At 46.8% G+C, this 279,420-nt stretch overlaps 6 protein-coding genes, 1 non-coding gene and 1 pseudogene across 9 annotated transcripts; 7 read left to right on the top strand and 1 right to left on the bottom strand.

Moving 5' to 3' along the window:
- Positions 1-51,975: 51,975 nt before the first annotated feature.
- On the bottom strand, positions 51,976-67,581 carry SCD (stearoyl-CoA desaturase). Its single transcript, XM_075534836.1, has 6 exons — positions 67,154-67,581; positions 66,327-66,609; positions 62,331-62,461; positions 61,333-61,538; positions 59,939-60,171; positions 51,976-55,652 (listed from the first exon to the last, which is right to left on the bottom strand). The coding sequence occupies exons 1-6, from the start codon at positions 67,178-67,180 to the stop codon at positions 55,453-55,455; spliced, it is 1,080 nt and encodes a 359-aa protein (XP_075390951.1). The 5' UTR covers positions 67,181-67,581; the 3' UTR covers positions 51,976-55,452.
- On the top strand, positions 67,257-144,497 carry PKD2L1 (polycystin 2 like 1, transient receptor potential cation channel). The gene is made up of 18 exons (XM_075533455.1): positions 67,257-67,351; positions 67,452-67,497; positions 67,697-67,853; positions 104,160-104,441; positions 104,978-105,091; positions 134,872-134,999; positions 135,418-135,671; positions 136,627-136,851; positions 136,983-137,211; positions 137,893-138,063; positions 138,260-138,441; positions 138,837-138,957; positions 140,013-140,111; positions 140,304-140,425; positions 142,154-142,280; positions 143,300-143,418; positions 143,696-143,819; positions 144,324-144,497. The coding sequence occupies exons 1-18, from the start codon at positions 67,257-67,259 to the stop codon at positions 144,495-144,497; spliced, it is 2,769 nt and encodes a 922-aa protein (XP_075389570.1).
- A 3,425-nt stretch (positions 144,498-147,922) lies between these two features.
- On the top strand, positions 147,923-156,194 carry BLOC1S2 (biogenesis of lysosomal organelles complex 1 subunit 2). Its single transcript, XM_075534425.1, has 5 exons — positions 147,923-148,007; positions 148,422-148,538; positions 151,970-152,089; positions 152,761-152,865; positions 155,733-156,194. The coding sequence occupies exons 1-5, from the start codon at positions 147,953-147,955 to the stop codon at positions 155,762-155,764; spliced, it is 429 nt and encodes a 142-aa protein (XP_075390540.1). The 5' UTR covers positions 147,923-147,952; the 3' UTR covers positions 155,765-156,194.
- Positions 156,195-159,641: 3,447 nt separating this feature from the next.
- On the top strand, positions 159,642-180,939 carry CWF19L1 (CWF19 like cell cycle control factor 1). Of its 2 annotated transcripts, XM_075534062.1 has the most exons (14): positions 159,642-159,733; positions 161,239-161,323; positions 162,496-162,574; positions 163,105-163,206; positions 164,996-165,210; positions 166,095-166,213; positions 170,730-170,814; positions 171,048-171,188; positions 171,977-172,091; positions 172,531-172,610; positions 175,108-175,317; positions 176,070-176,189; positions 177,056-177,153; positions 180,560-180,938. In XM_075534062.1, exons 1-14 carry the CDS (start codon positions 159,711-159,713, stop codon positions 180,702-180,704), a joined length of 1,617 nt encoding a protein of 538 aa, XP_075390177.1. In that variant the 5' UTR covers positions 159,642-159,710; the 3' UTR covers positions 180,705-180,938. The 2 variants fall into 2 exon arrangements, with proteins under 2 accessions (XP_075390177.1, XP_075390178.1); XM_075534063.1 differs by lacking the exons at positions 159,642-159,733; positions 161,239-161,323; positions 162,496-162,574; positions 163,105-163,206 and having other exon boundaries at positions 165,040-165,182; positions 180,560-180,939.
- LOC142430128 (small nucleolar RNA SNORA12) lies at positions 175,726-175,871 on the top strand. Its single transcript, XR_012780598.1, has one exon. It is a non-coding gene; the product is annotated as a small nucleolar RNA SNORA12 (small nucleolar RNA).
- Positions 180,940-183,422: 2,483 nt separating the features above from the next.
- CHUK (component of inhibitor of nuclear factor kappa B kinase complex) lies at positions 183,423-228,871 on the top strand. Of its 2 annotated transcripts, none has more exons than XM_075533310.1 (21): positions 183,423-183,585; positions 196,380-196,474; positions 200,565-200,679; positions 201,800-201,869; positions 204,609-204,697; positions 206,051-206,140; positions 206,271-206,395; positions 206,538-206,645; positions 208,662-208,797; positions 210,514-210,708; positions 212,097-212,199; positions 216,669-216,792; positions 217,227-217,378; positions 218,263-218,324; positions 219,512-219,621; positions 220,274-220,323; positions 223,419-223,515; positions 223,760-223,907; positions 224,475-224,591; positions 226,749-226,848; positions 227,686-228,871. In XM_075533310.1, the coding sequence occupies exons 1-20, from the start codon at positions 183,481-183,483 to the stop codon at positions 226,815-226,817; spliced, it is 2,160 nt and encodes a 719-aa protein (XP_075389425.1). In that variant the 5' UTR covers positions 183,423-183,480; the 3' UTR covers positions 226,818-226,848; positions 227,686-228,871. The 2 variants fall into 2 exon arrangements, with proteins under 2 accessions (XP_075389425.1, XP_075389424.1); XM_075533309.1 differs by having other exon boundaries at positions 224,475-224,608.
- Positions 228,872-231,317: 2,446 nt separating this feature from the next.
- Positions 231,318-264,226, top strand: ERLIN1 (ER lipid raft associated 1). Its single transcript, XM_075533558.1, has 12 exons — positions 231,318-231,433; positions 231,759-231,882; positions 234,009-234,090; positions 238,019-238,065; positions 239,878-239,939; positions 243,120-243,245; positions 244,928-245,001; positions 250,472-250,530; positions 252,332-252,423; positions 258,881-258,970; positions 259,792-259,871; positions 262,163-264,226. The coding sequence occupies exons 2-12, from the start codon at positions 231,770-231,772 to the stop codon at positions 262,379-262,381; spliced, it is 1,044 nt and encodes a 347-aa protein (XP_075389673.1). The 5' UTR covers positions 231,318-231,433; positions 231,759-231,769; the 3' UTR covers positions 262,382-264,226.
- Positions 264,227-267,333: 3,107 nt separating this feature from the next.
- On the top strand, positions 267,334-274,919 carry LOC142428654 (cytochrome P450 2C23-like; annotated as a pseudogene).
- Positions 274,920-279,420: the final 4,501 nt, after the last annotated feature.

Genomic DNA, 279,420 nt, shown 5'->3' with positions numbered 1-279,420 from the left:
TCACTTATATGTCGGAAGACGAAGAATGGGTCAGGAATATTGGGGGAGAATTGATGCCCTTGAATTACAGGGTTGGCAAAGAATACTGAAAATACCACGGACTTCCAGGAGAACAAAAGAAATACAGCCAGAAAGGTCCTTAGAAGCAAAGATCGTTTGATTCATCTCAAGCACTTGAGATGTGTTACTAGGAGTGACCCGACCTGGGGAAGGATAGGGCGCTTGGACCAGCGGCCCCTTAGTTCTCAATATGACATCCTTACCCTTCAGCCCTGAAGAGGTCTGCGCAGCAGATTTTCCCAATGCCATAGATCCTTTGACCTCTTGACTGCTGGAGTCCTAGATTCCCGTGAGCACAGACCATGCCGCCAGGCAAGACAACATCCTGACCTCTTCAACCTTTCCCCCGTCTCCCATGAGGAGCATCCGCCATTGGTCCCGTGACCAGGCTGCTGGCTTGCTGTACACTGAGCTGTCATTCATCCTGAAGTTTGCAGTCCCTGATCCTCTTCAGCCAGTGCTTCAAGTCCTCCTCGACTACAGCTAGCGAGGCTGTTCTGGTACTGCTGATTAGCCTTCCTCCAACCCTCGCGCCTCACTCAGCTCAGCTCATGGTGAAGCAGCGAGCGGGCCAGTGCAAAAGAGGAAGGCGTCTGATGAGATGGCTTCAGCACTGGGTTCGACCACATGGCAGCACTTGGAGGAGGACGCAGAGCAGGGCCCTTGTCCCTCTGCTGGACACGAGTTTGGTCAGAACTGAAGCAGGCTTGATGACACTCTGTTAAGTGTCAACAACACACAAGACTGATCCAAGGAGGCCTGGTGACACATCAGCTGCCTGCAACGGCAGTGGCTGGAGCCCACCAGCTGCTGCACCGAGAGAGAAGTCCAGGCGATCCGAGATGACCACCCGACTCTGTCCTGTCAGGTGGCTGTGAGCCGTGACTGTTTCGCTGGCACACACCCACCACACACTTATTGAAACAAGCACATGCTTGGTAAACGGATTGCATCCTTTGTATTGGCTTTCTAGTGGTATCTCTATAGAAAGGAATCTACCTGGAGCATTTGAAAGCAAAACTCTGACTCTTATCATGTGTCTGTATTGGTTTCTAATTAATGGTGATTGTTTTCTGTCTCAGAAGTGATTGGTTCTATGGCTCCATACTCTCCCCCCTCTAATGGTTGAGAAATAATTCATTGGGATAAATGTGAAATGCCTGTTGTTATCTGGATCAATTATTTGGTCATGGTTGTAAAGAGTAATAAGTAAATCTACACAAAATCTCGGAATAGAGTAGACTGGTTAATTGAGTTTCTGATTAACTATGGGTTAATGAGAAGAGTCTTTTTCTTGCAACACTGATGGAAAATCTCTCTAAATTGCCTCATTCCATTTTCTTACTTTAATAAGTCACCTAATGAACATAATGAAATTGTTTCTTACTGATTCAGCATCCTGCAGTGCCCCAGGATCATCACTGTGAACATGATACATCACTCTGTGCCGTCTAGGTAGCTATGAGGCGTGGGATTTCAATGGTCTCCTGAGCATATCCTTACATTTGTTTGATAAATAAGTGCCTAGGATCTGTACATACATTTGTCTCAATTAAATAAGTAAGTAGATGCCGGGTATTCACCCAAAGATAATTAGTCTATTCCATCCAGAAGGGACTTTTGAGATGATGAAATCCAGTGCTGTCAGGGAGTGAGTTATGCCTGCTCTCTCCCCACCTCCCCTGAAAACTACATGCCACCCCCCTGAAAACTACATGTCAACCCCCTGAAAACTACATGTCAACCCCCTGAAAACTACATGTCAACCCCTGAAAACTACATGCCACCCCCTGAAAACTACATGTCAACCCCTGAAAACTACATGCCACCCCCTGAAAACTACATGCCACCCCCTGAAAACTACATGCCACCCCCCCTGAAAACTACATGTCAACCCCCTGAAAACTACATGTCAACCCCCTGAAAACTACATGCCACCCCCTGAAAACTACATGTCACCTTTGACTAGACCATGATGACATGGTTGGATAGTTATGCAATGTTGAGATCATCCCGTATGAGGTAATATGCAAAGATCAGCCAATCAGTTGAAAGGTGCTTGTGGTAGGATGCCAAACCCTTATTGGGTCACAACCCTGATAAAGGGAATTTACCTGGAGTATGGCCTGTATCACATTTAAAGTACTCCAAGATTCTGACTTACAGCCACCTCTGAAAGTTGCTGGAAGTAAAGAGGACTTGAAGGACTTGATGATGATCAAGGGCTACCGCCTTCAGTGTGAATGACAACTCATGTAAAAAAGACCCAAATCCTCACCACTGGACCAATATGTACTAACACGATCAATGGAGAAAAGGTTGAAGTTGTCAATAATTTGGTCTTGCTTGGATCCATAATCAAAGCTCATGGAAGCAGCAGCCAAGAGATCAAAAGATGTGTTGCATTGGGGAAATCTGCTGCCCAAGGCCTCTTTAGAGTGAGGAAAAGCAAGGATGTTACTTTGAGGGCTAAGGTGCGCCTGACCGACCATCCACGGTCTTTGTCATGGCTTCCTGTGCCCGTGAAAGGTGGACAGTGCATAAGGAAGACTGAAGAATCGATGCATTGGAATTGCAGGGCTGGTGACGAACACTGAAAGTGCCATAGACGGCTAAAAGGACAAACTGCTCTGTCTGTACGCAGTAGGGCCAGAGTGCTCCTGAGAGGCAAGGATGGTGAGACTTATGTTCTTACATACTTTGGATCTATTGTCAGGAGAGGTCAGTCCCTGGAGTAAGTGCTTGGTAAAATAGAGGGACAGCCAAAAAATGGAGGAAGGTCCTCAAGAAAATGGATTGACACTGTGGCTGCAACCATGGGCTCGGGCAGAGGGACAGTGGTGAGGGTGGCATAGGACCGGGCAGTGTTTCATTCAGTTGAGTATGGAGGCCCTGTGGGTCAGAACCAACTCGGTGGCACCTAACAACCACCACAATAACCAGGAGGGTTTCCAATACTGTGAACCTTCATGGGAGCAGATAGCCTAACTTTCTCCTGGTGGGTTTGAACTGCTGACCTTGCTGTTCGCTGTACAATGCTTACCTACCTGGCTGCTCCTCCAGGGTTCTTTCAAGAGATAAAAGGAGAGAAAAGATGAAAGAAGGGAGCAGGAAAGGACGGGTTTGGTTGCCACTAAGAAAGAAGAGCCAGACTATGTCCGTTGGACCACTGGTCCCTACACTGAAAATCTCCTAGGCCCGAGGAAAGACTAATGCCCAGACACATGGAGATTTCCAAGGGATGCCAGGCCCAGAGAAGGTGAAAGGAGAAATGACCCTCCCCCCTAAGCCTACCGTGAGAGAGAGCCTTCCCCTAGAGCCGGCCCCCTCCCTTCAGACTTCTGGCCTCCTAAACTGTGAGAGCACACAGTAGGACTGTCATAGAAGCCCGAAATACACGAAGACAAATGCCATCACTTTATTGTTGAGAAAACTAAGACCTGGACAATAATAAGGAGAGTCTGGCAGCGTACAGTTCATGGGTCCTGACTGCAAATCCAGGGTCCCTTTTAATAATACAGCATGATGTTATTTCAACGTTTTGTCACCTGCTTCTCTTCCCCTGTGCATTTAGAGACCATTCTCAGAACCGATTATTTGGGAGTTTGGGTCAAATGGATGTACACTGCGTTAACACGCAAGCGCCACAGGGACAGGGGCTTGTGCCTGTTCTACTCCCTGGTATCTTCTTTGTACCGACACGAGTGCCTGCCCGTCACCCCAAACCTACCGGCATTGACTCACTGTGACTCTATAGCACAGAGTCAAACTGTCCCTGGGAGTCTTCAAGGGTTAGCTATTGGTCTGCTAGCTGAAGGGTCAGCAGTTCAAACCCACCAGCAGCTTCACAGGAGAAAGATGAAGCTGTAGAGGTTGACAGCTCGATGAATCGGAAGGAGGAAATGCATGAAGTTGGCAAGGATTTCACCGTGTTTGGATTAACAGTCGATGCTCAGTCAAGAGAGCCAATGCCGCACTGCATTGGGTGAGTCTGCTGCCCAAGATCTCTTTCTAGCATTGAAAAGCAAGGATGTTCCTTGGAGGACTAAAGTGTGCTTGACTCCAGCCTGGATATTTTCCATTGCCTCCTATGCACGTGAAGGTTGGACATCGATAAGGAAGACTGAAGAAGAATCGATGAGTTTGAGTTACGGTGCCGGTGAAGAAGGTGGGAAATACCAGGGACTGCCCGAGAAGAACCAACAGATCTCTCGTGGAAGCCCTACAGCGAGTGCACCTGGGAAGCTGGGATGGCGGGATGTCATCTCACTTCCTGGGAACATGTTGACGGAAGAGCAGCCCTCAGAGAAGGCCATCGTGCTGAGTAGAGCGGAGGGGAAGGAAAAGGAGCAAGGCCCTCAAGGAGATGGGTGGACTCCGCCAGTGGCTGCCGTGATGGGTTGGAGATAAGAACAAGTCTGAGGGTCTCTATGGCTTGGAGTCACCTTGATGGCACTTAGCAACCACAACCTGAGTCAGAACGGTGACTCAATGGCAGTGAGTGTGGTTTCTTCCCAGATCTTTTTCCCCCCTGTAGTCATCAACCATGTTTGTGAAATCAAAAAAATGGAATGGAGATGGACTGCTGATCGCACACCGTGTAACTCCATTTCAAGCTCATCGGCCGCCGGCGGTTCTATACGATTCCACTCGATCGTCAAGAAGACCCACAGTATACAGACTGAAGGTTCGACTCCTCATAGCCAGAACTTTTAATACATAAGTAGAAAAGGAAAGAAAACGGGTAAATATTAAGCAATGGTCATGACCAAACATGCTGAGCTCTTGTCTCCCATTCGGGGTGCATCCCAGTTTCAAACACCCTGTGGAAAACCTGCCAGATTTTTGGAGCCTGGGCTCTGTGCAGCGAGCTTGCAAAAACACTTTTCAGATTGTCAAATGAAGCAACAAAGTAGACCATGTCAACCTTCAGCCTTTCAAAGCTGAGCCTTTAACTGTGAACTCTACTTAAGAGGTTGACAACTAAGTGACCCGAAGCACACCTGCCTCTAAAAGCAAAGCCACCCGACTTGTAGCATCAGGCAGAACAGGCCATTCGTGGACAACTCTCTCTCTCTGGGGCTTATTGACAAGTTTGCCCTTTGACTCTCAAACCTGGCACCTATGAGGACATCACCTGAGCAGTCAGTGTGAGAAATACTTCAAAAAACAAGCCCAGGAATGGACGACTTCCCAAAGCTCTCTACTTAAGGATCTGTTTAAAGTGTAACAGTGTAACTGACCTCCTGGTGTCCTATGTATACACTGGACTCAGAGCATGGGTCAAGAAAACACAGTCTGTAGATGCCCTTGGCTTCAAAAGAAGCCAGGTATGTTATCGGCATTATAATCTAAAACATGAGCTCCAGGAGTACTTGAATTCATTCATCTTTTATTTTCTTTTACTGTAATGAGAGTGCTCACCCAGAACAGAACAGACAGCATCGTGACAATTCCCCCATCCCAATTCAGTAGCGCACGTTGGGTTCTTCTCAACTGTGTAACCAATATCGTGATCCTTACCAAATAGTTCCACCGCCACTAGCACAACCTCCACACCGCCGAAGCAAACTGTCCCCCTCCCCCGTTGGCTTCTGCCCCTGGTTGTGGATCTTGTTCCTGTTAGTTGCCATTCCAACTCAGGAGATGCCATGTGTGTCATGTTAGAGCTGGGTGCCGTCGGCTTTCAAGGCAAAAGCCAGCCGCCAGGCCTTTCTTCCGAGTGTGCCTCCGATGGGATCTGACGTACGTCACTCCATTGGGGAAGTAGTGTGCCGTGCTGCATGTATTGTGGTTGTGAGTGGCGGTAGAGCTGATTCCCCACTCCTGGTGGCCCCAGGCATGGTAAAGTTGATCTGCTCCCCAGGAAGCACACGGCCAGACCCGTGTTCCAGGGCGCCTCCGGTGGGCGTCCTATCACCAACCTTTGAGCCAGTACTAGACCATTTGCCACCCAGGGATTCCTCTGGTGTGTGTCCTGCCCATTTTGCATGTCCACTCCCTTATGGCTGAAAACTTAGGTCCTCTCCACCTTTGGGTCATTGTGGAACACTTCAACCAGGTGCGCAGGTTTCTATTTTTGTTCCTGCCTCCATTCCGTCCCTAAGATTTGGACTCCTGGGGCATACGGTCATTCTGTGGTCAACAAATAGAGCAGTGGTTCTCAACCTGTGGGTCAAGACCCCTTTGGGGGGCGAACGACCCTTTCACAGGGGTCGCCTGAGTCATCACAGTAGCAAAATGACAGTGATGAAGTAGCAACGAAAATAATTTTGTGGTTGAGGGTCACCACCACATGAGGAACTGTATGAAAGGGTCGCGGCCTGAGGAAGGCTGAGGACCACTGGCGTAGAGGAATGATTTAGCTGTTTTCTATCATGGTCGTCTGCACCCTTTGAAGGGCCTGCCAACAAATGGAGGAGGGGGCCAGTGTCCCCACAACCTAGCCAGCACCTGGTGGGTTGTTGGGTCATTGCCATTCTACAGTGAGTGTGGTGGTGTCTCGCTGTTTTGTAATTTGCATCTCCCCAATCACTAGGGAACTCTGCAGAGCAGTTCAACTCTGTCACGTGGGTTTAAATCAACTCTAAGACCACCAGAATGACCCATGCAGTGCTTATGAGCCTGGCTGCTCACCGAAAAGGTTGACTGTTTGAACTCACCAACTGCCCTGTGGGAGCAAGATGTGGCGTTAGCTTCCTTCAGAATGACAGCCTCCTCGGAGACGGGGTGGAAGTTCGAGTCCATCCTATTCTGCTGTTGGTTGGGATCGGCTCACTGACAGCGGGTCTGATTGAATGGCAACTGGTGCTCAGCATCTTTTCATGTGCTTGTTGGTCATCTGACTATCCTTTCTGGTGAAATATTTGTTCAGCTCCTCTGCCCAGTTTTTGATTAATTTGCTTAAGTTGTTGAAATTTTTAATATGTTAGAAAAAGACAATATCCTTATCAGATACATAGTTCCCCCAAATGGGTTGCCAATCTGTAGGTTATTGCTTCACTGTGTTGGATAAAGTCCTTTGATAAACAAAAGTATCTAATTTTTATGAAGTCCTATTGATCTATTTTGGCTTTTTCTGTTCTTGCTATTTGTTTTGTTTTGCATGAGCTCTTATTTTTCCACAGTTCTATTGACACGTAATCCACATGTCACACAATTCAATAGTTCAATCATATCAAGAAGAATTGTACAATCATCACCACAATCAATTTCAGAGCATTTTCTTTTATTCCCTAAATCACCTTTAAAATGAGCGGTGTCCTCACCTTTCCTTCTAATGCTTGCTCCCCTTCCTGCCTGCCTTTACTCCCCAAATCCCCTCCCCCTCCCACCTCCCCCACCTCCCCTCCATCCCCTACCAAGCTTCCCATCAGTTTTATCTCTGTGCATCTACTCCCTCTGTGCGTCATAAACTGGTAAACCCAACAGAAACAACAAAAAGCAAAAATGAAGTGGTAAGGATAAATAATAGAAATATAAAGATAAAAGATTAATTTAATAAATGGTGAACAGATGGAAAAATATATATATAAAGATAAAAATACAAACAATGAGTAAGAAAAATGACCACCAGAAGTTTTTGTCATGAATTAAGCAAGAGATCCTTGCCCTGGAACAAATTCATGTTGGGTCTAGAGGTAGGTCAACTGACCCAGTATCAAGTGTGATCCAGCCTAATCAGGATAACAATGATCTATGTGCGCTCGCAAGGCTGTCCCAGACCTCTGCCTCTGGTTGGTGGGACTCTGCCGGTGGCTTAATGTGTCCCGATACTGTGCAGATGGGTTTGGGCTCCCAATATCCTCCACAGACCTTCCCCTGATTGGGTGGAATTCACAATTTTAGCTCTGATACATTTTGCTTCATCATACTGGAATTTTACTGTTGTTGGCGGTCTCGCTTTTGTTCTCCTATGCAACAGTGTAACCTTAAGAACTAGATCCCACAGTCTTGCCCCTCTGCTTCCTTTTCATTTTCGGGCTCTTGCTGAGCTCCTCGATTCATTTTGCATTGTGTGTGTATGTGCTTGGGTTGCACACACAAAGAAACGCCCTGTGGTGGGTACCAGGGATGGGAGGGGAGAGGAGATTGGAGAATAGACATGCACAAGTACTCGTGTGGGTGAAGGGAAAGTCAGTGTCTGCTATAGTTTACTGTGCCAGCCTGGCCGATAAACACGAGTAGGATTAACTGAAGGGCAGAGGGATAAATGGCTCGGTGAGCCTCACCTTGGTTGTTCTGTGCCTCAGTTTAAAGGGGTACACTAGCTGTGGGATGCCAAGCCTGTGGACTGTGTCGCTGTAAGTTGAGGTCCCTTTAAGCCCAGACGATTGGAATGTTCATCTCTGGAGCTGGGGACCGACAGTTGATGACAGTTGGGGACCGGCCTTGCTGTTTGCTGCCTGGACATATATAGCCCAGCTCTCTCTACAGAAGGGGACCGACAACTGACAGCTCTCAATCCTTAAAGGACTGCTAGTGTCTCACTGATATATAATTTAACTGTTAATTTCTTGTATTATCTATCTGTATATAATTTAATGGTTCATTTCTTGAATTATATATTTATCTTTATAAATATATTTATATATAATTACTAGCAATCTGGTTTGTCTCTCTAGAGAACCCTGTCCAATACAGTGTCGAATCAGGGGTGCTCAGCACACTATCGCCAAGGCAAAGGAGCGCTGGGAGGTACACGAGAGTTACAGACACCAAAGGTAACTCCTAGATAAGCTAGAGGAGGCGTTATATCAGGGCCATACAGATGTTGCTCCAGTCTGGGTACAACGTTGGCTAACTGCACTCTCAGGTCTCTATTCAAGCTAGCTTCAATCTCTTCTGAACCCGGCAAAGTGTTGACAGGACCGGGAGTGCAAATGACTGGGGAGGCAGAATGCAAAGACAGAGAAGCACTTCCCCATCTCCTTAAGCCAGGAAGAGAAAACCTTGAAGCAGAGGAGCTGGAAGTGGTCCACCAGGAGGAAGTAAATCGAGCTTGCAAACTCCTGCCTGCAGAGCTAGTAGGCTCCAAGGTTACTCGAAGGTCAGTTTATGACCTCCGTGGGGAAGGTTATTGGGGGGAGGGGGTGCTGTACTGTGCTTAAGACTTGGAAAGGTATTTTGAATGCCAACTTTCCCTGATTGTATAATCTTAGACATGTCAAGATCAGGGATAAATGGGTACGTTTTGTCTCCATGTTTCAAACACTGTCTAGTTAGCAATCGGGTTGAGTCTGTAAACTTCCAATGGCAAATGGCACTTAGGCTGATGTTTAGTTTACGAACGTTTCAGAAAGGAGGTGTCACCTTGAACTCTATCACTGACTTTCAGGTTTAAAACCTTCCAAACACATTGCTGCCATTACTCCTCAGAATATCCCTATAACTAAATAAGAGCCGAGCACACAAGTCAAATCCTAAAACCAGGAAGGAAAAAAGCAGTAGTGCGTGTATCGTAGATCTCTGCATTTCTCAGCTAAGAGAGGCTTCATCTTTTCCAACAGTTTTCACTCTTCTCCGGAACCTCCTTACAGAGAGAGGTTGAAAATCTTAGAGAAATGGCCTAATTTCCCCATTCCCCCCACCCCCACCCCCAACAAAACTCTATCCGCTTGCGATTTGGTAAGAACTTGAATAAGATCTCTCTGGGGAGAAGCAGAGCTCCAAGGTTAACTGAATCCTGCCATCAAATCTTGTGACCTTCTTTGCAAATGAGGATTAGCGATGACCTGGAGCAAAATGATGTAAGGAAGCTCTCGCCTCTCCTTCCCCTCCCACTTTCAGCCGCTCAGCTTAGAGACCTGATCTTGACCCCCACCCCCTTGCTATGTCTTCATCAAGGACTTGGCTGCTGGGACACTGGATCCACCCTGCCTCTCTCTTTGGTTTTCAATTTAAATTATTCATTTCATCCTCTCAGGAGAAAGCCTGTAAAGATGACAGCCGGCTAATCCAATTAAAGAATGGAATGAGCTGCTCCCGTTTGCTAAGTCCATTTTCTCCCTTTCTACGTGCACCTTAATTCCTCTGTCTTTGGCCTGCTAGTGTCCGGAAACGGTGGATGACGATGGCTCTCTGTTCAAGGTGGGCGCCTCCCTCCTTCTTCAGCTGTCCTTACACCTCACGACCCCGTTTTCTGCTGGGTTTCTTTCTCCTCCTTCTCCTCTTCCTCTTTCTCTCTGGCCAGTCAGTGTCCTTTGTTGGCCGCTGCTCCCTTCTACGTGACCCTTACATATTACTCCCTTGGGGTAGTCTCATGTGATCTTTCTTCCTACGATTCTAAACGGGGTGTGCGCATGATTGATGTGCCAGGGTGCTGTCTTCGTTTCCTAGGGATGCGTAACACAAATACCACAAGTGAGTGGCTTTAAAGAACTCAACTTTATTTCCTCACCACTTAGGAGGCTCATTGTCCAGAGGCAGGGAGCCGACTCCAGGGGAAAGGCCCCTCTGTCAACTCTGGAGAAGGGTCCCTGTCAACTTGGCCTTTGTTTCTCCCTTGGCCGTCTTCACAAGACCCACCCTTTCCTCTTCCCTGAGCTTGCCTCTTTGTACCCAGCTGGCTCGCTTAGAGCTCAAAAGTGACCAGTTTCCACACACTTTAAACTGACTGGGCGCCGTTCACATAACCTAACCCAAACCCATCTTCCCAGCGGGGACTGCATCTGTAGGGATGACGACTCCGACACATGTTCGAGGTGACACAATTCAATCCCAAACAACTGCTACGGGAACACGTGGATGTCTAGGACTACCCAGAGGCACCTGGGAAGAAAGACCTAGGGAGCGCTCACTGACAAAGTAGCCACTGAAAACCCGAGGGAGGGGACGAAGCTCTGCCGCGACACACATGGAGCTGCCGGGAGTCCGATTTGACTGGACATCACCTGATTAGCTCAGACACCCTGGCCTCCATTGCCTTCTTTGTCCTCTTGACTCCCACCTTTGTCCGGCCCAACACGCTGCTGAGATTGAGACTTTTCTTTCCAATGTTGCCTTTGTAAACATCTGCACTTTAAGGGATTACAGGTGCCTGCGACTCAGTGGCGTCCAAACCCAGCTAATCTCCCAAGCCTTCTTCTTCTTCCATGTTCCCAATGCAGTGAATGAAGCCACCACCAACCCAGTTGCTGACAACCCAAATGGCACTTTAACCACCCATTTTTAAACACGGTGTGTGCCACCCAAGGAGCCCTGGGGGTGTCTTGGACGACGAAATGAGCTGTTAACCACAAAGTCAGAGGTTCGAACACAACATTGACTGTGGGAGTGATAGCACAAGGTTAGAAATTCGACCCCACCAATGGCTCTTGGGGAGAAAGATGAGGCTCTCTTCTTCTATAAAGATTTATAGGCTCAGAAACCTACAGGGGCAGTTTGACTCTGTCCCATACGGTCATTCCGAGTCAGAATGGACTCAGTGACCATGACTGTATTGGGTTTTTTTCTTGAAGACCATAATTAAGTCGACTCTATTCACAGCACTACTCATAGGGGGGATTCAAAACCCTGACTGCAATGTGAAGAACAGGGCATTAGCCCTTGGGAAGTTGCTACCAAGAGGTCTGCATCACCTGAATCTAACCGGGAGGAAATGTTTTTAACGACTCGCAGCCTTGGAGGCAATGCGGACTCATAGCGACTGTCTGTGGGTTTCGGAGACTATGGCTGTTTATGGGAGTGGAAAGCCCAGTCTTTCTCCCGTGGGGCTGATGGTGGGTTTGAACGGTGAACCATGAGGATCGCAACTGAACACATAACCACTATATCACCTTGGGCTCCCGGAGGGAATATTAGACAGACCCACATTGAGCGCTGTTCTAGGGAAAAAAGTAAACTGTGATGTCAGGAGACGGGCTGTTTCAGAAGGGAGGAATCTACCCAGATGCGATCATGTCATCATGGTCCTGGATTGGGGTCTTTTCCTGAAAAGCATGTGACTGGAATACAATTGGATGGGGGTCTGATGATTTCTCTCTCAGAAAGCATTAGTGTTTATTTTTTGAGTCGGAGGGTTGTGCTGTATCTGTGTAGGAGATATCTCTTGGTTTTTTGTGACACACCCCTAAAGAAGGCAGGGGCAATGAGGTATCGTGTTGGCAACTTACTTTCAAATGAATCAGGAAAAAAATCCGTTGTCCTAAGCTTGTCACTTTTCTAGATCTTGAGATGATGTGTTTAAAAGATGATAATGGTCCAAACGGATCAGTTCATGCGTCGAAGTAAGAATATATATTCTAGGGCAATTCACTGGGATTGCTAGTAGTTCAAAGAGGGTACTTCTTTGGTAACCTTGTTCTGAAGTGCAGCCCAGCACTTCAACCACTGAGCCACCAAAGCTCCTTATACTTCTGCCAAAAGTGATTTTTTGGTAACCCTTTTGTACATTTATTTGAGGGGGGAGGGAAGAATTAGGAAAGTGGTTTAAAAAGCCCTCTGGACCTATCTGCCTTTTGTCACTATTTGCATTAGATAGTAAACCTTTCATAAGCCCAAATGACACAAGCCTAATCCACCTATGGGAAAAAACAGCATGCCCTCAGCAATCACATTAACAAAGTCAAAGGTCCCTGACTCAAGATGGCAAAGACCTGGTCTGGGGAATTACCGCTTCCTTCCAATTTCAGCATGTGCCTGTTCTACAATAACAAAGATAACTGGTGTTCACCAAAGGCTCATGCTTTCCAACTGTCCAAAGTGTGTGCATGTGTGTGTACGAAGCCAAAAAGCAAACGCAACTCATGGAGGCAATTCTGCATCATCGTGGCCCTATAGAACAGGGTAGACCTGCTCCTGTGAGTTTCCAGGACTCTAACTCTTAATGGGTGGAACGCCTTGCCTCTCTCCTGGGAGTGTGTGAGGGCTTGTCTGTCTCACTGCCATCAAGGCAATTCTAACTCCCCGCACTCTTCAAAAGGAAGGGGAGAACTGGCCCTGTGGCCTTCCCAGGCTGTAACTCTACAAGAGTAGAAAGCTGCAGTTTCCTCCCATGGGGTAGCTGGTGCTTTTGAACTGCTGGCCTTGAGGCCAGAAGTCCAACTCCTAAGCACTGCACCACCAGGACTCCATATGTGCATGGGCATGTGTATGCCGGTGTGTGTGTGTGTGTGTGTGTGTGTGTACACGTAATTTTAATGAAAAACGTGTCCGACGCTCTCCCTCCTCATTGCCTTCTCTCTCTTCTTCCCATCTTCCTTCCTGTCTTGGTGCGCAGACATTTACTCCCAGAAATGAAATGACAGGGAGTGCACAGCTGCCCTGGAAAGTGGACCCCATAGGCTTGCACTTTCCCCCTCTGCATCCCACTCTTAAGGAGGCCCACTCTGCTCTCTGGCTCGAGTGTGAGCTTCTTCAGCACGTTTTCTTAAACGCTCACTCCTAACGCTTCTCGCTTTCGGCCCAAAGGAAGTGGCTCTCTCCATGAACTGGACAAAGAAAGTACAAAATGTCATGTGAGTATGTTTTATTCATGAGAAGCCCTACGAAGCAGGCTGCAGGGAAGAAAGGGCTCTTGGTTACAGAGTGTCTTTGCAGCCCCACCCACAGGCTGACAACAATCTCAGCTGGCCTGTCCTCTCTGATTACAACGAGATAACAGAAAGCTCGGGTTGCCCGCAGAGCCTCACTTCACATAAAAGGGAAATGATCGGAGGAAAACGGAGGGGCAGTCACACGGACAAATGTCCCTTCTGGTTCTGAGGCCCTAGAATTCTCGCGGCTGTGAGAGTTCGGAAGCAGGATGCTCAACCGACCCGGAGAAGCATCTGTCGGGGCTGAAATCCTGGCATAGGCCAGTCTGGCTGAGGCTGAATGTGACCATTTATTCTAATCTGGGCCTGAGGCCATTGTGGCCTTGCTGGATCAAAATATAGGATTTTTAGAAAACATAGTGTCGCTGTATTGGGGTGTAGTTCTACCCTATCACACGGGGTCGCTACGAGGTAGGCTCCACTGAACGACACCCAGTAAAAATAGCATTTGGAAGAGTAAAAATGGTAGAAATATATTCCTTTCACAGAAACTCCACCAATACCCAGTTCCTTTTATAAAATCGCCCATTTAATTACCAGTCTGGGGAGAAAGAATCTAGATCGCCCACGCCCAAGATCATTGAAGGGAAGGCCTTCAGGGTGGTGGCCCAGAACAGGCGTACGAAGGGCCCAGGGCCTATGCTTCCCAGACAGAGAGTGGGGAAGGGATGGATGGAAAGACGGACCGCAGTACAATTGGCAGACGGAGGAGAGGGGCCTCTTCTTCGGCCATCGAAGCAGCCCTCCTGCCCAACACCAGCTTTTCACCACAACTCTGTGAGCCTTTACCTGGCTGGGGAACGTACCCCACCCCTGCCGAACATGCTGCCACGCTTCAGCCCTGCCTCTGGGCAAGCCCACCCGGTGCAGAGTAGACTGTCTCCGAGGAATTTCAATGGCTGTGCTCTTGCACAAACGCCAGGCAGTTCTTCCACGGCAGCCTTTCATCTAGTGGCAACAGAGTGTTCATGGCACCCAAGGATCTTGCATGCCAAGAAAGCCCCTTGTTGAACGCGTTGCTCTGAAGAGGCTCCCCTTCTTCAGACGGGGCCAAGTGTTAGATTCACCTGGAAGTCTGGAAACAGACCCCCAATCCCGCACGCCAGGTTGCGATGAATGCAGTCCTGTGTGTTTCTACCTGACGCCCGTGGTAAGTCAGTCAACACAAAAACCTATTTCCTCCAGTGTATTTACAGAACACAAGAAATCTTGCAGTTGATGTGACAAATGTCTTCATGGAGAGAATCTTCCCTCTCAAGACCCTCCAGCTTGGCCCTATAACTAGATGCAAATGGAATGTCCCTCACAGAGTTTTACTGTGATATGAAAAGACTTGTGTCTTATCTTTCATAAGGAAAGGTCACCGTTTCCCATTGCAGTCCCTTGTGAATGGACCCCGCTGCCCACAGATATATACACACATCCGGTGAAGAAGATGATGTGATTGGCAACCAAGAATCTAGGGGATGCCCTTTGTGCCTCCTCAACCTCTTTGCTAATCCTTCCTTCCTTCTGAGGTTGCAGGTTTGTTTCCGCCTAGAGGGTTTATAGACTGATAGGGAAATATTTTCACCTGATAACATTTGGATAGCTTTCTGATTTCATCTATGTCAGAGATTCTATCGTTAAGTAAATATGCATGAGGAGCTCTGAAAAACAACTATTTCTTAAGAGCTTTTATTTCATAAAGGTCAATATTGTTGCTTTGATATGAGGAGCCGTTGAGTCAGTTCTGACCCACAGAGACCGTAGGTACCCCAGAAGGACACACGGGCTGCTCCTGCAGCGTCCTCACAATCGGTCTTCCGTCTGAGGCCATCCATGCCACACTGTGTCAGTCCGTCTTGACGAGGGTCTTCCTCTTTCTCCCGGCCCCTCCACGTTACTAAGCACGGTGCCTTAGGTAGTTCATAGTCATCCACTGAATGCTTACTGCATTGTCTTGTCAGCTTCTACTACTCGCCCTTACTGGTATCTTATTTGTGTGTGTTGTTCTTCCTCCTGGAAGGGGGGGGGGCTACGGTTATGTGTTGATCATCACAATCGCCCCCCCCCCCCGTTCTCCCTACCCTCTTGGTATCACTCTTCCCTTTCCTACTCCTGAATTCCGCGAATACTTACATTATAACAACTACCTTGTGTCAGTTGTTTGCAAGTCTTTCTCCCGATAAATTCTTTCCAGTAAACTGGAAACCCTTTTGGGGACAGAACCAAGCCTTTTCATCCTTGCCTTCCTAACATTTTACAGGATCTCTGACATAGAGAAGCTATTAAACAAATTCTTGAAGGAGGAGGTAAATAAATTGCAGAACACACTCAGGAATCAATGAGCACTCCAATTTGGGCTGGAATCAAAGATTCATGAAGAAGCGCACTGGGAATTAAAACGACAAAAGTAGGCTGGAAAGTAGGTCTGCCAGTATCAAGTATCAGTAAGGAAGTGGAGCAGTGGAAACTCTCAGTCGTTGCTTGTAAGTTGGTACAACCATACTGAAAAACAAGGCGTCAGCACCTGATGAAACTGAAGGTGCTCACTTCTGAGATCTCAGCCCCTCCGGTTCTGGAGGAACTCGTGCACATACGCACACAAAGTATACATACTAATGTACATAGAAAAAACCCCCAATGTCCATTAAAAGGAGAGTCAATGAATACCTATAAGGAGATGTATCAACACAGGTGAATATTAGGCATCTGATATGGAAGGGGGAGAACAAGACTTCAGGAAAAGACCTAGGGTAGCCTTTGTCTAAAAGTTTAAAGACTGCCAAGCAGCACTATGTTTCTTTCCTGTAACTGTAGTCGAATGAAGAGACATGACCGGAGAGAATGGACATCAAATTTAGGGTAATGGCTGGACATCAAGGAAAGTGCATCCAAGGCTCTTGAAGCTACTGGCCATGGTCCATTTTTTAAAAACCGCAGTGGAAGATGTCTTCTTATGCTAGTTGAAATGTTTTCTTTATATCTTCTGTTTTGCATAAAACATTTCTTGAATGAAGTTGGGCACCTATTGCTGCTTGTGTTGAAGACTGTGCTAAGTGATATAGATATCATATGGTACTCAACAGAGAACTAAGACAGGACGCGATCTCATCAGAGGTGTGTCTGAAGTCTGCTTAGCCCAGTGCCACACTTTCAGGCAAAATCCTAACTATATAGGAGATGAGTTCTGTTTATTTAATTCCCTCTCCATACGGCACTGATACATCATGTTTCTTAAAACTCTTCATTGGCTGTTAACTTGTTGTACAGAAAGCTTAGCTCCCCTTCTTAAACGTCTTGGGTCTTTTTTGTCAGTTCATTTCCGATTTTTTCGGTCATCTTTTGATCATCCTTTCTTATCTCTGTCTGTTCTGATAAAATCTTTTTGTTGCTGTTATTAAATCATTTTATTGGGGCTCATACAACTCCCATCACAATCCATACATACATCAATTGTGTAAAGCACACTTATACATTCGTTGCCCTCATCATTCTCAAAATACGCCTTCCGCCTGGGTTCCTAGAATTAGCTCCTCATCTTCCTTTATTCCCTCCCCCTCCCTCCCCGCTCCCCCCTCCCTCATGCACCCCTAATAATTCACAAATTATTATTTTTATCTTATCTTACACTACCCGGTGTCTCCCTTCACCTACCTTCCTGCTGCCCATCCCTAGAGAGGAGGTTATATGTAGATCCCTGAGATCAGTTCCCCCTTTCTAACCCCCCTTCCCTCCCGGCATCACCACTCTCACTGCCGGTCCTGAGGGGTCCATCTGTCCTACATTCCCTGTGTTTTCAGATACTGTGCATCCTCTGGCTAGCCAGGTTTGCAAGGCAGAATTGGTATCATGATAGTTGGGGGAGGGGGGGAGGAAGCGTTTAAGAACTAGAGGAAGGTTGTGAGTTTCATTGTTGCTACACTGAACCCTGAGTGACTCATCTCCTCCCCACTACCCCTCTGCAAAGGATGTCCAGTTGTCTACAGATGGGCATTATGTCCCCATAATGCACTCCCCTCATTCATGATGACATGTTTTTCCCCCCCTGCCTTTGGTGCTTGAAACCTGGTCCCCTCAGCCCTTCATGATCACACATGCTGGTGTGCTGCTTCCATGTGGGCTTTGTTGCTTCTGGGCTACATGGCCGCTTGTTTACTTTCAAGCCTTTAAGTCCCTGGATGCTATATCTCTCAGTAGCTGGGCACCATCAGCCTTCTTCACCACTCTTACTTGTGCACACATTCATCTTCAGTGTTTATGTGGGGAAGGTGATCACACAATGATGGTTTTTGTTCTTTGGTGTCTGCTACCTGATGCCTTCAACACCTCGTGTTCACTTAGGCTAAAAATCTTGTCATTTAGGCTGATAAAATCTTGTCACCAACAACTTTGTCCAAATCCCCCAATATTATGTTATCCCTTGTTTGTTTTTGTGATATTTTCTTTCCAGCCTTTCATCGTGCACCCCACCCCCTGTCCCCCTACCTTTACCTCCACTAAGAAGCTTTCCTTAAGAAGCCCAGCTGATGTCGTAATTTGTGCCATGGGCTGCTAACCGCAAGGTTGGCAGTTCAAACTCAGCAGCAGCTCCACAGGAAAGACCTCCAGGGGCAGCTCTTCTCTGACCTATGGGGGCCTATGCATCTGAATGGACTCCGTGACAGTGACTGAGAAGAGACTTCCTAACATGTTCTAAACATGTGACACATATTCTCTCATTTAACTCTCATGACAAATCTGTGCTACATGAGGACCTTCAAAGGGGCTGTGGAAAAAATCATTGTCTTTTCAGCCTATTTTCCCACTTTTTTAACCTTCCCTTTCCCCTTCCCCCACCCGCCTTTGAGAAGCCCTGGTGGTGTCGTGGTTACGAGATGGCCTATGATCGGAAATGCTAGCAGTTGGAAACCACTAGCAGCTCTGCAGAACGAAGACGAGGCTTCCCACCGCTTACAGAGCAACAGTCTCGGAAACTCACAGGCGCCGGTCTACCCTGTCCTATAGGGTTCTGATGAGGCAGCCTTGACTCGGTGGCAGCGAGTGTAAGCACCTAGGCCATGCGTTTCCCCATTTTACAGATGAAGAAACTGAAGGCAGAGGAGTGGAGGACCTTGTTCAAGAATGCCCTGCTAGAATGCTAGCTCCTGATATTAAGGCAGCAGACAAACATTGGGCCATTACTGAAGTCCTCCCTCAACGCAAGAACACTTTGTTCTAATAACCTGGCATTCTGTAATGCTCACCCACCCGTGTGATCATGAGGTATCTACAGGATCAGGTACCAGGCATCAGAAGACTCAAAACAAACAACCATTTTGATGCAAACAAGGGGGGTTGGAATGGAGACCCAAAACCCATCTGTAGACAAGTGGAGATCCCCTCACAGAAGGGTCACAGGAAGGGGTGAGCCAGCCAGGATGCAGTACAGCACCGATGACACACACAACACTCCTCTAGTTCTTCAATGCTTCCTCCCCACTCCCCGCTACCATGACCCCAGTTCTATCTTACAAATCTGGGTAGACCAGCGCTCTCGACACACAGAATCCAGGACAGATAAACCCCTCAGGACCATTACTGAGTATATGGATACCATGAGGGTAGGGGGAAGGTGAGGGGAGAAGGGGGAGAAAGCGGGGAACTGATCTCAATGATAGACGTATAACTCCCTGCCCTGCCCCCATCCGGGAGATGAACAACAGAAACGTGAGTGAAGGGAGACAGCAGACAATGTAAAATATGAAAACAAAAATAATTTGTAAAGTATCAAGGATTCACAAAAGGTTGGGGGAAGGAGAAGAAAAGAGAGGAGCTGATACCAAGGGCTCAAATAGAAAGAAAATGTTTTGGAAATGATGATGACAACATATGTACAAGTGTGCTTGATATAATGGATGTATGGATTGTTTTAAGAGCTGTAGGAGCCCCCAATAAAATGATCTATTATTTTTGAAAAAAAAGAAATATTTTCCTACAAAGCGACTTAGAATGAAGGTCTTCCAGAAGCCATATGTACAATTTCCCACTTGACCGGGATGTATTTCTACCCTGAATGCACAAAATCACGTTGGTTTATTGTGTCAAGGATGTATACTGAATAATAACTGAAACTTGGCCGGGGGGGGGGGTGCATGAATACTCTGACAAAAGTAAATGCTAGCAACTGCCCTCAGACCCCACACACTTAATGACCGTCCCCTCCACCCCCACCAAATTGCCTTTCTGTGTCAATAAAGACGAGGCTTAAAACGAGCTGCCTCCGGGGCAGAAAGGTGGATTCCACTGCCATCAAGACTTCCCTGTGCAGTGCCACTGGATGGGACCCAACTGCCAACCCTGAGGTTAACAGTCAAGCGTGAATCATTTGTAACACTTATCAAACCTGACTCATGGTGACCCCAAGTGTGTCAGACTTTGACTAAGCTCCAGAGGGTCTGAAATGGAAAGGGATCACCAGGCCTTTCTTCCAAGGCACCTATGGGTGGATTTGAACTGCCAACCTTCTGCTTAGTATATGAAACCCTGAGCAACCTCAAATTCTTTTCAGAAGAAGATGGGATATATATTAAAAATAATGTGGGGGCCCTGGGCTCCCTCCCCGGCTCTGCACGTGGGGGTGCGCTGTTCCACAAGGTTGCTCATGACCAGGAGTGTGCCCCAGCATGGCTTCTGCATGGCTGGGCATGTTTCCCTGAAATAGCGTGTACTTTTTCGAGACTGTAACACCTGAAACTTCTCTCGTCCTTCATAAAAAGCCACTTGGATGACAAAAAAATTAAAATAAAGGGCTTCTGTTTTATCTTGTCTTAGATCACACCTTTCCCTGACCCACTTTTAGCCAAAGTAGAGTGCTGAGCAAGAGGCCCAAAGAGGATAAAGGTCCTTGGACGAAACCTCTCAAGCTATCAAACTGAGTGAAAGGTGTAGTAGATTCTGCATCTTCGTGATTTATGCACTGTGAACATAATATGGGGTGGCATGCGTCCAACTTCCTTTATCCTATTCTGACACAAGGAGCATCCTCTCAACATCAGGCCAAAGCTGGTTACACAGACTATGGATAGCAAGTAATTTCACTTCCTCACAACTTATAAAAGCATAAAAACCTCAGAGGGTTTTTTGTTTTGTTTCATTTAAAGGACTTCTTTAGTGGTCAGGTTACCAATGACCCTAAGCCAAGTGGGCCAACCCCTGGATCACCCCAATCTCATTTACCATGGGCCCTAAGTGGACAACTGCCAAAAGAGAAGGAAGGGTGTGGACTCCAAAGCCCCACGCAGTGTCCCTTTTGTCAGCAGGAAGCAGCCAGAGACTTTGTCGCTCAGGAACTCAAAGATTTGGATCCATACTCTTTGAGTAGGGAAATGTTAGGTAGCTAGATCAGGGACAAGGGGTTGTCCCTCCCATGCCTGCACAGGTCCCCTAGGGGAAGTTGGAGGGAAATCAGGTGACCATTAAACACCTAGGAAGACCCCCTAACTGAGCATGCTCAAGTTCAGGCCCAAACCCTCCCAACCCCCCAAGTGGGAGGTACACCTGGGTGGCCCAAACTAGGCCCAGGCCCAGCACATCACTCAGATAAGCTTAGCACAGCGAGTGGGGTAAATTAATACCTTCAACCATACCTCCCCCAGCCAGGGGGTGGGCCAGAATAAAGGCTGTAAGCACGCTCTGGGACTTCCTCTTACTTTGTCCCTCAATCCCCAATGAGGGGTCCAGTCACACTTTGCTGACCGGCTGTGTGAAGCCCAAACTATTCTGTACAGCAGGCTTTTGGTTGACAATGGAATATAAAATGAAAACATCTAAGTAAACTTCAATATACTTTCTTTACACATCACACATGGAAACAAAACTTATTCTATATCTTTAATAATTTGGGGGGGCATGGGATACTGTATAGCATTTACCTATGTGCAATGGTACACTAGTTTTGCAAACGTATCGAGTTTCTCTGCACTAACCATTGGAAAAACATACTCTATACCCTAGTGGGATTTATTTCTCCCACTAGGTTTTTTTTTAATATGATCTTTTTATCCTCCTGAAAGTCTCAAAGGGAAATCTTGATAGTGAGTTCTTCTGGACATGCTGAAAGAACTGCGGTTTTAGAAAGCATTCAGCTGAATGATCAGTTACCCATTCGCTAGCTAATCCTATAGTAAATATTTACATTTCTGTTTTTGTACATTATAGTTGCAGTAACTTGTATGGGGCATACAGGAAGGAAGGATGCAGTGGTGTGGGAGAGGGGAGAGGAAGACAACCACATTTATGGAGGGTTTAACGGGTCTTGCTGTTGATTTCATTTCCTGAGGTGGGCTGTGTAAATATATACAACATGCTTCATTCACAACCAAAATATTTTTAAAAATTTTTTTAATCCCTCCAGATTTCTCATCCTTCAAACCTAAATATCCATCTGAATGGCTGAAAAAAGGGATGGGAGTGGAGGTGGGTGGAGTGGGGAGTAAAACTGAAATGAACTTGGAGTCTTTAGAGACAACCAAATTCATTTAAAACCAAGGCAAACAAATAAACAAAAAAAAATTTTAATACAGCGAAGGCAAAATTGATCTAAAAGAAGGTTACTTTTTATATCATTTTATGCTTTTATGGCAGGTACTGCAATTCACTGACTACTGGTCCACCCATTAACTCCTTTCATATCCTTGATATAACCCAGCACACACATCGATTTTCTCTGGGGTGTGTGGTCTTCATAGAGGCATCAGGAATAGTTGAGATCACCCCCACTGGCCCCCAAGGGAGAGCCCTATCCTAGAAACAAGGGGCCCTTTGCGCCAAACCGTCACTTCTCCCCTTCGAAGCGTCTCTGATTTTTCTTTCAGTAGTTGTGGCAAGTCACGGTTCTCCCTCATAGCACCCCAGGACAGTGGTTTGTTCCTCAGTAATATCATGGCGGCAGACACATGGTGGGGGTGATGAGCTTGGTAAATACGATGCCAGGAATCAAGAAAAGGCGGAAAGATGGGCAATAGAGTGTCTTGGGTTGCTTTTTGTTGCTTTCACCCACATCAGTCTTGGCGTTGCAACTGTCGCTCACCTCCGAAAGTCGCCCCCTCGGAAAAGCCCGTCTTTGTCCTTTTTGCCAGACATACATTCTGAAGCGGATACGTCCTCTCCATGGTACCCTGGCTTCCTCGAGTGATAGAGAGACCGACATTTTGAAAGAAAGTGATGCACAAGACGTCTGACTTTGTCAAGTCTGTCTTGTGGATTATCCCTAAACGGGGGAAAGCAGGTAAGGCTTGGCTCGAGCCTCATTCTAGCCAGTTTTAAGAACTATGGTTGCTTCAAGCACAGGACCAGCTGGCCAGTAGCCTTTCCACTTAATGTTTTTCGTCTGCCTCAGCAATCCAAGTAAACTGGGAAATGCATTTATATCCCTGGCGGTAACTTCCATCCACGGTGGAGTTTTAGCAGAGGTGCATTTTTTTTTAATTGGTGACAGTATTAAGTTGGTTTGAGAAAATTAGCTCAATGAAATTATTATCAAAAAGTTAATCCATTACTTCACTTGTACTTCATGGATCTTCAAGTTGAACTGTTATGCCTGAAAGATTTATATAATCCTCCAAGGCTGGTAAAATGTCATTTTCCATCCATTCTTCTTCTGAATAATTTTCACCGTCAGATACGATTACATCAGACTCATTACTTTCTTGCAATAAAGGATCCTCTTCCAGCTGACTCCTATATATTCCAAAGTCACTTGGGCAATCAGAGAAAATGTCTCTACATAATTCATTTCAATTCAGCAAAATTTGGGCACGGGAACATGCGTATTGTGACGGGTCAGTTAGCCTTATTTGCCTGTTCCCACACCACATGGGTACCATGTAGCTCACTTGTTTTATCAGCAAGTGAGCCAATCCTTTGGTTGGGGGGCACAAATACCTCATATTTGCATAGCTCCACTCATCAACTGACAATGACAATGGCTAGAAGAGCCATATCAAGTAATTCACTGCACTGCATGGACACAGTACTCAGATGTTAGACAACTGAAAAAGGCAAATTGAATAAAATATATTTGAAATCTGGGAATAAGAGGTAAATGTAAGGAACTTTGACTTGAAGATTTAAAGCTAAATTTATATTGCATTACTTTTATTTTTACCAGCAAAACCAGTTGCCATCAAGCCTAGAATAGAACTGTGCTTCATAGAGTTAGAGGTAGATGTCCAGGCCTTTCTACAAAGGCACATCTGGGTGAGCTCTATCTTCTGGCTAGTCTTTGATCGTCTATCAGTATGTGCTTCAAGTGTCTCCTGTGTACTACAGGTTGCTAATGAGTCTACACTTCAACATAAAGAAAGCAGAAATTCTCACAACTGGACCAAAGTACATCAATGACAAGTAGAGAAATGGGTTGAAGTTGTCAAGAATTCCATTTTAGGGAGGGAAGGGGAAGAATGGGGAGCTGAAAGTATTGATGATTGATAGTTCCACTCATTGGGATTGAACAACAGAATTGTATGGGAATTGATAGATTGGATTGTGTAAGATATGTCAATAAAACTATTATAATATAAAATAATAATAAAAACAAGGCTACAAAATTAATTTTACTTTGATCCATAATCAGTAGCCATGGAAATAAAGTCAAATGAATTATTGCATTGGGCAAATCTGCTGTAAGAGACCTAAGGAAAGTAAAAGTAAGTAGAGTAAGGAACTAGAGGCAAATGGCATTTATAGAGGTCTAAATACAGGCATGTATATATGTAAATATATGTATATATAATGATGGAGAAATAGATCTATGTGCATATATTTATAGGTTTCATATTAAGGTAACAGATGGACATTGGGCCTCCACTCAGGTACTTCCTCAATGCAAGAACACTTTGTTTTATTTAAATGGCTTCCCATGATACTCACCTTCCCGACACCATCGCTGAAGACAAATGTGTGCATAAGCAAATGAGGTGGAGAAAGCTGATGGTGCTCGGCTATCAAAAGATTTAGCATCTGGGGTCTTAAAGGCTTGAAGGTAAACAAGCGGCCAATTAGCTCAGAAGCAATAAAGCCCACATGGAAGAAGCACACCAGCCTGTGTGATCATGAGGTGTCGAAGGGATCAGGTATCAGGCATCAAAGAACAACAACAAAAAAATCCTATCATTGTGAATGAGGGGGAAGTTCGGAGTGGAGACCCAAAGCCCATCTGTAGGTAACTGGAAATCCCCTTACAGAAAGGTTGTGGGGAGGAGACAAGCCAGTCAGGGTGCAGTGTAGCAACAATGAAACACACACCTTTCCTTTAGCTCTTTAATGCTTCTTCCCCTCCACTATCATGATGCCAATTCTACCTTACAAATCCAGCTAGACTAGAGGATGGACACTGGTACAGATAGGAACTAGAAACACAGGGAATCCAGGACAGATGATCCCTTCAGGAGCAGTGGTGAGAGTGGCAATACCAGGAGGGTGGACGGTAGAAAGGGGGAACCAATCACAAGGATCTACATATAACTTCCTCCTTGGGGGACGGACAACAGAAAAGTGGGTAAAGGGGGACGTCGAACAATGTAAGATATGACAAAACAATAATAATGTATAAATGATCAAGGGTTCATGGGGGAGAGGGAACAGGAGGGAGGGAAAAATGTGGAGCTGATACCAAGGGCTCAAGTAGAAAGCAAATGTTTTGAGAATGATGAGGGCAACAAATGTACACATGTGCTTGACATGATGGATGGATGGATGGACTATGGTAAGAGTTGTATGAGGCCCCAATAAAATGTTTTAGAAAAACAAAACAAAAACCTCTTTAACACATGAGAAAGCAAAAATGTCACTTTGGACACCATGGTATTTTGAATCCCATCATATGCCTTTGGAAGCTGGACAGTGAGTATGGGAAACCAATGAAGAATTGAAGCCACTGAATTATAGCATTGGCAAAAAACATCGACTCTCTCGCGGACTGCCAGAAGAACAAACACCTCTGAAACAATGAAGTGGGCGCCCCCCGCCTTCTCTAATTTTGTGAGGGAGAGAATCAACCTCAGCATCAGTCCAAGGCCATTTCCTATATACCTCCTTTCTCCAACTTCTAGACCTACGCTGACACCAGCCATCCTTCCCACAGGATTCTGTACTTCTCTGGAGGGTGCCGTACGTCATTGGAGTGGCCAAATGGAACTCACAGGTCAGATTCACAATTATGGGACTTACTAGGGAAGTAACAGGCTATAACTCAGGATCGGGATTAGGAAGCATGTGGGTAGAGTCTCTCTCTGTCAGCAGGAGAGCTATCTCAGCTCCTCTCGGCCCCTTGAAGACAGGTTCCTTTCAGTCCCCGCAGGACAGGCCTCCTCTCATGGCCCTCAGCCCTTAGACCTGCTCAGTCCTGGCCTGCGCCCTGCATGGGTAAATGTTACAACGCTCTTTAGGTCCATGAACGCGTGCCCAAAGCATCCCACTCCATCAATAAACCTCAGTTCAAATGTATTCAGCTCTCTCATGCTAGGGTTCCATTCATACATCAGTTGGATCATTGCAGCCACCTTGCTCCATGGGCCAGTGAGTTATTGTGCCAACCTGGTCGATAAACACACGGGGGGTTAATTGAAGGGCAGAGAGATAAATGCCTCAGTGAGCCTCGTTGTTCTCGGGTCTCTTTCTTTCTGATGATCAACCAGGGTGCAGCTGCCTTAGCCAGTTCCCTGCTTCCACTGGCAAGACTCACATGCCTGAGGAGAAGCCGCATGGACCTACCCTGATGCAGCCCTGAGTGCTGGAGCAGCCGTGTAGAGACCCCTACCAGCACTGAAATGCTTATACGTTCACTGATTCGGCTTTCCTCTTGCAGTCGGCGTCATTGCTTGTGTTTTGTGAGATTTTGGAGAACTTTGTAGACTGGGGTTGGACATATGGGCTAATGTTGGACTTGTGGGCTTGGGCAGCACTGGGTTGGGATGCTTTCTAAATGTACACTTACCCTTTATATAAAACTCTCTCTTATACATATGAGTTTCTGTGGATTGGTTTCTCTAATGTACCCAGACTAACACAGCTAGTAAGCCCACTCATCTCATGCTGATCTCCAAGTTCGGCTGCTGCTCCTTTCTTTGGCCCTGCTCCCCACCTTCATGTACCATCTCTGGTGTTACAACTTGTTCTCTCTCCCCATCCACCCCCCACCCCTGCCTCCTGGATCTAGGACAGTGGTTCTCAACCTTCCTAATGCCATGGCCCTTGAATACAGTTCCTCATGTGGTGGTGATCCCCTAACCATAAAAATATTTTTGTTGCTACTTCATCACTGTCATTTTGCTGCTGTTATTATTTGGGAGGCCCCTGTGAAAGGGTCGTTTGAGCCCCAGAGGGGTTGAGACCCACAGGATATGAACCGCTGGTCTGGGAGGTTCTCACAGTGACGTAGGGTCCAAAAGATGTGTTTGTTTTACTCTTCTTTCTTCGTGGGAGTGAGTCTCCTCTCTTGCTTTCGGATTGTCTCCCTTTAAACTTAACAGGGTGGGAAAAGTGACCAATCCCTTTGCTAGGCTTCCATTCATTCATCTTATTTATTAGGCCCCGCCCCAACGGAGCTCCACGCACCTTCGTCTGCATTCTATTCACTGCTGTCAAATTCCCTTGGCGTGCCACAAGAATCATATTTTCCTGGTGCCACTTAATCATTTTCTAGGAGTCACAAGTCAGGGTTAGAAGGGCCATATTAACAAATTAACTACAGTACAGAAGTACAGTCAACGTGCTCTTGAGAAGGGAGGATGGTGAGCGTCTGTCTCGCACGCTTTAGACAAGTTCTCAGGAGGCACCGTCCCAGAAGAGAGACTTATACGCTCACTGCTTGCCACCGTGGAGGGTCAGCAAGAAAAGAAGTCCTTCTACAAGAGGGACTGACACAGCGGGGGCAATGATGGCCACCCACACAGCAACAGTGATGAGGACGTGGCAGGACTGGATAGGGGTTTGTTTTACTGCTCATTGGGCCACTATGAGTTGGTGCCAACTAGGTGGACTGTCCCAACGGCACATAGGAGGCACTCGGAGTGCAGAATGAAGAAATACAGAGGTTGTGAGAAACTATCAGAACATTTAAGGGTAAGCAAAACATCTTGATCACAAGCATTTACTTTTGCCCCAAATCCTACTAAAATTATGGTAAAGTGATTTTTTTGGGAAAAAAAAAAAAGCTATTGTCTCATAAGAACAACAAGACAGATGGAGGGGGGAGACCAAAATAAGACGTTGGAAGCTGGAATGAGTGACAACTGGATGAATGGTCACCTGGAAAACTAGTAGGGAGAGCCAAGAAGCAACGTGATTTATATCAAAGGACCTATGAAGATTCACGATTCGGTGGCATCTGCTCGTTTTCCCTGGAAGAGAGGAGATGGTTTCACTGTAAACAGGGTCATTACACTGGTTGTTGTTGTTTTTAATTGGCAGGAGCTTCCTAATTCTAGGCCAAACACTGAGGGATTGTCCACTGGAAGGAGAACCTCAACTGTACCTCTCACACGTGCTATGGAGTTTGACATTCAAGCCCCCGTCCTTTAATTTCCAGAAGTTCCTTTTGTTCTCTGAGCGCTCCCTTATATTGCCTCTCATCTCGTTACAATGTTGCAATATTTTCTTATTCCTTGAAGTATATTCCGGGTCACTTGGGGGATTTTTTCTTCTCCCACGCAATCGTTTCCCTCCAAGTTTTTTAGGTTTTTCCTCCCTTGTTTTCTGTTTTGGCAGATCTTTCCCCACAGAGAACTGTTGGTTTTTGACTGTTCCTATATATAATAGAAGGACACAATGTAGCTGATTAGAAGCACTGAGCCTCCATTCAAAGGGAGGGCACATTCGATGAACCCAAACAGATCTCTGGCCACCTGACTGGACTGGACCCAGTGGAAACATCATACATACTCTTTCCCCTAAGTTGTCAGTTTCTAGCTGAAGAATTCAGGTCTCGCTGCCAATAATCTGAAAGGTAAAAGGAAAAAGGCACTGGGGTATTTATTTAACATTCAGCATCACGTTGATGTCCGTGAGTTTGGTTTGGGGCCTATGCAAATATTCTACCTATTTCTCCGCAACCCCTGTTGGATAATACAATGCAGTTTCTGCTGCTCTTTGAACCTGGACTGTTACAGTACTCCCATTCCTAACTGACTCTGAGGAAGCTTAGAATAGGAAGGAAAGGGCAAAAACATTAGAAAACCAGAGAAAAAAATGATTGTAATAGAGGATCAACTCAAGACTCTAGAGCAAGAGGACAACCTCAACAGACAAGGAGGAAATCATCAATGACTTCCTTAAAAATAAACAACTCAGACGTGCAGGACAAACATTCTGAGTTAGCAGGGCCACAGTGTCTGTGACATGGGCCCAAACGTAGCCACATTATCATGAGGTGCTGGACAGCTGTGGCCAAAGCCAATGTCTTAACATTCTCTTTCTTGAGACTAACGGAACGTGAGCGTCTCTAAAAGAAGACAGGAGCCAGTCAAGAGGAAGATGTAGGGTCCATCAACAGGAGATCCAACCCAGGAGAGAAGAAAAGCAAGTCTCTGGAAGGAGCCTACAGGGAATTCCCGGGGCCACACGTCTGCAGCAGGCTTACAGAGCAACCAGTCTGCCTGGAGCAAGAAAGAGAGCTCCAGGAGAGGCCTCTTCAGAAAAGGAAGTCGAAAGAAAGCCTGATGGGACCAAACACACAGAGAAGAGATGTAGTTAACTGGTAGTGAGATTGAGTCCAATTAATGATAAGTACATAGAATATGAAGGGGGGGGCGGGGAAAGAGCTACTGATTGCGCAGAGACAACAAAAGGTTGTGCAAGAGGAAAAGTCACAGCCAGACTCCCGGCCCTGTGTGTGAACAGCACTGACATAGGATGATACAAGCACTGGATGTTGATCTAACCGAAGTTACAACACAGCTGTTTGGGGAGGATGGGGGAGGAGACACAGGCACAGACCGGCACTGGGGTGGTGATGGCAAAGAAAGATGCAATTCTCATCTTCCTTGGTGGGAAGTCAACACATAGTTTATCAAACGAACAAGAACCAGTCAGTAGCCAACATGCATGCCATTTAGAGATACAAAGGCCAATGCCAAAAGGAGGCAGCTAAAAGGAGTTCAGAGTGATTAGCACTGAGCGGCAGAAAAAGAGGATAGCGGGGTGGGGGTGGGGTGGGGGGAGGGTAGTGTAGATGGGGGGCTGCTATGTGAGGCTACCTGGCTCTAAACTTCATATAGGTGTAACTTGAGTCACAACATAAAACTAACGTGCAAAGAAACTACTGTAGTTTGGGTTTTGTTTTTTCAAGTGAACAGAGCCCATTAGTACACATTCCTGTCACTTGGTGGTCACCTCTTTTTCTTTCCGATCTCACCAAGCTTCCCCTACCTCATACCAAAGACACCCCCATAACAGGGGTCAACTCTGGGAACTGCTCAGCCTGGGGCCTGGTAGGAAGGTGTGGGAGACTTCTCTGTTGGTGTGCTCTATTACAGCACCTCATTTCTCACTAGGCAATTTAGAGGTTTCCTACTGAAGTCACGGGGCAGGGAAAATGCTCAAGCACTGCACTACGAGCTAAAGGCAGTGAGTTCACATGCCCCCAAGAGGCACCTTAGAAGAAAGGCCTGGCTATCTCCTTCTGAAAGCGCACAGATGTGGAAAGCCCTTAGGAGCCCAGTTCTACCAGAAATATCTAGGGTTGTCATGAGAGGAATCCACTCTTCAGCAACTGGTTTGTTTTGGGGGCGGGCTTGCAACTGCAGCTGTAACCGAAGTAACAAATGGTCTGTTCTATAAGAATGCTTTCCCTGAGCCTTACCGTTCCATTGACTATGCTGATACCCAAACCCCATGACACTTGCTGTTGCTTCTTTCTCCAGGTTCTCCTCTTCCCTTTAAAGGCAGGAATGGGGTCTTCTGCCTTTGGCAAGTACTTATACTTGCCAAGTCTTTATCATTTGAATAACAGAATATATATATATATTTACCTTTCCATTTCACTGTGTTGTCTTCACCAGGATTAAAAGGCAGAGGTATCATTGACTGTGACTTTTGGGGTGGGGTGGGTGGGTATGGAATATTACATTTTATCTACCAAAGCCTGGAATATTTTCCCTTTATCTTTTACTGGCAACTCTTCCAGCTTCGCGTCTAAGGCTGGTCCAGGACCGACACCAAGGAGCTGTTTGGAGGACAGAGTTAGCCGGGCCGTGGCGGAGCACTTGGGCATATGCATTCGTTGCACAGGGCTCAGGGGAGAAGAAAGTCTTATTTAAGATTAGTTCAAAACAAAGCAAAACATTCCACTCTGTCCTTGGCTCTGACCTAGACAACCCACTTATCTATGATAGAGGAGGCATGAATATCCTATTTTCAATTAAACAAAGCCAGCACGGACATTTAAAGCCTAGCAAGAACCAGGATTCAAATCTCTCCTCACAGGGCTCCAAATTAATAACAGTTTACGAAGGATCATTTCAAAGTTTCAGGCTCTGCTTAAATATTTTCATTTTGAAAACCTAGGAGGGAGGCAGAGTTAGTTCAGAAACAGGCTGGGGGAAGAGTTTACATGAATCGTGCTATGAGGATCGATAGCAAGTCTAAGGAGCTGACAGTAAGAAGTGGCTTGAAAAAAACCAAACTCACTGCCATCAAGTCAATGCCAACTCATAGCGAGCAACCCTCTAAGGCAGGCTAGAACTGCCGCTGTGAGCTTCTGAGACTGTAACTGTTTACGGGAGTAGAAAGCCCTGTCTTTCTCCCTTGGAGCTGCTGGTGGTTTCGATCTTCGGGTCTTGCACATCACAGCCCGATGGTTAACTACTATGCCACCAGGGCTCAAGTGGCTAGAGGTAACCGCCAGATCAACACAAGATGATCCAAGGAGAGGGAGACATTGGAAGGAACACACAATCTAAGTCAACAGTGGTAAATGCTACCCCATTCACAGGCCTGAAATAACAATAACAATCTACAAGTGAATGTGTATGTACGGAAGCCGAACTGGTGTGTGAAGGCAATTGAGACATGGATATACGGAAGTTGGACACAGATATTTCTGCCTACCGTATATACTTGAGTATAAGCCAACCCGAATATCAGCCGAGGCACCTAATTTTACCACAAAAACTGCATGAAAAATGTGCTGAAAAACTCGGCTTAGACATGCGTATCTATAGCATATATTTACATATATTTACATATGCAACAAATGAAGCCACAAACACAACAAAACATGTTTTCAAAAACTTCTTAGCCATAATCAAACACCGTGAGGGAATGCACTGGAGCCTGGGTGCTTCGAAGCACAGCCTCCCAGGACATTGGGCTTAGTTGGTAGAACATAGTCCACAAAGGTCGTGTTCTACATGTGACATTAATGAGTAGTGACGGAGGTCTATGAAGCTTGTGAGTGGCCCTCACAAGTGCATCCATTGGTCTCTCCCTAGCCAGGGCAAGGAAATGTGAAGAAAATCAAAGATGGAAACAACGAACCGAAAGGACTAAAGGGACCAGGGTACCTTCAGCCTCCGTGACCCTGAGACCAGACAAACAGCACACAGCTACCACTACTGACTGCTCGGAATGGGAGCACAGTAGAAGGTCCTAACCTGAGTGAGGTAAAATGTAGAACAAAAGAACAACAAAAAACAACCACCACTAAGTTTACTGGTCTAATAGACTGGTGGAACTCACTAGACTATGACCCTTAGTCACCCTGCAAGCCTGGCACTGAACTCACCCATGGGGCTCAACTTGCAGCGAACAACTGACAGGCCTGTGAGGTAAACAATAACAAGGGATGTAGGTGCGCCTTAGTTATCAACCGTGTGACACCAAACGGGTAGCGCTGTTTGCCCAGAGATAACGTTGAAAGGCAGAGAGCATCAGAAAGAAGGACAAATGGAAACGGGAAACACCGGGAGGAAGAGGAATAGTGTGGAGATTGCAATGTCACACACACACAAAAAAAAACTCGGGTGGATTATTGATGTGAAAACCAATTTGCTTTGTAAATTCTCCTCCAAATCACAATAAAAAAGCTTTCTTCTGTTCCCTTGGCACCATCCCCACCCTGAAGGTAAACAGAGCTCAAAGGAATGGGAGATCACAACCCATGGGTTGCGACTGGCAGTGGATGTGTGCTTGCATAGATGCCTCCCACCGACGCTGTGCGATTGGGAAAATTGATGACGTTATCAGTGCAATCGCTTTATACTCCAGAGGGATGTGTATGTCCCAGGGACAAACAGATGGATTCTAAGTCCCACTGAACTCTAGCCTCAATCCAAAAACAGTTAGTTCTGACAACAAGGCCCTGCTCGATACTCACCTTCATGAAATGATCACTGAAGATAAGGGTGCTACAGCAACGTGCGGTGAAGAAAGCAGATGATGCCTGGCTGTCAATTGGGATAGTGTTTGGGGTACTAAAGGTGTGTATTAAAACAAGCAGCCATCTAAGTGAGGAATCAACTAAGTCCACATGGAAGAAGCCCACCAGCTTGTGTGATCCAAAGATGACAATTACATAATTCAAGTATAATGAAGGGGAAAGTATTGGAGCTTAAATTTCGAACACCCAATTTGTAGAGGAGTATGGAGGGCAATGGAAACCCAGAACCCAGCTACAGAGTACCTAGTCAGATTAAGTCACTGGCAAATCCCCTCTAGCCACAGCTCTACTAACAGATAGAGGCTATTGTAATCTTGATTACGCTAGATCCAGTTTGATACTTGGTCAGTTGATCCCTCTCTTGACCGAACCTGAAATTGTTCTAGGTGCAAGTATTTCTTGTTTGTTCCATGACAGAAATTTCTTCCCTGGTTTTTTAAAATACGAATGGTGGTCTTTTCTTTATTTCTTTTAAATTTGTTTCTGGTTTTGGTTGTCTTTTCTTTCTTACTCATTATTTGTTTTTATATTATTTGTTATTTTATCCTTACCATTTTATTTTGCTTTTTTATTGTATCTGTTGGGCTTTCCAGTTCATGAAGCTCAAGAGAAATAGGTGCATAGAGATAACAAGCGATGCAGGGTTTATAGGGGGGTGGGGCCGGGGGTGGGAGATAGGGAGGGTGAGGAGACTGGAGGAGCAAACAGTGCATGCGGGAGTGGGGAGGGAGCACTGGAACTGATTGTGATCGCACAACTCATGCAACAAAAGTGACTTGACCCTGACAAAAAAAGAAAATGTTCTAAATTGATTGTGCTAATGACGGTACAATTCTTCTTGATCTGATTGAGTTGTATGATATGTGGATTATGTGCAAATCAGACTATTTTAAAAAGTTTTTTAAACAGCGAAAAGACAACTTACAACACAAGAGAAAATATTTGCAAATAGTTTATCTGGTCAGGGACTTGGTATCCAGAATATAAAAGAAACTGTTGAGGCTCAACAGTAAAATTTTTAAAAATCTAGCAGAGGTTAGAATAGACATTTCCTGAAAGAAGAGATGAAAAACGACCGGTAAGCACATGAAAAACTGCTCAACATAGTTAGTCAGTAGGGCAATGCAAATGAAGATCACAACGAGAAAGCACTTTACATCAACTAGGTTGGCAGTAATCACATAGACAGATACTGACGGCGGTGAATGTAGAAGAACGGGAGTGTCCTCCACGTCTGGTGGTGGACTGTGCCTAAAATGTGCAGCTGCTCTGGAAAGCAGTTAGGAAATTCCTCAAAGGCTTACACAGAGTCACCGCATGACTGAGCAATGTCACTGCTAGGTATGTCTTCCAGGGGAATGGCAATACATGTCTGCACACAAACTATACATAAATGTTCCTAATGGCTTTACTCATCAAAGAGTGGAAACAATACAAATGTCCACCCACTGAGGAATGCACTAATAGAACTGGGTAAGCTCAATGGTGCCATGGAACCTGGTTGAACAAGAAAAAGAATGAAGCCATAGACTGGCCATTTGATAGAGCATTTGGGGCCCAAGGCATTTCCCCAAACGAGATGAAAACGTGTCCACATAAACACTTACCCACACATGCTATACTTTCTACCTCCATCTGTGATGGACCTGAAACTGGTCTAGGAAATAGATGCTAAAAGGAACAGGTGAACCTTGAACACAGTATTCTAACTGAAAACCAGCAAGCCGAACAACCATAGATGCAAAAAGCAGGCAGATTCAACTCACAACTCAAATGGCCACATGACGGCTCTGCTTCAAGACAACCAGACTGCTTTGTTAGGAAGCAGAGGTGCTTTCTGTGTACTGCCCACTCATCACGGGATTTTTACAAAACATGTCCTCATGGGCCAGGATTTAATAAAGTGAAATCTTTCACTCCTTTATCAACAGCTACGATTGCTGTGTGCCATTAAATCATGGGTGCAGAGCAGAACTGTCCTTTAGGTGTTGTTATTTTTTTTTAGAAGTCCTAAGGGCACTGTCGGTTAAGTATCGGCACTGCTAACCCCAAGGTTGGTGGTTCGGATCCACCAGCTATTCTCGGGTATAAAGATGAGGCTCTCTGCTCCTGAAAAGATTTACAATCTAGGAAACCCTATACAGAGTCCCCATGCATCTAAATCAACTCAACGGCAGTGCTTTCTTTTTCAACTTTACAGAAGGAGTCGTGTTGGTGGTGCCAGGGGTTAAGCATTAGGCTGCTCTCCAACAGGTTCAAAGCCACCAGCTGCTCTACAGGAGAAAGAGGAGGCAGTCTGCTGCCATTGACAATTTCAGCCTTGGAAACTCTCTGGAGCAATTCTACTCTGTCCCATAGGGTTTCCCGGAGAGTCGGAATGGATGTGCTGACCATGGGTTGGTTGTTTCGTTTTGCTCCAGAAGCCCTGCCGCTTGAAACACCAGTCTTCCCTTTAGCAGCCCACCGCTGAGCTGTGTGCTCTCAGACCTTCCTTCATCTAAAACACACTCGAGGCAAGCTGGCTGTGGCGGTGAGGAACGGCCGATCACCCTTGACGCTGGCGCTGTGGTTTCTGACGAGGCACAACTGATCTTCTCACCCCTGCTTAGGACCTGTCAGTACAACTGTCAATAGGCTGCAAGGGACAAACAAAGGCTTCATTGAGGATGAGACTCAGGAGAAAGACAGGCGTTCGACTCCTGCAGCTAGTCTCAGAGGCCCACAGAGGTCGTGGTACCTTGCTCCGGAGGCCGCTGTGCATCAGCAGCGACTCCACAGCAGGGAGTTTGGTTTGGTTTTGGCTTTATGATGATCACCATTCTGTCCTAACAGATTCCCAGAAAAATGCTTGGGAACCCTCAGGGGCCAGTGAGCCAAGCTTTGGAAAACCTCTGTATTAAATATGTTACCCCAAGTCATGCATCTAGTAAACTGCCCAACCCAACCTTGAACCCGACTGACTTCTAGTCTCGCTGGTGCTCGATGATACTATAGGATCCCACGTACAGAATATATAATGAGAATTCAGATGACAGTGAAACAATTCTAGTTCAACCCACGGCCTAGGGAGGGTTGCATTTTAAATGGTTCAACCGAGTCCCCTGACTCCCTGGGAAAGCCCTGGGGGGGCCTATAGAAGCCTACACTAAGGCACAAGGGGTCACTGTGAGTCAGTCTGGACTGGCAGCACCCAGCCACAACAAAAGGGATTTTTAAGCCTCTGTCAGGTTATAAAAACGGGTTTAATAGATTTGCTTAAAACAATGCAGTGTTGGGCTGCAGATGAAATAATGAAAAAAGAACAAGGTGGAAGGTGGACCAAAAAAAAACCCAAACAAAAAACCAACCGTTTCCTACACTGAAAGTAACCTACCTTTGTTTAAAGGCAAGGCTTTGATGTACTTGAAATTATAGTCTTAAAACGAGGTGGGGCCCAAGAGGTAATCTACTCTATTGCCTCACCCTGTGCAGGGACCTCCCCCTGGCCACCGTGGGTTCCGGAAAGGAATGACTCACCCCTCAAGACGTTGTCCAAAAAAAGGAAACCACCTAATTGGTAGTCCTAGAGTCACCTGATAGCTCTGCCCTTTCTCCTCCTCCAACCACAGCCAAAGCTTCTCTCCTACTTGGATCCACCTTTGCCCCTGGAGGAATCAAGACCAGGTCTTTTTCCACGTCTATCCTGCATTTTATTTTTAAATAGTGTTTGCCACTAAGATTTTTTTCACTTTTTATCATAGATGAAGTAGGGCATGTACGTTTTATTTTATCGATACTGAGTTCCACATGTCAAACCACTCATCACCCCCCACCCTGTAGGTTTTTTTCCCCTCCCCTGAACTGTATTTTAACTACCGAGTTCTCGCATAAATGTTCCCTCTGCAGTTTAAAAGTACAAGGAGACCCTCGTTCGATGCACTTGAGTTTCCGCAGGAGCCCTGGTGGCACAGTGGTTATGCTCCAATGGAGAAGATGCAGCTTTCTGCTCCCTTAAGCAGTTCCCGTCTCGAAAACTCACGGTGCAGCTCGACCCTGCCCTGGAGGGTCGCTGTGGACTGTCATGGACTCTGGGACAGTGAGTTTGTCTGAGGTTGTTTTCTTTGGCTGAGTTTCCACAGGCAGCTATCTGTTTTGTTTGTTTGTAGGACACTTATGACTAAAATATATTACAGCTAAAAAACAAAGACCTAAACCCACTGTCATCCGAGATGATGCTGACTTGGCAGTGAGCCCAACAGATCCACCGGGCTCCTCCAGTCCATTCTGACCCTCAGGGACCCTGAGAGACCCGCAGGCGTCCTCCAACTACAGCCCTCGGGCCACATGCCGCCCGCCCAGGCCATTTAGCCAGCCCACTGGGTGTTTTTGCCCCATTTGTTTTTGTTTTTACTTCAAAATAAGACATGTGCAGTGTGCATAGGACTTTGTTTATGGTTTTTAAAAAAAACTATAGTCCGGCCCTCCAAGGGGTCTGAGGGACAGTGAACTGGCCGCCTGTTTAAAAAGTTTGAGGACCCCTGTAATCTAGAGGGTGTGCAGAGAGCCTTAGCTTTCTCACCCTGAGAAGCTGGGGGGCTCAAAGTGCTGACCATTCGTTCGGTTAGCAACCCAACTGTGTCACTATGTGATGTGTTAAAATCTATCTGTAAGTTTATATATAATGTTTCCAGCTTCTGGAGACAAAAACAGATCAGATTTACAAAGGTACTAATTAATAAAAAGCAATAAAAAAGAGAAATGAAAAAGCAAGAACAAGGTGTGGCCCATGTCAGAACCGACTGATGACCTGACAGAGCCCTTGAAGTGGGGCTCTGACTAAATTGGGGATGCCTGGATTCCGGGTCATTACCTCCCTTTGTTGTCTGAACCCACTCTGGAGGTTTCTGTTTGTTTTAGAGGCTCCTCCTTGGAGCTTTTCTCCCTGTTTCCCCTCCCCCGCTGCCCTCTGCTATGCAGTGGTCCTGGCCCACTCTTCCTTTTTCCTGGTTTAAGCTCCATGCTCTCTTGTTACATTTCATCCCCAGCACAATCCTATAGAATAAGTGCCGCCAACAGTATTTCCCCCTCCCTTTTAAAAATTAAGACATTTTGTCTTTGGCTTTTTGGAAATGGTACACAGTTGTATAGCCACCACCACAATCAAACAGTAAAACAATTCCCTCACCCTAAAAAGTTCCGCAACGCTTCATTGTGCTCACTGTGAACTTGTACGTGGATTCGGAGGCAGTTGGACAAGCAGAACAAAGGGAAAACTGCACGGTTTAAAATCAGAAGAGGTGTGTGCCAGGGTTGTGTCTTCTCTCAATATTTATTCAATATGTATGCAGAGCAAGTCGTCAGAGAAGCTAGGTTATGAATGCCATCTCAGAATGGGAGAATGCTTATTAAGCTACATGCAGATAATAAGAAACCTTGCTTGCTGAAAGTGAGGAGGACTCGAAGCACTTGCTGATGAAGATGAAGGACTGCAGCCTTCAGTGTGGATGACACCTCAATGTCAAGAAGATCAAAATCCTCACAACTGGACCAAGAGGTGACATCATGTTAAATGGAGAAAAGATGGAAGTTGTCAATGATTGGTCTTGCTTAGACCCACAAATCATACTCACGGGGGCAGCAGTCAAGAGATCACAAGACTCATTGGACTGGGTAAATCTGCTGCACAGACCTCTTTAGCGTGTTGAAGAGCAAGGAGGTTTGAGGACTAGGGTGCACCTGACCCAAGCCATGGTATTTTTAATGGCCTCAGATGCATGTGAAAGTTGGACGTGCATAAAGAAGACCACAGAAGAACGGATGCATTTGGATTGCAGTCCTGGATGAGGGTATCAAAAGTATCATGGACTGCTAAACAGACTAACAGATCTGTCTTGGACGACATACAGCCAGGGTTCTCTTTAGAAGATGTTTGCGTACTTTGGACCTACTGTCAAGAGACACTAGTTCTTAGAGAAGGACATTGTGCTTGGTAAAGGCCCGCACCGAGAATTGACACCATGATTTCAACACTACGCTCAAGGATAGGAACAACTGTGAGGATGGCAAGGAACAGGCAGTGTTGCGTTCTGTTGTGCCGAAGATCGAGATGGGTCAGAACCAAGGATGGCACCTAACTAGATCAACAACAACTCTAGCATAACAGAAGGGGCCCTGGTCCCAGTGGGTTACCTGTTGGGCTGCTTATAGCAAGGTCCACAGTTTAAAACCAGCAGCCATTCTGTGCTGAGGCTTTTGACTCCTGTAGAGTTAGTCTCGGAAACCCACCGGGGTCATTCTACTCTGTCCTATAGTGTCTCCAGAAGTCGGCATTGCTCGATCGTAGTCAGTGAGCATAATGAAGGAGTCGTCTACTACTCCTATTAGAGTTTCTATACAAGTACTGCACTGTTGAACTGGTTTTGTGTGTGTGTGTTTCTGATACTTTTCCGTCTGTTGCGCTGTGTCTTCTTTCTACATGCCAAACGTTGGTACCTCTGAAATAATCTGCCACTGAATCTTCATATTTTTCTATGATCACTTCATAGGTGATCAGCTGTCCCTGGTGCCCTTGACTATAAACTCATTGGTTTTCATATCCACGTCTCTCCTGAGCACCACATCTATATTCCCAATTGTCTCCGGGGTATTACTTACAAGTAGATGTTCTTGCATCTCAAGCTTCTGCAGGCCCAGTCAAACTTTTCTCTTTTCAAAATTGGGTTCTCTTTTCTTTACCACCCATTGCAGTTAGTGACGTCACTACCCTGGCTGCCACTCAGGCAAGGAACCTAACAGCAGACTCCATGCCTCCCCCATCTCTTTCATCCAATGAATTAAGTGCGATCGATCCTATTCCCCAAAGCCTTTCAGCTGTGCCCTTCCTTTCTATTTCCACCATTACCACACTCACCTTTTTTTATAGGTCACGTGCATGACCCCTTACTGACATTGTAACACTAGCCTTCTGACTGGTCTCCAGTACTGGATCTGGTCTTCCTCGGACCGACTCTTTTACCCGTGTTGTTAACAATTAGCTTTTTGAAACCCAGAGGAGCCCACTGACCTCTCCTGCTTGGAAAGATCTGATGACTCCATAGCTCAGGGAGTGCGTGACTTACAGCAGGCTGCCATTCTCGCCACGATGTCAGGACTCGGTTCTGACAGAATACTTCTTTTCTTGTTTTGTTTACATTATTATCTGTATCTTTGTAGGGATGTTGATATCTTCTTTAAGGGTTAGAAACACAGAACTTACTTACGGAGAGAGGGGCCAGGGGAAGGTCTCTGGTGACACAGTGGTTACAGCGCTTGATTACTAATCCAGAGGTCCATGGTTGGAACCCACCAGCCACCCCACGGGATTTACAGCCTTGGAGAGCCTCTGGGGCTATTGACCTGGGTTTTGTGGGTCCCCTGTGAGATGGACTGGACTGGACAGGCAGTGGGTTTTTTGGGTGGGGTTTATGTAGTACAGATCACTAACCCACACTTAATGCCATAGCGTCCATACTGACTCATAGTTACCCCACAGGGAAGGCTAAACCCTATAGGGAAGGGTATAAGGTCATGCACATTTCTGAGACTGCAACCGGAGTAGAAAGCCCTGTTTTTTCCCCTCTAGTGAAGCGTCTGGCGGTATCAAACTGCCCACCTAGGAGAATCATAGCCAAGTGTGTAACCACTGCTTCAGCAGAGCTCCTTTCCCATTATTGGAGCAGACAGACTCATCTTTCTCCAGCTGAGCGATAGGTAGGTTTGAACCACTAACTACTTGGGTAGTCGCTGAACCCACAGCGCTACCAGGACTCGTTATAACTAAAGATAAGATGTACAAATATATGCCGGTCTTAAGTGTATCTTAAATTGGGGACTACTGTGTACTTACAGAAACAAGCTCCTCTAAACTTTCTGCCTGGCATTCAAACACTCTTTCCTCTTCTCTCCCAGGACACACCACCTGGCACAGTGAGTTCCACAAGGTCAGCAGTTCAGAGCCCACCAGCCAAGCACTTTCGCTTGATGCTCTCATAAAGATTTATAAGCCCAGAAACCCACAGGGCCTAGAGATAACTGCATCGGTCAATTCAAAGAGGCATTACAGGGAGACTGGCAGGAAAGGGGCACTAACAGTGAGTACAGGAATAAGAGATGTCCTGGAACTGATTGTGGTGACGGTTGCCCAACTCTTAGTAATGCGATTGAACTATCGAAATGTCTGATAGGGGATTTGTATGCGTGTGAAAATCGTCAAACGGAGAGCCCAGGTGGTGTGGCAACCCATCGGGCTGCCAACTGTAAGGTCACCAGTTCGAATCCAAAAGCTGCTCAGCGGGAGAAAGACTCCCAGAAACTCACAGGGACCGTTCTAGCCACCCTTATAGGGTCGCTATGAGTCAGCATCAACTTGATGGCAGTTAGTATGGAAACTGTTAAAATATCATCTAATCAATGGGAGGGGGCGGGGAGGAAACCCACACGGGCAGTTCCCTGTTCTATAGGGTCCCCGAGTCGGAATCAACTAGATGGCACCGAGTTTGGCTTTTTACACTACTTTCATGCTCCTTAACACCCAGGCCCTGAATATTCCTGGGGCACTTTTCCCGTGTCCGCGCTCCTGTGCCGGGCCAGCCTTCAGTAGGTTGTGCTGACTCTGTCCTCCGTTCATCCATTACAGGGGAGGCGCGGACAAAAATAAATACCAGCTCGCCTACTGGCCAGTCCCGGTTAGCAAAGTCTCATCCACCTCGAAGGCAGCGTGCTTGGGAGCACGTATTTTGCAGCCCTGGGCTAGGGAGGGGCCGCCCGGCCGTGAAGCGAGGTTATATGGTCGCTTTGCGTTTCTCAACGGCAGTGAAGCCATTGCGTCTCTGCTGGAAGGAACGTGCTCCCCGTGCTCGGCCCAGGAAGACCCTCCGAGCTACGTAGCGCAGACGTCGCCCCGGGAGAACGGCATTCCAGCACGTTCCCCCTTCCAGAGCCCGGCGCACGGAAGTGCAGGAAAGCCGAACCTAGAGCCCCGCTCCCTGCCCCCCAGGCAGACCTGAAATTCACAAGAGAAAGCGGCTGGACCGATCGCACCTCCTGATTGGAGCAGCCAGGATCAGACAAGCTTGGGGGCCGCTGATTGGCTCTGCCTTGGTCAGGCGCTGTTGGGCTGATGTAAATGTAAATAAGCTCTCCCGGGCCCCAACTCGGTGACCGACAGTAACCCCGGTGGAAGCGGGTGGAGCGGGAGGCCCCTCCCCTCCATTCTTGTCTGCTCCGGGTCAGGCCCAGACAGGCCGGCTCTTTAACTGGGGGGTGGGGCAGGAGGAGGCCGCGGGTTGTGTCTTCCTAGTTCTTCAGCGCGAGCTGAGAGGGACGCGCTCCCCCGCAGATATGAGCAAGGGCCCCCCGCAGGCCCCTTTACACCGAGCGGCTTCCTCTCCGCTCGCAGTTTGGCCTGCGCTTTCGGGGGGGTTCCTGGACTGTTCTCGGTGTGGAGCCAGATGGTGGTGGAGGCCTGGGCGCGGGTCGGTGATAAGGTTGCATTAATGGCTGTGGTGGGTGTGCCCGTTCCTGTCACAGGGTCCAATTTGTGGAAAAGACCCGAGGGGTTCCTGCAGCTCCCCTTGGCCTGATGCCAGTCTGAAAGTGCGCATTCCCCACCCTCTAAGCCCAGAGAAAGGGAAGTCCGGGGACCGGGTCTCCCTGAAGTAGGGAGGGGGAGAGAAAAGGCACAACAGACTGTACACGCTAGGAGGAAGACAGGCCCTTGTGTGGAGGGAATGGGACCAAAGTGGCACATCTGCTGTAGAACCTAGGTCCGTAGCTCCTCAATAAGTTAGTTAGAATAACCATAAAACAAAACAAAAACTCCATTTTGTCTCATGGCGGGGCGTAGGGGGGTGGTGGTGCCCCAGAATGGTTTCGAACTTTGGACCTTGTAGATCCCTGCTCAAGGTGTCATCACAACAATTCCATTCCTAGGTGTATATATACCCAGAAGAATGGAAAACAGACCCTGGGATACTGGTGGATGAATGATCATAGCAGCCCGATTGACAATGGGCAAAAAGTAAAAACAACCTCAATGCCTTAGCAATGGCTGCCTGTCTATCCACAGATCGGGATTCAGCCATATAATGGAATATTGCTCTGCAATAAGCAGACTGCAGTGCTTATACAAGACTGCAGCATAAATGACCCTGGAAAACATGCTCCGAGGAGCGGAATGAAGGAGGCCTGGTGGCACCGTGGTTAAGTATTGGTCTGCTAACTGCAAGGTCAGCAGTTCAAAACCACCAGCTGTGCCTCGGGCGATAGACACGGATGGGGCTTTCTCCTCTGGCTGAGTTACAGTCAGACACTGCTAGGGGCAATTCTACCCTGTTCTTTACAGGGTCGCTGAAAATATGCTGGCAAAAAAAAACAACAAAAACAGATGAGTGATGAGGGCTGGAGGAGAAAGGACCCTGGGGTGAGTCCAGGGTCTTATTGTGGTGTCTTTGGAACGAGATAGAAGTGACGGCCGCACAGCACAGTGAAAACATGAAATGCCACCGCATGGTCCCTTTAAAATGGTTGATCTTATGTGAATTACCTCCATCAAGAATTGTACGTGTCTGAAACAAACAAGGCAGGATAAGGGCAAGCTCATGCTGCCATGGCCAATTCTCTAAGACAGGACCAGGAACAGTTAGCCACCACCCTGGGTCTGTCTTCCTCTGCCCTTTGCTTTTATTTTCATGGCTGGAGTCCCTCAGACTTTTAAGCCTGACATGGCCCTTGCTAATGATCTGCTCCCTATGAGAAACGACAGGGCAGGAGGGGCCCCTTTTGGGCCCTTGGAGCCAGCCACTTGCCTGGGCGGCTGAGAACCACCGTGAGTCAGCACAGCAGACACTGTGCCTTTGTGAAGAAGCCATCTGTGGCCTGGGTGTTGCGGACTGGGCTGCACCGGGCAGGGGAGGGGCAGACCTGGGTCTTGAAAAGAGCTTCTGCTACCCGCAACTTCCTCCACCCACATCTTCCTCCACTAAGACAGAGAATCTCAGCCCCCAAACCTCCCTCCACTAAGCTATAGCTAGAAAATCGCATTTGTCCCAAAGCACAAGGGTCAGCTCTTTGCCTATAGCCTAGAAAGTTAACTACAGGTCACAAGACTAGGACTCCCTTCCCCAGTGCCATTTCACACTGTTTTTAGTAGATATAGAATATGAAAAGAAGCATGTGGTCTTAGTCATTCCATCAGCCATTTCATTAAGCATTGATGTTTAGAGCATAGAGTCACTGGTAAAAGAGGAAGATGCCTTTGTTGTCGTTAAGTGGCCCAGAGTGGGTCCCCCTCGTAGTGACCTTGTGCACCACAGAGAAAAACACTGCCTGGCCCTCTACAGTCCTCACATTGTTGCCCTGAGTCCATTTTGACCCTAAACCCAATCCCTCTCCTTGAGGGCCTTCCTCCTTACCCCTGCCCTTCTACCTTCTGTAGCATGATGTCCATTCCCAGCAACTGGTCTCGAGATGACATGTCCAAAAAAGTTTGTGAGATGGGTCATTCTAGTTGCACTTCCTCCAAGAATGATTTGCTTGTTGCCCTATCAAACTTTCAATGTTCTTCACTGACACCCTAACTCCCACCCATTCTTCTCAGAGTTTCCTTATCAATTGTTAGCTTTCACGTGCAGACGAGGCGATTGGAAAGACCCCTGCCTGGGCAGGTGCACCCTCATCCTTAAATTAACAACCCTGCTCCTTACTTGAAGATGCCCCTCCACTGCCATCAAGTCAATTCTGACTTAGTGTGACCCTAGGTAGAATTTTCTAGGTTATTCATCTGCATGGGAGCAGATAGCCTCATCAATCTCCCAGGGAGAGGCTGGTGGGTTTGAACTGGAGACCTTAGGGTTAGCAGTCTAACACTTACCAGACAGCATCACTAGGGCTTCATTAAGATGCACTAAACCCCAAATCAAACTCACCACCATGCAGTTGATTCCTACCCATAGCAACTGGATTTCACAAAGATGCCCCCAGGTAGCTCAAAATCTTACGTGGGAGAGTAGTGGTTTGTGAACATATTATAGAAACTCTCAGGTATGTTTCTGTGACTTGAGGAGGAGAGCTTACAATTCAGGTGCTCTGGGATGGAGAGGGAGGTTGAGGGGGACTGGGGAGCCAATAATGAATACAGGAGGGGGAGAATTGATTGTGGTGATTTTATATATATATATATATTTAATACCACTGATCTATGGAAATGTATGGTATGTGAATTAGACACTCAGTGAAACTAAGGGGGGAAATTTAGGTGTAGTTGAAGATAAGATGGATTGTAAGATTGGATTCTTCTAGAACAGAAGACATGGGCTCACGTTGGTCTTTGCCTAGGTCAAGCTCCCTGCCATCACTTAGGAAGAAGGTTCATGTAAGCAGGTGCTGCCTCGGAGTGTAATTGGATGTCATTGGGCGTTTACTTGACTATTTGAGAGACTTAGGCAGTGGGTTTTATCTACCTTGTCATCTGCTCCACACCCAGGAGTTTTGGAATCTGACCATAACCCCATTACTCATTCTCTCACACTTTCTCTCAGAGCTGTTACCTCATAGTACAATTGGGATAATAATAGCGCCATCTTCCCATGAGGAAGAATGATGTTCTGGAAAACGCTCAGGAAAGGGCTTGGCTGTAGGAAATATTGTTGTTATTATTTGCATCTCACCTACAAGTCTTCCGAACTCAGCATTTGGATTTCACCATCAAAAGGAAGGGAGACGGTTGGTGCAGGGGCCTCAACTCACCCAAATTCACTGCCATTGAGTCGATGCTGACTCATAGCTACCTTATAGGACAGAGTAGAACGCAGCTTTCTGAGCCTGCAACCCTTTACAGGTGTGGAAAGTCTCGTCTCTCTCCCACAGAGCCGCTAGAGCTTTTGAACTGTTGACTTTGCAGTTAGCAGCCCAACACGTAACCACTACCCCACCCGGGCTCCTGTTCAGTGGCCTAAGCCCCATTGACTAATGTAGAACAAAGTATCTGGAGTTTCCCAAGTCATTGGGTAGAGCATCCTAGATTCGCAGCGACCTTTTCTCATATGGCCAGTGTCTTCGCTCCCTAGTTTGAGAAGAGAAACCGTGTCACTGTAGAATTGGGAGCAGAAGGAGGTGCTTTCTCTGATTATGTTTTTGAATTTGAATCTCAGCCACAAGCATGAAAATGGGGGATAGTTCCCTCTCGCGTATTTTGGATTGAGAGATGATTCACATACTATAAAACACATCCTTTGAAAAGTGTGTGTTGGGTGGTTTTGAGTATAGTCACAAGTTGTACAACCCTGATCACAATCCAGTTTTAGAACATGGTCATCACCTTCTTCCCTGTAAGTCCCATGACCATTGCCTGTGTCCCTCGCCCCTGATAATCAGGGATCAGCTTTCTGCCTGTGTGACTGCTTATTCGGCACATTTCATATACATGAGGCGGACACTGTGCTCTTTGGGGTCTGGCTTCTTTTAGGAAGCGTAGTACTATTTTCAAGGTTCACGTTACAGCAGGTACCAGTGCTTTCTTCTGTTTTTTTAACGGTGGAATAATATTTCGCTGTATGGACAAACCACATTTTTAATAAATCATTTTATTGGGGCTCATACAACTCTTATCACAATCCATATATACATCAATTGAGTAAAGCACCCTTATACATTCGTTGCCCTCATCATTCTCAAAATTTGCCTTCCACTTGGGTTCCTGGAATCAGCTCATTTTCCTTTTTTACCTCCCACTCCCTCCCCACTTCCCCCTCCCTCACAAACCCTTAAAACTTATAAATTATTACTCTATCCTATCTTACACTGCCTGGGGTCTCCCCTCACCCACTTTCCTGTTGCCCATGCCCCAGAGAGGAGGTTACATGTAGATAGATCCCCGAGATCGGTTCCCCCTTTCTACACCCCCTTCCCTCCCAGTGTCGCCACTCTCACCGCTGGTCCTGAGGGGTTCATCTGTCCTAGACCCCCTGGGACACACCACATTTTGTGTATCTCTAGCCATCTGTTGATGGAAATTTGGGTTGTTTCTGTTTTGGGCTATTTTAGTACGTTGCGTGCTGTTGAGTCAATGCCAACTCTTAGTGGATCTATAGGACAGAGCTGCCGCATGGCATTTCCTATGCTATATTCTTCATGGGAGTAGCTAGCCATCTTTTTCTCTGGGCTAGCTTCAAATCGCTGACCTTTTGATTAGCAGCCTAGTGCTCAACTATTAACCACCAAGGCTTCTCATTATAATGTATACTAGGTAATACTGCTATTGTATGGGTCATACGTGGATAGGCTGGCATACGGAAGAACAAATCTGTCTTGGAAGAAGTTCAGCCAGGTACTCCTAAGAGGCAAAGGGGGTGAGACTTTGTCTCATGTACTTTGGACATGTTATTAGCCAGGATCAGTCCCTGGAGAAGGGCCCTGGGCTTGGTAGAAGGTCAGTGAGAGAAAGGGGAAGGCCTTCAACCAGATGGACTGACCCAGTGGCTGCAACGATGGGTTCCAGCATAGGAAGCCTTGTGAGGACGCCTCAGGACTGGGCAGAGCTTCCCTGTCATCCGCAGGGCTGCTATGAGCCGAAAGCCACTCTACAGCACCAACTCTAGTAACTCTGTGCCTACCTTTTTGAAGAACACTGCTAATGGATTTCCAAAGTGACCACACCCTTCTTTCTACATCCCGACCAGCAAGGTACTCCCTTCCACCTTCTCTACCTCTTCTTCAACATTAGTTATTGTCTTTTTAAATACAGCCCCCCCCCAGTTATCATGACCCCAATTCTATCTTGCGGACCTGTTATATCAGAGGATGCACAGCGGTGCAGTGGGGATCTGAAAACACAGGGAGATGGGTGAGGGGAGACGCCGGGGAGTGTAAGATAAGATATAATAATTATTTATAAACTATCAAGGGACCAGGGGGAAGCGGGGAGCAGGGAGGGAGGGGGAGGGAGAAAAAAAAGGGAAACCGAGCTGATTCCAGGAACCCAAGTGGAAGGTGAATTATGAGAATGAGGAGGGCAACGAATGTATAAGGGTGCATTGCTTAACTGATGTATGTACAGATTGTGATAAGAGCTGTATGAGCCCCAATAAAATGATTTATTAATTTAAAAAAAAGAATAGTAAAAATAAAATACAGTCCTCCCAGTGTAAAAAGTGACAATCCATTGTGGTTCTGATTTGAATTTCTCTGCTGGCTAGTGATGTGAAGTATCGTTGTGTGCACTGAGTGGCCATTTATGTATCTTCTTTGACGAAGTGTTTTCAAATTCTTTGCCCACTTTTCAGTTAGGTTGTCTTTTAGTGAATTGTAGGAATTATTTTCATATTCTGGATGCTGGTCCCCTCTTAGTTATGATTGTTACAGTATTGTCTCCCCATTCTGTGGGTTGGCTTTTCACTCTCTTGATAATAGCCTTTGGCGCATCAAAGTTCATCCTCTTTCATTTGTGGCTTGTCTTTATGGGTTATCTAAGGAACCACTGCCTAAACCAAGATCACAAATAGTTTTGTTGTTATTTGTTGTTCGACCTTCTCACAGTGACCTATGTACAACAGACCAAAAGTTCTGCACCATCCTCAGTTATTATGTTGGCTGCAACAGTTGATTCAAACATAACCAGGAATATTTGCATCTTTTCTTTTTTTCCCTAAACATTTTATAGTTTTTAAAATCATTTTATTGGCGCTCATACAACTCTTATCACAATCCACACGTACATCAATTGTGTAAAGCACCCTAATACATTCGTTGCCCTCATCATTCTCCAAACTCGCTTTCTGCTTGGGTTCCTGGGATCAGCTCATTTTCCTTTTCCCCTCCCCCTCTCTCCCCTAAAGTTTCGAAGCACTGGCTTCAAGTTTGAACAGATTTAGCTGATCCATATGGTAAAAGGAGTACCGTAGGTCAACTTCACAGGATATCTGCTTGAGTTAGCCATTTGCTTAACACACTGTTCTTTCCGCCACTGACTTGTGTTGAAAATCAATAGACCATACTCCTCTTATTTTTCTCCTCTCAATTCTATTCCACTGAAACCTATCTATGTGTATGCCATGTTGTTTTGAGTACTCGTTCTCTGGTGTAATTTTAAAATCAGTCTTCCAACTTGGTTCTTTTACATGGTTGTTGTGGCTCTTCCGAGTTCTTTCCATTTCCTTATGAATTTTATGATCAGTTTGTCATTCGTGGTTTTGTTATTTTTTGAAAGGCAGCACTGTGAGAGGGAATTCATTGACTCTGTAAATCATTTTGGAATTGTTGCCAAGATAGCGATATTAAGCCTTCTGATCCATGAACACAGGATTTCTTTCCATTTAATTAAGTTTTTACTTTCTATTGACAATGGTCTGTAGTTTTCAGTGTACAAGTTTCATGCACTTGTGTTAAATATATTCTGGAATGTTTTTGATACTGTTATAAATTGTTCTCTTACTTTTTCTAGTTGATAGAGTGTATAGACGTATAATTGATTGTTGTATATTGATCTGTATTCCTGTATCCTGCAACCTTATGAAATCATTCACTCTAATAGTTTGTGTGTGTATGTGTGTGTGTGTGTGTGCGCGCACTCTGTGTGTACTCTATGATTTTCTATTTCAGCGGTCTCAACCTGTGGGTCATGACCCCTTTGTGGGTCAAACAACCCTTTCCCAGGGTTCACCGGATTCATAATAGTAGCAAATGAGAAAAAAAATAGTAGCAAAGGGCAGTGATGAATAACAACAAAAATAATGGTATGGTTGGGGGTCATGAGGAACTGTATGAAAGGGTCATGGCATTAGGAACGTTAGAACACTGCTCTCTATAAAAGACCATGTCATCAAATGGAGGTAGTTTTACACCTAACTTTCCCATCTAGATGCCTTGTATTTCTTATTTATTTATGCATGCATGCTTAAGTGTCCTGATAGACATTTTTAAGGTCTCTTGGTCTTCAGAAGGGGCCTGGGTAGCACAGTCATGTAAGTGAACTGCTATCCACATGGTTGATAGTTCAAAACCACCCGGCCCCCTGAGGGAGAAAGAAGAGGCTGCCATCGAGCTGGCAGTGGGTTTTTTTGGGGGTTATCTTGGTCTTCTGGGTGGAGGGGGAATTGTTACACATAGAACCTCATGAATCTTGCTTCGATGCTCTTTATTATTGGCTTAACTTTTTTCTAATAGTTACATTTTTTTTTTCCAGCGAAAGTTAGGTTCTCATTTGACAATTTGGTTACAGTTTTCATTCTCTAAGTGGTCAGCTTGTTTGGGTTCCTGTCTTACATGGCTGCCTTCTCTTTTGAAGAGTTTGTCCTGTTTTTCTCCCACTTGATCCAGGACCATCTCCTGGGACCCAGGTATGAAGGGTGGAGTGAAAGCTTGGCGTCTTCTGTTCTTTCGGTTTCAAGATGGATGAAGCCCTGGCTTGTGTAGTCAATCAACCTGCAGTCTCTGGGATTTAGACTACCTTCTGATTCTTTTGCTCCGGATGAGAAGAGACCAAGGGTTGTATCTTCAGAGGCCCCTGGAGACCCTACTCTTGGTTCACTAGAATGGAGAACATGCACTTGGTGAACTACATGATGCCAATTGGTTGAGTTGTGCTAATGGTTCAGTCTGAATTCTTACACCCTGACTACTTTCTACCCTCCCATACAAAACAGGTCAAAACCAGTTCATCTTCTCCCCACCCCCCATCCGCTCTTAGTGGAGCCCTGGTGGTACTGTGGTTACACATTGGACTGCTAACCTGGCCAGGTGGAAGCCACCAGCTGCTCTGAGGGAGAACGGGGCTTTCTATTCCCAGAAAGAGCTCGTCTCAGAAACCCACAGGGGCAGTTCTAGGCTGTCCTGTAGGGTTGCTACGAGTCAGCACCGACTCGATGGCAAGGAGGTGGGAGTTTTGGAGCAACCTTTAAAACTCATCCTTGTAGGTAAACTCATTTCCTCTCTCCCATCCATTTAGCCCACATACTAATGGTGGTGGAAACCATGTGAAACTGTTCAACACAGGCTAGTAAGTGAGCACAAGACAGTGCCTGCTGACTTTGCTTATTGGGGCATCCAGCCCTGGCTTAAGTATTTTCAGCAAAATAAAGAGGGAAAGAGGTTCAGTGGAAAGCCCAATGTTAATTGATGAGGAAGATGTCGTCCATCAAGCTCAGCTGCTCAGGTCCAGCACCGCTTCAGGGGGTGTAAAAGGGGGCTTCAAAAGGTTTGTGGGGAAATAGAATGGCGAGGTGGGCATTATTCTGAGCGAGTCCTGCTGTTGGTACCCAGGGGAGGAGGACCTGGGCTCAGGAGGTCGATCGGCAGAGCTGGTTCGGGTAACCTCTGAAGTCCAGCTTTTGGTCCGAGGGACCCATCCTTGGGTGTGCGGGTCCCCCGCCCACGGAAATCTGCCCCTTTTCTACTCAAGGGCTCGGATGAAGCAGCAAAAGCAAACAAGGTTTTTCCACTTTGCTGAGGGGCCGCGAAGTCTCTACTCTAGGAAACCTTTCCTTGGATTTTCTATTTCCCTTTCCGACGGTGGAGCGCCAGCATTTTCAAGGCACCATTTTATCCCCTCGAGGCAACATTTCCGTGAATGAACTGGATTGCCCGGTCCCAGATTAAGAGCAACTGCTTTCCCAGAGAGCACTTCTCCAGCGCTTGATGTTGCTATCTTGGGTCCGTGAGCTCATGACAGCCCGGGCATTTCCCCAGGGCGGTGGTGCCAGCTGGTGTGAATGTGATTGATTCAGGAGTTGGCGTCTCCTGGCTTCCTGCAGCTGAGGCCCAGAATTTAACCGAAAGTTACCCTTAGCCCGGGAAGGGCAGGTTACTGGGGTATGAGTCAACAGACATAGCTTGGACCTTTTTTTTACTCTTAAAGGTACAGGTCGTGGATAGTGTACTTGAGAATGGAGACGCAGAGGGTTTTGAATCACAACCCCACCACCCCATCGCCCGCACCCCCTCTTTGAAAAAAATCTCCCAACACAGTGCAGCCAGATTCACTCCACTTTTATTATGAACAAACACAATCTCAGATCAGTACAACTAGCTTCAGAGTTGATATTAATAGAAATTATTCCAAACCTCCTCAGGTCACAAATAACTACTATCCCACATAAAAAGGGGGAAAATCCCACCCGGTCAAGGAAAGGGTAGGTATCCTGGCGATGTTTCCATGGCAACGAGTTTATGCCACTCTCAAGCTTTGTCTGCTAGTCATCCACCACTGAGCCAATGGACTCCAATCAATCTCTTGGCGAGAACCAGAGATTAAGGACACTGTTCAGGACACGGACACACCAAGTTCACGGTGGAGATAGCGGTTATAAAACTACTCAGGACTTAAGAGAATTCCTCTGCTAAAAGATCCCAAAATGCTTTATGAAAAGCGTTCGTCACTCCTCAAAACTGTCCTTTGAGGTAGGTCAGTATTATTACCCCCATTTTAACAGAAGGAAAACTGAGGCACATTGTAGTTAAGTGACTTGCCTAGGGTCATATAGCAAGTCAGTGGCACAGTGGTAGGAGAGGTCCAGGCCTGATCCACCAGCGTAACATTGCCACATTGCTGTCTTCAACCTCTCACGTGGACCCATTCAGAGTTACACTGACAGAATACACTCGGGATACTTAGCAAACCAAGGGAAAGGAAGGGTGGAGGGGGAAGAATCAATTTTCAATGCTACGGCCATCTTTTAATCTAAAAAAATGATAAATCAAAATACATTCAAATCAATTCCACCCTCCCTCAAATGTGGACGCTCAATACAACCGCTCTAAGTTTCCACAATGAAGCGCAGAAGGAAATCCTGCTGAAAGCTGTCCTGAAAAAAAAAAAAAATTCTTTTCTTTTCCCCCATCTAGGCAGGTTCCCTTTCCCTCCGGCCACTGCCGTGGGCTCTCAGATGCAAAGGACCCCCAGAGGGAACAGGGTGGGGGAGGGAGGCTCTTATGCAACACTGATTAGAAAAGATGTAAGGCACCCAAATAAGTTGTCAGCGCACCCAGAAAGCAAGGACAGTGAGAAATGCAGACTCTTGGACAGATAGGAGTTTTTGAATCATTAATGTGTCACTTGAATTGAGCTTTTAGAATCTTGAAAAGGATTCCTGATACCCCACCCCCCAAACATACACAGGGGTCAAGGGATGGGTCAGATCCATGGAACACGATTTGGCTGCGAGCGCTGGTTATCATGCTTCTGTTGCAAAGCACACACTGATGACCTGCAGAAAGAAAGCTGCCCAATGGTTTTCCAAGGGTTGGTCTGCACAGCTCAGCAGATCTAAGGACAGAGGTCTCCATTCAATGCTTTTCTTTTCAGACAACAGCCCCAAAGAGGAGGCCGATAGTGCAGGCTCATTCCTGTCACCTCTGATTTACTCAGTCACCCCCGAGGAAAGGCTGTCTTCCTTTCCGCCACTGGAGCACAACAGCTGGTAGATTATTTGGTGTCCTGCCACCGCACCCTCAATGGAGTCCAAAACCATTCCCACTGAGGTACAGGGACAGGAGTGTCCCAGGGTCGCAAAGCACGGATGGCTTGGCTCAACTTCTATGCTCTTGTCCACCCAGGGCTGTGATGTGGGGGAGGCTGTTTTGCTCAAAAGAGTCTGGTAGGCTAGTTTCCCGATGTCTCCAATCCCAAGCCTCAGCAAAAGCACTGTCATAACACCCGGTCCGGTCCGTGCCAGGGAAGAAGGGAGCCTATCACAGCAAGGACTAGCTCCCTCCTCCAATAAGCACTGCCCTGTGAGCTGGGAGCACGAACCCCGAGCGTGCCGGCTTGCTGAGCAGGAGGGGCTGCCCAGCATGCTCTCTGGTTCTGACCCAGACACAGGAGACTGAAAGCAAACAGATTGCCTCAACTGGCATGCCTGAGCATTTGGCATGGCTTGGCCTCTGGAGAGAGCGCCTCTCTGAGCCAGGGAAGTTTCTAGTAGGGTTGCCAGCCCTGTTGTGAACTGTCAGTAGGGCAGAGGAACAGAGGTGGGAGGCGGAGGCACTGGTGGCCAAATGAAAGTAGCAGTGCGGTCCTTACTCACTGTCCATCCTGGGAGACCCTGAGCATTGCTGACTGCAGGAGAGGCAGCTGCGGAGACAGCCAGCCCCCACTGCCTCTGGACGCACCCAAAGGAGGCTGCCAGAGCAGCGGGGAGGGAACCGGACCCGAAAGGCAGAAGCCGGAAATCAAGAACCAGGGGGATTCCTGCCTCTCCTCTCACTGTGGCCTGGCCCGCCCCAGGCTCTTCTGTCCTCTAGGCTAGCTGTGAACAGAGGAAGGGGCTTGGGGGCTGGCGCCCACACTGGGAGAAGTCCACCTTTCTCATCAGGACCCACGATCCCAGACACCCAGCCTTCTCCAGGTGTGCTGAGGTCTCCCTTTGCAAGGTTCTCTCTTCAGAAGGACTTGCCCTCACACCCTCCAGCTCCTGTCCAGCAGTGATGGGAGAGTAGACAAGCATCCCTCTTGTAGAGAACCTTCGAGTGCTCCCAGCAAAGTGACCGTGTCTATCTGACCTAACTCTACCTCCTAAATCCGGGCCTCTGCCCCGCTCTGGCTAGCAGGCAAGGCTGTAGACATCGGAGACCTCTGAGGGGTGCTGATCAACATTCTGAAGATGAAAGATGTCTATGAGCCCAGGCAGATCAACTCACCAATTCTGGAAACATCCACCTCCATTAGCTGAAACAAGAAACCTAGGAGGCTAAAGGGGGTGGGGTGGGGAGGGGAGGGGGGAATCCTTCCCCAGCAGGGACTACATCTAACTACCAGCTAAATGCTGCTTCTTTATCCGCAGCCTAAACCACATGGAGCCTTTGAATTGTGTGAAATGTTTGTGTTCTCGCGTTGCCCAGCTCCGTGGTCTGTCCTACTCAAGGGTCGGGAGAGAAAGGACGCAGGTGTGTGTGGCAGGCAGGTGGCTGTGGGCCTGGGCGTGGCAGGAGCTTCTCCTTGCCTGGTTTCCCACCACATCCCCATCCTTTAGCCAGACGATACATGCGACCTTTCTCCCCTGACCCGCCTGCTTGGAAAAGCCGTATGTCAAAAATCTTATTTCCCCCCCCTAGCTTGAGCCAACCACCCTGACAGCTCAAGGAAAGAGAGTTATCTGGGGCAAAGGCCACTAGTGTTACACTATAGAAAGGTGGTCAGAGCTTTGGAAAGTGGAGGTTTCAAAGCTTGACCAGCTGCTTGCCTGGAAGGCAAAGAGGGAGACAGGAAAGGAAGGTATTAGGAACAAGCCAGAGAGAGAGGAGGGGGGGGGGGGAAAGGAGTATCGGCTTAAGCATCTTCAAGGCAGAGTTGTTGGCTTTCAATACTTTGCATTTTTAAAAAGAATACTGTATTGGAATGGGTTAACGTGTCATCTTTTGCATCCTGTTAGCATGATTCAGTAGTTAATAAACAGAACATTAAACCTCTGCCCCGCCGGCTTTTGGAAAACGAACACAAGGAGACCCCCAAACTCAGCCACTCTTGTAGCTTCCATCTCCAGTTCTCTTAATCTTGGCCAGGATGGTGGCCTTGGACACTTTCTTCCGGTCATAAGCCAGCCCCAGGGCAGCCATGCAGTCGATGAAGAAGGTGGTAAAGTTGACGTGCCAGCGGTACTCACTGGTGGAGTAGTCGTAGGGGAAGGAGTGGTGGTAGTTATGGAAACCCTCACCTGGAACGAAACCATGGAGAGCTCAGTGACGCTGGCACACGGACCCCTGGCCCCGTTCCTCAAACCTAGGAGCAGCTCCCTGCTGTCGAATGAAGGAGCGACTCCAACTCCGTCAGCCCCAAACCCATTAGATTTACTTGTTTGCATCCAGAGAATGTTTGGGAAGAGGCGTGGCAGGACAGGGACTGGGGGTTTCTCTCAAGTGCTAGAGCAGTGGTTCTCAGCCTGTGGGTTGTGACCCCTTTGGTGGTGGTGGTGGTGGGACCCTAGAATGACCATTTCACAGGCATCGGCCTAAAACCATCGAAAAACATATATTTCTGATGGTCTTAGGAACTGAGACACCGCTCCTCTATCCGTCTCCAGGCGGGTCTGGCCACATATGAGTACAGGCGTGAAGACTGTTACCCACGCTACACCATGCTTCAAGACAAAATTTCATTCATTTGTCATTAGAGAGAAATATTTCACAGTATGTAATGACATGCTGTTTTTGTGATGAATCACTATGCTTTCATTCTGTTCAATTTGTAACAATGAAAATAGATCCTGCCTATCAGATATGTATATGATGATTCATCACAGTAGCAAAATGACAGTTATGATAGCAACGAAAATCATTTTATGTTTGGGGCTCCCCACAACATGAGGAACTGTATTCAAGGGTTGCGGCCTGAGGAAGGTTGAGAACCACTGGCCTAGAAGGAAGCTGCCCTTGTTGTGAATGGGTTTTTAGAATGGAGAATTCCATGTGTTCTGGTGGAGAGGGGAGAGAGTGCTACAGGGAAAACCATTTCCTGGTTCTCACAAATGTAAGCAAAGGAGCACACCTCTCCCCCCTGTTCTTGTGTCACCGCACAACAGGGGCAACAGCACCAAGTCAGAGCTTGTTCCACCGTCATGGTTTCTAATCTTTAGAACATTGACTCCGAGGAGTACACCATGCTGATAATGCCGAAGCTCTCTGCAGGAAGAGTCAAAAGCGGCTAACTTCCCTCTCCCTCGGGGAGTCCACAAACTGCTGGGGGGCGCAGCCCCACCTTCCTGGGTGGAGGAAATCAAAGAAACCCCGGATTCAAGCTCCTTTCTGTGAGAGGATTCTTAGAGAGTTCTCCAGCCTCAGCAAGACTTTTCTTTCTGAACCAAATTCAATAATACCGACCTCTTTGATCACAGACTGAGAAAAAAAGAATAGCGAAATAAGTGCTTGTTGGGCCCTTTGAGGATGAAAGTACCTCAGGTGGAGTAGTAATGATATTAATTATCAAACACGCCAAAGAAATGCCTGCAAAGTAATGAACCCCCTGCCCACCCCTCAGGACATCACAGAATTTTCTGGTCAAAGCTATGTTTTTAATTTTTAAAAAACAACCTTATCACCTTCAAAGTACATTCCATTACACTTAATATATTTGCCAATTCTGCGTCTCTATCCCTGGAAACACTTTTCAATCTCATCTGTTTGGATGGCTGACAGCACCTCCCTCGTTTTTTCCCTTCACCTCTTCTATCAAATCACTGTCCTTTCATGTCACCCTCTTCATTTGCGCAAACAAAAAGAAGTCGCAGGGAGTGAGGTCACGTGGGTAAGGTACGAGGGGCAAGACAGATAGGCTGTTGTTTGCCCCAAACTGGCCACTGAGATGGCTGCGTGAGCGGGTGTATTGTCACAAGTCAGGCCCTTTTCGTCACACACGGCTACACTATCTTTTCCGAACCTCTAACTAGAAAGCTTGATTCACACCTGACCTGACGGGATGCACGACTAGGTCTGCCTGTTCAGGAAGCTGAGAAGTCCAGAACTAGATTTTTCATCAACAAACATTTCACCTTTTTGAAATGAGAAAACCACTGGTACACTTGAGGTTTCCCCCATATCGCTGTCCTTGTAAGCTGTGTTCCACATCACAACAATCTCGGGGCAGGTTTCCCGAGCAGGAAACAAAATTTCACAGGCACGCGCTGTTCTCTTAAGTCAGCCATCACAAGTGAAACTGCCTTTACCAAAAAATTCACTGTGACCAAAGAGAACCTTCCCGGCTGACACCACTGGGTGCACTAAGAGTGAGCTTCTTGATGCTCGCCTAGCAGGAAAATGCGTACGACGAAAGCTCTGCCCAGTGGAGCTTTTATCCAGTTTTTTTGGGGGGAGATACCCCCTCATATATTCCTTTTATGACATCTGACAGAAGCACCCCTGGGGTGCAATGGTTAAAGCACTTGGTAAGGTCCGTGGTTTGAACCCACCAGCTGCTCTGTGGGAGAAAGATGTAGAGTCTGCTTGGTAAAGACTTCTTAGAGCCTGGGAAACCCTATGAGGTAGTTCCACTCTGTCTTATAGGGCCAAGGTGAGTCAGAATCAACTCAATGGCAGTGGACTTGGCATTGGGTGGCATTTGGCTATCCGGTGTGAACAGAGCAGGAAGACAGGCCAAAGTGCTAAAACAAAAGAACCCGCTGCCATCAAGCCAATGCCGACTCATAGGGACCCTGTGGGACAAGGTAGAATTGCCTCTAAAGGCTCCTAGACTGTAACTCTAAGGGCGTAGAAAGCCCCATCTTTTTCCTGCGGAGGGACTGGTGGTGGCTTCCAACTGGAGACCTAGAGGATTTTGGCGCTACCTGTAACCACTCCGCCACCAGGCTACTGAGAGAGCATTAGTAACGCGCATAGTGGTTTTGCAGCTAGGCTCTGTACTAAGGAGGACTTATCAGGTTTAACGGAGGCACACAGAGATAAGCGAAACAAAGAAAAGGGGTGGGGTGCAGAAGATGCTAGAATAAGACTTTCCAAGTGGAGCAGCAAGAAACAGCCTACGGCTTGAGGGGGGAGGTCAGCTCTGGCAGACCGGACAGCCTGTGACTGTGGGGAAAGTAACTCAAGAAGGAAAAAAGATAAGCATGTCAGAAAACAGAGCTGGAGGGGAACAAAGGGTGAGGTGATAAGGGAAGAGAGCAGTTACCAGGACAGCAGGTATGGAGACTTGAATGATAACCGACACCAAGTAAGACATTGGCAAGCTCTCCCAACAACTGGTGGTTATAGAGAGAGAAGGCTTGAAAAGTTCACTGGGGACTCGCTGGCAACACCGGGCCAATCTTCCCCTCAAGGTCATCTCACTCACCACCGCCCGACTCACAGTAAATCTACAGAGCAGGTGAGAACTACCCCGGTTCTAAAGAGTCTAGGAGAGTAGACAGCCTCTTCTTTCTCCCTTGGAGCAGCGAGCGGTTTCAAGCTGTTGACCTTGGGGTTAGCAGCCCAACAGGTAACCACTCTGCCACAAGTAATAGCAAGGAAAAAAATGCCTTTTGGTAAGAGAATAGAGATGGTTAGGGTTGAGAATAAAGGAAGATTTTTTGAAGACTTTAATAAAAGAGAGAAAGAGAGAGAGAGAGAGAGAGTGGTGTGTGTGTGTGTGGCAGAGAGAGAGAGAGAGGCCATGGTGTGCATCCACGGGCGGAGCAGGGTGGTAGCGTTGGGAATACTGGATGACCAGTATCACTGCTCATTGACCAGGAAGAAGAGCCCGTCGGCCTGCTTAAGGATAGTGAACGAAGCCTTAGCCAATATACTTAAATCAAGTTGGTGAGAGTAATAGGAAAAAAGAGAGAGGCCTGTTGCCTTAGACTCGGCAACTGGGACTGGCAGGAGCATCAAAGTACAGAGAGGCAAAGCAGGAGAGATGATCCCCTGTGGCGGTCAGTAAATGCCAACATCAGTTCCCCGGATGCTCTTTGTGCTGGCAACTGTGAACACCGAGGTCCTGACTTGCCCAGATAGATTGAGGAGATAAAAAAAGATTTATTGGCCTAACCTAATTATTTATTCTACATGTCTTTACACGTTTAAATCTGAAGCACAAGGCCGGCTGGCCAGCCGGATGTTCCTATCGCTCCATTTGTGCGGTCCCTGTCACACAGACGACTGGAGAGTGGTAAACTCCAAAAGAGACGCAGACACACTCAGCAGTAGGAGTTTGGCTTTGGAACCTGGAACCAAAGACGTTGTTCTCCACCTCCCTTCCTTATGACTGAAGACTTTGCTGATACACTGGCTTCAGAAATGGACCCACAAAGTCCCACCTGCATGGGAGAGTACGCAGGTAAACACAGCGTTTCCTTCCACTGCGCCTGGGTAGGAGTTGGGAGCTGATGCAACAGGGCAGCTTTACAGTCGTAAAACGGAAACACACAGAAGTCACAGCTAACAGGCTCATCTGGTTTATCTACTCTGAACCTGATATTCTAAATCAACAGACCACTAGATCTGGCCGCTGACTTACCCACAGCTCCCAGGGAAACCAGGAGATTCTCTCGGGGCCCGATGTTCTTGTCATAAGGGCGATAGCCGTAGAGGTGAGCGGCACTGTTCACCAGCCAGGTGGCATTGAGCACCAAGGCGTATCGCATCAGAGTGGCAACAAACAAACTGTGTAGGTAGGTTTCACCCCAGAAGTACCACGGCACGAAGGTAGGAAAGATGAAGCACATGAAGAGGATGCTGGGTTTGTAGTATCTGTGTGGAGAGAGAACACAAAGTCCTTGGAGAGAAGACCTGCACAGCTACGTGGATTCCCGCCACCGTGGGGCTGGGCCACCATCTCCTTCCTCCCACATGGGTACAACATGGCAAACCCAGCAGAAGGGAAACGGTGGGGAACCTTTGGAGACTGTCGTGTTATTGTGACGTTTTGTAAATGAAGTCCCAAGGAGGGCTTGAGTGGCTTTCTAGGAACCGGTGGAGCAGGGATTGGAATGTCCCTCTTCTAGGCTCTAAATCCATGGCTTGCTTTTCCCCCTTCCCTTCCCAGCACAACAGTACGATGCATTGGTCAAATAGGTGAGGTCCAATTGAAAAACTAATCAACGGAGCTCTCTTTCCCAAGCCAGTTCTCCGTTCCGCCTTCGGGCTCCTTCCTCTTGCTCATCGGGCCTCTTTCACAGCGTTTCTACCTTTTAGGTCCTGCTAGCTTCTTTTCCTTCCTGCCACTTTGTCCCTCGCGTGGAGCCTCATAACTGCGAGTGTACAGCCTCCTCACTCAGGCTCCTCCCTGCCTTTCGTCGGCCCCACAGCTTCATCCGTCCGTCCCACAGCGATCTTTCTAAGGCGCATCTTTGACTAGGTCACACACCGCACCACGGTTTCCAATTGCCTATGGAATCAACTCTGCTCTGCTCGGAGACTCGCCAGTCTTCTTTCAGTACCACACTCTGCACTTCAAGCAGAAGGGCTCTCGGTCCCCAGAACATCCTTGACGCTTTAGCTCAGTCATGTCTGTGCGTGAACTGCCTGACCCTGTACAGACCCCCAACGATCAAAATCCTCCCCACCTACCAAACTTAGCCCAGGGCTAAGCCCTCCCTTATAAGCCCTTTGCTGATGTTCTTCCCTGTGTGATCTCCCTCCCCACACGTTGTGCCCCTCCTGGGACAGAATGTATTCTACTGTGGATGTGGTTCTTCAGTTACTTGGTCTATCTCCTCATCCCTCTATAGCCTATAACAGGAGTTTTCAATGGTGATTTTTGCACCTGCAAGCCCAGTAAAATGTCTCAGCATGTTTTATAAGTCCCAGGAGAGTCTCTTCACACACAGATACAACACCCCGCCCCCGCCCGCCCCCAAGACCAGGAACTCCAGGCTATTATCCCCAAAGCTCTATCACCACTTCACTCACCTCCTCTGGAACATCACCAGCTTCTCAGCTTTTAGGTCAGATAAATCCAGCAGCGCGCCCTTTTCTTTGACCGCTGGGTGCTTGCGCACAAGCAGCCAACCCACGTGGGAGAAGAAAAAGCCACGCCGGGAATTGTGAGGATCGGCATCTGTTTCAGAAAACTTGTGGTGGACACGGTGGTCTCGGGCCCATTCAAACACATCATTCTGGAAGGGAAGGGCGGAAAAGAAGATCGCTATGGTCCACAGCCCAACCTCATCAACTGGCCACGAGTCTGGACTCCAAAGGAGGGAGCCGGGATATTATTTCCTGTACTACCTGCCCCCCACCCCCTCCCCCATCAGCTTAGTATGGAAAGGGGAGAAGCACGTGAACCGGGCTGGCTGTTTCTTGGAGGCTATTTGGCGGGTAGATTAGATTGAGTTAGATCCCTATAGGATAGAGGAGCGCCGGCCGACCCTGGGGAGTGTCAGGATTTGAGTGGGAAGCCTCTTCTTTCCCGGGCGTTAGCAGCCCAGCTGTGGTCCGTTACGCCACCAGGGCCCCCGCAGGAGCCTTCAGGTGCTGCAGAATATTACCGCGCAGCTGTGGGGCTGCTTGGATCGCCTTCTTCTGATCTCTTGTTCCAAGCTAAGGCCCACACCACATGCTGTCCTTGGTCCAGGGCTACCACTCGATCATTGTCTTCAGAGAATCCCCTTCCCCCATCGCCCTTCATTCTCTCTCTGTTCCGGAACTTTCTGCCCCAACAAACTTCAACACCTGACTCAGCCAACCTAGATGCCCAACACAGGCCACACGACCTCTGGGTGACTCCGCTTCCTTATCTGTACAATGAGGATGATATTGATAACATCTGCCTCCTAGGGTTATTGAGCAGTCGAATGACGTCATCGATGCCAAGTGCTCAGAATGTCGATGGGCAGCAGCCCTCCCCCTACCCCCCAGGAGCTCATCAACAGAGAGAACAAAAAATGCAAGCCAAACATGCTTCTTACCTGGAAAGCCATGGTGTTGGCAATGATCAAGAAGACCCGCAGGGGCAGCCGCGCTTTGTAAGTCCGATGACTCCACAGACGATGTGCTCCGGCTGTTATGCCCAAGGCACTGACCACGTAGTAGAACAACACTGCCAGGAGAAGAGGGAGGGGGGTGTTGTGGTGCCATCTGGGATAGGCCATGATAGGCTATTCTGGTAGCATGTACCTTTCTTTAGGCTTTGGGTGAAGGCTTTGCCTCTAGGGGTGTCCTGGTCTCTCAGGCTTTAGAGCGTTACCGATGAAAGCTACCATCACTCCTCCTCCCCCTGCCCACCTCTCAGACCGGGATGGAGTCCCAGGAACTTCAGAAGGCAAGGGAGAGAATGGGTGCCTGTCCCAGCTCCTTTTACCTTCCACTAACCTCCAAGGTTTTGACAACCATAAGCTACAACTCCTTCAGCGATTAGAAGCCGTGAGGAAGGGTGACATTAGAATGTCAACAGCCAGTATGGTTTGAACAATCAGAGGGTCACTGGAGGCTCTCTGCTGGGCCAAGAAAACACCACCACTCCACTGCTGTGGGGTTGACGCACAGTCACCCTGGAGGACAGTATAGAACGGCTCCTGTGGGTTTTAGAAACTGCACCCCACGCCCCACCCAAGATGGTAACGCTTCACGGGAGTAGAAAGTCTCATCTTTCTTTAAAGGCGTGACTGGTGGCTTTGAACTGCTGACCTGGTTAGCAGCCCAACTCATAACCCACTAGGCCACCAGAGCACCTAACTATTTGAGGCTAGGCATTATGGGTGCTTGGTAGGTGCACCAGAGCTCTGTCACTCCAGGGGCTCAGGCTGTCTATATATCAACTGATACAGAAGGGAAGGGGGGCAATCAGCCGTGTACATGTCATAGTTTAACCAAGAATGTTCATATTCTCAAATGCATTGAGTAGCTTAAATGGGACAAGTGGGATTAATTCGCTTTGTAGTTGAAGAAATTGGTGCTTAGAAAGGTTAAATGCTTCATCTACAGTCATGTGGCCATTAAAAATGGAGCCCTGGCTTGAAATTAAGTTTTCTGTCAACAAGCAATTCATATTCCTGGTGTAGGCTGCTTGAAGCTCTCAGTGGGGCACACCAGCTCCATCCAGCTTCCCCTTCTTGGAGGCTCGGGGGTGCCTGGAGGACGTTCCAGCTGTGGAGTGGGCTGCTGGAGCGCCTATCCGCCTCTCAGTAGATTGCCAAGGCAGGGCCAGAGGCCTTGGTAAAGCAGGCGAGATTAATAGTAGTGACTACGGACAGCGTTTCATGCCTAGGGAAACAGCTAGAAACAATGGGCTCTCAGTGACCACAGACATTAGTTGCAGTTGGAGACACCACACATTGTAACAAGTTGTCCTGTGTCCTTTTCAAGCCACAAACACCAGCTTCTGCAGCACCCCTCTTCTCTCCCTGAGGCTGCCTTCCTCCAACCCATCCTGTTCCCGCTAAGGAAGAAGGGGCTCACAAGGCCAGAGGCTCTCCCAGTGAGTTGGATCCATATTCCCTTGGCCCCAGGCGACGCTTGTCCTCAGATCAGGAAGCTATAGCTTCTCCTGGCAATTGTGTGCTTTTTTCCTATTAACACCAACAAATACCCCCAAACCAAACCCATTTTTAGCATCAGTTCTGACTTAGGGTGACCCTATAAGACTGGTTGGAGCTTAGGGTAGCCTCACAGAATCCAAGGGGGTAAATCTTTATAGGAACACTCTGCCGTGCCTATCTTCTCCTGTGGAGCAGCCCCAAGGCTCAACCTCTGCACTACCAGGGCACTTTCACAATAACCAGCTAACCACACTCACTGCTGTCAAGTTCATTCTAACTCATAATGGCCCTAAATAGGCTTTCTAAGGCTATAAATCTTTGTGGGACCAGACAGCCTCGTGTTTCTTTCATGGAGTGGCTGGTGGGTTTGAACCACCAAGCTTGTAGTTAATAGTCCAATGCCTACCTGACTGCAAGCAGGCCTCCTTGTCTAGCAAACAGAAGGGCTTCAATCAACCGGAGATGGAGTCTTTCTTATTGATGGTTATGTAAAATCTCAGCTTTTACGTAACACTCAGATAAAACAAGACAAGGTAAAGGAAGCCAAACTCCTCTCTTCTGTGGATGCGAAGAGAAAACAGGACCCTTCACCCCTTCCTCTTGTTCCTCAAGACAGAGGGATTCTGGAATCCTCACAAAATGATCATCACACCAGCTAACTCACCTACCAAAAGGCCCTGGGAGAGGAGGAAGCACTGTTGGCCAAAGCTCAGCTCCATGGCTGGAACTAAGGCCCAGTGAAAGCCCCAGCCAGCCTCTTATGTGCCACATCGCTAACCAACGCACAGTTCACACGCAGAGGTAGGACACTCAAAAGGCAGTGGGGACGAGCCCTGGCTTTGGGACAGGTTCTGGCCCTGCTCTAGTAGCCCAAGTTAAGGACCAAGGTGGGCAGTCCAATAGCCCTGCACACCCTGAGGCCAACAGAGACAGCTGAGTCCTCCATCTGGACAGGGTTTAGAAGTCACAACCTCGGAGGGAAGATGCTTTCCTTGGGGACAAGGGGTGGAGTGAGGAGTCCAGTCTCCCTTTGGGGAAACCTTATCCCAGAGAACAGGTCCCCACCGCTCCCCACACTAAGAGCCCTTCCTGATTCCCCCTACCTGACCTGCACTTGCTCAGCAATGACGCACCTGGGACCAAAAGAACACTACCTTCCTAAGACAAAAGTAGTTCCACCAGCCCATTTTGTACCTCGAAAAAAACAACCCGAGGCTCTGCACGGGCTTTCTCCAAAGTTGAATGGCATGTCACCCATGCTCTGTGGGCGAGCAGGGTTCCAGTGACTGGATCCCATCACCAAGAGAGAAAAAAGCGAGAACTTGGCCTACGAATCAAGTCCAACCACCCTCCAGGAGCGCAGCTGCCAGCAAGCCCGAGGCAGTTCTGGAAACCCAGAGAGTGTTTTCTGGACAGGGCACTCTGGCTCCCGTTGCAGAGAAAGGAGGAAGAACAAATAAAAAACCAGGTCATCCAGCGCGATCGTGTCCCTTCTGACTCACAGCCACCCGATGCAGGGTTTCTGCGACTTGGTAAATCTGTACAGTCTCATCTTTTGCCCAGCAAGTGGCTGGTGGGTCTGAACCACCAGCTTTGTGGTTAGCCATCCAACGCTTACCCAATCGTGTCACCCAGGCTCCTTAGAAAGAAGGGAAAAGAGTAGGGGGCCCTGGGTCTTGGGAGCTGCCTTCTCAGGCGTCTGATGGCAGATAAGATACCTGTGAAGTACACGTGTGTACCCAGGACTGGGTAGCTGTTCCACGACACACTCCAGGAACTGCTGCCTTCTCCGGTGGCGGAGGCCTCAGGGTGTGGAGTGCTCAGGGCTCCCTTTTCTGGTCTGACCTGACTCCCCCTGACTAGGAGGGAGAGTAGGGGCCAGGGATCGCTGGAGTTTGAAGGTAATGGGCCCCAAGACAGTGAGTGCTCCATGACTCCAGGAGAGAGGCATGACCCAGCTCTTCCACTAGATGCATGGCGCCCTCAGCCTCATCACAGAGGGATCTTGGCTACTGTGGCTGATGGCGCTAGGACAGGTGGCCACCCAGGGGACTCAAAAATGAAGAGCACCTTTTAGGGCTGCGCACCCAACCCAAACCTCATTGCCATTGAGTCGACTGTGACTCATGGCAACCCTACAAGGCAGATTAGAACTGCCCTGTGGGGTTTTTGAGACTAACTCTTGGGGGGTGGGGTGAGGGGGGAGTAGAAAGCTTCGTCTTTCTACCCTGCACCGATCTATTCCCAGTCGGCTGTGGTCTCAGGGTACCCTCCCCAACACTCCTGTTCAAGGACACCCCCCCTCCCCCCCCGCAATTAAATGACACCACTGGGTCCCGTCCTCCGGGGGCCCAAGCCCCAATGACAGGGAAAACCCCACCGGTGGCTTGATGCGATGTCAGAAGGAGGACAAAGGCTTCTGCTTACCCCAGAGCCAGGTGTAGAACTTGCAGGTAGGAAGCAGGGTAACCCCATACACGGCTCCCAAATGCAGCATAAACATCAGGATGATGTTCCTCCAGACATACACCGTCTTGGGCCGCGGACCCTCCTTATCCTTGTAGCTGGGATCATAGATATCATCTTTCATCTCCGGGCGGATTTCTTCTTCCAAATGTAGGAGCGTCTTCTCCAACTTGCCTCCTCCGTTCGGCAGCATTCTGGAGGAGGGCGCAGTGATGGTGGTGGTGGTGGTGTAGGAACCAGACATCTGGAAAGGAAGGAGGAGAGACTTCAGAGCGGACACGTGGACGCGGGCAGGGGCGGCTTAACTGGTGAATCGCCGTGGGGGGAAGGGGGGAGCACCCCACAGGGACCCTGCGCAGAAGGCTCAGGTGAATTGTGGGCGGGGTCTACCCGGGGATGGAAGAAAGGAAAGTTACCAGGAACTGGAACTTGGGGGTGGGGTGAGGGTGGGAGAAGGGGGAGAGTGCGATCTCTAGGTGTAACTGGGGCAATACAGGGGCAGGGGCAGGGAGGCCCCCTAGTCTACACGCACAATGGAAGCCCCCGCAGACATTCATCGACATTCCCAGAGAACTAATGGGACTGGATTGCTCATTTTCAGAACGTACGAAACAAAAAGTTGGGGAATCCAAGTCCCCAGATTACAATCCACATTCCCAAGGAATTGAACAAAAGTTCAATTCGCAAGAGCTGGCCAGGCTTGCCCGGAGCTCTCCACTCTCTCTCTGTGTCGCCCCACCAAGCAGCCCCCAAGAAATCTGAGCAGCGCCCGCCGCCTGGAAGCTCACCTCCTCTTGCAGCAAGTGGGCAGGCATCTTGGCTCTGGGAGACTGCGGTCACTTTCCCAGGGGTGAGCCGGCGGAGCGGAGTCCGGAGCCGCGGGAACACCAGATGGACTTCGGCGTGGGGCGTGCGGCGCCGGCGCTGCGCTCGGAGCCCTTGCTCGGCACCGGGCACACGAGATCGGTGTCCCCGCTGGAGCTGCGGTGCCGGGAGCTCCCGGAGCTGGGGATTTAAAGGCTGGAGCTGGCGGTGGATGACTGTGTCCCGTATTTCCTCACACTCCTTTTATTCGCTGCCAACAAGGGGCAAAGTGCGCAGGGCCTGCGGGCCGAGGCTGCCCCGCGTGGAGGTGCGGGAGGGCTGGCGAGGCGTGCAGGGGGCCGGGGCCGGGTCACCGGGATGCTCAGACACCACTGCCGCCGCCTCTGGGGAAATGCTAATGATGCCTCTGTAAACTCTGGCGCGTCATTGGCCGAAGGGAATTTGGTGCCACCTCGTCCTGCCGTTGCCATTGGCTCGGCGCAATCTGCTGTTCCCTCTGCCGCGAGCTCCTCGCTCCCCCGCCCCTCTCTGCCTTCCCTCTCTTCCTCCGCTGGGCCTCTGCCCGGCACCTCGCCGCCTCGCACGAGCTCCGAGCCGGCCTCTGGAGGAGGGAGAAGACCCGGCCGGGGCGCGGGGACCCCGCCAATGAGTGGGCGCAGGGAAGTTGGGCTGGAAACGGGGGAAGCCACAGCGGCGGGTACCCCTCCCCATGGCAGCGTCTCTTCCCGGTCCCCCAGCCACCAGGCAGGGGAGCCGCGGCTTGCCCCCCAGGGAATGGAGTGGGGGGGTGGGGTTCTCGAAGGCCCGCCCCCTGACTTCCAGGGGCCGAGCCCGCAGCGGAACAACGGCTCTGCGCCCTCCGCCAGCTCCCCCTGCAATCAGCTCTTGGCCGCGTGTCTAGGAGCCACTGGGGCCCCCACCTGCCGGCGCACGCCAGTCCCTTGGGTATCTTAGCGAGGGAGCTTCCCGTAGGGCACCAGTGACTAATGCCAGCCATGGGCGCGTCTCTATAACCTGGGTGTGAGTTTTCAGGGGTTCTTTAGCTTGTCAGGTTGTTAACATCTCCGACCTCTTCATGAAAGAGAGTGAGCTCTGGTGGTGCTGTGGGTTAGGCATTGGGCAGCCCACCTCAAGGTTGGCGGATCAAACCCCTCAGTGGCTCCGCAGGAGAAAGAGGCGGCTATTTGTACAGTCTCGGAAACCCTATTCAAGGTCTCTGTAAGTCGGTTGGGTTTCTTGGGAGAGGGCAGACGCTTAGGAGACATGCCCTCTTGCCCAAAACTGGCGAAAAAAACTTGGGTGGGGAACAAGAAGAGCGAAGAGGTACTACATCATTGTTAGGCCCAGACTCAACCCTTAGTGCAACGGAAGGCACGTTTGCCTGGTCTCACGCCATCGTCAGGACCCACTGGGTATTTTGAAGGCATCCAAATTAGGGGATTCATCTTCCAGCACGACCTGACAGTATTATGTCGTAATCCATGGTTTCCGCTGGCTAATTTTCAGAATTACATGGTCAAGTCTTTATTCCTCGTGCCTGCTTTTGGTATAGAAACCCCACTGAGACAGCAGTGGGGCAGTCCAGCTTCATCACACCACATGGCCACCACAGTTGGCGAGCTGGCTTTGGTTTGGGTGCATTCCAGTGATAGTTTTTCAGGAAGATAAGCACTTGGTATTGCCTGGGCAGAGGACCGGCAGCTCTCTAGCTGGCCACTCATCTCAAGGTCAGCCAACTCCTGAGCCGGTCACCACATCTCTTCATTCCAGTCCTGACTCCATGCCCAGCCCCTAAAGCTCTAGATCTTCACCGACATTCTGGGTAGCTGGTCTTGTCATTGTTTAGAGATGCCTAGCGAACGCCATCCAAGTTGTGCACATGTTGCGTCTCTTCAGGCAGTGGTATTACTAGGGAGCTCTGGGTTTGTGGAACAGATTGGGGGCTGGGGGGCTCTGTCAGAGGGAGTGACACCAACATGATTGTCTAGAAGCTTTTTGTGCTGTTTCTGCAGGAATTTATTGTTTTTATTAAAATACCACTCTCGTTAGTTATAACAACAAAAACATTTTTCCTAAGCCAGCTAGTGGATGCCGACTGATGGCAGCCCTAAAGGACACAGAAGGACTGCCTCTGTGAGGGTCTGAGACTATCACTCTTTACCAAAGTAGCAAGTCCCAGCTTTCTCCCAAGGAATGACTGGTGGTTTCAAACTGCTGACCTTGCAGTCAGCTTAATGCAGAACCACTATGCCACCAGGGCTCCTTACTGTAAGGAGCCGAAAACTCTATGCCAGCTTACTCTTACTGCGCTTCCATCAGCGCTCTAGTCCCCAGGTGTGATGATGTTTCCAATCGTGTGTTTTGTCTGCTCGTGCTACAAGCACTCAAGGTTGCTTTTGTTGGGGCTGCTATTTTAAAAATATTTTTTCTGTTTTGTTAATTTTTTTAAAAACAACTTTAAACAGTTTAATAAATAACTTTATTGGGGGCTCTTACAGCTCTTATAACTATCCATACATCCATTGTGTCAAGCACATTTGTATATGTGTTGCCATCATCCTTTTAAAAACATTTTCTTTCTACTCGGGTCCTTGGTATCAGCTCCCCTTTTTACCCTCCCTCCCCCAGTGGCTGGCATTTTTGTTTTTTAATTTTAATTTTATCAGATAAAATTTAATTTTATCTTATCACAATCCATACGTATATCCATTTTGTCAAACACATCTTTACATATGTTGCCATCTTTTTTTTTTCCCCCCAAAAAACATTTTCTTTCTACTTGAGCCCTTGGCATCAGCTCCTCATTTGTTTCCTCCCTCCCCCAGTGGCTGGTGTTTTAATAGCTGCCGATTTTGTTGAAATGTCTGGTCTTTTTACCTACAATATTGGGGTGATTAGTATTTGTGAATCTGTCTGAATAACTCTTTTGAGAATTAAGTAGTAGTGAAAGGAAATACAACCCCCGAACCCACTATCTTCCAGCCGATTCTGACTCATAGGATCCTATACTGGGCTTCTGAGGCTGTAAGTCTTTACTGGAGCAGACAGCCTCATCTCTCTCTTGAGGAGCCGCTGTTGGAATTGCACCACTGACCTTGCAGTTAGCGGTCCATGGTTTCCCAGACAGCGCCAAATGGCTTCCACTCACTCACTAACAATATGGGGATTCAATGTAGAAAGATTCTACAGAACAAGTTTGCTGTTAGTATTCATATAATCTATGCTCTATTACATTAATCAATCTATGATCAGTGGTGTAGTGGTTATGAGTTGGGCTGCCATCCAGAAGGTCAACAGTTTGAAACCACAAGCTGCCCCACGAGAGAAACACAGAGCTTTCTACTCCCGTTAACAGTGACAGTCTGGGAAACTCCCAGGGGCAGTTCTTCCCTGTCCTGTAGGGTCACTGTGAGTCGTCATTGACTTGATGGCAGTGAACCATCTGTAACCTATTATTTTGTAAGTAAAATTGATACTAACCATTACTAAGGATTTGTACGGTCTTGTATGGGAGGAGGGTGGAGCTGGGGAGTATTGAGTGACCCCATAAGTCACTTCCTAGATGACATCGACTCTAGTTCTATCTTCAGGTGTCCTCAGTAATATCTGATTTGCTTGGCTGCTTACCAACTGCAAGAGTGACATTGAAAGAGAAGACTTAAGACTTCTTTTGGGAGGTGCCCTTTTCTGTGCCTGAAATTGGTCCTGTCATTAGGACTGGTTCTTCTTCTTCTTCCCTATGTTGGTACATCTGACCTTTGTTTCCTCCAGACCTGGCCTCCATTCAGAAACACTCTGGAAATCAGCAGGGTTTCCTAGGAAGTCTACTTCCGCTTCCATCAGTACACGGGAAACACGCTGGCAGTTATCATCACTGAGTGTGAAGTAAGGTGTCTAGTCATTCATTTCTCGCTTTGGAAAAGAAGAGAGAGGCCTGTCATGACACAAATGTAGAACCGTGGGGGGAGAGAGCACTGGAACGGATTGTGATTACAGGGGCGGGGAATGTTCTAAAATCGATTGTGCTAATGATTGTATAATTCTAATGATTGTATAATGATTGTATAATGATTGATACGATTAAATGATTGAACTATTGCATTGTATGATACGTAGATGAGGGGCCAATTTTTTAAAAAAAGAAGAACTGGAGTAGGATACTCATAATTATCTCTAAAGACAAGATTCTGCAAAGTCCGGGGCGGGGGCGTGAGGGGCGTATTGTGAATGTAAATTGAGACTGGCTTAGGGTAAAAGCTTCAGGAAGAAACCATCAGAACCCAAATTATGGTTGATCCCCATAGTCGAATGGTGGCTAATGTGCTAGCTTGGGCCTTCTCCCTGAGGTCCATCTGGTGCAGAGCATGTGGCTCTCATAGTGTTGGGGAGCCCCGGGGGCCCTAATGGCACGAGGTGGCCTGCAAATCAAAACCACTGGTGGCTCCACTGGAGAAAGACCGGCCTTTCCACTCCTGGGTTACAGCCGCAGGAAGCATTCCAGTCTTGGAAACTGCCAGGTGCAGTTCTACCCTGTCCTCTAGAACCCTCTACGGACACTTGCTGTGAGCCAGTGTTGACTTGATGGGGCGAGCTTGTTTGTTTTTTTAAGTCGTGGTGTTTCTCACTATTTTAAAACTGTCAGAAAGATAGCTCACAAATCAAGTAACTCAGAAAATGAGGCTGCATTGTAGGGGTGACATGATGGGGGAGTCTAAGTGTGTCTAAGTGTGAAAAACATTCCGTCTGAATTAGACATCACGCCGGCTTAGTTACATTGTGGCCATTTGGAAGCATTAGCGAGGGTCCCCACATGCCACCCAGATGACCCTAACAATCTTACCACCGGTCTTCTGCACAACACGCTGGAGAATTACAGCCAGACACCAGCACAGCGATAAATCTCAACAAAAGACCATGCCAAGACAAAGAATTCCAGCCCAAGTGCCTCAGAATGTGGACGCCTAGACATTTTCCTCTTGATAGGAATTTTAGTTAAAACCCTTTTGATCGTGCGGCAGTGGAGGTGCTGCTCCTGGGTGGACTGGTTCACAGCTTCTCTTTTTTAAACAGTTTTATAGGCACTTCATCCACACATCACATCCTTCAGCAGCGTGGTTTAGGATAAGCCCTGACTCCGTCACTATCTTTTTGATAGCTGGGCACCGTCTAATTTCTTCACCATGCTTTACTATAGTACCCAATTTTCGGAGCTCTCTTTAGGCAAAGTTGGTCTGGGATAGGGCCACATTAAAAGGAAGCGCTTGGCTGTGATGTAAGTAGGAAACCTTAACGCAGGGCTTAAGCCATCGCAGCAGCGATATATGTACAAGGACTGCCTGCAGCGGCTTCTGTTGTGGCAAATACAATCACAGTGGCAGATACCAAACCAGAGACTCGGTATCAAGGAAAGCGAGGCTCTTAAAGAATAGCCTGTGCTGTAGTTGGGTTAAATCTAACACCTTACTCGTTGCTCTCCCTTTGGACCTATCTCTAAGTCGTTCTAGTGTTCCGTACTAACTTTCTTGTCTATTGAGGGTTGTCTCTATTTATTCTGTTTCGTTTCTATGACTTTGTATGTTTTCAGTCTGTGAGATCCAGCATAGGCGGCTCTCCAGTGCGAGTGGCTAGATGAATGGTTTTGGGGGCGTGGGCAGGGGGGGATCCAAGGGAAATGGGTAGTTACAGCAATAACCTGGGAAGACCTGCTTAGCTAAAGTACAGCCATTTTGGAGTGTTAGCTGTAGATGGTCACAGACTAACGGAGGAGAGAGTCATCGCTGATCATGGACTGGATTTGCTGGTGGGAGTTGGCATTGTGACTGCTGAGCATATTGTCAGCCACAGCGTCTGAAAGCTGCCAAGCACATTTTGTACTATACCCTAATATACTAAAGTAGGTAACAGCGTAATCATGATGTGTCTATTCCATATAGATATTGATTGTGTACTTATCAGTGATGTCCCAGTGTTACTCCAGAGGACACCTCCTCAACATGTAACCACGTCAGATGACACATAATAGCAGTGACTTGAGAATGAGTTTCAAATACCTTACACCATGGTGCAAATACTTTTAGTAACCTACCTCACTCAAAGTTGCTTGTTACTTAGTATAAGAGAGCACTCTATTACTGCAGAAAAAAGAGAGAGAGAGAGCACTCTATCGGCAGCCTGTGTGAGCTTCTGAGACTGTAACTGTCTATGAGAGGAGAAAGCCCAGTTTTTCTCCTGCAGAGTTGCTGGTTGCTTCAAACTGCCAACCATGCAGATGGCAGTCCAATGCATAACACCAAAAGGACAAATATTGTATGAGGCCACTCTTATTAAAAAAAAAAATCCAAAAAAGGTTTTTAGACCCTCTGCCGGCCGGCTGGTATGGCCCCGGAATGCTCCATTCTGTCCTTCCACTTGGACAGCGGTTCTCAACCTGTGGGTCCCGACCCCTTTGGGGTCGAATGACCCTTTCAGAGGGGTTGCCCGATTCATAACACTAGCAAAATGACAGTTATGAAGTAGCAACAAAAATAATTTTATGGTTGGGGGGGGTCACCACAGCATGAGGAACTGTGGGGGAAGCCAGTCCCCCACAACTAATCACGGGTTCAGTAGGCTCAATCATACGGTTAAATATATATATATAATATATATAATAGTAAAGTCATAGAGAATAAAAGGTTAGGAGAGAGAGTAAAATGAAATAGTCAGCCACATTTCATGGTAGCATGCTCGCCTCCTGGATGGACATGATCTCAACAGCCAGGTCCGTGCACAGCGCGGGCAGAGATGGCACCAGAGGGGTTTATTACTAACCAAGGATTGTATATCTTTTGGGGGCATGTAAGCCCCCGATTACAGGGAAAGACATACTTCACGGGAAGGGGTTGTATTATAGGTAATACAGTAATGAGAGGGACTTGATCTAGGAGTGTACCACGCAATAGGAAAACGAAGGATTGGGGGCACACATGTGACACGATGGGTGGATCCTAGATTCATGATGGCGGCCTAACCTTGATTGCCCTTGAGCTGGAGACTTGATTTAGTGTAAGCTTTCAGGGGAAGCAATTCAGGGTCCCTAACAGCAGGGAGTGAGCCCCACTTACAGTGGGACAGACAGTAGGCACTGCTTGCTCTGGATGGCCGATGCCTTCAGGGAGAGAACTTGACAATCATTAGCATTAGTTGCAAGCAGTGTTCTAGGTCTGACATATATATTTGGGGGAGACAAGCTGGGGAACAGTCTTTTTTATCTCACAAGGAACTGTATTAAAGGGTCGCGGTATTAAGAAGGTTGCGAACCACTTCACTAGCAGGAGAGTTGATCTGGCGAGGAGATGCAAGGTGTTTAAGATCGAAGTGTTACTGAATGGAAGAAAACATTTTGTTGGAAAGAGGTACAGTGAATTCCATTCCTTGCACAAAAAGCTTAGAAAGGTATAAAAGCTCCAGAAACTCATTCTGCACCTGCTAAACACTGGGTCCCCAAAGTCTTAGAGCAACACAAAGGCAAGGTTTGGAAACGTACTTACAGGCTGTCATTTTAGAAAATAAAGGACATACCGAACGGTTTCTTGATTTCTTCAACATGGGGCACAAATCTTCCCTACCAAAACAGAGAGTTGTGGATTGTTTTCCGTGAAGAGACAGAATTAGAAGAGCCAAGGAAACTGTCCGCCAGCTGTCCCTCAGGGATCTGTACGTCTTGCCTGCAACTAGCAATTACAAATGTGTTTATTGAAGGAGTTCTCCATGGGATATTTTACCCTTGTGTACAGCCCAGGTAGACCCCCAATGGCTAAAAGAAGTTGATCGAGTGTCCAAGTCATTGTCCAGGAAGCGGACATCTACCACATTAACCTAAACTCTATGACATTACAGCTCTAGCTACAAGGCAAATGCACAGCCCCAGGCGCATTCCAGGCAGGAAGTTTCCAAGAGCACGGTGCTATTATAAATAGAAAAATGAGGAGCTGATGCCAGGGGCTTAAGTGGAGAGCAAATGTTTTGAGAATGATGAGTGCAATGAATGTACAGATGTGCTTTACACAATTGATGTATGTATGGATTGTGATAAGAGTTGTATGAGCCCTTAATAAAACGATTTAAAAAAATAACACTCAACCTTTGGGTAGAGAGTGTATAAAGTTCAAAAAAAAAAAAAGAAAGTAAGAAACTGAAGCAGGGCGGTGGTCAGGTTAGGGCCAAGTGGTTAAGAAGTAGAATTCAGCTGCCTGTAAAAAAGAACCAACAGACCGTGCCGCCCTGGAACAAGACTCCTTATAGTTCATGCTAATTGAAAATTGAACCCTGAGTCATATGAAAACTGGTCCATTTGCTCTTGTTCAAATGTTAGAGGACCCACAGGTCTTTTCCACTGTGAGATTTTCTCAGCTAGTGATGTGTCCATTCTTGACTGTGACACCAGGCAAGCGTCATAGCAGCACACTGTGCTGAATGTGAGGCAGGAACTCCACTGGAAAGTCAGTTAAACCACAATAGCCTGGCATTTTACAAACCGTGGCGTTTCTGCTTGTGGCACGGTGGAGTTGCATCACCCCCAGGTGTCAGTACATAAAATAACAAGGTATCGTATCAGGATGACCCTGGAAAGACATGTTCAGGAAGCTCATTCTTAAAATCTGTACATCCAGCAAAACCATTTACCCCCTCCAGTATTTCAAGAAATGACTATTTCTTTCGCTGAAGGGCAGAAAAAGTGATTGGTCTCTGTTCAGGGGCCATTTTGTGAAGGATGACATACTTGTATAAACGGTAGACTCCCACTCAGCCCACCAAATGGAAGCCCTTCTCAGTGACAGGTGTGCACCAAAGGGACCCCACACCGACAGCACCTGGTGTTGGCCCGCGTGAGGGCCTCATGCATCTGGTGGGCGGTTTGCTGTAGCCTTCAGTGTGACTTGGCTGATCGCTTCCTTTCCACTGATCCCATACGTTGACTGTGTCGTAAATTGAGGTTCCTTCAAGACCTGCTTCGTGGCGCTACTGGAACGTACATCTCTTGAGCTGAGGGCTGTCGGGCCCTGTCATCTGGTTGACTGTTGGTGACCTGCCTTGCTGTTTGCTGCCTGTGGCCGGATAGCCTGAATGGCTCTACATAGGACTACCCAGCGGCCCTCAAGGCTCAAAGGACTGCCGTGTACTAGCTGTCTCACGGAAGCGAGTGGCACCGAGCCATTTGTACTGCTTTATAGATTAATTATTTGCTTATTTTTTTATGCTATCTATCTATAAAAATATTTATATATAATTATTAGTGTTCTAGTTTTGTTTCTCTAGAGAACCCTGTCTAACACATATGATATGTGGTTGAAATATGGTTTTGCTCTGTCTTGTTTTTGTGCATGTTATTATCTCTGCAGGTCTGTCTAAATAAGATAGGCTGGACGAAAAATCTGGAGGAAAAACAACAGTACTGACAGTGCCGGGGGGACATGGGACAGGGGGACGAGGGGGGAAAGGTAGTGGTGTTAACAAACCCAAGGACAAGGGAACAACAAGTGATCCAAATCAGTGGTGAGGAGTGTATAGGAGACCTGGTAGGGCGTGATCAAGGGTAATGTAACCAAGAGGAATCACTGAAACCCAAATGAAGACTGAGCAAGATAGTGGGACAAGAGGAAAGTCAAAGGAAATGGGAAAGAGCTAGGAGGCAAAAGGCATTTATAGAGGCCTAAATACAGGCATGTGCATATGCAAATTTATTTATATACGATGATGATGGGAAAATAGATCTATGTGCATATATTTAGAGGTTTAGTATTATGCATATATTTATAGGTTTAGTGAAGGACATTGGGCCTCCACTCAAGTACTCTTCTATTAAATTGGCATTCTATGACGCTCACCTTCCAGACACAACCGCTGAAGACATAGTGGGTGAATAAGCAAATGTGGTGAAGAAAGCTGATGCCCGGCTATCAAAAAATATAGCCTCTGAGGTCTTAAAGGCTTGAAGGTAAACAAGTGGCCATCTAGCTCAGAAGCAACAAAACCCACATGGAAGAAGCACACCAGCCTGTGCGATCACGAGGTGCTGAAGGGGTCAGCTATCAGGCATCATCAGAACAAAAAATCTTATCATAATGAATGAGGAGGGGAGTGCGGAGTGGAGACCCAAAGCCCATTTGTAGGTCACTGGACATCCTTTTACAGAAGTGTCTCAGGGAGGAGATGAGCGAGTCAGGGTGCGATGTAGCAACGATGAAACATACAACTTTCCTCTAGTTCCTAAATGCTTCCTCCTACCCCAATATCATGATCCCAATTCTATCTTACAAATCTGGCTAGACCAGAGGATGTATACTGGTACAAATGGGTACTGGAAATGCAGGGAATCCAGGGCAGATGGTCCTTTCAGAACCAGTGGTGTGACTAGCAGTATTGGGAAGGTAGAGAGAGGGTGGGTTGGAAAGGGGGAACCGATTATAAGGATCTACATGTGACCTCCCTGGGGGACAGACAACAGAAAAGTGGGTGAAGGGAGACGTCAGACAGGGCAAGATATGACAAAATAATTTATAAATTATCAAGGGCTCATGAAGGAGGGGGGAGCGAGGAGGGAGTGAAAAAAGAGCTGATTCCAGGGGCTTAAGTGGAGAGTAAGTATTTTGAGAATGAGGGCAATGAATGTACAAATGTGCTTTACACAATTGATGTATGTATGAATTGTAATGAGTTGTATGAGCCCCTAACAAAACGATTAATAAAAAAAAACTTTCCCACAAAGTAAAGCTCAGGATTAGTTGGTTTCACTGATGGGTTCTATTAAACATTTATTTATTTAAAACATTTTATTAGGGACTCATACAACTCTTATCACAATCCATACATACATCAACTGTGTAAAGCACATCTGTCCATTCTTTGCCCTCATCATTCTCAAAGCATTTGCTCTCCACTTAAGCCCTTTGCATCATGTTCTCTTTTTTCCCCTCCCTCCCCGCTCCCCCCTCCCTCATGAGCCCTTGATAATTAATAAATTATTACTTTGTCATATCTTGCCCTGTCTGACATTTCCCTTCACCCCCTTTTCTGTTGTCCATCCCCCAGGGAAGAGGTCACATGTAGATCCTTGTAATCGGTTCCCCCTTTCCAACCCACTCACCCTCTACTCTCCCAGTATCGCCCCTCACACCCCTGGTCCTGAAGGTATCATCCGCCCTGGATTCCCTGTGCCTCCAGCTCCTATCTGCACCAGTGTACATCCTCTGCTCTATCCAGACTTGCAAGGTAGAATTCAGATCATGATAGTTAGGGGGAAGGAGGAAGCATTTAGGAACTGGAGGAAAGCTATATTCTTCATCGGTGCTACATCGCACCCTGGCTGACTCGTCTCCTCCCCTAGACCCCTCTGCAAGGGGATCTCCAGTGACTGACAAATGGGCTTTGGGTCTCCACTCCTCACTTCCCCCTTCATTCACTATGGTAAGATTTTTTTTTTTTCTGATGATGCCTTATACCTGATCCCTTCGACACCTTGTGATCACATAGGCTGGTGTGCTTCTTTCATGTGGGATTTGTTGCTTCTGAGCTAGATGGCCGCTTGTTTACCTTCAAGCCTTTAAGACCCCAGACACTATCTCTTTGGATAGCCGGGCACCATCAGCTTTCTTCGCCACATTTGCTTATGCACCCATTTGTCTTCAGTGATTGTATCATGGAGGTGTGCAGCCAATGATATGATTTTTTGTTCTTTGGTGCCGGATATCTGACCCCTTTGGAACCACGTGTTCACACAGGCTGGTGTGTTCTTCCATGTGGGCTTTGTTGCTTCTGAGCTAGATGGCCGCTTGTTTATCTTCAAGCCTTTTCTTTCTTGATGTGTTTTGTTTTGTTCTGTCAAACATTTAATGAATTAAGCCAGAGACGGAAACTCTTCTTTCTGCCAATAGCCATTTGGATATTTATAACTTCATTCATGGGCCATACGCAATTTTAGCTTAAAACTTAGCCTGCTATATTTAGCCAAACATTTCATTAATTCACCCCTAATGTGATGGGTGGAGCTCTGGAAGGTAGTGGGTTACATGTTGGGCTAGCAGTTCGAAATCACCAACCATTTTGTGGGAGAAAGATGAGGCTTTGTACTCCTGTATGGAGTTCCAGTATTGGAAATCCACAGGGGGCAGTTCTACCCTGTCCTGTAGGGTTTCTGTGAGTTGCAATCAATTTGATGGGTATAAGTTTGCTTTTATTTTGTTTTTAAATGTGATGGCTGGATCCACTTCTCTTTTTTGAGGTGTGTGACATTAGTTGGTATTGATGATTTCTTGGGCCTCACACAGCCAGCTGGCCAGACGTTCCTCACACCTGAATGGAACGAATCCTTCTCAAACTTCCAGCATGTAAACTAGGAGACAACACAAGGCAACTAATTCTTCGAGGCCAGGATTACTCCTAACACCCAAATCAGACAAAACTATAAATCAATCTCTCTTGTGAATACAGACACAAATATCCACATCAAAATACAGGTATGTAGTCAGTTTGTACACACACACACACACACACACACACACACACACACCAAATGGAGCCTATTCAGGAATGTAAGGTTGCTAAAGCACCCAAAAATGAATGATATATTATACAACATCAGTAGAATAAAGGGCAGGGCAGAGAACTTTAAAAGACACTTCACCAAAAAAAAAAAAAAAAAAGACATATATAAAGAAATGTTTCTGATCCTTAGCCATCAAATCAAACTCATTGGCGTCAAGTCAATTCCAACTCCTAGTAACCCTACAGTACAGAGTAGAACTGCCTCTTTGCGTCTCCAAGACTTTCAATCATTACAGGTGTCAATGGCCTCTTCTTTCTCGCACAGAGCCACTGATAGGTTTGAACAGCTGACCTTGTGGATAGCCGCTCGGTGTGTAGCCCACTATGCCACGCCACCAGGGTTCCTTCATTCACCATTAGAAATGTAAATCAAAATGACAATGAGATCTCATCTCGTCCCAGCAATGCCAGCAAAGTTCAAAAAACAGGAAACAACAGATGCTGAAGAGAGATAGAGAACATGGAACCCTAACACACTGCACGCAGTGCAAATATTATGGGAACTAGCACGACCTTTCCATTGAAATACGGGAAATAGAAATAGCATATGCTTCAGCCACCCCACTAGTTGGTATATATCCGCAAGAGGTAAGAGCCACAGCATGAATAGATAGACACATGCCCATGCACACTGCAGCGTGATTCACACTAAGAAAACTGTGGAACGGCCTAACTGCCCACCGAGAGAAGACTGAATAAACCAACGATGGTGCCTGCCTGCCACGGAAGACCGCAGCGTGTTGCAGAGTAATGGCGGGTCTGCGACCCACTGCCCGGCACAGGTTACTCTGCTGAGGGAAATAAGTCAGTCACAAAAGGACAGATGTTGCAGGAGACCTCAATTTTTAAAAGTCAAGAAAAGGTTTTCACACAAAGAAAAGCATTCCTGAATGGTTACCAGGGATGGAAGAGGACAAAAGGCTAAATGACTAAGAGAGAGTACACATGTGATTTTGGACGAAGGGAAAGGCGACATACAATACGTAGGAGGTCAACACAAAGTATGCGAGACGGGGGCAAGAGGTAAAGGCACCAGGGGACAATACTGGTCGGAATACATCCTCCCATAACAGTGATCCAGGAGTGGATGCTTAGATAGACACTGAGGCTCGATGCGTGTGAAAGGGAGAAGGGGATGATGCCCACGGATAGATCCAAGTTTGACAGAGGCTGTGGTGAAGCCTACAGGAGGACAGTTCTGAAAAAGCCTTCGACCTGACTGAACACTTGGGGGAATGAGCCCTCAGGGCTCAGGACCATAGACTCAAGAGACACCAAGGTCAACTGGCCTAACATAGTCCACAATGGCAAAGTCCTGCGTCCTACTTTGGGGAGTAACGACTGGGATCTTAAAAGCTTCAAGTGGCCATCTAAGGTGCAAGCAGAAGGAAGAGTTAAGAAAATCAAAGATGCGTGGAAACAGGTAGTCCAATGGACTGCAAGACTATGGAAACATAAGCCTTCATGACCCCTAGACCAGAATCGGAATGGTACCACTTGAAGGGATCGCTTTAGAAGGTCCTGGATCGACTGGGAGAAAAGTGGGGGTGGGGGGAGGGGAGAAACTCCAAAGCCCCAAATCATGAAAAAGACTAGACTTGTTGCTTTGATAGAGAACCCCCAAGACTATGACCCTTAGTCATTTTCAGGTCTGGGCCTAAACTCACTGCCATGGTTCAGTTTTCAACCAAACAGTAGACCAAACCAAAACTAAACTCGCTGCCATTGAGTCGATGCTGACTCAGCGACAGGTCAATCTTTAAGGGGAACAATAACTTGAGAGGGGAATGCTTTCCTTCGAATGAACAAGCCTTTGAAATAAAAAAGTGAGCATTTACCTAAGGACAAAAGTTCCGGAGAGTTAGGAAAGAAGGAATCATGGAAATTGGAAACAAGGAAGGAAGGTGGGATAAGCAATGTTACATTGTGGGCCCTGTAATCAGTGACATGAAACAAAATGTGTATGAATTGTTGAATTAAAAAATTGATCTGCTCTGTAAACCTTCACTCAAGACACAGATACACACACACACACACACACACACCACTAGACTAAAGAATAAAAACCACTTGCTAATCTCAATAGACCTAAAGAATACTTGACAAGATACAGTATCACTTCATAATACAAATAATCAACAAAGATGGAATAGACAAACTGGTCCCACTCTCTCAATCTGAAAGAAGACATCTACAAAACAGCCATTGCTAACATTGTGCTTACAGGTGAAACACTGAAGCTTTCTGCACTACAGTCAAGACAAGGATGAACACATTTACATCTTAGTCATATACTGGATATTCGAGCCAAGGAAATCAGGGGGGAAATGAAATAAAAGGAGGACTGAAAAGGAAGAAGCAAAACTATATTGACAGATGTATGAAAATCCCAAGATATCCATGAATAAACTATTAGAAATGATAAATGAGTTCACCAAGACTACAGAATGTAGGACCAATAGATAAACACTAGTTGCATTTCTATATATTAGCCAAATCTATTCCATTTGTAAGAGCATGAAGAAAAAGTATTTAGAAGTAAGCTTAACAAAAAGAGCACAAAACTCACACACTGGAAATGACAAAATATCGCTGAAAGAAATGTAATAGACCTAAACAAAGGCTTTCCCAGGTCCAGGGCTCAGAAACTCAATGTTAGAACGGTAATACTCTCCACGTTGAGCTACAAATTCCGTGTGATCCTGACTCATCCAAATATCAACCTCATTTTTTTGTTTTTGCATAAATTGGCAAGCTAATGCTAAAATTCTTGAGAAATCAAGGAAACCATAAAAAATTTTAAAGAACAAAATTGGAGGACTCACACTTCTTAATTTCAAAGGTTACAGCAAAGCTACAGTCACTGCATATATTTGATATTTTCATATTTTGTTTGTCTTTTTTGACCATGGCTTAGTTCTGCAGATATAGTTGTGCTTTAGTGTATTAGCATTGTTGAAGTTTAAAAAAGAAACTACAGTAATTATACAGTAGGATATTGGCCTAAAGATAAATATATAGACCAGTGGAATAGAATGAACAACTCGTTTATGTTCTATTGATTCCTTTTTTCCTTCCAGGGAATTTACTAATTATGCTTTCTATATACAAAACATTTCATTTTTCCTCAAAGTCTCTGAGATTGACTACTGTAATAATTCACATTGTAAAATAAATAAAATAATTCAAGTTGTACATCGGTGCATATCACATTTCAGAAACAGAGTAGAATATGCCTTTTTGAAATGTGAATGAGGAAGTAGAAAGAAACCGGAGCCCTTTCTGGTTCACTTCTGAATAGATTACCTATGTTGATATCAGTAATCAATGTTATTATTTTAAAATTGTATATTGAGGCACTGGGAGTCCCGACAGATGGCAGTGAGTGTTGGAGGTCTGGGAAGAGCCGCGGTGGTGCTGTGGGTTAGGCCTTGGACTGTTGACTGAAAGGCTGGTGGTTCAAATCTATCAGCCCTTCCCAGAGAAAGATGAGGCCGCCTACTTCCTTATGGATTTACCGTCTTGGAGACTCTATGTAGGGTCACTTTCAGATAGACACAGAGTAAGGAAAGCCGAAGAAGAGCGGATGCATTTAAATAAGGAAGGCAAAATATTTAAATGAAATAGTTTAAACAAATTAAATATTTTAATAAGGAACACCGAAGAAGAACGGATGGTACTGGTGAGGAATATTCAAAGTACCTTGGACTTCTAAGAGGAGAACCCCATCTATCTTGGGAGAAGTATGGCCGGATGCCCCTTAAAGGCCAGGATGGTGAGCCTTCGTCTTAGATCCTTTGGACACGGTGTCAGGAGAGAGCAGTCCATGAAGAAGGACACCATACCTGGTAAAGTAGACGGGCGGCGAAAGAGAGGAATGGCCTGAGCCAGATGGACGGACACCGCAGCTGCAGCAATGGGCTCAGGCACAGCAACGATTGTGAGATGCGCGGGACCCGGCAGTGCTTCATTCGGCAGTGCACAGGGTCTCTGTGGATTGGCACCAAGTCGATGACACCAAATAGCAGCATGAGTTGGAATCTGACTCGATGGCAATGGGTTTGTAGGCACTGAGAGGGAGAGTCGTGTCTTTGGATGGGATGGCACGGTTAAGGGGTATGTTATTTCTTTCAGGGGGGATGAAAACATTCTAAAACGGAGTGATAGACACACACGTCTGAATATACTAAAAGCTATTGAGTTAGACATACATGGCTGAATTGTATGGTATATGAATTATAGCCCGGTGAAGCTGTTTTCAGGGACTACGCTAAGATACCACTCACTTACAAGAGTGATTAGGATTGAAAAAGACCAAGAACACTAAGTATGGACAATCACTTGGAGCAACCAAAACTCTCCAATGGCTTTGAACAATGAACTTCATGTGCAGTTAAACATTCGTCTATCCTGAAAGCCAGCCATTCAACCCCAGGTTTGGAAATGAATTCATCCTCCTGACAAAATTTTCAGCCCAACAACGAGCAGGTGGAGAAGAGGAACAATGGCGCTATGAAGCTCGGCCCAGCTTGGAGTAACCAAGCAGTGACGTTCTCACAGGCAGCATCGACCCAAGGACAAGGTCGAGAATGGTTGAGAAAGAAGGAACGCAGACAACGTGGAATAAGTGATGTGACACGAAGGGGATTTCAACCAGGGATGAAACAAAAGGCGAACGAATTATTGAATAGAAAACTGATCTGCTGTGCAAGCCTCTTCCAATTAATAATAAAATGTTCTTTTTAAAATAAAGCTACAGAGATCCCCTCCACCTTCCAAGCTCTTAAATAAATTTTAAACAGTTAAAATCCGGAAATCTCAAACCTAGTAATTTCCTCAAGCAAAATGAAAACCTGTGTCTACCAAAACACTTATACAAGAGAATTTAGTGTAGCTTTTATTCATCAGAGCTCCCAAGTGGGAAACCTCCCAAAGGTTCATTAAGAGGAGAGTAGGTGAGCAATCTGTGCAATGTTCATATAATGACTCTTCAGCAATTTAAAAACTGAACAACAAAGACATGCCATAGCATGGATGGCTTTCAAGCCAGAATATTTACCGGAGAAGTTTGACACACACACACACACACACACACACACACACACACACACACACACAAAATTCTTAGTGAAGGATTCTTTTTTTTTCCCTTCAGAACCATTTTCACTAGGAGTGAACCCAGATATTTTTTCATAGTTCGATCACATCATCAAGCAATCTTGTACAATTGCTACTACAATCTGTTTCTAAACATTCTCTTCCTTCTTGAACTCCTCGATATCAGCTCCCTTTTATGTACCACCCCCTCACATGACACCCTTCCCCCCAGAAACCCTTATTCTACTTGCTATCTCGATAGATTCATCAATTCTGCATTCCATATACTGAAAAGCAGGAAAACAGTTAACAAAACGTCACGAGGGTCACCCTAATGACAAAATACATCTGAGATTGACCCCAATACGTACCCCAAACCCCCAGAAAAGGTGGAAAACCAGACCAGGCCCAGCGTGTATCAGAGAGGTGGGAGAGGGATCAACTGACCTGAATGATTCTTTTTCACATGACATCCAGGAGCAGGATGAACAAATCTATGGGGATGGAAATCAGGATGCAGTTGCCTGGGATAGGGGTATTAAACAATTGTCAATGTTCATTACAGTGAATACTTAGGAGCCGTACACTGCCTTATATAGTCATTATACTTCCTTCAATTTAAAATAAAAAAGAAAGAGAAGCTAGGATTAGGTAGGGAGCAGAGTGTAAGCTTAGACGTTGTTAGCTGACATCAAGGGGGTCCCTGACTCATGGCCATCCCAGGGCATCAGCATCAACTGTGGCCCTGGGCTGGAATATCCCCCCCCACACATGGAGACTGGATTTGTGCCATCGAGTGGCCATTGGCTGTTTTGGGGGATTAGATGCCCCGGCCTTTCTTTCAGTCTGCCTGTGATTGAAAACTCCCCTGATACCTGCTGGATCACCACAGCAACCCCCAAGCCTGCACCGGGAAACCAGTAGCGAGTAAGGATGAGGCGCGTTGGCCAGGAACTGAGTCCAAGTAGCTGCATGGAAGGTGAGAGGTCATCCACTGAGCCCCCACTGCCCGCTAGCCTGGAGGCAGTGCTTCTGGCAGTCAGCAAACAGCTAGTGAGGCCCTGCTATGTCCTCGGCTGTGTTTTGGGGTTCTGGGACATTGGTGAACTAACTCCGCATTTCTACCCTTGTGGCGCTTCTGTTCTAGCGGGAGAGAGAGACACACCAGCCCAAGCAAGCACTCACAGGTCTAGCATGTCAAATGCGAGGAAAACGATGAGGATATTTAGGTTACATAGTTCTACAAAAGGCAGGAAGTTAAAAAAATACAGGGAGTCGGAGGACCCTTGGCATCAACTTATTCAAGGGACAGAACCCAGACAAAGCTCATGTCTCTCTTTTTTTAACTTACCCTCCATGCACCCTATAAGCCCATTGCTTCTGGCCATGTACTAATTCCCTGCACTGGGTTTCGTTTGTTTTTGTTTTGTCATCGGGACTGGACAGCTTGGTCTGGGCCAGCAGAGTCTGGAGTAGACAGACCGTCCATCGTGTGACTTTGACAGGATATAGTGTTGCAGTAATTGTCCTGAAGTCAGAGCCTGGATCTCCTGGCCTGGACTCGTGTGTGCGTGCACGCACATGCTACGTGAATGTGAACGTTTGCACAACAAATTCCTTTTCCATTGAATAGTTCATACACAATTTGTTGCAATCACCGCAATGTATCAGCACCCTCGCCAGTGCCCGGCCCCCATCTCCACCCTTGAGCTCTTGTTTCCATTTATCTGTTTTCCTGTCTTTCGTGGCCATCTCGTTTTGTTTGGGGTGGGGGGGGGGGAAGATACCACCTTTTGGGTCTCCTATGAGCATAGACGGCCGCCTTAAGAAGCACATCACTCATGGGCGTTACTGCTTATTTTCTATGGCAGTTCATTATTTATTATTTGGTTGAGAGGTGGCCTCCTGGGGTGGCTTCAGTTCCAAGTTAGAAGGGCAACTGGTCTGATCTTTTTGGATATAAATTTGATTTTGTTCTCCATTCTCACTGGGGCTCCTTACTGTGTTCCTGGTCGGAGCGGTCGGTCCTGGTGTCAGACCCTCTCTTGTTGTTCCCGCCCGTTTGGGTCTGGAAAAGGCTTGGTTCGACCCCGACTTGACCTCTGAACCCTTCCTGACCTCTGTCAGATGTGAGCGTCTTTCTCAGAACTTGGGATTCTGTGCCCTAGTTCTTGTTTGATTTTGCTTCTCATCAGAGTCCTGGCAGTTGACCCACTCGCGCACCTGAGTCGTCTGGCATGTTGTTCTGACCTTTGTCTCATAAAGACACCTGGAAGGAAGGCTCAGGGGACTCTCCTGACTCCTCCCATGGGTAGGAGGACAGAGTTGTTGCATTGTCTCTTCCACCCACGAAGGAAGGACATGACCCCCAGTGCCCAAAAACACTGCCAGGAGAGATGAGTGAGGATGGTACTTTTTGAATGACAAAGGCCCTTGGGGGGTTCCAATCTAAGCAGACCAGTGTGATGCTTCCCATTTCCGGTGGGAAACCATGCTCTAGCTGCCTTTCAGGGAACTTCTCCAACACGTAGGGAATGGGAAGGGGAACCCGTTCCCAGAGTTCTCCTGGGATTTCTAGATGGAGCTGACTTGTGGGGTGCTGGCAGCTCCTTCTCTCACCCCCCTGGCCTGGGAGTGGCTCTTGGCTGCAGAATTCCGTAATTGCTACATCTGCCGCCATGGCCACTCTTGTGGAAGCTGATGTGGCCCAGAGAGGGAGGGTTTGATGTGGATGGGCACGCCCCCCATTGGGGGCTTCTGTTTTCCCGGCCTTGTTTTGAGGACTCCATGATACGGAGCATTAACATGCTGCCTATAGATTCCTTTGCCACCAACGCAGGTGTGCACACTGCAGCCTCTTTCTTGATTTCACACCAGGCAAGAAGGCAAGGGGTGACATCAGAACGGACTGTTTTTGGCAAATAAGCTGGCCCGTGGGAAGATGCCACATCACAAGGCTCTGGAGACAATTTCTTCTGTGAAATAGAGAACGCGGACTGAGATTCTCACGTATACCCTTGGCTGCGGGGTGTCCAGACAGCGAGCTCTGGTCTACCCATGGTTGGGGGTGAGGATGCGGGGGTGGTGGATTTTCAGGACAGGTGTGGTCTTTGCCTCAGGAAGTCATGCGACTCTCATGAATGCCCAGTTAGCATCCACACATGTCCCAGTCCTGGGGACAGGTTGGGCCTCCGTGTTCTTGGCAGTGAGAGGAATCTCGGGAAGGCATGCCCGAGATGCTGGAGCGTTTGCCACAGAAAGGAGGCAAGAGTTGCTGCCTGGTGAGAGCTGGCCATTGCCTAACAGCTCTCTTGAGAACCAGTGAGTATCCCTGGCTAGGGGCCCGGCCAGAAGGGGGAGGTTTCCAGATTTCCATGCGATTCGGATGACTCACTTGGTATGCCTTGCAAAGAGAGGCATCAACAGACTTCGGGGAACCCCATAGTCACTCAGGGACCTTGGTGCTGTTTCCCATCTCAACTGCCCTGCAGTTCTGCCTTTTAAAATCTACCTCCTTCCCCCCCACCCCCCACCTTCCTCCTTCTTCTTGACTCTAGTGAAAGCCAAAGGCGGGGGGTAGGAGAGTCAATAGAATACACTCCCCTTCTTCCAGTGTCTGTAGCTTTAGCCCCTCCAGATCCTGAGACGAACGGGTCAGCCTGTGCAGGTACACAAGCACCCTGAGACACAGTGTCACCCAGGCAGCCCCAGGTAGCTACCTGTCCACACTGCCTGTGACATCACGACATCACAGCCAGAGGCCAGAGCTGTAGAAATTGCCTCGCCACCTTGACCTTGAGAGAAGCCGGGGGACCAAGGGCAGCGCGGGGAAGGGATGGGGACCAGTATGTACCTACGATGTGTTTATCTCCACCAGTGCTCTGGGCCAATAGAAGGGACACCGTCCTCCCCGACCGACCGTTGGTTAGTGCCTGTCGGAGTGAGCCAACCAGAGTCACAGATAGCTGGTAGCCAAGGGAGCTAGTATGAGTGGACCCTCTCCCTTCTTTCACCGAGGAGAGGCGCCTGGGCTGGCCCGACCTTCTGGAACTTGTCTTAGCATCACTGATTCCTGAGCGGGGATGAGGGAGAACAAAAGAGGGGGTGGGGGCCACACACCACTTGCACGTCCATGAGTCTCCTAGTTCCGTGAGGTCCCCCACGCTGTGGGGTGTCTTGGGGAAAGAAGCGGGAAGGAGGCCCTGCCTGTGCCTAGAGTAGAGACCACCCTTATGACTTGAAATACTGATAGATGTCAGAGGACAAGCCCATACCAGGCCCAGTGTGGAAGAATTTGGGAAGACTTCCAAGAGGAAGCGATTGCGCTAAATCCCAAGGTACCAGGAAGGCGTGATGAAGGGCAGTTGACAGAAATGCAAAACTGATGCTCCTCTGATGAGAATCCTCAAAAGGGGCGGACCTGGGATGCCAGCTGGAGAGGCGCGATGGCCATGCTTCCATCAGTACTCCTGGCTGGGAAGGGCAGCGATTCCTTCTAGCCTTGCTCCTGGCCTCACCCAGATCTTCCGAGCCTCACTTTCCATCTGTGGGGCCACGGCTATCCCAGCCTCCACTCTCCAGAGGCCCTCATCCACCCACCATAGAAGCAACGCATCCCTGTGGGGGCACACCAACGTTTTCATGTACATTTTCAGGTGCAGGCATGTGTACCAGGGGCCTTCCGCGTTAGTCCCATCAATCTCTAGAAACAGTTAACATCCAGACAGTGTGTGACCTGGACCCTGCGTACAAAGAGCACAGGATCAGGGCCAGGACCAGAAGCTCTTGATGTGACTTGATTTCAGAGAAAGGGCTCTTTGTGGGCCAGAAGCCACTCCCTGCTTCCTCTGGAGTCCCCCAGCCTTGGAAACCAACCCTACTCCCGGGGGTGCCAGTGGGGAGGGGCATCCAAGAGGTGATAGGCAGAAAGAGGCTCGAGGTCTTCCGCAGGCAATGAAGGAGGCAGCTGGGAACCCTGGCTGGCCTTGACTCTGCTAAAGTAGCCAGAGAAGAGGCGCTGGCACCAGCTTTGCTTTGGTGGTGAGAGAGAGTTGTACCCCCACTTGCTTCCCAAGTCTCCTTCCTGCTTTCCTCCCCTTCCGAAGACAACCTTTCCCCTGGTGCATCTAACCGCATGCGGTCAGAAAGCACCATCAGCCCACTCCTTCTCTTTGCCTGACCTCTTCCAAGCTGATGTCACCACCGCTGCGTGCTGTGCACTGACACAGCAGCCGAGCCAGGCCCGGCAGGGCTGTGACCTCCAGAGGGCAGCTGCCTGGGTTCTGGAGGCCCAGTGTCCCTCTGTGCTGCCCCACGGAGCAGATCCCTAGCCAAGAGTCCGCCTCTCTCCCATTTCATCCCAGGAGCCAGCCTGCCTGCCTGCGGATGGAGTGTTGGACTGAGCTTGCCCTGTGCCCAGCGGACAAGTCACTTCTCTGCTTTGCTTGGGGAGAATCGAGCCAAAGTTCTTGTCCCGCCTCTGGGGAGCTCGCAGACTTCTGAGGGAAACAGGACAAAGCACAATAGCAAATAGGGCGGGAGAGGCTGAGATGAGGACTGCGTGTAAATATGCCATATGAAATGGGGTCGGAGGTCAGGAAGGGAGTGGGGCTGTGCTTCCTAAAAGAGGTGGCCCTAGAATTAGTTCAAGGAAGAACGTGGGCTTGAGATGAAGACACAGATTTTGTATGTGCATGTGTCTGCTTATGTGCACTGTGCTAAGCGCTTCAGCAATCTATTAAGATTTACATACGTCTTTTACTCTGGTTTGCAATGCTTAGAAACACTTCAGCAGCCAAGGGTGCTTGGGGTGGAGCGGTGCGGGGGCAACGTATCAGGTGCCTGACATCCGCCAGGTGCACACTCTGTCCTTAGGGCTATGGGATTGGTGCATTGCTTCTGACTCACAGGGAATTGTCCAATATCACGAAAGCAGCGTCATCCTCAATTCCTGCCGAGTTTGAGCCCATTGTTGAAGCCACGGTGTCAATCCAATTTGCTGAGGCTTCTTCTTTTTTTTCTCTATCTTTTTTTTGCGGACAGACTCTCTACTTACCAAACATGATGACCTTCTTTAGAGAGCGGTCCCTTCTGGTAACGTGTCTGAAGTAGCGCAGTTGACGGCTTGCCATCCCTGCTACTAAGAAGCATTCCAGCCGTACTTCAACCAGAACAACATTTTTAAAGGCTCATTTTATAATTTATAAATTATCAAGGGCTCATGAGGGAGGGCGGAGCAGGGAGGGAGGGGGAAGGGAAAAAGGAAAATGAGGAGCTGATTCCAGGAACCCACGTGGGAAGCGAGTTTTGAGAATGATGAGGGCAACGAATGTATAAGTGTGCTTTACACAATTGATGCATGTGTGGATTGTGATAAGAGTTGTACAAGCCCCAATAAAATGATTTATATAAAAAAGAATCATTTTATTGGTATGTAATTCAAAACTCATGCCCTCCAGTAGTCCCATCATATCATGAAGTGTTGGACAATCGTCACCACCGTCACTTTGCGAACGTGGTCCTCTTGCTTGTTATTATCTCATTGCTATTAGCTCCTCCCTACCCCCAGCCCCTCAAACTCCGCTGCCGTACCCCGAAATGTCTTCTAGTTTTTAATATTTTGTGTTTCTCGGTTGAAGATTTCCCTGTTTCAGTTTGTTATCATTGTTAGTTTTTTTGGTTTGTTCCTTGTTTGTTTTTAATATTTTTCCATATGTGCAATCCAGGATAGGTAAATCTATAGAGACAGTAACTGGAGGAATGGTTTCTACTGGGTGGTTCTCAACCTTCCTAATGCCATGAGCCTTTAATACAGTTCCTCATGTTGTGGTGATTCCCTAATCATAAAATGATTTTTAAAAAATGATTTTCATCGCTACTTCATAACTGTAATTTTGCTACTGTTATGAATCGGGTGACCCCTGTGAAAGGGTCACGACCCACAGGTTGAGAACCGCTGCTCTAGACCAAACCCCTGCAGTCCTCCAGGAAATGCCAACTCCTTTCAGATCCCCCAAGAGCTTGCCTGGCAAAGTGGTGACTGCCTGATCACATAGGTTGGCTTTGGCTGAGGACAGAACCACCCTGTCAACTCTGGTTGCCAGGGAGGGTGACTTGAGATGGCAGCGACCCCAAGAAAGGAATGGGGCCTGGTGCCAGCCAACCAGCTTCTTGCCAGAGCCACTTGGCATCTGAGTCTGGATTGTGGCTGAAGCCAACACCTGGGTAATCCCATTACCTCCTTCATGTTTTAGGGCTTACAGGCAAAGAGATGCCGAGGGCTGAGGCATGGTAGAGGTAGGGTTTGCTGAGGGGGAGGGGTGACTGTGCAGGAGAACAGGAGCAGAGTCTGATTCAGAGGATGGGGGGAGGCTGACTCCTGGTTCCTGGGGGAGTAGAGGGAGACCACAGTAAGATCATCCTCAGAAGCAGGAGGTGGGGTTGAGTGGTCCCTCTCTGAAGCAGGGAACTGACATGGTGGCATTATGTAGAGATTCCTGAGGGCTGAGACACCCCCTCCCTCCCTTTCTCCCCCCAAAGGAAGGTGTGTTGGCCTGCGACTGGGCCTCATAGCCAGCCTACTGTTGTTAGCCGCAATCGAGTGGTTTCCCGCTCCTAGCGATCCTGTGAACAACACAACGGAGCGCCCCAGTCCTGTACCATCCTCACCATGGTTGTTAGCTTTAAGCCCATCTGTGAGCCCACGGTGCCAATCCATCTTGCCCAGGGTCTTCCTCTCTTTTGCTGCCCACTACTTGACCGGGCATGATGCCCTTGTCCAGGGACTGGTGTTTCCTGGGCACATGTCCAACATGCAGGAGATTTTCGATCCTTGCTCCTAAGGAGCATTCTGACTGTACCTCTTCAAAGACCCATTCATCTGTTTTACATCCAACTCCAGGGAGCATAACTGACCTAGACCCCTCACCTGGGCCTGCCCAGTCCGAAGCTTCCTCCTGATGACCAATTTGGGGTTCAAGGAGCCTGAAGGTCTTGTCAAACTTTTCTTAAACTAGGCCCCCAACCTTCCTACTTGCTCTGGTTTTCCTGGGGCGGGGGGCACAGTCTCCTATCAACCCTGACACCTCTTCCCAGACATCCTTGGACCCCTGCCTATTGGCTCTCACAGATGCTGATTCTACTCAACCTCTGGCACAGTTATCTAGTCTTAGCAGCTGCTTCTCAAAGGCCTAGAATGGATGCAGAATCCCTATAGGGCCAGACATGAGCTCTCAGAGTTGCCCAGAGGAAAAGGTTAAGTCCCAGGAGGTTGTGGGGGCCAAGAATGGTCCCTAGGAAGGGGCCAGGGGCATGTGTGGCTTTCTCCCAACCAGTTACTCCGTTTCTCTGGTCAAGCAGGCCCTCCATAGGAATCCCCAGGGAGGGGGGAGGATGGGCTCTGCTGCCACCTGGTGGCTGCTGTCGGTAAAGTAACTTCATGGGCTCCCTCCTTTGTTGGTTTTGCACTGGTTTCTTATTGGTGGGTGTCCTGGAGTAGACTCTGAGTCTATGCGACAGAGCGGAACGGTCCCATAGATTTTCCTGACTGCAACCTCTACAGAAGTGGGTCTTCAGGCCTTTCTCCCGCAGCCCCTCTAGGTGATTCAAACAACTAGCTTTAAGGTCAGCAGTGCGACTTAACCATGGGGCTTCCCTAGCTGCCCTTCCTTTCCATTCTGCCGTGATTGCGGCAGTGCAGGCTCTCACCATCTGCCCGGAACTGGCACAGGCATCTCTCAGCTGGTTCCCTTGCCCCCAGTTTTGTCTCAAATCCGCCTAGTCTATCCAGCCGAGTCAGACTACTTGTCCTAAAGCGTAGTTCTGCTGACATGACTCTGCTCAGAAACCTTCTTGTTGTTCTGTTGCCCGATTAATTAAATGTCTGGCCCTTGAAGCCTTCCCTATCTGTCTCCAACCCACCTTCTGGGGGGGGGGTGCTCTTTTCCACCCCAGATGAACCTATTCTTCCCAAAGACCCCATGTTCCTACCTGCTGGCCACTGTTCATGGTGCTTGGATGATGCAGGATACGCCATGACCTCTGCAGTCAGAGCGATCTGGTTCTGAAATCCAGTTTCACCACCTGCGTTCTCCCAGATCCGCAATCCCACGCCCCACCCCCCCACCCCACCCCGGCTGGGAAATGGAGATAAAAACTTCTACCCCAAAATAGTATTAGAGAATCAAATGGGATAGTGCCCTCTTAACGTGTCTGGCATATGGGTGGTTGACAACCAAAATTCTCCTCTAGTCCTGTTTCTTAGAAGTCCTCGTGTGGGGGAAACGGTGAAGTGCTTGCCTCTGAGCCAGAAAACGGCCATTTGCGCCCATCCAGGAGCACCTCACCAGAAAGGCCTGGTGACCTGCTCCTGACAGGTCAGAGCCCGGAAAACCTATGAAGCACCTATGAACCAATGAAGTTCTACTCTGGCACACATGTCCCCGATCCCCGCGTTCCACCCCGCACCCCACCAAGTTGGAATCAATTCAATAGCAACTAACAACAACATTTCTGCCATTCATTACAAGTGTTTCTCTTCCCACCTTCCACACCCCCCCCATTTTCAGATTGCAAATGTCCATCACTACACAATTGGTATCTGTTCACTGGGAACAGCAGAGGAAGAAGAGGCAGGAACAGGAGGAAGAGATGAAATGTGGGGCCAATTGCCTTCAGAACCAACCACCTCCTTTGCCACGAGACCCGAAGAACTGGACAGCGCCTGCTACCATTACTGAACGTTTTGATCAAAGAGGCAATCGAAGAATCTTGATCAAGAAGGGGGATATGAAGGATAGAATTTCAAATTCTCATGGAGTCCCTGCTTTCTGGGGCAAGAGCAGCTGGATGAACCCTTAAAAATGATTACTCCGAGGTAATCTTTAAATATATATTTTAAAACAAACAAATCCATTATGGTTTGCTTTAAACCAAAAAGAACAGTTTAGCTTAATGAGTTAATAATATTTGCCTTGGGCTCAAGAGAGAGGTCTGTGGGGCCAGCCCCAAACCCAACTATGTGGACCCCCCACCCCCACCCAGAAGAATGCTCTTAAGAGGAGAGCCCTAAAGCTACAGCGTGGGGAAAGGGGCACGTCTGATTAGAGCACACAGGAGAAACAAAGAGGGATGGAGAGGGAAGGGAACACACCCTGGACCACCAAGCCCAGAGGACGATATTCCCGCTCGGAGCAGACAATACACAGAGAAGACCATAGGGCCAGCCTCACCACGAGACACGACGCCCCTCACTAAACCATAGCACGACGAGGGACAACACTGGAGACACACTGGGAATTGTGCCCAATCTGACTTCATCCCACTGGGGTCAAACACTCAGGGCATGCACCAGAGCAGCAAGGGGGGAAAAGTGATACAATCCCCGGGGAATACCAAAAATAGACTTTGGCAACAGAGTGTGGCACCCCATCAGACTCGATTGGAAAACACTCGTAAAGGTCAACAAAGAGACCTTGAGCTATTAAAAAAATGTTTGCCTTGAGCACTGGGCTCTTTTAAAGCATGGTCAATGTGCGATCCACTGACAGCAGCCACTTGAAAGGCTAGAAGAACCATCGGGGCAGTGAGATCCTGCTGGTGGTGGAAGAACTGGGGCCGCGACATTAGTGGTGAAGCTATGAATGGCATGTGTAGAAACTGCCGAGTCAATGTATTCGCTGCGTGCATTTTCAACAGCAAAATTAAGTATTAAAAAAAATTTGTGTTGGACATACCCTCTCCTCAGGATTGGATGATCCCCAAAGCAAGGTAAACAAGTGCACAGTTGACTTACTTATTTATCTCTAGGGAGCAATTTTGCAAGGACTGCCGAAAGGACCGATAAATCTGTCCTGGAAGCAGTTTAATAACCAGAGCGTTCCTTAGCCCGTCACCCAGACTTTGGACGTGCTGTCGGGAGAGACCAGTCCCTGGAGAAGGACGCCAAGCTTGGTCCAGTAGCGGGCAGCAAAACCGAGGAAGCTGCTGACAAGATGGACTGACACTGTGGTTGCATCGGTGGGCTCAGACCGAAGGACATTTCCTGTTGTTGTATGAGTCCAACAGCGAGAACAACCACAGTGACCAATTTTACTTCTCCCCACGACATACAAGAGCCCGCTTCTATTAGAACAGATTGGAATGCTGTATATACAACTCTTTAAAGCGGTTTGACTTCAAGGAGCTACATGTGACCTCCTCCCTGGGGGATGGACAACAGAAAAGTGGGTGAAGGGAGACGTCGGACAGGAAAGATAGGACAAAATAATAATTTATAAATTACCAAGGGTTGATGGGGGTGAGGAGTGGGGAGGGAGGGGGCGAAATGAGGAGCTGATGCCAGGGGCTTAATTGGAGAGCAAATGTTTTGAGAATGATGAGGGCAATGAATGCACAAATGTGCTTTTTACAATTGATGTATGTATGGGTTGTGATAGGAGTTGTCTGAGCCCCAATAAAATTATTAAAACAAAAAAAGCAGTTTGACTATGGAGTCATATGATTGATAATGTGTTTTATTAAGAAAACTACTAAGAAAGAAAAAGAAATCCAACTTGACCTATGCTCACCGTGGTAGTTAGTTTATTGTGCAACCTGGTTGATAAACACATGTGGGGTCAATTGAAGGGCGGAGGAATAAATGGCTCATTGAGACTCGCCTTTTGAGTTCTCGGGTCTCTTACTTTGTGATGGTCAGACCAGGGTGCAGCTGCCTTAGCCAGCTCCCTGATTCAGCTGGCAAGGTTCACTTCCTGCAAGACATCCCCAAGGAGAAGTCACATGGACCTACCCTGATGCAGTCCTGGGTGCTGGAGCAGCTGTGTGGAGACCCCTGCCAGCGCTGAGATGCTTACACATTCACTGACTCGGCTTTCTTCCTGCAGTCGGCATCATTGCCCGTGTTTTGTAAGATGAGGAGGACTTTGTAGATTGGTATTGGACATATAGGTTAATGTTGGACTTGTGGGCTTGAGCAGCACTAGGTTGGGATGTTTTCTTGATATGCACTTAACCTTTATATAAAACTCTCTCTTCTACATGAGTTTCTGTGGATTTGTTTCTCTAATGTACCCAGACTGACACACTTACGATAGGTGAAGGAGGCAGAGGTTTTGCTAAGTGGGGCGCTGAGTTCCTTGAATGGCGGTGGAACAATGTGGAGAGGGATCGCAATAGTGGTTGGACAGCCTGAAGAGTGTGCTCGATGGCACTGAATTCTACATGTGGACGTTGTTGGCTGGGAGAATGTTTTGTTGAATCTATGTTTGCCGAAATTGGGGGGCGGGAAACTACATGAGTCACAATGAGAACAAGGAAGAAAAAAATGTTCTCAAATGGCTTGTGATAAAGATTGGACAACTCTTCTTGATATGATTGGACTCGCGCTTCATATGATAAGCGGATGAAGTGTCCCTAACACTGTTTAAAAACAAACAGCACTCCTTGGTGCGGCTCCCAACCCTTCCTACAGAATCCAGGCCTCTTTCCAAATTCCCAATTCCTGACAGGCATGGAGCCCCCAGGAAGCCAGGTAAGCCAGGTGATATGCATGTCACTTACAGAGTCATCGGCGCCTGCACCCCTCACACAAACCCACGCTGCGGTGCTTCTCATCCAGTCACCTTCGTGGCCGTCGTCTGTCAACTTTTCTCATTTCATGTCTGTCCTTTCCTTTCCTCTCCTTCCGAGAAGGCCGTGGGGAATACATCTTGGCCTCAGGAGGCAAAACACGAAGTCCCTTCACGGACAACACTCGTGCCAAGGAATCCACCAGGTGATGACTTCTTGCTGAGTGGAGAGTTGTTGTAGCACCCTGTACTGCTCTCCTTTGCAGGACACTTTATATCTATAAATAATAGGCGTGTTCTGTGATTATTTCTGCAACACCTGTCTTCTCCTTTGGAATGGAAGCTCCACAGTGCAGAGGCCATGATGGTCTCATTGGCTGCTTGGTCTTCCCAAGGAAGTGGACTCCCCCTCATGCCATTTCCATGCCCCAACCATGCCCCAAAGGGTTTTGAATGACAGCTTTTTCAAAGTACATCTCCAGGAGCCTCTGGGTGGACTCAAACCTACCATTGTTCCGTGACCAGCCCAGTGTGCTAACTCCTGGCCCTGCCCAGGGCCACCAGGGCTGAGCACCACTCCCACTGGAGCACTGGCACCCACTAAATGCTCTGGAATGAACGGATACCTGGAGCGAGGACCCTGATGAGAAGAAATCACACGCACAGTGGCTGGGACCAGGGGGTGTCTGGAGCGACTGCTTGAACGGTGTCAGAGAGTGTGTGCTGGGAAGATGGGCCCTGGAGTCCTAGCGTCCTCTTGTCATGGACTTGGGCCGTTGACCCAAGGTGAGATGGAATAAGCACTTCCAGGAGTCTGAAGAACGGGAGTCTCCCCTGTCCCCTGCCTCAAACTCTCCTGTCAACGCTCCCCACCCCCAGTTCCACTCTCGAGTCTTCTCCTCCCTCCTCCTGCGGGGAGCTCTCCCTTTCTTTGCAGCGTAGAACGCTGAACTCCACACTGGACTCTTTCCTTACCCACAGCACTCCCGCGAGAAGGTGGCCTGATTGATCATGGGCATCCACTCTCGAAGCCTGAAGCAGCCAAGCTCTGCCTGGAAATGATCATGCTGAGGAGTTGATTACTCCAGAACCTTGTGAACTCTACCCAGCAAGCAGGGACATGGTCAGAGCTAAGTTTCCAGGAGTTCAGAAAGACCAGGGCTAGCTTCCACGAGTCTGTTGACACATTGCTTGTTTGCCACTGACCTGATTTGGAGTGGTTTTTCTCCATCGGACCAGACTTCTGTGGACAGGAGGGGCAAATGGTCTCACTCAAAAAGACTCTTTGGAGACATGGAAATGAATGACAAAATGTATTCTAGGATGACTTGTGACATGGGAGAAGTGACAGGGAAGAGGACAAAGGATAAGTAGATGGTCTTGATCACAGAAGGAGCTTGTCTCCAGCCTCTCTGTGACGTTCCAGAACAAATTGTTCTGCTCTTGGGCTCTTAGGTTAGAGACACTTGGGCCAGAACAGCACATAACCAACCTTCCCAAAGGCGGTGGAGGACAGCAGGGTCTCCTCATAGGCCTGGCACAGTGCGTGGCATCTTTTGCATAAAAACAGAGACAAGGGAACTCACTCGGCTTAGTCTACTCATGTCTCTTTGCTTGAGTCACCATGTTTGTTGCTGAGAACTTGAGTGACTCCTTTCTTAGAATTTTTTCACACCGTTGACTAATGATGTATTGGTGATGCTTAAGGTCTCATATCCAGGGCTCTTTCTTATAGCTAAGTCATTTTTGATGGCCTTCCATTGTCAGAGTGACCACTGCTTTGAACGGAGGCTGTCCTGTCATTTCTGTTTACTGCAGTAATTACAGTGGAGAGTCACTCTGGAGGACACAGAAGGTGATATGCAGCTTGCTGGTCCCTAGCCAAGCGGAAATGTAACTCACCCCAGGGATCTTTTTTCTGGAAGGTGAAAGGTTCCTCCTGGAGAACGTATAAGGAGATGAGTCACGAGATTCCTTCCTAGCAGGCAAAGGGCATTTATGGAGGTCTAGACAAAGACATGTACGTGCAAATATATATATGAGGATGGGGAAATAGATCCATGTGTCTATATTTATAGGTTTAGTATTAAGGTTGCGGAAGGACCTTGGGCCTCTATTCAAGCACTCCCTCAATGCATGAATACTTTCTTTTATTAAATTGGCATTCTATGATGCTCAGCCTCCCAACACAACTGCTGAAGCCAAAGTGGGTGAACAAGTAAATGTGGTGAAGAAAGCTGATGGTGCCCGGCTATCAAAAGAGATAGTGTCTGGGGTCTTAAAGGCTTGAAGGTGAACAAGCGGCCATCTAGCTCAGAAGCAACAAAGCCCACATGGAAGAACACACCAGCCTGTGTGATTACGTGGTTCTGAAGGGATCAGTTATCAGGCATCAAAGAACAAAAAAATCATATCATTGGCTGCACACCTCCATGATACGATAGCCAAGGACAAACGGGTACAAAAGCAAATGTGGCGAAGAAAGCTGATGGTGCCCGGCTATCAAAAGAGATAGTGTCTGGGGTCTTAAAGGCTTGAAGGTGAACAAGCGGCCATCTAGCTCAGAAGCAACAAAGCCCACATGGAAGTAGCACACCAGTTGTGCGATCATGAGGTGTCAAAGGGATCAGGTATAAGGCATCATCAAAAAAGAAATCTTACCATAGTGAATGAAGGGGGAAGTGCAGAGTGGAGACCCAAAGCCCTTTTTCGGCCACTGGAGATCCCCTCACAAAGGGGTCTAGGGGAGGAGATGAGTCAGTCAGGGTGCGATGTAGCACCGATGAAGAATATAGCTTGCCTCCAGCTCCAAAATGCTTCCTCCCCCCCAACCCCTCACTACCATGATCCGAATTCTACCTTGCAAGTCTGGATAGAGCAGAGGTTGTACATTGGTGCATATAGGAGCTGGAGGCACAGGGAATCCAGGGTGGATGATACCTTCAGGACCAGGGGTGTGAGGGGCGATACTGGGAGAGTAGAGGGTGAGTGGGTTGGAAAGGGGGAACCGATTACAAGGATCTACATGTGACCTCCTCCCTGGGGAATGGACAACAGAAAAGGGGGTTGAAGGGAGACGCTGGATAGGGCAAGATAAGACAAAATAATAATCTATAAATTATCAAGGGCTCATGAGGGAGGGGGCAGAGGGGAGGGAGGGGTAAAAAAGAGGACCTGATGCAAAGGGCTTAAGTGGAGAGCAAATGCTTTGAAAATGATTAGGGCAAAGAATGTACAGATGTGCTTTATACAATTGATGTATGTATATGTATGGATTGTGATAAGAGTTGTATGCACCCCTAATAAAATGTTAAAAAAAAAAAGATTCCTTCCTAGCAACTTTGGTGTCTTTCAGAGTCCAGTGTATGTGGGTGACCCTGTGTGAGCATGGGGTAAAAGAGATGGCAAAAAATGGGTGATTCTCTCTACCCCATAACTAAAAATAGCATGTGACCCCAAACGGATCCCAGTGGAACAATGGGATGGATTTGTCAGGGAAGCTAAGAGGCTCCCTGATGAAGAGGGGCTTCAGGTTCTGATGGACCACAAGGCTGACCATGGTCTCTACCGCTCTTCGAAGACATGCTTGCCTTCCAAGACTCCATTTTACAGTCTCCTCTGTCCCAAATGCTTCCATTCAGTTCTGCAGAATGCAGTTTCTGGGAAAGAGATGGGCATGCCCAGAGCATCCTGGAACCCTTGTCCCTCAGAGAATGGAAATCAAGTCCTGGCTGAAGGTACTGCCTTCACCATGAATTGCTGGATGGGCCCAAGAATGAAAGTGATGGCAAAATAATTGAATTTATTTGGGGACTTTCTAGTATACTGTTGAGAATGACTTTTACATTCTTCTATTTTAGTCCCCCCAAACCGTCATTTGGGTAGGCATTACAATGAATACTTTGCAGATAATATAGGTAACAGAATTCTCAAAAGCGACTTTCCTAGAACTAATCAGCCAGTGAAATGACTGAGCCAAGAGTTAAGCCCAAAAGTTTTGCTTTAAACTTTAAGGTTCTGGGGTTTTGCTGAGTACATAGGAGGCAGCCTGAGCCACATGACCTCCCTGAACCGTGTCCTCCCCCCACCCTTCTTTTTAAACAGGGCCCAGTCACGCTGGGAAAGTCAAGTGCAATCAAAGCTTGAGGACATGGTGAATTGTGGTGCACAAAATCATCAGGCGATCCCATTTGATGGTTATATTTACAGCCTCTTGAGCAAGATCAAACACCCGAGGAATGCAGAAGGCCTCTTGAGTAAGTTTCTTAAGCTGCATTACCTAACCGGCGCTCCTGGGGGTATGCTGGGTGCATCCGCACCCATTGGAAGTGCTCCAGACGGATTTGGGAACACTGCCCAGGTGGGAGCCTGGGGGCTGTCCAACCGGAAATCTGAGTTCCCAGTGGGTGGGATGAGCTAAACCATCAATCGCCTTGAGTCCATTTTAATCCCCACTGCTCACAGGTCTCCCCCAAACCACCCCCAAATCAAAGTGACCACAGTGCAGTCAGGAACTGTTTCCTGTTCCTTGTCCTACTTCTCTGAACCGGACTGTTAGGTTCCTGTTCACCACTCTGCCGAGGTCTGGTTTTGTAAGCCAAAGGGCCTTTTGCAAATATCAGCAAGAGCAGCTCCCTTCCCATTGCCATCAGCTGATTTAACACAAGAGAGTCCCCACGCAGACATAATGGCTTATCCTTCTTCCCCAAGAAAACAAGCACATTGGTTTGTGTCTTAAACTAAAAAGGCCCAAACCCATTATTGTGGAGTCCCGTTCTAATTCTCAGCAACCCCAGGGCAGAGCAAAGAGCTTGCATGTGACTATGGAGGCACCAGCAACTCTGAGGCAGAAAGAACTGACAATCTGTTCCCCTAATGTTTATGGCCTCGAAGCCGCACCGGGCTGTCACACGGGCTCTCTAGGAGTTGCAACCTAGTAGACAGCACCTAGCAACAATAACGACTGACCTACAGGTTGGCTATTCGAATCCACCAGAGGCACCGTGGAAGAAAAGCCGTCTGCTTCTGTCATGACCACAGCCAAGAAAACGTCATCTGGCCACTCGGCTCTGCCACACGCACGCAAGGTCTCCGTGCAGAGTGTTATGCTGGTGGGTTCAGGGGCGAGGTGGGGGACGACTCCAGCTGGCAAGTCTTGCTGAGAGTCTTTAGTTCCAGCCCAGGCAGGGAGCTCATTCCCTGTGTAATATCTCCATCTCAGGCAGGAACACTCTGCAGCACACCCAGAGGGGAGGACAGTCATGGTTTCCAACCTAGACTGTGGCGAAGTTGAAGTTCAGTTCTTTCTCAAGGAGCTGAGACCGGTCCCAGGTTGTCAGGATTGCTTAAGGGGGACACTCAGGACTTGTACCAACCGAGCTGATGTTTAGCCAACGTGAAAGTGGGCCTCAGACCATGGAAGCAAAGAGTAGGTCAAGGTGGAGAGCTTGCGTGTCCCTGAGTGGCTCCAATGGTTACGCACTTGACTACGATAAGAAAGATGGTGGGTTCAAACTCACCGGAGATGCCTCAGAAGACGATCCTGGCAGTCGGCTTCCACAAGGTCATGGCCTGGAGACCCCAGGAACGAGGCTCCCATCTTCCTGCCTAGAGCCATCCTGAGGTGGAATGGACTGGAGGGCCACTAGCTACCATGCTGGAGACCCAGGAGTTGGAGAAGGGACAGCTCTCCCAATAGCCATAGAAGATAAGGGACGGAATACTCGAACTACCAGTCCTTGGAGGACCAACCCATCCGGAGGCACTGCACATGCCTGTCGGTGAACCGGGGTAGGAGATCACAGGTCAGAGTTGGGCACCCCAGGGTCTCAATTCTGAGACCTCCGATTGGAAAGAAAGCAGATCGATTCTGATTTCTCCGCTACTTCCATACAGCGCCCAACTTCACCACCCCGGACCCAGTGCGAACGAAGCAGAGACAGGGGAGAAGGTTGCCGGCTGACCTGGGCCCAGTATTCACTCCCCTGAAGGGACCCTAAGTCACAGGGTGCTTGCCTTTTGCTCACTGACTCAGTCCCTCTCCCCACCCCACCCCCTTCACCTTTCTCCTCGACTGAGCCCCTCCACACTTAAGAAACAGCTTTCCTCCTAGTCATAGGCTGGGGCAAGCAGGTAGACTGCCATCTACCTGGGGACAGATCAAGGTAAGACAAGGAGAGCTCCGACACCTTTGGTTGAGCCCGGTAGGGAGGAGGCACAGTGCAGTCTCCCTTTCCTGGTCTCTGTCCCCACCCCAATCCGTGTTGGCTCTTTCAGGAGCTCTTAGTGGAAATTAGCTCCGATCACAGTGGAGCCACCAGCCTCTCCTCCCATTAATTTATCAGTGCTCCCCTAGGCCCACCCCGCTCCCAGTCTGGACCTCCTTCATCCACCCTTCCTCCTCCCACCCCACCCCCAGCGTCCAGGGCTTCTTCGCACTCTTTCAGCTCCCCCCACCCCCACCCGGCCCTCTTTCAAGCCCTGCCTCCCCACTCCCGTGCACCTCCTTTCTTCTTATCCCCCTGGACTTGCAGCAAGAGGGGAAAAGGAGCCCCTGACAGGATGAATGGTCTTCCCTATGGGGTGGGGGGGGGGAGACCCTGGCCTCCTGCCAGCAGGCATCCACTCCCCCTACAAAAGGAGCAGAGGAGGCTGTGAGCGTCCAGCAGCTGTCAGTCAGGCTCCCTTCCCTTTGTCCTCTGCTGGTGAGGCTGGACCACTCCAGGTGAGAGTTGGGGCTCAGGCCACCTGGCTCTCCACCGCATCCTCCTGGATGCCATGGAAGGTCTGGAGGGGCTGGAGCTTCGAAAGCTGAGGAGCGGAGCCTGGGACAAACCTGCCTGTAGCGGTCCCCCTTTCCCACATGGAACCCTGAGGATCTGCACCCTCTCCAGTGCGGTGCCCTCCCCTTCCCCACCCAGGAAGCCTGAAGCCGGCCCTCCTCGGGAGAAGGCACCCAGGAGCCTGGGGCCCAGCTGCTGCCTCCACATTCCTGGAAGCATCCGAGGTACCTGGGAGGGGAAAGGTTCTCCTGGGAGGTAGAAGTCAGGAGGAGGGAGATTGTGGCCCAAAGAAGAGGGGAATCTCAAGGCACTTTTGTGACAGGGACTTGTGGCAGGGGAGTTGGACGGCCCAGGGACAAAACTCTCTGGTCTCCCGGTGGAGGGAGCTGGTGTGGGACTCAGAGAGATGCGTGGAGCTGGTGTGAGGGAGGACACAGGTGCTGTGAGACCCTGAACTGCCCCCACTGAGAGCCAGGACCCCCTTTCCAAGCCCCGCTTTTCCTCAACCCAGGGTTCTCCCCATGCCTCTGCCGGGGGTGTTTCAGAGTGAGGCTGATGGTGGAGGGCAGACCCAGGTGTGGTTAGCGTGGCCAGATTCAGAAAAGAGATAAAGTGATGGAGAGGAGCAGAGGGCAGGGGTCAGCATGGAGGTCAAGTTCAGGGCCAGATAGGTATTCAATCACTGGAGGCAAAGGGGGGTGGGGGCATTGTGTTACTATGCTGCTGGGGGCACTCTGGGCATCTCTCCAATGCTCCTCAGGACTTTGGGGAACAAACCTGACTGAGAATACAGCCGAGAACCGGGAACTTTATATCAAGGCCACCCTGCGGGAGCTTCTGGTGTATATCGTATTCCTGGTGGACATCTGTCTACGTGAGTAGCATCTGCCTCTGTGTCTCTCTGCCTGTGAGAGGTATGTATGTGTGCAACATCTGTGTACACATGCACCCCCCCCCACCCCGGCAGCAATTGTGGGGACAGCATCCACCTGTATAAGCAAGCTATGTCCTGGGAACTTTCAATCCACAGTCAAATCCTATTTCTTATCCTTTTCACATGTTGGCATTTTGGGTAACCAAAGAAGTTGTTGGTGAGTTCTAAGAGAAGGCAGCTTGGTGGAAAGGCACGTACGACATTCCCGGGTCAAGGGTCGCCAGGGGAGCACAGGTTTTTCATCTAGTTGCAGCCATGGCTTCATGTTAGCAGGCAGAAGCTTTACCCAGAGGAGCGAGCACGCTCTTCTGTTGGGGATGGGGAAGAAAAGGTGGTGGGCCTCACCAAATGATCGTACTCTGTGTTCCCCACATTTGCTTAGCAGCTGAAGGAAAACTATCGAGGAGACCCGAGAGCTCAGCTCCCTGATAAAGGGGTTAGAGGTGCAACTGGGGTGGCGGTCACCGTAGTTCAGGTCCAGGTAAGACAGTACTTGGCAAAGGCAGGTCCAAGGAAGTGTATCCGGAGCTCTAGCTAGATACAAACTGGGAAGGTTGGTCTTTAAGTTGAGAGAAGCAGGTGAAAAGATAAAAGTGTGGATTCTAATAATTAAAGAAACAAAGCAAACCAGAGATGTAGTAGTTGGACCAAATAGATGCCATGAGGCCTGTTGGTAAGAGGATGATATTTGTACTCAATCACTTCATTCAACATTTGTGCAGCAGGTGTCGATTCAAGGGGCAAATCGAATCATCTACCTAAGTGATCTCCCGCTACTAGACATGTGGTTTTGCATCTTCCCGAAGACTTGTTCTTTGTAGGGTGCATGGACCTTTCCAAAGTAAAATCTGAAGGTCTGATGACATAACTGCTCATACAATGGCTTATCAGCCTCCTGAGCCACCCACCCACATTTGCCCTCTGGGGAAGCTGAGCAGAAAGCTCTGGGCCCGGGCTGTCCTCTGATGGGACTCAGTCCACTCTGGGCTGGAGACGGGAGGCAGCTCTGAAGGTTTGCATGTGGGGAACAACAGCAGACACAGGGTACCCTTTGTGGGGCCCCTTCAAGTCCTTTCAGCAAGGGACTGTCTGGAACTTACTTGTGGATGTATTGTTGTTTTTCTTCCTTAACCACCTACTAGGATCGCTCCTCTCCTTCTTCACATCCCATCACAACAGCTGAGACCCCCCAGGCAAAGAGCCTTTCTTTCTAAATGACTCAATGGTCTCTATTTCTAGATTAGCCTTTGGAACAGCTCCAAGGAGAGGTCTCTAACATGCCAGACTTACAATGAACCATTTCTGACTTCTCTGAATGGGGCTGGAAGGAGGGGAAGCTTGGGTTCTGGACGCCTTGAAGCCCATTCACTCCTGTTCTCTATCTTATGAGATCCAAGTGCACTCGTGCGTTGCCAAAGGCTGACCCAGACTCAGCCCAGTAATTACAGAATCACTGAGCATCCAGGGGCTTTCAAGGGCATCTAGTCCAGGGTACAGCATCCTTCGTATGATCCTTTCTACGGTGCTCTGTCAAGTGGTCCACCAGCCTTACACTGGGCAGTATTGATCAGGATTTCACTCCCCCCACCCAGGGTAACACATTCCACTTTTGCAACACTCAACCTCCTGTCTTCAGTCAACATCTGTGAAGGGCTCCCCTCGGTTCCGAATGTTGGGCTGAGGGATACAGAGACAGCTGAGACTTAGATGCTTCCCCTTAAGGAACTTACCTTCCACTTTTTGGGTGGAAAAAATGGAGTGAAAAGATCATGGAATGTTCCCACAAACCCTAACGAAGCCCCTCATTCTTCCTTGACAGTCTCAGAAGCAACATGGGGCAACCTCTTCACTAGTCTGAGATAGTTATCATTTTCCTTGGTCACCTGCACTTCAGGAGAAATAGCTTTGGTTTTCTTGCTAAATCAGTCAGGATAGTATGATTTCCAGAAGTGGTGTTTTCCAAAGACTTAGAGCCTGGATTTCAATTTTGCACAGGCTTGGGTACAAACACCAGGCTCGATCATGTCCAGTCGAGGACCTTTGTGCAAGTTGCTTAACTTCTCTGAGTTTCGGCTTCTTCATCTGGACTTCACCAAATTCAGTAAGGTGGCGTGATCATTACATAAGACATGATCTCTTAAGCCATTCAGTCAGTGCATGGTGTACAGTAAGAGTTTTTTTTTTTTTTTCAGAATATACACCAACCCTCATTGTCTATTGCGATCCCCAATAGTTTTCCAGGACAATCGGAGCAGTCCAGAGTGATGTGGTGATAGTCTTTTCTCCATTGTATTTGATGGACCTATTAGGGCGTGCCGTGAGAGAAAGAGGATACTTTCTGCTCTCATAAAGACTTACAGCCTAAGAGATCCCAAAGGACAGTTCTACGCTGCCCTCTAGGGTCACTGTGAGTCAGGAGCATCTATCTTAGTGATTTGTATTATTTTGTTTAGTGATTCGGACAGGCAAGGAGCCCTGGCAGTATAGCGGCTAATCAATCAGCCGACAGCTGAAAGACTGGTGACTTGAACCCACCAGCTACAGAAACAAGATGTGGTTGCTGCTTCTGGCAAGATTCGTAGCCTTGGAAACCCTATGGGGCTACTCTAGTCAGTCCTACAGAGTAACTCGGGACCCACTGCCACAGGTCAATGTCAACTCATAGCAAGCTTCTATAGATTGTCTCTTCTGGAAATTGAGAACCTCGTCTTTCTTCACTGGAGCCACTGGTGGCTTTGATATGACGACCTTGCCCAAGGTCACCAGGAGTTGTGGGCAGTGGGCTCACTGCCCACAGTGTTTTTGGGGTGTCAAGACCTGAAGAATTGCTGAGCTCTGAATAAAACCTGCGAGATGAGGACACTGTATTCCCTTTAAAACGTTGTTGGGAAGGAAGGAAGTTTCCAGCTGGAAAGGACAACATCTTCAAGGTCCAGGCATGGCAGAGGCCACAGTGAAGCTGTGTGTGTGTGTGTGTGTGTGTGTGTGTGTGTGTTTGTGTGTGTAAGTGCACCAGGAAGGAGGCTGGAGTCAAGTTTGAGGTACAAAGGAAAGAAGGAGGTGGGCGATAGGAAACGGGGCAGATAATGAAGGGTCCTTGAAGCATCGATAATGAATTGGAGCATTCTTCCGAGGGCTGGTGGGGAGGGGTGCCTTGGGTGGGTAAATCATAGGAGTGACAGGATAAATGTTGAGCCCTTAAGTCCAAAAGATGCTCGTGGGAAGGTTGAGTAGGGAAGAGGCTAGTCCCGTGCTAGGCCGGTTCACGGGCTAGTGATTCAGCCCTACCTAGCAGTTGGAATCGACTCCATGTCAGTGAGTTTGGCTTTGCAGAAAGCAACAACCCCGCCGGGGCCCATGGCTCAGAGAAGCACTGGGGCTTGTCAGAGTTGGGTTGTCTGAGGTCCAGGGCTGGCACTGCCAGTGAACAGCCGTGGGAGTCCTGAGTAAACTTACTCACCTCACTCCTCCTTGCCTAATGCAAACACCCACCAGAGAAGATGATTGTGACGATGAAATACAATCGCACAATCGCATGCTTAGAGCAAGGCAGCTGGAACCCACTAGCAGTGCCACGGAAGAAAGACCTGGTGTTTTGCTTTCATAGATTGCAGCCTAGGAAGCCCTTTGGGGTCAGGGTTATTCTGCCCTGGAGAGTCATTCTGAGTTAGAGTTGATTTGACAATACGCAAACAACAGCCACGTGCTTAGACAGGTTGGTCTCTCGGCAGGTGGTAAGTCATATTGATTAGATTTTCAGCTCACAGCAGCTATCACAAATGGTGCCACGGTCCCAACCTCTGAAAATCTCCGGCTCCAAATGCACTGGGCCTCTTCATAAGACTTTGAACTCATTATACAGCCTGATGATGTGCCATTGTTACGTACTGCATTATCTCCCTTCTCCACACTGAGTTCCCCGCCCCCCCCCCCCCTAATCTGTGTGTGTCTTAAATCTTAACCTCTATGCCCTGTGACTATAATCCCACTGGGGAATGTGTCATCTCTGTTATGTTAATGAGACCGGCTAGATCCTGTGGATTGTGCCAATCTCTTTTAAGGTCCAAAACAAAACAAGAAAAACCTCATTACCATCCAGTCCATTTGGACTCAGAGTGACCCTCTAGGACAGGGCAGAACTACCCGCTGTGAATTTCTGAGACTGTAACTCTTTATAGGCGTAGAGAGCCCAGTCCTTCTCTGGAGAAGAGACTAGTGGTTTCAAACTGCTGGCCTTGCAGTTATCAATCCAGCATGTAATCACTATACCACCAGGGTTCCCGTCTTCTAAGATACAAAAGGAGATTAAACAAGTGGGCAGAGGCAGAGATGGGGAAAGAGATGCCAAACTACATGAAGATTGCCCAGGAGCAGAAGCTCAAACCTAAAATACTCAGCACCCTGGAGTCCATTTCCTGGTGGGGTAGGAGGTTACACACTGGGCTGTAACTTGCATGGTCAGCAGTGCGAATCCACCAGTTGCTGCACTAGAGAAAGACTAGGCTTTCGACTCCTATAAAACCCCACAGGGGCAGTTCTACTCTGCCCTATGGGGTTGCTATCAGAATTCAAAGGACATAAAAATCTTCCTTCTGAGCCAGCACAGAGAGAAAGCCTAGAACTGGCCCCTGAATTTGGCTTCCTATTGTTGTTGTTGTTGGTAGGTGTTGTCAAGTCGATTATGACTCATTGACAGCCCATGAACAACAGAATGGGGCACTGCCCAGGCCGGTGCCAGCCTCGCAGCTGTTCTTAGGTTTAAGCTTATCTTTGCAGCGACTATGTCCATCCATCTTGTCGAAGGGCTTCCTGTTTTATGCTGCCCTGCTACTTTTCCAAGCTTGCTGTTTGTGTTATTCCGGGTAGACTAGAAAAACAAACTCATGGACACTCATGTGGGTATAAGAAAGGGCTTTATAGACAAGAGCAGTTGAATATTGAAAAAACATCCCAGCCCAGTCCAGATCAAGTCCATAAGCCCGATATTAGCCAATATGTCCAATACCAATCTATAAAGCCCTCTTCAGACTCATGAAACACATTCAGTGACGCCCAATGCAGGAAGATCACAGGCCAGTGGGTGGCAGGTCTTGTGGATCCAGTGGCGTTGTAAGCATCTCCGTGCTGGCAGGGGTTTCCACGTGGCTCCTCCAGTTCCCAGGGCACGGGGTCTATCGGCATAGTGCCATTTGTCTTGTCAGTAGAGTGTCTCTCAGGGAGTGTCCCGAGAGAGAGAGTGGCTCCCGCCTCCAAGGAGGAAATACAGGAATTTTCAGAATCCTCAGGGGAAGGCCATGCCCGCACAGAGGTCTCATTGGCTATACAATGATCGCCAGCCCAGATTCCACCCCTTCACTCTGAAGTCTCAAATTGACAACAGATTATATAACTACCACACTGTCCTTCCCCAGGGACTGGTCTCACCTGACAACATGCCCAAAGTAGGTGAGACCGCGTCTTGCCTTCGTTGCCTCTCAGGAGCATTCTGACCGCACTTCTTCTGAGACAGACTGTTGGTTCTTTTGGCAGTCTGTGGTACTTTCGGTTTTCTTCGCCGGCACCATCCTGCAAATTCATCTCTTCTTCGTCAGACTCTCAGCCTCCAGTCAACTTCTGTCATGGCGCCACTAGAGAACTCAGGTAACGAAGAAAGCCAGTAGCTACTTTTTGACCTTGAGAATGGACGTCCTCACCCACAAAATGCCCAGCCCCACAAGAACTGACTCATGAAATGGAATTTAGAGGCCTTCACATTTTGATCTCACTGCCCTCAAGTCAATTCCGACTCTTGGCGACAATTTAGGACAGAGTAGAACTGTCCCCCGGGGTTTCTACGACTGCCACTCTTTACGTATCAGAACCTGATAGTTCCTTCCATTTTAGTAAAACTAAAACTAAGCCTAGTTCCCTAACCCCTATGCTCCTCCCACCTCTTTCTGGCAAGTCCTGAGGCAACATGGAGTTCTGGGCCTAGTCTGGGTCAGGGGTGGGGTGGGTGTCTTCTTGGTGTTCTCCAAGGTCCTGACCTCACCCGCGTGTGCCACTGGCTTCCCATCAGTCTCCCAGGGCTCTGGCCATTCGCAATGACTATGCATTCTCTATGAAGGTGATTTAAGCCCTTAGGGAGGGAAAATCGTTTCTGGGAGGGCAATATAAAATCTCAGTTCTTACCATGACTTGTGAAACTTCAAAGGGCCACAGTCCATAAGCAAATGTACGCGATGTCTGTGACATTACACTTTAATTGGAGGAGCAGATGTGCAAGATGTCTAAAGAGGCTGGGAGAGGGGAGGTAAGGTGGAGGCATTCTGGCAACAAACAAGGTGGAGAAACAGTGAAGTAGATTTGCCTAAGTTTGCTAGTCAGTATCCTGACTCAGCTCTCTCCTGCCTAAGGCTGGGAATGCAATCCTGGCCCTGGAGTTTGGCCCCAGGCAGGGTGCTGGCACGATGCTGTCCTCAAAGAGCCAGAGTAAGACCTGATTGCATACGTCCCATGGCACCTCTCTCTGGGGTTCATGCCTGCAACCGAGTGCCAGATGGTCCCTATTGGGGCCAACCCTGTGACAGAGTGGGAAGTTGAGATCACCAGAGTCAGACAAACTGAATTAAGATCTGAGCTCCTCCAATGACTGTCTTTGCAGCTTGAGGCATACGTATCGTTGGTAGTAACATCCAGATCACAATTCTATCTTACTCATTGAAAGCATCGAACACGCTCACTAGTAGAGATGGACTTTGCCTTTTCTACTGGAACGTCAAAGCACCTACTGGGTGCTTGAAGGGACCGACAAAACTACCTTCCAAGGTTTGTAGTTGGCTCCACCTTCAGGGTCGTATAAGGCGCTCTGGTGGCACACGAGTTAGGCATCCAGCTACCGAACCTAAGGTTGATGGATCAAACCCACCCAGCAGCTCCACGAGAGAAAGGCCTGGCCCCCTGCTCCCACAAAGAGTGCTTCTGTCCCAGGGGCTACGATGGGTCAGCATCAACAGGATGCCACACAGTCGTAACAAGAGCGTGACCTTGGGCTTTGAAGTGAAGGCATTGACTCCAGAAGGTCTCGATTTCTCACCACCGCCATGATGATCACAATGAACAGCAGCACAAACCTTTATTGAGTACCGTATATACTCTAGTATAAGCCGACCTGGGTATAAGCCGAGGTACCTAATTCTTACCTGGGAAACCAGAAAAACGGATTGACTCGAGTATAAGCCTAGGGTGGAAAATGCAGAAGCGATTGGTGAGTTTCAGTAATCAAAACAAATGAAAATAAAATTACTAAAAATTGAGACATCGGTGGGGTAAGGTATTTAAATATTTATTTTAAATAAAAAACAGAAATAAAAGGACAAGTCATTGAACATTAGTAAACCAGCACAGCAAGTGGAAAACAGGTTCAACAAAAACAATAAGGTATCAACAATGATACCTTAAGAGTACTATTCCCTGAGCTCAATCAGCAACCAAGCTAAAATGTAAAGAGTTAAAATCCTTCAAAACTGGATTCCTCGTCATCATCTGTATCCCAATGCAGAGCTTCAGCTGGTGTGAGGGCATCATAGACGCTGTCCTCACTGAGATCACCATCATCACCGTCACTGCTGTCATTTTCATACAAAGCGCAGTCTTCACTGCCATCCATAGCATTACTAATACTACATTTCTGGAAGGCACGTCGCACCATGTCTTCTGGAAGGTCTTCCCATGCATCTCGAACCCACTTTGCTATAAACTCTATGTCAGGCTTCATGAAATTCCTCCTTTTGTTAGTCGGGCTTGACCAGATGACATCCATTCATGCCTCATCCTTCGCACACGGTCTTTAAAAGGCTTATTCAAAGATACATCCAGAGGCTGCAGTACAGATGTAAGCCCACCTGGGATAACGGCTAAAGTAACTTTACTGGATTTTGCCAATTTTTTTATGTCATCTGATAGGTGGGTTCTGAACATATCCCAAACAAGTAATGATGGCTTTTTCTTGAAGGCTGCTCCTGGTCGTCGGTTCCAAATTTCTTCCAGCCATTTTTTTGTTCTGTCTTCATCCATCCAGCCTTTAACATGTGCACGCACAGTAATTCTTGGTGGGAAATTGATCTTTTTAGGTAAGGTCTTTCTTTTAAAAATAATGACAGGACGCAGCTTAGTTCCATTAGTCAAACATGATAGAACAACTGTAAAGTGTTTTTTATTCATTTCCTGTGGTTTTGAGAAAAATGATTTTTTTCTCCTAAACTTGCCAGAGTTCTGTTGCTTGGGAGATCAAAAGTCATGGCATTTTCATCCATATTCCCAATATCTGCCAGGTTAAAATTATAAATCCTTCTTTGTTTTATAATAAATAACTGAAATGACATAATTTTTTCTTCAAGGTCTTGTGGCAATTTCTGGGAAATCTTTGTTCTTTGTCTCAAACATAGTAGGGCCAAACTTATACATGAAGCAGGTACACCAGTCTGCTGACTCAGCAAATTTTTCAATGCCTGGTACTTTATATTGTCATCCTTAGCTACTTGTAGAGCACGTATGTGCATTCCCATGGTGTTACGCAGTAACCATTTTGACGACACTCCATAACCCATTTATGCAATTCACTCTCTAGAACCCCATATAAAGACGTTAAATCACCACCAGCATTTTTAGCTTTTGGGATCTGTTCCAAGTCAGCCTTCATTTTCTGCCACTCCCTCACTTGCTTTTCGTCAATACAGAATTCCCTACTTGCAATACTGTTATTGCTCTCTTCTGCTCTTGACACAACCTTCATTTTGAAACCAGCCTCATATGAGCGGAGTTTTTGTTTTGGTTCAAGAGTATCCATTTCTAATAGGATAAAAAAAACAAGACTTTGAAGAAGAAATTTCATGGTAGTGCCGCCCCCTCACCCCCTGCGACGTGTTAGCCGGGAGGAGGGTGGGGGGGTCAGTGTGGGTGGGGGATGCAGGATGTGAATTAACACAGAGACCAGAGGGGAGAGACGGAGCACAGCCACAGACACATCCTTACCAGTTCAGCTGCTAGCGTAAGTGAATCACTGCGGGTGCTTCTGCGAATTGGAGCCGTCCACGTCATAGGACGGCTCTGATTGGTTAGATGTGAGTAAACAAACATTCAAAGCCCTGCAGTGTCAGTAGGACTTTGAATGAACAGCGGAGAAACAGCAATCCCCCAAGAGATAATGGGCGCTTGTCCTGTTACCTGGGGGTGGGGGGTGGCAACGAGATCCTGGGGGGGCAGCGAGATGTTACACCTTGCTGGGGTACCACTGACCCATGTATAAGCTGAACCCCAGTTTTCAGTACATTTTTTTGGGCTGAAAAACTCGGATTATACACGAGTATATACGGTAGTTTTCCAGCAAGTTCAGGATTATGCTATGTAAACAATTTCACTGACATTCCCAACTCTGTGAAATTGGTACTACCATCGTCTCCATTTTACCGACCAGGAAAGGTTGAACTCTGTTCCTATAGGATAGAGTAGAAGAGCGCCCATGGGTTCCCCAGACAGTACATCTTTAAGGAAATAGATAGCCTTAACTTTCTCCCGCAGAGTAGTTAGTGTTTTGAACTGCTGACATTTGGGTTGGGAGTCCAATGTGTAACCCACTATGTCATCATAAAAGGTTAAAATTCACTGCTATCAAGTTGTTTCTGACTCACAGAAACCCTATGGGACAGAGTAGAAATTCGCCTGTGGCTGTCTGAGACACTAACTATGTATGGGAGGTAGAAAGCCTCACCTTTCTCCCACAGAGAAGCTGGTAGATTTGAACTACTGACCTGTGTTTAGCAGCCCAAAGCATAACCCATTATGCCACCTCTGTTAAATAAATTGGCAAGGCCATTGGGTTGCTAGCCAAATACCATAGGCACTTCCAGAGAAAGATGAGGCTTTACAGCCTCAAGACTCACAGGGGCAGTTCTACTGTCCATTGGTTCACTGTCAGTCAGAATTGACTCAATGGCAGTGAGTTTGGTTTTTGCCTGCGCGCGCATGTGCGCGCACGTGTGTGTTTAATAAAAGGAAGATCTTGGAAGAATTCTATCAGTTGATTGTTTCTTTCTTTATTTTAATTGTTTTATGTAAAAGAGGCTTTAAAAACATGAAAGGATCTTTTGAAATAATAATTCACCTAAAGTTCACCACCACAGAACCAAAGCAATTCCCATGTCTTCTGAATCCCAGGCCTTGTCTACACAGACAGATTTTTACCCTGTTGCATCATATTAATCACGTTAGCTTATAATTGCACATTTTCTCATAATTCTGAGTAGTTTTTATACGTTCACTTTAATGACTCTAGCCACATCCCCAAAAACATTTCTCTTGTTATTCAGTGTTGGCCTGTTATTGGTCAATATATATATGACTGCCCCCTTTTAACTTTCACTTGCTGACGTGTTTCCCTGGTCATTTCCAGGGAGAGAGAGTGCTAGACAAACTAGTAATATCTCTCTAGTACTTGTTATGCGTTGTCATTTTCCCCTCTGTATATGAATTTGTTATATCACAAATACTTTAAGAGCCTACCAGTTTTGTCACAATCTCATCAGCACAATATATTCTCATTGATCATTTTTAGTATTAAATAGCTAGAGTGGCCCATTCTCCCAAATTACTGTCTGTGCTTATTTTTATGTGAATAGTAAAAGAAGGATTTCTTTGAAAGGGGGAGAGAGGAGGGAATGGTGGGCAGAACGTGGAGCATTTTGAAGATCTGGTATCGTAGGGGCAGAGAGAATGGTCTATATAGGCCTCACGTGCACGGCAACTTGGCCAGGGATGAGCCCCAACAAACCATAGTGGTCAGCCACACTGACGTCTTCTCCGTTTGCCAGGGGCAGAGGTGGCAGTTCACTGGCAGAATTCTCAGCTCCAATGCAGCAAGTAGTTTCATTCTCAGCCAAAGTAGCTCATCCACAGCCACTGTTGGGCAGTGGAAGCTAGCACATTGCTAGGGTGCTGAGTGGTTTCAGCGGTTTCCGGACTAAGTAAGACTAGGAAGAAAGGTTTGGTGAGCCACTTCTGAAAACCAGGCAATGAAAATTCTGTGGACCACAAGGTCCAATCCTATTGATCATGGAATCATCATGAGTCAGGGGCACCAAAAGTCCCGGTCAAGTCCATGGCAGCTAATGGCAACAACATGTTCCGTCCATTCTAGGAGCTGAGTGAGCTTTGGCGTTAGGGCTCTTGGGTCTCCTCCAGTGAAACTAGATCTCCGATATCTATTTGTACGCAGGCAATGTGGGCGAAACATCCATCTTCCAATCATGGCAACTACTCTCAATTGTGCAGCCTGTTGAAACTTACAAAGAGATTTTCACCTAGGATTTAATTTAATCCTGAGAAGGGATAGAGACATATTTTATTACTTTCCTTCCACAGATTAGGACACTGTTATTATTGTCATTAAGAATAGGTCAGGAATGATTAATTAATCATGCAGACCTTGCCCCAGCTTTTCTTCAGCAGAGAAAATGCTGGAGAATGCTCTTCCTGTCCGCCCCCCCCCTCCATCACCACTGGGACATGTACACACCACCGTCATGGGATTTATGAAAGGCTTCCAGCCCTTTGCCCTCCTGGCAGGATGCTGGAGCCTTTTGTTGCCAGAGGGGACACTGGCAGTCTTTGTGTAGGAAGAATGGCTGTTTGTTTTGGGAGACAGTATTGTTATCTCAAAGGTGCACCTGGGACTGACTCTGTATGGGAGAGGCTCTGAGCCAGGGCAGGGACAGATGTGGTCACTGTGGATTTAGGGAGGCGGCCAGAGACCCTCTGTCTTTGGTGATTCATGTTTATATATAATTTAATGTCAATAAGATGTCCTTGATCAATTACTGGTTCTGAAAAAAAAAAGCTTGTCTCTGTTTACTGCTTTCTTTTAGTAAATTTTAAAGTTCTAGCCATGGAGCCAAGGAACTCTGGTTGCCCAGGGGTCAAAGGGCGAGGCTGCTAACCAAAAGGTCAGCCCATCAGCAACTCTGCAGGAGAAAGATGCGGCGGTTACTCTCATAGAAAATATACAATCTTGAAAACCTAGGGTTGTATATACTCGGTGCTGCTGGGTCACCGTAAGTCAGAAACGACTTAGCAGAAACAAGTCTGCTTGTTTGTTTTGATCTATCAATTCGGAGTCTTAGGGGTTCAAAGATTCAGAGTGCCGGCAGAGAGGTGGTTAGCAGGAATCCATTCACAATGCCATGGGAGAAAGGCCTGGCATTCTGTTCTCGTAAAGATGAGAGGCTAGAAACTCCCATAGTCTGCTACGCACTGTCCCATTGGCTGTATCAGGAGTTGAAATCGACAGGCAGGCAACAGCATCCCTAGCTTCAGACACCACTTATCTTTCAGTGAAAGCACCTCGGATACTGAGCAGGTTTCAGTGGAGCTTCTGGACTAAGATAAATGAAGAAGGCCTGGCGATCTGCTTCTGAAAAGTGGCCATGGATCAATGGTTTGCTCATGCGCATGGAGTTCAGATAGCATGATTCCACGTCGGACTTGGGGGCAGCTAACCATTATTCATAGATTGGCTGATTCTTGATTAGCAGAAGAGTTTGAAGTGAGCTTAGTTAGGGACTAGAAAAATGATGACTTTCTTGACTGCGCATTACTAGATTCTAGAAATGTATGAAGAAAGCAGTAAGGCTCCAATGGTGGCAAAAATAGTAGGTTACTGTGTTAGGCTGGGTTCCCTGAATAAGTATATATATATATATATATATATATATAAAACTGAGCCCCGCAGGTGAGTTTAGTTCTAGGAGTGAAGCGGGATGAAGGGCTATAGTCTTGGGAATTTCACCAGACTCTAACCAACCAGTGAGCCTGTTTTGTTTTTTAAAAATTTTTGAAATTTTTGAAATTTTTTCCAGATTTTGCTCTTACTCTGCCTACAACCTTCTACTGTGATCTCTTTCAGAGAAATTGGAAGGGTAGCTGGGCACCATCTAGTTCTTCTGCTCTCAGGGTTGTGGAGGCTCAAGTTCGTGTGGTCCATTAGTCCTTTGGACTAATTGTTCCCATTTATCCTTGATTTTTCTTCAGATGGGGAGTAGCATCATTATTTTCAAGTGAATTAATAAGTAGATGAATTTCCCTTCGGTTTAAATTTTTAGTTAGATTAAATATATGAGTAACCTTAACAAAAATCAGCAATCGTTGGAGTCCTCACTTGGTCTCAAGAGTACAAAGGGCACTGAGACTAAGCTAGTTGAGAACTGCTGGCTTAGAGAATGAGTCTGAGCTGGTCACCTTAGACTATTTCATACCATGAGGCCAACAGACAGCTACGATTATTCATAAGAGGTTCAAACTAAAGACCAGGATTTGGGTATTCCCACATTCATGCACGCAAACATTCATAAAGTCATACTATGTGCTAGGCTAGTGATAAGGCTTTTAACCTCATGACACAGACTCTGTCTTCAAGGGGTGGTGGTGGTAGGCACATAAAGCAACAGTGATGGGCCCACAGGCTGGTGAGAGCTATGATCAAGGTGCATTCTAGGACCAGGATTAAATGTTGGGTCAAAGTGTTCAGCCTAGAGCCAGGATTATATGTGGGGCAGGCAATTATTTAACTGGAGGTGGTGCAGACTTGTAAGCAAAGAGGACCACGTGTTTACTAGCCTGCTTATTTGGACAGGTTCGGCTCTCAAGCCGGGAGAAAACAGAGGTTAAAGAAGCAGCACTAACGTAGCAAGACTCCAGGTTGTGAATATGCAAGAACTTTGCTGGGGCCAGTTTCGAAGGGCAAGCAGGAGAAGAAATAATAATACAGCACAGTCACTACAAATTTTATCTACCCCCGAATGAAGAGTATCTTTATTAAATTTTAAACTAATTTCACCTTGTTACTGTTAGTAGCTACGTAGTGGACCCATTCCACGTACAACAGGAGTAGACCATTTGGATCGACAGGATCTTCATTGGTTGATTTTTCGGAAGTGGTTCACCAGGCCTTTCTTCCTAGTCCATCTCAGTCTGGAAGCTCCACTGAAAGTCCTTCTTCGTCAGAGGAACATGCAAGCTTCCACTGACAGACGGAGGTGGCTGTATCAGTTGGTCATTAAACCTGGGTCTCCCAAATGGAAGGCAAAGTTCTACCAATGAACTGCCACCGCTCAATTAGCACACGGTCCCTTTCAAAAGGCAAATGCCTCGGCATCGTCAGTGAAGCACCAGCAACTATCTTTGTGGTAGCTTTGCTTCCGGTCAAGATCCATCTGATATCAGCCATCGCATCTCTCATTCCCGGCCCTCTTCTGAATCCAGCTTGGGTTTCTGGCAGCGCCCTGTCGATGCACTAGAGCAGTCACTTGAAAATTACCTTCAGCAAAAAGTTACTTGCATGTGGTTTTCATGATATTGGTTGATACTTTCTGCCCTCCTCTCTTTGATGACCTTGCACTGGATCTCTTCCAGTCAGTTGGTGCTTAGGCTAGGTCCTCTAGAGAAGCAAAATCACACACACACACACACACACACACACACACACACATATATATATATATATACACATACATACACTGGAAAACTTAGTGTAAGTGTATTCTCCATATGCTGTGTTAGGTTGAGTTCTTTAGAGAAGCCAAACAAGAGACACTTGTGTGTATAGACACATATGTGATAGATATGACATATATAGGAGACACACACATATCACAATTTTTGGTTTCTGAGACTGTCACTGTTTATGGGAGTACAAAGTCCAGTCTTTCTTCCTCAGAGTTGCTAGTGGTTTTGAACTGCCGGCCATGAGAACCACAGCTCAACGTGTTACCACTACACCACCCACGGTCCTACCATTATGGCATTCGTGGCTATAGATAGACTGGCTGACTGAATGATATCAAGGAATGGCTTATTCAGTTGTCGAGGTAGGTAAATACAGACTGGTTCAAGTCTGTAGGTCAGCTGTAAACTGAAGACTTATCTGATTGTGTGGCTGTGGAAGCTGATAAAGAGGGATCTACAGGATGAAGAAGCAGGGGAGCCAGAGACTGGTTGATGCAGAAGTAAATGAATTTGAGATTGACCTACTAAAGCCAAAGTCAACAGTCCAGCACCCCTTTCAGTTTCTGAGACTATAAATGTTTATTGGAGTAGAAAGCTCTGCCTTTCTCCCTCAGAGTTGCTGGTGGGTTCGAACTGCTGATCTTGCAGATCACAGCCCGAGGTCTCACCACGTGTGGTAGTTACACAATCTGGTGCCAATTTGGGACTTGAGAGGATTAAGAGTGAAGGGGTGGAGTCTAGTCTGTCAATCAGGTCATAGCCAATGAGGCCTCTGTGTGGGCATGGTCTCCTGAGGATTCTGGGAAGTCCTATTTTTTCCTCCTTGGAGGTGGGAGACACACTCTCTCCATTCACTCCCTGAGAGATGCTCTACTGACAAGACACATGGCACTACTCTGATAGACCCCATGCCCTGGGAACTGGAGAAGCCATGTGGAGACCCCTGCCAGCGCTGAGATGCTTACAACAACACTGGATCCACAAGACTTGCCCCTCACTGGCCTGTGATCTTCTTGCATTCAGCATCATTGCATATGTTTCGTGAGTCTGAAGAGGACTTTATAGATTGGTATCGGACATGTGGGCTAATATCAGATTTATGGACTTGATCTGGGCTGGGATGTTTTCTTAATGTATAATTATTCTTTATGTAAAGTTCTTTCTCGTACACATATGAGTGTGTCTATGGATTTGTTTCTCTAGTCTGCCCAGACCAACAGTCCACTCCAGTAAGTAGTAATTAGAAGAAGAGAGGACAAGAACATCCAGTCTCTTTGGTAACACAAGAATGGATAAAAGCAGGTTATTACACAGGCTCTGGATGATGATTAAAAGCATCGCTAGCCACGCTTCTTTAATAACAATATATTTAAGTCCCCCTTCTTCTAAAAAAAATCCGATCCAGATTACATTAAAAACCACAGATAGAAACCAAACCCAACCAAGGGCTTAAGTAGAAAGCAAATGTTTTGAGAATGATGAGGGCAACAAATGTACAAATGTGTTGACATACAATGGATGGATGGATTGTGATAAGAGTTGTATGAGTCCAATAAGATGATTAAAAATAATGAAATAAATACAACCTGAACCCCCCCCCCCAAAAAAAAAGCCAAACCCACTGCCATGGAGTCGATGCCACCGTAGATTGACTTTCAAGGCTGTGTCAATGTTTACAGTCGCAGGCAGGCTCATCTTTCTCCGTGGGGTGGCTAGTGGGTTTGAACTGCCAGTCCTGAGGCTTGCAGTCCAGCATGCACCCAACAGCATCCCCAGGGCTCAGCTACGATGTGAACAGATAGCCCATTCGAGTTAGAATAAATAAAAAGATTTAGGAAAAGGAGAGAGACAAAATGGACAAGACGATGACTTGCACTAGAAAGCTGGTACTAAAAAGCGTAGCATAACGATTGTAAAGCAGAACAAAAGGTCCCGAGAAGCCAAAGCAAAAAAGGAAGTCGTTTGCATAGGTTTTTGTTTGTTTGTTTTTGAGTATTTCAAAAAGCACACCAGTAAATAGGGAGATGCTGGATTATTCACTGGGCTGCTAGCCACAAGGTCAGCAGTTCAAACCTACCAGTGGCCCCGTAGAAGAAAGATGAGGTTTTCTGTTCCTGTAAGATGTGAAGCCTCGGAGACTCACAGGGGCAATTCTACTCTACAGGGTCGCTACGAGTCATAATTGAGTCAATGGCAATGAGTTTCTTTTTTTTTTTTTTTACTTTGGGAAGAATTACTGTTGGCGATTTTTATGTAAGGGACATGAAATATCATAATAGATAAAAATTAGAGCTACTTTTTATTTAATTGCTTCTTAAATCTGCCTCCCTTCAAAATCCATGGGAAGGTTTATAGAGCAAATCAATTTCCCTTCAACAATTCTTACACATGTTGTTTCATGCCACTGATTGCAGTCCCCACAATGTAACCTCACACATCCATCTCCTCTGTGTGTATTTCCCGTTTCCATTTCCTGACCCCTCCTGCCTCTGAACTTTGCCCTCAGACAGACGTCCCCCTTTGAATCTCACATGGTTGATTACACTAAGGAGTGTGTGGGCCTCGATGTTATTGCTGACCTGAAAGACTTGTCGACTATGTGACTGAAAATTGAGCCACGTAGGTGAGTTCGGTTTCAGGCTTGAAGGGTGACTAAGGGTCATAGCTTGAGGGAACTCCCCCAGTCTCAATCCTACCAGTAAACCTGGTCTTTTTCAAAAATGATTTTGAGTTTTGGCCCATGTTTTTCTCCCACTCTGTATGTGATTCAGGAGCTCTGTATGTGATCCTTCCGGAGCAGTCAGCCGTTGTGACCAAGTCCCACCTAGTTCAAGTCCCGGCTCGTGGAGACTGAGGGGCCCATGATTCAATTAGTCCACTGGACTAATTGTTTCCATGTGTCTTTGAATTTCGTCACTCTTCTTTGTTCCAGATTGGGAGAGACCAATAGTCCCTATTAGATAGTGGTTCACGATGGTATCTCCTTGTCATTTTGATCTGCATCTCTCCGATCACCAAGGATTGCAAGTGTGTCTTCAGGTGTTTGTTGGTTGCCTGGATGTCTTCTTAGTGCAGTGTCTTCATGTCCTCTGCCCGTTTTTTAATTGTACCTTATAGCTGTATTAAATCTAATTCTATAAGGGCAATGAGAGGCTAAGGATTCATACATGTACATAATGGTATACTGGAGGTTTCACAAATGTGCTAGAGAAATCTGATTTTACTGAGAAAGAAAGCTTGGGAGGCTTTGGGGGCTTGATGGCTGGTGAATATCATCATTAGTTGACTTTTCTAGCTCTAAGTTTTCTCCTTAAAAATGGAATCTTTTGGGAACTGTCATGGTTTCCTTATAAATAAGAACTATGCTGTGTTGGAATAAAACCCAAAGAAAGGGAGCTTAAAAAATGATTGAGATAGTTAAAGTTTATTGTGCCACCCTGGCCGATAAAGACATGTGGGGTTAATTGAAGGGCGGAGAGATATGGCTCTGTGAGTCTCGCCTTTCTGGCTCTCAGGTCTCTTGCTTTGTGATGGTCGGACCAGGGTGCAACTGCCTTAGCCAGTTCCCTGCTTCAGCTGGCCAGGCTCACTTCCTGCAAGACATCCCCAAGGAGAAGCCACATGGACCTACCCTGATGCAGACCTGGGTGCTGGAGCAGCCGTGTGGCGATCCCTGCCAGCGCTGAGATGCTTACACATTCACTGACTCGGCTTTCCTCCTGCAGTCAGCATCATTGCCCGTGTTTTATAAGATGAGGAGGACTTTGTAGATTGGTGTCGGACATATGAGCTAATGTTAGACTCATGGGCTTGGGCAGCACTGGGTGGGAATGTTTTCTTGATGTGCACTTAACCTGTATATAAAACTCTCTCTTCTACATGAGTTTCTGTGGATTTGTTTCTCTAATGTACCCAGACTAACGCACTGATGGATTGATTGTCTCAGTAATACACGTCCAAAGAGGGTAGGATTCAGGTTTGATCAACCCAGCAGTTTGATGACATTTCAAAGTCCTAAGCCTTTCTGGTACTTAGTTCTACCAGGTGCACCATCAGGTTCATCTTAAGACTAACTCCTCCTTTGACATTCATTCAAATCCAGCAGGGAAAGATTCCATCCCATTAATCGTGTAGCAGCACTTTTGTCCAGGACGTCTTTTCCTTCGTTGGGACTTGTGTATGTCTGAGTTCTGCTCTCGATAAGAATTTCTACACGAGTGCATGCTCTCTACCAGGATGAGCACTTCCAAAGCTTCTTCCCACTTTAACAAGGGCTCTCCCACCAGTCAGCTTCCGACATGGATACGAAACGATTTAAGTCGCGTTTGCTTCGGAGAAAGAAAAGTGGGCAAATAGCAGCACCTACAACTTGACCGCACGGTATTCACCCTCAGTCAGAAGCTTCTCTACTGTCAGGGCTGTGGTAGCTTGGGGTTGACCAGCGAGGGGCGCAGTGGGATTCGGTAGCAGTGGCAGTGAAAACCCCCCAGCTGCTCTGAGGGAGAAAGAAGGCTGTTTCTTCCTGTCAAGCTGGACCGTGCACCCTCCCCACCCCCCACCCACGGTGTGCCCTGTGTTGGAATCCAAGGCAATGGGTTTGCTTTGCGTTGTAAACATTTACCACAGGGCCACCTCATATGCATTCCGAGGCAGGAAGGAAGTGGCTGAGTCCCCCAATAGAGTCCGACATTTCCCCACTCTGTGTCGCAGATGAGACGAGCGGCTTCTTCACTGTAAACTCCAACAACGATCCTTCATCACCTGAATTAGCATGGTGGGGGAGGGAGAGCACAGGAGAGACTGACCATTCGTCTGGCACCAGAATGCACCCAGGAGTGTGACCTCCTGCTGGGGGTGGGCAACTGAGTCACTGGCCTCCCCCTGGAATGGGTAGGGGCGCTCTGAGAGATCCGTGAAGCTCGCCCCCTCCCAGGGAGAGTCTGAGAGCCCCTTGGGAGAGGCATCCCCCAAGTCCCGCCCCCTTCTCTACTCTGGGTCTTGAGACTCATTGAAATAGACACTTGGAAACCCGTTCCTTTCTTGGCCTTTCCATCGAACGTAAGTGCCATTTATGGGACGATGAAGAGTGGCGCTCTCAGTGAGGTCCCGGGACATCCGCATCTGCTGATGTGGATGTTTGTGAGCAAGGCAGATGGTGGGTCCTGTCTCCCACCCACCGACCGCTACCTCCTTTTGAACAAACTGTCATGGTGCCAGCTCCGATGATGTGCGAACCAGGGGCTTCAGGAACAAGAAGCATTTGCTTTCGGGAGCTCCAGTAAAGCGGGAACTATCATCCCATGTGGAAAATGAAGATTTCCCCTGACTGAGCCTGCTTTTTGATTCCTAAGCCTCGAATCCCATGTCCATCTGCTATTTTCTTAGCGAGCTTGAGATGTGCCAACGCCATAACTGCCCGCAGACTGTATAAGGGTAACTGGCCGACAGTATTTGCCCTTTAGGCCATCCAAGGACTGGATTAATTTCTCTTGCCCAAGACTTGTGTAAATTTACTGTTATTTTCTTTGGACCAAGGAGTGTTCCAGCTTCTACCCAACATTGACTGAGTCGGAATTGCCCCGCAGTGTTTGACAGAAGGACTCATTTAGGCTCGACCAGTGCCACGGCCCTTCCCTCAGTCTAACAGTGACATATGGGTCTCGTCCTACCATAGATTGCAGTTGTTTCCTGTTATTCAGCCCAACAAATGCTGGGAACTTCTGAGATGCCAGGCTAGATTCTCGATGAGTAATGCCCAGTGTCTATCCTTTCATAGTCTGAGGCAAATGAACAGTATCACTTGTTCAAGATTGTATGTGTTCCTTGTGCCTTAAATTATATACTCATTCATCTTCACAGCCTTTCCAGAAAAGTATTATGTTTCTGTTTTACATCCGAAAAAGCTGAGACTCAGACATGAATCTATATAGTAAGTGGCAGAACGGAAATTTGAACCTGAGTCTATCTGGCTTCCAAGCTCATGTTCATTTTACTCCTCCAAGATTATTCTGGAAGACACTTTTTTAATAGAACTTTTTTGATGATAATCACCATTTCGTATATTGCTTTTTTAAAAATCTCCCATTACATCGAGCAAGACATTTTACACATGGATGAGTTTGAGTGATGTCTCTTGAATGAATACAAAGTGTGTCTTTAGACGAATTCAGGTTGGTAGACTGATAATGTGGTCTCTCACCGCCATCAAGCAATCCTGACTCATGGCAGCCAAGTGGACAGAGTAGAACTGCCCTGTGGGTTTTGGAGGCTGTGAGTCTTTGTGGGAACAGACAGCCTTAACCCTCTCCCGGAGAGTGCTGATGGGTTCAAACTGCTGACCTGGTGGTTAGCCGTCCAACGCACTACCCGTCGCACTGTACGGGCTCCTTTTGATACTAGCTGATCTAGGAAGTATCAAATTTGGAGCATTAGAAATCATAAGCTTGGGTTTCATAAAGTACTGGGGAAAATAACTTAATTTCATGAGACAAAATACAAATTTAGCATAGCAAGAATTAACCAGGAGGAGAGGCTTTTTTGGATGACGAGAGGTATTGAGTAGGTCTAGACTATATTTTAGTGTCTTTTTAGGGTAGCCTTTTGGTCTTTTCTTTTAAGTGTGTTATCTTTCCATTTTATAATCAGAAGAGTGGGCCCTGGATTTCTGGTGGTCAGTGGGCATTTGACTGGGTGGGGCCCTTTATCCCAGAAGACCAAGTCTGACTGCCCCCAGCAGTACCTGTGCAGTTTACACCTTCATACGTGGTTGGCAACTGAGTTGTGTTAGTCTGGGAACTTTAGAGAAACAAATCCATATGTTTAAGAGAGTTTTATATAAAGGGTGAATGCACACCAAGAAAGCATTTCAACCCAGTGCTTCTCAAGCCCACAAGTCCAACATTAGCTCATATGTCTGACACCAATCCACAAAGTCCTCCTCCATCTCACAAAATACACACTATGATGCTGACTGCAGTAGGAAAGCCGAGTCAGTGAGTGTGCAAGCATCTCAGCGCTGGCAGGGGTCTCCACACAGTTGTTCCAGCACCCAGGTCTGCATCGGGATAGGCCCCTGTGGCTTCTCCTCAGCGATGTCTTGCAGGAAGTGAGCCTTGCCAGCTGAAGCAGGGAACTGGGTAAGGCAGCTTCACCCTGGTCCGACCATCATAAAACACCCGAGAACAAGAAAGGCAAGACTCACTGAACCATTTATCTCTCCGCCCTTCAATTAACCCCACATGCGTTTATCGGACAGGTTGGCACAATAATCTTTAACTATCTCATGAGTCATATTGAATTCTGGACCTAACGCCAAACTAAACACACCGCCCTCAAGTTGATTTCCAGCTTCCTCTCTCTCCCCTAGGGCAGCTGGGGGGGGGGGGTGGGTCCAAACTGTGGACGCGGTAGTTCGCAGCCCCACTGGCCACCCCTACTCACCATGCCACTGCCACCTCTCTCTCACTGTTGATGAGGACTCACAGGGACCCCCTGGGACAGGGTGGAACTGCCCCTGTGAGTAGCCGAGATGGAAACTCCTTACGGAGTTGAAGCCCTGTAGGAGAGGGAGGAGAGGCTGGTGGTTTGGGACTTAGACTCCTTCCGTTAGCAGCCTAATGTGTTACCACCACAGCAGCTCCTTTCATTCTGGGGCAGAGACTTTGAATTGAAAAACAAACAGACTACAGGGGAGCTGATATCAAGTAGCTCAAGAAGAAAGAACATGTTCTGAAACTGATAGTGGTGGCAGTTGTACAATACTGCTTGATGTGATTGAATTAGGCAATGGTCTAGCTGCCAGAGCTCCCGGTAAAAGGATAAAAGAAACCTATAGTAGTGACTACCACCTTGTGGCCATTTAGAAGTATAGCACCTTAGTCATCCTTGGGGGAAAAGAGGAGCCAAGGGGGCTTAATGGCTACTTGTGGCGCTGCCCAGACCAAGGCCAGCAGTTGGAAATTATCAGCTGTTTCTCCGGAGAAACATGAGGCTTTGTACTCCTGTAAAAAACCCACCAGGACGGTTCTGCCTGCCCTGTAGGGTCACTGAGTCAGAATTCCCTGGAAGGCCGTGTTTATTTGGGGGGGGAGGGGGAGCAAAGTTGAGCTCCAGACCATCCGTTGTTCCTGAGTGATGGATCCTCTTTGCCCACAGATGCCCGACTTCCCCTGAGAGAGAGCCCACTTCAGACCGGCAGAGGCAGAGCTTGGTCCCTGTCCATATCCTAAGGGCACAGGTGTGAGCAGGAGAGAAGTTGAGCTGTTTCCTGTGCGTAGTAGTGTTGAAAGAAGACATAGGAGGTAATAACGCCTCCTTCTTTGCTGATCCCCCTCCCCTAAAGAAGTACCATATTGTTTATCCAAGACCACTCACAGGCCGCTTTCCTGCAAGGCCGTGGGACAAGCTTTCCGGCAAGACCACCCGGAGCCATTTCCTTCCAGAGAGGATGGTGGGAGCACTGCGTCCCAAGGCCTGGAAGGAAAATTCCCAAAGGGAGCTGTTCACAGGCGGCTGACAAATCCCACTCTGAAACTGTCCGGTGTCATCCTAGAGAAACAGGAAAGGGGCCAGGGCCATATGAAGGATCCCCGTCTGCCTTTCGTCTTAGCTCCCTGTTGTTGTTCGGTGCCATCATTCGGCTCCAACGCACGGGCTTCCTGTGCGCAACAGCTGTGTGTTTAAACTCGTCTGGATTCGGCCAGTTCCTGGGCCGCGGTGTCAAGCCGTCTCATCAAGGGGCTTCCCCTTCTCCCCCCCAACCTTCTTCAAATAGGAATCTACTGTATCAATCCCGTCTCCAGGGATCGGTCCAAAGGCCATGAGACGGAATCTCGCCAGCCTGGGTTCTAAGGCGTATTCTGGCTGTTCCTTTCCCAAGAAGATGGGTTCATTCAGGTGGCTGCCTGTGGCATCTTCAAAATTCTTCCCCAACCCTGTCGCTTAACAGCATCGTTTCCTCTGCAGTCTTCCTTCTCTGGGCTCCTCGACGCAAAATATCACAAGTTGCCACTGGATGCCAATTCATAGCCACCCTAAGGGACAGGGTAGAAGGACCACTGTGAGTTTCTGAGACTGTGACTCTATGGGCACAGAATGCCCTCTCTTTCTCCTTCAGAGAAATTGTGACCTTTCGGATCACCGTCCTACCCATCACCACCATGCCACCAGGGCTCACAGCTCAAGAGGACAGATGTTTAGCTTCAGAGATGGCTCAAGGGAAGATTTTTTTTTAACAATTTATTGGGGCTCATACAATTCTTATCACAATCCATACATATACATACATCAATTGTATAAAGCACATCCATACATTCCCTGCCCCAATCATTCTCAAGGCCTTTGCTCTCCACTTAAGCCCCTTGCATCAGGTCCTCTTTTTTTTTCCCCTCCCTCCCCTTTCCCCCCTCCCTCATGTGCCCTTGGTAATTTATACCTCGTTGTTTTGTCATATCTTGCCCTATCCGGAGTCTCCCTTCCCCCCTTCTCTGCTGTCCCTCTCCCAGGGAAGAGGTCACATGTGGATCCTTGTAATCAGTTCCCCCTTTCCAACCCACTCACCCTCCACTCTCCCAGCATCGCCCCTCACACCCTTGGTCCTGAAGGTATCATCCACCCTGGATTCCCTGTACCTCCAGCCCTCATATGTACCAGTGTACAGCCTCTGTCCTATCCAGCCCTGCAAGGTAGAATTCGGATCATGGTAGTTGGGGGGAGGAAGCATCCAGGATCTGGGGGAAAGCTGTGTTCTTCATCGGTACTACCTCGCACCCTAATTAACCCAGCTCCTCTCCTAAACCCCTCTATGAGGGGATCTCCATTGGCCGACACTTGGACCTTGGGTCTCCACTCTGCACTTCCCCTTTCATTTAATATGGTATATATATACATATACACACATATACACATTCATACACACACTTATATCTTTTTTTTTTTGCATGATGCCTTATACCTGGTCCCTTGGCACCTCGTGATCGCACTGGCCGGTGTGCTTCTTCCATGTGGGCTTTTCTGCTTCTGAGCTAGATGGCCGCTTGTTCACTTTCAAGCCTTTAAGACCCCAGACACTATCTCTTTTGATAGCCGGGCACCATCAGCTTTCTTCACCACATTTGCTTATGCACCCATTTGTCTTCAGCGATCCTATCATGGAGGTGTGCAGTCAATGATATGATTTTTTGTTCTTTGATGCCTGCTAACTGATCCCTTCAGGACCACTCGATCACACAGGCTGGTGTGTTCTTCCTTGTGGACTTTGTTGCTTCTGAGCTAGATGGCCGCTTGTTTATCTTCAAGCCTTTAAGACCCCAGTCACTATCTCTTTTGATAGCTGGGCACCATCAGCTTTCTTCACCACATTTACTTGTTCACCCACTTTGGCTCCAGCCGTTGTGTCGGGAGAGTGTCAAGGGAAGATTTTACCTTCGTGTTGGCTCTGGAGGAAGGTCCTTGCCTCTTCAGCTTCTGCGTCCTTGTTCCCTAGAGATCTTGGCTTCTAACTGACCCTCTCTGTCCTTGTTAAATGGTCCAATCCCCCCCTTTTAAAATATATTTCAAAACAGATGGCTCAGTGTAGGAGGGGTCACTCCGAAAACACTGGAATTGGCAGAGGTTTTGTAGTGTGCATTTTTCTTGTGAGGCGAGCATTGAGCGACTCGCTCTGAGTTAGTGCACCCAATGGAGTCCCCTGGGAAGGTTCTCTCTGGGCACAGTAAATTTTTTCAGAAAAGCAGTTTCGCTCGAACCTCATTTTTCGTGATGGCTGATTTAAGAGAACAGCATAGGGCTGTGAAAATTTGTTTCCTGCTTGGGAAACATGCCCCAGAAACTGTTGTGATGTTGAAGATGTCTTACAAGGACAGTGCTAGAGGAGAAACTCAAGTGTACTAGTGTTTTTCTTGTTTCAAAAAAGGTTAAATGTCAATTGATGACAAGCCTCATTCTGGACGTCTGTCAACTTCCGAGTGGATGAAAATGTTGACTCCATAGTGCATGTGGAGTTTGTTTCACCAGGTCAGACATTAATCAAGCTTTTGCTTTAGAGGAGCGGTTCTCAACCTGTGGGTCATGACCCCTTTAGGGGGATGTCGAACGACCCTTTCTCAGGGTCGCCCGATTCATAACAGTAGCAAAATTACTATGAAGTAGCAATGAAAATAATTTTATGATTGGGAGTTGCCACAACATGAGTGACTGTATTACAGGGTCGAGGCATTAGGAAGGTTGAGAACCACTGACTTACAAGTTCTATCTCCCATCAAAGGTTTGGCCATAATTCAGACAAGGTCATTGCCAATACATAAAAAGCAGTGTCCTTCCTCCATTGTCCAGTTCCATGCCCATAGTTTTCTTTTAAAGCCTCACCAAAAGCACATTTGTTTTGTTTTACTTTGTACTGTGAGTTAGGCGAAGGTGGACAGAGTTGATCATCAATTTTACATTCGACAGCTCGTCCACACGTTGCTTCCACTCAGCCGCTGCAGATCCCCTCCATGTGCCAGCCCCTGATTTGCTTTCTCTCCCGAAACTGCCTGGATTTTGTCCTTGGGTAGATGCTGCATCTCTGATATCAAAGGGGTAATCACGCTTCAGGTTCGCTTCCCAACCGAAGGATGACTGAGGGTCATAGTCTTGGGGGTCCCACCTGTCTCTCTCTCACCAGTCTGGTCTTTTTCATGACTTTGAGCTTTGTTCCACATTTCTCTCCCACTCTACCGAGAGTGGGGCGCACCCTTCGTGAGCAATTCTACCAGAAACATGTTCAAGGCTCACATTCAACTCTCTGTTGCTGGTGCCGCCCATAGCTATCCTGGAAGATCATTGATGCTCCCTGGCGCTCTCCTCCCTTCCTCTGAGCCCTCACCACAATTGTCTTTGCCATCCAGAATTCTACCAAGAGGTTCTTCCAGCATCTAGGCTTTTACTGTTGTTGTTAGATGCCACCAGGTCATTTTGGACCCGTGACGACCTTATGCCCAACAGAACAAAACATGGCGCCCTCCTCAAAATCGTTCCTGTGCTTGAGTCCATTCTTGGCAGCCAATCCATTTCCTTGAAGACCTTCCTCTGTTTTGCTGTCCCTCTACCAAACATGACGTCCTTCGGACCGTATGTCCAAAATACGTAAAACGAAATCTCACCAGCCTTGCCTCTAAGGAGCACTCTGGCCGTACTTCTTCCAAGACTGGTTGGTCTGTCCACTTGCCCATGGTCCTTTCAGCACCAAAACTCAAATGCATTGGTTCTTCTTCAGCCTTCTTTATTCAATATCCAACCTTCACATGTGTAGGAGGCTGTTGAAAATATTCTGGCTTGGGCCAGGTGCGCCCTAGTCTTCAAAGTAATCTCCCTGATTTGGCATCCTCTAAAGAGGTCTTGGGCAGCAGATTTATCTAATGCAAAATGTCTTTTCATCTCTTGCCTGCTGCTACCATGAGAATTGATTGTGGATCCAAGCAAGACAAAATCCTTGACAACGTCAACCTTTTCTCCTTTTATCATGATGATACCTACTGGCTTTTACTATTAAGCACCTTCAAACTCTTCCAGCCTCTAGCCATCACCCAATTCCAACTGCTTCGAAATCTTTTTGTATCTGTTAGAGCAGCACCTCATCTTCTGGTGCCAAACCCTGTCTCAGTTATCTACTGCTCCCATAACAAAAAATAGCAAGTGGGTGACTTTAACAACCAGAACATTATTTTCTCACAGCTTAGGAGGCTAGAAGTCCAACTTCAGAATGTTGGCTTGAGGGAAGGTTTTAAATCCAAGAAACATTACCGTTAGAAGTGTACGGACCCAGAGTAGCAACTGAAGTCTTAAAAGCTTGTGATCAGCCATCTGAGATACAACTACTGGCCCCAACCTTCTTGAGACAGGAGAGGGGTATAAATGGAAGGCACATGGAAATAGCCAGTCCAATGGATTAATGGACTCCACAAACATTATCCTCCTTTACTCTGAAACCAGAGGAACTAGATGGTGCCAGCCTTTTGCTGCCAACTTCTCCGGAAGGGATTGCATTAGAAGGTCCTGAATAGGAGGATGGACAGATGTAGAACAAAACCCAGATTCTTTTAAAAGACTGGTCAGATAGACACTGGAGGAACCCCTGGTTCTTGGTCAACTCTTGGGTCTGGAATTGAACTTACCCCTGTGGTTTAATTTTCAGTCAGACAACAAACAGGTCTGTAACAGGAGCAAGCATACCATTGATATGCACACACCTTAGCATATTTGACCTTTGGGACCAAGAGGGCAGCGTTTACCCGAGGACAGTGTTCAGGAGAGTTAGGAGAAGGAGGGATGGAGACGGAAACACAGGGAGGAGGTGGGACTGGTGCTGTTACACCGAGGGAATGACAATTAATGAGATGAAACAAAACACGTATGAATTGTTGAATCTAAAACCGATGATCTGCTCCTTAAATCTTTACCTAAGGCACCAAAAAAGAAAGAAGAAGCAGGTAATTGAGAAACAACCAGGTGGAAAATATTGAGAATGTCCACACAGAGGGAAGAGCTGAGTAATTTAGGTAGAAATTGCTGAATGGGAAGCTAACCTGCTGTGTAAACCTTCACCAAAAAACACAAGAAAATATTACATAGACATATCTGTATAGAAGTGTATAGGGAGGATATGTTGAGAAACAATAGTTCCACAATTTGATATTGTTGCTTAATTTGGGTTTCTGTAAAATCAATGGCTTATTCTCCTCAAACCTGAAATGGAAGAGTTTCCTTGGCAACCCTAGCAAGGCATATGGGAGTGTGTGTGTGTGTGTGTGTGTGTGTGTGTGTGTGTGAGAGAGAGAGAGAGAGAGAGAGAGAGAGAGAGAGAGAGAGAGAGAGAGATTGAAAGCCAATAGCCAATGTTTTTGATCTGGGGATGCTCAGGCCCCCTTTCTCAGGAGACAGCTATACCCATCAGATGGGCTGGCCATGCCAGGGTTGAATGGACACCAGGCATCCCTCTACTCCCATTGCTGCAGAATCACTGACTTCAGGAGCCTGGAGTCCACAGTTCCATAGCAAGGTATTTGGCCAGAGTCCGTGTTCAACCACATTGACTAGAGAAACAAATCCAGAGACACTCATACATGTCTAAGAGAGCTTTATATCAAAGAGCAATTGTGTATTGAGAAAAATCCCAGGCAAGTCCAGATCAAGTCCATAAGTCTGATATTAACCAAGTCCATAAGTCCGATACTAATCCATGAATTCCTCTTTAGACTCACACAGCATAAGCAATGATGCCCAATGCAGGAGGATCACAGGCCACTGGATCCACCAGTGGCGGTGGAAGCATCTCACCCCTGGTGTGGATCTCCACGTGTCTCCTCCAGCTCCAGGACCCTGGCTGCCCTCAGTACGGCTCTATGTGGCTTGTCAACAGGAATGTGTAGCAGAGAGAGAGAGAGAGTACATCCCACCTCCAGGGAGGAAGAGATGAAGTTTCCAGAATCCTCATGAGAAGGCCACGCCCACACAGAGGCATCATTAGCTATGACCTGATTCATGGGCTAGACTCCACCCCTTCACTCATCATACCCTCAAGCAGACACATGAGGTTATATAACTACCACCCTCTTGGAGTCCACTAGAGTTTGGAGGCACTTTGCAGAGGCTACAGGTACCAGATACATAAGTGGAAATACTATCTAATACACAGAGAAGAAAACTCAGCTATGGGAAATAAGAAGGAGCCCCAGTGTCACAGTAGGTCAAGCGTTAGACTGCTACACACAAGGATGGTGGTTCAAACCCACCAGCTGCTCCGTGGGAGAAAGAGGACGCGGTCTGCTCCTGTCAAGATAAATCGCCGCGACAATCCTGTGCAGCAATCCTGCTCTGTCCAATAAGCTTGCTATCAGAATTTGAATAGTTGGCAGTGGGTTATGGGGAGTAAGAATGGTTTAGGAAAAGGACAATGAATATTCTGAATGACAATGTCAGGAACCAGTAATTGAGTCTTTCGAAGGTGAGTTGGAGCGGGAGGCGGGAGAAGAAGCTTTTGTAAGTACATCCCTCCCTGGTTCATTTTCTGGTCACCAAGTTGCCATCAGCCTCCCTAGCTTAGCCTAGTGAGCACATCTGATGGGCGCCTGTCTTTGACCCTGAGGGCAGTGAGTTTCCTGTCTCTTTGAGACACTGAGCAGGACACCGATTTGGGGCTTGGTTTCCAGTGAGTTACGGAACGACAAGCTCCAGTGCCTATTACTACACCAAGGTGATGTCAGATCTCTTCGTACACACTCCATCCGACACCGGTGTCTCCTTCCAGACCATCAGCAGCATGGCCGACTTCTGGGACGTGAGTATGAACTCTCCCCCACCTCTCCCTTCTCCTTCTCATTGGCCTGAGGCCTGCTCAGGGAAGTCAGACAATAGACAATGGATCAGATGCTAAGACGGAAATCAGGTCAGCCAGGAAGCAGGTGGAGTCAAAGGGTCAGATAAGCCACAGTGAATCAGTCAGCGTTCAGGTGAAGGTCCGTGTGGGACAGGAGTCAGGCCAGGGATTCCTCTGGGATGGGTGGCTAGAGGTCATGCTTTTCATGACAGAGGAGGACCAGTTCCGGTTTGGACTTGATCAGCAGGTGTAGGTCAGTTGAAGGGTCCACCAGAAGCAGACTGGGGATAAGTTGGGAGGCAGGGAAGGACAGCAAAGTTTCTTCTAAGGGTAGGGGAAGGATCAGGTGTGGGCAGAGCCAACTGAACTGGTGATCTAGTTTGTGCAGGGCCCACTCCTGGACAGCTTGTATTGGACCAAATGGTACAACAACCAGAGCCTGGGCCGGGGCTCCCGCTCCTTCATCTACTATGAGAACCTGCTCCTGGGGGTTCCGAGGCTTCGGCAGCTGAGGGTCCGCAATGACTCCTGTGTAGTCCATGAGGACTTCCGCGAAGACATATTGAGCTGCTACGATGCCTACTCTCCAGATAAGGAAGAGCAGCTCCCCTTTGGACCCCCCAATGGCACAGCGTAAGTGAGCTTCCTCTAGTGTCACAAGGCTCAGCCCGCTGAGGCCCCAGAATCTGAGGGAGACCCAGAGAGCGCAGAGTCCCAAACCCAGCTAGCTCACTATTGGACTTGTCTGTAGAAACTCAAGACAAATTCCAAGGTCCCACCTCAGACCGCTGAGGCACAGAACTCTCCACTTCCATGGGGACTTTAGATGTGTTGCCAGGCAGGTGCCAACCACAAAGTTTGGGGAACCTTATAAAAACCTTGGGGCATTCAAGGAGGTTTGGGGATGGGGTGGGGGGCATCTTGAGTTCGATTTGTGATCTTGGGACACCTTGGAGTTTGTCACTTAGCACCAGGGCAGGTGTCTCCAGAGCCCAGAAGGCAAAGGGTCACACTTTCCTACTGGAGGCGCCATCCGGCCAAGCAGGCACCTGAATTCCTATCCACCCGTGGCAGTTTGGACAATGAGTTAAGCCTTGCCATTGCCCAAGGAGTCGTGGCTTGACTCATCATCCCTGCACACAAGTCCCTGGAAGAAAGTTTAGTCGCTAAAACAAAGAATCACGGGGTTAAGAGTCAACTGCCCAATCACAAGAGCTAGGAGGGTCTTTGATGGGGTTTATGGTCCAGCTGTTTCCCAGGCGGAGGTCAAGAGCGGGGGCTTGGGGTTGTTGTCATTTGTAGCCCGGCCGGAAGGGAAACAGCAGAAGAGGTGTTTTTGTTAAGTGTCAGTCCTGCTTTGACAAGCTGGCTGGATAATCTCAGCTATCATGAAGCCCAGTTTCATCATTTGCACACCGTGGGGGACAGTTACCCTCCCTCCCCAGAGAGCTGTTGGTGGCAAACAAGACACTCGCTTGAAATAACCAGAAGAATAAAGCTCAGAGATAGAGGGCTGGTGTTGCCTTGGGGGACGAGCTCCGGGGCTCGTGGAGGCTTCTCTTTGCTCAGATGGCTTCTTCCGTGGTAGGTGGACCTACCACTCGCAGGATGAGTTGGGAGGCTCCTCCCACTGGGGCCGACTCACAAGCTATAGTGGAGGCGGCTACTATCTGGACCTCCTGGGATCTCGACAGGCCAGTGCAGAGGCTCTCCGGGACCTACAGGAGGGGCTGTGGCTGGACCGGGGTACTCGAGTGGTCTTCATCGACTTCACAGTCTACAATGCCAACATCAATCTTTTCTGTGTTCTGAGGTGGGCTCTCCTCCCCCTGGCATTCCTTCATCTCTGCTTCCGGATCCCCTTCCCCTTGCATCCCCATGACTGGGAAGGGAGAAGAGATGGGAGGAATTGTCCCAGGCCACCGTCACCCCTCCTATCCACAGGTTGGTGGTGGAGTTTCCAGCCACAGGCGGCGCCATCCCATCCTGGCAGATCCGAACGGTGAAGCTGATCCGCTATGTCAGCCACTGGGACTTCTTTATCGTTGGCTGTGAGATCATCTTCTGTGTCTTCATCTTCTACTATGTGGGGGAGGAGATCTTGGAGCTCCGCATCCACCAGCTCCGCTACCTCAGTAGCATCTGGAACATCCTAGACCTGGTGGTTATCTTGGTGAGGGATGGCTATCCTGAGCTTGGGGCATTTTGGGAGGAGGAGTGGGGTCGACCTGACCAGGCCCTCCCACTTTTCCCTTTTAGAGTGCCAGGTTGCCCTGGTGCCTTCTGATCCTTGTGGCAGCAGCTCTCTAAGCGAGAGGCTGATGTTCCCCTGCCTCAGCCCTTAGAACATCCCACCTTCCTCATCCCCTTTCCTCCAGGCCCTGCTCATTTCTTTATGTATTTGACCTTCTGCTCGTATGTCTCTTGCCTTTCTGGTCTCTCTTTTGAAACCCCTGCCATTTTCTTCTTCTCTATCCCGCCTGTTCTGCGCCCTTGACCTCTTTCCCATTAACGGGACACTCACCATTTGCAGGATGAGGCTGGAAAGTGGTGGTGGGAGCTAAAATTCTTTGGCTCCAATTCCCTCCAGCCCTTTACAACCAGCGACTCCAGTAGAAGTGACGCTTATGCATTTACCAGACGCCCCACAATCTTCTCTTGGACTTGAAAATACTTCAGATGCTCCCCAATTATCCTAGCCATGTCCATTAGAACCAGAGCCAGCCAAGAACTCAACAGAGAAGGAGATTGCCCACCTGGCTTCCCACTCTGCGCCCCCGGGGGAGCCTCATCTTTGACCTTCCCTCGAGATGGCCTTGACTTCTGGGACACTTCCTGCCTTCTGTGTTGACAGCTCTCCATTGTGGCAGTGGGCTTTCACATATTCCGAGCCCTCGAGGTGAATCGGCTGATGGGGAAGCTTCTAGAGCAACCAAACATATACACTGACTTCGAGTTCCTGGCCTTCTGGCAGACGCAGTGCAACAACATGAATGCGGTCAACCTCTTCTTTGCCTGGATCAAGGTACCCCGGACCTCCTGACCCCCAGCTCCACCTCTCACTGCCATTCATTCACCCTTCCTCAATATTTGTCCCATGTTTCCTTTTTGCTTTGGCAACTCCCGTGGCCTCCACAGGCCCCTGGAGTGGACGTCTCAAAAATTTTTTTTTCTTTTTCTTGTTCCCTCCTTGGTCACCTGGGGCAACCTGGTGCGTCCAGATATTCAAGTACATCAGCTTCAACAAAACCATGACCCAGCTCTCCGCCACGCTGGCCCGCTGTGCGAAGGACATCCTGGGCTTTGCTGTCATGTTCTTCATCGTTTTCTTCGCCTATGCCCAACTCGGCTACCTGCTTTTTGGGACCCAAGTGGAAAACTTTAGTACATTCATGAAGTGCATGTGTGTGTCCCAGCCCCTTCGGTCTCTGTTGGCCCTCACCTGCCAGGTCCAAGGGCATCCAAGGGGTTTCCAAAAGCTGTGGGACAATTCCATGATCTTTTAAGCCCCTTTCCCCACAGACTTTTTGAAGCTCCCTTGGACATATTGTTGGAGAAGCTGGATCTGCGTCTGTGGGAGTGGCTGTGTGTCAGTCATCTGTGTCCGAGTGTCAGGCACCCTGCTGTGTGCGCTCAAGTACCCCGTGCCAGTCGCTCGGTCTCTGGCTGGGTTGGAGGGTGCTGTATGCAGTCTGTCTGAAGGCACCCACGGGCAGTAGTTAGCACAGTGAGATGGGTGTGGGTGGAGGTCAGGGTGAGGGCGAGGCTGTGGCTGAAGCTCAGACCTGGCTCTTTCAGTTTCACTCAGTTCCGGATCATCCTTGGGGACTTTGACTACAATGCTATCAATAATGCCAACCGACTCCTGGGCCCTGTCTACTTCGTAACCTACGTCTTCTTCGTCTTCTTCGTGCTCCTGGTGAGGGTACCTGTGAGAGCGGGCATGCTTGAGGGCCTGAGGGGTGGGATTTTGACTCCCTCATCTTCCTACTCAAGACTTTCACGAGTTTCTCAAAATTAGGATGAAGAGTGAGGGGGAGAAGTTATTGACCTTCTGAGAGTTATCTACTCTGTCCAGAGTCGCCAGCCTGACCAGGCAATTTTCAGAGTATAGGGGAACTTGCAGGCTCCTTAGTCCAATCAAGCCCCTAATCCTCAAAGATAGAATAAAAGAGGAAAGAGTGACCGCACCTGGAAGCTTCTATGCCTTATTGTCCAAGACGTCCCTCACCCTTGGGGATCTCTTGCTGACTTATATTACCAATACTTTGCGGTTGCTCTTCCTCCCTGCCTGCCAACCATGAAAGAGCTGGCTTGACCTTGATGAACAAACAAAGCCAGTAGGCTTATTACTATAACTGATGGTTGGGGATAGGAGAGATGGCTTTAGGGAGTATGCAGTAAAGAGGTACAATTGTACTCTTTTTTTTTTAAAAAAAGGCACTTTATTGGGGGCTTTTATAACATTCCATGAATGGGTTGTATCAAGCATATTTCACATGTGTTGCCATCATCATTTACAAAACATTTTCTACTTGGGCCCTTGATAAGCTCCTCTTGCCCCCAAACCCTCCCTCCCCTCCCACCTCTATGAATCCTTGATCAATTATATATTGTCATTATTTCCCGTCTCTTACACTGTCCGTTGGCTCCCTTCACCCACATGTTTGTTATTCATTCTCTTTCCATTCGTACTCTTACCTTGACAAATGAACACCTTTACTGAGTATATGGAACAGGGTCTGTGGCCTATGTGGGGGTGTCTTTGGGGTCAGTAATGCTAAGAGTAAGGACCCCATTTGATGAACCATGAACATCGCTAACAGGATTATGCTGAAAGGCTGGGCTCTAGCGACTCTGAGAAGTGGGGCCTGGTGGGCTGCTGGACTGGACTTGAGAGCACTGAGATCCCTGTAGAATAGGTGTCTGGCTCAGGCTGGGGGTGAGGACCAAGATTCCTGTCTTATCCTCTAGAACATGTTCCTGGCCATCATCAACGACACCTATTCAGAGGTCAAGGAGGAGTTGGCTGGACAGAAAGCTGAACTACAGCTTTCCGACCTTCTGAAACAGGTGAAGGGCCAGTCTCTGTGAATTGCACATCTGCATCAGAACTCAGGACCAAGGTTCTCTGTCCTGGTCTGTTCCTATACCCGCATATGCTTTGGGATTATCCCTGGAAGCCTGGCACTCTATGGGTAGGATGGGGACCAGAGAAGATGACGAACCTCTGGGTGCAGTTGCCCACCGCTTTTCCCCTTCTAGGGTTACAATAAGACCCTACTGAAGCTGCGACTGAGGAAGGAGCGGGTTTCAGACACGCAAGAGGCCCTGCAGGGCGGACAGCAGGAGACCAAGTTCGAGGATTTCACCAATACCTTGCAGGAGTAAGCAACCAAAACCCTTGGCCTATAAGTCCTTGATACTGAACACACTATTCTTTGTCTATAGGTCCTGATATTGGCCTATGCGCCTCTGACCTTGGCACGAGGTTCTTTTCTTTGCCTCTAGGTTTCTGATCCTGCCCTTCAGAGCCATGTCCTTGGCTTTTATATCTTTGACTATGCTACATGCTTTGACATGCTCCCAAGGGCGCCCTGGTGCTGTAATGGGTTATAGGTCGGGAAGGTAGCAGTTCTAAACCACCAGCCACTCTGAGGGGGAAAGATGGTACTTTCTACTCCTGTAAAGATTTACAGTCTTGAAACCCCACAGAGGCAGTTCTACGCTGTTAGTCCCTGTGAGGCAGAATCGACTCCAGGGCTGTGAGTTTATGTAACATTCTGGATCAACCGTTCTTGGGCCCAGTATGATCATGGAATCCCCTAATTCTGGGTATACCCTCACTCCCATGAAACTTGGATGTTGGTTTTATGCTTCTTCACAAAAACAAAATCACGGGTTTCTTCCCTTGGCTATTTTCTCCGTCTCTCAGTTATAGATATTGACAAACATTGAACAAATACGTTGTGAGCACCAGCTGTGGATCAGGCACTGAGTAGAACACAGCGGTATTACGTGAGACGAAGTCTTGGTCCTTCAGTAACTCAGAGCCATGTAAGCAAGTAAACATAATCACCGAATAAGTTCGATAACAGAAGTAACTAGAGCAGAGGAAGTATGGAAAAGAGGATGCTCAAGTCCATCTCTGAACATCAGAGACCACTCTCTGTAAGAGTCGATGCCTGAATAGACATGTAGCGAATGAATAGCTTACAAGTAGACAAGCAGAGGGAACCCAGTCCAGGAAAGGCAGTAACAACACGTGCGCACACGCACACATACACTCCTCATTGCTATGGAGTCCATTCTGACTCACGGTGACCCTAGAGGACAGGTAGAACTGCCCCCTGTGACTTTCCAAAAGGATAGCTCTTCATGGGAGTAGCAAGTCTCATCTTTCTCCCACGGAGCAGCTGGTGGGTTTGAACTGTTGACCTTGTGGATTGTAGCTAGCCAGCGTGTAACCGCTGTGGAAATAGGTTAGAAGCCTGAAAGTGAACTACGTGTATGAAGGAGCTTCAAAAAGTTTGAAGGAAAATGGAGTCAAAATGCAAGAGAATTGAATGTCAACCTTGGTGGGGTCCCCTCCCCTGTAAAGGAACCATAAGCAATGGAACATCGCTAAGATGTCAAATGGAGAGGGCATAGGGCAGCAGATGAGACCAGAAAAACGAGCGAGGGCCACATGAGGAAAGGCTTTGCATGTCACCACTGTCTCCAAAGAATGGGGTGCCCAGGAGGGATTTTAAGCAGAAACGGGATCTATTTAGACCTGCACTTTAGAAAGATAAATTACTCTAGTTGCATTGTGGGAGATGGATTTTCAGGGTAGAGAGTGGGAGTAAGGGGCAGAAGAAGAGTTTCAGGAAACAGATTTGACAGTAATCCTCATGGTTGATCACCAGGCGTGAGGGGGGAAGAAGAGATGGCGTCAAGGCAGTTTCTTGGGGGTAAAACCATGGAGACGCTGGCTTGCCCCTCTGCGACCCTTCTTCTCTAGAGGGCAAGAAACTAATGGGTTGTGTCTGGCAAGAGCGTGGGGAGTCCCTCTGAGAGCGTTCACACCACACGCCGAAAGTCACTTCTCCAGCACCTTATTTCATCTTTCTCAGCCACGGGCAAGCAGAGCATGACATCACAGAGCTCGCAGCTGCCTTCACCAGGTTTGACCAAGATGGCACTCGCTTCCTGGATGAGAAGGGACAGGCACAGATGCGCCGGGATCTGGAGGAGGAGAGAGTGAGCTCCCCTGGGTCCTCCCCAACACCCATAGACTCAAAACACACTGCCATCCAGTTGATGGCATCCCTGTAGGTCCAGGCAGAACAGCTCCTGTGGGTTTCTGTAACTCTTTACAGGAAGAGAAAGCCTCATCTTTCACCCACACACAGAACCAGGGAAATTTTCGCAGATGGGCAGGGAAGGCTCTCTAGCCGTTCTCAACGGTTGCCTCACATCAGAATATCCGGGCAGCTTCCGAAATCCCGCTATTTTGGCAGCACGCCCCAGATCAATGCAATCAGAATGTGGCACAGACATCTGTATTTTCAGAAGCTCCCCGGGTGTGGAGGAGGCAGAGAATGGGGGGCCAAGGTAGAGAACCAGGACTCCAAAGCACCGCCTTAGAGGGAAGTGGACCAATTATCCAAGAACCCTTGATAATTCCCTTCAAGGACTTGTCTTCTCCTTGGGATTTCCCACCTCTGATCCCCAGCTGCCCTTGCTGTGCCTGCCCCATCCCTATGGAGCATAAACCAAAAGGTCTAGGGCAGGCGGTGCTGGCAGCTCAGCGAGGAGCCTCGGGCCAATGGTGAGGGCACTAAGCTGCTAATCAAAAGGTTGGAGGGTTGGAGTCTGTCCCACGGGGCCTCAGAAGAGCTGAACAGCCAGTCCTCGAAACCCCCAGAGAGCAGAGATCTTCTGGCACATGCAGGGGTACTGTGCTTTGGAGTTGGCTAGGCAGTGAGAACTTTCCTTCTGTCCCACATTGACCTGACCTCTGGTGACCAGCGGTGAGCGCGGCTTCAAGGAGCTGGCATTTGGTTTCTTTATGAACCGATGCCCCTGCAGTGTGGCCAAGCTGCTGTTCACCACCATCTCCACTTTAGTGACTCGACTCGGGAGGCTTCGAGGGGAGGAGCAGAGCAAGAACTGGAGTCCGAGGCTTGATCCTCTCAGCTCCTTAGAGCCGGTGATGGAACTGAAGTGGATGTCTTCCAGAGTCGCGCCTCTCCCCTGATCTCTGATTTGCTGATCAGGTGGCCCTCGGTGCGGAGACTGAGGACTTGGGCCAGTCCATGGAGCGAAGATCACCGAGAGAGCCGGACTCTGAGGCGGCCAGAGCCAGTGGCTGTGTTTCAGGAGAAGACGTCTGCATGTATGCGAGGCCAAGGGCCCAGGGGACAGCTGTTTCTGCCAGCTCCTGCCTTGAGCTTCTTTCCATAACCTTCCAATTCCTTATTGCAGTTGGTTGGGCGGGGGGAGCCTACAATTCTCCCTCCAAGGCTGGGCCTTACCTTCCTTGCTCTCATCCACCCACCATTCTGTCCCTCCGCCTCTGTAGACCCTCACCCCTTCCTCCTTGCTGTTCCCCTCACCCCTACTCACCCAGCTACATAGCTCTGCTCCCTCCCATGCTCTCAAATCCTGCACAGGCTGACAAGGAGAGTTCTGCAGCTGGAGACTGCCCTAGAAGGACTCATGTCCCAGGTTGAGGCTGTGGGCTCGAAGTTGAAGATGCTGGAGAGGAAGGGCCAGCTGGCTTTCCCCCCTGACCTGGTGAGTGACTCTCACCTGGGCCCTCTTAGCTCACCACAGCGGAATTCTATCATCTTCCAAAATTCCATGGGGGAGATGTGGAGCACTTTTCCAGAGACCGACACCTGTTCAGGCCCCTGGGGTGACTCGAGGAGCCTTGGTGGTGTGGTGGTTAAGTACTTGGCTGCTAACTGGACAACCGGGAGTTCGAATCCATTAGTCACTCCCAGAGAAGGACGTGTCAGTCTGTTTCCATGACAATTGGCAGGCTCTACCACCCCACTGGGGCTGTTGTACATTGTCCTACAGGGTCACTACGAGGCAGATGTGACTTGATGGCAGCTGGTTTGAAGGAGTCAGTTTATCAGGAGTGGCAGGGGGTGACATACAGGGGAAGGCTGGACATTGATCGCCCTGGCTTCAGAGCTCGAGGAGATGGCCTGGGGCTGAAGCATCACAACCAGAAAAAGGAAAATGGGACATAAATGGCTCCTTCAAATGACCGGTCTCTTTTTCTTCTTTCAGGAGCAACAAGGCATTTGGGCACAACTGCAGCCAGGTCCAGCAGTGACCCCACCTCCCTGGGGAGTCCAGCGTGGGGAGAAGAGCGGCGCAGAAGGGGCCCTGAAACATCAGACAGCAAGAGCCTCTCCCTCTGCCTCCCCAGAAGCCCTCTCTCCACAGGCGCTGGATTTCTAGGGCAGCAGATCCACACCACTGCTGCCCCAGCGCCCACACTTGTGTCTCGCCTGGCAACTGCTGCCTGTGCGTGTCGCTGGGCATCACGCTCAGTCTGACAACTCACAGGCATGTGTGTGTGTGTGTGTGTGTGTGTGTATGTGTGTAGCCACGTAGCTCTGTGAAACACAGTGACATACCCTGTCCCTCTGGGTCTCTCCGTCCCTGTGCTCCTAGACCTAGTTGTGTTGTGGTGATTAAAATCCAACAAATAACAATAAATGATCAATAGATTCAAAGAAAGGAGGGTCATGGTTCTCCCCCAACGCCTGGAGCCGTGCTTGGTGGAAGGCAGCAGGCCTTGTCCAGCTGTCTGCCTACTTGCCTGTGCATCAGATCCTTGATGTGTCTCAAGACCACCTGCTAGCTCGTGTGGGTTCCTATCTTCTCGGCAGTTTCCTTGAAGAGCAGGTGAGGAGCAGGAGGAGCGAATCTCACCTTGTTGCAGGGGAGTCAGAGTGACCCCTTCTTAGAAGGATCCACTAAGATTGTGGGTCCCGACATTGTGGGGACTGAGGGGGCTGTGCACCCGGAGACAAAGTCGTTGCCAGAGGGAGGGAAAGCCCCCAGGCTTTGGAGACCTTTCCATGACCACGTGGTGCGCTCTGATGCTAATCTTCCACAGGACCACGTGGGTCCCCCTCCTGACCATCCATAAAACTCCGTAGGAAAAAACCCAAGACTTTGTATTTCCTTTGGGGGCTCTAGAGGGCAGCGGAGAGATTAATACTGTGAGCTGAACTTGTACTTGGGCTAGGGAAGGCTCAGCCCCTTTGGAAAGTATGGACTTGGGTGCAGTGACCAACAGGCAGGAGCTGGACTGCCCCAGAAGTCCCGAATTAAGACAGGAATGATTTGAAATGGTTTGTAGTTCTTTTTAAATCATTTTATTGGGGCCTCATACAACTCTAATCATTCACCCATCCATCCATCCATCCATCCATCCATCCATCCATCCATCCATCCATCCATCCATCCATCCATCCATCCATTGTGAAGTGCATTTGTACATTTGTTGCCATCATCATTTTCAAAACATTTTCTTTCTACTTGAGCCCTTGGTGTCAGTTTCTCATTCCCCCCTCTCCCTCCCCACCCTCCTTTCCTCATGAACCCTGGATAATTTATAAATTATTATTTTTTCATGTCTTACACTAACCGCTATCTCCCTTCACCTACTTTTCCACTTTTGTTGTCCACCCCCCTGGGAGGGGGATTATAGATAGATCATCATGATCGGTTTTCCCTTTGTGGGTGGGGTGGAGACCAGCTATGACTGTGCTCTAAGGGATAATGGGAAAAGTGACCTGAGAGGTAGTCCTCAGGATGGAGAGAGTGAGGTTAAGGGGGCTGTGGGTTGCTTTAGTGTCTGTGTGTGTGCGCACCCATGTATGGCATGTGGGGTGAGGGACGCTAACCAGGGATAAGACAAGGAACTACACCAAGATGATGGGTGGCTAGGAGCCTGCATCCAGAGGCCTAATCGATTTCCTCTCTCCTCTCGCCTTGCCCTGTCCTGTCCTCCGTTGCACTTCCCATTGCTCCCTGACCTTGACCTCCTCCATTCCCTGCACCCCCTCATCTGCATCCCATAAAGCATGCTCTAATAGACATGGAGGGGAGGGAGTTCATGGAGGCACAAACAGTTAAGACAAGGCTATCAGTGTGAGTTATCAGTTCAAGTCTACCTAGATGTCCCTTGGGAGACAGGCCTGGTGCTCTGAAAAACCATCTCTGCAAACCCCGTGGAATACAGTTCTGCTCCATGGCACACGGCTGTTTCCCCACGTCTGAATCCACTGGAAGGCAACTGGTTGATTTGGAGACTCCTAGGACGTTTGTAGGCGCCCTCACGGCATCATGAATTAAGTGCTGGGTTGCTAACCAGAGGGTTGGAGGTGCAAACTCAGCATGGGCTCTGCTGGGCCAAAGAACTGGCCACCTGACCTGGCACAGAATACCACCTGGAGTCTCAGGGTTCAACATGGCTCATGTACACCAGCACAACAGGAGCCTCATGGGCAGGTAAGTGCAATTGACATACCCAAATACCATCGTTAACGCGGTTGCTTAGGTTTATTGCAGAGACTCCGGAACCAGATGAAAGTGACAGAAGCCGCTGATGGTCGAGCACAGGACTCATGTCTCCAACATGGCTTTCTGAGTTTGGGGCTAGGGATCTTTTATGGGGGTTAAAAAATTGGGAAAGGAGAGTTTGAGGTGGTTACTAGCATCTGGTAAAACGGTATACTCCGATGGTTCAGCACAAAACGGGATGATCTGCATGGTTACTACTGTAAAAGCGCAAAGCCAAACTCACTGCCAACGAGTCCATTTTGACTCACAGCGCCCCTAAACACAGAGTAGAAATGCCCCAGTGGGTTTCTGAGACTGGTTCAGAATCTGTAACTTGATCCAAGTAGAAAGCCTTGCTTTTCTACCACAGACCAGCTGGTGGTTTCCAGCAGCTGACCTTGCGCAGCCCAATGCCTAAGCCGCTAGACCACGAGGTCGCTTTGTTACTGTTAAGGGGGGGGGGGGGAGAAGGGTAAGAGGGGAGGGGGCTATCCAGGGGTTTTGGGCCCATGTACAGCGAATTGATGGCCGTGTGCTTTTAGCCTTGACCGTCAGGAGTTTACCAAAGGGGCATGGTTGGTGCACCCATGCATGCTGGCGGGCCACATCTGGTCTTGGTTAGCTTCAGAATCGGCTTTTGTCTTGTGATTGAGGGAGCGTTTTTTGCAAGAAAGGAAGTCTCTTCCCAGAGAACTAGGGCAAGAAGAGGAGAAAACGATGCGTTTAGGATGAACCCTCCCACTGCTGGCCCATCGCGTCCAGCACTGCCCTTCAGTCAAACGGACTCGGTGGCCCCGTGGGTTATGCACTGGGCAACAGCTCGACACCATCAGCAGCTCGGCGGGAGAGAGGTGAGGCTTCCTGGTCCTGTAAGGAGTTACAGTCCCTGCAGCCAGAGGGACAGGCCCTTTCCTGTTAGCGCGGCTGAGCCGGCCGCGTCCGTTTTGTTTTTCGGTTAGAGGGCGGTGGGGAAGCCCTGGGGCTTCGTGGTTACCGCCGGGCTGTCAGCCGCGCGAATGCGGTGACACTACCAGCCGCTCCACGGATGAAAGATGGGGCTTGCTCCTCGGGTACCCCAGGGACAGTCCTGCCCTGTGCTTTGGGGTCGCCATGAGTCGGAATTGGCTCGATGGCAGCGAGCTTGGTTTGGATTCTGTCTTCAGTTTGGGCTTCGTGCTTACACTTCGCTACGATTCAGTATTTGAAGGCCGACTTGACAGGAAGGTTGAGCAACCCGGTCGGGCGGCTTCGGAGAGCCGCAAGGGGCGGGGCGGGGCCGGCGAGCCACGCCCCCCGCGCAGGCGCAGACGTTCCCGCCCCGGAAGCCGCGCCGGTGCAGCATGGCGGCGGCGGCCGAGGGCGTCCTGGCTGGCCGAAGCGACGAGCCGGTCCGAGGTAGGTGAAGTCGATGGGGGCATATTGCCTCGGGGGGGCTCGGGGGCCCCCGGGCGGGGGTCTCACGAGGGCGGCTGGTGATGACGCACCGCGAGGGCGGGGCTGAGTGGCGGCTCACCTGGCCGGTGCCGGCGGGTGGCAGGGGCGCGTCTGTGCGCGTGCGCGAGTGTGGCCTGTCAGCGGCGGAGGGGTTTTGACCGCGCCATCGGGTCCGCGCGAGGTGCCGGTGCGCTGGGGTCCAGTCCGGGCATGTTCGATGGGGCAAGGTCAAAGGAGGCCTTTAAGAGTCCGCCAGGCGGAGAACGCAGCCAGGGTGCTGGAGTGCGTGCGGGAGCAAGGTGGTAGGTGGGTGGCCCCTTGGCTTGATGAGGCCTGGCTAAGCACCGGACACTTACTGCTTCTCTCGTGGCCCAGATGACGCCATGGTGGAGACAGCCGAGGAAGCGAAGGAGCCTGCTGAGGCGGACATCAACGAGCTGTGCCGCGACATGTTCTCGAAGATGGCCACTTACCTGACCGGGGAGCTGACAGGTGAGACAGGGCGGGGTTGGTTTGCTTGCTTGTTTTGGGGACACTGACAGGCACCACTCCTTGCCAACCCCAGGTAACCTGTGATGTGCTTTTCAGTTTGTTCTTCTGTTCCGTGTACCCAGAGACTAGCCTGTTGTAAGTCTGAATGAGTCATGAATGGGACAGAGAGAGGCCCATGCACTTCCTTAGAGAAGCTCAGGGAACGGCTTTCAGACGCTCGCATCGCTGTGGAAGATGCCTGTGTAGGTCTCTGTGGTCTGGTGATATGGAATTGGTTCTGATTCATCCTGACCCCGGGTAGACGACAACGAATGAATACCTGGCCTCATCCTCTTCACCATGTTGGAACCCATCGTTGCAGCCACAATATCAGTCCATCTGGTGAAGGGCCTTCCTATTTTGCACTGACGCTCTTCTGTACCAAGCATGATGCCCTTCTCGAGGGGCTGGCCTCACCTGAGAACATGTCCAGAGTATGTTAGGCGAAGTCTTACCATTCTCGCTTCTGGTGAGCATCCTGGCTGAGCTTCTTCCGACATATCTGTTCGTTTGTTCTGGCAGTCCGTGGTACTTTCAGTGTTCTTTGACATTCCTTCTTGTTCTTCCTGGTTCATTGTCCAGCCTTGGCAGGTGTATGAGATGGTTGAAAATACCCTGGCTTGAGTTAAGGGCACCTTAGTCCTGGAAGTACATCTTTGCTTTGTAACACTTTTTTAACAATGCCGTTTACAGCAGATGTGTTCAATTTAGGTATCGTTTGATTTCTTGACGGTCGCTTCCACGGATCCAAGCAAAATGAATCAGTGGATCCAAGCAAAATGAATCACTGTTGTCTTCGTGTATAATGATACTGTGTAGACGCATGCTGAGAAAGCACCAGAAAATGAACATGCACTCATTCTGATCAAGAAACACATGATTGACAGGACAAAGGGGAGATGATACAAGATGACAGAACAGAAGCTGGCAGTTTGGGTAATGCAGATATGTGGATAGGAGTGAGAAATGACATGGAGACATGGAAGTGACCTGCAGATCTAGGGACATAGTAGGTTGGTTGGAGAAGTAGATGATTCCCGTGGGGCATGATTGGTTTCTAAGCTCACTGTGTGCTTTTCGGTGGGCAGTGCTCATGATCCTAGTGTCCAGGAGTGTCCAGAAAGTGACACCTGGTTCACTGTGGCTCATAAACATTTGTTTTTTAGTTTATGATGCTTTAGGTGAAAGTAATGGAGCCCTGGTGGCATAGTGAACTACAGGGTCACTGGTTTGAACTCACTGCTTTCTCCATGGAAGAAAATGAGGCTGTTAACTCTGTAAAGATTCAAAGTCTCGGAAGACCGCAGCAGTTCTGCTCTATCCTACGGGGTCCTATGAGTCAGATTCAACTCGAGGACAGTGAGTTTGAGTGAGTTAGGTCAAAGTTTACAAAGCGAGTTAGTTTCCCATTCAACCACGCATACTTTTGTTACTGTTGTTTTGTCACATTAGTTGCAGTCCCCTCCATGGAATGGCACTCTTCCTACTTCCTCCCTGGATCCCCTATTTCTGTTCATCCTTCTTTCCTGTCCCTTCCTGCCTTCTGAGCTTTGGTTTGGGGCAAATGGTTGATTTTTCTGAAGATTAAGTTCCTCTTGGGTAAGAGCCCTGATGGGGGTGGACTAGGCATTGGACCCGAAAGGTCAGCAGTATGAAGCCACCAGCTACTCCCGTAAAGAGTTGCAGTTTTAGATAGCCACAGGGCCAGTTCTAGCCTGCCCTGTAGGGTCACTATGAGTCTGAACCAACTTAATGGCAGTGAGTGTTTGCGTGGGTGTCCTTGTTTACTTTATCAGTCGGTCTGTGTGAATGAAAGGTGATCCCTGGAGGTGAGGTCAGGTCTGGGTTGGAAGGGTGCCTAAGGGCCAGCGTGCAGTCATGGGGGTAGGTCAGATGTGTATCATATTGTTTCACTTCCCCAGGAAATGGCAGTGAGTTAAATTGGTAAACCTATGAGAAACTATAAGAAAAGGCTTAGAAACGGTTCATATTTCTATTTTATCAGCCTGATTATCTATCTATCTACATTTTTTAGTTCTCTCTAAAACTCCCAGAATTTGGCGAGAGTTGGTCCCCATTCTTGTGAGACTCTAAGGAACTACCATCAAGCAGCTGCCACCTTTAGAAAGGACTCGCACTATCCAGTTGGTCCCCACCACTGCCTTTTTCTCCCCCTTCCGTAGTTCTTAGACTGCTGCTTTTTTCACTTGTGCTTCAGAAGTGGTTTTGTGTATTGACGTCTCTCTCAACACTGGTAAAGTGAGTGGTAGACTCAGAGGACTATATGGTCCAGGCGGAAGAGAGCATACTTCTTTATGGAAGTGAATAATTTTCTTATGTATGTAATATGCAAACAGCTGGCAGGCTTAAAGCCCAAACGGAAAACAGTGTTTCGTGCTCCCTGCAGTTGCTCTTTCCCCATTTCCTACTGTAGCTAACAGTGCCACCCTTCTTCCAGGTGCCTAGCCTCACACCCTCAGTTATTAGCTTTGGCCACTTTCACCCCCCAATATACATTTCCGCGTGCCCGAGAAACCCCAACCCTGTAATATTCTCTCAGGAGCCCTGCCGATGAAGTGGTTTAGTACATGGCTGCCAACCAAAAGGTCACCGGTTCAGAACTCACCTGCCACTCTGAGCGAAAGACGTGGCGGGCTAATTCTATAAAGTGGATGGTCTGGGACTGGATGGGGCAGAGTCCCTGTTTATCTAGGGTCGCCAGGAACCTGAACTAACTCGATGGCACAAGACCACCAGCGATGCTCCTGCACCCACGCTCTCCTTTCCCACCACTGCCTTAGACCATCACTTCTCCAGCAATGGTTGTCTGTCTGCCTCTGGTTGTCCCCCTCGTACACCATTCCCCCATGCTCCCACTGCTACCAGATTGCTCCCTCAAAACCAAAGGTCACTTGCTTTTCAGAAATCTGCATGAGCGTGGGAATTGAGGGTTTGAGGAGTACTCAAATGTTTTGGAAGAGTCACTGTATAAAATGCAATAGAGAACTATGTGTACAATAGCAAATCACTCACTGAGAAGTAGTAAGGTCCTAGTTGATGGTATGTATTTTCCTTCAATTCTCTCTCTGCTTCTTTCCACCCCCCACCCCCATATACCTTTTTATGCTGTAGAAGCTGAGATACTGAGACGTTGGTGCCCCCTTTTCTTAGCACACAAGTGTCTGCTTTCCATTTCTAACCAAGATTCTGAGGTGTCTGAATCCTATTTGTTTGGAATCATTTGCTGATTGCTACTTCAACCTTCAAAATACTCAGCTTCTTTGATAATTCCCTAGGTTCTACCTGTAATTAATTGTCCTGCAGCCTACAATTGGACATTCCTTTGAGCCAAGACACATCTTTCACACATGCATTTTCTTTTTGTTTTAAAGCCACCAGTGAAGATTACAAGCTTCTGGAAAACATGAACAAACTAACCAGCTTGAAGTATCTTGAAATGAGAGATATTGCTGTAAACATTAGTAGGAACCTAAAGGACTTAAACCAGAAGTGTAAGGAATGCTTTTGATAATTAGATATGTTTGCACTGATTGTCCTTTTGTGCCGAGGGCAGTGGGGAAGGGGCGGGAGCATGGCCTCTGCCCTTGAATTACAGAGTTAGGGGGAGTTTTCCATTCTGAGGACTAGCATGCTTTGATGGCCTCGTGATTTCTGGTTGGAATCTGAACTTACCAGTTTATTCCGGGAAAGGAGAGAGGCAGAGGCAGAGGCAGAGCAATTTGATTCTAATGAATTTATTTAATAATGAAGTCCATAAAGGAATACTCTAGAAATGGAGAAAATCAGAAAATTTATAGATGGAACAATGCACATTCAGAGTGATGAGTATATTATTTTTTCACAAATTTATGTTTGTTTTTCCTACCTCTACGGCACTCCTTGGTTGGAGAGTCCTTGAGAAACTGAGTCATTAGTGGAACGATTGCTCTCCGAGCAAGGGATGAAAGCGTGAAAACAGGAGCCTTGGGCGAGATTTACTGTGTCTGGGTTGCAGTTGTGCCTAATCACGTGCCTTACTAGTGATTAGAACTCAGGTCAACCTCCCCGACTCTCTAAGGCAGTGCAGTAGACACCTTAGCATTCTCCCCCGCTCTGTGCTCCCTCCTTTTTCTACCCTCCCTGTGATCCTATACAAACATGTGGTTTGTCTTTGTTTTTAAAGATGCTGGACTGCAGCCTTACCTGGATCAGATCAATTTAATTGAGGAGCAGGTAGCAGCTCTTGAGCAGGCAGCCTACAAGTTGGATGCATATTCAAAAAAACTGGGTAATGTTTAGTTCCATTTTGGTTTGATAAAGAATAATCATTGCCGGGACAAGGGAACAACAAGTGATTCAAAATCTGTGGAGTGAAGGGTGTAAGAGGCCTGGTAGGGCTTGATCAAGGGCAGTGTAACTGAGAGGAATTATTGAAACCCAAATGAAGGCTGAGCATGATAGTGGGACAAGAGTAAAGTAAAAGGAAATAGAGGAAAGAATTAGGCAAAGGGCATTTATAGAGGTCTAAATACAGGAATTTACATATGTAAATATATTTATATATGAGGATAGGGAAATACATCTATGTGCATATATTTCTAGGTTTAGTATTAAGGTAGCAGATGGACATTGGTCCTCCGCTCAAGTACTCCCTCAATACAAGAACACTTTGTTCTATTAAACTGGCACTCCATGATGCTCACCTTCCCTACCCTATCACTGAAGACAAAGCAGGTGCATAAGCAAATGTGGTGAAGAAAGCTGATGATGCCTGGCTATCAAAAGATACAGCGCCTGGGGGTCTTAAAGGATTGAAGACCAACAAGCAGCCATCTAGCTCAGAAGCAACAAAGCCCACATGGAAGAAGCACACCAGCCTGTGTGATCACGAGCTGTCAAAGGGATCAGGTATCAGGCATCAAAAAACATACATTGTGAATGAGAGGGAGTGTGGAGTGGGGACTCAAAGCCCATCTGTAGGCAACTGGACATGCCCTTACAGAGGGGTTGCAGGGAGGAGACAAGCCAGTCAGGGTGCAGTGTAGCCACGATAAAACATACAACTTTCTTCTAGTTCTTTAATGCTTCCTAACCCCCACTATCATGATCCCAATTCTACCTTACAAATCCAGCCAGACCAGAGTAATGGAGAGTGCTTTGAAAATGATAAAGTTTTTTGTAAAAACATTTAAATACATAGCTTTGGCGAGGGGGGAGGGCGGGGATTCTGATTTTCTAGCTGAGAAGCAACAAAGTCTACAGCAGGGGTCCTCAACCTTTTAAAAAGGGGGCCAGTTCACTGTCCATCAGACTGTTGGAGGGCCGGACTATAGTTAAAAAAAAACAACCAAACAAGTATGAACAAATTCCTATGCACACTGCTCATATCTTATTTTGAAGTAAAAAAACCGAAATGGGCAAAAACACCTGGTGAGCCAGATAAATGTCCTTGGTGGGTCGCATGTGGCCCACGGGCTGTAGTTTGAGGACCCCTGGTCTACATGGAAGAAGCACACCAGTCTGTGTGATCATGAGATGTTGATGGGATCAGGTAGCAGGCATCAAAGACCCAGAACAAAAAATCATATCAATGTGAACGAGGGGGAGGGCAGAGTGGAGACCCAAAGCCCATCTGTAGACCATTGGACTTCTCCTTACAGAAGGGTCACAAGGAAGACCTGAGCCAGTCAGGGTGCAGTATAGCACCAATGAAACATACAACTTTCTTCTAGTTCTTTAATGCTTCCTAACCCCCACTATCGTGACCCCAATTCTACCTTACAAATCCAGCCAGACCAGAGCATGCACATGGATACAAATAAGAGCTGGGATTACAGGGAATCCAGGACAGATACACCCCTCAGGACCAATATTGAGAGTAGTGATACCAGGAGGGTAAGCAGAAGGTGGGGGGAGAAAGAGGGAACCAATCACAGTGATCTACATACAACCCCTTTCCAGTGGGGCAGACAACAGAAAAGTGGGTGAAGGGAGACATTTGTCAGGGTAAGACATGAAAAAAATCTTAATTATAAATTATCAAGGGTTCATGAGGGTGGGAGGGAAAAAACATGAGCTGATACCAAGGCCTCAAGTAGAAAGAATATGTTTTGAAAATGATGATGGCAACAAATATATAAATGTGCTTGACACCATGGATGTATGTATGGATTGTGAAGAGTTGTACGAGCCCCCAATAAAATGATTTTAAAAAGTTTAAATCCATAGCTTTGGGGGGATTCTGGTTTTGGGGGTTACCCCTAGTATATGACTAGTTAACATTTGTGGCATGCCTACAGTAGTCTGTCTTTTAATCTGTATGTAAACCAATTGTACGAAATTTATTATTATTATTACTAACACAAATAGCATTACTGAGTATTTAGTGATATATCAGACACTGGTCTTAATCTTGCTGCTTCGCCTGTGTTGTATTTTTATCTCTTGATAATCTATGAGTTAAGTGTACTGGTTAAATAACTTAGTCAAGGTGGCAAGGCTAGTGTATGAAGGCGCCTTCTTCTAAGCTCGGTGTGTTTGAGCACACAGTAGACGGAGCATCTTTAATAAAGTTTTAAAAAGCAGAAGCTGGCTAAGTTAAGGGTTTTCTAGAAGACTTATTTTCCCCTAAAGAGGAAGCTGGTGCTTTTAGTGTTGTCTTGCTAACCAGCTGTAGCGCATCTATCCGTTATTTAAAATGTTGAATTTGTTTTTGTCCTAAGTATAATGTACAGATTATTTTCTTTTCATCATTAATAGCTATCGCCTAAGGAGAGTGGCTCGTCACAGGCTGCGGTTTGACATGGGTGGGTGATTCATCGTTTCAGTGTCCGCAGTTACATTTGGTAATTGGTTCCTGGTAACCTTACTATGTGGAAGTCTTGTTGCCAGATGCTTTTGAAGTTTTGAAAGAAAAGGAGAAGCTACTATTTTAAGGAGCTTTTTTGTTGTCTTTTCAAAATGGCCTTCCTAGCATGAGTTTATGGATAAGGATAGGATATGGATAGGAGAGAAATTCTTTTGTACTTCCTGGGCCCGAAATTCAAACTGACAGTTTGTTGTTTTAATAAAATTTGTCTGAATTTTTAACTCAAAAGGACCTTTCGAAGAGCCACTCTTAAAAGATTGATCTTTCTTCCCTCTTCTCCCTGGTAGAAGCCAAGTACAAGAAGCTGGAGAAGCGATGAAAATCCTCTTCCTGTGGAACAGAGTCTGCGTTTTTTTAACCGTTCAAGAATGTTTTATACGCTTTGAACCCTGGGGCTGATGGAAATGTCAAAACCCCTCAAAAGGAGAAGATGCTGGACCATCCCACACTGGAGTACACTGGAGGACTGGCTCTCCTCCTGCCCTTCCTCTAGGCAGCGTCCTTCAGAAACTCACCCTCTAACTCCTTACCTTCTACTTGAATGCTTTGCCATCCGTTCACAGCAGAGACTCGAAGTTCAGGAAAAACCTGGGCTTGCCAGTACGATCAAATGAGAGGACCTATTTTCTCTGGTAGTGGTTGTTTGCTATTTTCTTAAATGGCTGATCTTTATGTTACGGTATAAATGGTTTTTGCTATTAATAATGCTAATGTATTGTTAAGAATCTAAATTAAAAAGAAAATAAAACAAACACGTCTTTTGCAATTGATCACCTTGGCGTTGTCAATAATCTGTTTTTCCACAGCCCTGCCAGTATCATTTATTCTAGGTCGAGCCTTCTAGGCGAAGTAGAAACAGTGCAAGGAGTGTCTCGATGCTTTGTGCATGGGACGGGCCTCTGCTCTGGGTGTCAGATAGCTGGGAATGCACCTAGTGACCTGTGCTCCTTTGTGGAAATGTGACAAGGTCCAAGATAGGATGTCGGGGTGTGGAGGTGATGGCTGATGAGATAGGGCTGCCACTCAGAATATAAAGCCTTTCAAGAAACATGTTCCTCATTTCTGGGAACCCTGGGGATTTAGGCATCTTCCTTGTAGACAAAAGACACCATTGGAGGATACTGATTTACCGGTTTGGCTCAAAAGACAGGCAACCTTACCGAGAGCTGGGCTTCCGCTGCTACGAAGGTGCTTGAGGTTCCCACTTCGTCCTCAAAAAGAGTTTTTAATTGTTTCTATTTCCACTACCCCTGTTCTGGATCACCATAATTTATCCACTGCTCCTGGGGACTGTTCTTGTGATCTCTTCTTGTCCCAACCATCCCACCAACCCACCCTCCACGCTGCCGCAGGTCAGTCTTTCTGTATAAACTGGCCACATTATTCCTCCTGCATTTGCTGGTGTCATGTGGCTCCCAATGAGAAGAAATAGCTGCAAACGTCCAGTGATCAGAATGCACTGAAAATGACGAAGACTTAAAGCACCGAGGAAGACGAAAGCCTACAGCGGTCAGCATGGATTGCACCTCAGCATAAAGACTCAAACTCCATCATAAAGAGTGAAAGTGTACAGGTAAACAAGTTCCTCACAAGTGAGGTACAGGAAGACTAAAGGCACCCAGGTAATTAAAGAATGAAATTAATTTAAAAAAATGAATTGATGACAGTAAAACCGTTGCTGGTGAATTGATTTTACCTCGTGGGATGGACTAGAACTGCTCCAGAGGGTTTTCAGTGTTGGCATGAGTAATCCATAGACTTCTAGGACAACTGACAATTCTGCATTGGGAGTATAGCCAGAATACTCATTAAAAATTAAGGCTTTTTAAAAATGCAAAATAGCTAATAATAGTTATTTAAACTATTCATCACAAGGTTGCACAAGGAGACAAATAAAATGACACCACAGCTTAAGATACAGAGTTCTACACAGAAATCATGGAGAGGAAGGACAGACGTCTATAGAAGTAAAGACCAGAAAGAGGGCAGGTCAGGGCTCTTGGCTGGAGACTGGCTTTGATTAAGTCTTGGCTGGAGGTTTCTTTTCATCAACCATGTAGAAGAGATTTACAGTTGCAAAATAATAGAAAATTCCTTCTGGAATTGTTACTTGCCCTCCTTTAGCAAGTTTTTCTTGTAGAAGAGTAGATAACTAGACAATTCAGGCTTGATGTCACTCCTGGGAAGTTTGGGTTACACCCCCAGCCCCAATGGAAAGAAAAAAAAACTTCACCTGTTTCGGGGTGAAGAAAGCAGGGGCATCAATATCTGTGAGTAAGGAACTTGGTAGTTACCAAGAAGGCATTGCAGAAGTGGGGAGAAATAAAAACGGTGGTGTGTCCTTAAACTAGTGTTTTAATTTTTAAATTACCTGATGCCTGTGGTCTTCCTGTACTTCAATTGTAAGGAAATCCTTTGTTTTCCTGTATGCATTAGCACTGTTGTCTCCTACCAGTGGGCCTGCGCTCTGCGCATATATAAATGCAAAAACCAAACCCAAAGGTGGGTGGACTAGGGTTGATTTTTTAAAAAAGACTAGCAATTGCTCCAAGGAACCGTGGTGGTGCAGTGACTGCTTGGCTGCTAACTGAGAGAGGTTGGTGTTCAGAGCCCATCCAGTGACTCAGTGGGGGAAAGACTGGGCTCTTTGCTCCTGTAAACAATTAGAGCTTAGAAAACCGGAGAAGGATTATGCCTCTAGTGAATTCCCTCTGAACATAGTCCAGGCACGTGAATAGCCTGGTTATCAGAGAACATTGTAAAATCTTATTATGACATATAGTTAGGTTAAAACTTAATACCTTACCATTTGATCTCCCTTTTGACTCATTTTAAAGTTGTTTCAGCTTTTACTATTTTCTGCTTTCCCATTGAAATTTTTGGACATTGTTGCCTTTAAAAATAATTTTATTGGGGTTTTGTACAACTCTTATCACAATCCATACATCCATCACATTGTATCAAGCACATTTGTACATTTGTTGCCATCATCATTCTCAACACATTTGCTTTCTACTTGAGCCCTTGGTATCAGCTCATTTTTTCATTGTCTTGTTTGTTTTGTATGGCTTTCTGTATATGAAATCAAGGATAGGTAAATCTGTAGAGACAGTAGCTGGATTAATAATTATCTAGGAGCATGGCAGGTAAGGTTGGGGGAAATGGAGAGCTAACAACAAGAGTACCAAAAGAAGTTGTTCTGAAATTCATTATGGTGATGACCACACAACTCTTAATACGACTGAAAGATTAAATCGCATGATGTGTGAAGTATAGGCCAATAAAAAAATGTTAAAGAAAAAAACCCTATAAAGACAGTTCCCTATAAAGCAGGGAAGCAACACAACCCACGTGGAAGAAGCACACCAGCCTGCGTGATCACACAGGAGCTGTCGATGCGATCAGTTATCAGAAGATCCAAAACAATCATATGGATGCAAACAAGGGGGATCAGAATAGAGACCCAAATTGTAGACAACTGGACATCCCCTCACAAGAAGGGCCACAAGGGACGAGTCAGCCAGGGTGCAGTATAGCAGCCACGAAACTCACAATATTCCTCTAGCTCAGGGGTTCAGTAATGAAGCTATAGTATGAGGGTAGGGAGAAGGTGGTAGGAGAAGGGAGAGAAAGGGGGCACTGATCGCACAATGATCCACGTGGACCCCCACCTGCCAGGGGTAGAACAACAGATACACGGGAGTCTGCGGACGGCGTAGGATATGAAAATAATAATAATAATACTCTATAATTTATCACGGGCTTTTGACACGCTGAAGTACTTGCAGTGAAGAGTCATGCCTTCAATTTTCAAATGAGTCAATAAAAATGACGCGCACCTGGAGAGCTATGCAAACAGGTTGACCCCTACTGAATCGAGGTGATGGCCACTATTTGAACTTTTTGATAGGTTTTATTTTCAATGTGCAGGGCTGTCTTCCTCAGAGAATGACGGAGTTCGGTTAAGTTCGTGCCTGGCATTGTGGTGAAAACTTCCTAAGTGCTCAATAACTTGGTTAAACGGCTCCGAAGCGAACAGCAACGCCCTTTCCCCTTTGACCCATCAGTACCTTCTTTCCCGCTGGAACCGCTCCCTGAAGCAAACCGACCGAAGAGAAAGTTTCTCCCTCGGCGCTCGCCGTAGGAACGGGAGCCGTGATTGGCTGGAGCGCGCGACGTCATTGCGCTGCGACCGCGTTCTCCCGCGGCGCTCAGGTTCGGCTCCCGAGTGTTCCGTGCCTGTCACAACTCCGCTTCCTGGGACCATGGCTCAGAAACCGCTGCGCCTGTGAGTAATGGAATCGGAAGCCGGTGTCTGTGAAACGACGGCAGGACGCCTCCTCATGCCCAAACCGAACTTACTAAAGCGACCTTGTAGGACCAATTCGAACTACCCTGTGGGTTTCCGGGGCTGCAAGTCTTTTCGGGAGCAGACGCCCCCACGCATCTCCCGCAGAGCGGCTGACAGCTCCGAACCCCCGACCTGTGGTCAACAGCCCTACGCACAATCCACCACGCCCCGTTTCTGACAGGAAGGGGTAGAGATTGAGGGGGCGTGGGGGATGTGCAATCTAGCACGCGTTTTGGCCTTGGCGAAGTCTGCCTCTTTTCTGGCTGTTTTCGCTCCGATGAGACTCCAGGGACAATCTGGGGGGAGGCAGAAGCTCCCTGCAGTAGGCGAACTCCATTTGAGGCGGTTGCGGTTTCTGACTCCCGATCTCCCCTTCATTTTCTCCCATATCCCATTAACCAAATACTTGTAGACATCGGACCACTGGAGACAGTGGCGGGCAGGAAAGACAGGGCCTTTGCCTTGGCGCTCTTTTTCTGGAAGTTCAAGGAACCGCGGTGGAGTAAAGAGAGGGTTCCATTCATTCAGCAAATACTTATGGAGGCGACTGCAACGCACAGACGAAGTTTCTGCCCTAATGGAGCGCGTAGTACAGAGTAACAGATATCAAATAATCCAAATAAGTGTAAAATGACAATAGTGCTCACTGTCACGAAGGACCTAATAGAGGATAGATGCGTAATAGACGCGTTTGCTTGAGTAATCAGGGAAGACTTCCATGAGGAAGTGAGCATTGAACCCTGGTAAACTTGTTTTGTTTGTTTTAAATTTTACTCACCCCTACCCCATTTTCTTCCCTAACGCCCCAAAGTTTTTATCAGCAGCTCTGGTAAAATCAACTTTTTATTTTTGGAAACTTGATTCTGTCTCCAGTGATGAGAAATGAGAACCAAAGAGGAGGCCAAGTAGAATGAGCCGAGGGATGGCTGTGGAGAAATAAATACAGGATTAACGATTTATTAACGAATGAGGTGAAATTCACAGGACTTGGTGGTGATGGTTTGGTTGTGAGGAAGGGCTTGGTACTGTGGGGTCATAGATTGCAGTCCTTTGTTGGGTAAAGGACCCAATGAGAATTTTGAGATGCTCTGGGATGTACAAACTGGACAGTGGTGTTCCCAGGGAACAATGTAAATTCATGGAAAAATGTAACGAAAAGATAATGGAATAATGTAATCAGGCCATATAGCACTATGATAGAGGAAGTTTATGTAGAAATTGGAAGGCTATGAACAACTGTGAGTGCATGCTCCTGGGAAAATAGACTTGCTCTTTGCAGGGTCGCCACAAACCTATTAGCATAAAACACGAAGGAACAAACCCCTCCTCCCTAGCTGCACCGTGCTCTAAAGCAAAGCACTGTAAAACAAGGCATGTCTGTATATGAAGCCGGTTTCTGTTTCTCTCCGTGTCTTCACGTTTGTTGTCTCTCTTGTTTGCAGCTTGGCTTGTGGAGATGTTGAAGGGAAGTTTGATGTTTTATTCAATAGAGTTCGAGCAATTCAGAAGAAAAGTGGAGACTTTGATGTAAGACATTCTTCATACTGAACTTAATTATATTATGGTAGTCAAACATTCTAAAATAAAGTGTGGACTCCTTTATTGATTTCTGATTGAACCCCTACGTTCCCTTTTGTGCTGCACCGAGTTCCTTTTGTCAGTTGGGATGGCTGGGGCATGGCTGGGAGCGTGAGACCTGTCTCTACAGACCTTTTTGTACTTTTTGAATTTGACTCTTGTTATACTAGTGTTCAAACACCTGGAAATGGAGTCACAAAACCTCCCTAAGTGATTCTAACTAGGTGGGTTTCAGAAGCACTTATGTGCTTCAGGAGTGGAGGAATCGGTTAAGTTAGATAATATAAGTGCAAGTGCTTCACCAATTACTGGCTGCTGGGGAGTTGATCCCAACTTTCAGTGACCGCACGTGTGTAGAGTAACCGCTCCATGGGTGTCCATGGCTGGTTTGTCTAAAGTAGAAAACTCCAAGGTGCTTTGGTTGGACTTGAACTGCCAACCTTTTTAAAGCAGCTGAGCGTGTGAATTATTTGCACAGGTGTGTACTTTATATAAACACATTATGTTATTTCAACTAGTTTGTAAACCCCATCTAGAAATGGGGATCACTTTCTAGTAAGTTAAAGGTTGAATAAAGACACCACCATGCAAGAAGTGTGTGTTCTTTTCATGCCCAGAGGCTGTTGGCTCCCATAAAGATTCACTGTCCCAGAAATCCCAAGGAGCAGTTCTATCTTGTCCTATAGGCTCTACTTGATGGTAATTCGTTATCCCTAAGGGTGTCTACTATTTTAGTTTTGTAATTCACAGAGGGATTCTTCCAAGATCTAGCTCCTCCTCATTACTCTCTGATTCAAGGAAGGAGTGGCACAGTGGGACTGGGAATGTTTGAGGACACTCAAACACTATTCTTTGGAAAGTTCAATTCCCTGACCCTCTCCTCTATTACCAACTTGAATTTGGTAACTAGTGGGCAATATTTGGTAATTTGTAGAATCAAAGTAACTACTACAATTGCTGCTAAAAGACTGTGTATTGAAATTCTGCAAATAGATTAAGCAAAACCTGGTTTGAGATTATAGAGTAGGACACTTAGGTAAATGTTGATATCAATTACGTACTGTTTGGATAAAACAACAATAACAGAAAACTCCTCCATCTGTTTACAAAACTCGTTCCAGCTGCTGTTGTGTGTAGGAAATTTCTTCGGGCCCACCCCAAGTGCTGAATGGGAGGAATATAAGACCGGCATCAGAAAAGGTATGGAAATGATTTCAATTTGATAGATGATTTCTAAGAAAGGTTTAAGGGCTAACCTTGATGCTGAGTGACTTTTCTTACCATGTTAGTGAGGAAAGAAATTCCTCCACGGGCTTTGCACTAAGTTGGGGAAATGCTAGTGCATAATCCAAGGGTTAACATTTTCAGTTTGGTTGGGTTTAGCTTCAGAAAAGAATACTCTTCAAAGGAGGAAGAAACAGAAGAAATGTAATCATATGTTTCCCTTTTTTCTAGTTCTAGTGTTTTTTATTTAGCACCTCTGTTTTCCTAACCATTGTGTGCATGGTCTCAAATATGTATGTCACTTTCGCACGCTGATCATGCAATCTAATGGTCGGACTACACGGTTGGGTGTAGGACACTGAGCAGTGAGCATGTTCTGTGTATCGGATTGCTAGGAAGGGAATGCACAGCTGCTCCACTTCGGCTTTAAGTTTATGGGGAAGCCTTTCTCAACTTGTATAGCATATCTGGTAACTATATGGTGGCATGTCTTTCTCCCTGACCAGCTCCTATTCACACGTATGTGCTGGGTGCAAATGACCAGGAAACAGTAAAATATTTCGAAGATGCCAACGGGTGTGAATTAGCTGAAAACATTACTTATCTGGGTAAGTTGGCATTTGCTGTGCTTGTAGTGGGCGTTCCTGCCATTGCATTAATGCATTCCTGCCTGAGGAGGTGGGGCTAGGTGGCTTCTTTGCTAAGAAGTCTGTCTGTGCCCTCAGGACTAGGACATTTTCCTTTCTTGTCTTCCCTGTCTCCTTAATCTTTGAGGACCAACAGCCTAGCACACACTCCTCCAGCCTGCTAGAGTGATAAACTGCTTGGCTGCAGGATGTGGAGTACTCAGGGTATGAATTAGGTTCAAGTAAAGGAAGTTTCATGTATAGAGCTTTGCCTTGGTTAGGTAAGGCGGGAGGTGTGTGGTGTTTCAACCCATGAATATAACCTTACTGTATGATTTTGTTAGCACATGCAATTTATTTGTTTGTGAGTTTCCTAACAAGCTGTAACTCTAGGTTGTTCCTCATTAGCATAAACTAGCAGCCCCTTGAGGTTCCTCTCTATCAAGTTGTTGTCAGTTTTAGCCCATATAGATAGTTCTTAAACAAACATACCGTATATGCTCATGTATAAGCTGGATTTTTCAGCACATTTTTAATGCAGTTTTTGTGGTAGAATTAGGTGCCTTGGCTGATATTTGGGTCAGCTTATACTCAAGTATAAACAGTAATACTTAAAGATAAAATCACCAACTCCATTGCTGTTGAGCCAATTCCAACTCGTGGTCACCTGTAGGACAGAGTAGGAGCTCTCCCACAGGGTTTCCAAGTCTGAAATCTCTATTGAAGCAGATGGCCAAATCTTCCTCCTGTGTAGTGCCACGCGGGTTCCAAAGGCCAACCTTCTTGGTTAGCAACGTTTCCTAAAGTGGGGGATGCTGCCCCCTAGTGGGGTGCTTGAAGGATCTAGGTGAGCTACAAAAGCAGATTCCTACACTTCATCCTGGATTGTGGGCTAGAGTATAAACATTGTTCATTGCCAAGAGGGGCACCGAGTTCTCTTTTCCAAAAAGGCTACAGAAGGCCAAATAAGTTTAAGAACCCATGATCTAGGGAGAGACAAAGACAAATGAAAGTGACTAGAAGCGGGTTTGGAGAGGTCAAGGTATTGTCAAGTTTATAGATGATAAACAGGAGTGGGGAACATATGGCCCACGGGTTGTCGAAAGCCCTTGATGAAATCAATATCAGCTAACATCACAGGCCGTACCAAAAAGAAGCAGTTCCAGCCATCGCAGTATGGTGACAAAGTGAGATAACTAAGCGTTTGACCAGTGTGATGGCCCACGAAGGACGTTATCAATCGCCAAAAGGCCCCCACACCTGCTCTGAGGAAAGAGAGCATTGTTTTAGATGCGCTCATTAGCAATAATGGGGTACACTTAAGTGTCCTTGAAGAGAGATGGGAGAGGGACATGAGGTTGCAGTAAGTTGCCAAAGTGGGTTCATGAGACCTAGAGAATGTGGACTGCTCTTTTCCCAGTTTGAAATGAAATAGGAGCATGTTCCTTTGTCAGTGTGTGTGTTCATTTTGGATGGGGAACATGAGCATATATATATATATAAAATTTTCAATTTCATTTATAGCAAGGGAAAGGGCCAACTACGAAGAGAGCCAATGGGCAGGGTCTGAGAGGGAACAGGAAGGAACAGATTCAAGGAAATAACTTTAGATGAGAGTCGAATCTAATTACTTCTTATTAGCTGCTTTTGCTACATGTTTCTGACCACAGGGACGATACTTCCTGCCAGAGAGCATATCTTTTATCCCTATAATGACAGCTCTTTTCCTTTCTGACTCGACTAAAGTGTGTCAATTTTTCTTTCCAAACAGGTCGTAAAGGTGTCTTCACTGGAGCCTCGGGGCTGCAGGTGGTCTACCTCAGTGGGACAGAGTCCTTAAGTGAGCCGGTCCCGGGTTACAGCTTCAGTCCCAAGGATGTGTCTTCCCTGAGCACTATGCTGTGCTCAGGACTTCAGTTTAAGGGCATTGACATCTTGCTTACATCCCCATGGCCCAAGTATGTGGGGCACTTTGGGAATTCTTCTGTGAGTAGTGTTTATTCAGTGGGAAATTGAAAAAGCAAATTGTGTTGGTTTAATTTCAGCTTTCCCCATCCCTTGTTCCACCCTACCCTTTATACTGAGCTATTTAGTTCTTGGTTCCTTTCAGTAGAAATCTGTTGTGGATTTTTTCAGTCATACTACCTGACCAAAGCGAAATGTTGATCTTCAGAAAGTGCAATCCACCTGTGAGATTGCTGAAATCTGAATTATGAGTGAAAGAACTTTGGAATCACAGTCCTGGCTCCACGTGCCACCCCTTAGGAAAGTCTTGTCGGCTGTCACTGGCTCTGTGAGCAGGTTGACGCGAATGGGCGCTCTGCAGCCCTCGTCCAGATGACAGCTTTCGTCCATCAGAATTGTCTTTAACGGGCTCTTTAGGGGATGGAGAAAGTTGGTCTAAACATGGGCAAGAAGGTGTTGAGAACTTGGTGCGTCCCCACGGAGAAAGGTACTCCGTATGATCCGAGGGGGCCCCGAAGACTAGTCCTTAGCTTTTATTTTCTGCATTGGTTATAACTTACTAGTCATAAATTTTAAACCTATAGGTACACTGAAAAGCCAATTCTGGAAGCACAGTTCTGTGAGAGCTGATTTCCCAAAGACAGCTTTAATAAATTATTTTGGGGTACAAGTATGGAGCCGTGACCTTACCTTTAACCTTGGGCTGACTTCCAACAAACAAACCCTATGTTAATATGCATGCATAGTAGCCTCGTCCGTCCACGTGCTCCCTGTGACGCTGATTGCCATAGTTGTGACTTCACTGTGCAGACCCCACTGTCCGCCATTACGTTGCAGAGAAGCCTCAAAGGCACCCCTGGATGGCTGGTAGGTCTCTTGTGGGTGACCGAGTTTCTGTTGACCAGGGAGAAGTGGACACTAAGAAATGCGGCTCCGCGTTGGTTTCTAGTCTCGCCACTGACTTGAAACCAAGGTATCATTTTGCCGCTTTGGAAAAGACCTATTATGAAAGGCTTCCATACCGGTGAGTAGCATTTCATGTCTCCCCTCTACCCCACACCCCTCTTTTTTTAAGAATATGCCTTGGATCTTCCGGGTACACTGCTCTTGTTCATTTTCAGCCATATGAACTCTTGCTTCCTTTGGCTACTCAGCCACTGGAATGAATGGCTCTCAAGCCATTCCACTTCCATGGGTGTGGTTCCAGATTTGAAAGTCAGGGGTTGGACTAAAGGCGTGAAAGTCTCAGGTGATAAGCAGTGTCACAATGCTGCTCCACAGAGCTGGCAGCGTCCACCAAGAGGAAGGTGGAGGAAGGCCTATTAAGCTTCTCTTCCCCACGGCATCCTTGGGAGACCTTTCCCACAGGCAAATGGTTTCTCTAGCAACTGGACAAACAGAGATGGCATGGTGGCTGACCACTGCCCAGCCTCGCTCTGGTATCCGCCACTTATATTTGCCATCTCTGGGCCCCACAACTGTTCCATGGGAGATCCCCAAGGACAGCAGCTAGGGTACCCTGAGTATTCACAATGGTGGGTGCTGAGCAGGCCACGGGGGTGGGGAGGCGAGTGAGGTCTCGAGCCAGAGACATTAAAACCCAAAGATTTTAGTGGGTCCTTGACGGACATCACTCCTGTTTTCTAATAAAAATTGTACCACACAGAGTGTAAGTTGGTACAACCACTTAGGAAAACTGTAGACAGTATCTGGTAAAGATAAGATTAAACATATCCTATAACCTAGGAATTCCACTCTCTGGGATGTAGTCAGTGTAAACAAGTACTTGCATCTACCCAAAGATCTATACAAGCATGTCTGTAACAGCTTTATCTATAACAGCAAACACTGTGAACTGCCCAAATGTCTGTGAAGAGGGAGTGAAAAAACTCAGGTACATTCACTCAGTACTGCATACCATCTGGGGCAGGATATGGGTGTGTTACTTACCTGTGCTGTGTTCTGTTTGCTCCTATGACTGCTTGGCCCAGTCTCTGGCCTTGTCCATGTGAAATACCTTGAGGTTATCTTCATTTAAAGCAGTGGTTCTCAACCTTCCTAATGCTGCAGCCCTTTAATACAGTTCCTCATGTTGTGGTGACCCCCCAACCATAAAATCATTTTTGTTGCTACTTCATCATTGTAATTTTTGCTACGGTTGTGAATCGGGTGACCCCTGTGAAAGGGTCGTTCTACCCGAAAGCAGTTGTGACCCTCAAGTTGAGAACCTCTGATCTAAAGTGATGTCTCCCCAAAAGAGAGCTGGGGAGAAAAAACATAAGGGGGAAATCCAAGCTGGAGGTCAAGAAAGTGGATTTACTAATTGCCCGAAGGGCATTGAGTCAGATGCTAAAAGAGGCAGTCTGTCAATCAAATTTCCCACTGAGTTTAGGAGATAGGACTGGTCGAGAAAGAGGCAAGACAGATTCTGTGCTTCAGGTGGCTGGGCCGCACTGTCAAGAGGAAGTCCCAGGTCCAGCGTTTTTAAAGGTCCCTCATCTCATCCTCGCTTTATGCAGCTCTGGGAAAAACCACCTCATCGAAACAATGGTTGATTTCTTCTTCAGAGCTTCTAGAGACAGAGGCACAGAGAAATTGGCCACATGACTTTCTCTGAATAATTGGAAGTCAGAGGAATGTTGTTTTTTTCCCCAATCATTTTATTAGGGGCTCATACAACTCTTATCACAATCTATACATAAATCAATTGTGTAAAGCACATTTGTACATTCATTGCCCTCATCATTCTCAAAACATTTGCTCTCCACTTAAGCCCCTGGCATTAGCTCCTCGTTTTTCGCCTCCTTCCCCGCTCCCCCCTCCCTCATGAACCCTAGCTAATTTATAAATTATTATTTTGTCTTATCTTGCACTGTCCGACGTCTCCCTTCACCCACCTTTCTATTTTCTGTCTCCCAGGGAGGAGGTTATATGTAGATCCTTGTAATCGGTTTCCCCTTTCCATCCCACCCTCTCTACACCCTCCCGGTATTGCCACTCTCACCACTGGTCCTGAAAGGATCATCCGTTCTGTATTCCCTGTGTTTCCAGTCCCTATCTGTACTAGTGTACAGATCCTCTGGTCTAGCCTGATTTGTAAGGTAGAATTGGGATCATGATAGTGGGGGAGGAAGCATTTAAGAACTAGAGGAAATTTGTATGTTTCATTGTTGCTACACAGCACCCTGACTGACTTGTCACCTCCCCACAACCCTTTAGTAAGGGGGTGTCCAGTTGCCTACAGATGGGCTTTGGGTCTCCACTCTCCCTCATTTACAATAATATGATTTTTTGTTCTGATGATGCCTTATACCTGATCCCTTTGACACCTTGTGGTCACACAGGCTGGTGTGCTTCTTCCATGTGGGCTTTGTTGCTTCTGAGCTAGATGGCTGCTTGTTTACCTTCAAGCCTTTAAGACCCCAGACGCTATATCTTTTGATAGCCAGGCACCATCAGCTTTCTTCACCACATTTGCTTATGCACCCGCTTTGTCTTCAGCGATTGTATCAGGGAGGTGAGCACACAGTCATATGATTTTTTGTTCTTTGATGCCTGATAACTGATCCTTTCGGCACCTCGTGATCACGCAGGCTGATGTTTTTCTTCCATGTGGGCTTTGTTGCTGCTCAGTTAGATGGCGGCTTGTTTACCTTCAAGCCTTTAATAAGACCTCAAACACTATATCTTTTGATAGCCGGGCACCATCAGCTTTCTTCACATTTGCTTATGCATCCACTTTGTCTTCAGCGATCGTGTAGGGAAGGTAAGCATCGTGGAATACAGTTTAATAGAACAAAGTGTTCTTACATTGAAGGAGTATTTAAGTGGAGGCTGAATGTCCATCTGCTACCTTAATGCTAAATCTATACATATATGCACATAGATCTATTTCCCCATCCTCATATATAAATATATTTACATATGTACATGCCTTTATTTAGAACTCTTTAAATGCCCTTTCCCTCCTAGCTCTTTCCTCTTGTCCCACTATCATGTTCAACTTTCATTAGGGTTTCAGTAATTCCTCTTGGTTACATTACTCTTGGTCATGACCTACCAGGTCTCCTACTCCCTCCTCACCACTGATTTGGATCACTTGTTGTTCCCTTGCCCCTGGGTTTGTTAACACCACTACCTTTCCGCCCACCTCCCCCTCTCCCTTATCCCCGCAGAACTGTCAGTCCCATTATTTTCTCCTCCAGATTGTTCATCCAGCCTATCTTATTTACACAGACCTGCAGAGATAATAACATGCACAAAAGCAAGACAGAGCAAAACCAAGCAACAAAATAAAACAACAAGCCAATGATAAAAAACAAAACAAAACAACAACAAGAAAGAAAAGCTTGCAGTTAGTTCAAGGACTGTTTGTTGGCCTTTAGGAGTGTTTTCCAGTCAAGTCTGTTGAGGCACCAAGCCCTGGCCCCAAAGTCTATTTTTGATATTCACTGGGGACTTTGTTGCTCTGCTCCCCTTGCTGTTCTGTTGCACCCCCTTAGTGTTTTGCCTTGGTGTGGTGGATCAGATCGGGTGGAATTCCCACACTGTGTCTCCAGTGTTGTCCCCTGTAGGGCTATGGGTCAGTGAGGGATGTCGTGTCTCATAGTGGGGCTGGCCATGTGGTCCTCTCTGGATTGGCTGCTCTGAGCGGGAATGTTGTCCATAGGAATGTTTTATTCATTGTGCCTTCTTGTCCTTTTCCCAGAAAACAAGCCTGTGGTCTAGGCATAGGCATTTTCTTGAGACAGAAGAGCCAATCCTGTCCCTCACAACAATTTAAAAATTATTGAAGAGCCATAAATAGATTTTTATAAATGAAATCACCATTATCTGAATAATATGCTTTAAAATTTTTCAATCTTACTTCATAGCCACATGTACAGACTAAAGTTGTTGCATGTGGCTCTTGCGCTGCCGTTTGCTGACCCAGCTCTAGATGAAAACCTAATCCAGCTGTTAAGTCATTTGTGGACTCATGAAGACCCAATGAGTGTGGGAGTAAAACTGTGCTCCGAGGTTTGCAATGGGAGCTTTTACACAAGCAGAGTGTCGGGTCTTTCTTCCAATGTGCCTGTGGCTGGACTTGAACCTCGAAGTTCTTGGTTAGTAACCAAACTGAACCCTTCAAGGACTCTACTTTTAAATACAGTAAGACCTGCTGAAGCTGGAATGTGCGTAAAGTGGAAACCTGCCAGAGCAGGATAATTAAAATATAGCTCATACTAAGAGCAGTAGAAAAGTGGTAAGACTGCAGTGTGTCCAAGGCGGCTAACTCGTGAGATCCGGACAAACCAGCGTCCTGCCCAGTTCTAGCTCTCGCAGGCTTCACTAGTCCTGCTCTCCGTTCTTCCAGACAACAGCCCTGTGAGGCAAGGACTGCCATTCGACTAGACGCAGTGGGGACTTAGCCAAGATTACGTTACTGTGACAGGCTCCGGCCCTGGGCCCTTTTTGCGGCCCCTTGGAGACAAATAATTTCACCGATGCAACTCAAATGGGAAGTTTTTTGCTAACCTGCTCTGTTTGCAATCTTTTAGAAACCACATTGTGCTCCAGGAAAATGCACAGCATGCCACCCGGTTCATTGCACTGGCAAATGTTGGAAACCCAGACAAGAAAAAGGTAGAGATGTGTGTTTTGGGTGTGGACTTAATATTCTGTGTCTGCCTTATAAATGTTCCTCCTCCCCAGTTCAGCGTGTATCTCCCCTTTTCTCCCTGACTGTAAGGTCCCCACATCCCTAGTGACTCCCCAAAGCCCTCCCTGGGAGATCTGAGAGCTTTCTGTGGAATCTTCTTAATAGGAAAAGCAGTATTTTCTTAACACTTTTTTTTTAAATTGCAATTTCTCCAAAGTACCTTTACGCGTTCAGTATTACTCCCATGAAGCTGATGGATGCAGCGGACTTGGTGAAACAGCCTCCAGATGTCACCGAAAACCCGTACAGAAAGTCTGGGAAGGATCCAGCGGGGGGAAAGCAGAATCCTGCCCCTGAGGTCAGTTTGATGGAGGGAGAGTGTTCTCTCGGCCGGCTTGCCCCTTCGTCATATGGCTCCTTCCTGGTGGAAGAATTCTTGCCTTGTTGTTTAGTGCATGGGATACGTTTAATGCTTAGAAGAGAAATCTTCCTTTTTCACATTGGGAAATCGTGGTAGTGTTAGAAAAGCTTCGTGCAAGCTCAGTGATTTTGTTTAAGTTCACTGGTTAAGGCTAACCATCCACACTTGATTCATCTGCTGGGGTTAAGTTTCATCTGCTCTTTATTCGTGGCTGTTCAGACGAGGGTCTGAATACTTGGTGGCCGTGTCATTTGCGACTCGATGGATGCTGGCAGTGAAACAAGGAGACTCTTCTGAAAGAATTTCCCCACTAACGCCGGGGATGTTAAGTGTCATCATTGCCTACGTAATCTGTTTTTCCACACGACTCTTTTTTATGAGCACCCTCATCGTCTTTTTTTACAAAAGTTCCATTAGATTGCCTGGGCCTCTGTAGAACTCATCCTGGTCCTATTGCGGGAGAGAGGGACAGGAATGTGGGTGGGCTTACACTGTTCCTGTTTCCAAAGAGAGGCATTTGGTGGGATGTTGGGTAATAAGTCTTGAGATACACGGCTGAGCGTCCAGGCGTCAGGAAAAGGTATTCCTCCCTTGCCTTCAAAGCAGGAAAGAATGGGAGGGCAGATACTCGACGTGGCTGGAGTATCTACTCGGGCATGGATGTCTGACTCCTGGTCCAAAGGTCAGCTGCATCCCATTCACTCTTCTCCCTTTGCCCTTTGCAGGAAGAATCCGCCTGTCAGTTCTTCTTTGACTTAAAGGAAAAGCAGGGCAGAAAGCGCTCCTCTACAGGCAGAGAGGGCAAGTCGTCCCCCCACACAAAGCAGCCTCGCAAACCTCGTGAGTACCTGTGCTCCAGAGCACCCATGCAAGCAATAACTGATTTCAGGCCTCGTTTGGGGCCTCTTATGGCAGAGGACAATTGTATACCAAGACATGCGATCATCTCTCCCCACAGTCTTGTATCCGTGGGAGTTGTTGTGTAGCTAATAGCATGGCTGGGACGAGAATTGGGGCTCTCGACATCGGTTGAGTGTTCTCTCGTGGCAGCGTGTGGCCACTTCAGTCACTAGCTGGCTCCCCACCTGGGGGCCGGTCCCGCCTTCAGAGCTAGTCTAATAGAGCGGTCAAGGCACTAGTGATGGGTTAGCGGAGTGCTGTTGTGCCCAGCCAGGGTGGCCTTGTGGTCTCTCAGTCTTTGCAGATAGTAGAGATCAGACCAGGGTGATTTTCTCTGGTGCTTGGACTAATGTCTGGTTTTTCCTCCTTCCACATGCAGCTCAGCCTCCAGGACCCTGCTGGTTTTGTCTGGCCAGCCCTGAAGTAGAAAAGCATTTGGTGGTCAATGTGGGTACACATGTGAGTTGCTTTCACGGGCCTTTTACAAGGAGGAAGACGTCTTGCTTTTGTATGTGTGTGTCGTGGGTCTGTGTGCTGTTTTGTTTATTGGGGCATAACATTGTTTTGCTATTCTCAAACTCGCTGCCGTTGAGTCTGTGCTGACTCTTAGCCAACCCCTGTGGGTTTCCGAGACTAACTGTTTACAGAAGTAGAAAACCCAGTCTTACTCTCGCAGAACGGATGGTGGTTTTGAACTGCCAACCATCAAGATCCTGACCCAGTATGTAACCACGACACAAACAGGACTTCTTGTTTGAGATACCAAGTTGAACTTTGTGATTAAATTCTAAAGTTATAATTCATGATACATCTTTCAAACAGCTATTCAAAAACACATAAAACTGTTGTTAGTTAGCTAGTATATGTGATTGGTGCTTTTAGCAACGCTTAGAAAGAATAAAGTAGAGGAGATATCATATGGGCACGAATTTGTAAATTATGTGATTATAGATTATAATGAAAACTAACAGATTATAAACAAAAAGTGACAGTCTCAGAAACCCACAAGGGCAGTCTGCTCCATCCTCTCCTCCCTGCCATCACGTCCACTTGACCTCACTGCAACCCTATAGGACAGGCAGCGCCAGCCCTCAGGGTGCTGTAAGCCAGACGTGACTTGGCAGTGGGTTTGGGTTGGGCCAGAAACATGAACGAGTCATTCTGGAAAGAAGTGTAGCCAAAATGCTCCATAGAAGAGAAGATGGTGGGACGTTACCGTATGGACTTTGAACATGCCATTAGGGAAAGCATGATCAGGAGTCGTTTACTCTGTTGGACACAGGTTGCTGTGTCAGAACTGACCTGATGGCTCCATGGTTTTACTGTTAGGCACCAGCAAGTCAATTCTGACACAGCAGGCACCACCTGCTTTCTTTACCACACTTTGCTGTAGCACCCTTATCTTCAGTGATGGCTACATGAGGGTGAGTTCACATAAGCAGGGCCATGTTTTCAGAACTAACTGTTCTTGGATTGGGGTTAGAGTTCAGTGGAGCCCCACAGTCCATCTGCTTGTCCCTGGATGTGCACAACTCAGGGTTACATTGGTGGTCATATTATGGCAAAAACCAAACACCATAAGACCAACTATACCCCCAACAGCAACATACCAACCAGCAGACAACAAAAGACAAACACACAAATAATAACAAGCAACCTAAAGGCAGGAAAACAAAACCCATAAAACAGAAAAGTACAATATTGTCAGTCACCCCCCTGGGGTATCAGGTGGTTGCACTTGTAACATCGACACTGTTTCCCATGCCACATCACTCTGGGCACTATGGTGTGAGGGGCCTGTCTGTGCCAGTGCAGTTCCACTGTGAGCCGCCGCGCCACACACTTGGGTCTCCCGTGCAATTGAGCTCTGTGTCCCATACGCATGGGGGTTAGTGCCGGGGGAAACTTCCTGGATCGATTCTGCCAAGTTCAAATCCCTGCCCGGCAGATCAAAACCTGTCATGGTGCTTCAAGGGGAGCATCAAGGTACTAAATATATAGTGACTCTGGGTCCCTTTCCTGCCAAACCTCGGGTTCCCCCTAAGGTCCAGTGACCACCACTCTGCATAAACCATATGAGTACCAGAGTTCTCAGTCCAGGGGTGCAGGCACCTCTGAGGCAGAGTTCAATTCAGTTCAATCTGCGGAGCCTACAAAAACTATTTTTGTTTGCTATTAAAGGCTGGAAGGATCCCCCTAGTGGCGTAGTGGGTTACATGTTAGGCTGCTGTTCAAACCCACCAGCTTCTCCAAGTGGGAAAGATGGGACTTTCTGTTCCTATGAAGATGTACAGCCCCGAAGACCCACAGGGTCAGCTCTGCTCTGCCCTTGGGGTCACTCTGAATTGAATTCAGCTTGATGGTGGTAAGCTAAGTTTGGTTTTTATCAAAGACTGACATCCATTACTGGGAACTTTAATTTGCCTGCTCTTTGCCCAGGTCTGGCTTGTGTTATGTTTGCTATCAGTCAGCGTCTTAAAGCTAGAGGCGGCGGAGCATGCCAGCTTAGCCTCGTGTGCGAGCTGAGGGGTACATTTGGCGAGAGGGTTGATGCTTTCTTCTTGTGGCTGAACATGTTAATAACTGAACGTTGTAATTTGGAGCCTTGGAGGAAAAACCAGTGATTTATTGTTCCAGTTTCTCTCAGCACTTGTGTATTTGAAGGCCAAAAGCTCATTGGGTTCCTCGTCCAATTCATCTACTTCCAGTTTTTTGATACTGAATCCAAGTTTGATCCTAATCTGTTGCATGTAGTCTTATTCTTGAGCAGATACCTGGGAGGGAACATTGTTGTTACAACTTCTCAAATCAGATTGTTCAATCAGAGAAGTTCTGCCACTGGCCTTCTTTCTGAGCTCTTTCCTCCAACCTCAGGCTCCTTCTGTGCCATCGACTTTTATCCTGGAGAATCACGTGTGCTGTCTCACAGTCCCCGCTCTCTGTGCTTCCTTCTCAGTGCTACCTGGCTCTGGCCAAAGGAGGCCTGTGTGATGACCATGTCCTCATCCTGCCCATTGGCCACTACCAATCAGTGGTGGAGCTTTCGACAGAGGTGGTGGAAGAAGTGGAAAAATATAAGGCTACTCTGAGGCGCTTCTTCAAGAGTCGAGGGAAACGATGTGTTTTATTTGAGAGAAATTATAAGAGCCATCACCTCCAGCTGCAGGTAGGTGGCCCTGCCTAGGAATGGGGAGGGACTCTGATATTGATACAGATATGATTTAAGCACTATGTCCTTTGTTTGAAATAATGTCAATGTTGGTATTTAATTAATATTTAAATACTTCAGTTTTGAAAACACTTAATAGAACATTTGTGTTAATATTTAACATTCACTTAAACATTCCTTTAAAAGGTTAGGGAAGTGCAAGGGAACAGCCAAGACAGCGTGGAAAGGAATGGTTGTTGAGGAGGCTCTGAAGGGGATTTGGGCCTTGAAAGGTGGCGTCTGGGGGAGAGAGAGAGAGTTTGTGTTGGGGGTGGGGGGTGGGGCGGGCGGGTAGGAAATCAGTCATCTCAGAGCCTCCTGTGGCCAGCAGCTCGTAGACATTTGGAGACTATTGGCATGATTTGACATTGTGGTGGTTTTCTTTCTGGCCCATTTGTTAAGTTTTCAAATGGGCCTGACCCTGCCACATAGATTACATAGGAGCTGGCAAAGGCTTGATGAGAGAGATCTCTCTCTAGCTTTTCCCGCCTCAGAGATTGGCTCCCACATGCTGACAGTTGGCTCATAAGTTTAAGACCTTACAGACAGGCCAACCCAGGCCTGCCTGGCATGAGGAGAAACTGTGCTGAGGGGCGGTTCTTCACCCCCGTGATGGATTTGCTACTTTGCAGGGACTGCAGGCACATCCTCCCTGGGACCTGTACTAAGAAAGTCTCCTGCCTTTCTGTCCCCCCCCACCCCACCCCCAGGTCATTCCTGTGCCACTGAGCTGCTGTGCTACTGATGACATTAAAGATGCCTTCATTTCCCAGGCTCAGGAGCAGCAGATAGAGCTGTTAGAAATTCCAGAGCATTCCGACATCAAGCAGGTGAGAGGGGAGCCATGGTGATGTTCGGGGGGAGTATAGGTCTGGTTTTTGACATAGTGATCTGAGGAACTGTCAAGGCATTCCAAAAATATGAAGTAGGCAAGTGACAATCTGGAACTAGAGGACAGAGTTTTGATTAGATTGGAGGATTAGGGTGACTTTATGGGTGTTGATGAATACAGAGTTGATGGTCTGAAATGTAAACCCCACTACCACCATGTTAAAATTTAAAAGTTCATTAAAAAAAAGATGTCATTACATATAAGTTGTCATGCTTTCTAGGAAGAACAAGACATTAGAAATTTCATAAGGCAGGAGCTTAGGTGGACGAATGCCTCTTATAAGATCTGGGTAATATCTGCCAGTTTAGCTCACAAAAATTTTTTTATTGTAAATTAGGTGAAGGTTTAAGGCTTAAAGAAGCAATCATCAGTTTTACGTTCAACAATTCATACACATTTGAACTCATCACTTGCTGTTCCCTCCATGTACCATCACTTGTCCCATCTCCTCCCCAAGTTCCATTACTTCTCCTTTCCTAACTCTGAATGTTGTCCTGCAGTAAATGCTGGTCTCTTTTTTGACTTTGAGTTCTTCCACATTTGTCTCCCACTCTGTCCAGCTCTTTCTGCTGTGATAATTTTCAGAGCAATTGATAGTGGCCAGTTTGGCTTTTAAAAAACTCTAGATCCACTAAGTGATTTAGAATCTGTAGCTATTTGCCCTCCCCGTTTTTTCACTTTGTGCTTTTAGATGGTTGTTTGTTTGTTTGTTTGAACCAAATGAAAGCTTATATAGGAAATAAGCCAAGATTTTAGATTAGTAAAGAATTTTTTTATGTTCTTATACAACTCTGTTTACTTTAGATTGCACAGCCAGGAGCTGCTTATTTTTATGTTGAACTTGATACAGGAGCGAAGCTTTTCCACAGAATTAAAAAGCATTTTCCTTTGCAGTTTGGAAGGTTTGTATTTTCTTCTTTTAAATATATTTTTACTAGTCTTACTCTGAACAAGATGTCAGGCTTCATGGAAAATCGATACAAAGCAAAGTAAGAAATAGCCCTTGCCCCGGAGACTCTGCAGTCTTGGGGTAAATCAGATATTTACATATATAGCAGTAGTATGTAGAATGAAAAGTAGCATGACTAAATTGGGAGAACAAAGTACTTTAAACATTCAGAATAGGGGAAGTTCATTCGAAAGGATTGAAACGACCTGTAAGAGAGATGTAGAAGGCAAAGATTGGGGAATAGCAAAGGGGTACCATTGATGGAGCATCTGCTCGAGGACAAGAGCTTTATGGACATCCTTGACTGTTTCTACAACTTGGTTAGGTAGGTGTCTCCACTCCAAGTTACTGGCGTGGACAGTGAGGGCTAGAGCGGCGCTCCATAGAACTTTCCACAAGGATGGACGCGCTGTGTGTCTGCACCGCGAAGTCATAGTAATCACTCCCCACGTGCAGCTGTTGAGGTGTGCTCTATGGCTATGTGACTGAAGAGCTGAGACTTTGATTAAGCATGCCTGACAAGGGCTCCTTTATTGCATCACATGGTTCTCGAGGACAACACTTGGATACCATGTCCTTGATCTCTCAATGGTATGTTCAAACCAGGCCTGTGAGACCCTATATTGTTGAGTCCTGAGCCTCATTATGCTACACTAACGAAGGCCCAGACAAGCCTTTGTTTTTGTCCTGTGATCCAGCAGTAAGGGACTCTAAAACAGGGGTCGTCTCACTCTTTCCCAGGGGTCGCCCAATTCATCACAGTAGCAAAATGACTGTGAGGAAGTAGCAACGAAAAGAATTGTGTGGTTGAGGGGCCACCACAACATGAGGAACTGTATTAAAGGGTCACGGCATTAGGGAGGTTGAGAACCACTGCTCTAAAACCATCCGTGGGATGGTATAAATTAAGCAATGATGGAGGACGGAGGAGCTGTCAAGAGAAGACGAGCATAGAGCAAAGTAGAAAACATATAAGAGACTGATGCCGGTGCCTGTAATTTGCAAACCTTCCCCCCCCCCCCCAAGTTAGAATTGGCCTTTGAGTGGGCCTGCTACTCGTATTGGACAACTTTGAGAAACCTCCAAGAGACTGCCAACATTAAGTCCAATAAATAGAGCTGGCTACATTCTTAAAAAGACAATAAAGAAGACTATATTTAAGCATAGTTAATGCCGTCTTTTTTGTTAACCCAGCCACAGATCAGATGCAGTGGGCCCTGATGACATAGGTACATGATTGCAGATCCAGGGTCCACACAAGGGAGATTCCTTGAGTGGCTTTGTGCTCATGATTTGATTAGGTTTTCTACATCAAGTATTTTCCAGAGTACTATTTGCAGTTGTCATAGCAGTGTGACAAAGTTCTTGACAAGCCTTTCTAAGAAGCTTTTTGTATCAGTGGTTCTCAACCTTCCTAATGCATGACCCTTTCATACAGTTCCTCATGTTGTGGTGACCCCCCCAACCATACAATTATTTTCGTTGCTACTTCGTAACTAATTTTGTTACTGTTATGAATCAGGCGACCCCTGTGAAAGGGTGGTTCGACCACCAAAGGGCTTGCGACCCACAGGTTGAGAACCACTGCTCTATCTGAAGGGTAGTGCTGTCTTCATTTTAAAGATGAAGAAGTAGGCTCAAAGGTTTGTCTCTCTCTGCCATTGAGTAGGCCTCTTCCTTCTGCCTTGGAGTGGCTGGTGGTTTTGAACTATTGACCTTATGGCTAAGCAGTCCAACTTGTAACGCACTGTGGCACCAGGGCTCCTATAAAGGTTTGCCTAGGGAACTAGAACTTGAGTTCAGGTCCTTTGAGTTTTACAGGGTTTGTGTGATGACTATTCAACTCTGTTACTTTTAGCTTCAAAAGGGAATATGGCCATGTGAGGTGCCATGGAGTAACCGCTAACTCAGTGGGCCTGTGAACAACAGAAGGAAATCTGCCCAGTCTTGTGCTGCCCTCACAGTCCTACTTAAGTTTGACACAACTGTGATGGACCCATATAGAAATGCAAAGAGTTATTTCTAACATATCAAAATAAGTCCAAGTAAAGATAAAAAAGTAGTGGCAGTTAAGAGAAAGCTAGTATACAGTGGCATTGTGTGCACGCGCGTGTGTGTAGCTATTTTTTTAGCCCTAGGGCCAAGACAAGGTGTTTTGTTGCCAGTTTATGCTGCTGTGTCTATCCAGATCCAAGCTCCTGAGAGGAGAGGCAGAGGAATTCCAAGTCAGAGTGGGCATGGCACTAAGTACCTGAGTGTAGCAGGCCCTCAGCAAACTCAAGATGGATTCGGGATGTCAAAGCTAGCGTGTCAGGCAGACTGTCGTCACAGCTATTTTGGCACTCTGTTAACTACGCTTCTCACAACGCCTTGTAAGTAGGTCGTACGGAGCCTTCTGAGTGTCTGAGTCCCACATCCTTGAATTCAATGGCTTCATTGAACCGCAGATTTGAAATACTCGCCTGTAGAAAAAGCACATAGGTAGTCAAAGCAGTTCCTCAAAGGCCAAGAGCGTTTACACTGTAATCGGGATTATAAGCCATCTAACTGAAAACCCGTGGCCATTGAGTTGATTCCAACTCATAGTGATTTTATAGACTTTATCTTACTAGTGGATATGAACCCACTATGCCACCTGCTAGTGGATTACCCACTATGCCAGCCACTAGGGCTCCTGGATAAGTAATCTAGAGATGATTTAAAGTATACAGGAGGATCTGCATAGGTTATAGGTAAATGTGGTGGCATTTTATGTAAGGGACTTGAGCACTGGAGGATTTTGGTATCCAACAGGCTCCAGGAACCAATACCCCTCAGATTCCAAGGGATCATTGTATTCTTATTTCATAGACCAAGAAATCAAGACTCATCGATGAAGTAATTTGTTCAACTCATAGCAGAAGGCTGAGCCAGGAGTGGATTCCTCTCTGATCATTCTGACTCTAAGGCTTTCCCTCTCTCTACTCTGCCATGTTGTTTGTCTTAAGTACCAATGGCATAATTCCAAGTTCCCGTATATACTCGAGTACAAGCCAAGTTTCTCAGCACATTTTTCATGAAGTTTTTGTGGTAAAATTAGGTGCCTCGGATGATATTCAGGTCGGCTTACACTCGATTATGTGCAGTATTGAGGATTTGAGGTGTTAGGAGAGAGGCTGAGCGGTCATGTAAACTGAGTGTGGTTTTGATGGTCCAGATGATGGCAGCAGAGGCACTCGGGAGGAGAAGAGTATAAGCAAAGCCAGGGATTCACGTATGTTCTTTGGATGATGACAAGGAGAGCCTCTGTTGGAGAGGAACAGAGGAAGGAGGGGCTGGGGGTAGATTCTGTCCATTTTGACTTTGTGTTCTTTCTGCAGGGAGGTTCTGGCTAGTGAAGCCATCCTTAATATTCCTGACAAGTCTGACTGGAGGCAATGTCAGATCAGCAAGGAAGAGGAAGAGACCCACGCCCGCCGCTTCCGGAAAAACTTTGAGCCTTTTGACTTCACTCTAGATGACTAACCTTTACAGGTTCATCAACTTGTTTTAAAAGAAACCACAGTCTCCCATGGGGACTGTTTCCCTGCCTCTTTCATGCATTCCCATGGAACCAGCCTATAGCTAGAGGCCTAGGACGGAGTACTTTTCAGAAGAAGTCACAGTTATAAGCATGTCTGTTGTCCAGCTACAAGCTTGTGTTTATCAACATTTTTACAAACATGTAAAATATCAAATAAAATCCTAAAGCTTTTCCATGGCTGAGAAGTATCTTGTTCATGTTACCCATGGTCACTGAAGTAGGTAATGTGTGTTTCAGATAATGTGGTTTTTAGGCCCAGAAATTATCCGAGACTCACACAGGGTGCTTCTCCCTCAGCAACCTAGTTTGGAGAAGGGACCTTTGACATTTTTCCCTTGTTGCAGTCGTTTTATTGATGCATAAAAGATTTGTCCTTCAACAAATATTTAACTCTTGGGCGCCAAGCATTTTTCTACACTAGGGGTTATAGCCTTGTCCCAACATAGTCCCTGTTTTCCAATAGTTTAATTAAGAAGAGAGGATCTGATTTTTTAAAAGAAAACGAGTTCTGCTTTGGATATGTTAATTTTAGATTATTAAGATTTATAACATTTCCTGTGTGCTGTTGGATCATTCTAAACGCATGGAAATTTAGATTGCTAGTAAGGATTTGAGGATCACCATAGATCAGAGAATGGATGAAAATAGGAGTGAATAAAGTTTTAAGCAAAAAACGATTACCTGAGAAATACTTATATTTACCGAGTGCTTAGAGATGAAGTAATCCAAAAAGTACCTGGAGTAGAAGCAGAGAGAGACCCCAAGAAATAGTTGAAAGCAAAAAAAGTTTGTTACTGTATTTCTCTGCTGTATGTGACATTCTGAAACCCAATGGAGCAATTCTGCTTGGTCCTGTGGTGTCAACTATGCATTAGAATCAACTGGATCGTAGCCCAGACACTGTCTTGTTACTAGAAGTATTGTTGAACCAGTTATGACTCCTAATGTCCTGTGTTTAACAGAACAAAACACTGCCCGGTGTTATGCCATCCTCACAATTGTCACTAGGTTTGACTCCATTGGTCCTGCCACTGTGTCACTCCTCGAGGGTCTTCTCCTCTTTTACTGACACTTTATTTTACCAAGTATGATGTCCATCTCCAGGGACTAATCCTCCTGGTGACATCTAAAAAAGGAAGAGGAAGTCATCCTCACATTCTGGCTGCATTTCTTCCTAGACAGATTTATTCATTTTTTTAACAGTCATCATTCTGGTAGCCTATGATATATTTAGTATTCTTCAATACTATAATCCAAAGGCTCTGATTCTTCAGTCTTCCTTATTCATTGATTAACTTTTGCATGCATGAGACAAATGAAAATGCCACGGCTTGGTCAAGCTCACCTTAGTCCTGAAGGTGACTTTACAGAGATCATTTGCAGCAGCCTTGCCCGTGCAACATGTTGTTTGGTTTCCTGACCAATGCTGCTTTGGACATTGGCAGGGGGTCCAAGTAAAATGGAACCCTTGACATCAATACTTTTCTCCACTTATCATACTGCCTGTTGGTCCAGTTGGGAGAATTTTTGTTTTATGTAGAAATGTTATGTTGAGATGTTGAGGTTGTTGATGAGTCTTCTAATTGTAGTATTCTTTATAAACTCCACAGTGGATTCTAACTCATAATGACCCTGTCCTATCAGGCAGTAGAAGTGTCCCTATAGGTTCTAAAATTTTAAATGTTTGGGGAGGCAACCTCACCATATAAATACACACACATATATATATACTGTCAAACATTTTCATATATATATATATATGACAAATTCACTGCCACCAAGTTGATTCCGATTCATCTCGACCATGTAGGGCAGCATAGAACTGTCCGTATGGGTTTCCAAGACTGACTTTATGGGAGTGGAAAGCCGCAGGTTTCTCCCATGGAGTGTCTGATGGTTTGCACCTGGCTTACCTGTGGTTCGCAGCACAATGCAAAACCCACTAAAGCGCCAGGACACCTTATATAGCCCTCAAAAAATCTATGAGGTAGATTATCCTCGTTTTACACCTGAAGAAATGGAGCCCCTCATGCTCGAAGATAGCGGAGCTGGGGCACACCATCCTGGGCGTGTTTTTTTTTTTAACGGAGCCTATGCAGCATCCTTACGAAAGGCACATTTATGGAGCGAACCAATGGTCCTGTTAGTGCTGGATCTTTAGATTCCTAAATCTTGAAAATGTAGGGGTGGGGGCGGGGTGTCTTAGCCCGAACCACGTCAGTGCAGGTGATTAGAGGGTACACGGCAAGGGTCTGAGAGAAGGGTACACCTCACTGCCATCTAATTCTGACACGTGGTGACCCTATGGGCAGAGTAGAACTGCCCCAGTGGGTTTCTGAGACTAAAGCTTTGGGCAAGATAAGGCCTCCTCTTTTCCCGCGACGGGCAGACCAGGGTGGGGATAATGTGAAGTTTGGGGGGCGGGGGGATGGATTAGGGAACTATTTGAAAGTGATATGAAGGATATGTAGGATCTGGGGCAAACTTACATCCTTTAAAATTGGGAAGTACAAGTGCGTCTCCCGAGCCAGGCCACTAGCGAGGGCCGAGCCCTGCGCCCGCGGTCCCGGGGCTCGACAGAGCGCTCGGGCGGCGCGTTTCCCGCGGCCGTTACCGGAAGTGACGCGTTTATCGCGAGACGAGGACGCGCGCGCCTCCGCGGCCCGGAACCGGCCTTGGAATCGCGGCGGTGCCTGTGGCCGCTTCCCATCCCGCCCCATGGAGGGGCCCCCGGGCCTGCGGCCGGGCGCGGGCGGGCCCTGGGAGATGCGGGAGCGGCTGGGCACCGGCGGCTTCGGGAACGTGTGTCTGTACCAGCATCGGGTGAGGCGGGGCTCGCGAGGGAGCGGTGCTGGGTGCCCGTCGGAGCGTCGGGGAGCGGTGGTGGCTGTCAGTAGAGGAGGGATTGCCAGTGAGAATCCGTGGGATCAGACACGGAGCTGGTGAGCTCGGGTGACCGAGGCCGAGCTTGTATCCGGAACAACGAGCGATGGTGGTCCTGGTCCAGGGTGCGGGACTTAGAGCTCGGAAGGGGACCTATTGGTATGAAGTGGCGAGATGTGCCTTTATGTGTCTCCTTGTGAGTGGACGGTGTTAGGGAGTGTGAAGCAGGTGACTTTCGGGCTGTGCCTGTGTGATCGGAATGGTTGAGAAAACGGGGCTAAAGAGGATGTCTAAGTACCTGTTAGGATATAGACGTTCGTGTTTGTGCTTAGAGGCCACGTGATACCTGGAGGGACTGGAGCAGACCGGGAAGGCTTCTTGGGGCGTCTGGCGCCGGCCCTTTGGGTGCCTGTGCAGGTTTGGGAGCTGGGACGTATTCCAGGCAGGAAATAACAACACAAGCTGGGGAACATGGTCAATGGCTTGCCAAAAAAAGGAAAGAAGATGGTCGAAGGAGCAGAGGATACTGACTGGGCAGAGGGCACCTCACACCAGGTTCAGGATATTTATTTTGATTTAATTGACAATGCCCGAGCTGGTAACAAAAGTTAATAATCACGTACAAGTTGTGCATCTTTTGAGATACCAATAAAAGCTACATACCCACCCATTCCACAATGCACCTCCACACATTTTTTCAGACATAGCTATCTATTTGAGTGGGTTCACTATTTCCTGGCACACATATACAGACCTTTCAGGTAACCCCACCTCCACAGCCATTGATTCTGACTCAGATAGATTTCTGAGGCTTTAAATCTTTGTGGGAGCAAATCGCCTCGATTTTCTGCCGAGGAGCGGCTGGTTGCTTGAACAGCTGACCTTATGGTTAGCAGTCCTAGGCTTAACAGACAGTGCCACCAGGGCTCCTTTTCGGTGTATAGACCCCAGATGAATAATCCTAACAGTCTAGTGTTTGCTTTGTCATCATAAAGTGGATATAATAAGTCAGATACCTTGTGCGTTCGTTTGGGAGCGCAATCAGAGAATGCATGTCAAATGAAGTAAATGTCTGGCCTGTGGTAAGCCCCCAAACATCAGCTGCGCTTATTGTGTTGTTGCTACCATCTTCACCATTAGTCACCGACCTTAAGAAGGAAATGTTAAAATGAAAGTGGTGCTCTAGGAAGACCCTTTTGTGATGGCGTTGAGTGGAAAAGCATGTAGGACAAGGTTAGCACTTGGCCTGTGAATGAAGTGAAGTCAAGAAGAGATGGGTAGAGCGTCCCTCTTGTGAAGTGGGAGGACAGAGAGATGGGAGTCTACCACAGGGGTAATAGTTGGGGTGTGGAACAGGTGAACATGTCATCCAGGCACTCCCTCCAAAAAAAAGGTGAGGGGAGGGAAAGAAAATGTCAAATGTCACTGACAGCAAACTGCAGAAATTTTGTGAAGCAGGTTTCTAGATTACAGTATAGAAGGAAATTTGGCCAGGAGAATGACTGAAGCATCCAATACTTTGATTGGTCGGCACATGTTAATAAATTATCAGAGGGACCTTAAGGCACTCAGAGAAAAAAGGGAGAGCCCAGTACTTCCAGCAAAGCATTGGCTGTGACCTTGCTCTTGGCATAACTGTAAGAGAACTTTGCATGCTAACATGCTTGTCTCCTTCTCTGGATTGGGGTTTGGTAAACTCTAATACAGTTTGGGTCAACTCGTTTTGTCAAGGAAGATACTTAGGGAAACTCACTTTTTAAAGAAGGAGACTTGGGTTCCTCCCAAATCTTAGAAATCTCTCAGGAACTTTCCCGTTGTCTAGAGTGGTCCTTCCAAAACTGGGATCTTTACCTAGTGGACCTGCAGCGAGGAAAAAGAAATAGTCTGTCACAGTACTTGAAAGAGCCCATTCCTTTTCTGAGCCTGACTCGAGGTTTGCATTTCCAACTTCCAAGACCCTCCTTTATGGGGGGAGCCTTGTTCCAGTGTTTCATCCACCCCTATCAAGGCACAACGTGGAAAAGGAAAAGGTTAAGAGATGGGTTCTTTTTATTTATTTTAACTATTATTTAATCATTTTATTGGGTGCTCGTACAACTCTTATCACAATCCATCCATCCATCCATCCAGTGTGTCAAGCACATTGTACATTTGTTGCGAGATGGATTCTTTACAGCTAAATAAACAGGGCTTGGTGGAGTTGGTGCCCAAATCAACATGCCTCGTGAGAGCAATAGAAACAAAGTACAAGGCGGTAACCCATCTAAAGAAGATTTGTGCAGAGTGGTGTGGAAGCATGACAGAGGATCCTACGAACTCTTTCTAGGGAATATAGTAGCGCTTCGTTTTCTCCTCTTTGAACTTTTCATGAGTAGTTTGAGAGTTTACAGAGCAAATTAGTTGATACACTTTTTTTTTTATGACGTTGATGGCATTCTTCCTAATGTTAATAGCTCTCTCCTCATTTCCTCCCTGGGTTTCATTCATCCTTCTTTTCCGGCCCTTCTTGGCTACCCGAGCAGTACGTTCAGTCTTGTCTGGCTGACTGTACAGAGAGCTCCTCCCTGTGCCATTTCTCACTTTGTAGGCCTGTCTGGTGTTGGACTGAACACTGTTCCCTGGGGTGGGTGCAGTTCCAGACTTGAGGGATGTCTTACGGGCTACGGTCTTGGGGTTTCCACCAATCTCTTTCAGCTCAGTAAGCCTGACTGCCCCCTTCCTCCCTGGTGGTTCGAATATACTAAATTTGAATATACAATCATCACCACACTCAGTTATAGGGCATTTTCTTCATTTTTGTCCTCGTTGCTCTTAGTCCCCTCTTTCCCCCAAACCTACCACCCTGTTGAACTCTGTGGCATCATCAGTCTAGTTACTATCTCTAGATTTAGCTCTCCTGGATTTCCTGTAACGAGAACCATACAACCAACAAATAGCCCCCCCGCCCCAAACCAACAACAACAAGAAAATAAAAAACACAGAAAAACCTCAATCTAAAAGGAACAGAAGCCTTAATCCAAAAGAAAATAATAAAAAGTTGGGAGGGGAAAAAAGAGAAGCTGACACCAAGGGCTCAAATAGAAAGTAAATGTTTAGAAAATGATGATGGCAACATATGTACAAATATGCTCGATACAACTGATATATGGATTGTTATAAGAGCTTTTAGAGCCCCCAATAAAGTGATTTTTAAAAGAATAGATAAATAAAAAGTAGAATAAGTTAGATATGGGTCAAAAGAAAAAAGCAAATAAGATGTTAAATTTTAACATAGCTATATCTGGTGATTCAGTGGTTTTGTGTTGAGCTGCTAACTGCAAGGTCAGCAGTTCAAAACCACCAGCCATTTCTTGGACGGAAGACAGGGCTTTCTATTCCTATAAAGAGTTCCGGTCTTGGAAACCTTAAGGGGAAGTTCCACCCTGTCCTAAAGGGTTGCTTTGAGTTGACTTCGACTAGATGACTGTCAGAGTGTGAAGGATATGTGCATTAAATTCAGTTTATGATGTGCTCCGAGGGTGAGGCTTTCCCCACCCCTGCTGCTTTTATTATTTTTGAGTTTTGTTGTAAGTTTCTTCTCTCTGTCCCCTTCTCTTGTGATTCTGATCACAGAGGCCAGTAGTGGTAGCCAGGCACTGTTAGGTCTTCTGATCTCAGCGCAGTGGGGCTCACGCGGTGCATTAGACCTTTGGACGAATTGTTTGAGAGCAGCACTTCGGAAAGCGTGTTTGGAAAAATAACCCTATGAGGTACCCATACATGAATACATGGCATAAGTTCTGCAGAATAGGTTTGTTTATTCGAACATTTGTAACCCACACTAGCATATTAAAAGTTGTGTGAAGTCCCAGATTAAACAACATTGTCTTTTCCAAATTTATTTTAACACAGCTTGGTGGATGTGTGGTTGCATCTGTTACATCTGTTCTAAGCATCTCAAAGAACATTTTATGAAAAGGGAGCGTAGGGAGATCTTCATGAATTAGTTGAATTTTTGTGTGATGTTTTGAAAAATCTGCCTCCTTCAATCAGGATTTAAAATAGTTGATGATTGTACCAGCTGGCCTCCCAGGTGGTAAAGATTTACATGGCACATAGCTACAATAGCCACATGCTCATAACAAAAGCGGGTCGAAGGAAGTGAGGATTGTGGTTAAGCTAGGTTATAGTCTGTTGTCTCTCTTGCAATGCATGTTGTTCCAGCGCTTGCCTGTCAGCTTCTTGCACTGTGTGCCTCAGGTATTGCTCTGATGCTGGAGGCTGTACCAACAGCATCTAAAATACAAACAGGGTCGCCCCGGAGGGGTAGCTTTCAGCAGACCTTCTAGACCAATGGTTCTCAACCTGTGGGTCACGGCCCCTTTGGGGGGTCAAACGACCCTTTCACCAGGGTCACCTGATTCATAACAGTAGCAAAATGACAGTGATGAAGTAGCAACGAAAATAATTTTATGGTTGTGGGGTCACCACCACATGAGGAACTGTATGAAAGGGTCGCGGCATGAGGAAGGTTGAGAACCACTGCTCTAGACTAAGACAGGAAGAAGAGGTGATCCACTTCTGAAAAATTAGCCACTGAAAACCTGTGAATGGCAACGGAATATTGTCTGATTTAGTGCTAGTAAATGATCCTCTGAGGTTGGAGGCATTCAACGTACAGGGGGGAAGCTGTCTCCTCAATGGAGAGTTGACCTCAATGGTGTGGCTAGAACAAAGCTTTAGGGACCTCCATTGGCTGATGAAGCACAGCTCAGAGTAAGAAGAAGCATTGCAAGCTTCCATTCATAATTGGAACATTGTCTATATGAAGCATGAGTCTTGGAATGTTGGAGCTGTCAAAATTGAAATGGAACGCATGAAGATTGATAACACTGTTTGTGAGCTGAAATGGACTGATATTGATCATTTTCAGTAAGGCATATGATCTGTGCTGGTGAGATTCCTTATGTGAAATGTTATAAATTCTAGACTCTATGCATGTGGCTGTAATCCCATTTTGGAAGGAGCTCTCTGCTATGTTAATGGACAAGATTAAAGTGAGATTATATCTTCACCTTAGTAGAGGGTGCGAACCAAGCCAACACTATTTCCTGGGGGTATGGTCAGCTGAAAGACAAACCCCACACGTCTATTAAAGCTATTCCTCTGTGTATAAGAGCCACCTTAGGACACAGAAATCATGGCACCGTTGAAATGGAACATGTTCAAGACTTGTCTGAAGTGACAGAGACCCACCCAAAAATCCAGAGACTCCAGAGGCTATGGCAGGGAGACATGGGGCAGAGCAAGGGAGGCAGGCTGAGACCAGAGGCCTAGGCAAAGAGACTTTGAGACAGAGCACAGGAGTAGTTGCAGAGACTATGAAACTGCAGAGACTATGAAACTGAGACAAAGCAGCGGCCAAGGGACCATGTGGCTGAGAGGCTGAGAACTAGAGAGAGGTTTGGCTTTTGACCAAGTAGAGACTCTAATGTGGCTCTTTACTCATTACTGATTCTGTTTTGTGGAAGCCTATTAACTTTTCTATACACCCCCTCATTAGTGAGTATTGTCTGTGAGTTCTGTGTAGCCATTGCAATGAATTATTGAACCATCAGAAAAGTAGAGTGTTAAGGGAGGAACAGTTCATGTCAGCAGGGAAAGAAAGCTAGAGGGTGGAGGCACGTCTGACCCTGCCTCCTGGCATGGGAGAAGTCAGAGGAGGTCAGTTATGCCTGTCCCCTCACCCCGATCTCCTGTGCTGTTTCCACAGCGGGAATGACAAATGGAAGAGGAATAGCATCGTGCATTTGTCACTACAAGGAACATTGTAAGGTCTCTCTTTTAAGTACAGTGTTATAAATGATAGGATACTTAAAAAAAAGTTCAATGATAGGGTAATGACTATACACCTATAAGGAAGAACACGTAATATGAGTAATGTTCAAATTTACTAAAGCTAGTGACAAATGGGAGAATGCTGCCAAGTTTTGCAGTCTGAAATGGCTCAGACATGCTATCAAGATACATTGATAAGTACTGGTGATTGGAACGTGAACGTTGCAAACAAAGAAATATCAACAGTTGGAAAATATAATCTTGGTAATAGCAACTACATGGGAGATCACATGACAGAATTTAACTAGACCAAAATTCATTGTAAATACTTTTATTGGCACGAGAAGTTGGTGACCATGACTTCTCCCAGAACCCACCGCTCTTCCTCTAACTGTAGCGGCCTGAGGTGACCTGCCAAGATGGTTCGCTACTCACTCGACCCAGAAAACCCTACAAAATCCTGCAAATCAAGAGGGTCGAACCTCCGGGTCTACTTCAAGAACACCCGTGAAACTGCCCAGGCCATCAAAGGCATGCACATCTGGAAAGCCACCAAATACTTGAAAGACGTCACTCTGCAGAAGCAATGTGTGCCTTTCCGACGGTACAATGGTGGTGTTGGCAGGTGTGCCCAGGCCAAGCAATGGGGTTGGACCCAGGGTCGGTGGCCCAAAAAGAGTGCTGAATTTTTGCTTCACATGCTTAAAAATGCAGAAAGTCATGCTGAACTTAAGGGTTTAGATGCAGATTCTCTGGTCATTGAGCACATCCAGGTGAACAAAGCCCCCAAGATGCGCCGCCGGACTTACAGAGCTCATGGTCGGATCAACCCATCCCTGAGCTCCCCCTGCCTCACTGAGATGATCCTGACTGAGAAGGAACAGATCGTTCCCAAACCAGAAGAGGAGGTTGCACAGAAGAAAAAGATTTCCCAGAAGAAACTGAAGAAGCAAAAACTCATGGCTCGGGAATAAATTAAGTTTAAAAGAATAAAAGTTAAAGCGCTAAAAAAAACCCCCAACTTTTATTAATAACATAAGTGGCAACTGTGCATATGAACCTTGAAGGATGGAATGAGCAGGAATCAAATCACCTATATCTGTAGAAGATGGAGAAACTCAGCAACATCAGTTAGAACAAGGCAAGGGGTTGACTGCAGAGCCAACCTCAGTTGCTCGTGTGCTAGTTCAAATGGAAGCTGAAGAATATTACAAGTCCACAGGAACCCAAATAGGACCTTGAATCCATTCCACCTGAATTTAGAGGCCATTCCAAGAGTATGTTTGATGTATTGAACACTACTGACTGAAGACCGAATGAGTGTGGGATGACCGTCAAAGCCATTGCACATAACGAACCAGAAGGTCAGTACATAGACAGGAGCGATAAAAGGCCAAAAGGGATGTCCGAAGAGACTGATACTTGCTCGGGAATGTAGACTAGCTAAAGTGAAAGGCCGAAATGAAGAAGGAAAAGTGTTGGCCAGGACATGTCAAAGGGTGGCTTGAGAAGACAGAATGAAATATTATAATGAAATAAAAATAAATGGGCAGTGTCTCGGAGTTAGTAAAACAAAAGAGCAAAAAGCAAACTCAGCATTTTTGAAGCTGAAAAAGCTAAAAGAAAAAACTCAAGCTGCAATAATGAAGGACTCTGTAGGCAAAATAATGAATGGTGCGGAGGCGTCAAAAGACAGAAGGAGCCCTGGCTAGAGTGGGAGGGAAACGTGGGAACAAACTATGAACAGACCACGTATACTAGTTGGATAGAGGTGGTGGGACACCCAAGATTGTGGCCCTCTGCCACCATCCAGGCCCGGAACTGCACTCGGCTTCATCATTCGGTCTTCAGCCAAATAGCAGACATGTCTAGAAGTCCCAGGAAGGAGCGCTGCGGTGTCGTGGTCGCAGGCCGAACTTTTACCCTGGAAGGCAAGCAGTGGGAAACCGCTCCGTGAGGAAGATGAGGGTTTCTGTTCCCAGTAAGATGTACACTCCTGGAAAGCCACGGGCAATGCCAGTCTGTCCTTCAGGCTCCTCGGGAGTCGGCTTGGTAGAAGTGCGTTTGGTTTAGTGTTTCCTAAGGGGAACAATCATGCAAGGGAGGTCCTCCTCAGGATAATCAGCAATTTGGGATAAAAAGAGTAGCATTTACCAAGGACATTGTTCAGAAGGCTGGAAACACAGGTAGCCAGTGGGATAAATGGTGCTACCCTGTGAGGATTGTTGTCAGTGACTTCAGACTAACTGAGTCTCAATCAATTATTGAATGTTCTGTAAACTTTCACCTAATTCACACACAGACCAAAAAATGGGTGTGGGGGTAGGGGCAGTCACTGTATCCAAAAAATGTGATTGGCATTCAACCATCTCAGAAACTAATATGATCAAGAACCAAAGGGAATGAAGAAGTCCAAGCTGCACTGAAGGCACTAGTGAGAAACAAGTTTCTGGGCATTGACAGCGTTCCAGGAGTAGAAGTACTTACTTATCTCTGCCCCATGAAAGACAGCTACTTGGCCAACCAACTGGAAGAGATCCTTATTTGTGCCTTTTGCATAAAGGGTGATTTAATAGAATGCACAGTTATTGAATAATATCACCTACAACTAAAATTCTGCGGAAGATAATTTTAAACATGGTTGCATCGGTGCATCAACAGGGAGCTGCCAGCACAACGACCAGGTATACTACAAGAGGTGAGGCGAGGTTTAGTGGGCAGCGTGGGCCTGGGGTCCCCTGCCCCAGCCTTCAATGAGAAGATCTTAAAGCTGGCTTGGCAGCATTTCTTGGGACAAGCTGGTGTCACTGGGGACCTCGGGTTCTGGTTGCACATCACAGTTCTGGGTTACCTCACACCCTATGCAATATGTACAGTGTGATTAAAGCCTGGAGCTTTCTCAAATGGATTGTGGTGATGATTGTACAACTTCTCTTGATGTGGTTGAGCTATTGAATTGTATGATATGTGAGTTTTGGGCCAATAAACCTGTTGGGAAGAAACACACACACACACAAACCTGGATCCAGAGCAGTCTTACACTATAGGAACCATGTTTTCACGCGCGTGCGTGTGCACACACACACACACACACACACACACACACACACACACACACACCTGGATCCAGGGCAGTCTTACACTATAGGAACCACGTTTTCACATTCAGGGTCAGAGCAGTCTTACACTATAGGAACCATGTTTTAACATTCAACCCATGTCTGGCTTGAATTACCAAAAACCCTTCAGCACCAGGGCGTGGCAGTGTCATCCGTGGCAGACATCCCTTTGCGTTTGCAGATTGGCGACAGAGTTCGCAGGGAAGTAGAACCCATGGCGATTGCGGCATCTCGTCAAGCAGACATTGTGGAGTATGTGCTGCATGAAGAGACAGTGACTGAAGAGCAAGTTGTGACTGCGGAAGGGCTGGGCACGTTTACGGTGTGTGTTGGTGCCTCCATCGTGTTGAGGGCTGTCAATGATGTGAGCTCTTGGAGGACTTCTTGCTGTGCTGATTCTCTATTCAAACGGAGGCAGGTTGTTGCTGTCTGTTTGTGGCTACATAGAAAAATGTAACTTTCAGCTGAGTCCGAGAGCTTCTTGTTCTTAACCTTTGGAACTAAGGCTAAGCATAGCTTCTTAATGCTCTCTATGATAACACTTTGCTTTCCAGACTCTTGATAAGAACATGATGGATTTCACTGTTATTTATTAGTATTATGAAATATATTGTCCTATCAGAATAATAGGCCATGTTTGGGATTTTATAAATGAAGTTTAGTTAAAATAATATTGTTTTTCTACACAGTAAGTGCTGTGTGGTTCGGGAGAAAAAAATCTGGATTCCCACCCCAATTTCTGCTACTCGCCAGCTCTATAGCCTTGGGTAAATGCTTTGACTTTTTGAAGCTTTGCGTTATAAAAGCTTTTTAGTCACCTATTTATGTGGCTTTTAAAGTTGGAGATCATGTGTGTAAAGCACCTACCACAGTGTTCAGTGAAATAAATGAATTTTTTCCTGTTTGAAAACACACACACACGGAGCCGTCCAAAATTCAAGCAAGATTCCAAGGACATGAAGTGGGAAATACTATTGCTAATATCAGATGGATCTTGGCTGAGAGCAGAGAACACCAGAAAGATTTTACTTGTGTTGCATTGACTATGCAAAGGCATTCAACTATTTGGAACATCACAAATGATGGCTAACATTGAGAAGAATGAGAATTCCTGAGCCCTTCATTGTGCTCACGTGGAACCTATAAATAGACCAAGAGGCAGTCCTGAGAACAAGAGAAGGGGGACTGAGTGTCTTAAAATCAGGAAGGTGTGTCTTTCCCCCATACTACTCATTCTGTCTGCTGAGCAAATAATCCTGAGAATCTGGGCTGTTTGAAGAAGGGTATGGGGTCAGGGCTGGAGGAAGACTGACTAACAACCTACAGCATCCAGGTCACCCAGTCTTGCTTGCTGAAAGCGAAAGCTTACAGCGCTCACTGAAGATCAAAGACTGCAACCTGAAGTGCGGGCTACACTTCACCATGGAATCAACAAGATTCCTCACAACTGCACCAATAGAGAACATGGTGATCCATCTAGAAGAGATTGAAGTTGTCAGTTTCCTTCTATTTGGATCATAATTAACGCTCATGGGAACAGCAGGCAAGAAATCAAACAGTTTAGTTCATTGAGCACATCTGCAGAGACCTCTATACTGTGTCCCAAACGCACGTAAGAAGTCATTTTGAAGCTCAAGAGGCGTTCGACTCAAGTGCATGATGCCTTCAGTCACCTCATACACATGTGAAAGTTGGCCGTTGATATAATCATGACCAAAAAAGATTGGATGCTTTTGAATATGGTGTTGGTGACGAATATTAAATGGCTGTCTGTGTTGGGAGAAGTACAGGTAGACTGCTCCTTAGAATTGAGCGTGGCCAAATGTTGTCTCACGTACTTTAGACCAACCCCGAGGAGGGCAGTCCCTGAGGGAGGACGTCATGCATGGTAACAGTGAAAAGGAAGACTCAGCAAGGTGAAGTGGCACAGTGGTCCAACAGTGTGCCCGAACCTCCCAGCTCCTGCGAGGGTGGCATGGACAGCAGAACCAACTGGAGGGCACCTAACAGCAGTGCGCATGGCATGCGCCTCATAGTGACCTGTGGACTGCCTCAGGGTCGCCTTGGCTGTAATCATTTGGGAGTCAGTTGGTTGGTTTACCCTGGAGATTTTGAACCATTAACCTTTTGACTCTCAGCCTAGTGCTTTACCAGCCACCAGCCTCTCTCTGTCTCTCTCGGCAGTCTTCTCTCTGTACTCCCCTACCCCCATGCTGACAATCCAGTTTTCAACTTGGTCTTGCTTCCCCTCTGAGAGTTTTGTTTTAGCCCCTCTCTGCCTCGTTTGTGGGCTCCTTCCTCTTTATTCCTAGTAGCCTAATTTACCACACCTCTGGTTTGTGTCAGACGAGACGTTTCAGAAGCCCTTACAGACTCTCACAATGTCAGGAACATAATGCAGCCTGTTTGTCCCTGATTAGGCTGCTGTTGGTGGCTTTATTAGATGGTCGGTAAATACCGAATGCGATGGGGTCTGACTCCATTCTACAATGCACATCAGAGTAAGTTTAATTTCAGGAAGAATTGGCCACATGATTGGGTTGGTGGGTTCATTTCATAGATGTGGAGCCTGCGATACAATCATTGTTGCATTGTTGGGATTCCCCTCCCCCACCCCCTTGTCATTGAAAATACTGAGAGAAGTACCTAGTTTGGGAATTTCTTTTTGCATTAGGCACGGTCAGATGTAGACAGTGTATTCACAGTAGGCCGGGAGCACCTGACCATCCTGCGCGTTCTGTTTGTGTTCGAGCACACGTTCCACTCACTGGCCTGCTTTCCCTTTTTCAGAAATAAAAAAATCATCCACACACTTAGCACCTCCTTGGCATTCTTAGCATTTAAAAACTTTTGTTCTATAGTTCATGATCCAGGATAAGGGATCTACATATAACCTCTTCCCTGGGTGACGGACAACAGAAAAGTGGGTGAAGGGAGACGTCGGCCAGTGTAAGATGTGACAAAATAATAATTTATAAATTATCAAGGGTTCATGAGGGAGGGGGGAGTGGGAAGGGAGGGGGAAAAATGAGCTGATGCCAGGGCCTTAAGTGGGGAGCAAATGTTTTGAGAATGATGAGGGTAACAAATGTGCTTTATACAATTGATGTATGTATGGATTGTGATAAGAGTTGTATGAGCCCCCAATAAAATGATTTAACAAAAAAGTGTAGGCATCTGCTTTTGCAGCCCTCCTGGATCATTCTAGTGCCCTCTAGGGAAGGTATCCCCCACTTTGGGAATCATACACTAGAGGCTGGGGCCATTGTTAGTTATCTTTGACAAAGGGGGTTCATTGGGAGACAATTTGATATAGCTCTGTGTCTGAGACAGCGTTCTGTGGGGACCTGCCTGCCTTACGATTAGCTTCAGTCCATTTTCGCTTGTGCACTTGGGTGTGTTTGAAGTTCAGGTTTGAATCGTGGGTTTAGAGCAGCGATTGAGACCCCTTTAAGGGTTGAATGACCCTTTCCCAGGGGTCGTCCAATTCATAACAGTAACAAAATTACAGTTATGAAGTAGCGACGAAAATAATTTTATGGTTGGGTGATGGGGAGGGGGGATCACCACAACATGAGGAACTGTATTAAAGGGCCGTGGCATTAGGAAGGTTGAGAACCACTGGTTTAGAGTGTCATTGTTTACTTAGCAAAGTGGTAACTCAAAGAGCTGTGAACCATTATGCTAATAAGTAAAGCTAAAGAGTCCCATTCCCCTCACCCATCTTCAGCTTGACATTTCTTTGATAGCAAGGAAATCTGCACAAGAATCTAACTATACTTTTTACTGTTTTGGCAGGAACTTGATCAGAAAATAGCAATTAAATCTTGTCGCTTAGAACTAAGTACCAAAAACAGAGAACGATGGTGCCATGAAATCCAGATCATGAAGAAGTAAGTGTACTTACAGACTTCTATTTCCTGGTCCTGCAGCCCCGCCAGATGCAATGGCGGCAGGAGACCAGGAATCTCCTCTCCCGATCGCCCTGGAAGCTTACCTGCTTCTTTCATGAAATATGTGTTCTAGTTCAAACACGGGCAGTCCCCAGGTTATGAGTCATTCACCGCTACTGAATCCAGGCTGACTCATAGTAGCTCTATAGGACAAAGTTGAACTGCCGTGTGGGTTTCCAAGGCCGCAGTTCTTATCGGAGTAGAAAACCTTGTCTTAGTCCCTCAAAGTGGCTGGTGGTTTCAGCTGCTGATCCTGTGGTTAGCAGCCCAGTGTGTAACTGATACACCACGAAATTATGAGTAGTTATGTACAAACAAGGGCCTATTGTATAAAAATTCTAGATACATAAATTGGCTCTTAACAGCAAATGGGAACTACTTTGCATGCACATCAAAACATTATGATTACTGAATTCGTGAATTCATGTGTGAAAGATGTCATAGAGTATCTGGAAGTATTTCTTTAATGTTATACATAGAAGAATATACTGCCAAAGTAAACGATGGACTCACTGATGTGAGCTAGGAGCCTTGCCTGATCATTCCAACTTGTGTAAAAATTAGACTTAAACAGAAGCATAGAAACAGCACTTGTTCAGAACCCAAGGACTACTTACAATAAAATCACATTATGATTAAGAAAGTTTTGTTTAAAAAGTCAGCTAGTCATTAGCCATTAGAATGATGCAAATCTACCTTCCATAAAATAGCACATCACATCTGTGAGAGTCCGCAGGGGAGGATGCCCGGTGCTGCTGGAGAAATTGGACCCTCGTTCATTGATTCATTGCTGCTGGGAGTGTGAGGTGGTATAGTTACTGTGGAAAGCAGTTGGGCAGTGTCTTAAGAAGTTCAACATAGAACTACCATGTGAGGTCACAATCTCAGCCCTAGGTTTGTGCCCAGAAGTGAACGCAGAAAGGCAAATAAAGCCTGCACACCATATTCACTGTAGCACTTCTCCCAACAGCCAAAGAGTGGAAGCAGCCACAATTTCCACCAGCAGATGAATGGATAGACAAAGTGTGGGGTATATATATACTTATAATAGAAACCTAAAACCCTGCCGTGAGAGTAGATGCCAACTCATTGTGACCCTCTAGGACAGAGTAGAGCTGCCCCCTAGGTTTCTGAGGGTGTGCATCTTTATGGAAACACGTTGCCGTGTTTCTCTGGTAGAGCAGCTAGTGTGTTTGAATTGCCTACTTTGGGGTTAGCAGCGGAGCACTTTACCCGGGCTCAATGGAATACTACTAAGTCATAAAAAGAAATGAGTCGTAAGTATATGGCACAACATGGATGAGTCTTGAAAATGGCATGCTGAGTAAAATAGATCAGTAAAAGACAATAGTTATATGAAAGAAGTAAATGTTTTGAAAGAAAAAATGATTAGCCTTTACTCTGAGTGGAGAGGGGGGGAGAGGGAAAGTTTTGCCTAGGAGCCATTGGGTGTACGTTAACAATTGTGGAACCATTTGGAAAAGGATCATGAGATGAGATGATATTTTAAAGAATATAATCAATGTCACCAGCTCATCAATGTAGAAATTGTTGAGATGGCATACGTTTTTGTTTTTTTTCATATGGTTTAAGTGTTTTCACAATAAATTTTTTTTAGAAAAAGGAGGTAAGAGCCAGTCACGTAGATATTACTAGACTCATCTCTGAGGGTGTATGTATTTCTTCTGGATTGTGGTCAGTGTCCAACTGTGATGCATGCTAGTTCAGTAAGAATCACTACCCGACAGCTTTTGTAATTGTTCTTGCTAGATCGTCTACTAGAGGAAGTCAAAAGGTATTGCTACAAAACCATAGAAACCTTTATTAAACAAAAAACCTTTATTAAACTGCCCTCTGTCAGTTCTGAAGGCAACGTCTCCATCGCTCTCATTTTTCTCTGAAGAATTCTGACCTTACCAATTTTTCACAGAGGTTTTGGCATCCTCAAGAGGCTCAGATAATTTTCCTTTAAAATATATTTTTGAGTTAGGGGAACAGAGAGAAGACTGAAGGGGCAAGACCGGAGCTGTAGGGTGATGGCTAAGGTTTCCCAACAAAATTCTTCTAGGACAGCCCTTGCTACTCCTAAAAGAACGAGCCAGGTGCATTGTCATGCTGGAAAAAAATTCTTTGGCACAACTTTCTTAGCCTTTTTCTAATTAATGTGGTTTTCAGTTTTCCTAAAACTTCTTAGTAGTCCTCTGTGATTGTCCTGTGTCAAGAAAATCTATCAAGATGCCCCTTATAATTCCCATACTCACCATAACTGGCTGAGCTGGCCTCTGCTTCAAGTTCAACTGCCCCCACAGATCCCCTTGGAAGCCACTGCTTTGATTAAGTCTCATTTTCTAGAGCTCCCTAACGAGACCAAGGCAAGAGCATTACTGCAGGAACATGTCTGCAGCCGTCCACTGATAAGTAGCGACAGGTTCAAACCTGTTCATGTATGAACGGGAGCCCTTCTCCCAATGCCTGTCCCTTTACCTGCCCACGTATTTCTCTGTTGCCACAAAGTCCACTTCTCAGTGACCCACAGCAGCCCGCATTACCTGAACAGTCTACGTGGATTAGGAATTTTGGAGTGTCTTTGCAGGGTGAACCCGAATCAGGATCTTCCCTGTGAGATAACAGGGTGTTGATTGGAGCAGCAGCTATGTGGAGGTCTGACAAGGGTTGGGATCTTGTTCAAACTCTCTTATGTGGCTGTTAGTCAAGGGCCTTGATTGCTTCCTTCCATGTTCTTGACTCCTTAGGGAAGCTTGACTTCATAACATGGCAGCTAGCTTTCCCCAGAGCAAGGGGCCCGAGAGCAAGACCAAGATGAAGACCACCCAGCTTGTATGATCTGCCCTCAGAAGTTGCACTTCATGCGTCTACCACATTCTACTTGTTAGACATGCGTCCCTAAGGGCAGCCTACGCTCACGAGGCAGGAGTCCTTGACTGCAGACATAGACTGTTCGTGGACATTTTAAAGCTTCTCCATAGTGTGCTAGGTGCTCCACAGATGAGTCTTCTCATTGTACGGCAACTCTATAATTCGGTATAGGAGAGGGAGCTGAAGTCCGCTGAGTCCACAAGCTAGCGCTTATGGAGCCTGGCTTGGATATGATTGCTTTCTGACACCATTGTCTGTTCTGCCCTTTAATGGTCCTCTGATTTTGTGGTGGTGAAATCAAGAAAGCTCGACTCTTAGGCTCTATGTGGAGCTTCTGCCCCTTCAGGTCCCTGGAAGTAGAATTCTCTTCATGTTTGGAGATCCATTGCAGGATCGTGATGATGATGTTATACTGTTGCACTTTTTCAAAGCTGTGAGAAAACAGTATCCTGCATAATTCACTATTGTTTACTTTATTGTGGTAAAAATAAATATAATCCAACACTTGCCAGCTTAGCATTTTGACACGTATAGTTCAGGGGCGTTGATTCCATGCTTCAGGGTGTGCAGGCATTGCCGTATCTATCGCCAAGGTTTCTGTCACGGTTAACACGTATGTGGTGCCTCAAACGGTGCAGCGGTTAAGGGCCCGGCCGCTGGAAGCTTGGTGGTTTGGCCCCTCAGACACTCCGTAGAGAAAGATGTGTTTATCTGCTCTGATAGAGTCCAGCCTCGGAAACACTGTAGGACAGGCCTGTGTCCTGAGGGTTGCTGTGAATCAGAGTTGACACAAAGGGAGCGGGTTAGTGCCCCGAAACCACACTACCCCCTGCCTTCCCTTTCATCCCTGGTAACTGCTAGTAAACTTATTTGCATGTTGGGAATATTAATCGACCTCTACCTCTCATTGAGTTATTTTTGACAAGTAAATGAATGTGTGTACTTTCATGGCATGACATAAGTTTAACAGTAGTAATACTAATAGTATTTTGCTTATTTTTTAGTATTAAGTTTTAAATTATGTAACTGAGAAGTTATAAATGTGTGTGTGCTGTTCCCTCCCTTTCTCCCCCCTCCCTTTAACTACAATTTAAAACCTGGATTCTCTCTGTGGAGAGCACTATTTACTAGAATGTCTTTCCTTTCTGGTTAGGTTGGACCACCCCAGTGTTGTAAAAGCCTGCGATGTTCCTGAGGAACTGAATATTTTGATTAATGATGTGCCTCTTCTAGCAATGGAATACTGTTCTGGAGGAGATCTTCGGAAGGTAGCATGGGTGCTTTGAGATGATGAGCTAATAAATCATGAACTTTATCTGAATCACATTCAATATGATAATATAGGAGTCAGAAAATGACAGCCTGCTACCTGTTTTTGTAAAGCGAGTGCTATTGGTGTGTTAGGCCGGGTTGACTACGGAAACAAATCCCGTGACACTCATATATTTTTGAGAAAGAGCTTCATATCAAGAAGACACGCTAGCCCAGTCCAACTTCAGTCCTAAGTCCAACACTAGTCCTAAGTCCCTCTTTAGACTCATGCAGCCACTTGCAATGATGCAGAATGCAGGAAGATCGCAGGCCAGACGGTGCAAAGTTGTGTGGACCCAACGTTGGTGGTAGGATGGCAGCTCTCAGGGTCAGCAGGCAGGAAGGGAAAGGCAGAGAGAGGGCGGTTCTCCGGACCCTCCTTATGAGAAGGCCACGTCTACATGGAGACACCATCAGGTCGTGACCTGATTGACAGGCTGGATACCACCTGTGTACACTTTCCTGTGTCGTCAGGTGGACACGAAATGATCTAACTGTCGCAGCTGGGGTCCAGCATGCTCATCTCGTCACGTGTTATTTAAAGCTGCTTTCCTGCAACGCAGTGTATGACCTGCAAAGCCTACCGTACTTACTGTTTGGCCCGTTCCAGAAACAGTTTGTCAACTCCCGATTTTGAACATACTTTAAAAATTTATTTATATGCAAGAAAGGACTATATTTGTGTTGTCAGATCAAAATGTCAATGTTTATTTTAAGGTGCTTATTTAAAATATTTCATTTTTCTTTATTGTAACTCACATCTCAGTTTGAATCATCTCATATGGCTAATTCTATCTATATCTTTGAGATGTCTTTTAACTTTCTCCAAGTTCAAATACTCCCCCACCCCCCACCCCTTTATCTTCCCTTTTATAAGACTTGTCAAGAGTCAGACTCATAGTAGATTTGCATAGTCAGTGTGGATTTAATCATTTCTCCCTCTTTAATTTTTAAAAAATCTTCACTTATTTTCTCATTTGAATATTCTCTTATTGTATAATCATTAACATATATAGCAATTGTTGCCCAGCATATTCGCAATATTACATTTTTACCTTTTTTTTTGTTTTCCTTTAGCTGCTCAACAAACCAGAAAACTGCTGTGGACTTAAAGAAAGCCAGATACTTTCTTTGCTTAGTGATATAGGTATGTAATCTGCTTGAGCTTACCGTTGTCGTTGAATGTCCCTTTAGTCCATTGAAGATTCTCTGTATTACTTGAGAATTAAGGAGAATTATTGGTATATGACACATAATTCTTAACATCTATACAAAGTCAGAAAGATCTAACTTACTAGTGATGTTAAATTAAAATTTATATATATATATATATATTTACTTTGCGTTAGGCATCTAACTTCAGCTAACAAATGTTACAATTGCTGGTAGAAAATGGTGTGACAGCACCTTATTAAGTTTCACCCCCTCGACAGACAACAGACAGGTAGGTGAAGTGAGACGTCGGACAGTGTAAGATATGACAAAATAATAATAATTTATAAATTATCAAGGAGTCATAAGGGAGAGGGTAGGGAGGGAGAGGAAAAGTGAGCTGATACCAAGGGCTCAAGTAGAAAAAAATGTTTTGAGAATGATGATGGCAACAAATGTACAAATGTGCGTGACACAATTGCTGTATGTATGGATAGAGATAAGAGTTTTACGAGTCCCAATAAAATGATCTTAAATAAATAAATAAATAAAATTTCAAAAGGAAAACATTTTCATCCCCTCCACATAAGCATAATTTTATGTGTAATGAAATTACATCTCATTAGGATATTGTTTCTAAAGTCCGATCTTCAATTGCAAATCTGTTTAATCAAAATTTCTTCTAAAAAATATCTAAAATACAGTACGTAGGCCCTTGGCGAAGGCATCCTAGTGGTGCAGGGTTTAAAGCGCTTGAACACACCCAGGTCAGTAGTCCCAAGCCACCAGGTGCTCCACAGGAGAGCGGTGTGACAGCCAGCTTCTCTAAGGATGACAGTGCTGGAGCCCCTCAGGGGTGTTCTGCGCTGTCCTTTGGGACTGGTATGAGTCGGAATAAACTCAAGAGCAGTGGAATTCGTTTTGGAGGCCCTTGGAGGAAACTCAGAAGCCAAGAATCTCATTTGTTATACGAGGGGGCAGCCAAACAAACCGGAGGTTTTTTCCCCAAAGCAATGTATTTAAATTTTTTCACAAAACATTATCACCTTAAAAGTACTCTCCGTTACACTTAATACAGTTGTCAAATCTGCGATTCCATTCTGGTAAACATCTTTCAAATCATCTGTTTGGATGGCTGACAGCACCTCCCTCTTTTCCCTTCACCTCTTCTTCATCCTCAAGTCACTGTCCTTTCATGCCCCTCTGCATTTGCGGAAACAAAAAGAAGTTGCAGGGAGCAAGATAAGGCGAGTAAGGAAGAGAGGTGTGCTTTTTTTTGGCCCAAAACTGGCACACTGAGATGGCTGCATGAGTAGGGGCATTCTCGTCGTGGCAAAACCAGCCCCCTGGCAGCTACAAATCAGGCCTTCTTGTCACACACTATTACACAAATCCTTTCAGAACCTCTGAAATGAAAGCTTGATGAACAGTCTGACCTGGTAGAACAAACTCCAAATGCACTGTCCCGCTCACATCAAACAAGCAAATGAGGGTCTTGATCTTTGATTTCACTTGATGAGCTTTTATACAGCAAGGTGACTATGGCGTCTTCCACTGGCTTGGCTTGGTTGATGTTTGCTTTGGGATCATAAGAACAGCACCATGTCTCATCACTAGGAATGACTTTGGGGGAAAAACCTGTGTCACTTCAGAGCTGCTCTTTCAGAGCACATCATGTTTCCCCTTGATGCTTTTTCCTGGTCAGTCAGACCTGAGGTACACATTTTGCAGCGACCGTTCTCATTCCAAAATCTCCCATTACATTTCACTGAACTGAGTTCCAAGGCCGTCCAGATTACCTCCCCATCTTTCCAGTGCTCCATTGTCATACTTAAAGTTCAAGTGCATGAATTTTTTTTCCACAAGTGCATGAATTTTATTGACATTTCGTCTGTTCAGGAAGTTGATGGACGTCCAGAATAAGGTTTGTCATCAATCGATATTTTACCTTTTTTGAAGTGAGAAAAGCACTGTACACCTGATTTTTTTTCCCCATAGCACTGGAAAGCTGTGCTCTACATAGAAGCTGTGTTTCTGTGCCATCTTTCCTGAGCAGGAAACAAAATTTCACAGCCTCACACTGTTCTCCTAAATCAGCCATCTTAAAAAATGAGGTTGAAGCAAAACTACGTTCATGAAAAAATACACTGTGACCAGAGAGAGCCAGCCTCCCAGGCAACACCACTAGGTGCACCGACTCAGAGCGAGTTGCTGGATGCTCCCAGTGGAGCTTTTGTCCGTTGTTTTTTTGGTGTGGGGGGTCCCCCTCGTGTATATATATATATATATATATTCTGCCCGTGCTGCTTTTCTTGACCTTGGGGCCAAGGGCTAGTTGAAGAGGTTGATTTAAATGGGAGGGAAAGGTTATAAAAGTGACAATGGATTTTCTTAATGACTTGTTTCATTTATTTTTTTTAATTTTTAAAAAAATTTTATTTTATTTTTAATTTGCTTCCCCTCCCCCCGCCCCTCCACCTTTCTTGTTTCATTTTTTAAATGTTCACTCTCATAAGTTAAATGAGTATATACTGTAAGTCTAAAGTACTAATTAATGTTACCAGATTTTCTGTTTGCTGTTACATTGTATCCTAATTAGTCTTGTAGCTACAATATTGAGTCCATGTAAATCTGAATGTCAGAGCAGATTTGTAAAAAATGTGAAATGAACTAAAAAAAAAGCAACAATTTGATGTTTTCTATTACCTATAAATGCATTTCAAACTTTTTTTAGGGTCTGGAATTCGGTATTTGCACGAAAACAAAATTATACACCGTGACCTAAAACCTGAAAACATAGTTCTTCAGGATGTTGGTGGGAAGGTAGGTGAGCCCCTACCTATTGATGCCAGTTTAGTGTTTTCTTCAAGGTGGATGCCCTTCTTCTCTGCCCCAGCGCTCTCACCACACGAGTTTAGTTGTCAGTTTCCCTTGCTGCACAGTAGCCCCACTGGAGAAGGAATTGCACCCCTCTTGTTTACTTGTTTTTCCAGCATAATATCTAGCAGGGACAGCAGGCTGCGAGTGAAGATTTGTACCTGTAAACTAGGTCAGAATACAAACATATCTTGTGAATCAGCTTTAAGAGAAATGAAATGTAATTATGTTTTTAATATAATTTTCTTCCCATCTCTTTATATTAAAATTAAAAACCCCGATTTCTCAGATGTCTAAGTAAGTCATCTTGAAAGTAACAGGAAATTATGACTTAACTACTGAAATGTTTGTTTTTATTACAACACTCTGAGCTGCTTTCTTGTTCTAGATTACAGGTTCCACTCCAATAAAGACTTGAAAGTTCAAAGTCTTCATTTTGAATTGGTTTCTTGAATATAGCTGGCTGACTCTCGGTTGTGAAAGGAGCTTTGGTGGCTGGCTTAGTGGGCTGGGCTGCCCAGCAGAGGCCGGCGGCTTAAGTCCACTAGGGGCTCTGCAGGAGAAAAGTGAGGCAGTCTGCTCCCGGTGTAGAGTTTCCGAAACCCCAAGAGACAGTTCTGCGCTGCACTGTGCGGTCACTGTGCATCAGAGCCGACTGGTTGGGGTTAGTGGAGGAGGTGGGCTGCTGCGGTCATGGGCCCTGGGCGGTGAGTCTTCTTGGAGGAACTTTTCGCTATATTTGGCATCAATGATGTCTGCTTTCTTTTGTGTCCAAAGGTTGCAGGACATTTTTGAAGTAAAGTTAGATGGGTGCTTTCTCACAGGTGATCCGCTCTCTGGTGGCTCTTCAGGAGCCGGATGAGACTTTGTATCCCTGGAAGAAGTTACAGTCCCAGAAATCCGTGGGACACTTCCCCGTTCTGGAGGTCGCTATGAGTTGGCACCGGCTTGCAGGCAGGAAAGTGAGGGATGGTTCTTCAGGTGTGGGAGTTAGCCAGCCACTCACTGTCTCTACTTTAATGGGTCAAGCTTATTCTGTGCCAGGCACTGCGATACGTTCTTCACCTTCACTCGTTCATGGACTTCTGCGGATAATTTTGTAGAGTGGCGACTGTTAGTAATTCCACTGTCTGGAAACCGGGCGCGGCTAAGTCCCTTGATGAAGATCACATGGCTGGTACCCGGTGGGACTCGAGAGGGAAGCGAGCTGGCCGCTGCACCGCCCAGGCGGGGCTCTTGACAGCCTTCCCTTTTCTGATTCCTCCGCCACTTAAAATGGACTCTCTTTTTCTTTCACAGATATTGCATAAAATAATTGATCTGGGATATGCCAAAGATGTCGATCAAGGAAGCCTGTGTACCTCTTTTGTGGGGACACTGCAGTATCTGGTGAGATGTGTACTGTTTCTCTGAATTTAGGCATGCAAGGTTTGCATTTGATGACCGTGACATAGCGGTCGCAGTTCAAGTAGTCCTGTTGTGTATCATGCTGGCCTTTAAAGCGTTTTCTCTCTCGAAGGCCCCAGAGCTTTTTGAAAATAAGCCTTACACAGCCACTGTTGATTATTGGAGCTTTGGGACCATGGTGTTTGAATGTATTGCCGGATATAGGCCTTTTTTGCATCACCTGCAGCCATTTACCTGGTAAGAAACATTTACCGTGTTTAACAGTATAGGTATAGTTGCCTTTTTAACAAAATGCAATTGAATAAAGGTGAACGGCAAGAAATCTAAGATGTCTTGTGCCAGCATCAGAGCGTCCATTGAGGTGGCTTTTGTTGTACAGGCATGAGAAGATTAAGAAGAAGGATCCAAAGTGTATATTTGCATCTGAAGAGATGACGGGAGAAGTTCGGTTCAGTAGTCATTTACCTCAGCCAAATAGCCTCTGCAGGTGAGTATATCAGTTGAGGAATTTTGTCTCAGCTTCTTCAGGCTTGAAAGAGAACAAGAGAGCAGTTGTGCCCCTCGCATCACATTGGCTACTAGAATCTTCTGAGATGGGAATGTTCTGTGTGTGTGTGCCAGTCACACGAGGTTATGAACACTTGAAAGGTGGCTAGCGTGACTAAGAACTTGCCTTCACCCTCACAGGGGTCACAGGGAGAGATGGCCACTCAGGGGCACTGTAGCACTGATGGGACACACAACTTCCCTCTAGCGCTTCAATGCTTCCTCCCCACTATCATGACCTCGATTCTCCCTTATAAATCGGATTAGACCAGAGCATGCACACTGCTACAGATACGAGCCCGCAACACAGGGGATCCAGGACAGATAAACCCCTCAGGGCCAACAGGAGAGTAGAGGTACCAGGAGGATTAGGGGAGGGTGGGAGGAGAAAGGGAGAACCGATCACAAGGATCAATCTAGAACCCCCTCCAAAGGGGACAAATGATGGAAAAGTGGGTGAGGGGCGACGGAGGACAATGTAAGATATGGAAAAATAATCGATAACTTATCAAGGGTCTGTGAGGGAGGGTGGGCTGGGGAGGGAGGAGAAGAAATAGAGAGTTGATCTCAGGGGCTCAACAGGGAAGAGAATGCTTTGAAAATAATGATGGTGGCGTATGTGCAAATGTGCTGGGCACACTGGAGGAGTGTACGGATTGTGATAAGAGATGGAAGAGCCCAGTAAAAGTATTCTTAAAAAATTGTGCATGACACAATGGATATATGTATCGATTGTGGTAAGAGTTGTACGAGTCCCCAATAAAATAATTTTTAAAAACCTTACCGTTAAACTTTATATACATTTGATTAATGTAAATACAGGTGCATTGACTACTGTATTGGGAACAAGCTGCTGTCATTCAGTTGATTGACTTCCGTGCTAGAGTCTTGGTATAATGAAGTTAAGTGGGTGGGTTCCTTAGACAGTAGAACTGGAATCATCTGTTGGAGTTAACATATATACTAATTTTAAAAGCTACTTCTGTTATTTTTATCAAAGTTTGTGCCTATTATTCCATTAGTCGTTTGTAAGTAGCCAGAGCAGGGGCATATGGTTCTAATTTAGCCTTGCTTTAGCACAGATTTCCCAAAGGGGCAGTCCCTCCCCTCAGCGCCACTGGAATGATCCAAGGGGGCTGCAAAGGCAGATCCCTGCACTTGATCTTGGATGATGGGCTGTAGTACAAACATTTTTAATCACCAGGGAGGTGCTGAGTGATTTTTTTTCTCCCTTCTGGAGAGGGGGGCAGTAGGCCAAGGAAGTTTTGAGAGCCCCTGGGCTTCCGCGCCACAAGGGATCCTGGTGGTGCCGTGACTTGCATGGCGAGCTGCTATTTGGGAGAAAGTTGACTTTTCCCCTAAAAATTTACAAGCTCATACACCCTAAGGAGCAGTTCTGCTCTCTCGATGGCAGTGGGTGGTGCGTTAGTGTAACGAAGAACTGAAGCCTTTCATCAGTGCACGTGTTGCAGGGGAAGGTGCTTGTGATGGAGAATTTGTTGAGACTAGGCTTAGAAGATAGGATTCCAAGTGAAGGCAAATTTATATAACATTAGAGTTTCAAAGGTGGCAGCCCGGCTGAGAGACGCTGCCTAACTGCCCTGCTTGGTGTGGGTGGCTCTCCACGGTTTTGCCTATTGCAAATTATTATCCATGCTCACGGATCAGGCTCCTGAAAGCACTCACTGCACCTCTTCTGCTTCTCCCTTTCCCGGGTTTTGACCCATAGCATTTCCTGTTCCAGTGACTGTGATGAGTCACCCAAATTATAAAAGTTCCAGTTCTGCTTTGCTGTGTCAGCTGTGGCAGAACTAGTTCAGAGCCCTGCACTGTAGGGCACATAGGAGTTGTCTACAAGTCAAGCGTTCCTAGCCTGGGGACTTCCGGTACCTTGTTGTGTAATAGTAAAGGAAAATTCGGACGTGTAAGAGTTTTACTGTGTGTTTGTACTTTCCAGCTTAGTAGTAGAACCCATGGAAAACTGGCTACAGCTGATGCTGAATTGGGATCCTCAGCAGAGAGGAGGACCTATCGATCTCGTTTCAAAGCAGCCAAGGTGCTTTATGTTAATGGATCACATTTTGAATTTGAAGGTTAGTTTTAATAGTGTCTATTTCATGAGACCGGTTTTGAAGTTCAAATACTTTTTCACAATTGGCAAAAATATATTAATCTTCTTAATGTTTATTGGTAAAGAAAATGTTTATTATAGAGCTTGTACATTTTATTTCTTTAGCAAGCTTTCTCTTTAGTTCTGCTTGTAAGTGATCTATTTTGATCACTTCTTTGAAGTATCTTTTGGAGTTTCCACGGTCCCCTCACCCAGTCAGGTCTAATTGTATCCGACTTGCTTTGGTAGGTTCTTGGCTTTTGGGCCTCTGGATGTGCTCACCTTTCGGTGGTCCTTGCACAATTAGCTGCCCGTCTCATCTTTGAAACGCCTCTATTCTGTCTTCTCCTGTCCATGTGTTAGCAAGATTCTTTTCCTGTCTTCCTTCCTTTCAGTCCAGAGCTTTGGTGGGTGTGGGTGGAGTGCCACGATCACGTATCCTATCTGGGTGTACGTCTTGTGTAATAGTAAATGTCTGGCACAAGATTTTCACCAAAAGTTTCTGCTGTTAGATTTAAATAAAGTTTTGTCCATGGCAGCTGTCCCAGGGTGAAATCTGCTTAGTCTGGGAAGGCATGGACGGTCTCGGGTTCACGTGGGTTGCAAGGCCATGTCAATTGTGAAGACTCCCTCCCCCCTTTAAACAACAAGGCTATTACATGTTAAAGGGAAGCCTCTTATAGGTGGATAAGAGAAATATTGGCAATCCTGTTACGTTTGAAGTGTACATGAAAGAAGGATTAATTTCTGTTTTAGCAAGTACAATTTGGTATTTCTATTACTTCAATCTCTGTCAGGATTTGTAAGTAGAAATAATAGTGGCCTTGGATTAGTGCCTTATTCCTACAAGCATTTTTGAACAGAGTTAATTTTAATCATTTCCACATACTATTCAACGTAATATAGAGAGACTATTGATACTCGCTCCATATTAATTGCATAAGTGAAGAAGGAAGAAAATCTTGAATCGTGTTATGCTCAGTGATGTCTATGGAAACTCTGGGGCTGCCCGGGGTTCCCTGGAGGGAGCCCCCCCCCCCCGACTCGGCCTCACAATGCAGCCAGTGTCAGACTCCTTTTGCTGGGGCTGCTAGTGGGAACAGGCACAGGGTTCTTATCTAACTTTGGACCTGTGGCAGGACGCTTGAGAAATCAGGCTGGCATTGCATTTCTGCGTAACCGGAGGTCCAGTTCTTCTGTCAGAAGATGTCTGACAGTCAGAGAGGGTTTTGAATCCAAGCTCTACCAGCTTCCGGCTGTGTGATCCCAGACGAGTTTCTTAGCTTTGTACAGTCCCCGTTCCCCTCATTCCAAACGGAAATTTGAAGGTTCACTGATGGAGATCTTCTACAAAATGTTACGCCATTTATGAAACACTTCCTAAGTGGCAATGTTTTCCTTCCTTGACTAGACATGTTTCTCAGAACAAATCCTTGCTTTTTTGAATTAAGATTTCTATACTGTGATTTTGTTGTACCTCTAAGATTTTGAAATTCGATTTGTTGGAAATAACCTCTGTTGCTCTTCAGTTTTCAGAATGCCCTGAATGATACAGGAAGGTCTCACTCTGGAGAGTGTTGAATCCTGTGTAATGCCGAGATCATGACTTTTGCTCAGCTTTTTCTTGGAGGATTTAGCATGGAACTGTTCGTGTAACCAAGTGATTGATAATACTTGATCTTTTTTCCTGTTTATACAGATAGTGCACATCCTCAATATGACCTCTGCCAAGATCATTTCTTTTTTGTTGCCTCCTGATGAAAGTCTTCATTCACTACAGTCTCGTATTGAGCGTGAAACTGGGATCAACACTGCTTCTCAGGAACTTCTTTCTGAGACGGGGATTTCTCTGGACCCACGGAAACCAGCCTCTCAGTGTGTCCTAGATGGAGTTGTAAGAGAATTCTAGTATATGTAGATTATAAGAACTCTGTTTGCATAGAGATTGATGCCCTTTCAGTTTTGATTGGGGGCAGGGTACATCCTATATATATTTTTGGCTTTATCCTACTCCTTGCTCTATCATTGCTTTGTAAAATGAACAAGATAGAATTAAAACATTTGTTGCTTTACACCAGGGGTCCTCAAACTTTGTAAACAGGGGGACAGTTCACTGTTCCTCAGACCTGTTGGAGGGCTGGATTATATTTTTAAAAAAACAAACAAATTCCTATGCACACTGCACATACTTATTTTGAAATAAAAAACAAAATGGGGCAAAAACACCCGGGGGGCCAGATAAATGTCCTCGGCGGGCCGCAGTGTGAGGAGCCCTGCCTTAGACATTGTGTGATTGATGTTCTCAGTAGTGCTGGGTTTTTCCTTCTTTCGTTTACTTCACGTACTTGAAACCTAAACCTGTTGCCTTCAAATTAATTCGACTTGTAGCAAAACAACCCCAGAGGAGAGAGCAGAACTGCTGTCCCTTGAGGTGTCCACTGCTCTAGGTCTTTACGGTAGCAGATGGCCACGTCTGTCTCCCGTGGAGCAAGCGGGTGTGGTGGGATCAAACCACCAACTTTTCAATAAGCAGCCAAGTGCTTTAACGACCGTCTAGTGGCCACTAGGGCTCCTCCTGCTTGACTCCAGCACCTGGAAATTAGACAAGCAATCTTAAGTGATTTCTCTTTGCGGAGACGGACGTGGTGAAATAGGATTTTAGCCATGACCTTTTGAAATTAAAAAAAGGTTTTCTTCTTCTTATGGCTTTATTGAGTCCTATGCTATAAATCATCTTAACTCATCCATTTCTGGTTGATTTGCCAAGTTCTGCAGCCATCACTGTAAATTAGTTTTAAACCATTTCCATCACCTCAGTATCCTCCTCTCGCCTAAACTGTTAATTCCCTTTCTGCCGCCTCTAGTCAACCACTGAACTGTAAATTTTCCCCTTTTGAGCATTTTATGTAAAAAGAATCAGATGATACATAGTCTGGTGTCTGGTTTCTGTCTGCTGATCAAACATTTTGTGTTTGAAGTACATCCGTGTCTTCACATATCAATACTTCGTTCCTTTTGATTGCTGATTGTACGGCCATGTGGGCTGTGGCCGTTTGCTTTTGTCCTTTTGAATCTGATACTGTTCTGTTTGCCTTTGTAGCCTATGCTATATTTGTTTATATATGCCTAAACAATTTGGACCTTAATTCCGTCGGGTTATGCTAATGTACGTGGACAGTTCAGTTGTGTCTCAGAATAGGAAATCTAGTGCTTAAGTCTTCAGAGAGCTTAGTATTTTCAAGAACGTTCGAGTAGAATTTTAATTGTTTGTATCTTTTCCAGAGAGGCTGTGATAGCTATATGGTGTATTTGTTTGATAAAAGTAAGACTGTGTATGAAGGGCCATTTGCTTCCAGAAGTTTATCGGACTGTGTAAATTATATTGGTAAGTGTCATCCATTTACTACTGGCCATAAACTTGAAATAATGTGATTTTAATTTTAACCTGAGTATAGGCAGTCTATACACTAGGTTCTGTATATCCCCAACTTACAGACAATCCCTACTTCTCTCTCCATGTTACTGTCACTTTGCCCCCATTTTGAAAGGATAGAGCCAAGCCCTACTCACAGCAGCTTCCTCACCACAATCACCTTCACGTGTTGCACTTTCAATTCTCAATCACCGAAAAAGCTTCAAGGCTGCTGGTGCTCAAGTGAGTCCTGATGAGAACCAGGTGCACCTGCACTGACTTAGCTACAAATTCTTAAAGGCCCAGCTGGGAACAGTTCTCATTCATAAACCAGGGACTGCCTGGAGTAGGAACGAGTTCTTGGTTTTTCTATTCTGTATCTCATACTCAGGTTCCTGTGTGTGGTGAAAACAGGGTGGCAAAAGGTAGATTTGATCAGATCCCTAATTTAAAGGATCTTTTGCTGAACATAGGGCTTTCACAGATAAGAGAATGAATTTCTACTGTTACATTATTAAGTAGGTTCATATAGTCTGCTTCATTGTATCTAGTGAATACTTCTTGATGTTCACATGTTTTAATTTGGCTCTTGAGAATTATTTTTTTATCTCTTACAGGGGCTAAGTGTTTGAACAATTTCTGTTTAACACAGACTAACACCAAGAGTTTCTAGAATACTATTGGGTATAGGGGATAAAATAAATATATGTAATCTTTCTTGTCTTTCTACCTTTTTGTTAGTTTTCTTTCTGACTTTTTTAATAGTTTATAGTGAAATGCACAGGTCTGTAGTTTGATGATTTTTGACATAGAGCATTTCCTTCACTTCAGAAATTTACGTAACTCCATCCAAGTAGTCACCTCTTCCCTGGACTATGCTTATTTATTAATAGATTAAAAAATTTTAATGTTATAAAAATTTTATCCAAAGTATGTAAGTTAAAGTCTGATCATGTGTCTATGTGTGTGTACATACATACACACATATCAACATAAGTATGTATATATATATCAACGGTTCTCAACCTGGGGGTTACAACCCCTTTGGGGGTCAAACAACCCTTTCATAGGAGTCTCCCAATTCATAACAGTAGCAAATGACAGTGATGAAATAGCAATGAAAATCATGTTAAGGTTGGGGGGCGGGGTCGCCACCACATGAGGAACTGTGTGAAAGGGTTGTGGCGTCAGGAAGGTGGAGAACCACCGCTATCTAGGGTGAGATTTTGTCGTATATACTTTGGATGTGCTATCAGAGAGCCCATTCCCTGGAAAAAGGACATCATGTTTGGTAGAGTTAGAGGGTCAGTGCCAAAGAGAAGGACTGTGTGCATGATGCAAGGCTGGGCAGCTTTTCGTTCTGTCCCTGAGTCAGAACTGACGCTGGGGTACCTGTAACAAAGAGCCACGTGTGTTTGTAGCTCTCTGCGGTAAAGAACTGCCGTCAGCACATCCTGCCCCGGGCAGAGACCGGTGCCCTGGCATTCATTCTGGCGCACAGCGGTCCTCTGTGACGGAGTCGAACTGGCCCCTGGGATTTCCTAGGCTGTGAACCTTCACAGGAGCAGGTGGCCAGGCCTTTGTGAACCCCTAACCTTTGAATGATAGCCACACACTTAAATATATACTCAAGTATAAGCCGACCCGAGTATAAGCCGAGGGACCTAATTATTACCTGGGAAACCACAAAAACTGATCGACTCAAGTATAAGCCTAGGGTGGGAAATGCAGGATGTGACTTGACACAGAGACCAGAGGGGAGAGACGGAGCGCGGCCACAGACACATCCTTACCAGTTCAGCTGCAGCGTAAGTGAATCACTACGGGTGCTTCTGCAAATTGGAGCTGTCCACGTCATAGGACGGCTCTGTTTGCTTAGATGTGAGTAAACAAACATTCAAAGCCCTGAAGTGTCAGCGGGGCTTTGAATGAACAGTGGGGGAATGGAAATCACCTGAGAGATGTTACACCTCGCTGGGGACCACTGACCCGTGTATAAGCCGAACCCCAGTTTTTCAGCACATTTTTTATGCTGAAAAACTCGGCTTATACACGAGTATATACGGTAAGTATTCCACGACCATGGCTTTATCAAGGGCACATCCTCAGTATGATTTATGACTGTTGGTCTGACCTTGACCCCCTGGCTCAGATCATGTTTATCAGCTTAGTCCTCCCACCGCATGACCCCTCCACACTGTGCTCTGGCAGGAACTCACCACGCGGAGCTCACACGGAACGAGTTGTGAGCTATATTCCCTCCTCTGCAAAAGAGCATCTACAGCAGTGGTTCTCAACCTTCCTCAGGCCGCGACCCTTTAATATAGTTCCCCATGTTATGGTGACCTCCCAACTATACAATTATTTTTGTTGCTACGTCATTGTTGTCATTTTGCTACTGTTAGGAATCGGACGACCCCTGTGAAAGGGTCGTTTGACCCCCAAAGGGGTCTCAACCCACAGGTTGAGAACTACTGATCTGCATCATTTAATCAGAATTCTGCATGGGGGAAGTAGCACACCAGCCTGTGTGATCACGAGATGGCGATGGGTTCAGGTATCAGGCATCAAAGAACAAAAAATCATATCATTGTGAATGAGGAGGAGTGCGGAGTGAAGACCCAAAGCCCATCTGTAGGCAACTGGACATCCCCTCACAGAAGGGTCGCAGGGAGGGGACGAGCCAGTCAGGGTGTAGTATAGCACCAATGAAACATACAACCTTCCTCTAGCTCCTAATTGCTTCCTTCCCTCCACCCCCCTCGCCTCCACTATCATGATCCAAATTATACCTTACAAATCCGGCTAGAGCAGAGGATGTACACTGGTACAGATATGAACTGGAAACACAGGGAATCCAGGACAGATAAACCCCTCAGGACAAATAATGAGAGTAGTGATACCAGTAGGGCAAGGGAAAGATTGGGCAGTGTAAAGCATGACAAAATAATAATAATTTATAAATTATAAAGGGGTCGTGAGGGAGGGGAGCAGGGAGGGAGGAGAAAAAATGAACTGATACCAAGAGCTCAAGTAGAAAGAAAAAGGTTTTGAGAATAATGATGGCAATAAATGTACACATGTGCTTGACTCAGTGGATGTATATATGGATTGTGATAAGAGTTGTATGAGCCCCCAATAAAATGATTTTTAAAATAATAAAAAAGATTATAGCCAAGGAAAAAAATAAGTAATTCCGCATGGGAGATTTGTCTTTTCTCCCCCCTCATTTATTAATTTAGTCAATAATTTGCTCATATAAATATGAAGTCATCTGTATATTATGTACTTTGGATTATAATCCAATAAAAATATTTAATTTGCTTCAATTTTCTTAGCATCAGTCTTGGGGAGCTTTTCAATTGGCTCCTGTGTCCCTTTGACATGCCTCCCATCTCTTCAATCAGTGTAGAGTTTGGTTTTGTTGTTTTCTGGCGCTCTTTTTGTAGATTTCCTGCCCTAGTCCAAGAATCAGCCACATCTCTACGGAGAATGGTATTAGAAAGCAAGATCTGAGGTCTTACATGTGGGCATTGCCCTGAGCGGTTCTTTATTGTTAGGCTTGCCAAGTTAATTTTCTCAAGGCTGTTTTGTTTTTGGCACTAGTGGCAATGGTAATTCTTCCACTAGACTTTTGACCATTCCCTGAAGATTTTCTTTAGAAAAGATTGTTGTAAGATGGCCTTGCCACCGTGGAGTGGGGACTTAAATCTGTGGGTAAGTGGAATGAAAATACCGTGGTCCCATGAACTTTTGGAAGCCCCTTGAATGGAGTGAATCGCTTTCAGTGTTGGAGTATTTTGTAGTGTTTACACGGAATTTCCTTGAAGTTAACATGTTACTTGCCATGGTTTTCGAAAATTAATATTCCCTTCACCAAAGCAAAGACAAGAAATTCTCATCAATAGATAATCTCATGAGTCTGACACTGAAGAGAGCGTACATTGCTACACGCTCTTGGTCCTGCATGCTGTCCTGGCTTAGGGGCCCAGGTAATGACATCTGTGAGAGGCAGCGGGGACCTCTTTGCTGGCGGGTTGTGGAGAAGGTGGGACTTGATTAGAACTTAACTAAGTACTTGGCCTTGATGGAGAGAGGGTAAAAAAAACCAAACTCTCCTAGTTTGTGGAGAAACAAGAACAAAAGGACAAGTTCTAGCCAGCTCCACGTTGTCCCTAGATCAAGGCTGGATAGAGAAAGAGCTCAGTCGTCAACTGTGGTCCTTCTCTAGCATTGCTGGGAATCGATGGGAATAACCAAAAATCATTTTCACCATAAGATGTTAAAAGGAACTCCCATTAAGGGAATTGCAACTAATATTAAGAAACAAAATGTGTGTAAATCATTGCATGGAATTCATTTACTTTGGTCAGTTTTCACACAAATCACAGTTTTTTAACAAGGTAACTCCTTCCCTCTTTTCCCCATCTTCTTGCATGTAGTACAGGACAGCAAAATACAGCTCCCGATTGTACAGCTGCGCAAAGTGTGGGCGGAGGCGGTGCATTATGTATCGGGCCTCAGAGAAGACTACAGCAGGCTCTTCCAGGGGCAGCGGGCAGCGATGTAAGCAGATTGTGTTCTTTACGATCCCACTGCCGGATGGACGGGGCGCTCAGGAATTAATCTCGCCAGTTTTTACCAGCCAGTGTTCCATGCAGTATTTAGAGATTGGGCAGTGTGCATGAATTCTAAATAGTGGTTGGAAACATCCGGTTGCCGTGGCAGGAGGGTTGAAAGGTTCTGGAAGGGTGTCTTGTCATTGAGTGTCACAGGCAGCAGGCTTTCGAGACCAGGTTGTAGAGATTCCTTCTCATAGGTTGACAAAAGAAGTTAGGCTTTGGGCTCATGGCAATGTACACTTGAAAATTTTTGTATAATGTTTTGTTTCTGATATGGTGAAAAGTTAGGCTTTGGGTTCATGGCAACTTACACTTTAAACATGTCCGATGTTTTGTTTCTGATCATGTTTTTTGGTGTTTTTTTTGGCTGTGGTTTAGGTTAAGTCTTCTTAGATACAATGCTAACTTGACAAAAATGAAGAACACCCTGATCTCAGCCTCTCAACAACTGAAAGCTAAATTGGAGTTTTTTCACAGAAGCATTCAGCTTGACTTGGAGCGATATAGCGAGCAGATGACGTACGGGATCTGTAAGTGTGTGCGCCGTGCGCTCGAGACGGGTCCCTGGCCCTGGAAGCCATCTGCTGCTTTGCCTGTTTGACTCTTACTTAGCTAACACGTTTAGTTTGTTTGTTGTTAATAATCTGGCTAAAGTTATTTAGATCCAGAAAAATGTTGGCATGATTTAAGAATCTGAAGATTAATCCCCATTTTAAAAATAGCTACAGTGTTTCTACTGGGGTGGCCTTTTTCCAGAAAAAGTCACACCTTCCTGTAATTCACAACTGAAATAATTTGGGAGTTATGTTTCTTTCCAAACCCCTTACTGTGGGGTAATGAGTACTCACTGTGTGCTTTTTATTGTATACAGCCGCCGCATTTTAAGTGTGTAACTCTCTTCACATGTTCTGAGGAAATGTAAAAGGCAGACATCAAGGTTGAGTAAACTGAAGGTGTGTCACCACCAACATTTCTGCTTTATTTCATGAAACCAATTCCTTTCTGGGCCAACAAATAACTGTTTGCAGTCTTATCCCGAGCAGTGTGTGTGTCTGATCAGTAGTGTCCAGCTGAGTGGAGGGATTTACCCCTTAGAGTTGGCTCTGTGATACTTGATTTCTTTCATGAAGTATCTTTTCACTAGTCAAAGGCATGCTGTGCACTGAGGCAGAGCTACAAATGTTGCTTTTAAAAGATCCCTGGGATCTTTCTTGGCTATAATGGAAGAGGTCTCTCGGAGGAAAGGGAAAGAAGAGGAAGTCCTTTTTGATCATTTTGCTTTGGTTGCTTTTTAAAGTCATGTTTATGTATTGTAATTGTTTAAGTGAAAAATCTCTGGTGAGGAGATGGGTAGGCCAGCAGTGAACACTGTGGTGATTTCCAGTAACCAAGTCAAGCTTTTTTTTTTTTTTAGCCTCAGAAAAAATGTTAAAAGCGTGGAAGGAAATGGAAGAAAAGGCCGTCCACTATGCTGAGGTAAAGTCACCAGGCTCACCCTTCGTCCTGTTACTCGCAGCGGCCTCTCAGGCACTTCTCCAGGTTTGGCTATATAAAAAGGGGTTTTCATGTCATTCCTAATAGGTGGTTTATGTCTTTGGAGGAACTAGCAGAATGGATAAGAACAAGGGCTTTAACGTGGGTTTGGGAAATTACTCAGCCTCTGGGGCTTCACTTTCCTTTGTATGTTATGGCAATGGCATCTTTTTTCAGAAGGATTATTAGGATTAAGTGAGTCACAATAAATGGTGATTCTTGCTCTTTCTTTTTATGGCTGGCTTAATTTTGATGACTGACAATTCCAGTCTACCTGAGACAGCAGCAGTTTGTTCCTGTTGTCTTGCCGTAATTATCACCTGTAGTTTCTTTGGGCGGAAACAATGTGGTCATTGTAGGTACAGATTGCTTTCTCAGCGGCAGAGCCCTTCCTGGCTTGGTGTGTCTGCTCAAGGTCCCACGAGGTTGTTGCTGTGTTGAATGCCAGGCACCTACCTGCTTCTGCTGGTTCACCCGAGGATGCCAGAAGCCGTTGGTGTGCTGGGCGGAGCAATCCAGGGTCCTTATTCAAGGCCATCGGGATGAGAGGCAGTAGAAGTTGTAAAGCTGAGATGCAAGCAACAGCAATGGTTTGATGGACACTTTAGCTCAATGGTTCTCAACCTGGGGTTGCAACTCCTTTGAGGGGTCGAAAGACCCTTTCACAGGGGTCGCTGACTCATAACAGTAACAAAATTGCACTTAGGAGGTAGCAATGAAAACAATGTTGTGGTTTGTGGGGGGTCACCAGCACATGAGGAGCTGTAAGAAAGGGTGGCAGCCTGAGGAAGGTGGAGAACCGCCGCTCTCGCCTTCTTGCTGTTCCTGAGGGAAAGCCACTGCTGGTAGTTGCCACGTAGCCACAGAGGACAGAGGGAAGCACAGCAAGAAATACGCTGGTCTGGGAAAGAGAAAGGCCCGAATCGGAAGAGTGGAGATACTTTAACAAGCTCTGTGTTTCTTGTTAAATCTCCCAGTCTTAACTCATCTTATTGTGCTGGAACTATTGAATTGTATGATAAGTGAATTCTATGCCAATAAAACTGTTGGGGGGAAATCAGTCCTGTCGCAGCAAAAAGACATTCTTTCTCCTCAAGGTCTGCGTTCTGGTTTATGTTTTTGTCTCTTAGGTTGGTGTCATCGGCTACCTGGAGGATCAGATCATGTCCCTGCACACTGAAATCATGGAGCTACAGAAGAGTCCCTACGGGAGGAGGCAGGGCGACCTCATGGAGTCTCTGTAAGCTGGACTTGTGCTGTGAGCCTGGGCCTCTGTCATTTTTTTGGTTGCAGATTGGCCTTTCTGTGGACATCCTATAGACTAAGCCTCTGACAGTGCTCTGTGGGTTTGTTCCCCCTTATACACTGGCATCTTATTTTAAAAAGAAACATTTTATTGGGAAAGATGCTTTCCTAAGTCACAGGTGTTGTGAAAAGAATGCTTTGGGTTGACCTTTGCCTTTTTAATCACAGTGCCTTTGAACCTTAAGAGTAGTGTGCCATCCAGGTATGCTAAGTTATAAACTACTTCCCTACCCATCATCCAAAAAGCGCAACGCTATGAAGTCGACTCATAAGCAACCCAATAATTGCCTTAATTAGGTTAGCAGCTTAAGTGTTTAGGGTCAGAAACTTTAAGTTTGTTGCCAATGTTAAACGTCTGTGGTAAGAGGGTGCTGTGTACGTGGTGGGAGATCAGAGTGGGTATGACGTTCATCCAACTTTGCATTTTAAAATCATGTGTGACTCTTTCTTGTTACTCGTTGAGATGCTCTGTAAATTCTGTCTGGGCAATGTGCACTTGCTTTAAAGTGGGATTAGCTCTTGAAGTTGCGGATTGTTGCCATCAGTCACGTCTCTTCAGCTACAGCAGCAGGCCTTCTCTTTTGCAGGGAGCAGCATGCTATCGATCTATATAAACAACTCAAGCACAGGCCTTCAGGTAAGAGGCTTTGATCACGGTCCATAAGTGCATTGGGGCAGCTATCACTGGCCCAAATCCTGGAGAACACTAGGTTTTAAACAAGATACAGAAGAAATTCAATATTGTCCTTGGTCGTTTATAGTACACCAGTGTTAAGTTTTATGAGATCTTGAGAGAGTGAAAAGGGACGGTAACTAACAAACTCGAGGTGGAAAAGTTTTGAGAAGGGAAGTAAAAGGTGGAGGAGAAGACAAGAAATTGTGTGTAGAGATAGAAAATATAGCTGCTGACATCTGCTTGGAATTGTTTAGGATTAGTGAGCTTAATAAGAATGCGATATTCTTGGGCTCAGGTATAGAATGTGGTCATAGGGAACTGTACCTTCATCAGCATTGGTTCGCGATCGCTTGTTTCCTAAGTGAAACAGCTCCTGTTGAGCACCTGCTGGTGCAGACTGGTTTGCTGCAAAGACTACTGGGTAAGAATCTGAAGGCCGGGCTTCTAGAGTGGGCACTTTGCGACCTCGGACGGATCACCTTGATTCCTTCTTGTGTTAAAGGAGATTAATACGATCCAGTTCAGCACAGGATGGGCATGAGCTAAGTAAGGCAGAGCCTCAACTGTGGAGAGAATGACTGAGGAGAGAAGTTTAAGAGGCAGAACGGATCATGTTGGGTGACAAGTGGAATACAGGTGGCTGAAAAGCTAGGCTCTTTAGATCGACTCGATGTAGGATTTTGCTGCTGGCATCAGCCTAAGAGGCCTGGGGAGAAGGGAGGCCTGGCAGCGAGGCGCACACTAGTGATGCACTGTCCCTGCCAGGCCTCACTGCCCTCTGGTTGATGCCGGCTCACAGCAGACCGGCAGTGACTAGTTGAGTCAGAATTTGTGGTTAGAGTAACACATTGAAAGGTAAGGTTTCAAACAGCAAGTTAATTCTCCAGCCCCCTCTCCTCCCAGTCAATACTTCTGACTCCCAGTTTTCTAGCGACCGACCATATTGCAGATGAGGATTTTATGGCATTGATGCATGCACAGTAACTTTCCAGAGCTTATGACAACATTTGTTTGGATTGTTTTTATACAAACTTTGCAGTAGCCCAGCCACCATATCACGGCACTCGGAAACACAGTTACTTTCCAGGTGGCTTCTGTGATGGCCATCTTGGATGACACACTAGGAACACCGAGAAGTTGGGGCTTAAACACTGGGTGTAGATTGTTAGTGTTTTTTTCCTTACCTTGGAGTCAACTTGAGGCTCTTGTTCAGCTGAAAATGATGAAAACCAGCGTCATCTTCTGTGTTGGAGAAGTTCTGAGGTGTTTGACCAGCTAAAAGAGCTAGATGTGGAAACCTTGAGGGACCTGGTCTATGGGAGGAGTCCTGGTGTCCTAGGGGTGAAGAGTTTAGCTGCTAACCGCAAGGTCAACACTTTGAAAGCATCAGCTGAGTCTCAGGAGAAAGACAGGACTTTTTGCTCTCTTAAGGAGCTGCAGCCTCAGAGACTCACGGGCTACGTCCCTCCTGTCCTTGTGGGCCGCTCTAAGTTGGCACTGACTCAATGGCAGTGAACTTGGATGAATTTGGTTTGGTTTTGAGTCTGTGAGACATCGAAGAGAGCGTTGTTTATAGGAAGGTCCTTGGCTGGCAATAGCAGTCATCAGCAGCTGCTCACTCCAAGGTGGTGAGTCAGACCTACCCCATGGCTCTGCAGAAGGAATGTCTGCAAGCTGTCTCCTTAAAGATTAAGGAAGACACAGGAGAACCTGGTGAAGCAGTTCTGCCCTGTACCACATAGGGTGGCAGTGAATCAGGACTGACTGGACAGGAACCCAATTTGGGCTTGCTTTGGAGAACCCCTTGGGCGGTGCTGATAGCTTACATACTCACCTGCTAACTAAAAGCTGGGAAGGCCAGGTTCACCCCGAGACACCCTACCAGAAAGGCGTGGCGACCTGCCTGAGAAAGCCCTGCGGAGCACAGCCCGGCCCTGACACATGCAGGCCACTGAGTCAGAGCCGACTCGACAGAGCTCAGGAAGAAGTCTGGCTGGAAGCCCTGTAGCTGGTGGTGCTCAGGCAGAGGTGCGGGGAGTGGAAAGCCGGGCTGAGGCGGACATCACTTGCTTTGTGACTAAGGACACTGAGCCTCCTTTGACACGTCCTTCACATATCCTTTTTAAATGGGAGTAACAGAAGTGGCTCACAGGATTTTCAACTAGAAAAAATAGTAAGCGGGATAGCAGGTATTAAAAACAGTGCAGTCGGGATTACTGTCCAGGAATATAACAACAGGATCCATGAGCAACCTTCAGATGGTTTCAAATGTAAGTAGCCATTTGTGGAATGTAACAGTTACGGCCAGTAATAACCTCCCCCCGTGGTGGTATCTTCTCTAAGCTCTGACTGGCACCCCACTCCCGAACATGCCGGCTGCTGCTAGCTGGCAGGTGATGTCCCCTCATTCTCAACTTGAGGTGTGTCCACAAGTTCCTGCAGTCGATCACATTTGATTGAAGGTGGCCAGCAGTTTTCAAAGTTTGTATAGATTGTATGTAGATGGACAGACACGAAATCCAGAACATCTAGTTGAGGCAGAAAAGTGGTTTTACTAATAGACATGTAACTGTGTTTTCTGTACATGTATAGTTTTCATCTTTTAATCAAATTTGAATTTGAATGGAAGTATTTATAAGTTAAAATTGGTACTGGGTGCCCTTAAGTCAGTTCTGAGTCATGGCCAGAGCAGAACTGTGCCATAGGTTTTTCTTGGCTGTAACCTTATCGAGAGTGGATCATCAGGCCTTTCCTTCTTGGAGCTAATGGATAGGTTTGAACCACCAACCTTTAGGACAGCACATGCACACAAAATGTGCGCACCACCTAGAGACCGTAAGTTAAAACTCAAGAGTTTTAGAACTGCCCCCCACCCCTATTTCTCATCCTGAATTAGGTGGGCATTTACATTTTAGATCTGGCAGTGACCTTTCAGGACTGACTAACGTCGCTCAGCACAGGGCCCTCCAAATCCATTCATGGTTAGGACTTCTTCAGGGGAAGCTGGTGTGTTTGTGCAGAAGCGTGTCCCGGGCACTGACTGGGGTCCTTTGCAGATCACTCGTACAGCGACAGCACGGACATGGTGAAGATCATTGTGCACACTGTGCAGAGTCAGGACCGTGTTCTCAAGGAGCTGTTTGGCCATCTGAGGTAAAAGAGAACAATGCTCCGGTGGAAAAGCCGCAGCTGCACGTGGGAAGGGTCTCAGAGAGTTGGGAAATAAACTGAAAAGTTCATGGGAAATTCCCACACACTTGGAAGCCCCTGTTTTCATATGTCCTGTTCGTGGCACTGCTCCAGGGGTCAGCATTAAGTGGGTGCTGATTGTGGGGGGTCTGGGGAAATGATGGCAGACTTGGGAGATGGGCGTCTGACATTGATTTGATCTCTCCAGCAAGTTGCTGGGCTGTAAGCAGAAGATCATCGATCTCCTCCCTAAGGTGGAAGTGGCCCTCAGTAGCATCAAAGAAGCTGACACCATGGTCATGTTTATGCAGGGAAAGAGGCAGAAAGAAATTTGGCATCTCCTAAAAATTGCTTGTGTAAGTAAGGGTTAATGAACCAGTTAATGTGACCTGATTTGCTGCTACTCCTGAAAGGAGACTTTTATCTGCGTGATCTGGGTTCTGTTACTCTGTGTTGGGTTGGTGCTCCTGTTCCTTGCTTGGTGACTGACTAACAACTGAGATACAGGGCTGTGTGATCAGCCTTCATGAGCACTCTCCTTTGCAGTCTGCTTTAACCTTCTTCCAAGCCCTGGACCATGGAAGCACCCAACTGGATTTGATCAGAGGGGAGTGGTCAATGGACCTGACTAGTTCATGAAACCAACCCTTTGCTCAACTAGGGTTTTTATTATTTGCTTGTTTTGTTTTTTTCTAACAAAAGTGGAATTAAAGGGGTAAGCACACCTGTGCTTTTAATAGTAAACTATCTTGAAAAACGGGATAATTAATTAGTGGTATATGATGATATCATTTTTTTTTACAGAGATGTTCTGGTTGTGCATATACGTAATGATTACATTGAAAGTCCTACGGGTGTGCTAGGGAGTTCTGTAACTCGACTGAGATGCTTGCCCATATGGTTTCATTTTGTTTTTCTTTCAGACACAGAGTTCGGCCCGGTCCCTTGTCGGGTCCAGTCTGGAAGGTGCAGTAACCCCCCAGGCATCAACATGGCTGCCCCCGACTTCAGGAGAACGTGAACAGCCTCTGTCATGCGTGGTAACTCCTCAAGATGGGTGGGTTCACTTTGTAACAATAGGGCTTGTGTGTACTTTCAAGAGTCACAGTAGGAAGGAGGCAGCAGACATGGTGATTCAGGCACTGTCGCCGGTGGCTAATAGGGACTGAAGGGGCTCAAAAGCTCGTGGGGGAGACAGGGAACGAAAAGACCATGGGCCTTTTCCATGAACCTTGTGACGCTCTCTCATACGCAAGTCCCAGCCATTTCTGCGGAGTCTGCTTGGGTGATTTTCTCGACTGGTTAAACATGTTCCTCTGTAAAATGGGAATGTCTCCTGAAGCTGGTACGAGGATTGAGGAGACAGTAGAGACTTGGGAAAGAAACACTCCGCAGTGTGACCGTCCAGTCCAGTCAGCCCAGGTCCTAAGTTCTTTCTCTGTGTTATTGGCTGCTGAGTTTTGTTTACCCAGACATGATTTCTTCCTAACCATTTATCTCTATGAGAAAGTAAGCCATCTCGTTTGACCTCTCTCATTTGGCGATCCTCAGATAACCCTCTCATCAATTGTTGAGTTAAATCCTGTTCCATTTTATAACTTAGTATTTCTGAAATTGGGCCTTCTCTCAAATACCTTAAATCAAATGTGCAAAATAAAAACTTAAGTTTGAAACCCGGTATTTTCTTTTTATTAATTCCTGTTCTTTGGCTAAAAACTGAATGACTCTCCGTTTCTGTTATTTTCCCAGCATAAGATGTGCCATCCCCAGGGCCAGTGGCTCTTTGCTAGCTTTGTGTACTGTCGCTTTTCTCCCGCTTCATGGAGACCTCAGCCGCGCCAGCATCTCCGGGAAGCTCTGCCCATACTTAGTTGTGCAGCAGTGCAGCCATGGCCACCCCCGCTCAGGAGGCCATGCCGCTGTGCGCTCTGTACTCTGCTTTTATGAGAGAAAAGCGTATTGCAGGAAGGCAAGCTGATCTCAGGTATTTTACTTTTGTCAAGAAAGTGAGTTCCCCGGTATATCTTGGGGTCATTCTAGATCTGGCCCAATGTCATGCATCTATAACTGTAGCATAGGCAGGCATTGATTTGTCTGACCTCAGGAAGCAGTCCATTAATCAGACTCCAATAAAACTTAATAAATAACTGTTCTTGATTTTCCTAAATGCATTCAAGTTTGTTAGAGAACACTAACAATTGCAAATGTCACCTCTGTACCAGTAATTGCCAACGGAGGCGCATGCGTGCAAGTGTCCGTGCGACCGGAATGTTAGGTACATTCGCTCAGGAAAACGGAGTGCACTGACAGTGTGCCTGAGCCGAGAAGGATTGGGAACGGCTGGCCTCATTTTTTTCCAGCTGTTGAGTGAGGGCTGAATTAGAATTTAGTTCTAAGCTAATAGTGGTCCCCACCCAGTAGCCTACACCGAATTACAGCCGAGGCCAAGGGTTTGCAAAGCACGAGGGTCGAGGCCCCAGGAAGAGGAAAGCATAAAAGGTGGAAACCTAGATCAGGGTCTCCTGTCAGAATATGAACGTACATTCCTTGACTCTGGGCAGCTCCCTGTCACGCCGTTTTCTTGTGCTATTTGCCAGCATCCACCCGCTTGTTCTCCTTGTTGCTTCTCCGTAGTAGTATCCACCCAGAGCTTTCTCCGTCCCGCATCTCTGCCTGTGCTCTTGTAGCCTCCCCACTAACACGTGTCTGTGAAGAAAGTGTACTGGGATCGTTAAGGGAAGGGAAATAGTCCAGAAACAAAATGAGGTCTGCCAGAAGGATCTCTCTTTTCCTCAGTTAGCGTGGTCAGGGGAAGAAATGATACTATATCAATGCACCACTTAGAGTATAGAGGAAACTTGAAGTTTGTCATGAGAGCTGGCCAGAGTTAACTGCATGGGAAGAAGCAGTCTCTGTGAACTCCCGTAAAGAGCTACAGTCTCGGAAACTCACTGGGCCAGTTCTACCCTGTCCAGTAGGGGCGCTCTGAGTCTGGCATCAGTGGTAGTGAGTTTGGTTTTGGATTGCCTGGGGGTGGGAGTGGGAGGATGAGATGGGGAAGACCTGCAGGGGGCAGCGCCCTAGGGTGCTGGATTACAGCAAAAGCAGTGACCCCCCTGACCCGGAAGACCACAAAGTAGAGGAAATCCCTATGTCCGTTTGCTGCATTATGCAGGCTTTGATCTTTCATCCTACAGGGAGACTTTAGCACAAATGATAGAAGAAAATTTGAATTGTCTTGGCCATTTAAGCACTATTATTCGTGAAGCAGATGAGGAGCAGGGCGGTAGCATGATGGTAAGTTTGTGTGGGCATGGCTATGCGTCTTTCAGCGCTGGGGGCCAAGAGCCCAACTTTCCATCCAGCCTTACCTGGCATTTGGGATGCGTATGAAGAATAAAGTCAACTATTTGAGATTAATCCTAGAGCGTTTGAGAAATGTCCGGGATATGAAGTCGTCCCATCTTCAGTTATCCAGGTTTATGCCTCCCAATAATCCTTAACCAGGAGCATTTTTGGTCAAAGTAAATGAGTGGTGTGAGCTTTCTTTGCTATGTGACCAATGAAATGGAAGGGTTGGTGCCCTTTTGCTTTACTGATCTGCTGCCTCCAATAAACTGAGCGGCATTTTACTGCAGTCCCCAAACAGTAAGTGCTGTGTGAGCAATGGGCAGTGCTGGCACAGCTGACTTTATAGACCTGCTTCTATTAAGACTTGGTTACTATGAACGAGTGACTTGTTAGAACTTAAGCTTAACAAAATGCTCGTTAACTTTTGACTACATTTGGTTCTCAATGTCAACTCTGACATTTTTTTCATGAATAATTTTCCCAGAGAATAATCATTTGCTTCAAATAGTGTGAGAACCCTTTAAGCGGCTCTGGTGGCTCAGTGTTTAAGTAACAAAGCTGGTCATGAGAGGTTGGCGGTTTGAACCCACCAGTCCCTCTTATGGGGAAAAATGTGGCAAGCGGCTTCTGATTTACAGCCTTGAAAACCCCTTGGGGCACGTCACTTAGTGTAAAAAGAAACAAAAAGGACATCGAGAATCCTTTACAATGTAAGAGGACATAAAGGTGAACTAAACTGTAACGTTAGCAATTTTGACTTTTCATTTTTTCATTGTGTTTTAGAGTCTTGACTGGAGTTGGTTAACAGAATGACTTGACCACTTGTTCACTGCCCCAAGTCCGTGGAAGTTGTATCTGAACGTGTTGGAATGAGCTTTTAACTCCGTGAAGCTGTTTTTCAGACACCATCGCTCAGTAGAAGAAATGGCTGCGATCGGACGCTACCCATGATTTTACAAGCGCAATATTTTGATTTTGAGTAATTGTAGCCTTTGAACAGATACAGTTTCATAAAAAGTCAGTGGATTTTCTTAAATAACTACAACTACTTAGGAGCATCATCAGTGACCCAATTGGTTTCAAACCTGCTATAAACATTACTTATTTAAAAATGGCTTTTAGCGTTTTCAATTGGGGGCACACACAGCTGAAACCAGAGATGGGTGTAGAGAAGAAAACCTGCAGGCTCGTTTTCAGTAAGAGTTGTCTGCCTGTGTTTCCGTGCAAGAGACTACTCCCAAGCACACTGGGACTTCAGGGAGAATGAACCCTACCTCCTTGCGCTATACTCAGCATGGCTCTACCTGGCATCCGGAACGGAGGTGCCTGCGTCCCATTTCCAGTTGTACTGCATATGTGGCTGCATCCTTTTCTTGCCTTTAGTACCACATGGGGTCAGAAGTCGGCTGTGTGTATGTATTTAAAGTGTACATTTAATACTAGAGAAAACCCCTGTTAATTTATAATGTATTTGAAAGGTTATCTGCCTTTTCACTTGTAAAAAAATGAGTAATTTGTTTAGAGAATCTTTATTATGTTGTCTGACAAATTTTTAAAGGTCTACACTGCTTTATCTGTTCCAAAATCCACAAAGCTCTGAAAACTAGTTTTCTGGTTTTTTTCCTTAAGCTTTGTGGCACTCATTTGCTTGTAAGTCTAGTCGGAGCTGACATTGAATGTGTGTCCCATTTAGTGTGAAAACCCAGGCATTTTGCTGCATAAGCAGCTTTTGCTGATGGGGGTGCTGCCTTCAACCATGCTGCAGGATTACGCAGTGCATGGTGGGGTTTGGTACACGATGATGTGCACACACTGAATCGCCTTTCTAAAACGATGGCTTGAAGGATTTCTGATAAAGGACTGTGGACCTCTACATCTGTTAAGTAATTTAGAAGGTGTTTTTTAAAAAATGTGAAATACTTTTGTATACTAGACAGTTTTTCACGCTGTGTATTAAATAATTTTTAAATTACTTTGAATCTCTATTCATTAAAATCAGTTATAATACAACTGTTGAATATCATTTGAAAAATGTGAACGCTGAAGGAAGTAGAATCGGAGCATGGATTAAGCATGTATGCTCTCGTCCTTCTCTTAGGAATTAAACAAGACTTAGAGGAAAGAGGGAGCTCTCGTGGCACTTGGCCTAGGCATTGAGCTGCTAACCTCAGTGTCAGTGGTTCAAACCCATCAGCTGCTTCATGGGGAAAGGTGAGGTTATTAGCACCTGTAAAGATTTTTGAGACTTGGAAACCCTTGTGGGGGGTGGGAAGTTCTCTGCTGACCTATAGGGTCATTATGAGCTGGAATCAACGTGACAACAGTAGGTTATGGAAAAGACAGTATTGGATAGCTTTTCCCTTCAAGTGCCCACTCACCACTGTTTATGTCTGAAAATCATGCCTGTGCCTTGCCCTCCACACTGTCCCATTTTTGCTAGTAGACTCGGGCACTTTCTCCAGTAACTCATTTGAAGCCTGGGGGTGGGTTGTTCTCATTCTTTTAGTCAATCAGGTACCACTGCCTCCCTAGAGATGGACATTTTGTCTCGATCAATTGTTACATTCGAGGCAGTCTGTATCTTGGTTCCCTAGTTCTAGATTATAGTTAATAAACTTTTATGGGTGCATGCTACTCGGAAGATACTGCGTTTCAATGGCAAGTCTCGGTTCGTACATTAGGAAAATGCTCATGTGGGGGTTTGAACACAAAGCTGCCCAAGTATTAGGTTGTTAGTGGGGGTGTGTGTAAGCTATCATGCATTTTCTAAATGTAATTGGTGGAAGATTTGCTCTAGGGTGGGACTCTAGGTGGTGGCTACTGTGATCCACGTGATGGTCGGGTAGAGGGGGTGGGGGGTCATCCGGACAAAGACACAGAGACATCACCTCAGTGACGTGCTTTCCATGCATTCACGGAGAACTGTTTCTCTTGAATGATAAGTGAAGTTTCTACTTCTCTATCTCTAATACATGCGGTTTTTATTAAAAAAAAAACTAAGTGCATCCAGAAAAGATGGAAGCTAGAGCAAACTTGGATAATTCTTTGAGCCTTTATTGCAGTTAAAGTAGATAAGCTCTGCAAATGGAACAGATGAAACCCAAATATGCCTAGATAATGAAAGTCAACTGAGTGACTAACGAAAGTTGTTTATTGCAGGAACAAGGTAGAGAGATCTGGGCGGGCTTGCTTTACTGAGGAGTGGATTTGAGTTTTTCCTTCCCATTTCTCAGGGCTATGATCGATGTGACCCCTGACTCACTTTCCTAACCATTCCATGTTAAACCATCTTGCTTCGTAGTGACAGTCACTAGCCTAAAGCACTCAGTCACTGCCATCGAGTTGATTTCAACTCATAGCGACCCTTCGGGGCAGAGACCTGTCCCTGTGGGTTTTATCGACTATTAACCCAGCATGGGAGTAGAAATTATCTCCCTGGGAGCTACCGATGGGTTTAGATTTGTTAACGTTGAGGCGATCAGCTCAATGTGTAACCCACTATGCCACCTGGGCTCACACTACCCCACATCTCCTGGGTCAGGAGGTTACAAGGTCTTCCAGTCTAGACCAGTGTGCTAGTTCCAGTTAGCCTGTCAAGGCTTGCTCCTTATTGCTTAGCGTCGCCTACTATGCTGGTCTTTAGAAAAGCCAAGTAACTGTTGAGTTGGACCCATGGAGACCCCGCGTATATCAGAAAGCCGTACTCCACGGGGCTTCCAATGGCAGACTCTTCGGAAGTAGATCATCAGACCTTAAAAGGCACCTCTGGGGGAACTTGAACCTCCGACCTTTTGATTAGCGAGTGAGCACTAACTTGCACCGCCCACAGGCATTCCTTTCCCACCGCCACCGTTTTTCTGGGTCTTTTTTAGTGGACAGATAATCTATGCACTTGGTAGAGTTTCTGAAGGTGGAAGAATAACAGAATGAGAATACAGCCTCTCCCTTCTGTGCTGTCATGACCCAGAACCCCTCTCAGTGCGAGTGGGGAGGGCGAGGGCGGGGCTGTTGGACATTGAATGCCTGCTCTAGACCGTGAAGCTCTTACTACTTGGGTGCTTCGCAAAGCACTCACGGAACCCGCTCAGATGAGTGGGAGGATCCTGAAGCACGTACTCGCCGCAATCCTATTCGGTCTAAACTGCAAGCGGGTAAACAGCCGCGACGGGGACCGAGCACGCGGAGAGGGGGGAGTTCCCGACACGTGGAACCGTGTCCGAGCGGCGCTCCGACTCCACGCAGCCCACTGCCGCCGGCTTCCGGAGCAGATGGCCGCCCGCCGAGCCCAGAGAGGAGCCGCCGCCCACGGCTTCTCAAACAACCCAATGAATCCACGGGACCCGCGCGGCCACGGCCCGGAGGAAGTTTGTCCCGCCCGCTCCCCGTCCCTCCCGGCGGGGCGGGCCGCCGCGTCGGCGTGCGTGCGCGCGCAGCCGCAGTTCGCGGGGGAGTGGGCGGGGCCGGCCGTTGGCGGTTGGCGCGGCCCGGGAGGCGGCTGCACGTGCGGGCGGGGGCGATGCGTCACTGATCGGTGAGGTGCCGCCGGGGGGTCGGCCCCCTCCGGAGCGGGCAGCTGGGCCCCTTCGCTGTGCCTTTCGGGCGGGAGAGCCGCCTTTGAAAGAGCGGGGAGACAGCACGCTCACCTGGCCGGGGGGTGGCCCCCGGACCGCTGTGGGTGGAGGGCTTAGCGAGGGCGCAGCTGCCTTTGCCGGGATGGAAAAGTGCGGGCCAAGGGGCCCCGGACACTCCTCCGCTTGGCCGGCGGCCGGGCCCCTAGGCTCCGGAGGGGGCGAGGGGGCCTTGGAAGGAGTGGGCTGTCACTCACGGGGCTGGGGGTCCTTCCCTCCCGCCTCTAGGAGGAAGCAGCATGAATATGACTCAAGCCCGGGTTCTGGTGGCGGCAGTGGTGGCACTGGTGGCTGTCCTCCTGTACGCCTCCATCCATAAGATCGAAGAAGGACACCTGGCTGTGTACTACAGGTGAGCGCGGCCCGTCCAGGTTCTCGAGCACCTGGAAGGGCGCTCCTCTTAGCGTGGAGTCCGGGAAGTTGTTCCCCGGCGGCGTTCCCCGGCTCTAGGCAGCGAGTTTTGTTCAGTGCCCGGGCTGCCAGGCAAGGGACAGCAGTTGTGGAGCGCCCGCCACTGTGGCATAGCTTCCCTCCGGCATACATTTATTTAACTGCGGACGGTTCGACCCCTTGCGTCTTTCTTAGCGTTGCGACTCAGAGCGACCCCACAGGACAAAGTAGAATCGCCCCCTGTGGATTTCCCACAACTCCGCTCCATGTAAAAAGGCGGCTTGTTGATGGCAACATAGGTACGAGGGTGCTTTAATACTATTGGATGATGGATTGTTAAAGATTTGTAAGAGGCCCCCCCCCAATAAAATGATTAAAAAAAAACCAACTTCGTATTTCGCTGCCATCGAGTCAATGCTGACTTCATAACACCCCTATGGGTTTCTGAGACGGAACTGTTGATTGGAGCAGAAAGCCCAGTCTTGAGCCCCAAGAGCTGCTGGTGGTTTGGAACTGCCAACCAGACGGTTCACAGCCCAAAGCAAACCACTACACCACCAAGGCTCCATAAAGAGGCCCTGTGGGCAGAAGTAACCCGAGTTTGTTATACTTAGTCATGTGAAGTTCCAGTGATTATATTCGATTGTTCTTAGTTTTTTTTTTCTTTTAAAGCGGAGGAATACTTGGCTGAGTCAGTCAATTATCTCCCCGCCCTGCCACACCACCCCCTCCGTTTTTGTTTGTTTTTGGTTGACTCTTCAGCTTGAGAAGAGGAATTGCATGTATTACTCAATGGTGGGGCTTGCTTAGCCTTTCTTTCAACATAATTACCACGAATTCCTTTTTGATAGACACTAGTAAGGAGCCCTAGTGGCAGTGAGTTACCCTCTGCCACTAAATGCAAAGTCAGCAGTTTGAAACCACCACGCGATCTGAGGGAGAAGAGAGGCCTTCTACTCCAGTAAAGTCCTGCCCTGCCTATAGGGCCCATGTGAGTCAGCATCAACCCAAGGGCAGTGAGTTTGGTTGGGGCAGAGGAGAGTCTGGAGAAGTTGGGATAGTGGTAGCTACAAAAAGAGGGTCAACTTTTGGCTTGTTTCTGTCATTCCTCAAACCCGACATTTCTACTTTTAGATCCACCTTGAACTGGTTCCCACTATTTTAGCATAAGAAAGGACAGATGAGTCTAGATTTCCAAGTAGTGCCGCAAAAGAATATCTCAGAAGATTTCCAACTAGTGCAGCAAAAGAATATCTCAGAGTCCCGCTCTCAAATAATTAAGGACAAGCCTTAAATGGTTCCTGTTTCCTCAGCCATTATGGGTCCTTTGCAAACCTCTTTGTATTTTAAGCCTAAGAAATGAAACTGTATGGATTTCTTCATAACTGTGTAAAGTATGGTTTGAAAAAAAATATTTGCTCCCCAATTGCTTCCTTTCTTACAAAGTTTGAGGTGAGTTTTCTCACATCCACTTTTTGGATGAAAACGGCCATGTTCATTTTGTGTCAATTTATAATCCTACCCCCTCACCCTTTATCATTCCATGCTAACTTTCCCCCATTTTTTATACAGAGCCATTATATCTTCAATGTTTTAGTTGCCTTTCAGAAAGATTTAAAGGAGTCTTGAGCCGCAGAAGTGTTTCTCCTTCCTTGAAAGTTAGTGTTCCTCATTTTTTCCCGGCCCAGTGAAGAAGTGGTTTGCTCAGGGGCTGTTGTGTTTGACTCAGGCACAGCAACTTTGGGCCCTTGGCATTTCTCTACACAAGCATTTCTCCGAAGGTTAAAGACCAAGGCGAGCCCTTTGAACCTGAGTGCATGCTGTTGTGGCCCCAGAGGGGTAGTTGGCCGAGCTTATGAAACACAGTGTAACATTGAGCAATTTGCTTTGATCTTCTCACCTTTTGGGGTGTGGCAGGCTTTTTGGGGAGCAGCCGTTGCTCACCATGAATCAGTCATGTTAGTGAAGGCCCTTTTTGTATTTAGCAGGTTGGGTAGCAGAGTAAGAGTAAGTATGTGCTACAGTATTTTAGCTTTGGAAAGAGAATTTCTTTCTATAATCTTGTCAAATTGAAACGTCTTTTTGCAGGGGTGGAGCTTTACTAACTAGCCCCAGTGGACCAGGCTATCATATCATGTTGCCTTTCATAACTACGTTCAGATCTGTGCAGGTGAGTGATTCCTAGGCGAGCTCCCACACTGGCTGGACAGGTGTGACAGGAGCCCTTGCCACACTTGTGGGTGGGGATGGAGTGCAGCATTGCTTAAGCAGATGGTAGCGTTGACTACATTGCAGGTATTAGAGATCAAAGTACATTGGTCATAAACCCAGGTTCGGATGATTCTTGCGTTCCCTCACTGTTGGCGTGCACTAGAAGTATGAGCTAGGCAGTTTGGACAGCCTGGCCTCTCCCAGCTGTGTAGCAGTCGGCAACACATTTCTGCAAGCTTTCAATGCTGCTCCCAAAATAAAAATGAGACTTGGGAGCACAACTAGAATTGCAAACCAGGGACGACGTGGTTGAGAACATTGTTTGGTTTCCATAGTGGCAGGCTCCTGGGCTACTGTTCTCATGGATCAGAATTTCCATATGTATATGTTTTTATGCCTCCAGTCTTTCGCCCAGTTGTGTGGCTGGCACCTTAGGGAACATTGTGTTTGAACACATCATAGAATATTTGAAGTGAGCACCAGATCATCTAGAATAAGGGTGGGGAACCTTTTTTCTGATGAGGGCTGTTTGAATATTGATAACATGTGGGCCATACTAGTCAAACATCTAATTATCTCAACCCTAATGCCACTGCTGGAATTGCTTCTCTTTGGTGTGAGGTGTGTGATGTTGCTGGTATGGATGCTTTTGTAGGCTTTATGTGCCCCGAGGGCCAGCCATTTCCCACCCCTGGAAGAACAGCTTGGCCTTGAGGGACTGGCTAACTCCATGTCTTTGAGCATGACGATGACACAATCACACTCATCTGGGACGACTTTTGCATGCTTTTATTATAAATCTCTGCATTCGGAAGATGCTTGTGTTCCATTTGCTGCTGGTTTGTCACAACTCAGGAACATGTCACTAGGGTTGCTGTCATGAGCTGTTGAGTCTGCCCCTGACTCCGGGTGACCCCTATACACAGGGGGATTGGACCATGTAGTCCAGAGGGTTTGCATTGGCTGGCAGCTGGGCTGTAGATCATCAGACCTTTCTTTTTGGTTTGTTGTAGCCTGACAGCTCTGTTGAAACTTGTTCAGAAACAAGTAAGTGTCTACAGATGGGTGAGGTGCATCGTCGGGAATCAAACATCTGTTGTCTCTTAGGTGGGAGGTGCTACCACTGGCCCGCCGAGGTGGTCTGTTTCACCATAGCCTTGTAAGTGAGCCTGTGCCTCCTAGTCAGTGAGCGTGTCATTGTGAACATTGACGTCCACCCCCTTCTTACCTCATCTTACTGCAATCAGATCCTGGGATTGTTACAAATTGAAGCAAGTCTACAGGCACTATTTATTTTCAAAGTGGAGTAACTTTGTGTCTCTGTGTCTGTTAGGTGATACTTAATATTCTAGACTTTGTCATTCTTACCAGATTGGTGGTGGTGATCTGTGATCAGTGATCTTTGATGTTACCATTTTAATTGTTCTGGGGTGCTATGAGTCACACCCAGATGAGACCACCAATTTAGTCGATAAATGTGTTGTAGATGTTCTGACTATTGCACTGACCTTCTGTCCCCCTAGCTCTTCTTTACCTTGGGCCTCCTGTGCCCTGAGACAGGACATTATTGAAATGAAGCCAAGTAATAGCGCTTCAATGACTTCATTCAAATGAGAGGAGAGTCCTTGAGTCCATGCGAGAAGCTTAAATGTCCTCCTCAAAAAAAGTGCCACAGCTTTCAGCTGCCACCCGCAAAAAGATGCATATTTGCTGATGGTTCAAGTGACGGTTAGCAATTTTTAACAATAAAATGCTCTTTAATTAGGGTGTATCCATTGGGCAGGGGGACATAACACTACTATGAACTTAATAGACTGCAGTGTAGCGGGCACATACTTTTATACACACTGGGAAACCAAAAAAGTTGGTGCCTTGCTTTGTTGCCCAGCTCCGTTTGTTGCAGTGGTTTGGAACTGAAGCCACAGTCTCTCCAAGGGCTGCCTGTGGTCCTCTTTGGGGTCACTTAGGGTGAGAGTGTCTACTTCTTGCCGGAGCTGGAGTTCCCCTGTGTGTTCACTCCTGCCTTGCTCCATGCGCACCTCTTCTCGCACCATCTCCCCCTCCATTCCGCCTCTCTTCCTCCCTGCACTTGCCAGGCTTTTTGCAGGCTCATCTCACTCAACCCTTCTCTCCTCAGGTACGGCTCTTACCATCTACCCTTGACATCGCAGCCTGGGCTCTAGTTCCATTGCTTTGTGTTTATTTTCCTTCACAAAAGTATGTGCGTCTAGAGGCTTGCGGATAGGCATTGTGTAATCATTGTGTTTCTGCTCTTGCCACTTAGAGTAGAAGTTGCTAAAACAGATTTCCTCACAAGGAGTGTAGAGCGAACGTCCCATGTTGATTTTCACAGCAACAGACCCTTGGTGAGGAGGCGCTTTAAAAAGTGTTCAAACCCGTTTTCTTAGAATTTATGCCAAGGCATACTTCACAGAGATGTAAAAAGGAGATATAGGCAATAATCCATGAACATATTCAAGAGCTCATCTACATGTATACTATTACTGTATTTACTACATACTTATGTATACTTCATGTTTTACTTAGATATTTATGTTTTCACTTTAATTTTTTTCATGAGCTTTTTGAAGATCTCACATCTTTAAGTATGTAGTAAATGTATAGCATATGTATAATTAAGCTCTGATAAATTAACTTATCAAGAAATGTAAATAAAATTAGGAAAGAAACTTCCATGTGAACTAATATAGTCACCCTGAATGTTAGGGCCATGAGTGAGACTAAATTGAAAAGCTCTTGCTTGTTGTATCTGAAAAATAGCAGTTGAGGAAGAGTTATATTAAAGCCCCAATAAGACATTGTTCTCATGACAATGAGACATGAGTTAATTTCTTAGGAATCTCAAGGGCGCAGTTGAAGACAGCTCGATATAAACAGACGGCTCTGCACACTTGTACTAGAGAGGGAATGCGTGTGGCACACTTTGGGGAGTCTGAAGCTCCAATCTGAGTGCTCTGTATGAGAAAAGAATGCTGAGAGGTTAGAATGAAATTGGCAATTTTAAAGTATATATGAAATAACCCAAAACTCACTTTCAGAATCAATGTTCTGTATTGCTGGCTTATGAACACCAGAGGACTTCAAAAGGGTAATAGGAAAATGGGATTAAAAGATGATGTTTGTCCTCGGATTCTGTGGAACCCCTTGGTATTTCACCACAGAGATTTTCCCATTGTATCCTCTGTCTTAGGTAACACATAACAACTCAAGTTTGTCCCTGCTGGAGGGGTGCCCGTTCTCTACTGGATTCCGTAAGGCAGTTTGTTGGCTGTGTGCTTCAGTAGGGCATTGTGTGTCCAGAGCACACTCTTGGTAGGTGTTAGTGGAAGTGTCTGTTAAGGCCTTTGCGTGCTGTGGGGCGTCAACTTGGACTCAAACAAAGGTGTGGCCGGGGCAGGAGAATCATGCACCAGATTATTGGTTCTCTAGAACCAACTAGTACAGGTGGCGACTCTTGCGTCAGAAAAAATGTGGTAGTCCCTGTGAGAAGCCTGACTAGCTGTCGAGGAAGGAGCCCCGTGGAGCCAGAGCCTACGTGGATGTGGGTGTGCATGATGGCCGTCTTGACCCTCCGTGTAAAGAGTCCTGGGGCAGCGGGCCCGGGCTTCAGAGCACGTCCTGTCCTCCTGGGTAAGCTTCTAGTCCCAGGCCAGTTCCACGCGCACCTGGGACTCGGACAGGAGACACAGCTTGTCTTGAATCTCATTTCCAGTAGGATGTGAAAAAGAAGTGGCTCCTGTAGTAGCTAGGCTTTGGGATTGGAACTTAGAACGGAGCTCTCTGGTACTGCGGCAGCCCTGCAGAAAGTGGCCCCTGGGAGCAGTAGTTATTTGAAGACATTGATCATTTCTTTTCCCCTTCCCCAGACAACACTACAAACTGATGAAGTTAAAAACGTGCCTTGTGGAACAAGGTAAGCTTTCCTCTTGCTTGCCAACCACACTTTAGTTCAGATGGAGGTTGGTTTTTTGGGGCAGAGGGGGGTGTTTTTTGTTATTGTGAAGCTGTGCTCACTTTTTGGTCCTTCAACTGGCATGGCCATAATCCAGGTCCATTGCTGTTCTGAGCACTATCAGACCAAAGCTGATCTCGATATGGGAGCTTCCTGTACTTAGAGCCTTTATGGTGGTATCAAGCACCAGAAAGGGTTTATGGCCTGCAGATCTGATAGCTCACATCAGCACTGCCATGGCTGCTTTGTGACTTTTCCGAGCTTAGTTTCCCCATGTTACAAATCAAATATGAAGACCTACTGTGCAGAGTTATAGTAAAGATGAGATTTAGAGCACTGGACCAAGAGGAGGTACTCAATAAAAAATAGTTTCAAATTAAACCAACTTACCTGTAGTGTGGTGGGTTATGCATTGGGCTGCTAAACACAAGGTCAAAACTAGCAGTTCAGTCCTGGAAACCCATAGGGCAGTTCTCCTCTGTCCGAGGGCCACTGTGAGTCAGCGTTGACTCAATGACGGTGAGTTTTCTTTGGTTTTGCTTTTTGGGATGTAGTTTCTGGTTCAGTAATCTGAAGCCGAAGAATTTTCAGGTGGTGCTGATGCTGTTGGTCCAAGGACCTCACTTTGGGAATCACTGCCCTCTAACGAGCTGTAGAGAAAGAAAGGCATTTCGGGCCCAAATTATTTCTAGAATATAATCAGTGCATTCAATTGTATCCAAGGAAGCATGTAAATTCCGAGGTTTTTTGTCTTGTTTTTAAGTCACCTGAATAACATAGTAAAGTCTTTGACATCTATAGAGGGACATAAAGGCTTTTTTTTAAAGGACAGGTTTCCTCTCTGTTTTAGGTTAATCGATTGCATTCCTAAGTCGTCCTCTTGGCGGCTGGTGGGCCTTGGGATGATTCTTGCTTTCATGTTCATGCCTTTTCTAAGTTTGCCAGATTTTCCTCGGTTAGCGGGTGTTGCCGTTTATTATTAGAAGGAAGAAATGCTGTACATTGGTTGGAAGACTTAGTTATTTCTGTGGTGTTGAAAACCTCTAACTTCTTATGTCTTAAATTGAGGTACACGTGCCCCACAGGGTAGGAGCTGGTAGGCCAGGACGTATTTAAAACAAAAGTACTACCGCTGAGTCGATTCTCACTCAGAGCAATCCTAAATAGGGTTTCTAAGGCTGTCAGCCTTTATGGGAGCAGAAAACTCATCTTTCTCCCTTGGAGCAGCTGGTGGATTTGAACTGCTGACCGTGAGTTCAGCAGCCCAGTGAGGAAGTATGTAAGGAGTCCTAAACAAGACCACCAGGCTTTCTATAATGCCAGTTTTAATGGAAGGTTTGGGGGTAAATTCTCTTTTTCATATTGGAATAAAAACAGAGGAGAAGTAGATTTTAAAACCCTGGTGGAACATCAAAATAACTTTCAGCTGTGCCTGGCCTCCATCCCTCTTGGGAATGTTTTCCCTTTGTCTGGTTCTTGGTGGGGAAGTGCACTGCCTGTGCTGGCTATGTTAGTTAACGAGGGCAAAGCGCCAAGTAGACAAGGTATAGGGCTTGATCTAAGGTGAGCTGGTTTGATCGCAGCTGGCAGAGGTGGGCCTTTACTTAAGAGAGGCGCTGGGTAAATGTGTGCACGAGCAGAATAGTAGGTGCCTTCTTGGGAGCGTCATTTTCATCAAGCCATAGTAAGTGTCCACAGAATTTTCCTGTACATTTCTTATCATGGCATTGGCTCGTATCTGACATAGCATGTCTTCCATGTGTTTGTTTTCAGTGGTGGAGTCATGATCTATATTGACCGAATAGAAGTGGTGAATATGTTGGCTCCTTATGCAGGTATGGTGTCCATCTGTTACTGTTTTAAAAATAGTTACCACCACATTGCTTATGATTTGAGAGATTCCGTAAGGCCTAGGGAGGCATTATTAAAATCTCTTGGCATTAATGGTATTTGATAAGTGTGGGGAAATTAATTCATGGAACATTCTGGACGGGCTGACTTTCTGCACCAGATGGCCATTCTTCTCTGAGTAGAGTGGCTCCCAAGGACAAGAAGATCGCTGCGTATTTCTGGAATTGGAAAGGAGCACTTGACCCTGTCAGGGTTAGCTATTGTTCCCTCGTGTCGTGGAGATGGAGAGCTTTATCAATAGCTTGGGACCACATGGATTTTGTGACTGTAGAGAAATCTTTTCTAGTTGCTATTTATTCTGGCTTAGAAAGTAATCTGAAAATCCTCAGGGAAGGCAAAGCATTTTCTTGGTACAAGATGGAAACCCTCAGAGATGGAGTGGGCACAGTGCCAATGAGACGTTTTAGAGGCGCTCGGAAGAAGCTCTGCCACGTTATCTTTGTTCCTGTCTAAACCAGCAGTCCAGCAGGTGAAGTAGTTCCACCCTCCACCGTCGAGCCGTTTTCACTTTTCCTGGAGGGGGCCTCGTGATGTCATCGCATCCTCTGTCCCGCAAAACGAAACGCTGCTCGGTTCTGTGCCGTCCGCAGATGGTTAGGTATGAGCCCATTGCTGCAGCTACTGGCTTGATGATGGAGGCCTAGAAAGAGAGCTTGGGATCCAAGTGCATGTTCAGTTTAACATCATGAATAGAGGCAAAAAGAGCGAAAAGATGTCAATGCAGAGGGGAGGCTGTATTGCTGTTGAGTGAATTTTGGCCCATTTTATGTTTTCCTTTTACCTTTCTTCATCTGCCATGCCAGCTGTCAGATGCAAGTGGTAGTGGTAGTAATAATGACATCGGAATGCGTCTCACGTCAGGGGGAGGATCGTGACCAGGAACAGCTCCAAAGCGGATCCCTGCGAGGAAGAGACGGTGGTCTAGCAGTAACTCTGCTCTCCAGCCTGTTGACCACTCTGACACTGGTCGTTCCTGCTGTGCCCCTCCCTCTCCTGTGTTTGGGAGCGCTCAGACCTTACCTGACAATGAAGCGGTTTCTTAAGGAACAGGGTACAAATCCGGAATCAAGCTCTGGAAGCACGTGCAGAACAGCTCGATGTCAGCTCCCCTCTGCCCCAGGTGGAGGCCCCTTTGAGCCTAGTCATCTGTGCCCTGTTGACCCTTGGCGGGCCGCTGGCTCTGCCACTGGGCCCCATTTAGGCCTCTCATTATCCATGTGGCTGCTGGCCAGTGGTACAGCTCTTGTGTCTTCCCCTCTTTTGCTCTTCCTGCTTCTGCTTGCTGCTGCTTCTCTTTCTGTTGTTTTTTGTTTGTCCTCTCTGCCTGACAGACCTCTGTGGGGGTGGCTGCTTCAATGGACAAACTCTGTGTCAATTTCAAAGTGTGACCCGGCCACCTCACACTGACTAGTCGCCCTCGCTGAGAGCCAGATGCGTCTTTTGCGTAGCAGGTGACAGGGCTGCAGCTCCCCTTAGTTGCACAGTCTACTGAGCAATCCTGGCCAATTGCATGCTAATCGTGGCAGGACTAGATACAGGGTATGAAACCTTTCCCAGGAAATGTTCGTTAACCTGGACAAAAGTAGCACACGCTCTGGGGTAGAAAACTAGGCAAAAGTAGCTCCTCGGGGCTGGGCGGAAATCTCTCGAGCTGTCTTTCCAAACAACTTTGGGGAAAAGCCCCATGAAGGAGCTCATTTCATCACTCTTGGTCCCCATTACTGGAACGAATTACAGAGCAAAAACAAACGGTAGCCCCGCTGCTTCTCGCCAGAGAGGAGGAGGAAACTCTTAGATGATCACGTCCCTCGGGAAGGGACCACGCCTTTGAGTCACTGCATGCAATGGCCTACTTGGGAGGGCCAGTGGGGCAAGTCTGTGTCTGAAGGTAGAAAGCAGCATGTGCCAGCAGGTGGAGGACAGATTCAGACTTGAAATTCTCTGCTTCTCAGTGCCCTAGTAGATAAAATGATGAACCTTGGTGGGGAAAATTCAGTGTGGGTGTATGGAAATTGCGTGACACACAGTCTGGTCCATGATTAGCTTCTTTCCCCTTCTAGTGTGGTATTTTTTTTACAGCCTGTGAAAACCACCCTTTTATTTTTATTTTTTATAAATCATTTTATTGGGGACTCGTACAACTCTTATCACAATCCATCCATCTGTCCATGGTGTCAAGCACATTTGTACGTTTGTTGCCATCATCATTTCCAAAACATTTTCTTTCTGCTTGAGCCCTTGGTATCAGCTCCTCATTTTTCCCCCTCCCTCCTAAAACCACCCTTTTAAATGCATCCTCATACCTCCTGTTTTTTCACAGCCTAGATCCAAAACTGTGTTTTTTAAAACCAGTCATTTTATGAAGGGACTACAAAGTCTATGGATAAATCAGGTTGAAAAATACCGGAATTTTTCGAAAAACTTTTTTCAGACCCCCTCATGTACATATATACACCTCAACTCGTTGCTGTCGAATCAATTCCAACTCACAGAGACCGGATGGGACAGAACAGTCCTGCCTTGGTGGGGTTCTGAGACTAACTTGTTGCAGGAGTAGAAAGCCTCATTTTTCTCCCAAAGAGTGGCTGGTGGTTTCCAACTGCTGATCTTGCACCTAGCACCCCAGTGCATAGTCTACCAGCTTACGCACGCACACATACACCCCTCTCCCCCCCAAAACCAAAAACAAATTGCTTATGAAAAGTGATCTTTTGCAGTTGCTTTCCTGTTATATCAGTACACTGTTTCTGTTAGCTCCGGTCTTCTTTCTCTCACAGTCAGCTTTTGCATTAATTGCCTTGTACTGTCCCTGCCTCCGCTCACTCTGTCTCAAGTCCTGTGCTCGTTGCTGCCCAAGGGCGCATTGTTACAGCACACACCCGGTTGTGGCTTGCCCTCCCTCAGGTACTTGCAAAGGCAATGGGGGGTAAGGGGCAGGGGGTCTGGAAAATGTGGGCATGAAGGAGCACAATCAAGGTTTGTGAGCTGTGTTCTCAGTTTCACTCTATCTTGTTGCCACGTTTCCTCGTGTGCATCATTTCACCTTAACTGCTACCCTGGCTTCGTTAAAGTACTAACAGACCTGGATGGTGTCTTCCCTGCAGTGTTTGATATCGTGAGGAACTACACTGCAGATTACGACAAGACCTTAATCTTTAATAAAATCCACCACGAGCTGAACCAGTTTTGCAGTGCCCACACACTTCAAGAAGTTTACATTGAGTTGTTTGGTAAGTGGGAAATCTTGTTCAACTGTTAAATGGGTACTAGAGTAATGTCAGTAAACCTCCCGTCGTGTGACCGCATTTTCTGACTTTGTACTAGAGCACGTGTCTGTAAAAAACTTTATTGGGGTGTTAAGTTTAAAATGTCTTGCGATTAAGTGCATACATTTAAAAAACTTTTATGAACAGGTATTTTTCTGAAATGCATAGTATAAACCAGGCAGAGATTGGGAAAACTTCATTAATTTATAGACTGTGTTCTGGTGGACCACAATAACCAAATTAACGTTGCTGTTAATTGAATAGATCACTTGAGGAACTGATAGACAATTGTGAGGCATGATGTCTTCTGGGGGCTTCTTAAGACCAGCCCCCAATTTGATGGCTTACTAGGAGCCAGCAGGTCGGCATGCTTGGAGTTGAGATTTTATAGCCAAAGGATACAAAGCAAAATCAGTCAAGGGAAAAAGGCTCATGGGCCAAAGTCCAGAGGGAACAGGCCCAGGTTTCCAGGAGTCCTCCCCAGGGGAGTCACGCAGGGCCCATTAAATTCCTACAGCGTTGGCTTGTGACAATACTTGTGAAGGGCTGTCCACCCAGAGAAGCCCATTTGAGACTCAGCGCCCAAGTGTCTTGTTTCTTTTTTAACTGGAGACTGGTCACATAGGCCCAGTATCTATCCTAATTCCAGACTCCAAAAGGAAGGCAGGTGTCCAGCTACTCTTAGCAGTTCTGGGAATGGTGGGAATTCTTCCAGATCCATGTTCGCAGATGACAGCCAAAGGCCAGCCATACAAATTGGCCTCTCTGAAGATCACAAGCTCAGGCTTGGACACGAGTTCTTTTTATTTGTGAAGTACACTGGCCAGGCAATGAGTTATCACTATTGATCTCTCACTTCTCCCTGGGAAATTAGTTGTGAATTTCTGCGAGAGGCGCCAGGATAGTTAATCAATTTAGATTAACTAATTGGTTCCTCCTTGGTTATCATGCCTTGATAATATGGGGTCTGGAGGAAATTTAGTCCTGGTTTGTCATATTTGAAAGTATTATTTTGAGGTTGGTAAAAGCTTCATAAGTTGCAAGCGAAGGGGCCTCTTTATTGGCCATCAGTATGTGCTCGACAGACCATTGCTGTAAAGCTCACCCTCCTCTGGAGCCACAGGAGCAGTCCGCTGAGTTCCAGGAAATGAAGTTGGCTGTTTGAGGAACTGGAGGAAAGATTGCTAGAAAACTGGAATTTTCTTTGTACCCTAAGCATCTGGACAGAAAATCTTGAGTTAAAATACTAGTGAGTCAGATTCTCCAGTTCCCATTATTGGATACTCACTTTTTTTTATTAGATAATTCTTCATACTTCCTCCATGTAAAAGGAAAATTGTGTGTGTGTGTGTGTGTGTGTGTTCAAATACATATATATATATAATACACAAGGTATCATACCAGGAGACTTCAGGAAGTTTATGGGAAAATTCTACTCTAAGTTGGTAACACAAACTTTCTGAGGCCTCTTGAGATACATCTCTTATATCGACCTATATATCTTTCTAAATCAATGTACTGTTTTAAGTTGTATAAAAGAATAGCACCATGAAAACTTTAGGTCTAACAATGATTGGTCTCACTTCACTATTAAAAAAATAAGGGATGAGAATCCTAAGAGCTGTTGTTCTTGGCTTCAAACACAGATCAAATAGATGAAAACCTGAAGCAAGCGCTGCAGACAGATTTAAACGTCATGGCTCCGGGTCTCACGATCCAGGTATGCCCTTCTCCTCGGGACGCACTGTGGGGGTTTGACACGTCACATCTAGTCTGCCTTTCATCCGGTTGTTTACTGGGCTGTTATTTCATTGAAGTTCTGTCCGAATTTTTAGACTACCTTTCTCATTTTGCCTTTAGTTCTCTGACAAAGTAAAATACTCCTGTTGCTTACCATGGGTGCCATTTCCTTGGGGACACGCATACAGGTTCTTAAAGAAAATTCGCATTCTTATACTGCTGTGCGTGAGGCATGACAAACAGCTGTAAATAATAAATAGTACCTGGAAATCCAGTTAAGTGTAATCTTTGCTCTCAGATTTGAGCAGTGATACTAGACAAATAACACGAAGTATTCATTTGAAATGTAGAGTGATGGATTATTCATGCTGTGAGAGTTAAGAGACTATTTCAAAAAAGTGTGGCTGATAAGACTTTGATTGGGATTTTAGGTAGATCTGGAAGAGTTAATAGGATTTATATGAGAGAAATGAATGAAGAGGGTATTTCGAGTGGGTGGGTAGATGAATTTAGTAGTGATGATGGCAGTGGGAGGTAGAATGGTGAGTGAGTAAATGCCTCCTATTCGGGATTCCTATTTTTTTCAGATTGCAGGTTGAAATCCACTGGTGTGTGCTTGCTGTAAGGTCCATTTTAAGGAGTGACGACAGCTTTCTTTTTTAATACAGTGGAATGGAGTAGGAAAATCGGTTGGAGCACTTGGAGTGTGAATGTTAAGTATTGTGTGCGACTGGCTTGTTGTAGCCGAGTGTGTGGTGGTGAGTGATAAAGTAATAAGTTTGGCCTGGAGCCTTCTAGAGCCCCCTAGTATCGCGGTCTCAATGTGAAATGCATTTCTCTCTGTGGCCAGGATCCTGTGAAGTGGCATTGTGGTCCTTTCTCAGAGGCCCTGGGAGATCAGTTGATGGTCATGAGGACCAAGCGTTCTGAGCCTCCACATGTGCCTTGACTCTCCACTCGGTCAGTGTACTGCTGCTGAGAGGGGGCCTCCTGCCATGGAGCCTGCACGTGTGCTGCTCATGGTGAGGCTGGGAAGACGGGGGCCTCCATCGTGCTCTGCCTTTGTCTCAGTGCCTGAGAGGGAGCCACCAAGGGAAGGAGACCTAACTTTGTGAACCCCTATTAATCCATTATGGCTGGAGTTAAAAATATCCATTCTCAAGATAATGACTATGACCATCTCCGATTCTAAGATTCTACCCAGGTACTCAGAGATTTAACGCATTCCTTGTAACAGCTGCCTAGAATGCCTTTCTTTGTATGATTTAAACCCCGCACCCTTGTTTCCAGTATTTTACTATTAGTAAACAACGTGGCAAGCCTTGCTGGCATGTCTCCTTGCCGTGTACATACCCACAAGTGGTTCTCTAAGGTAGATCCCCAGAAGTGAAGTTATTTGCAAAATTATAGGGTCAGCACATTGCCATTGAATCAATTCAGACTCGTCATGACCCCTGGTGTTACACAGTAGAACTATATAGGGTTTTCTTGGTTGTATTCTTTAACTAAAAACTCACTGCCATCAAGTCAATTCCAACTCATAGCAACCCTGGAGGACAGTGTGGAACTGCCCCTCTGGGTTTCTAAAACAACTCTTTATGGGAGTAGAAAGCCTCCTTTATCTCTTGAGGAGCTGGTGGTTTCAAACTGCTGACCTTGTGATTAGCAGCCCAACACAGAGCCAGCTGAGCCAGCAGGGCTCCTCTGCAATCCATAGGGAGCTGAATGGCCAAGCCTTTCTTTCATGGCTGTTCTGGGTGGGTCTGAACTGCCAGCATTTAGGTAGGGAATACAAGCTGCTGTGTGCCATCCAGGGCATCTGTCTTGAAAGAGAAGGCTGGCCAGAATGCTCCTTAGAGGCAAGGATGCTTAGACTTCATCTCACATACTTCTGACATGTGGTCAGGGGAGAGACCACTTCATGCTTGGTAAAGTTGAGGGGCAGCACAAAGGTCCTTAACAAGCTGGATTGTCGACACAGGGATTGCAACAAAAGGCGCAAACATAAACTGGGAGGATGTCCAAGCACCGGGTTTCAGTCAAAGGGATGCTATGAGTTGGAACTGACTGAATGGCACCTGACAACAGCAATCAGATGGTCCTTCGGGGTAGAAATACACGTCTCTCCAAGAGTTTGTCTCCCCGTGACCTCTCCAGTATGTGAAGCAATTTCACTACATCAGTAGATGTGAAGTTCCTCTCTTTGACTTGTATTTCTGGATTAACGAGGTTGAGCAGCTTTCTGGTATTTCTGTTCCATTGGTGTCTGTTCATATCCTTTCCCTGTTTCTCTGTGGTTTTTTGTATTCTTTGCATATTTTTATAATCATACTTTATAATATATGTTTTAAAAAGTAAAGTTGTTGGGAAAGGAAGAAAAAAGTGAAATTCACCAGTAAGCTTACCACATAGAATAATCACTTTTAACAGTTTATTGTATTTTTTTCAGCTTATTCTTACTATACTGAATTGTATGTTATGTATATGAATAAATACATTTTAGACAAAATGAAATCATACCATACCATACTTTCTCCCCCACTAATAGTATATATGAATAGCATTCCAAGTTAAAAATGTAAATTTGTTACATCACTACTTTTAATGATTATATTTAATTAATCACTGTGATATCTAATATTTTATCATTATATGCAAGGCACAGTGACCAAGCTTAGCATATTCCTTTTTTCTAATCCTTAAAGTAGGATTGATAGGTCAAAAGTATAGGTCCCCTTGGTGGACTTTTTGACTTATATTGCAAATTAACTTTCAGAAAAATTATCTGTAACCTACATATTTTCATCAATAGTGTTGGTGAGCTATAGACCCAGCACATTTGATTTTGTGATTGTACCCACATCATTAGCTGTTGCACACAGCCTCCTCTCTCACAATCTTTTGAGAGAAAATTAATCTGTTGTATTGGCTAGTGAGGTTGAAGGGAGTGCTGGTGACATAATGGTTATGTGTTGGACCTGCTAACCACAAGACCAGCAGTTCAAAACCACTAGCCATCCCAGAGGAGAAGGATGAGGCTTTCTGCTCTTGAAACGAGTGACAGACTCTGAACCCCACAGGGTCACTTTGAGCTGTGATCTACTCAGTGGCAGTGAGTGACCGAAGCTGAGGAGCCTTTGTGGCGCTGTTGGGTAAGCATTGGCCTACTAACCGCCAGGTTGGCAGTTCAAAGGTAGAAGTTACTGAATTGGGGAAAGATGAAGAGATCTGCTATTTGTAACCTGGAGTTATTATGAGTCAGAATTGCTCAGCTGCAGTGGGTAGTGAGGTTGAGGGAACCCCCTGGGCAGCCCTGATTAGCATGTTAATTGGCTAACCAAAAGGCTTGTAGTAGAAGTCCACTCAGAGGCACCCCGGAAGAAAAGCCTGGCAATCTACTTCTGAAAAAAATCAACCGTTGGGAAGCTTCTGGCGCCAGGTGCTAGTCTGTTTTGTAGTTGTTAGGAGGCAGATTAGCTTGATAGCAGTTCTGGTTTGTTTTATCTAAGTTGAATATCCTAGGATATTTGCTATTTGTGTTTCATTGTGACTTGTTTATCGTGTTGCTAAAACTTGGTGGTGGTGTAATTCATTTTCCTTACTGTATGCTATTTTTTAATGTTCGCTAGTGCAGCTTGTTTAGATGCATAGGGGGCAAAAAGAAAGAGAGAGACAAGGGAGGCAAAGAAAATGAGTCAATAAATAGCCGCATAGCAAACATGCTCTCCCAGGTACGTGTTTTCTTTCTGCCACTTCGTTCCCTTCATCTTAACAAATCTGAAGCTTCAAACTTTTACAGAGTGATTTTAAATCTTCGTGTGTGTGTGTGGTGGTTTGCTGTGTGCTCCATCTTGCCGTCAACTGAGCGCTGAGGAAGTGGTCCTCCCCCTGCTGTTAGAAAGGACACTTGTACACAAGGAAAAAGTCTGTTATCTTCATCCTGGTATCCATGAGCTTTTTGAAGACCCCCCTCATGCTAAATTCTGTTAGGCACTAGACTTTTACTGGATTTTGCTGCTCCATGGGTTTTTCTGTTTCCATCTCTTACGAGTTAGTGAACCCTTCCCATCAAGTGTGTACCTCTCCTGCTTTTCTTTTTTATCAGTAAGTTACCCCTCGGTCCTCTTGGGACACCACCACGACAGTACGGAGGACATTTCCAATACAGAACCCCTACACACACGTGCGCGCACACACACGCACACCCCACCCCACCCTACCCCCCACCACCACCTCAGAGCAACAGTCCCCGTGCTCTGGATTTTTACCACTAAAACCCATATGGATCTGTCTCTTTTCACGGACACATCCTAGACCATGCCACCACTCAGTCGCCACCTGCAGTTGGCAGTCCATGCTTACCTGGCAGCGCCACCAGGGCTTCTCTGCAGGAAGAGGGCCATCTGCCAGAAGACAGTCCTGTTGCATGCTTCCTTTACAAGGCTCGGAGGCTGTCTGAATTCAGTGCTGCACGGCAGTGCTTGCCTGCTCTGCAGACTTGTGCGATGTCCCGTGCCTCACCTCAGCGTGTGGTGGGTTCTCGCCCCAAAGCCCCCAGCTTTTCCCAGTCCACTCTCATGCTAATATTTAGTTCTAACATTAGTTACAGATTTGACTCTTTCCCTTAAAGTTTAAAGGATTGTGTTGCGTTACCAACTATCTCGGTTTTCAGAGGGCTAATAAAATGTCAGATCGGATCGGGATAGGGAATGTTTAACTAGTAAAAAGCAAATTCTTTGAGAGATCATGTCTTTGACGATTTAAAGTTTAGCTTCAAAACCAGTGTCCAAATAGCTCTTAATCTTAATTGTGTAAAAGGTATGCAGTAGTTGGGGGACAAAAATCGAAGTGTCTAGTACAGTGTCTGAAAAAACAGGTGGACTGGCCAGTGTACGCTTTAGGAAGACTGGTTAAGTGGTAATTGTGAGTGACTTGCTTTTCTCCCGGCCACTATTTAATCAGTAGTGAGTCAGCTCCTTGAGTGATTCAGGCCTGTCCATTGTTTTAAATTGTATCTAATGACCTGTTTGTATTTTTCAACTGTTTGTTTTCCGCTTGGTAATTTCAGTCTCAGCACCTTGAACTTCCTTCTGTTTCTTTGTCCTGTGAGTTTGAAAAGGACAGCTGAGGGTCCCATTGAAGAGTTTTTGTGAAGCGCTTGTTTGGGGAACCCTGTGCTCAGGGCATGCGTGTCCCTGTGGCTTAGAGTGACTTTCCCAGTCATCCTGAGGAACCAGCTGCAGCCGATCTTGGCGTCTTGCGTGACGGCGGGAAAGTCTGTACGGTGGGATGTCCGCTCTGGGTAGGAAGCAGGCAGCTGGAGCATCGTTGTTTCATCGGCATCGTCTCAGCTCTTCTGCGGAACACTTAGTTCGAAGATTTCTTTCTTCTTCTTCTTCTTCTTTTTTCTTTCCAAATGTACGCTGGCCTTTTCCCTTTTTATTTTTTAGGCTGTACGTGTCACAAAACCCAAAATCCCAGAAGCCATACGAAGAAATTTTGAGTTAATGTGAGTAATATGCATGGGATTCCCTAATCTTTTCATTTAGGGCTGGCTACACACCAGTACACCAGCCTAGGGGAGACTTGTAAGTGGGCTGCCCTCTGGGGTGGGCTCTATCTACCATACTTTTCGTCTAGCAGCGTTGCCAGATCTCGTGTTCTCATTCCCATTTGTCACCTGGCAAATTTTCCTTTTATGCTGACATTTCAGGGCAGTTGAGTGGCTCAGGATGCAATTTACCCTATAACTTGTTGCTGGAAGCCCAAGAGGTTAGGTTTTGGATGCAAATAGTGCCTTGAGTAAAATGTGGATAGAGGAGAAAATGAGTTCCGTTGACAGCGGCTCCGTGCCTATATTTTGGTACTGTGCCGCAGTGGGGAGACTAGGCACATTATTGGTCTCACGTTTGGGTGCCCATTATGTGTAATTGCATGTCTGAAATTAGACCAGGATCCTTATCATTTGTTTCTGGCAAAGCCTGGCCTTACTCGATTCCTAGTAATCTTCTCTTTCAGTTGTCCTGGGCTTGCTGGGAATGCGTGATCTGCTTGACGTCAGATTTATTTCTAAGTACTTTAAAGGGTCTGCCTCTTTTATAGGAGACTACGTATTATAGTTGACATGACAGTGTAATTCTCTTAAGACATATACGGAACAGAATAAGCAAGAGTGTGTAGGAAATCTGGCTTGTGTGTTAGCTAAGAGGTGTCGGGGAAATAACTGAAAGTCAGGCATGCACCAGATGTCTAGCGTGGGGGGGGGGGTTGGAGTGGGGGGGCTCCAAGAAGAACCTTGAACACCACCTGGTGGGATGATAGGTTTCCCAGTCCTTCTGGCAGCCAGATATGTATCTTCTGTCCTGTGGAGTCGCATTTCCTTTTTCGTTGGTGAAGAGGAAATCTTTTAAAACTCTAAAGCATAGAATGGCCATAGCAGCCTGGGTAGATCGTGAGTCTGGTCCATTTATTGAGAAAGAAATTGAGGGCTCAAGATTTCTTTAAGTGTGGTAGCTTCTGGTGACTGAAAGACCAATGCTGTGTGCTCCATGTCCTCAGCCCCTAGTGTCCACAGTGGCAGTGTGTGTTAACGGGGTCGGTATAGCGAAAGGGGGAGAGTTTGGGGAAACTACCGGAGTTACTTTTCAGATTTTTATGATCAGATTTTCAGAACTATTGTACAGGCTGCTGGAATTCCAAAATTGAGAGCCACCTTGGAATCATTCATGCTAAGCACCCCGCTCACAGCCGTCTCATCGGATACCGCTGTTGCCATGTAGCTCCTGGCCCTCGCTTGCCGGGGCTAGACATGGTGAGCCATGTCCATTATTAGAAAGCTCGAGTTCTTAGGAAATTCTCCCTTACGTTGAGTCCAAAGTTCACTGCCGCCAAACTCTTTCTCCTACACCATAAATAGGGCCACTGCACAAAGTCTCCGCCTGACTCGGGCCATGTCTGAGAAGCAATTTCGTCTGCATCCCAGACCACAGCTATGAGAAACTACAGCTGCCCACAGGCTGGGGCCTCTGTGCCCGCGGGAGGCCTGACGGCAAAGGCGGAGTTGATACCCTCTCCCGTGGACTGTTAGAGGAGATTGGAGTGAGACACAAATGGACTAAATTATACTGTTAGCTCTGGATCACTTTGGACAAAAAGAAATTATTTGAGCCAAATCTTTTAGCCTGCGTAAAATAAGGTAGTGCCCGTCTTTGCCTACCCTACAGTTCTTGATGTGGAATGGGTCTTTTGACCCACTGTTTGTGACTACAGATAAGAATCTTTCCTAATTTTGATAATGTTTTTCTCCACAGGGAGGCTGAGAAAACAAAACTTCTTATTGCTGTACAGAAACAAAAAGTTGTGGAGAAAGAAGCCGAGACAGAGAGGAAAAAGGCCATTATAGGTACTTGGATTTCTTTCTGAAATGGATGTCTCTAGGTACATGTGTTAGTTTTCCCTGCCTTTTTTTTTCTTTTATTTGCGTCTTGATGCGTATTGGTGGGACTTGAAATGGAATCGCATCATGTTTAGTGGTGAATTCTGGAAGCTCCGTTGTCCCCTCAGATGCCCTGCCACTTTAAACGGGCAGTGCTGCCGACGCTGAATGAAGTGCACCGGCTCGCTGCTGCTAGTCGACTGCCTTGTCTCTTTCAAGGACTCGGAGGAGAGCGGGCAGGGCTGACCGGCAGCTTTCAACTCTCTCTCTACTGTAGGATTTTTGTTCATACAGATTAAAAATAGGGACTTTTTTTTTTTTTGGTCAAACCTCAAACTTGTAGTATGCATCCTTGCTGTTGGCACATACCTCGTTGTACCTGGGGAGACGGCTGCTGCGTGTGTGAACTTGTGACAGGCTTGCTGCCAGTTCATTTGGTTGGATTTACAACATGTTGCCGAATTGCCCTCCAAAGTGAAGCAACCCTTTGTTACCGTCTCTTTGGAAGAAAGACGAGGCTTTCCACTCCGTCAGGAGTTAGGGATGCCCACAGGGGCACTTGGCTCTGTGCGCTGCGATTGCTGGGAGGCGGCGGTAAGGGGGTGTGTCGGCCGCGTGAGTGCCCATTTTCCTGCTGCCATATTTGAGTTTTGCTGCCACAGCAGCCTTTGGAGTTATCAGACTTTTAAACATGTGCCGGTGTGATGCTAGTGGGAACAGTGTCATGACTTCAGTTTGCGTTCATCTCTGATTACTAGCAAAATTAGATTTCGTTTGTTGGCCACTCGGGTTTTCTTTTTTTGTATGTACCAACTGCCTCGTCATGTCCTGAGCCCATAGCTGTATTGCTTTTTCTTCTTAAAATGGATGTGTAATTCTTTTTATCTTCTGGATACTGATCCTTTCCCAGATTTATACATTGCAGGTATCTTTTCCCAGTTTTGGGCTTGTCTTTGACCTTGATGGTATCTTTAACATGCATATTTTGATGAGTCCGTTTCATCAGTCTTTTCCTTTATGGTTTGTTTAGCTATCTTATTTAAGAAAGTTTTAAAATTTTGCTTTTCATATTTAATGTCCAGAGTGAAATAAAGGATTCTGTTTTATTTTTTCTGAATGGCAAGCTTATGTCCCCAGCCCGTTTCTGGAATAGTTCATGATCTCGTGGACCTACTGCGTATGCCACGTCTGCCACGTCCCGTGGTGCAGTGTCTGATTGGTTGCTCGGGTCATTCTGGAGGGTCTGTTCCATAACGCTCCCTTGTTTGGTTACACTTTGGGCTGCTAGCCGCAAAATTAGCAGTTTGAAACCACCAGCCAGACATGGCCTTCTAACTCCCTTACAATGTTAGTCTTGAAAACTCAACAAGAGTAGTTCTACCTGGTCCGGTAGGGTTGTGATGAGCCTGCATCAGCTCCATGGTAGTTAGTTTATATTTTAGGTTTTAAAATAGTCCTGTCTTGTTTTAATTGCCTTGGCTTTTATGTTGTGTTGCTATCTCTTGGAAGAACGAGTTTCTCCGTAATTATTCCTGGTACCTATTAACTACTATTTCTAGCATTACATTAATTGGGGGGTTCCTTTACTCTTCCATATAAATCTTAGAATGAACTCTTCCAGTTGACTAAAATATTGTATTGGAATTTTAATTGGATATGTTCTAAATTGGAGAGACTATCATTTTGCTATTTGATCTTTTAATTCTGTTTCTCCATTTATGAGAAATGTCTTCCCCCCCAAAGCTTGACAATTGGCTTCTTACATTTCTTGCACATTTCTGTTGATACTTACTCTCTCTTTCTCTCTCTCTCTCTCTCTCTCTCTCTCTCTCTCTCTATATATATATATATATATATATATATATATATATATATATATGTATCCTTTAACTTTTTTGCTGTTAGAATAGTATCTTTTTAATATAAGTATCTTATTTATAAATTTTTTTCCTAAATGATGGCAACATATGTACAAATATGCTTTATACAATTGATGTATGGATTGTTATAAGAGCTCTAAGAGCCCCCAATAAAATGATCTTTTAATTAAAAAAAAAAGTAAATTGCCTAAAACGCAAAGACAAAGCCCCCCACCCACACACACACACACATTTTCTAATTGGTTGTAGCGTTTGTGTAAGAAACTGTACATTTTCTGTGTATACCAAGAATGCTTTTATCTGTATTAGACTATTTAGATTTCCCATGTGGGGTAAGCAGGTTGTCTTTAGATAAGGACAGCTCCATTTCGTTCTTTGTAACTGTCTTTCATTTCTTCTTACCTTACTGCTCAGGCTATACAGTTTTCAATACAGTATTGAGAAAGAAAAAACAATTTCTGGTAATAGGTGGGCTTGGTTTTTACTTTAAAGGGAATAATCCCCATCATGTTTGCTGTAGTTAACTTTTATTGGGCTAATGAAATTTCCTTCTACTTTCAGCTTGACAAGAGAACATTTTTCAGCATCTGTTGAGATGACCATATGAATTTTCTTTTTTAACTATTCAAAATCTATGTTAATACAGTTTCTACAATTAAATCATCTTTTCTCATCTGGGATAAAACCCAGTTGGTCATGATATAGTGAGTTCTTCCTAATTCATTTCTCTGTGTGGTTAGAATTTTACGTTTATGTTCATGAAATATCGTTTATATGTTTATAAATGAGAGCGAGGTTTTGTGGGGTGGTTTTGCGATAACATCTCGTCTAGTTTGATTTCTTTAATGTGTGTCTGTGTTTTAAAGTGCCTCTCGGTATATTTTTGTGAGTCCCTTTTAGTAATCATACGAGTGAGCTTTAAAAAGTTCAGAACAAAAGGGAATAAAAAGCTAATAGAATTTCCCCCACGAAGTTTTGAAAACCTCCTTGTATTTTTCTAGAAGATTGATCATTTTCTGATATTTCTAATTTGGAGGCAAAATTTTATGTATAATCTTGTGATTATTAACATATTCTACCATTTCTAAGTGACCCTTTTTATTTCTAATATTATCCATGTACGACTTCTCTTTATTGTGTTAATTTTGTAGAAGTCCGTCTTATTTTATGTGTCTGCTCAGAAACTGGTGTTTGTTTTGGTTTGTCTGGTGGAGGTTTCTCTTCAGGTTATCGTTGCTGCTCCTCTGGATTGTGTGCTTCAGTCTGCTTTTCTTGAGTTCTTTGCTCACTGCTGAGTTAGACATGGAACTCATTTCTTCTAAGTACAGAATTTGCTATATCTCTTAAGTTTGAAAATGTAGGTTGCTCTTTTTTGGTGCTCAGCGTTCATTCGTTTAAAAATGTTTTTCATTATGATTTTTTTCCCTCAGTCTGTAAATGATCAGTCGTGTATTTTTAAATTTCGGATGGAATGGATTTTGAGGAGCTGCCTGTTTACTGTTGACTTCCAGTTGTATTGTGTGGTCATCGAATGTGATGTGTTAGGTGGCTTCTGAAGGACTGAGAGAGAGTTGCTTTGTGACCCTAATCCACATGGCCACTTGTCATTCGTGTTCTTCGTGTACTGGACCAGATTGGATGTGTGCTCTCCATTTGCTGGAGGGAGGTGGTTCTGTCCATTTGGTCAGGCTTCTCGGTTGTGTTGTTTCCGTCTGTTCTCTTTTCAATGTTGCCTTCTTGAGCTAGAGGGCCCTAGGAGAGAGGTACGTGGAGATCCTCTGTGATGATCATGGGTTTGTTGACTACTGTTTGTTGGTTTGTGTTCCTTAGATATTTTGGAGTTATCTCCTAAAGAGCATCAGGTTCCAAATGGTTACCTTTCCCTGGAGAATTGCTCCTGTTACATAATTTAGCCCTCTTTATCCCTAAGCCTGTTTTCTGGCTTACGGTCTGTTTTGTCCAATGATTATACAGATAGGCCAGGTTTCATTTGGTTAACTTCCTGGTATATCTTTTCGCATCCTTTTACTTTCAGCTTGTCTGTATCATTAGGTTTCAGGTGTGGGTCTTGTCAACAGCGTATAGCTGGATTTTGTTATCCAATGTAAGATTCTGTCTTTTAACTAGTGAGTTGACTCGTCTTTTGATATTTATTGTGATTACTGGCCATGCTTGAATTGGTGTCATTTAATTCTGTGCTATTTACCTCCCATTAGGTGATTAGGGTACCTTCCCCACTGGTTGACTACTGGAAAAATAATTGGATTATCTTTATTCTTGTTTTTACTGGGTTGGAGATTTTGTATTATGCTTCTCAAATGTGTAACTGTTCATTACCTGTAATATATTAACAAGCATACCTGAGTTAATAACATCTAAGGTTAATCATTCTCTCTCGCCATCTTCTTCTTGTGCAGTATGTTAGAATGTGTCTCTAAGCTTACACATTATTGTTGCCTATGATTTTTAGTTTCATATTGATGTTATTCCTCATCATTGACTTTACAGTAAATATCTCTCTTTATTTACATATCGAGTGTTGGGGTTTTTTAAATAGCTTTAAAAATCTTTTTTCACTAGCTTTTCCAATGAATGTTAAGGAGTGGGAGAATGTCTTCAGTTCTTTCTTGGTCTCCAGATGGCTTTTTATAGTCTCCCTCCTTCTTGAGTGTAGTGTAGCTTACAGTCCTAAAGCATACGAATCCCCTCGCCCCGGGTCACTTTAACAGTGTTATTTATTTTTGCCTGCTTTCCTGTAGTTATTTAGGAAGAAGCTGTCATAAAGTCTAATTTCTCCTTTTTGAACCATCTCCCTTTGCTTTTAGGGTTTCCTCTCCATTTTGGGTGCTGTTCGGTTTCACTGTGCTGTGTCTAGGCACCTCCTGCGGGCTGGTGGATAGGCACCGAGCCCCACGTTCACAGGGGTGATAACCCTTCGGCGATCTCGGCTTTGTGCAGGAATCTCCATTCCGCCATCCTGAGGCTTCAGCTCCTGGCCCCCGGCATAGGCAGTAGCCCAGGTCCTGTGCAGGCTCGCAGCTCTCCCTTGTCATCTGTCACTTGACACACGCTCATTCTTTTTTCTTTTTTTTTTTACGCACTCATTCTTTGTTACTCATTTTTCAAAAACCAAAGTTGTTATATATATGTGTGTATTGACATGTTAAGGAGTTGGTGGTAGCTGAAGGGAGCTCTTGCTAATCTAGTGGCCGCACTGTATTTCTGGAACTAGCGTCCTGGCCGTGCTCTCGGGTGGTCTATGCCCACGTGTCACAGAGCAGCACTGATTAGAGCCACCCCAGGGGTTCTCCGGTCTTACGGCAACGTTCTCTGCATCCTTTTGCTGCAGACTGCAGATTCTTCACCCTTTATTAGGGTTTCATCTTGACTTTCTGATATTCCAGCCAAGTATAAAACCCCAAACCACCCCCACTGCCATGGGTGGAGGCATTTGGAGTTAGGGTGACACCTTATTCTCATGGGGAAAGACGCGAGTGCCCCTGCACTGTTGTGAAAAGAAAAACTCCTCAGAGCCCCCTTCGAGCCTGTCTTCTTGCCAAGCGCTTTCCTCATGGACCTGAGCTAGACGTTGCCCAGTCCTCAACCGTTGGTAGAAAAAACAGGAGTTGAGACTGTGAGTTAAGTGTTGCAATGATTGCGCTTAAAGGATAGAGTCTTTCTAACCGGGCTCTGGGGCCTTTGGTGAAGCTAGGAGTCCCCCAGGGATTCCGTCGCCCTTGCCTGTGTTGCCTGCGGCAGCGCTCTCACATTCATTCACGTGCATTCACTCCTGGCACGGTTCGCATCGTCCTAGGGGACTGCACTGTCTGTTGCACCTTCTGCTGCAAGCAGAGGCCTTGTATTGTGCCAGTGGTATTTTTATCATGTCCCTCCACTGATGCGAAGTCAACAGTTGATGCGGCTATTTTAAACTCAGCTCCTCAGCCTGTCGGGCAAGACAGGAGTCCTGCAGCCCGCCGGTCAATCCTTGCTGCTGCCATGTTACCTGACGTCTCATCACACCTCTCCTTTCCCTGTGGCTTGCCTCATTCATGCCTTCTCGTAGTTTGTGCTTTTTGGCTTGTCTTCCAGGCTGTGCCCATTATTTCCTTTTTCTTTCCGAAGGCCTTCCGGAGTTAGTCTGCCCTTATTCTTGCTGTCTCCTGTCACGGCATATAGCTGGCGGCTGCTGCCAGGCATTTACACTGCTCTGCCTTTGTTCTGTGGTCCGTGCATAAAGTAACGCCTCCACCGCCCCGCCCCCATGAGCTTGTGGACCATTGCTGTATTGCCCCGAGAAGGAGAGGAATAATAAATCATTCCTCTTCACACAAAACTGGCGTCGTCCCTGTAAAACAGTGAACTGGACCGTGAATGCCCTATTTTCCTCAGAGAGTCTCACAATCTGGTGAGATAAAACTTCATGGGACAAGTAGCCTGTGGAATCTTTTGTAGCCAAATGCTAGACATAGGCTGTTGACTCTGTGTGCCGAGGAGTGAGAGAAATGTCATTGAATGTGTCATTTTGTGTTGTATGAGGATAGAAGCCGAGAAGATTGCCCAGGTGGCAAAAATTCAATTTCAGCAGAAGGTGATGGAGAAGGAAACTGAAAAGCGCATTTCTGAAATTGAAGGTACGTCGGGGAGAGTGGGGAGCGTGTGTGCGTGTGTGTGTGTGTGTGTGTGTGTGTGTGTGTGTGTGTTTCAAGCCAAGAATAATCAGGCTTGATGGTATCTAAACCGAAACGTACAGTGCCATTCAATCTGTATCACTTGGTTTGGGTTTGTGGATAACTTGGCCTTTTAGTGTCTTTCATGAAATCAGGGCTTGTTAATGTTTGTTGATTCCAGGCAGTGTAGGAATGTGTGTATCATAAAGACTACACCAGATAATAAAGTCACCACCAGTTTCCACAACAGCAGCGAACAAGGACGTGGGGGGAGGGGAGAGGTAGAAGGCCAGGTTTTCACGGAGGGTGTCCAACTCCGTGATTTCTTAGAGTGAGATGAAGAGGAGCGTGTCTTCAGCTCACAGGCTGCCTTGAAGACCAGCCCCAAGCCCTATGCATACGTGCTGCTGCTTCCAAGTGCTCTCCTCTCCCGAGTCTGCACTCAGCCTGTCTCAGCTTCCTTACTGCCGTGTAGAGCTTGCATGGGGGGGGGGGGAAGAGAAGGAGGAAACAGTAACTCTGGGGGGAAGTGAAATGGCTCAGATGAGCTGAGAGTTGCTTCTACAGTGACAGAAGAACCCCCTTTGAGAAGGCGCTCAAGACTGGGCTTTGGGAGGTGTTCATTTTGTTGTAAATTTACGAAGCCAGGGAAGCAGTCAGCTTACCAGGCAGTGGAGAAAGGGACCTTTATCTAAGCTAGAGCCTGAACTCTTAGCCCGCTGACTGAATGGGTTGACCACTAAATGGCTTTCTTCTAAACGCCCTGCCTCTGTTTTGCTCACTAGATGCTGCGTTCTTGGCTCGAGAGAAGGCGAAAGCAGATGCGGAGTTTTATGCTGCACACAAATATGCCACCTCCAACAAGGTGACTGGTTCTCCGGGCTGCTTTACAGCTTAGGGAGAAGGAGAGGGCTGTCTCTGGGGAGCGTGCTGCTCTGATACGGTCAAGTGGGAGACCTAGAACGAAGGCAAATGGATAGATAGGATAGATAGACCTCACTCACTCCTAGTGCTGCATGAAAGCTCAGTATCCGGGAACTTGAGGGTCTTCACCTAAAATGACTAGACGCACTTCCCAGGTCAGAGAGCTCTGTTGTGGTCGGTGTTAAGTTGGTTTAGAATACGTGTTTTTGCAGAGATGTTCTTGGAATTTCGGGGCGAGGTGCTGTTTTAGTGTTGGAGGTGGTCTCCTGCGTTGGGGGGGGGGGGGGCGTATCTGGCACCATGCCCTGGTTCTTGCCCACTAAATTTGAGTAGTGCTCGCCTATTGTTTCAGCCACAAAATCCCATCCCCTTCACAGGCACATTTGTAAATGGCCGCAGTGGAGAACTGCACGTTTATAGCCAATGATGTAAGCAGCCTTGGGCATGAGCCATGGCAAGTGTGGGAACGTGAGGAAGGAGTTAGGCCTGGGCTGGGCACAGTGTGCACTCAAGTAGTAGGGTAGGCTCTCTAGAGAAGATAGATCTCGTGACAGGAGTCAGTGAACTAAGACTCAGCTAGGAAAACCCCTACTGTATCCTGAGAAGGGGAGGGTATGAGCAAGCTTTAGAGGCTGGTTATTTCCAGAGTAGATTGGAACAGAGAACTGATGTGTACAACAGAGGTCGAGGACTTACGAGAGAAAGTAAGGCAGGGCTGACACACTTTTTCTTCTTCTCCTTTTAACACGCTTTCTATTGTGAAAGAACAGCATGGTCCAGATCTAGGAGAAGTGATTAGACTTGATAGACAGACTGAGATGTGTCTACTTTCAAAATGGCTAGAAATACACTTAGCATCTTGGAACAATGGAGTTTGGTCAAGATGGAGGCAAGGCGGGAACATTGCATTTATAAACTAGCGGTCTAAATCGATAATGGGAGGAGCTTGCCGTGCACAGGCTTCTGTACCCTGCCGTTGAAGTCAGCTCTCCACCACTGCGAAGAGGGCCACTCAGTTAACGGCCTATCTTTAAAAGTACCTGTATCAGCCTGTATTAAAAAGTACCTGGAAGCTATGTGCAGTGACTAGATTTGGTGACAGTGTTTTGACAGGGTCTGAATTCACCTGGAAGGAGGAGGGGTAGAGATCCCAGGCATCGCAGATGTTGGGGTACAGAAAATAGGTCTTTGGAACTGTGGAATGATCATTTGCGTAGCAGACAGCCCTGGCCTTCGGGGGAGAGGGCATCGCTAGGTGAGGTCCTGAGGGCCTTCTGGGGGTTGGGTCTCTATCCCAGGAAACATTGAAAAGGGGCCATTATTGGAGGTGTGGGTGGCTTTCTCTTGGCACCAGGCTTCAAAGTGGACACGGAAATAAGGGAGAGAGGGGGCCCTGAAGGAAGGCGGCTGACATGGCCTGTGGCTCACAGGGGGGACAGGCAGCTGCCGAGGACAGCTAGGAGGCCAGACCAGGTGGTTGATGGCCTGAGACTTTTTACAGGTTTCGAATCAGGTCAGGAAAGGCAGAACAAGGCGGCTCTTTATATGAGCCCAGGGAACTCAAAGCTCATTCATTGGGTTGCTCATGGTGAAAGGTAGTTGGAAACTACTAGACTTTGAGAGAAACGTAAGGGGGTGGGCATTGATTTTGATTACTCTAGAATAACACTACAGAGCCTGGGCATGTGCTGTCCAATGAGCATTAAGCTGCTGACCACACACTTGGCCCAAAACCCACCAGCTGCTCCACCAAAAGTAAGCCGCTCAGGCCATCTCTGCCCGGCAAGACTGACAGCTGTGGGAACCCTGGGTGGGCCCCTTTGAGTTGGAACCAACTGGGCAGCAATGGGTTTGGTTTGGATTTTTTGTTTTTTTAATCCATCACAGCCCCTACCTTTGGCGTTCTCTCGCCTAGGTGACCTATTTGTCTTTCTCTCAATCCGAGCTCCCGCTCCAACTCCAGGCTGGATTCTACTAGATGAAATAGTGGTGTCTAGGCTCAAATGCCCCGCAGAAATGTTAGTCGTCGTCATCATTAGTTGTCTGGAACTCCTTTAGTCTTTATTGTCTGTGGTTAAGACATGACTGGCACTAAGGGAGCGTCCTTGTTACTGTCAGCGGCACTCTCCAGAGAGAGAGCGGAAAGGAGAGGAGATAGGATGGAGGGAACTCGAGCGGTGGCCGTTGCACTGCAGTGTCCTGACGCCTGTGCGCCTGTCTGCCCCCACACAGCACAAATTGACCCCGGAGTACCTGGAGCTCAAAAAGTACCAGGCCATCGCTTCGAACAGTAAGATCTACTTTGGCAGCAGCATCCCTAGCATGCTCGTGGACTCCTGCGTGCTGAAAGGCTCCGAGGTCGGCACTGAAAGAGACCGCGCTCGCCTCTCTCAGGAGGCCCTGGACCCCTCGGGAAAGAGCCCCATCCCAAGCACCAAGAGCACAGGTTGATGCAAGAGGTGGAAACGTTCTCCCCTCCCAAGACAGGGCCCAAGGGGTGAGGTGGGAACAATGGCTGTACCGACTCTTCAGGTTTACAGAGAACTTGTGTGCCGTTCTGCCGCCTCTTCTGTGGTAATCGGGCATCTCGGCTGATGGCGGCGTGCAGCTAGCTGGCGGGCACTCGTGCTCTTCTCAGCTGCAGTTTGTCAAGTATCCTTTACCTATTTCTTTCCCAAACGGTACTCGTCAGTGAGGGAGTGCCCGACGCTAAGATACTGCCTGCACTGGAATGTTAAGTACTAAATAGCTAACAAATTGTGTTCTTCTACGCTGAGGTCTATTGAATAATGTTTACATTGGCCCTTGGGGAACGGAACGGTGTGCTCAGCAAGTCGAGAGCTGGCCTGCCAGACTGTGGTAAGGATAAAGGAGAGCGCGGACACCCTGGGCTCCTGGGCCGCCCATTTTCTAGGCGTGAGCTTGCCCCGGAAATGAGCTTCCACTGAGCGACCATTTACTTGACAACGATTTGCACCTTTCTGCAGTCAGGTTGGTGGCCTGCGGGGCCACGTACCTTGCCACCCAACCAGAGTTAGTTTGTAGAGATTGCTAACCACAAGTTTCCTGCGTCTGTAGGCTCAGGAGGGCTTGATTGGAAGCACTGGGCAGGCCAAAGCCTCTTGCTCTGACCCATGGCTTTGGCCCCACACTGTCCAGGGCTGCCCGGTTTTGAGCCACAGACAGCTCCTTCCGAGACACCTCTCATCTCTGGCTTTCCCCAGACATAGGGGCAGTGTCCGATTCCTCGCCACTCACTGCACAGTATTGTATCAAAACTGCAGGAAATGCTTATTTTGAAAACTGGATTTGGGGTACCCTCGCTTGCCCCAGCACTTCTGCCTGAAGGCCAGGTTCCCCATGCTGCTGTGCTGACAGCACACTGATTGTCGTTCTTCCTGTTCTGCATTAGGATGAGAAGAAGGCTCTATAGGAAGCAGCCTCCCTTAGTCATTTCCGTCTTCCTGCCTGGCCCTCAGATGCTGAACTCAAAGTTGTTTCCCCAACTCTGGCCTTCCCTGGGTGCTCCATGGACGCACTTTCCCTGAACGGGTAGCAGAGCAGGCTTGTGGCTATAGGAGAGCTGGTTTATCAGGACCCTTTCCCCTGATGGTGAACTCTCCTGACCGCGGCTCTATAGTTAGAATAAGAAGACATGTGTGGCCCTGGCGGAGCCGACAGCAGTCCTGGCTGGGGGACTGCTGCCTGAAAGCCCCGCGGCATGCCAGCCCATCTACCTGCTGACCGCTGGGGGCTGTGCCAACGAGGAGGGAAACCCCAGACCTGAATGGGCCCTGATAGCTGGGCTTTACGCTTCAGAGGCATTGGTCAATGAGAGATTTTTTCCCCTATTTTTCTCAATTACATAAATTTCTGTCTGAGTGAATGTTGTGTTCTTCAGCCCTTCTTAAAAGAACCTTGGAGCGATACACACTCGTTCACTGTCCTATTGTTGCTGCAGAGCAATGATGCTGGTGCTGGCGGGGAAGCCTGGGTCCTTGGTGGATGTGCTTTTCCTCTCTCTAACAGCTGTCGCCCAGAGTGGTGAGAGGAGGGTTTGCTCACAAGCCAGAAACCCTGGGGTCAGAGGTGAGGGGCAGGGAAATGCCGTTGTGAAGTTTTGCAGAAAGAGAGTCCCCTCCCAGTGTGCTTCCCTGTGCTCACGCAGTGGGCACGGCCTGTCCCTCCTTCAGGGATGTTCCTTATGGCAAATACACACTGTAATCTTGAAGTCTAAATTTATATGTGAAATGCTACCTTTTTTAAAATAAGAAACTAAATAAAACTATTTTACTATCAGTGATCTGTGTGGTGGTGGTGGTGGTGTTTGCGTCTCCGTCCTTGCTGCTGGCTGCTGCACCCTCCATCAGTGGGCCCTACCACCGTGCTCACATCTTGCTGTGATGCTGGAAGCTTCGCCGCTGATGTTTGAGATACTGACAGACTCACCCAGGTTTCAGTGACGAGTCGAGATTCAGATGAGGACCCAGCCTGGGACTGCTTCTGAACATTAAGGGAAACCCTGTAGATCACAACAGGATCTTGTACGGGGAGGGGGGGCGTGGGGTGGACAATGAGCCCAGTGGTTAGTAGGCATTCGGATGCACAGTGGCTGCAACTAGGGGCTTGAGCAGACCAATGATACGAAGGTGGCACAGGACCAGGCGGGCAATGTCATTCTTCGGTAGGGCGGGTGGCCATGTGTTGAATTTGCCTCTACTTCTACAATAATGTCTTGCCCATTTCAATTAAGTGGCCATTTTATTTGATAGTGCGTAACAACTAGAAGTTGATGTACTTTTCCCAGAATAATTTTGGTTTAGCGTTGAAAATGGGGTTTCCAATCTTTCCTGACTCATGGAATGGTACAGGGGATGCTCTTCTACTTCTTTGTGGGACAAGCAGCAGAGGAGGGAAGAGGAGAGCACCGTGCCCCTTGGACCTGAGCCCTGAAATACAGCAAGCAAGGAAGACAAACAGAAAAACACTGCCATTGAGGCCATGCAGATTCGTAGCAACCTCACAGGAAAGGGTAGAGCTGCCTCTGGGTTTCCCAGACGATTTACGGGAGCAGCCCAAGGCAGAACTCACTGCGGGCCCGAAAGGAAGGAAGGCGGTAGTAATCCCCAAGTGGAGGAAGAGCTCTTAACTGGTGGAGATGTGAAGGAACGATTCATTAATTCATCCGGGCTGGTCTGCTTTCTCACCTAGGGACAAGCTCACAGTGACGCTGGAGTGGTAGGTACTCATTAGAGTTGGGGGAAAGCAGCCCCTTTACACAACATTCCTTTGGGACCCAAGCCTGTAGCTGGTGGAGATCAGAGAAAGTCATTCGAAACTGTTCACTTACAAGCATTTGCTAGATGTTAACGTGTTTCTAGAAACCAGCGTGGCAGTTGCTCAAAATGTTAGAATTCCCATATAAACTGGAAAGGGAAAACTGGCATCAAATCAATACCGACTCAAAGCAAACCCTGTGTCGGACAGGGTAGAACCGCGTGTGCGGGTTTCCGAGAAAGCCCCATCTTTCTCCTGGGGAGCGGCAGGTGGTTTTAAACTGATGACCTCAGGTCACCATTATGACCCAGCAATTCCACTCTTAAGTGTACCCAAAAGACTGAACACAGGGACACAGCTCAGCTCTGAGCTAACTGATCTTCACCCAACACTGTTGGCACTGGTCTTGAGGCGCCCAGGGAAACAACTGACCTATATGTATAAGAAAACCCCGCCCTGTCAGCCTTCGGCCGTGACGCCCTCTGCAGACTGAAGGGGGCATCACCCGGGTGCCACCTGACAGACAGACAGGTTGAACACCTGCTTCCACGCAAGGACCCACCAGAGCGGCTCTACTCATAGATCACGACCAGTCTGAATCAGCGCGATGGTGACGGGTTTCACTGAAATGTCCTCTGGTCGCACAAGCCTCATCTGTTGGTTTGCACACTCACTTCCATCAAGTCCCTTCTGACTCCCAGTGACCCCACAGGGCAAAGTAGAACTGTCCCTACTCACACCTCTCGGTTTCTGAGACTAAATCTGTATGGGAGTAAAAAGCTTCATCTTTCTCCCACGAATGGCTGGTGAGTTCAAACTGCTGGCTTTGTGGTTAGCAACCCACTGGCCAGTGTCATTCCCACTATGTCACCAAGGGTTCCCTTGCACTGGTTTGAGGAAGGAGCAGTTCACGCCGCTATTGAAAACCCGAGTCGTCACTGGCAACAGCCATGCAATGGGCTTCTAGCATTTTTACTAAGGGAGAAATATAATTGAGTGATGGAACTGGGGACATTGATAAGGGCGCCCCCCCTGATTGAAAAGGAGAGGCGATTCACTTCTTGCTAACTGCTGCCAAGCCGAAACATGACTCAGCTAGTTTAGTCCAGTTTGTCAAGAGAATCTCCAAATCCAGCTATTTATCTATCACCTTCCAACCTTCGCTGGCAGTTCATTAAAAAGAATACATGTAACCTGGACCAAGCCAAGCGTGCCTGCAGGCCAGGATGGACGCCGGACTCGCAGGCTCTAGCTAGATGTTTTCCTTTGTTGTGGAATCTGCATTGTTGCGGGTTCAAGTAAATGGCAGCCGCTCTGATATGGGAAATTCAGAAGAGTCTGCTTAACCGGACTGCAAGAATCTAAAGGGGTTCTTCAGCATGCAGTGCTGAGTGGAGATAATAGCCGCCTTATGGAGGCAGAAACCCATTTACCAGAATCTTTTCGATAGAGCGAGCAGGTCTGACAATAGCAGAAGGCAAAATTAGCGTTTCCATTCTTTAAGTGAGCATTGCAGCGTACAGAATTGATTATAACATCAAAAAAGAACAATAATAATAGCAAAATGAATCACAACATTAGGAGTACAACGTCAAAAGGAACAAAGAAAAATAACGAGCTTGATTATAATGTCCTGGTCTTGGGAACGGAAGAGTACATTCTAAAATCAATCACCAGCGGGACTGCCAAGAAGGAACACGGAGGGGGCAGATCATCCAGTAGTCGGCAAAATGGAGTTTCTTTGACTGGTGCTAGTCTCTCCCAATGAGAAATTGGTAAAATGTGAAAAAGCAATGTGCTTGCCCCTTTAAAAGTTGACCAGGGAGCAAAAAAGAGGACATTTTTCATATTTAACCATCCAAAGTCCCCTTCAGAAGAAAAAGAAATAAATACGCCATTTACTTTTTTCATTCAGTCTTATTTTGAAGTCGACATATGTTGAGATATACATGAGGGAGAGGGGCCTCAAAAATGTAAAAAAGGGAGGAAGGGGGAATCGATCGCAATGACTGACGTACAATCCTCCCTCCCCCTCCAAATCCCTAGGGGGACGAACAACAAACGTGGGTGAAGGGAGACAACGAATGGTGTAAAATATGAAAATAAAAATAATTTATAAACTATCCATGGCTCCCGATGGTGAGAGGGTGGGGAAGGAAGGGGAAGAAAGAGGAGCTGATACCAAAGGCTGAAGTAGAAAACAATGTTTTGGAAATGATGATGGCAACACATGTACCAGTGTGCTTGATACAGTGGATGTGTGGGTTGTTATAAGAGCTGAAATAACTCCCAGTAAAATGACTTATTAAAATTTTTTAAAATTGTAAATAGACTTATGACACTGACCCCATTTTTTTAATGTGAAAAAAATTACCTTTTAATTCACTTTCCCACAAACTTTTTGATGTCTCCTTATATCTGCTAACCCAAGGTCGGCAGTTCAAAACCGCTGTCAAGAGTCTGTTGACAAGTAGCCTAATTTGGCCTGTTGCCAAGTAGCCTAATTTGCATGTGCGGCTGAGGCTTACCCCCTTTGCTGGCCGTTATAAGCTGTGACTCTTTGTTCATTAAAACAAGACTTGATCAGGATATTGTCTTGTCCTCATTCTCTGTGCCTCTTGTACCCCCCCCCCCCCAATTCCCACTCTCTCCTCCAGGATCCACGGTGAATGTCCCGTGGGACGGGACACTTGCATATTTCGGTAGCTTTTATCTTTCACTGGCATGAACAATGAATGATTATGCCCCATTTTTCATCAGACGTAGTGAACAGTCTTTTCAAAGTCTTGCCTGCAGAGAAGTGCCCGAGGGTGGGCACCCACTGTGGTATTGGGGGTCTCACGTGAATGACAGGTTCAAACCCTGAGCCACTCCTCAGCAGAAAGGGGAGGCAGCCTGCTCTCATCAAGATGTCTGTGAATCCCGGAGGAGCAGGTCTTCTCCATCCTCTATGGGGCAGCGTGGACTCCATGGTGGAGGGGTCTCGTGGTGAACTTCCAGAAGCAGGAGAGAGTAAAGCGAGCTGTTTTAAACCACCCACTAGGTGGTATCACCATAGTCCAAAGGCTGTAGCTTCACGCACACGTGCGCACACACACAGGTACACGGTGTCTGATTAGCACATCATTATTTGCCTGTCCTACTCCCAGGCCTTGCCCTTGGTGCCATTTCTCCGTGCCGCACCCTCGAGCAAAGTCTGGGATTATAAATTTAGCAGAGCCCAATGGTAAAGTCCCTGGGGCTGTCCTCATTAGAGACAATTGTTTGCTTTATTTATTTGTTTATTTTTAAACTATTTATTTAAACCGTTTGCTGTAGAGCACTGTGGAAATGACACCCTCCAGTCCTGAGGCCTCTCCTGCTGGGGCGCCGTGGGAACAAACAGTGTCTTTCAGCCATGAAGTTCCTGAACTCGGCACCCTGAACCTTTGGACTTTCCACTCTCTCGACTTCACCCTCGTGACTTGGGTCCTGATCATCCCTGTGCCAGCAAAGTTACACAACCAGATTTATGGGTTACGTATGAAGCCAGAGAGAACTTTGAAGTTCATGCAGCGATAGATATGGGACTCGCAAAAAACCCTAAAACCATTTTAAATGGATAAAGAAACATGCGAAGATCAAATCCAAGTAGATCCAACGAATACCTCGTTGGTTCCTGGTGGGTGCCAGGAAAGGAACCCGTGTGAAGAGACCAAGACAGCAGTGAGCAAGACTGACCACTGTCTCAAGGGAAGGCAGACCTTGAGCAAGGAGTTCCATGTGCAATCCCCAACCCCAAACCCACTGCCATCCAGTGCATTCTGATTCCGTGACTAACGAGACCCCCTACGGCAGGGTAGAACTGCCTCTCTGGGTCTCCAAGTCTCAATCTCGATGGAATCAGAAAGCCTATCTTTCTCCTGAGGAGTGGCTGCTGGATTCAAACTGCTCACTCTGAGGTTCGCAGCCCAGCTTGGAAGCCACTACACCACAGGGGCTCTTTTCCAGGTGAGATGAAATAACCGAAACCAAACTCAGTGCTATGGAGTTTCATCTGACTCCTGGGTCCCGACAGGAGAGGGTAGAACTACCTCGCTGGGATTCCGAGTCTCTAAGTCTTTACAGGAGCACCTGGTCGTTTTGAACTGCCCAACTCGTAAGCAAGCAGACCCGCAGGGTTCCCTTGCAAGTGTGGTAAGACCACTAAATGGATGAAAGAGAATGTAAAGAGAGTGTTTACAAAGGAGGGGGAATGAGGAGCTGATATGAAGGGCTGCAATAGAAAGTAAATGTTTAGAAAATAATGATGGTATTAACACGTACAAATATGCTTGACGCAATTGATGTGTGGATGGGTATAAGAGCTGTGAGAACCCCCATTAAAATGATCTGTTAATAATAAAAAGGAGAGAAAGTTGAAGTATGAGAGTGTTAAGGGTGGGTAGAAAGCCTTTGGATCCAGTGGCACTGGAGACATCTCAGTGCTGGCAGGGGTCTCTGCTTGGCTGCTCCCATTCCCAGGGCTGCACCATGCTGGGTCTATGTGTCTTGTGAGCTGCTATGTCTCCCAGGGTGTGACCAGAGAGAGTCTTTCCTGTCTCTCAGGAGGAAGTACCAGACTTCCCAAAATACTCAGGAGAAGGCCATCCCCCACACAGAAGCCTCCTTGGTTAGGATCTGATTGACAAACTAGACTCCACCACTACACTCTTAATCCTCCAACTGACAAACGATTACATATATATACCACAGGTGCTAAGCAGCAAGGTCACCAGTTTGAAACTACCAGCTGCTCCTCAGGAGAAAGCCGACTCTTTCCATTACAGGAAAGATCCGCAGTCTTGGAGACCCGCAGGCACGGTTCTATGCTGGCCGAGTCAGAATCGGCGGCATCACTGAGGGTCCCAGCCCAGCATCTGCTCTGATGAGTTAGTGCAGAGAAAGGAGTGGGGCGGATAGTGAGTCAGGACCCTGGCTTCCTTGTGTCTTGGCTGATGTCCCAACAGGGGCTCTTACCCAACCAGACCCAGCCACACCCTCGGAGAGGCCATTCCACCGCACAGCCACCTTGAGGGACAGAGCATCACTGTTCCACAGCTTCTCCATGACGGTCACTCTTGATGGAAGCAGACTGCACAGCTCCCTCTAATGGAGATGCTGGGGGGTGTCTTTACTACCCACCTCTTGGTTAGCAGCCTCCTGCTTTAAACACTGTGTCCCAGGGCGCCCTGAGCACTAAGAGTCCAGACATACAGACACGGAACTTAGCTCCACTAGGACATTTTCCTCATCCTAACAAATGCGGCTACAAGTCAGACATCAGAAGTAGGAATGAGTGATAGAAAACATATCCATAATCCTCCAAAGCTGCCCGCCTTCACCTCCATACCACTCATAGCGCCTCCGTAGGACAGGGAAGAGCTGCCCCTGTGGGTGTCGCAGACTGTCACTGTTTTTCCGAGAGTAGAAAGCCCCATTTTTCTCCCCTGGTGCAGGCTGGTGGCTTTGCTTGTACAGAATATGCAGCATGTATATGACGGTTGCTCTTATTAGACTGGAGAGGCCTAGCTGGTGTAGATGGTTAATGTGCTCAGCCTAAAGGCCTGGTAACCTCTCCCTAAAGTCAGCCATTAAAATCCCTATGTATCAGAGTCCTACTCGGACACCCGTGGAGTCGCTGTGAGTCGGAACCGACTTGACAGCAACCGGTACTGTTTCTCATCACGTCGTGTTCCTGGAGCACTGCGGTCAGTCTTAGGAACAGGGTGATCGTACGTCGCCCTGACTGTGTCTTCACCTGAGCAGAAGAGGTCTTGTGCTTGGGATGACACTGCAGGATGTTGCCCTTTGTCCATGTGAGAGCTGTTCTTCTCTTACACCAGCCCAGCCCTTTGACCCCTCCTTCATCTTCTCCTGTGCTCCTTGTAATGTGATCTGCTCCATCCTCTTCAACGAGCGTTTCCAGTACACTGATGAGAGAGATTCCTGCACCTGATGAATTTGCTAAATGAAAATTTCAGGTGCCTCAACTCTCGATCAATCCAGGTGAGGCTGAGACTGTCTCTGCACTTGGGGTTCTCTTCCTGACTCAGAATGCCTTCAGGAGGAGGGGGAGGAGCTGCTGACCCACTCCAGGGAGCAAGTGCCAACGTGGGCAGGCCACCTTCCCTCAATCTTGGCAGGATGGAGGACTGCAGATCACTTAGCCCAGCATCGAGGCCACGTTGCCCTCTGCTTCCCACAATGGGTTTACTCAGACAAAAGAAGGCAGAACATTCTGCTCTCAAGTTTCTTGTAAGGTCCCTAACCTCCTATTGTCCGCAGTGGTCAGGCACAGTTGAACTGAGCCAGCAGATGGGGAAGGGCGGCTCCTTGAATGGGAGGCTCAGAACTCCCTCTTCTTTATGAAAGGCGGGGAAGGATGCTTCATGATCAGATAGCTCAGAGGGTTAGGCGTTCCATTCCATAAGCTGGTCTCCTTTCACAAACGGTATTTCCTCTGTGTGTGTGTGTACACACATATCCCCTTTGTTTCTCCCCATTTTCAGTTGTATAATCTCTGGCCAAGACTCATAAAACATCTTCCTGGAGAGCACAGAGCATTCATAAAAAGAACTCAGGACATGAGGGATTTCGTCCTGGAGAAAGTCAAGGAGCATCAGGAGTCTCTGGATCCGAACAACCCTCGGGACTACATTGATTGTTTCCTGAACAAGATGGAGCAGGTACCCCCGGCGCTGTCGTGCCCAGGCACCGTACCCGTCATTCCGTGTAAGTACAGCACGCGGGCATAGTTACACCGTGTAGGTAATGATGGATATTTTGGTATCTCATAGCGACAGCAGACACTGCCCTCATGAATAATGTTACGGCCACGTTGGCGCTGACTCGTGCCAGCCTGATGTCTGACAGAATGCATTGCCTGGTTCTGGGCCATCACCACGAGGCTTGGGAAGCCGTGCCTGTGGCTGTTGAGTCAATTCATCTCTGCCCTCTTAGCTGAGCCCCTGCTTGACCAGACGTGCCTGTCCTTTCTCAGCATTGGTCTTTCCCAACGACATGTCCAAAGTAAAGGAGTCACAGTCTCTTGAACTCATGTGGCCACGAACTCTTCCACTTTCAGGAGAAAGACAATCCGGCATCTGAATTTAACTTGAGGAACTTGGCAGCTTGTGGATCTAATTTGTTTGTGGCGGGAACAGAGACAACGAGTAGCACCCTGAGATTCGGGCTCCTGCTGCTAATGAAACACCCAGCAGTGGAAGGTACATCGAACTCCCTAAGAGCCATGGAAAGATGGGGACAGGGCCCTGGAGGAGGAGAGGGAGACACTGGCCGGTATCTGCTGCCTGTAGAACACCAAGCAATGGGCCGTTCGTTGTGGGTTTACTTTTATAGATCAGAATCCCATCTGATGGCGTTGATGAGATGAAGCAGTCTCTTGAGCACACAACACTTTGAATGAAGCTTACAAATGGAGGGGTCTTCTGAATTCCATGCCTCATTTTGAGACACAAAGCCAGAGAAGGAGCCCGAATTAGATGAGGACACTTCTCATTTTCTGCCTGCCGCTACCTGACAGTGGCTCTTAACATGTTATTTTACCTTGCGGGCCCATGTTTTCACACCTTGACAAGGGATCTGGCTCCCCAAGCACGATTTCTGGCGCCAATCGCCCTTGAAATCCAAAGCTTTTCGAATTTATGTTCGTTCGATTTTCTCCAACATTACTCTCAGAGCTCAGACCCTCAGAAGCCAGTGTGTGTCGTGCGTAAAAATGACAGGACCTTCCAGCCCTCTGAAATACGTAGGAGAGAGTGTACGCTGACAGAGAGAGGACTCCACCAGAGTGAGCGTTCAACATGGTCTCTCTGCAGGGGCTTGGCCAAGAATTGGGGGACAAGCCAAGAGCTCTCCCGCTTGGGTGCTCACCTGTACACGAGAACAAACCTATTAAAACCAAAAAATGCTCAAACCAGAAACAGCCAAACTCACTGCCATTGAGTCGGTGCCCCCTGAAAATGGCCCGTTAGAGCAGGGTCGGACCGCCCCTGGGAATTCCTGAGCCTGTAGCTCTTCACAGGAGGAGAAAGCCCCACCTTTCTCCCGCGGAGCGGCTGGTGATTTCGAACTGCTGGCCCTGTGGGTAGCAGCCTAGCATGTAACCACTGCACCACCACGGCTCCTGTTAGCAGCCAGCTGGACAGTGAAGATTCCCTCAGCAGCACGGCAGCGTGCTGGTTAGGAACTGCCTTTGGGACCCTTCTCCAGGCCCCTTTCTGGGGGCGGGGCAAAGCCTTTCTGGGTCTCCAGGGAACAGACCCCTGAGCAGCATTTTCAATTCATATCCCTGCAGCCAAAGTGCATGAAGAAATTGACCGGGTGATTGGCCACAAGCAAAGCCCCTGCACGATGGACAGGACGAAGCTGCCCTACACGGAGGCCGTGTTGCACGAGATACAAAGATTCATCACCCTCCTTCCCTGTAATCTGCCCCACTCCGTGACCAAGGACACAGAATTCAGGACATACGTCATCCCTAAGGTCAGACCGGCCTGGCAGAGCCGGCGTGGTGGGAGGGACTCGGTGGGACCTGGAAGGGACTGTGGGACATGTCGTTCCTGGGTCAGAGAGACCGGTGACTGAGTCACAGGAAGAGCACAGGGCAGCGTTACAGAGTCTGAGCTTGAAAGCTTTCACTGTGACCATTGACCCTGGTACAACCCCTTCCCTCTGCGGGTCCTTCTCTGTCTTTGTAGAATCCAGGAGGCTGGCCCAGGGCTTCCAAGGCTCCTTGCTCCGCTCATATCAAATGTGTCAATGTCAAATGAGCAACGATTTGGGTGAATAAGTCTCTTGGAACCTGAAATCTGAGCCAAGCAACACACAGACAGACAGGGACAGGGAAGGATGGGACATGTGCCTCCACTTGAGCCCAGTCTGCCGTGCCTCTCTCCTCCCAGGACCATTGGAGGGAGCACTGCCCCGGGAAGTCCCTATGGATAGAACACTAGCCTGTGTGCACACAGGGGAAGCCGTCCGGCTTGTGTAGTGAGTAAGAGCTTGGATTTGACCTTTTGCCTTTTTCTGAACATAAAAGAGGCCTAAAAGATGTCAACCCTGTCTGAAAATGCTACTATACTCCCAAAGGTCAGTAGAGAAGTCTTTTAACACATCTCACTGTCAGTGAGTCAATGCTGACTCAAGGCGACCCCCTGTGGGTTTCTCAGACTATAATTGTTTAAGGGAGTAGAAAGCCCAGTTTTTCCCCCGGTAGTGGTTTCTAACTGCTGACCATGTGGATCGTAATCCAACGCAAAACAACTACACCAACAAGGATCCCTTGAACACTTTAGGTCCCCAACACAATAGCACAGCAGACTGCCATCCAGTCTATTCTGACTCGTGGCAGCCCTACAGGACAGGGTAGAATGGCCCCCCAGTGGTTTTCTGAGACTGTAACTTTTTAAGGGACTAGAAAGCCTCGTCTTTCTCCTGCAGATGGGCTGGTGTTTTTGAACTGCTGACCTGGTTGTTAGCAGCTGAAAGTGTAACCACTATGCCTCCAGGGCTCTTCCACATAAGGCCTTACATATTAAAAATCACTTATCCATGAGGGCCGCCCATGGGGATGTGGCCAGCCACCCCACCCCCATCACACCCCCACCACACCCTGTGCCCCTGTGCTCCTGAGACACTGCTGCGGCAGAGCCGGAGCCTGCCAGCTTGAGGCCTCGGTGGCCAGGATCTTCTCCCCTTGACTCCCAGGTACGGGCCCGGCATGGGGACATCCGTGGCAGATTTTACTATGTGGCCAACCTGCTGCAACTTGCCTGCCTGGATGGACAGTTGGAAAGATGCACCAGTACCGCTGGGTGCCAGCGCGCCAGCCCATTCCAACCCTGGGCACCGCTCCTTCCCGAAGCGGCTCTGAAGCCAGCTGCCTGCCGGGCTGTGGGCCCCACTTTGCACACACAGCCCGGAAGCAGACCTGTTTCCATTGTCAGAGGAATTTCTGCACAACGTGTTCGAGCCTAGACGGGGCCGGGCCTCACCTGAGCCTGCTCTGCCAGCGGGTTGGAGCCACGGCCTGTCTGCAGGAAGAGCTCCTTTGTATCGCTAAGTCTTGAAAGAGGGACTGAAATGGAACACTACCATCACGTTAGATTTCACTGTTAACAAGTGGATGGAATGGAATACTGTCGTATCTCTACGTTCAAATCTCAATACAAAATCATGGGGTGATCGAAATTCAAGTGACGTGATATGAAATGCAATATGATCTACACCGTCAGGAACAAATTTGGGAGCCCTTAAATATTCCTCAGATGGAATTGGTCCCCATTATCCATTTACTGGATAGTAATTTGAAACTGGAGAATGAAAAACAAGTTCAAGCAGATTCCGACTGACCGAGTGATGGTCAATGAAGCAAAACCAGAACAGGAAATGGGTTTAAATCGTGGCGCACTGCATCAATCACTGGAATGGAACATTGACCGTCAAGGCCCAGAAGCAAATATTGATCAACTAAAGCCTGGCCTAAGCTGCAGAAGCCAAGGCGCTCTATGGTAATGTAAAGTGGTCTTTTGTGCTTAATAGCAAGACCATTACCTTATGATTTAATAAAAAAGACAGTGAACTCCTTTCATTTAAATTTCTAAAGAGCTCATGGTTACATGTGGGAGGAGGGTCCACTTTAGAGCAGCCAGCCTGGAACCCCCTAGTAACCGCTTGGTTTGGGGAAGGCCACAGTGGGAGCCCTGGCTCTGTTTACAGGCCTGCCGTAACTCAGCCTCCAGGGAGAGAATTCTGACTGTACCTGCAAATTCCAGGGTCTGTCTGTGCTCAGGTAGAGTGTGTTTGAAAGCATTTTATTACTCCCCTCACCACAGAAGAATTGATGGATCTCAATGAATGGTGTTGGGCAGAGGTCCTCAAACTTTTTAACCAGGGGGCCAGTTAGTTCACTGTTCCTCAGACCGTTGGAGGGCCAGACTATAGATTAAAAAAAAAAAAACCATGAACAAATTCCGATGCACACTGCACATATATCATTTTGAAATAAAAAAACAAACGGGGCAAAAATACCCGGCGGGCCGGATAAATGTCCTCTGCAGGCCGCATGTTGCCCGCAGGCCATAGTTTGAGGACGCCTGGTGTTGGGTGTTTGGGGGACAAAAGAGACCCCCAGTCTCAAATGTCATTTAGAGAGTACATGTATTATGTCTCAAACAGGACAAAGGCAAGACAGAGGCACATCATCCAGATGAGGGAGACCCTTGCACGAGGTCATGATGGTGTAAGGGTTTCCTCAGCCTCGGGGATTTACAAAGAAGACAGCAGGGCCAAGGACCCCGTTCCTGTAAGGTCCCTCTGAGAGAAGGGGCGGTTCTCAGCCCAGCCAGCTGCTCTAAGCCTCCTCTGTCCCTACCTAGCTGCACCTGACGCCTTGGCGTGGCAAGTCTCAAGACATCTCACAGAACCTCCCCCTCGCTTCACTGCTGGTGCCACAGCCAACGGGGAGGGCGGGGGAAGGAGAGGGGAGAACACAGGCTCCCTTTAGACATAGTGATTTATTTCTGTCCCCAAAGATTCCTTTGTTCACTCTCTCTCTGACCCTCCACCTTATGTGTGGTTGCAAGCCTGTGGCTCTCTCTTCTCTCTCCAGCTCTCCCCTTCCTTCCTTCCTTTGGGCCATTCTCTCTTCACTGTCTTTCAATCCCCCTCACCCTGCCCCCTTGACTCTCGTTCCATTCTAAACACTGGGGCGGGTCGTTAATGCCACGAAAGCCTGTGAATGAAAACCCGTGCTCTGGCTACACTTTCCTTTTATCCCGTTCTAACAGTCACGAAAGCCTGATAAGGAGCAGATCAGCACTTCACAGTTACAGATAGGGCTACAGAAGCAAGAGCAGGACCATGATGGGGTCACTTATGCTAGGCAGAAGAGCTTACAAGATTGGTGCCTCCCACTGAGGCAGCCTAGCCAAAGAAACTCCATTTTTGTAAGCCGCTAAGTAATTTGCCCGTACCTCCCTCCCATCTCAGAAAGCTGACTGCTAGTTGACCGGCCCGTTCTCCCTCCCCTTATGGGAAAGTTGCTGCTGGTGATTAATTTTAGAATGTACTCCGTGTTCCCAGGTTCTGGACACTACAATTAATTTTGACTCTTCTTCAACTATTGTTTGTTCTGATTCAATATTGTTCCCTTTGATGTTGTAATCTGTCAGAGCCTGCCAACGAGTCGAACAGTCCTGAAAGGGGGAGTGAGGATTAAGGAAAAAGAGAGAGACAGAAAGTATTGGGAGGGCAACAGTGAATACTGAAGCCCCCCGTTTATTCCTCATTCTCCTTATATCCATGCAGAAACAACCCAGGGTTCATGATCTCATTGTTAAGCAAGCACCTTTGATACACATAGCAACTCTATCTTCTGCCAAGCCAGGCATCCTTGAGAAAATTAAACCACCTATTTTCCCAGACCTTGCATACTTTCTTGTCCTTGACAGTCTGTTCAAAACGTTAAGCCACAGAAGAAATCAGCAAACACTGACACATAGGTCATGAGACTTCTCAGCCATTTCAAGTCTGAGTCTTAATGGCCGTCAACAGTAATCTGAATGGTGCAGTTAATCTTGTTATGGTAACCAGGCTGTTAGAGTCAATTTTGGTACTGTTTCTTTTAACGATAAGGAATGTACCTTGTAATTAATGCACGCTTTCTCTTATGTATGTATGTATGTATTATTAAAAGATCATTACTGGGGACTCTTACAACTTTTGTTACAATTCATACATTGCTTACATCAAGTGAATTTGTATATATGTTGCCATCATTCTTTTCTAGACATTTACTTTCTATTGAGCCCTTGGTGTCAGCGCCTCTTACCCCTCTCCCGCCTCTCCGACCCTCATGACCCCTTGATAGATTATAAATTGTGATTATTTTCATCTCTCACACTGACCGCTGTCTCCCTTCCCCCGTGTTTTCTGTTGTTCTTGCCCCTGGAGAGGGGTGTGTGGTGATGTGTCGGTCATTACGATCAGTGCCCCTTTCTCCCTTCCTCTCCCCCCTTCCTCCTTCCTTCTGGTATCTCTGTTCCCACTCCTGTTCCTGGATTCTTTGTGTCATGAGCTGCCATCTCTTATCTATACCTGCATACAAGTTCCGGTCTAGTCTGAATTGAGAAGCAGCACTGGGGTCATGGTAGTGGGGGCTGAGGAAGCCTCAAGGAACAAGAGGAATCTTGTGTTTCATTGATGCTTTACTGCACCCTGGTTGACTCATCCCTTTCCTGTGGCCTCTCTGTGGGGGGATTGTTCCAACCATAGATGGGCTTTGGGTCTCTGCTCCAATGCTCCCCATTCTCGACAATATGTTCTTGTTTGTTATGTGTTTTCTGATGCCTATTACCCAGTCTCTATGGCTCCTTATGATTGCACCCATGGTGTGCTTCTTACTTGCTCCTCTGCTGAATGGAGGCTTGTGTAACTTCAAGTCTTTAAGACTCAGACACTATATTTTTTAATAGCCGGGCATCATCCACCTTCTGCACGATATTTGCTTATGCACCCGTTTTGTCTTCAGTGATTGTGTTGGGAGGGTGACCATCTCAGACTGCTGATTTGTTAGAACAAAGTGTTCTTGTATTGAGGAAAGGTATGAGCAGAGGCCTGAAGTCCTTCCACTACCTCAGTGTATTGCTGTATAAATACATGTACATAGGCCAATACCTCTATTTTTGTGGATTAATATATTTATATATGTATACCTCTATATTTATACCTCTATCCATTGCTTTGCTTCCTAGGTCCTTCCTCTGTTTCCTTTTACCTTCCCCCTGCCCCACTTCACTTTCCTCCTATTTCTGACTTTTGGTTCCACCTCTTGGCGAGTTTGTTGTTGCACTGACTTCCACCCCCACCCGATTCCTCTCTCCTCCTTGCTATTGACTCTAATACCCTAACTGTCCCCCTGTCTATGGCACTGCCTGCTCACCACCCCTCCCCCACTGCCCTCACCCCCCAAGGTCTTCCCAGGACTGTTGGTCCCACTGCTTTCTCCTCAGGTACGCCTCCCATGCCTGTCTTATATAGGTAAGCACACCAACTAAGACATAACCCAAACTGATTTTTAAAAAAGATTGAAAAGAAGAAACAAGAAGACAAAAGAAAAGGGAGAAAAGAGAAAAACAAAAAGAGAAGAAATATACAAAAACACCAGGTCA

This window comes from Tenrec ecaudatus, chromosome 16, assembly GCF_050624435.1.
Source record: "Tenrec ecaudatus isolate mTenEca1 chromosome 16, mTenEca1.hap1, whole genome shotgun sequence".
Taxonomy (NCBI): Eukaryota; Metazoa; Chordata; class Mammalia; order Afrosoricida; family Tenrecidae; genus Tenrec; species Tenrec ecaudatus.
The sequence above is the reverse complement of the archived record's forward strand: the minus strand, read 5'-3'. Positions and strand labels throughout refer to the sequence as shown.

Bases quoted from the DNA above. Each gene is read 5' to 3' on its own strand.
- CHUK (XM_075533309.1), top strand. From the start codon at position 183,481: ATGGAGGGGCCCCCGGGCCTGCGGCCGGGCGCGGGCGGGCCCTGGGAG. The intron at 210,709-212,096 runs GTAAGAGAATTC...TATCTTTTCCAG, and splicing joins AGTGTGTCCTAGATGGAGTT to AGAGGCTGTGATAGCTATAT. The intron at 219,622-220,273 runs GTAAGCTGGACT...TCTCTTTTGCAG, and splicing joins GGCGACCTCATGGAGTCTCT to GGAGCAGCATGCTATCGATC.
- BLOC1S2 (XM_075534425.1), top strand. From the start codon at position 147,953: ATGGCGGCGGCGGCCGAGGGCGTCCTGGCTGGCCGAAGCGACGAGCCG. The intron at 148,008-148,421 runs GTAGGTGAAGTC...CTCGTGGCCCAG, and splicing joins AAGCGACGAGCCGGTCCGAG to ATGACGCCATGGTGGAGACA. The intron at 152,090-152,760 runs GTAAGGAATGCT...TTGTTTTTAAAG, and splicing joins AAAGGACTTAAACCAGAAGT to ATGCTGGACTGCAGCCTTAC.
- CWF19L1 (XM_075534062.1), top strand. From the start codon at position 159,711: ATGGCTCAGAAACCGCTGCGCCT. The intron at 170,815-171,047 runs GTAGAGATGTGT...ATTTCTCCAAAG, and splicing joins GAAACCCAGACAAGAAAAAG to TACCTTTACGCGTTCAGTAT. The intron at 176,190-177,055 runs GTGAGAGGGGAG...TGTTTACTTTAG, and splicing joins AGCATTCCGACATCAAGCAG to ATTGCACAGCCAGGAGCTGC.
- ERLIN1 (XM_075533558.1), top strand. From the start codon at position 231,770: ATGAATATGACTCAAGCCCGGGTTCTGGTGGCGGCAGTGGTGGCACTG. The intron at 239,940-243,119 runs GTATGGTGTCCA...TCTTCCCTGCAG, and splicing joins TATGTTGGCTCCTTATGCAG to TGTTTGATATCGTGAGGAAC. The intron at 243,246-244,927 runs GTAAGTGGGAAA...CTTCAAACACAG, and splicing joins AGTTTACATTGAGTTGTTTG to ATCAAATAGATGAAAACCTG.
- PKD2L1 (XM_075533455.1), top strand. From the start codon at position 67,257: ATGGACTTCGGCGTGGGGCGTGCGGCGCCGGCGCTGCGCTCGGAGCCC. The intron at 104,442-104,977 runs GTACCTGGGAGG...AATGCTCCTCAG, and splicing joins CATTCCTGGAAGCATCCGAG to GACTTTGGGGAACAAACCTG. The intron at 142,281-143,299 runs GTGAGCTCCCCT...TTTGCTGATCAG, and splicing joins GGGATCTGGAGGAGGAGAGA to GTGGCCCTCGGTGCGGAGAC.
- SCD (XM_075534836.1), bottom strand. From the start codon at position 67,180: ATGCCTGCCCACTTGCTGCAAGAGGAG. The intron at 66,610-67,153 runs GTGAGCTTCCAG...CTTCCTTTCCAG, and splicing joins CCCACTTGCTGCAAGAGGAG to ATGTCTGGTTCCTACACCAC. The intron at 55,653-59,938 runs GTAAGTCAGCGG...GTTTCGTTCCAG, and splicing joins GGTTTCCCTGGGAGCTGTGG to GTGAGGGTTTCCATAACTAC.